Genomic DNA, 278,168 nt, shown 5'->3' with positions numbered 1-278,168 from the left:
CAGCGTTCTCTTTTCTCCACATCCACGCCAGCACTTGTTGTTTGTTGATTTATTGATGATAGCCATCTTGACTGGGGTGAGGTGGTATCTCATTGTGGTTTTTATTTGCATTTCTCTGATGGTTAGTGAAGTTGAACATTTCTTCATATGTCTGTTTGCCATCTGTATGTCCTTTTTAGAAAAATGTCTCTTCATGTCCTCTGCCCATTTTTTAATTGGGTTGTTTGTTTTTTTGGAGTTGAGTGAGTTTTTTATATATTTGTGATATTAACCCCTTATCAGATATATCATTGGCAAATATCTTTTCCCATTCAGTAGGATCCTTTTTTGTTTTATCGATGGTTTCCTTTGCTGTGAAAAAGCTTTTTAGTTTGATGTAATCCCACATGTTTATTTTTTCTCTTACTTCCCTCGCGTGAGGGGATATATCAGTAAAAATCTTACCCCGGGTAATGTCTGTGAAGTTTCTTCCTATATTTTCTTCTAGGAATTTTATGGTTTCAGATCTTACATTTAAATCTTTAAGCCATTTTGAATTTATTTTTGTATGTGGTGTAAGGAGGTGATCCAGCTTGATCTTTTTGCATGTGTCTGTCCAAGTTTCCCAGCACCATTTATTGAATAGACTGTCTTTACCCCACCGTACATTCTTGCTTCCATTGTCATAGATTAAATGGCCATATAGGCATGGATTTATTTCTGGACTCTCTATTCTGTTCCATTGATCTATGGGTCTGTTTTTATGCCAGTACCATGCTGTTTTGATTACTGTAGCCTTGTAGTATAATTTGAAGTCAGGTATTGTTATACCTCCCACTTTGTTCTTATTTCTCAAGATTGTTGAGGATATCCGGGGTCTTTTGTTATCCCATATAAATTTTAGGATTATATGTTCTATTTCTGTGAAAAATGTCATTGGTAGTTTGATAGGAATTGCGTTGAATATGTATATTGCCTTAGGCAATATGGACATTTTAACTATATTAATTCTTCCTATCCATGAACATGGTATGTGTTTCCATCTATTTGTATCTTCTTTCATTTCTTTCTTCAGTGTCTTATAATTTTCTGAGTACAGATCTTTTACTTCTTTGGTTAAATTTATTCCCAGGTATTTTATAGTCTTTGGAGCAATTGTAAATGGAATTGCTTTTTTAATTTCTCCTTCTGATGTTTTATTATTAGTATATACAAATGCAACTGATTTCTGAATATTAATTTTGTATCCTGCTACTTTACTAAATTCATCTATCAGCTCTAATAGTTTCTTGGTGGAGTCTTTAGGGTTCTCTAAATATAGTATCATATCATCTGCATATAATGACCGTTTTACTTCCTCCTTACTGATTTGGATTCCTTTTATTTCTTTTTCTTGTCGGATTGCTGTGGCTACAACTTCCAGCACTATGTTGAATAGAAGTGGAGAAAGTGGGCAACCTTGCCTTGTTCCTGATTTTAAGGGGAATGGTTTTAGCTTTTCCCCAATTGAGTATGATGTTAGCTGTGGGTCTATCATATATGGCCTTTATTATGTTGAGATATGATCCCTCTATTCCCACTTTCTTAAGGGTTTTATCATGAATGGCTGCTGAATTTTATCAAATGCTTTTTCTGCGTCAATTGATATCATCATATGATTTTTATTTTTCATTTTGTTAATGTGGTGTATCACATTAATTGATATGCGGATGTTGAACCACCCTTGCATACCAGGGATGAATCCCACTTGATCATGGTGTATGATCTTTTTAATGTATTGCTGAATTCTGTTCACTAGTATTTTGTTGAGGATTTTTGCATCTATGTTCATTAGCGATATCGGCCTGTAGTTTTCTTTTTTTGTGGTGTCTTTGTCTGATTTTGGGATCAGGGTGATAGTGGCTTCTTAAAAAGTGTTTGGGAGTCTTCCGTCCCTCTGGATTTTTTGGAAGAGTTTGAGGAGAATAGGTGACAATTCGTTTTTGAACGTTCTGTAAAATTCACCTGTGAAGCCATCTGGTCCAGGGCTTTTGTTTGTTGGGAGATTGTTGATTACTGATTCAATTTCCTTGGTGGTAATCAGTCTATTCAGGTTTTCTGTCTCTTCTTGAGTTAGCCTTGGAAGGTTGTATGCATCTAGGAAATTGTCCATTTCTTCCAGGTTGTCAAATTTGTTGGCATACAGTTGCTCATAGTAATTTCTTAAAATTTTTTGTATCTCTGCGGTGTCTGTTGTCACTTCTCCTCTTTCATTACTGATTTTATTAATTTGGGTCCTCTCTTTTTTTTAATGAATCTGGCTAAAGGTTTGTCAATTTTGTTTATCTTCTCTAAGAACCAACTCTTGGATTCATTGATCTTTTGTATTGTTTTTCTGGTTTCTGTTTCATTTATTTCCGCTCTGATCTTTATTATCTCCTTCCTTGTACTCCCTTTGGGCTTATTTTGCTGTTCTTTTTCCAGATCCCTTAAGTGTGAAGTTAAACTGTTGATTAGTGATTTTTCTTGTTTCTTTAGGTAGGCCTGCAATGCTATGAATTTCCCTCTTAGGACTGCTTTCGCGGCATCCCATATATTTTGGGTCGTTGTATTTTCATTTTTGTTTGTCTCAAGATATCTTTTGATTTCTTCCTTGATCTCCTGCTTGACCCATTCATTATTTAGTAACATATTATTCAGCCTCCATGAATTTGTGTGTCTTCCAGTTTTTTTCCTGTAGATCATTTCTAATTTCATAGCACTGTGGTCAGAGAAGACAATTGGTATGATTTCAATTTTCTTAAATTTATCCAGACTTGCTTTGTGGCCTAACATATGGTCTATCTTGGAGAATGTTCCATGTGCGCTTGAGAAGAATGTGTATTCTGCAGCATTGGGGTGGAATGCTCTGAAAAGATCGATTAAATCCAAGTGGTCCAATGTGTCATTTAAGGCTGTTGTTTCCGTATTGATTTTCTGTCTGGAAGACCTGTCCCTTGTTGTCAGAGGTGTGTTGAAGTCCCCTACTATGATAGTGTTACTGTTGATCTCTGTCTTTATGTCAGTCAATATCTGTTTTACATATTTAGGTGCTCCTATGTTGGGTGCATAGATGTTTACTAGGGTTATGTCCTTTTGTCGAATTGATCCCTTTATTATTATATAGTGCCCATCTTTGTCTTTTAATATTTTCTTCATTTTAAAGTCTATTTTGTCAGAGATAAGTATTGCAACCCCAGCTTTTTTCTCATTTCCATTTGCATGGAATATCTTACTCCAACCCTTCACTTGCAGCCTGTGTGTGTCTTTTGATCTGAGGTGAGTCTCTTGTATACAGCATATACAAGGGTCTAGCTTTCTTATCCACTCAGCCACCCTATGTCTCTTGATTGGAGCATTTAAACCATTTACATTTAAAGTGATTATTGATAAGTACATAGTTATTGCCATTTTTAAATTTGTGGTTAGATTGTTTTCATCTTCTATTTACAGAAGTCCTTTTAGTATTTCTTGCAATGCTGGCTTGGTGGTAATGAATTCCTTTAGCTTATTCTTTTCTAGGAAGCTCTTTATCTCTCCGTTAATTTTAAATGATAGCCTTGCTGGATAAAGCAACCTAGGTTGTAGGACTTTGTTTTCCATCACTTTGAGTATCTCCTGCCACTCCCTCCTGGCCTTCAATGTTTCTGCAGAAAAGTCATTTGATAGTCTTATGGGAGTTCCCTTGTATGTAACCCTCTGTCTTTCTCTTGCTGCTTTTAGGATTCTCTCTTTGTCTTTAACCTTTGCCATTTTAACTATAATGTGTCATGGAGTGGACCTGTTTGGGTTTATCCTGGTTGGCACTCTCTGCACTTCCTGGGCTTGTATGTTGGTTTCCTTCATCAGGTTAGGGAAATTTTCAGACATTATTACTTCAAATATGTTCTCAATCCCTTGTTTCTTCTCTTCACCTTCTGGTATTCCTATGATGTGCATGTTGTTGCGCTTGATGTTATCCCAGAGGTCTCTTAAACCATCTTCATTGGTTTTTATTCTTTTTTCTTTCTGTTGTTCTGTTTGGGTGATCTCTGCTAACTTGTCTTCTAAGTCGCTGATTCGATCCTCTGCTTCATCTAACCTGCTGTTAATTCCTTCAAGTGAGTTCTTTGTTTCGGTAACTGTGTTCTTTAGTTCTAACTGGTTGTTCGTTATGATTTCTACATCCTTCTTGATGTCCTCTCTAAGCTCCTTAAACATTCTTATCATCAGTGTTCTGAACTCTGTCTCTGATAGTTTGGTTACCTCTGCTTCATTTAGTTCCATTTCTGGAGGTTTCTTCTGTTCTTTTATTTGGGATATGTTGCTTTGTTTCCTCATTCTGGCTGACTCTCTGTGTTTGCTTCGATGTATTAGGTAGATGCCCTGGAGTTCTTAGTTCTTGCTGGATTAGTATGTAATAAATGTCCTTTATACTTTACTTGCACTACTTCGTTCTTCTCCCCTGCGTGTGCTCCAAAAGTGACTCTTGTGTTGTGTATATTGTCCTGTTAAAGAAGATCCTTAATTGCTTTTCGCTTGTGAGTAGGTGGGGTTAACTCCTAGGCTGACTAGTTGTGAGACTTGGCTCTGCCCACGCAGGGTGTTCTGCTGCGTGAGGGTTGACCGGTTAGATGTGGTTTGGCCTCTATGTGCCTGTAAAGAATCCCCTCTCGGTGTGTCACTTGTAGGTCAACCCCGGTAGTACTCTGGCTTGGTCTGGAGTTGGCCGCTGGGTATGTTGAATCTTGTGCCTCTTAAGCTGGGCCCTGGTATAGGGCAATTTCAGAACAAAGCAAATCACCTAGCACAACAACAACAACAAGGAAAAAATCAAATACATTCACAGGTAAAAAACAATCGACAACCCCCACTCGACATAGGCAAAGATGTCAAAGATATAAAGATAAATCAAAACAGAACAAAACACAGCGCCAGTTGTGGCTTAAGCCCACCAAGTAATCTCCAGGTTGTTCTCTGCTGTAGCACAGAGTCCCCTGTGTATTGTGCATGTAGAGCCGGTCACCTGGTGCCTAGAGTGACGTTGGGGCTGCAGCTTTAGATGCGTGGGGCTGAGGGGTCTGGACAGTAGTTTTTACAAAGCCAGTGCAGTTTCTGCCCTTGCCTGCACATATGCACTCTGAGAGTAGCACCACCAGCCCTGTGTCCAGTTCTCCTGAGTCTTAGGGCACCTCTTCCCTGTGTGTGTGTATGGCAGGCGGGAGATTCCTCAGCTGCTGAAAGCTGAGAGCTGCGCCTGCCACTTACTGCTGATCCCTGGGAGTGCCTCCACCGATGTAATTGCTCCGCCCTAGGCAGGCCAGAAAGGGTGGGGGCTGGGGATGGAAAGAGGGGTCTTCTCTTTCCCAGCCCAGCTGTGTCACACCCCACCGGCAGGCCAGAAACGGTGGTGGCTGGGGATGGAGGAGTCTCCTGTCTCCTAGGCCAGTGCAAACCACACTCTTCTCAGCCTCTTCCCTGGGCCAGAGCCGCTGGCCAGTCTTCCCAGGGCCCAAACACCAAGGCTCCTCTGTAATTTGACACTGCTTTTCAGATCAGGAGCCAGTTCAAGTCTCTGGAAGGGTGGGGGTAGGATTGGAAGAGCGGGGGGAGGGGCCCAGGTATGGAGTTTGTGTCCTTTGTCCGGACTAATGCTTAACTGGGAGTATCAGCTGAGGTTAATTGCCTCAAATGCTAGATATGCTGCCTCCGCGGGGGGAGACGTCTGCTGTGGGACGCAGAGTAAAGAGTCCGCCACCTGGCTTTTGTGTTCTGTCTTTTGTCCTGGGAACCCCTGTGTCTCTGCAGCTGGGGATGTGGTTGCCCCGCCCTAGGCTGGCCAGAAAGGGTGGGGGCTGGGGATGGAAGGAGGGGTCTTCTCTTTCCCAGCCCCGCTATCTTATACTCTTCCCGCAGGCCAGAAAAGGTGGTGGCTGGGGACGGAAGATTCCCCCCTCTCCCAGCCCAGCTCCTAGCCTCCTCCCTGGGCCAGAGCCACCCGCCTGTCTTCCCGGAGCCCGGGCACCAAGGCTCCTCTGTAATCTGCCGCTGCTCCTTAGTGCAGGGGCTAGATCAAGTCTCTAGAAAGGCGGGGGTAGGGTCGGAAGAGTGGGGGAAGGGGCCCAGGTATGGAGTTTGTGTCCTTTGTCCGGCCTAAGGCTTAATTGGAGGTATCAACTGAAGTTATTGCCTCATATACTGGATATGCTGCCCCTGCGGCGAGAGGTCCGCTGTGGGACGCAGGGCAAAGCGCCCACCTCCTGGCTTCCGCGCTCTCCTCCATCCTGGGATATCCTGCGTATCTGTAGCCGTGGGTGTGGGCTGGATTTTCACAGGCACAGGTGCGGAGCAGATTTCCACAACCCAAGGGTGGGGGCCGAATTTCTACAGCCACAGGTGTGGACTGCGATTCCAACCCGCGTCCCCACCGCTGCCGCAGGTGCGGCGTGTCTCCGCTCCGCTCCCTTCCTTCTTCCCCTGCTCGCCCAATTTTTCCCCACCTGCAAGTAATCCCTGCGCGAGTCTCTTCGCTGTTCTGCGTGATGAGCAGAGAGTCCTTTGATGGGTTATAAGCTTCCCGTTTCTGATAAGATCGGATGGAGAACTCAAAAAGTGCGCCCCGCTGCCGCCATTCCTATGACGTCACCCATGACTGTAGTTTCTTGATGCTTCCATCTGACTTGTTTCGCTTAGCACGATTTTCTGAAGGTCCATCCATGTTGTCACAAATGGCCATATTTCAATTTTTCTTAGGGCTGAGTAGTATTCCATTGTATCTACGTACCACATTTCCTGTATCCAAACATTACTGAAGGATACTTTGGTTATTTCCATGTCGTGGCCACTGTGAATAATGCTGCAATGAACATACGGGTACATATATCCTTATGGATCAATGTTTTAAAAAATTTTTCGGGTCGATACCCAGAACAGGGATTGCTGGGTCATATGTTAATTTTATCATGATTTTTTTAAGGAACCTCCATGCTGTTTTCCATAGTGGCTGTACCAATTTAAATTTCCACCAGCAGTGTGTGAGGGTCCTTTTTTCTCCACAACATCTCCAACACTTATTTGTCTTGTTGATAATAGCCATTGGAGCAGGTGTGACATTGTCATGGGAGGAGGCCTGCGGGGGTCTCAGCTCCCGCTCCCCACATAAGAATGCAGGACATGGTGAGGCCAAAAAGGAACACCCACGGAGCCACAGATAGGGGAGTCATACCACTATATTCTTGCTGGAGGCTGGGTTGGAGACACAGGAAGCAGGAGCCACACTATCCACAACCTGCCATCCACTTTTCTCTGCCAACCAACCTCACTTGCTAGCTGCAATCCACTCTTGCTAGGTCAGCCACCATCTTCTTGCTAGTCCCCATTTTCTTGCCAGCGTAGCCACAGCAGTTATACTAGTGACCAATGGCTCACTGGCTACAGCTGACAGCCAACTAGCCACAGCTGATGGCCATTTACTACCTGAGCCAGCACCTTTCTATGTGTGAGCGGGAACCTGGAAACTGCACTCCTGGCTCTGTCCCCACAGACATAGTATCTTATTGTGGTTTTCATTTGCATTTCCCTTATAGCTAGTGAAGTTGAGCATCTTTTCATGTACCTGTGGGCAATGTCTGTAAAGGTTTCTGCCCATTTTTTAATTGAATTGGTTCATTCATTCATTCATTCATTCATTCATTCATTCATGGAGGGCTCTGTTCACAGTGGCCTTCTGGGGATTGAACCGACAACCTTGGTGCTACCAGCACCACGCTGTAACCAACTGAGCTAACCGGATACTCCAAGGTTAATTTTTTTTTTTTTTTGAGTATATGCATTCTTTATGTATTTTGGATGTTAACCCCTTACCATAGTTGTTTACAAATACCTTCTCTCACTCAGTTGGTTGCCTTTTTTGTTGTTGATGGTTTCTTTTGCTATCAGAAGCTTTTTAGTTTGATATGGTCCTACTCATTTATTTTTGCTTTTCCCTTGCCTTTGAGGTGAGATTCATAAAATCCTCTCTAAGACCAAGGTCTATAGGTTTATTATCTATGTTTTCTTTTATGTATTGTATTGTTTCAGGTCTTATATTTAGGTCTTTGATCTATTTTGAGTTAATTTTTGTGTATGATGACAAGTAGCAGAACCCAGAAACAAACCCACTTAGGTGTATATGTGGCCTACTAATTTTCAACACAGGATCCGAGAACACACAATGGAGAAAAGAAGGCGTCTTCAATAGATGGTGCTGGGAAAATTGGAAAGCCACATGCCCAGGGTTCGGTTTTGCCTTTTTCTCCAGCAGTGGTCAACTGCCAAGAATGTGGGATGGGAAAAGGGCGCCTGTGTAAGGATCAGGCTTTTTAAGGTAGTGCTGTCTAAAGGGCAAGGTCATTGGAGATTGCTGGATATTGGCTCTGGGATTTGGGCCCCATTGCAGGAGAAGTCAGATCATCAAGGCACTGATAAACTGTGGGGATGGGAATGGGTGGAGTCAAAAGACAAAAGGAGTGTACCATTTGTATATAATGCATAGAAGGAAGTTTGGGGCTGGGACTAGGATTTTAGAGGTGAAGCAGTTCTGAGCAGTGTCACTAAATACAGTCATAGAAAAGGGGAATGTGAGAACTGTGAGTCATTCTAGGTGTTGTGTGGACAGTCAGCAGGGCCTCTAATCCATGATGGCTGGAGTTGGGATGGAGAAAATGACCATGACCCGAGGCTCGGGTCAGGGAATTGGAAGACTGATCTCAAAGTCTGGGGTGTCCGGTGTGGTTCTTAAAATGAGGAAGGAGTTTCCCGAAAATGAAAGAGGAATCTTCCTGGGGAGCTGTGAGAATGTTTTCTCTTCCTCGTGCCCTCAGCTCTACAGGCCACAAGGCAGTTTCTCAGGGATGCTATTCTGAGCCCCCTCCCCACTTTTCTAGGAAGTTCCTTTGTTACATAGGACAGTCTTTTCCTTCAGTGGTGTGATCCCAGACAGCAATCAAACATTTATTGTTGGATTTATTTTTTAAATACCTTCATCCCCACTGTGTTGAATTAATAATTCAATGTAAGGTAGAATTTACATCAAAATAACATCCTAACGATAGCAAAACAAGCTGTGTATATTCAGTCTTTTAGTCAGAATCTGAGTCTGCCATTGGTACCTAATGTTTGCCTTATGAGCATCTGCTAAAAATGATTACCATTTTCTTTAATCAACAAACATAAAGTGTATGTTAATGAGATACTTATGTTGCAAGCCCCTGATTCTTTCTGTGTATTCTGTGTCCATTACTCCATCCCTTCTGAAAAGGTGAAAAGATCCTGTCCCTTCCTGTGAGAAGAGCAGCTCTTGACCACAAGATGGCGACAGATTTCAAGAGTTAGCAGGTGAATATGGTTTCCATTCCTGTCAGGAGTGGGATCCTTTAAAAGAGTGTGGATGGGTTTGGTAATTATGTAGCATCCTGTTTCGTGTCATAGGTATTTTACCTAACCCTCTTCACCCAAAGCAGCTAGGCTGAGCATATAAGTCGTTGGTGGAACCGGAACACTTTGAGACTGAAGAGGAGGAGGGCTGATTATTCATCACTGGGCCGGGACGACAGATGTAAGTTGGGGCTGTTCTGGCCACACAAGGATGTTTCCCTCCGTCTAAAGCTGAGGTGAGCAGATGACAATATTTGTAGTCCTGTGTTTCCTACTGATGGGGCTGAGAGAACAAAGAGCAGTCACAAAAAGCATTTGAACTTCACGTCCCGGTGTATGATTCCGGAAAGTAGACAGTTTCAGAAAACGAATGATGAAAGGATGATTGCGCCAAAGGTCCACATGTTTACCCGTGGGAGTCAGGAATCCCGACCTGTGGTGAGATGTCACTGAAACAAGAAGGCTTCGTGTTGAATGAGGCCTTCAAATAGCAAAATCCTATTTTCGTATATTGGTTTTCACAAACCCCACAGCTCTGTGAGGGGTGAGGAAAGCAGGGAGAATTTTATCCTTACTTTACAGGTAAAGACATTGGCTCAGCGAGGTGCGGTACTTGGCCGTGGACATAAGTGCCAAACCCCGGGCTTCTGCCTCATTCCTTCGAAATGGGAATCACATTTCTTTTTTACTTAAAGCATCCAAATCACCGTATATCATTCAGCACAAAGGAAAATACATACACGTTGGAATCCAAGCACAAGATGAAGCCCTAACTGGTATGGGCATACCCGTCAGGACAAGCTAATTGGGAAAGTCATAGTGTTTCTTTTCTTTTGTCTAATATCAGAACGGCTGGCCCTGTGTCCTGTAGTGCTGGCTTTCCCTCAGCCCAAGGGGGACTCGACAGGTTTGGGCTCACTGGTTTGTAAACATGAGTTTCCGACAGGGAGAAGGACTTGCCAAAGGTTGGGAAGGAAGGGCCATTTAGGGAAAGTGACTCAGTGGCCTGTGGGGAATGCAGTTGGATTCCCAAGGATTGAAAGCAGACACTTGCACCCTGCTGTCACCTAGCTCTGGGATGTGGCAGGTCCCTGATAGGGGTGGCTTCAGATCAGGGATCCGAACACTGACTCCAGCTCTGGAAACCTCAGCCAGGTTTTCTGTGACCTCATGGGGTGCAGGCAGTGATGCTATAAGTGGGTGTCAGGGCAGCCGAATGATGGGTATTTCTCAGGCAGCCCTGATGGACTGAATAGCAAAGGCTTTTGCTAAGTTTTCTGCTTGTGCACGACCCTTCGGGCTCCTAGGGAGGGAGATGTGTTTGCCAATGATGACTACTTCTGAATCTCACCAACCCTGGTGAATAGACTCAGTATCACACATAAGTCTTGCGCTTAGTGTTGTCAAGTGAATTCATACTCATTAATGATTTCATGTAAAAAGAAGCTCTCCGTGCTACTCCTGGACCAAAGAAAGAAACACAGAAAGGAATGCAAAGTCCTGGCCTTTCCTGCCTTCTTCCTGCTGGCCCCACACCTGGGGTCCTGGTGAGCTGAGCTCCTTGCTCTGCTGCTGCAAACCCCCATCACCTGGCCTGGTGACCTTGTGTGACCTTCGTTCCCCCCTCAGAGGCCACCTCTTCCCTGCAGGCTTCTCTGTACCCGGCCCTCTGTGGCTTGGTGCTTTACCTCTAGTGGAGTGCTTCCCATTTACCTGTCCTGCTAAATCAGTGCTGTCTGTCAGCAGGTGAGGTAGTCAGATGCTTGCTTAAGGCAGGTTTTGGGGGCCGTCCCTTTTGTCAATCCACGGAATCAAAATCTCACGGAGGTCAGAATAAATAATTGTATCTTTAACATGTTTTCTCTTGGGCTATTTTTTTTTTTAACCCTCTGTGCTGGGTTGAATAGTGTCTTTCCAAAATTCATGTTCCCCTGACCTGTAAATGAGACCTGATGTGAAAATAGGGTGTTTACAGATGTAATCACGGTAGAATGAGGTCCGACTGAATTAGGTTGGGTCCTAATCCAGTGACTGGTGTTCTTGTATGGGGAGGGAAATTCAGACTCAGAGACACAGAGGCAACACTATGTGAAGGTAGCGGCAGAGGCTGGAGCAAGGCACCGACAAGACGAAGAGCACCAAGGGTTGCCGGAACCAGCAGAGCTTGGGGAGAGGCCTGGAACGCATTCTCCCTCAGAGCCTCCAAAAGGGCATCAAGCTGCCAACACCTTGATGTTGGGCTTCGGCCCCGCAGAGTTGTGAGAAAATACACTTCTGTTGTTTTAAGCCCCTCAATTTGTGGCACTTTGTTACTGTAGCCCTAAGAAACTAGCGGCACGTCCCCCTTTCCTGCCTTATGTTGTCTTAAGTTAGCTTTATTTCCCCCTTAACTTCCGCAGAAGGTTATGCCTCCTACAAATTATTTTAGGGTCATAATGCATATATGGACATTGTTTTAGTGGTCCAGTGGATGATCTCTTTGGGGTGTCCCTACCTCTTGTGTTTTGGGGAAGCTGGTCCTGCCTCTCTCTGTAAAAGTGAAAAAACTGCCTGCTGTGCAGCTGTTCTGTGTTAACATGTCACCCTGGGTGATGGCCGGTGGCCCCAAGGAGATTGCCCCAGAGACCCTTGCTCTGGCGCAGCAGTGGTAGCTGCTGTGCTCTGACTTCCCAGGCAGCGCCGGCAGGGGTTCTAGGGTGGCGTCTCTGATGTCCTGGTGTAGCTGGTGCAAGCTGTGGGGGCAGCAGCGTCCTCAGCAAGCCAGCTCGGCAGCCTGACTGCTGTGTTGGTCCTGCCTGCACTACCCTTGAACTCAGGGCTACCTTTCCTGAGGGCCATGCACCTCTGATACTTTTGTTTTAAAACTTTTATTAGCATTTATTTGATGCTGAATTTACCCCCACACCATAACTTTTTATTTCTTCAGTTTTTTCTGGGAGATCCTTTTCTTCTGTGCAGCCTCCTCTTCTTCCGTTTAGGACCAACCTACTCTTTCTCAGTTGGCCCCATCTCAATGTGGCAGCAGGAGCTCATGTGTGGGTTCATCCACCCACGAGCTCTGCAAGTTCTGCTCTGAATTGGGAGCTTTGTTCACTGGCTGTTCTCAGTGACCAAAGAGTCTGCATCTAAACTCTCAAGGTCAGTATTACTCTCTGCTTTTTAAAGTGTGTGTAGCAAAAACTCAGCACCCTTTTTGGGCCACCGACCCAGCGTCTAGCCCCACTGTTTGGCCTGGCACACCTCCCACCTCCACTGTTATAACGATGAAATGGCACACGTTGCTTCTGTAATGTTTTGTCCTTCAGCTACTTGGTTGCTTTTCGGATATGCATACCCTTGATGGCTTGGGCAGTTTCAAGAGTGTTCTTAAAGTGAACACGTAGATTTGAACCTCTTGATTTAGTGATTTTGTGGGGTTCTCTGGGTCAACTGTATGGCAAACCATTTTCAGAGGTCCCCTCAGGCCGCTTACTGGAAGAGCGAACTACTGATATTCTTTTAATTAAATATCTTTCCTGTTTGAATCAGCACTAGTTAGTTTCTGTTGCCAGGAGCTAAAAAGCCGGATTGTCCATGGGTGGGCATTTTTCTTTCCTCCTTTCTTTCTTTCTTTTTTGTTTTAAACAAAGATGCTCGTTCAATGAAATCTAAAGACAGACAATAATGTTCCGTCCTCAATGCCAGAAGCTTAAGAGGCAATAAGTGTTACATCATATCCATCTTTCATCTTATTAGGGCTGAGGATTTTTGTTCCACCGTAATTTCAACTAAGTCATTAATTATTCATCATCATCATCATTATGCCATGGTGCCAAAAGAAGGTATGCAAGTGGACACTTTAGTCAACGTTGCTCAAGCGGTCGTTCACCGTAATCAGAAATGTCTGGATGCTGATGGTAACCACTGCGAGCACCTCTTATAATTGCAGATGTCAAACGTGACTTGTGTTCATCTTTTCTTATCGGTATATATTGAGTATTACAATTGTAGTAGTTTTCCTTTCTTAAAATGTGTCTACATTGTAAGAAAACTACTCCCTGTGTAGTTTGAGGAGTTTATGCTTTTTATCAACATAGTTACTGATTTCTTTGCTCTCGATCGTTTCTTGTTATTCAGTTCTTTCTTCTGGCTTCAATTTCCTTTTCACCAAAGTCCATCCTTTAGTAGTTCTTTTAGTGAAGGTTTTCCCCTGGTATACTTTCAGTCTTTGAACATGTCTTTCCCTTACCTCCCCTCATGAGATGAGCTGGATATAGAATTTCAGAGTGTAGTTATTTTTCCTTAACACTTTGAAATTATTATTCCATTGGCTTCTGGCCTGTAGTGTTGTTGATGAGAACTTAGGAAAGTTATAAATTATCGTCCCTTTGTAAGTTATCTGTCCTTCCCTGCCCCCAAGACACACATGGGTCACTTTGCTGTCCTACAGTTTTACCACCATGTTTCCAGGGGTCGATTTATTTTATTAATGTTGCTTGAGAGTTGTGGTGCTTCTTACGTCTTCCTTATTTCTGGAAGCTTCTTAGCCATTTTCTTGAAATTTCACTTCTCCTTGATTCTCTCTCTTCTTTCCTGGGCCCCGAGTAGACTAACATTAGACCCTTCATATTTTTCAACTCTTTATCTGCCTATGCTACTTTTTACTAGATTTGTTCATGTTTACTTTTTAGTTTATTAATGCTCTCCCTGTTGGTTTAATCCTTCAGTTGAATTCCATTTAATTTTTCATTTCCTTATCTGTTTCTATGCACACACACAATTACATGTTTATATAAATATATAAATATAACCTTGTCAAACATACGTGTGTGAAATATGTTTTCTTTCCCTTTTATCTTGGCTCTCAATTCCACCTTTCCACTCATATCATTCTTTCCCTGTCCTACGATGTTAACGACACAGAGTAATTCTCCCATATTTTTGCCTTGATCATATCTCAAACTAACCCTTTACATATAAATATGTATGAAATACGGTTTTAGCCATTATTTGTTTTACAAAAGTAGATTCATACACATGGTATATTACTCAAAGATACCTCATAGAATTCCTTCCAAATCAGCTGGTAGAGTGTTAATTCATTGCTCTTAAGACTTGCTCACTATTCCTTGGTGTGGACATATTCTAATTTATTCAAACACATTCTAACAATGAACTTTCATTTTGCTTGTCTCTACAAGCAATGCTCCAATAAACATTCTCATATAAATAGCTCTGTAGACTCAGTTTTTATTTCTATGGGATGGATCAGGAGTCAGCGAACTTTCCCTTAAAGGGCCCGATAGTTAACTATTTTAGGCTGGGTCGGTCATGTGGTCTTCAGTTATCTCTGCTGTTGCCCTCAAGCAGCCATAGAAAAAATTTAAACAAATGAGTGTTGCTATGCTCCAAAGAAACGTAACTTACAAAACCTGACATTGGCAGGATTTGGCTTGTAGGCCATAGTTTGCATTCCTCAGGATAGATTATCAGAAGTGAGACATAATGTATATTTTTCAACTGGATTATGAAATACTACAATAATAGTACTAATAGTAATAATAACAGTAAACTATGACATCCGACTTTTCTATGTGTTTGTAGTCGAAAGGAAGGCCTATCTACATCACGTTAGTGTGCTGCGTTGCTGGAAGGGATCCCTAATAATGGGTATAGATTGGAACCCAAATGTAGCCACTCTGGGCCCTGTGTGAAGTGGGTCTACCTCTCCATCATTCCCGGGGTTCTCTACGCCATCAGGTGCCGTTTCAGCACTGCCAATTCCCATTAAATCTCTGATTTGTTTCCAAATATATTAGCCAACCGCCTGCCCATGGGAGTCACAATCTTCTGGGCTGTTGCTTTTTAAACTGTAACAAGAGTAGCTGGTTCAAATTCTTAAGTACTGTTAAATCTATGAGGCATGCTTTTGAGTGAAGTTAATGTGCATGAAAGAAATTAGATTGTGAAACTTGGGGTAGAGTCCCATCAAAGTGTATGACCCAGTCAAAAAACTCACAGCATATTGTATTTGGTGGGAAGATAAAGGAACAGCAAGCATTTTTGTTTAAATAATAAAACTACCTATATTTATTTAAAATAAGAACAACCTTTTAACTAAGAAAACTGGGCGAACAGCAGAAAGACATGTTGCTGAGGAAAAGGCCAGGGAGGGTGGGCAGGAGGAAGGCAAAGCTTTGATCTCAGCAGTGTGTCTGTCTATGGGCTCTGCAGCCTAAGGAGAGGGGGCTCTGGGCTTGGCAGAGCAGCCAGCTGGGGTGGTGGGGAGACCTGGTGGTGTCAGTGACTCCTGCAGGGCTAGAGTAGGGGTCGCCAGGGTGAAAGAACTGTGGGTTTGAGTCTCAGTAGCTCAGGACCATAAATTCTGGACTCTGAGGACGCGAGGGAGGGTCCTCAGGCCCCGGGGAGTGCTGATCCACTCCCAGCTCTCCAGCTGAGGCCCTGACAGTGGCCTGGGCTGGTGGTTTCCTTGCAGCAGGGTGGGTGGCAGACAGGAAAAGCTTACAGAAGGTGGCGAGCAGGCCCGGATTCAATGACCCCTCGTCAGATGACCCCTCGTCGGACAACACCTTTGTCAGAGGCCCAGGCCTGGGCACGACGGTAAGGGTCAGTCCCTTTTTCCGTATCGGCTTGCAGGCAGATGGCCCGCGCCCCGGGCTCTGCCTCCTTTTCTTGGCCTTAGGGAGTTCAAACCAGAGTGGCCCGTCAAACTTCCGTTTGCCTTTGTTGCATCCGCTGAGGGCCCTCAGCACGGTCTCCTTGGCACAGGGGTCTGGGCGCTCCGGGGCGGGTGGACAACTGAACGCTCTCCCTATTTCCTTAGAAGGATTGATTCTGACCCTCACCAGGCTCTGGATGCGTCTGCGTCTGCGGTGGGAGTGTGTCCAACACCACGTCTCCAGTTGTCCTTTCAGACTATTAGGAGAATCCCGCGCCATCAAGGTCCTGGGGGGCTGCCTATGATGAATGTGCCTCCAATAGTCGTCGGGCACCTTCTCCCTGTGGGTGCTGGTGTAGGCCCAGAGGGGCGATATGTTGGGCAGCGGTAGGGTCCGGACCCCGCGCCTCGGGTGGACGTGGCTGACTTGGCCTGGATCCCAGCCCGGCTGGCTGCGGGCTTGCCTGCAGGGGCGTGGGTTGTGGCGCGCCCTGGCGGGAGGCCGCAGCTTGGCCTTGGCTCTGCTCAGATACCCGCCCAGGTACTCGCTCAGAGAGCTGCCCATGATCGCGGTGCGACGGTGTCGGGGCCTTGGAGGGGAGATTCGGCTTCCAGACTTTCCCAGTGTTTGGCGGGCCTAGGCTGACCGTTACCACTGGAAAGCAAGGACCGGCATGGAGTGTGCACGTCGAGCCCTCGGGGCACCGGGTCCTGCGCGCAGCAGGCCAGTGTCTGGCGCACACTGTGACGTCACCGGATGCCTCGTGCCCTCTGAACCCCGGGGAGCCTCCAGTTTCCCACAGCTGGTCCCAGGCGCTTGGCTCTGGGCACAGGGGCCTAGGAGCGCCTTGATGTCTGTACTTCACGTTTAAAGGGAGAAAGCATAAGAATTCTGTCAAGTTCCGAGAGGTAACGAAAATTGACAAAAGGGCACTCTCCGCGTTATTTTAAAAATGAACATGATACACTTGAATGCTCTTTTAAGGAATTACCGAGTATTTACTTTAATTAGTAAAAGGGTAGCATGTTTCATTGTCCAGAAGAGTTGCTAATGTCACATTTTGTAATTTTGCTCTTAAGGAAATGATGAAAGCCATTCAGGATTTTGTTTTTGCACCAATAACGTTGATTTAATGTGGACTCTTCTATCATTTCAACCTTCATACGTTCATCTATAGGTCATCTGCAGTCTATACACGAGTGCCATTTCTTTCTTGTCCTTTCTACTGATAATCCACGTATACAGAGTAGAATGAGGCACATTTCCAATTTATAGTTGCAAAGCAGGTAATTGCAAAAACAGTGTTCAAAGGCTTATGGTTAGTTGATTATAGCACTTCAGTTTGGAGGTCTGTTATTGGTTTAGCGCCAATATTGGAGTGAGAAAGGGACAGAAATAGTGGCCAATAAAGCAAGTGTTGAATCAAGAGTGGGCAACAAATTTGCCTGGATCTGAGGTGGAAAGCTGAAGGGGGACACTAAAAAGAACCTGATGAGGAAACACCAGAATGGCTAAAATGAAAACGAAAACGATGGAAAGTGCCGAGACGTGCCGAGACTTGCCAAGGCTGTGCAGCAACCTGAATCCACTCATCCATCACCCGGGGGAGTGTAAATTGGTACAGCCTCTTGGAAAACTGTTTGGTACTAAAGGTGAATGTAAACAACCCCTTAGCCCCAGCAATTCTACTCGTATGTGTATATCAACAAATGCATATGTGTATTCACCAAAAGACGTGCACTAGCGTGTTCAATGTAACACTCTAGTAGACCCCAAATGGAAAGTTTTCAGATGCCCATCTACAAAAGAATGCATAAATAAACTGTGATATGTTCACACAATGAACTCCTGGTCATGGGCAATCTCTACAGGCTGCTTCTTAATGATCCAGGTGACAGACTAAAGACTGGCGAGGTACTCAGGGACTCAGAGTAGGCCCAGTAATCCAGGCAGGATGGGTGTCATGATAGCAGGAAGGGTCAGATGACCCAAATTCCACAAGGGCGTCCTTATGCTTAACTGATGGCACAGTAGCCACCAAGTTGTGTACTCTTTATGATGTTTGTGTAGCGGCTTGGTTCTGGGTTTTGCAAGTGCAGGTGTAGAGGCTTGCTGGGCCTCACTGGCATGGACTTCAGAATCTGGAACTTTCCCCACAGCAGTTGGCTTGAAGAGTGACCCTCAGGCTATTCATCACACCATCTTTCGTTTCAAATCTTGATCAGTTCCCAAAGAACTTGCAGGAACCTAATAATCTGAATGTGTGTCTGAGCAGGATCCCCTCCACTCGCTACCTTGATGAGAAGCTCATGCAGACCATGTTGGCTACTCCCCCTTGCACCTGGCTCCCAAGCATTTTCTTTAAGTCAAAAGCTAGAAGTAGCTTATGCTTTTGAAACTTCTTTTGTTATTTCTTTATGTTTTTGCTTGTGTATGTGAGGAGAGTGACTCCCCTGAAAAAAACTACTTAGGCAACAGGTAAGAATTAAGGAATAGCTTAGCATTTTCTGAGGAGAGAATAACATTTTCTGTGCCACAAAGGTAAGCCTAGGAGCACTTAGGTGATATATAAATTGGGTTAAATAGTAAAGTGTGATGATAAAGTTGTGCTACTTTGGGGGGCATATTATGGAAATAAATTTTATTATTTTGATGACTTTTTAGTTATGAAAGTTTAGCTGTTACCTGTTTGTGAAGAAGTATCTATTTCTAAATGATAGCTCAGACATCTGGAAATCTTTCACACATTGAAAAATATGACTTCAAAAAGTCTGCTTTTTTTCTTTTTTCTCTTTACTGATTTTTAAATTTATTTTAAATCTGTTGTCATCAAAGAGGAATGCTGCTTTTGGTAACAGAGGGATTCAGACCAACCCTCTTGCTAAAAATAAAGTTCAGGTAAAGCTGGATAAAATATAAAATTCAGTTTTAAAATCATCAAATAATGAGGTAGTGAGAAATTACTAGTCGAGATTTGGGAGAAGACAGAAATCAAGAGAGTAAGCCTAGGGGCCAGCCTGGTGGCTCAGGCGGTTAGAGCTCCGTGCTCCTAACTCCAAAGGCTGCCGGTTCTATTCCCATATGGGCTAGTGGGCTCTCAACCACAAGGTTGCCAGTTCAATTCCTTGAGTCCCGCAAGGGATGATGGGCAGCGCCCCCTGCAACTAAGATTGATCACAGCACCTTGAGCTGAGCATCCTCTCAACCACAAGGTTGCCAGTTAGTTTGACTCCCGCAAGGGATGGTGGGCTGTGACCCCTGCAACTAGCAACAGCAACTGGACCTGGAGCTGAGCTGCGCCCTCCACAACTAAGACTGAAAGGACAAGAACTTGAAGCTGAATGGCACCCTTCACAACTAAGATTGAAAGGACAACAACTTGACTTGGAAAAAAAAAAAAGAGAGTAAGCCTAGTATTTGGGGCTACTCTTGTCCTGGGGAACACTTGCAGATCTTGAAAGGGAAACTGAAATATTGAGCTGCCCTTTAAGGAACCCCTTGAGCCTACTGAGAAAAAGCTATGATCCAGGGCCTGCCAAGGTGGGGGGCCTGGGACACACCCCAACTTTGGTATTAGAACACTGAAGAGCTGCCCCGTGAAACAAGGATGGACTAGAACAAAATGAACTCTCCTGTGAACTACAGCCTCTTTTCAAGACATTTGAAAGGCCTAGAAAAATCGAAAACCCTAAAATTAGAATAGGATTAATTTGGATTGTTAATAGTGCCTCCATGATGACGGCATGAGCAGCAGACATCCTCTCTAGAGCAAGGTGTGTCATCTTAGGCCTCTAATAATTTCTACAAATATTTTTACAAATACAAATGTATAGCATACAATGAAAAATTAGCATGGAAATACATTTTTTAACCTAATAAAGTGTGTTTGTGTGTGTGTGTGTGTCAGTCCAAAAGCTAGCTTCTTATTTGATTATCGAATGTCAAACACTTGAGGAGCCTTTCTTCTCAAGACAGGCTAAGACAAGGATGCCTGCTACAATTATTTAACATTGCATGGGATGTTCACTAATGCAATTAAACAAGAGAAAACAGAATCGTAAGCATTGGAAAGAAAGGATGAGGCAAACTTCATTGATAATATAATTGTATTTTTGGGAAAACCCAAAAGAATCAATGGAGAAGTACTACAGACCATAAGATAATAAAGTAGCAGGACATCAATTTAACATACTAAAATCATTGGCATTCATATATCTAAACTATAAGCCTTTGAAGATATCATGGAATACAATATACAATATATTGTACACAATAACACACTTGAAATACTTACATGTAAACCTAATAAGAAATATGCAAAAATAAAAGAAAAACTATAAAATACTCTTAAAATATATAAAAATATATTTGAACAATTTTAAAAAAAGTACCATCTTCTTGAATAGGAAAACTCAACATTATAAAAATGCAATTTCTCCAGAAATTAGTTATAAATTTAACACAACTGCAATAAAAATTTTCTCAAAGTTTTCCCAGAACTAGACAACTTGATTATAAAATTTATATAGAAGAATAGACAACTGAGACTGGCCAGGAGATATTTAGAATACTTAATGCACGGTTAATCCTATTAGAATATAGTAAAACATTTAAAGTCCTCTAAATTAAAGCACTGAGGTACTGGCTCAGGAAAAGTCTTATAAACTAGTGGATCAGAATAGATGTCTAGAAATATACCTAAGGAAAATTTAGTATATGACAAATGAGGCATTGAAACCTGAGGGGAACATTAAGTGATGTTGGGACAAATGGATAGCTATAAAGAAAAAGAAAAAGAAAAAGAACAAAACAGTGGACTTTTTCTCACAATGTACTCCTGGAAAAATTGCAAATGTATTAAAGATCTAAATGAAAACAGAACAAAAACAGAAAAACATACAACTACTAGAAAAAAAACATGGATAAATCTTATTTTTGTAACCCAAGAGTGGGAATTTCTAACTGAGGGTAAAAAAAAAATCTAGACTCAATACAAGAAGAAATTTGACAATATAGCAAAGAACAAAATAAATAAAATCACAAGATAATTACAAATTGGGAAAAATTCTACAACTTATATCACAAAGTACTAATATACTTAATGTAATAAGGATTTCCTAAAAATTCACAAGAAAAAAATCCACAACCTGATTTTAAAAATAAGGAAAGTTATGAACAGAGCGTTCACAGAAAATGTGTGCTAATAGCTCTCATTCACAATGGGAGAAATACATGTTAGAACTCCTAAAATACTGTCTCCCATCTATCAGATTGAAAAAACATCTTCAAAGTTTGACAGTGTAAATGTTGGCAAGGCTATGTGAAAACAGGCAGTTTTATATGTCCCCACTGCAGGTCGGGACACAAAATGGTACAATGTCTATGAAATGAAATTGGCAATATCTAGCAAAATGACAGGTGCTTCACTCTTTGATCCAGCAATCATACTTCTATTAGGATTCTATCTCAAATATTCAACTGCAAATATATGATGACAAATGCAGAGGCTATTTACTGTGGCCTTATTTTTTTGTAGCAAAGGCTGGAAATACCCCAAATGTTTTTCAGGAGAGAACAGTTAAATATAGTATATCTATGAAGTGAAGTGCTATGCAGTTGTAAAAAGACACAAAGAGACAGCTGCCATTTCCAGAGATGATGAAGTAGTTAGTAGAAAGCTGCTGCTTCCACTGAGAACAGAAAAAAAAAAAAAAAAAAAAAAAAGGATACAATTAAAATTGACATGTTCCAAGTTTTCAGAGAGCTACTGAGACAGCCTGGAGTCAAGATACTAGAGAGAAGTGAATCTCACTGAAGTGAGCCCAATATTCTGAAAGCTGCTTTTCTCCTCTTGGAATTTGGTGATTCTTGGCATTGAGAAAGATGCTGAGAAACTCAGGAGAGAGTGGTCACTAAGAGACAGAGCTCTCAGCAATCTCATAGGTTTGAGGATATCAAACTTGGAGTGTGGGGTTTCCAAAGCCAGGATTCAAGAAGCCAAAGTTCCAGAAAAAAGGAGGTGCAGAGAAGTGAGCCTGATATTTGATGGTTTTCTCTTTGAAGTCATGAAAGTGAAAGGCTAAGAAGTTAAGAAAAGCACCTGGAAAGCAGAGTGGAATTTTTGGCAGTCTTACGTTGTGGAGATAAAATTTGGAAATCAGGAACTAATAGGAGGCAACACTTAGATGTCCTAGGCTTTCAGTTGGGACCCTTAAGGGTGGGTGCATTAGGGTAGATGAAGCATTACTACAACTCAGCCTTGAGTCATCTTAGCCCTTGATTGAGTTGCCATAAACTGTCCCTACTCTAACTGCCTGCCAGGTCATAGAGTGACTCCTCTCTGGAGGAAATTAACTTCATTCAGCTACACTCTGTCAGACACAGTGATCAGCATTCATCCAAAATTACTAAAATCCAAGAAAGAAGGCCAAGAGAAAAAATACAATAGAAATATATTCACAGGTATCCCAGATTATTGCAGTTATCAGACACAGATTTAAAAAGAATGGTAATTAATGTGATCAAGAAAATAAATGAAAAATAGGAGAATATTACTAGAAAACTGGAATTTACATTTTTTAAAAAGTAAGTAGGAATTCTAGATCTGAAAAATTTAGTAAACAAAATTACAACTTAATAAATGGAGTTTAACAGCGGGTTGGATACAGCTATAGAGGGAACTGGTGAGCTGGAGATAAGGCAGTAGAAAATACATTGACTGAAGCACAAAAAGAAAAAGGATGAAAAATACAGAGAAGAGTGTAAGAAACATATGTGACATGGTCTATCATATGAAACATTCTAACATGTAATTGGAGTTCATGAAGGGTGGTAAGAGGGAATGTGGCAGAAACAACATTTGAAGATAAAACAACCAAGAATTTTCCAAAAGGGATAAAAATTTTGAGTCACAGAATAAGAAAATGATTAGGAAACCTAAATAGGATAAAGGTAACAAAAATTACATATCGACACATGGTAATAAAATTGCTAAAAATCAAAGACAGAGGAAATCGTAAAAGCAAGTAGAGAAAAAAGATACACTACTTTCAAAGAAGAAACTATAAGACTGAAAGCTAACTTCTTAGCAGAAAACCAAATGATGGAATGACACCTTTAAAAGTCTGAAAGGAAATAACAGCCAGTTTAGAATTCTATACCTGGTGAAAATATCATTCTAAAGCAAAGGCTAAATAAAGATATTTCCAGAAAAACAAAAACTGAGTGTATATAGTATATATGTCACTGGTAGGTTTATATTAGAAGAAATATTAAATGAAGTTTTTAGAGTCTGTATCACGATTGTGGTTGTGGTTGCACAAATTTATACATGCATTAAGATTCATAGAACTATATGAGGTGTGATTAAAAAATATGGTGAATGTTTAAATTAAAAAAAATGATTACAGTAAAAGACACATTGCCATTAATCCCCCTCAAAATACTTTCCCTCACTTCAAACACCCTTATCCCATCATTCATGCCACTTTCTGAAGCTGTTCTGGAAGTCTTCTTTCGTGAGTGTTTTTAGTTGTGCTGTCATGGCTGTCTCGATGTCCTGAATCAATTCAAAAGATTTATCTTTCAGGGTCGTTTTGACTTTGGGGAAGAGCCAGAAGTCACATAGTACCAGATACGGTGAATAAGGTGGATGAGGACACACTGAAATGTTTTTATTTAACAGAAATTGTTGTACCAGAAGTGATGTGTGATATGGAGCCTTTCTGCTGTGTCAACAAATACAGTGAATGCTGTTGTTGAGTGCCATCCAATGGAAAGGTAGGGATCTTCAATACAGGAAGCAGTGAGTGGAACTTTAGTCACAGTGTGTGACAAGTTTCAACTTGTTCAGTGTAGTTAGTCGGGTGTGAGCTACAGTTGAGAGCAGGTGAGTTTTAAAGTGTGCCATAAATCGTCTTCCATCATGACAAGCTGTGTCACACATCATTTCTGGTATACGGCAATTCTGTCAAATAAAAACATTAGGGTGTGTCCTCATCCACCTTATTCATCTGCTAGATCTTAAACCATGCGACTTCTGGCTCTTCCCTGAAGTCAATGATTCAGGGCATCGAGGCTACCATGACAGCGCAACTAAAGATACTCATGAAAGAGGACTTCCAGAACTATTTCATAAAGTGGCAGGAACTATGAGGTAAGTGTGCTCGAAGTGAGGGGGAGTATTTTGAGGGGGATTAATGGCAATGTGTCTTTTACTGCAATAATTTTTTTTGTTTAAACATTCACTATATTGTTTTATCGCACCTTGTACACCAAATATATATAGTGCCAAAAAAATGTACCATGTTTCCCCAAAAATAAGACCTAGCCAGATAATCAGCTCTAATGCATCTTTTGGAACAAAAATTAATATAAGACCTGGTCTTATTTTACTGTAATATAAGACAGAGTCTTATATCATATCATATCATATCATACTGGGTCTTATATTAATTTTTGCTCCAAAAGACACATTAGAGCTCATTGTCCAGCTAGGTCTTATTTTGGAGGAAACAAGTTGTAAAAGTGGACACGTTGGTCACTATTGCTCAAGCAGTAGTTCATCATAATCAGAAGTGTCTGGATGCTGATGATAATCACTTTGAGCACCTCTTAGAATTCCAGAAGTCAAACGTGACTTGTAGTCATCTTTTGTTACCGGTATATATTGAGTATTACGATTTTAACACAGTTTTCCTTTCTTAAAATGTGTATACATTTTTTTAGCACTGTGTGTGTGTATTTATATAAAAGAGGCACAAGAAAAATAGTCCCAGATGGAAATTTAGAAATTCAGGAAGGGATGAAGAACAATGGGAAAGATAAATATATGGGTAAATGTTAGTGAATACTGACTGATTACCATTGGAGATTGCTAGGATATCAACCATTATTGTGGAAATAAACATTTTTCCTTTCAAACTGCTTTTCCTTTCAAACTGCATTTTAGGGTAACAAAATAGTTGAGAGAAAAGTATTCATTATGGAAGAATTACCACTAATAAAGACAGAAACAAAGGTCAAATTAGAAATCACCATATTGCTACCCTCATGAAATAATTTCAATAAGGAATTGAAAAAAAAATCAGATTCACAAGAAAACCATCCTTGAAAAACAAAACAAGAAAAATTAAGAATTCAATATAGCAGTTTAGATACAGCTGAAGAGAGAATTAGCAAACTTAATAGGTTGGAAGAATGAAGCATAGTGAGACAAAAAGATGAGAAGTAACTACCAGAGGGTAGGAGGCAAATATGATCAAGTGGAAAGATCTGACATACATTCAATTGGTGACTCAGAAGGCAGGGAGAGAGAGAGAATGGCCATATAGATATTTTAAAAGATAATGGCTGGAAGGTCGTATAGCTTTAGGGGTTGACGCTGCCATTTTGGATAAGCATGGGACTATATATAAGTAAAAGAGTTGGATTTTCTAAGAAAAGGCATACTGAGTCAAATTTGGGATCATTTCTTGCTTCCAGAAAGACAGAGGCAGAGGCTTAAATACAGTAGCTAGCTATCTTGTGTCCTGGAATGTTTTCAGGTCCTACTTCTAGTCCCTTGTGATGTCCACCTATATTTCCTGATTCTTTGATTTCTGTAATCTTTATAATAAATTCCCCTTCACTTATGCTTTTTTTTTGTTTTTTTTTGTTTAAAGTGATTTAATAACCAACAATTTCTCTTTATTGCTGTATTACACTGGTTATACAAGTCATCCTTCTCTTGTTTTACCAGGGGTGTCCAAACTTTTTTCAACATTTTTTACCAAGGGCCATATGCGGTAAAATACACAAACAGCTGGGCCACTCACTCGAGGTGAAGTATATATTACCTCACATGGTTTATTTAAGTAAACTAAATATATTTTTGGAATTTGCTGTGGGCCAATTAACAGTGGATTGCAGGCCGCAGTTGGCCCACAGGCCGCAGTTTGGACACCCCTGTTTTAGACCTTTGTGGAAATGACATTATTGTGTCATTAATATATATGCTGTTTGCTTTTGGTTTCATTTTATGGAAGCATCTTTCTATTTCAGTATATAAAGAGCTTTTGTATGTTAATGGATGTGAAATTTTATTGAATATCTTTTTTGGTATTTATAGAGATGGTCATGTGGATTTTTTTACTTCAACTTATTTTTGTGATGATTTACACTAACAGATTCACTGCTATTATACTAGCCTTACCTACCTGGACTAAACCTTACTCATCATTCTTTTAATGCACTGAGGTATAGTATTCTTTTAATTTACATATCTACACATTTAATTTACATTTTATTTAATTTACATATGTAATTTCATATCCTGTTTAGAATCTTTGTCTGTTTTGGACTACTGTTTTTTTTTCTTTTTTCTTTTTCTTGGTTTGATATCAAGATTATGCAATTTTTGTAATATGAATTAGAAACTATTTTTTTTAATATTCTGTAATAGTTTAACTTATGTAAGAATTATTTATATCTTTCTCAGGGCTTCGATAGGACTTAAAATCCATATGAATCTATTATCTTACTTTTGTGGTAGTTCTTTGAAACTTTTTCCATTTTTCTCCCCTAGGGATTATTTTTCATGCAGGTTTTTGTCTCTTCTTGATTTTGCTCTGATGATTTAAAATTTCCAAGAAGTGTCCTATTCACCCAGATTTTCAAACACATTAACGTAGAGTTGTATATAGTAGTCTCTCCTCTATGCTATGATTACATCTCCTTTCATTTCTAATTTTACAGATTCATGCTTTTTCCACTTTGCACACAGTTGCCAAGGATTTGTCTTTTTTGTTGGACTTTTAAAAACAAAAATCTTGACTTTACTTATCAAGTCTACTTTTTGTTTGTTTTCTAGTTCAATACTTTTTGCCTTTATCATTACTAATTCTTTTTATCTATTCATTTTAGTTTATTTTGGTCTTTTCCTTTATTTTTGAGTGAAAATTAGTTTAGTTCTCCCATCAATAGTTTAGTGGTTACCAGAGGGTGAGGGGGGAAAGGGGTGGTAGATGAGGGTAAACGGGATCAAATATATGATGATGGAAGAAGAACTGACTCTGGGTGGTGAACGCACAACATGATATATATGATGTATTACAGAATTGTACACTTGAAACCTATGTAACTTTACTAACAATTGTCACCCCAATAAATTTTAATTAAAAAAAATTAGTTTAGTTCCTTAGTTTCCAATTGCTTTTTTTTGGATATTGTTTTTTATTTAAATATGAATATGGAGGCAGATGCTTTCTCAAGAGAACTGAAAACATTGCTTCCAAATTCCAGCTATGGCACTATATTAATTATGTTATCTTATTTAAGGAATCAATGTGCGAGAGTTCACATGAAAATATGAAGTTAAATCTGCAAGAAAGAAAAGAAGATTGCAGTTAGTCATGTACATTAAAAAGACATCTTCCTATGAAAATATTAAGCAATGTGAATGACCATGTTTCTCTTCTATTATTCCTACTGGAGCCTGGGCTAATCCAAATTCCCATTTCCTAAAATGGCTAACTCAATAAGAGTATATTCTCTCAAGGAATATCTTTCTTTCAAAAACCTCACCCCACTTAACCAAAAATTTTATTATTAATATTATTTGACAGCTCATTCCTTTTGGACCAACCAGTTCTCCAAGTTCCACCAACTTTGTTCAGAAATATTTCAAAAAAAATTTTATAGTGGGGAAAAGTGATCCATTTTCATTGAAGAGCGCTTGTTCAGAATTTCCAAAATGAAATTTGAGCTTACACAAAGAAAGCTTCAGACAGAAAGGCTAATTTTTCATAAACTACTGAAAACAGGACGCAGAGTGGATGTCTGTCTGTGACCTTTGCATTTGTGGTTCCTGCAAGAGAACTGAGCAACCATTCTTGATTGTTCTGTGACTCAGTCTTCCTGCATGAATACTTACATAAAACAGACGCAGAGTGGGGCAATTCTTCACTAGTTTAAATTGTTTATCGTTTCTTTTGTGCCTATAATTCACAATTTAAACATTCTTCTAAGTGCATTTATGCTACTCAAGCTTAACCCTTGGGCTTTTGAGAAATTCCTTTGTACTATTACACTATGAAATGTCTACTTAGCATGGAAAAGAAGGCGGTGAGGAGATAAAGACTGTGACCTTATGCCCTGAGAACATGTTCAGGGAACCCAGAATGTACTGTGGGAATTTGGGGAAAGAAATGATTCCTTCAAAAAAAAAAAAAGAATGAAGAGTGTGAAACAGGCGCTCCAGTACTGGGGAGGACGCACAGGATGAAAGAGCCTGGGCTTTGGACCAGACAGAGATGTGAGGTGATTCCTGAATGATGAAGAAGAATTAGACCAACGAAGAAACATGGTAATTGTGTGCCAGGAGGGAGAAATACCATAAGCAAAGTTAAGTGTGTAATGGCTGATGTGTGAAGAGGGGCTTCCTGTATGGCTGAAGCAAGTGTGGGAAGGACGGGAGGCAGGGGATGAGGCTCTGGCCAAGGAGAGACTTGTATGCCACACCCGGGAGGCCATTGAGGCACCCCTGAAGGGTAGCATAATAACATTGGAATTGGAGCAACGTCACCCAAATTCAGGATGGAGAGTAGGTGGGAAAGAGAAGGGTACGGGGAGGGATATCTGTTAGGAGGCCCTTGCAATATTCTAGCCAATAATGACGGCAACTGACATTAAGGGAATAATTTGAAATGGACAGATTCTGTTATACTAGAGGCAGAATTCTATTACTCTTGGTCACTGGTAGGATATGGGGTTTGTAGGAATAGAATGATTTTTGATATCTGGCTTCACCAACAGAGTGGATGGCAGTGCCATTCACTGAGATAGTGTGGGGACAGAGCCCCAGAAAGCAGTTTCCAGGCTCTCGGCGTCACATAGACAGGTGCTGGCTCAGGTAGTAAATGGCCATCAACTGTGATTGGATGGCCATCAGCTGTGGCTAGTTGGCCATCAGCTGTAACCAGTGAGCCATTGGCCACTAATATAACTGCTGTGGCTACGCTAGCAAGAAAATGGGGGCTAGCAAGAAGATGGGGGCTGAGCTAACGAGAGGATTGCAGAGAGGTGGATGCCGCCAGCGAGAATATAGTGATATGACTCCCCTATTTATGGCTCCGTGGGTGTTCCTTTTTGGCCTCACCATATCCTGCTTTCTTGTGCGGGGAGCGGGAGCAGAGATCCCGCCGGACCTCCTCCACGACAGATAGACTATATCTACAGAGAGTGGTAATGTGCTGAAAGGTGTGAGAAAAGTGGAGAAGGCCTGAGACAGCCGCATGGAAAATGAGTCAGAGAGCTGACCAGAGGCTTGGTAAGCAGTATTTGAGTCCAGCTGAAGGTGGGGACCATGAGGGGCACAGTTTGCATGGTTATATGATTTCCCCTCCTGAATTTGTGAGAGAGACAGATACTGACTGACGCCCAGGTTTGGTCAGATGTTCCTTAGACCAGAGCAGGGTGTACATGGATTCAGAAGTGTCCAATCCTCCCATAGCCAAGAGGTAGAAGTAACTCAACTGTCCATAGCCAGATGAAAGGATGAACGAAAAGTGGTGTATTCATATAATAGAGCATCATTCAGCCTTAAAATGGAAGGACATCCTGTGACACGCTACAACCTGGATGAATCTTGACATTATGCTAAGTGACATAAGCCAGTCAGAAAAGGACAAATACTGCATGATTCCACTCATGCTGTGTTTCCCCGAAAATAAGACCGGGTCTTATATTAATTATTGCTCCAAATGACGCTTTAGGGATTATGTTCAGGGGATGTCATCCTGAAAAATCATGCTAGGGCTTATTTTCTGGTTAGGTCTTCTTTTCGGGGAAACACGGTAGGAGATACTTAAAGTGGTTAAATGAATAGAAACACAGAAAGTAGACTGGTGGTTGCCAGGGCCTGGGAGGAGAGGACATGGGGAGTTGTTGTTTAATGGTTATAGAATTTCAGTGTGGGAAGATGAAAAAGTTCTGGAGATCTGTTATACAACAATGTGAATATATGTAACACTGCTGACTGGAATACTTAAAAATAGTAAGATGGTAAATTTTATGTTGTGTTTTTTTAACCATCATTTAGAAAAAAAGATATACTATAAGCAATGGAGATGCTTAGCTTGATTTACAATTAAAAATTGAAAAAGATGTTTCCTCTGATATAGCTAAGTGGATTGTCCCATGCTTTTCTCTCACATTGTTCACTTTGGCTGGTCCTGGGACCGGCTTAGGCTAGTTAGTGTCTGCTCCTCTGACACGTGGTAAATGACCTTGGCCATGACGTAAGGATTCACACTGACCTGCAGTCTATCTGCTTTTTCCTCTTGTCTCCCTGCCGTGGACTCAGATACGCAGGGCATCAGGATCTGCTCTCCAGCCTGTGGTTGGTGACTGGCACAGACACCGACTCCTCTCGTTACCCAGAGAACGCCTTAGCGAAGGCCACCTATATGGTTTATGGACACACCACCACATTGTGTTAAGCGCTGAGAAAAGCTTAGCAGTGCATTAAGCCCTTTATAACGACTTTTTAAGATGAGCAAACCAGTGCAAGAAGGAAATAAGGAGAGAAACATAAGAAAGGGTGTTAGCCTGACATGCATGTTGTAAGGTCTGGTGCAAATAGAAGTGAACTTTGCCTTTGACTCGGAAAGTACTGGGGATCATAGCTGTGAGAAAACACTCATGGCTCCAAAGTCTACCATGCTCAAAAGACTCATTCAGTAAATACTTGTTGGCCTACATCTTATTCCAGGCACTATTTAGCTCTGAGAACAAAACATTGGGCAAGACAGGAAAGGTTTCTTTTCCCTTGGGATCACATTTTAGGTGGAAGTAGGCAGAGAAAAAAGGCAAGAAGTGTAAGAGCTAGTAATAAGGGTTCTGAGAGGATTAAGTGAAGTGAATGTGCAGAAGGTGAGATGACATGGGGCTGGGGCGTTAAAGCTGCTGAGCTCTGGGTGACAATAAAAAGCCTGATCTTGACCAGCCAGAGGGGAGCCTCGGGGAAGGGGCCCAGCTGCTGCAAAGGAATGACTGGCTTATTTGAGAACAGAAAAGAGGCTCCTGTGGTTGGAACGTGGGAGGCGAGGGTACGCTGAGGTCAGAGGTCAGCACTGATTATAAAGGGCTTTAAAAGTCAAGGTCCCAGTCAAAGGGCAAAGAGGACTGGAGGGCAATGAGCAGGCGGGTATTGGGATGTGATTTATGTTTTTCAAAGGCTGTCCTGGCTGCTATGTGGTAATTGCCTTGTAAATGGACCAGTGTGGAACCTGGAGGCCAGTTTCAGGGGCATTGGCTACTGTCTAGGAGAGAGAGGACCGTAGCTTGGATTAGGTTGATGGGACTGTGTAAGTTCCCTTAAGGAGAAAAGAAGAGGACATGGAACCAAGCCCTGCGGCCCTCCAACAACCAAAACAACTGTTCAGGAAAGCTTAGATTTTGTAGGTCTGAGACCCACGAGAAATGTCCCAGACCTCACTACATCCTCTCTTTTCCCCCACTGCCACCTCCTTCTGCCCCTCCTGTGCAGCTTGTGTATTGGGGCCTCTTGTGACACAACAACCAAGGTGTCCTCAGCATCCTCCACGGCTGACACAAAACCCAAAGAAGCATCATGGCAGGGAACAGCAAGCAGGTTCATTCTGTTGAAGCAGATTGTTCTGTTGAAGATGAAAAGAAACCCAGCACTAGTGAATGAATACAAACCTCGTGTGACTGACAGGGTTTGTCACTGAGGCAGGTCAAATTCCAATTTGATGGGCAGATAATCAATGAAACAGATGTACCTGCACAGTTGGAAATGAAGGATGAAAATACAAATGTGCTACTTGACTCCATAACTCACAGACAAAAAGCATTCTCAGTTAGGAGAGTATAGTTTGATTACACCACATCCTGACTTATACACGTAGTTTTCTCCACTCTGTCATTTCTCCCTCTCCCTTTTCTTTGTTGTGCATAAAGTAACTAGTATATGTGACTAGGTTTATTATACTATTATCTTTTTTTATTAAACGGTCATTGAAGATTCAAGTGACATCAAAAGGAAATGGAGTAGAAAAAAACTGTTTCTGTAAAAAGACCCATTAGTGGTGTATGCATTCAACTTTGTTTTTATATGTCGTTAAGTTATTTTGCTCTCACTGTTTGACAAACAATAACAGCAACAACAAAATCCTTTGCATACTTTATTTCATTGGAGAATTCCAACGTATTTCATTTATCATTGTAAAACCTAGGACAATTTTATAATTTCATTATTTTTTGTAGTCATTACCCGGAGGTAATCTGTTTTTAAGTCGGAATAAATTTCTCTAAAGGAAATGAATGCTAAATAGCTTTTCTTTCAAATCAGCATCTTGTTATTTAAATGAATGTCTTGTTTAAAATAATAATATAGAAGTCCATCACTGCATCCATAGAACAGCCAGGCTATTTCTTACAGCATATCCATCAGGGCTGGACTGTGGTATCAAGTCAAAGAGTAACAGCAGTTCTTTGAGATATGAGAGGCCAAGAAAGTGTGTTCTAGATGCACGGCTTGGTGGTAGACTGGCTCAATCAGGACAAAGCTCAGCACAGGTAGAGGTCTGGGTGATGATATCTCTGGGTAACCCAAAGTGAATATTCACCACCACCTCCCTGCTGCAGTCACCTTGACCTGCTGCGTTGGATGCACTGCCACCCACATGGATGCTACAGGTGGTCATTTGCCTGGAACCTGGGGGACCAACCAGGTGGTTTCCTGAGGAACCCTGCAGATCTGGGATGGTTGGAGATACTGGTCACTCAGGCCCTGCCAACATGAGGGCTTTCCTGGAAAGTCTTTAGGAGCTTTGCAGAAAAGTCTCTTAGGTGCCCCAACTCTGCTCTCTTCCAGAAGAAATTATAGAAGAGACCAAAAATAGGAAAACTTTACCTTTTTTAAATCAGGTTTTTGGTGTAAGGCATTCTCCTATAAAGTCTGAAAAAAATTATAGCTGTGAGAAAACTTTCTGATTTTCTAATTATTTTGCCTCCTAAAACAAAGCTGGGCCATCTAGGGTATTATCATGTTTACCCCCTTTATTTCTTGGAAACTCAATATGATATTCAAAGATATGTTCAGAAGAGTAATGAGTTCTTATCTTCTCTGTGTTTGTTTTAACTCAATATCTGATTGGTAATATATTTCACTACTTTTACAAAAGCAAAATTATACAAGTAGATTAAGCTGCCCCACATTTCTAACCCTACTCAATGAACTATACTTGTTTGAGTGGTCACCAATAATTAACACATAGTTCATGCTAAATCTATGAAAAAATTGACATATTAATTTAGTCAGTTAATGGATCTCAAAGGGAATTTTTAGGTTTGGGAAAGTTGTTTTGTGCGTTTGTTTTGTTTTTAATTTCAGAATTACAACAATTATTTACCAGACAGTTGTATGATGCTAACTATATTCCAGAACCTGTTGTAAACTATGAATTTGTACCTTTAAGCCTTATAACAAGCCTATGATACAGCTACTATTATTATACCCATTTTACTAATGAGGAAGTCCAAGCCTGCAGAGAGTGCAATAGCTCAGGATAACACGGCTGAGAGGCAGGGATGACATTTAAACCTAGGTTCTATTACTGAGGACAAGCTCTTACCTGTATAGGTAAGACTGAATTGTCATTGTTGTTTTTAAAACTTTTTATTTGTAAATAATTTCAAATTTACAGGAAAGTTGTAAGAATGAGAATAACACATTTTAATTTTACTGAAATTCACTTGTTAACATGTACAGAATTTGTTTTCTGAAACACACATGCCTACCCTGTGGCCCTTTACCCTAGAATAATTCAGTGCATATTTGTTAGAAATTGGAATAGTCTCTCACAGTACCAGAGCACTCATCATATTTAGCGTTGATTAGATACTTCTATTTAATTTACTGTGTGTAGTTCAGCGTTGACAATTGACCCAATAATAATGTCCTTTATTATTTCTTCCAGGATGGGATTCAGGCTAGGGCCAGGTGGTCTACCTAGTAGTTGTCAGGTCTCTCTTGCCTCCTTTAATCTGAAAACATTCCACAGTCTTCCTTTGTCTTGTATAACATTGATGCTTTTATAGAATATGTTTTGCCCACCTTTAGAAAATAGAACAAGCATTCTTCGTTTTGTGTTTGTCTGATGTTTCATCATGATTAGGTAAGGAAATTCAGTATGATACGGGTGATGCTGTGACCCTGTCGGGGCCTCACTTCTGGAGGCCCACGACATCTGTCTGCCCCACTGGTGGAGTTGATTTTGATCACCCCACTCCACTAAGGGGTTGTCTGATTTCTCCGCCATATAATTACTATGTTTCCCTTGCAACTGATTAGCAGTCTGTGGGGAGACTGAAGGATGTTTGTCTGCCACTTGGAAGCACCAGTCACAGGGAGACGTGTGTGTGTGAGGGTGAAAGGAAGTTATTTTTCATCCATGGGAATGTGAGGAGAGTGGGGAATGTGCTCCCTCCATCTGCAGCTGAAAAGTCTGCACATATTTTAGTTACGAGGCTTAGAGATGTCAAAGGACATTTGTTAGGGCTTAGATGTTGCTCTGGGGGAGAGTATTTGGGGCTTGGATATTTCCAGGTACTGTTAAGTTTGCATCTATGAAATTTATAAAGTGGCCAAGAAGCCTGAAAGAAAAAAGGAATGGGAGCCTAATTCTTAATGCTCTCTTTGTGGGTCAAATATGTTAAAACTTGTCCGAAACTAGATTTCAGTGAAGGGCATTAGTTCCCTGTAGGGAGACTGACGGGAACAGAAATGGAAATCTGGGCTGTTCCACACCTAAGCCTGGGAGAAGCTGCAAGGAGAGATTGATTTGGGGTATGAGAAATCGCCAAGAGAAGAACTTGTCCCACCCCTATAGGCCCAGTAGGACTGGCCCAGTCCATCTACCCTGGGAACATTTCGACTCTGCAGAAGAAGCAAAGCCTGTGCTCTTTACACACCCGTGAGCATCCGAGCTCTTACATGCTCAAAATATTTCACGTGAACACAGGCTGAAAAAGAGAGCACAGAGAATAATTTAGGTAGAAAAGACTGGATGAAGAGAAAAGTTAGAAGCCAGATATTCAAGCCACAGGTTACTAAATAGTTACTGGCATTGGGCATCAAGATTGTCTCTGCCCTTCTTGGTAGTAAAAGGCAAGAAGGAAAACATGATCAGTTAGTTAAAAAATCTCACTTCCATGGCAAAAAGCTTATCAGTTACTCACAAGAAACACAACATTTCTTGATGCTTAAATATGAATATGTCTACCTATAATTTGCTTACGGGTAATAAAGCTTTTCTCCCATTAAGTCTTTTGTCAATTTTCTCTGTTATTGTTATTTTTACTTGTAGGTGCCAGGGTTGAAAGGTTTGTAAATGTTGTAATGTGCTAACAATTTGAGTATCAAAATGGGGAAGTAACGAAAGTGTTGAGTCGTGTGGCGAGAGCACGTGGGGTGACATAACATCACAGATATCCAAAACCATGGATTCTTAATCCAGGGACAGAGGGTTTGGTCTAGTTACGCCACCTTTGAAAGGGAGTGCACTGGAGCTGCGTCCACAGGGAACTATGAAACGTGAAATCCAACCTCAGGAATTTGTAGGCAGAGAAATCAGTCATCCAACATAACAAAATGGGCACTATAAAGTAAATGATGGAAAGTCACTTATATAAAGGGAGAAATACAGCATTAACTTACTGGCACTCTAAATCCTGCACTTTGGAGAGATTTCAGTTTTATTTTTTATCTTTAAGGATCCTGCAAAGTCCTTTTTTTTGTTGTTATTGTTGTTGTTGTTGTTGTTTTTATTTTTTTAATTTATTGGGGTGGCAATTGTTAGTAAAATTACATAGATTTCAGGTGTACAATTCTGTATTACATCATCTATAAATCTCATTGTGTGTTCACCACCCAGAGTCAGTTCTCCTTCCATCACCATGTATTTGACCCCCCTTACCCTCATCTCCCACCCCCAACCCCCCTTACCCTCTGGTAACCACTAAACTATTGTCTGTGTCTATGAGTTTTTGTTTCTCATTTGTTTATCTTGTTCTTTTGTTGTTTTTGGTTTATATACCACATATCAGTGAAATAACATGGTTCTCTGCTTTTTCTGTCTGACTTATTTCACTTAGCATTATACTCTCAAGATCCATCCATGTTGTCACAAATGTTCCTATATCATCTTTTCTTACCGCCGAATAGTATTCCATGGTGTATATATACCACAACTTCTTTATCCATTAATCTATCAAAGGACATTTTGGTTGTTTCCATGTCTTAGCCACCGTAAACAAAGCTGCAATGAACATTGGAGCACACGTGTCTTTATGTATAAATGTTTTCAGATTTTTTGGGTAGATACCCAGGAGAAGGATTGCTGGGTCACATGGTAATTCTATTCGTAATTTTTTGAGGAACCTCCACACTGCCTTCCATAATGGCTGGACCAGTCTGCATTCCCACCAACAGTGTATGAGGGTTCCTTTTTCTCCACAGCCTCTCCAACACTTGTTACTATTTGTGTTGTTGATGATAGCCATTCTGACTGGGGTGAGGTGACATCTCATTGTGGTTTTGATTTGCATTTCTCTGATGATTAGTGATGTTGAGCATTTTTTCATATGTCTATTTGCCATTTGTATGTCCTCTTTGGAGAAATGTCTCTTCAAGTCCTCTGCCCATTTTTCAACTGGGTTGTTTGTTTGTCTGTTGTTGAGTTGCATGAGTTCCTTGTATATTTTGGATATTAGCCCCTTATTGGAGGCACTGTGTGCAAAAATCTTCTCCCATTCAGTTGGTGGCCTCTTTATTTTGTTGATGGTTTCTTTTGCTGTGCAGAAGCTTTTAAGTTTCATATAGTCCCATTCGTTTATTTTAGCTTTTACTTCCATTGCCTTTAGAGTCAAATTCATAAAATGCTCTTTGAACCCAAGGTCCATAAGTTTAATACCTATGTTTTCTTCTATGCAGTTTATTGTGTCAGGTCTTATGCTTAAGTCTTTTATCTTAATTTTGAATTAGTTTTGGTACATGGTGACAGATAGCAGTCCAGTTTCATTATTTTTTTTTTTTAAATTTATTGGGGTGACAATTGTTAGTAAAAGTACATAGATTTCAGGTGTACAATTCTGTATTACATCATTTATAAATCCAATTGTGTGTTCACCACCAGAGTCAGTTCTCCTTCCATCACCATATATTTGATCCCCCTTAACCTCATCTCCCACCCCCCAACCCCAGGCCTTTTGTTTTAAAGGGCTCTTCCAATGTGGGATTGGTGGGTGGGCGGTGGGTGGTGGCGTCATTCATTTGTTGACTGTTCAGTTAGCCAGTTGTGCTATTTGTGCGAGCCAGGCTGAGATGGAAAAGATGAACGCAAGATGCCCTAGATCTGAAATACACAATAGAATAGGGAAATGTGCAGGCAAAGAATAATAGTACTGCTCCGTGTTTGTAGAACACCTAAGAATTATTTTAAAAGCTTGTATTCACAACATTGAGCAAGGTCTGCATTAGCATCTCCATTTCACAGGCAGGTTGGTGGCAGAATCTGTTTTAAAAACCAAATGGTCCTCCTAGGCCCTTTGTTTCCCCACCAGACCACAAGGGGGTGCTGTGTGAGGCTACCCTCAGGGCTCCTAAGTGAACTCTGCTTTAGGTTAGCAAAATGCTGGGCACTAAATGAAAAGCTTTGAAAGCACCTTAGGAGGTGTCCAGATAAACACATTATTACCTGGAGTGAAAGGGTGCTGGTCATTTGCACTGGCAGAGAACAAAAGACTCTTGGGACGGGGTGCGGGGGTGGGGGGTGGCCCTTCCAATAAAGGCAGCTGCCTGCGAAGTGTAAACACATACAAATTCACTCCCCTTTGCAGCAATAGGACACAATAACTTTTTTTCTAGAAAGCTTCCCTCCGTGGGACAGGCTCCTACAAGCACTCTTCTTAATGTTCCTTGCAGATCTTTTGTTCTCTTGCTTGTTGATTTTCCTTCTGCAAACAGGATTGAGGGACCCATTATTCAACTAAAACCTTATTTTGTCAAATCTTAGGCCCTTTCTAGTGTTGATTGGATGTCTAGACAGGTAGGTGGAAATAATTGCCCAAGGGCAAGGACAATCTTAACTAAGTTGTCCATTTACAATTGTGCATCCTTCTGAAAATACACGCATACCAGTCCTTTATCTTGGTATTTCAACATTGCGCAAGACTCTGGAGTGTGCTGCTTCTCTTACCAATGTTTAAATGTCCCATTCACAACCATTGTCCTTAGAGACTTCAACTTCTTTACTAAGGATTTAAGTCACAAAGGGCCCAGGCAATTCTGAGAAACCTGTTATGCTCCCTGGGTCATAAAGGAGACTCATAAACCACTATTGGATGTTAACAGCTGGAGGAGGGCTAGATGGTGTCTGGTGTCTGATGTTATCCTAACTGCTGGGCAGACTAGAGAAAATTAGGGGAACGTTTTCATTTAATATCATTCTTTGCTGACTCTTGTCTCCCCGGAAAATTGTCCATGAGGAGACAAAAATAAGGTGCCCTTTCTGTTAACTCAGTTTTCTTAATTATAGTTGTTGGGAGATGGCTTAACTCATGTCGTGTGGTGTGGTTTCTCCTCCGTTCCCCCTCCCCTCCATCCCCCCAAGCTGCAGAGGAATTTGTTTTAGAGACTGGCAATAGTTAAACTCTGAGGTAAAAGTCAGCATGTTCAATTTTCTCTGTTGCCCTTTTTGAGGTTTCTCCCCTGTATATTGCCCTCTATTCATTAAAATCATTTCAAGGGTTTTTTTTTTCTTTTCTCTTTGTTTCTTTTTCTTTTTCTTTTTTTTTTCCACCACAAAATAAGCATGTGCCTACGTGTTCAGGACCTGGGAGGAAGTAAGGTGAGCCTCACAGTCTCCTGACACAATTCGGGGTTTCTTGGCCATCGTCGCTTGCTCCTGCTTGTTCCTGGCCCGGCCTGATGTTCAGTGCCAGGAAGGACTGAAGTATGGGCTTATGGGCTGGTTCTGTGGAGATTTCCAGAACTTTGGTGCTGCCCAGCTCAGAACAGATCTAAATCTATCCATATGCCCAAGCCAGAAACCCCCAACCCAGCTCTCTCTCCGCCAGGCACCATATCTAATTCCTTACCAGGTCTGCTGATTTCCCCTCCTATATTCCTAGAATCCATCCACTTTTCTCTGTCTTCCACCTTCCTGATAATCTAGGTTACCTTTGCCTTTTCTGCCAGAACTGATAAAAGAGCTCCCTAACGGAGCTCTCAGGTTCACAGGGACCCTCCTTAGCATCTTCCACACTGCAGAGTGTTATTTTCAGAACAATGTATGTATTTGTATCATTATTGTCCCCTTTTCATGAAGCCTTCCTATGTATTAAGCACCTCCTCTTAGATGAAATCCCTGGGTAGGCCACAGACTCTGTCTCTGCCTATATTTCTCTTCCCATCTAGACATGTTTTTTCTTTTCTTTCACTTTCTTGGTTCCCATCTGAAAAGTACTTTTACTTTAAATCTCCTCATATAAGATTGATCTTCCCAAAGCATTTCTACAAAAATAAATAAATAAATATCCTAGTCCAAAGGAGTTGATTATTTAGGGAAGTTCATCCAAAGTAATCATCTGTTTGCTTTCTTTATTTTTATTTTAGGAGATTCAGATGCTGAGAAATGGATTGAGGAAACAATAAGGTATGTTCGTGTACTTCTGTATAGACTCAGGAGGAGGGTGGATACGAGAGGTCAAAACAGGTGCTGCCGCTTGGCCTGTTGCTTCTAAAGAGCTGTTAAAGGTTAGAGGTATTGACTTGGATAAATGAGGTGAGACCAACGTCAGTTCTGAGATGAGTCTCATTACCAGGCCTCATCTGATTGTGGAGGCTGGGAAATAAAGACACACTATTTGAACATCCTAAACCAGGTTTTCATAAGTGTTAAGAAAGACAACAGATTAGGGGCAAAAAAGTTTTGGGACTCAGTGGACAAGACAAGTGTCTTTATTGCAAGACTGCTTAGAGCCTTTAACATGCTCATGAGTATTACGTCTCTCCAAGAGAGCCAAATACCGTGCGGTGTTTTCCAAAATGACAACACAACAACATATCTACTAATAATTTGTTTCTCAAAACATCTTGGGAACTTAGAATATCAAAGAACATAAAATACTGCTTTAGAATCTACTTCTCATGACATCTTTGTTTCAGACTCTTTTCTGTTACTGCGTCGGGTGTCGTTTTCACGGCCTCTTCTCTCCATCTTCCTTCTCTGCTCTCCCTTCCCTTTCCCTCCCCTTTTGCTGCCCCCTTTCTCTCTTCCTTGCTCCATTTTCTTTCTTTTATCCTTTCTTAGTACTCATCGTCTTCCTTTCTCTCTTTTGTCTCATCTTGCCCTATAGGCCTGCTCTTTCCCTTTCTCTTATTTGAAAGGATATAGTGTTTTGTCTAATGCTCAGTTTCTTTAAGACAGCAAATATTTGGTATACCTCATCTGAGTTAAGCAATTCTCTGAAGGTGTGAAGTGCAAAGCCCAGTCCCTGCATGTTATATTCTAGCAAGCCCCTCATCACTCCCCGCTCCCCCTCTGCCCCCTGCCATGCTCATTCCTGACTGCCAGCCTTTGTCAGGCTTTCCTCTACCCTCTGCCCATCCAGTTAGCCCTTACTTTGCCATCAATCTCTTTAACCCTGCCCTTTGCATGTGCCTGTTTTTAGCCATGCTAGATCACTTTGATTTTCTCACTCTCTACTCCTGAAGTCTTGGCCTGAAGTTTTCAGTTGGGCATTTGTCTATAATCTGCCATAAATTGTTTAAAAGGCATATGTACTTTCGGTCTCAAACAAAGAACTGCAGAGAGCAGGTCTTTCTTTTTTTCCTGTCCCTTTGGTACCCAGCATGTTGCTGAGCAGGCAGAGACACGGGCTCCTCAGACTGGGACAGTAATTGCCTTATTGATGGGCAGGGTGGGTCTGCCTGCTCTCACTGGCCAGGCAGGAAATGTCCAATGAATAAATGAATCCATATTTTTCATGTCCTCTGGTGAATGGCAACGTTTCTTTTGTCATAATTCCTCAAAAACTATGAAGAGAGTAGATGTGGTGCGTGGGGAAACATCTAAAGCCCAGATGGATTTCTACTGAGTAGGGGACAGGAAACCACGTTTATCTTCCCGTTGGGTCATGAACTAGGCCAGGATTGATTCTTTAGAAAGCTGAACTTTCTGATTGGAACTTTTCCTATGGACCTTCCATTGTTTCTGTGAATTGACTGATGATAATATTGACTTGAAAAAAAATAAAACTTTAGTTAGTTGGGAAAATGTTTTACATTTTTTTAAAATCAAGTTTATTGAGGTATGACTTACATACAATAAAATACATGCATTTTAAGTGTATATTAAGGTAATTTTGACATATATATGCATTCACATAACTACCCTAAGAATTAAGATACAGATACTGTATTGTCCAACATGGTGGCCACTAACCACATGTGGCTATTTAAATTAAAATGAACTCAGATTGACTAAAATTAAAACCAGTTCCTTGGTTGTGCTAGTCACATTTCAAATGCTGAATAGCCACATGTGACTATTATCTACTGTATTGGACAATGCAAATTGTGAAACATTTCCATCATATATAGCACTGGTATAAAACATATGTATAACACTGAACTAAAACATATCCATCACACCAAAAAGTTCCTTTGTGCTATTTTCCAGAGAATTCCCAATTCCCATCCCTGACTTTAGGAAATCATTGATTTGATTTCTGTTACTACAAATTAGATTTGTGTTTTCTAGAGCTTCATATATATATATATTTACCTGCCTGGATTTTTCTCAGCAATGTTTCTAATGTTGATCCATTCATGCTGTTACATGTATAATTAGCTCACGCCTTTTCATTGCTGAATAGTATTCTATTATATGAATAGACCACAATTTATTTATTCACTCACATGTTGATACCATTTGGGTTGTTTCCATTTGAGACTATGATGAATAAAGCAGTTAATTTTTTACATAGGCATATATTTTTATTTAGCTTGAGTAAATACCTGTCACTGGAAATGCTGGGTTATATGGTAAGTATATATTTAACTTTACAAAAAATTGCCAAACTATTTCCCAAAATGGTTGTACCATTTTACATTCCCACCATCAATGAAGGGAGTTCCAGTTGCTCCATCCTTACAAATTATTACTGATTTGTTTACTTGTTTTATTAATTACTGAGCAAGGAATATCTAAATCTCTACTTATAATTACATATTTTCCATTTCTCCTTTCAGTTATATTAGTTTTTGTTTCATATATTTTTAAATTTTGTAATATAGTATGTACATATTCAGGAGAGTTTTTTGTCTTATTTATGAGTGGATCCTTTTATCATGAATTTTACTCTTTGCCCCATTCTGAATTTTACTTTGTCTGATAATAATATAGCCACTCCAGCTTTTTATTTTAATTAGAATGTGCACAGTATATCTCTTTCTATCCTTTTGCTTTTAACTTATCTGCATATTTTAAGTTAGAGTCTTTTAAATAGTATATAGTTTATTCTTGCTTTAAAAAAAAATCCAGTCTGAGAGTCTCTAACTTTTAATTGGAGTGTTTAGACCATTTCCATTTTTAAAAAAATCATAGTTGACAATTAATAAACTGTATGTATTTCAAGTATGCAATTTGATAAATTTTGACATGCATATACCTGTAAAGTCATCACTACAATCAAGATGATGGGCATTTTCATCATTCCCAAAAGTTTCCCTGAGCTTTTTTATAATCTGTTTTTCCAATCAGTCCTCTTCCCAGGCAATCACTGATCTGCTTTCTGTCACTGTAGTTTGCATTTTCTAGAATTTTGCATGACTGGTGTACATACTGTGTGCACTCTTTTTGCCTAGCTTCTTTACACACTATAATGATTTTGAAATTCATTCATGTTGTTTTTGTTTCAATTTTTTTGTTCCTTTTATTTTCTGTGTAGTATTCCATTGTGTGGATATACCACAATGGTTTTACATTCACAAAGATGGACACTTGAGTTGTTTCTAGTTTTCAGCTATTAAAAATAGAGCTGCTATAAACATTCTTATTCAAATCTTGGTATGGACATGTACTTTTATTTCTCTTGGGTACATACCTAAGAGAGGAATTGCTAGGTCATACAGTGGGCATTGATTTAATTTTTTAAGGAACTGCCAATCAATTTTCCAAAATGTTTGTACCATTTTATATTCTCACCAGCAGTGTATGAATGCTCCATTTGTACCCTTTTCTTATCAGCAGTTGGTATGTCTTGTCCTTTTAATTGTAGTGATTCTATTTGGTGTGATTATATTTCATTTATTTGTTCATTTATGTCTTCTTTTGTGAAGTTTCTGTTTACATTTTTGCTCAGTTAAAAAAAAAAAATTAGTTGTCTTCTTATTCTGATACATACCCTTGACAGATGTATGTAGTGTAAATATTTTCTCCGTCTGTGACTTTTTGTTTTCTTAATGATCTCCTTAGAAGACTAAAAGCTTTTAATTTTGGTGAAATCCAATTTATTGATTTTTTCTCTTGTGATTTGTTTTTATGTTCTATTTAAGGAATCTTTGTCTACCTAAGATGACAAAGATTTTTCTCCTTTATTTTCTTCTAGAAGTATTAGAGACTTAAGCTTTACATTTAGGTATTTTATCCATTTGAGTTAATTTTTGTATGTAAGGTAAGCATTTTTTCCCCCATAGAGAGATCTAGTTGTTCCAGCATCATTTTTTTCAAAAGACTTTCCATTCCCCATTGAAGTGACTTGACACTTTTGTTGAAAATCAGTTAATGTTTATAGATGTGGGCAAGTGATACAAAGTATATTCAAATATTTTATCTATAAATCTCAATAGGACACCTGAGTGAAAGAGTGGGCCAAGCATTAAAAATAATTTATGTGGTTATGAATCTCTTATTTTCACCAAATATAGTTGTCTTTTAATTATTTATGTCTATTCCAGAATGAATGGAACAATTCCCTTTGATTCTAAAAACCACATAAATGGTAGTATCTATGTTACAGGAGAAATTGTCCTAGCCATTACTTAAATTTACAAGCCTTCTGGTGAAGAGAAGGCCTTGTTCCAGATATTTGGGCTTGGTAACGTTCACAGATTCTAGAATTTTCTTTAATGCAAATGTAATCTGAAGTGACACAAAATGAAAAAAAAAAAACTCTCAATTTTCCTAAAAAACCCAGATCTATAGTATCAATAAAATAACTTTCTATATTAGGAGTGCCAAAATAAGCCTGCGTCTAATTCTGTGGTAAAAAGAGAAATATAGAAAAGAAAACCCAGCGGCTACGAAAACACAGATCTAAAAAATTTAATGATTTAAAATAGTCTCTACATACAAGATGGCAAAGAGAGTAATACAGACTCAACATTTTGGTCTTGAAAACATGAAATGTCATCACTTAGCTTAGAACAAGTCTGTCATCTCCTAAGAAATACACATTTACAATGAAATCTACAAGGACACACTTTAAAACTTCTTCAAGTGTTGTTGATTTTCAGCAATCTCCTTCCTCCCCATACATTTACTTGTCATATAACCACTTTTAATCTTCTTCTGGCAGAGCAGGACTTTGAGAACTACAATAGCGGTTGTTTTAAAAAGCACCTTCTATGATAAGTTTCACTGATATTTTTTATCATACTGAGATCGCGCATTCTTCTCTTTAAATCATTTTCTGTTCCAGTGATTTGATTGTTTAAAATAAGCAAGCTGAACTCAGTCAAAGTATATATTGCAAATAAAAATGTTTTTAAATAGGCTGGAATAAAACCATTAAAGGAGAAATGGACTGAAAGACCATAGATAACACGCTTCTTGACTTGGTAATATGTGAATACATTTTCTCACCAGGTAGGAAGTGTTTTATTTGCCCCATAATGAATGTGATAGCTTGTGATGTGCCTGTGCTTTGCCAACACCAGCAGGTGCGAGGGGACAGACTATGGAACAGATGCTGTGATGAGTGGTGAGATGATGGTCGTCTGTATGCACAGGGCTGTCAGCCAGACAGAGTTGTAAAGATTAGATAGGCTCTGTAGAGCTGCTTTGTGTCAGGTCTGCCTATGCATGTTTCAAGGAAGGTGAAAGAGCTGGTGGCTCTGAGGTTCAGGTGACGTGACCATGAAACTGGCCAGTTCCCCTCAGAAAATGGGGGTAGTAGCACCTAAGTGAATGCTGAGAGTCAGAAAGGCCTCTACTTACAACTAGCAGGTAGAATCATCTTTCTTTGTGTGGATAATTATAGTCTGATGTGTCTTTATGAATTCCTGCTTCAAATAATATGGTTTTTGCAAGTCTAACAACATCATTTGGGAAAACTCATGGCCAAATCACTAAAAAATACAGACCACCAAATAGCTCTGGGAAACACATGCTCTTCTTTAATTGTGATGTCCTCTCGGTGTTGAAACAACCCAGTCTTGGCTGGGGACATGGCTTCTAGACACATGTGTCTCTTATCTCTCCAGCACCCAAAATATCAGAGCTTGGATGAGCATATGCTTTCTGAAACTTTTTCTCTAAAAGGGCTTTCTCAACCAGAAGTGATATATTTTGCCATAATGTGCCCAAGATAGTCAATGTCGGAAGGGGTTTCTGAACAAGGACAAATCATCCCATGCCTCGGGAGATGAACACTTGCAAATATACAATGCTTCCAGACTTGGAAATGAAAGGTTCTGAATAAATCACTAGTATATGTAGAGCAATATTACAACCAGATGGTATGTATTCTTAAAAAAAGAAAGAAAGAAAGAAAGAAAGAAAGAAAGAAAGAAAGAAAGAAAGAAAGAAAGAAAGAAAGAAAGAAAAAGAAAAGCAGCATTAGGAGGTGCTTGCTTACTAAGGTGCTTCTTAATTCATGTTTTTTAATGGAATGTATCAGACAAACATCAACAAACAAACATGAATATACAAGCACACACACGTGGACAAATTTGCGAATAGTTTATATCTTAGATGCTTATGTGTATATACATAAGAACCACACTGGAAAAAAAAATTCCCTCTAGCTCCCTGAATTTCTGAATGTTGTCTAGCCCATAAAATGTTAAAATATTTCATTTTCATATAAAATATCTACAAAAATAGACACCATTTACAAAACCAGATAGTATTTCCAGTTTTTCACGCAGTCCCCCTTTCCTCCTTTCCTTCTCAGAACGTCGCCATCTCCAGCAAAGAGCGCTTGAATAACTGCGCGTTCCTGGACAGGTCTGTCACTTGGTGTACCATTTCTTGTAAGGCGGTAGTGCTGGGGTAATGCAGGGCAGCCATCTTCGTGGCCATAACTATAGTCTTGAGCTGTTCGCAGAGCTGGTTGCTCGAGTTCATCACTTTGTTGCGAATGTCCTGGGCAGCCACCTGCCTCGTCAGTGTGTCTCCAATGAACACCAGTTTGTGTGCGCTTAGAATGACAAACTTGCTGTGGGCCACGAAAATCCGCGGGGGCTGGGCTGAGCTGACGCAACTGAAGAGAGCGTCAATGGCGTTGAGAAGGGAAATGTAATGGGTCTCACACTGGTCATAGTAGAAGCAAAGCAACTGCCTATCCTGAGCACCCACACTGCTGTTTGCGGTCGGGAGGTTCTGCGAGGGCTTCCACTTTGAGATGTCGTTCTCCACCGGCTTTGTAATTTCTTGTTCCAACAACTGGAACTGACTTAGCTGCAAGGAAGAAAGCAGATTTCATTAAGGGTAGGGCAGCATTCTGTAATGGAAATTAACCAGGGCTTGGAGTTAAAAGACAGGCATTTTAATCCCTCATATGTGTCAGGTGCTTATTAGACGTGAGGACGTTGTCATGTTGCCTTGTTTTCCTAAATTGTGAAATGTAGAGGTTGAGAAAGATGATGCCTAAGGAAGCCTCCAGCTGACTTTCTATCATTAGAAGATTGGCCTCCTCTGCTCTCAGGCTGGAAGGCAGCATCCAGTTTAAACCCAGCTCAGTTTTATACACCACCATGAAGGTTAAATGAGTTAATAGTTACAAAGTGCTTAGAATGGTGTTTGGCATATTGTAGGTTCTATGTAAATGTGTATTAAATGTTGAGTGGTGGCAAGGGAAAACCAAATGTAGGGATCTCTTTGTCAAGTAAATTATTGACAGTTTGCTCCTTCTGGAAGAAAGCCTTGACTCTGTCCCTTTAAGATGCTTAGATAAATAACAATCCGTGACTCTTTTCTATTTCTCTTACTCTTTCTGTCCAGATTTTTAAGTTATGATCCAGCACCATGGGAAAGACTAATGCATATAAATATATGTGTACTATAAAAGAACATCCCTAAGGGAGTCTGAATGCTAACCGTGCGTCATAACAGCTCCACAGAGCTGTTGAAAGAAGAGGACATCACAGAGTCAGACTCAATGATTGTTAGCTTTCTTCCTTCTCTCCTCACCTTACATTAAAGTGTAATAATAACCTTCAAGCTAATCCACCTAGTCTCTGGAGAGACTTTCTTTTGTAGGTAAGGACTATCTGTGACCTAAGTTTAGGGCTCAGTCAATCTTCCATTCCGAGGCAGGGCTGAGTCAGACCAGGGATAACCTCACCCAGGGTCTTCCCCAAGAAATGCACAGTGAGCTTTATTGTTCTGTAGAGTCTGTTTTCTTCTTAGGAATTACTATGGTTTCAATAAGTTACCGAAAGCCCTGCAGTCTTGCTTGGCCAAATGCTAAAGCAAACAGAAACAGAGACAGGGCGATGGTTCAAGATATTTAGCTTAAGCTTTTGCAAATGAGGTCATAAATATATCATCTCATTATATAGAGAGTTGAGGGATTTTCTCATTTTATAGAGAAGTAACTGAAGTTCAGGGAGGTTAAATGACTTGCCTAAGGTGACACGGTTGGTTAGAAAGTACAGAGTAGAACTCTGGTTTCCCAAGTGTAGTGTGTCATTTCATGTCCCTACGTGCCATTTTATTTCATCTAAGAAAAGGCTTATAAATCCTCAATTCATTTCTCTTTATTTTTATGCCTTGTACTAACAATACCCATCATTATCTGCCCCACTCAAGCCCAACATTTGAATGAATCTGCCCTGCCCAAAGCCCTTTAGTGAATAGACTAGATATATTTTGAAAACATTGGATCCTGCCCTCCTGCCTTTATGGTGGACCAAGAAAGGCCAAGCCACAGGCTTACGTTGTAGGGGAGAGGGTAGCTAGGAATTGTTTAGGAATTTGATGAACCACAGAAGGGGTTGACTATGAGTTGAAATGAAAAGCCATCTATAGAAAGTGCTTTAAGTGGTCATTTATGGGTTCTATAAAATTATAGCAGACCCAAATGAGTAGACGAGCAGAGGAAACTACCATGAAATACAGGAGAAGGAAGCAGATTTAGACAGAAGCAAAGGAGGTACAAGAATAAGAAAGAATTTACAGTCCTAGTTCTCATTGGACGTGGCTATATGTCTTCATTTTCTGTTCTTGAATTTCCCTCCTGTGGTCTTACTATATAACCTGTTTGCTTGAGTGGGTCTTGCTCCTGGAGATCAACAGCCTGAACCCAAACAGTTTTAATGTGTTAGATGTACAGGCTTAGCCCAGAAAAATTGCTGTTTGGATGTAATCCAGGTACACCAGCTGGATTACTAAGACCACAAACCTCTTTGTTCTTACACTCTATTATATGCCTTGGAGCTTATTTATACCAAAGTGTGCTGGAAGGATCAAAATCATGATCTTTTGAAGTTATACCTTTCTTATTAAGCAGGAAATCTTTTCAATGCCAGGTGGCTTTTGTTCTGATTGAACTTACCTGATGATGTTCCAGCTGCATCTTGTTCTGTTTGATGATGTTTTCTTTTTCCAACAGCTCTTTCTGTTGCCTCTCAAACTCCTCTTTACCCTATTATTTTTCAACATAAAGAAAACATTACATCACCACTATGATTCACTTGTGCTAACAATTTCATTGACAAATGTGTAAATACTTTTTCATTTTCCACTGCCTTTGCAATTTCCTGCATGCCCAATTAGGCCCTGTGAATCCCGGACAGGGATGGCCTGCTTCTCGGCCAGACTCAGAGTCACTGTGTAGGTTAGGGTTGCCAACTAAAACCTCTTTTCACAGTGGGTGCCATACTCTCTGCTCCACTTAACCACTTTTGGAGAGCTATCCGTGACCCCTTCAAACCTCCTTAACCAGTACTGTTTCTCACGGTTCTTTCCTAATGGATTATATGCAAACCTATACACCTCCTAACTCAGGTCTAAATGTGGTCCACATTGCACTTCTAGTTTCTTCGAATCATCTACAACTCTACATCATATTAGTATTTCCCAATATGCAGAGTTGGACACCAGTCAGGTGACTGTTTAATGCCGCCATTGACTCTCTCCCCACACCTTTCCTGTGGCTCAGTGCTTCCTTCCCCAGTCTCTTGCTCTCAAGGAAACTGTAGTTAAATCGTTTTCAGGATAATCTGTGGCTCTTAGTCAAATGAAAAGAATGGAAGAATAAGACAGTAAGCTGAATTCTAAAGAATGAATCTTGGTAGAATGTTTCATGCCTCAAAGTGAAAGGGCAAGCTGTCAGGATTCCAGGTCAACTTGTAGGAGGCCGACTATGACTGCCCGTTTCCCATGTGCAGGTTAAGTTCTAGGTCAATTGGCAAATGCCCAGTGGCCTTCAAGGTAAGTCAGAGGTGGGTTAAGTTTTCTGCAAGTAATTACGTGCACGCGTGCGCGTGCGCGCACACACACACACACACACAGAGTAGAGCTGATGGGACCTGAGAAATTCTCTAGTACAGAGGCTTTCAATTTTTTTTTCTCCTACCATGTTTCCCTGAAAATAAGACCTAATTGGAAAATAAGCCCTAGCATGATTTTTCAGTATGACATACCCTGAACATAAGCCCTAATGCATCTTTTGGAGCAAAAATTAATATAAGACCAGTCTTATTTTCAGGAAAACCCAGTAACAGTGAAACTCCCTCTCCTCACTTTTTAAATAAAGTATCGTGGAACCATATCATAAAATGCAAATAGAAGTGGAGCTGGTATGATTATCTGAGGGCCCACTGTCCTCCTTGGGGAATCTTCCTGCTTGCCTGAGGCTTATCAGTGGTATCTAATACAACCCTGTGCTCCATTCATTTGGCAAATGAGGAAATTAAGGCCCAAAAGGGTTATATAAGTCGGTCGCACAATTAGTGTCAGAGAAAGGACTCAAGCCGAGGACTCTGGACGCTGAGGCCAGTGGTCTTTCTCCTGTACGTTGCCTCCAATTAGAGAACCACTTGGATTACCATTAATCATGTTCTCCCTCTGGTTGTCCAGCCTACCAGCTTTACAGGTTCTTAGTCCTGGACTCCCTGAATGTGAATGTAGGTGCTTTATGAGTTTGGTTTCTTTACCTGTAGGTGAACATAGTCATAATCGTCCATCCAGCTCCTTTCAGAGCCATCACTGCTGCTACAGTCAGGAGGCTGGTCCTTGCCCAGGCTTGGCGGCAATGGCTTATTGAGGGCTTGGACCTTGTGGTCCCCAGGATGCAACAGCTGCATCTGGGATCCAGCGTGTGGGTACTCAGTGGAGTTCATGATGCTCTCGGGCCCATTCTTCACATGCGAGCTGCTGGGGCCTGGTCTGAAGAGGGTCTCTGCATTGGTGTTGATGGTTGTGGTGAGCTGTTTCGCATCATCGGGCACCGTCTTTGCCACCATCACAAACCGGTCCAGATCATCACACTTGTTTTGGGGCTTGTTGATGGCCAGGATATTCAGGGACCAGCTGCACTCATTTAAGTCATGGCTGGTTTGGCTCAGAATCTGGTGGGAGTCTTCCACTCTTTGGAGCTCCCGCTTCATTTTGTTGTGGAGGGTGAGTTCTGGGAGGCAGGAAGCATTTGCGACAGCGCCCTTTGCAAAATGGAGGTAGTCTCTCAGGAACAGCTCCACCTTCTCCACCGTGGTGTGTATCTCATTGATGTGTCGTTCCATATATCCGTAACACCGCCAGTCCGTGGTGACCAGTGCCATTAGGCTGGAGACACCCATCTCCAGGGTCTGTTGGAGCCGATGCAGTCTCTCAATGGCTGTGTCTGGATCCAGTAAGAGTCTTTTGTCCTGAGATGGGGAAGCTGAGAGTGAAGATTCCTTTGAAGTGGTGGAAGATGTGGACATGTTACTCCTGGTGCTGCCTGTACTGGAGAAAGATAATCGGTTGATCCCATCCACCACATCCTGAGAGCCTTTGGTGTCCACTGGGTTGTGCAGAGGGACGTCGTAAACCCCGTCTCTTTCTTCAGGGTTTGCTTTCTCACTGCTTTCTGCTGGTGGTTCCAGAAACTGAACCCCTCGTGGCACATCGTAGGCGTCATTCTGACTGCCTCCTGCTGGTCCCAGATGTGAGGGTGGGTGTTTCAGGGAAATGCTTTGATGTCTTCGTGTCGCCAGTTCAGCAGCTCCTGAAGCATCACAGTTATATTTCATGTGAAGGTCCTTTCCCACTGGCTTGGTGCTGGTTGGGGGGATGTCATACACGCCATCGGGTCTGATGTCCGGCCTTCCAGCTTGTCTCATTGGAGGGGGGAAATCATACTCTTTTTCTCTGAGTCCTGCTTCATCTCGGCAAGCTGAGGGTGGAATGGCATATACCTGAAAAGTAAGTACAAACCAAAGCTAGTATTTGTTCAGTTGGCTCCCATGAACATACGGAAACAACAGTACATTAAAATGAAGGCCTGGATTTTCTGAAGGCCTGTATGCTGGTTCCTTTTCTTTCACCCCCACCCACTAATGGGAGGTATTTCCAAGGCTCTGCTCTGCCCCTACTTCCTTCATCCTTTGACAAGGGCATCCTTCCTCTGGCTTCAAAGCTGGCTATTGTGTGGACCCTCCTGGCTGAGCTGCTCTCTCTGGGTCCTATCCCACATTTCTGAGCACCTCCTGGGTATCCTTCCTCCTTAGATCCAGGCTGAGAGGCAGATTATACATTAATAGCAGACTAGATGTCAGAAGACTTAAGGTCTCTCCCTGGATCTACCAGCTGTGTGATGCCGAATGTTCTGAGACACTCCTGTTACCTGTAAAATAAGGATATGTGCACTTCCTGTGCAGGCCTCCCCTTGAGAATAGCAGAGTAAATCAAATGCATTAATTCATATACATGGACTAAGCTGTAACATCATATATATATATATATATATATATATATATATATATATATATATATATGGTATATTAGTAGCTTGCCAAATTAAATGAATGATTTTGCCTCTTATTGACTCTCCTTATTGATTACCTCATTTTTTTCAAGTGGGGGCCCCTAAATAACTCCCTAGAGTTATCCTTAATTATTGCTTTTCCTTCCTCCCTCTCACCTTCCCTCCCATTCCTTTACTCTCTCACAAAGACTAGTTTTTCCCTTTGGTTTGCCCTTCCTGTTTTATCCCAGTATACACACACACACACACACACACACACACACACACACACACACCTTTTTTGCTGCTCTGTAGGAGCTCACTTACCCCTTTAGTAGGAGGGATATCATAGACCCCTTGAGGTTTTATCTCTCCCACTGGAATTGAAAATACAGAGCCTTTCACCGATGACGGAGGGATGTCATATACCTGAAGAGAAACACCCACCTGAGTTACCCGGAATAGAAATGTCTTATATTTGTTATTTTTTCATGCTACTAAGATTTTAATTATGGAGTTATTTACCAGTTTATGTATATACCCTTACTATTTGACAGTATTCTATGTAATATGAGGCTGATGAAATTTTTTATTTTAAGTTTCATATTCTTTGACTTAGATTGACTATAAAAATGATCTTCAGTGAAATATCTATATGTCTGTACTTTAAACTGTAGTTGAAATTATAGACTTCCTGAAAGAAAATGATTAAGTGATGAGTAACAAAAGCTTTGTCAGAGGAAAGCCTAGGATTTCCTGATAAAGAAAATCCAGAAAACATACTTTAAATAATGTTGGCTAAAATGGCTCCTGGATAGACAACCTAAATCAAGCCTTATAAGAAATATACATAATTTGTAGTTTTCCTTTCCACTGTAGCTCTGAAGGAATGCCACACTGAAGCAATCCTCTCCCCTGGTGACTGCGTCCTGGTACATACCCCGTGAGTGGTGTGTGAAGGAGGGATATCGTAGACGTCCTTTTGGTATCTGGATGGGTACTCATACACATAGCCATGGCCAGTCCTCACTGGGGTTATCACCTGTGGGCAAGAAGACACAGAGGGGTAAAATTCCAAGCCTGAGTCCTGAGTGAATCGCCTAGTCCCCTCATTAGACATGCCTCCCTCATCTCTCTCCCAGAAAGGAAGGAAGGAAGGCAGGCAGGCAGGAAGGAAGGAAGGAAGGAAGGAAGGAAGGAAGGAAGGAAGGACCCCAAAGAAATAGGAAGGGAGAAGAAGAAGGAGAAAAGAGGACACCAGTTCACCAGATCAGGAAACTTTTAAATCCCTCTTGAATCCCAGTGAAGAAGAAGACCTTGAAATATCTCTATCCCTCTTCCTCATGGTAACAAAATCATCTCGAAACTAGTTAGATAAAGTCTTAATTTCCAAAATGTATTTGAAGGGAGAGTCATTTTTGAATTATGAATGTCCTAGATCATCCGTTGGAACATCAAAAGCACAGCATAATGAAAAAAAAATTTTTTAAGGCTCTGAAACTATTTGTAGAATGAATAATGCAAATAGAGTTCAGCCACTTAAAATTCCTCTCATACTTTCTCCAGGACGCCTCTTCATCTGACATTATTGTGATTATAACTAAAATTCCATAGGTCACTAGAGTATTTTATGAAGCTAATGCTCACACAGGGCTGCCCTTAGAAACCTCCAAGAGCTTTCAATTTAACTTAGGAAACAAATAAAATAACGAGTCAAGGAGCCTCCAGGAACAGAGTTCAGGTCTCTAATCATTTTCCCATTTCCACCAGGGAAGCAAACATTCCAGACAGTACCCACGTCCAAGGGATGTCAGAAGTCAAATACACTCATCACAACACTGGCATCTGGAACCAATGTCAATGAAACAATTCGCACCCGACAGGCTCATGTTTTCCTATCTACATACTTCATGGTGTCCTAAGCATGAGTAGAGAAATTATTTGAACTTAAACTCATTTTGAAATATATTTAATCCGCCAAGGGCTTCTAAATTATTAGGGTCTTGTTTCTGCCTAAGCCCTGCTCATGAATGACTAAGAACGCCCACCTCAGTATTGCCCTGGACATTTTTGAGAACAGATCTTGCAAATTTGGAAAAGTTGATTGTTCCCTATGAGACTGTCATCTTTTATCCTTTCTCTACTGTGAAATCTCTGGTGTCAGGCTGCCTACAACACGATGTGAAAACTGTTCATGTCTTATGTTGAAATGGGTGGAACTTGGCCAAATGCACCAATGTCCTTCTCCCTGGAGGCTCTAAAATGCGCGAGTTCAAGTTGATTTTAAATCCCTGGTGCTTGTGGCTGATTGTTTCTTGCAAAAAAAGGTAAAAGAGATTAGTATGCAGTCACCACCCCATCAAATTTCTCCCCTGCTTCCAGTTTAAAAAAGGAATCTGTTGCTTTAAGGTTTGTTGGCATGGAGCATACAGAACCATTTTATCGAGTGGCCACTGTATTGTGCATGGCAAATCTTTCTTTTTAAAGCAGGATGCCCTTTGCTCAAGAAAAGCACACTGTGTTCCTAATGCCCTTATATAATTTTTTTGTCACTATTATCCAGGAGATAAATGAATTATCTTCTCTTAGTCTATCTCATCAGCTCCTCTAATTATAGCTCTCTATTTTGGCTTTATAATAGAACCTGCTCACAACGCAGCTTTTGTTCATTCTAAAAGTTTCTAAGAGTGGATTCTATCCACGGTTGCCAAGTTAGCAATAATGTTAATGGAAAACCAAGGCTGGTTATGCTGCAGGCCAGCTGAATGGCTTCATCTTTAGTTTAAAAAGGGAGGGGAGCAGGGTGCTGTTGGAAAATAATCCTTGGTAAAATGTAAACATATGGCACGACCTCAGGAAGGCAGGGTCACGGACAAGGCCTTTTCCTTGCCTTTGTGGATCTTCACTGGCAGAAAGCATTAATGCTTCCCGGTATTTAACATCTCACTTCCTGACAAATGTCACAGAACCCCAACTGGCTCTTTCTTTCTCATTTAGAGGATGCCTGTGGTCATCTGGTTTTTAAAAACTTTGTGTTCCAAACCAGTCATTTTCCTTGTTTATGCATTAAAAGAAACAGATGGTGAAAACCACAAGGGGGAAAAGCCAACAAAATACAACCTCCCCCAATTCCAGCATTCCCGATGTTACCATCTAATTCACTTTGGTCCACAAATGGAATTTAAACGGGATCAGCGTTTTGCATCTGGTCAGACACATCAGGGCACACAACAGCCCACTCTGTGAGGCCTACAGGAACATGGAGCTGGAAACCTACTTTTGGATACTCTCCTCCTCGATCCATGGCTTGGGTCACTTTCATGCCAATTGTGTGTTCTCTCCTCGGAGGAAAGTGCTGACTGTTCTGTACCTTACAAAGCATCCAGTTTTGTGGTTCATCAGGCCTTTTCTCCCAGCTTGACATAGTCACAAAACCCGTTCTACTATCCCAGAATTACTGAACCTCAGCCTGCAAGGAACACCAAGGTCTAGCTCAGGGGATATAAATTTTGGAAAAATTCTCCTGGGCAATTGCATGGCAAAGCATTGATGGAAATGCTCCATAAAGGGCATTTTAAAACTTATTTTCTCAATGAAATCAAGTCAGGTTTCTCATTTCCTTTTCTCCTGCGTTTGTTTTTCTTTTCTGTATTCCTTTCATTCTGTCTATTTATTTATAGTTACAAAGGCTCAGCCTTAGAAATGACCAAATTGACCTCTTAGTTCATTAGTGTTGCCACAAAGGGGGCCAAACTGTAGGATTCCTGGGGCTCTGTGACTGGCTGGTACTGCACATACTTTCCTGATCTTCCTGGAAGAGGATCTGCCTTTTCCAAATGTGGGTTTTCTGTCCCAGTGAGGAATCCGTCTTTAGCCACTAGTACCATTCTTGTCAACTAACAGAGGAGTCTGAAGGCAGACCCTTGGAGAAGAGCTATGAAGCAGAGAAGAAGGGCCAACTGTAGACACTTAGACCAGGAACAGTCCATTTAAGAAAGCTACAAGGCTGGGCCTTGGCAGGATAGGATCAAAAGTCCAGAGACTGGGGTTAGGTTAGGTCTCTAATCGGCTTGCATAAAAACAAGCAAACAGACACGACCTGTCCCGCCCCACACTTTGATGTGTTTGATTTATACCATTTTGAGTCTTAGATCCTGGGTAGCTTGAGATGTTTTCAGAAATACTTTAAATACTTCCACATCTTGTAATTTTGAGAGCCGTGCATGCTGAAATTTTAAAGAAGAGTCTGTGTTTGGGGTAGCAGCCAGGGCTGGGAACCCTGAAAACCAACCGGTGTGGGAGTCAGTTAGCTGGAAGAGAGGCCGTTGCGGTCTGTCGGTCATGTCTCCACATTTGGTTTGGCCAGGCTTGTACCTGGAGCCTGCCACTTAGGTGTCAGCAGGGCTGAGCAGGTAGGGCGAAGGGAGAAGCCAGCCGGGGTTCTGTGTAGGGCAGATAGAACTCACACCCTACTGAAAGGAGGCAGCCATTCCTCAGTTCCAGCCACTGCCATCCAGAAAAAACACACCCTGTGGCGCCAGATCTTTCAGTTTCAGGAGAAACCAGAAATGTGGATTTTCATGTGATATCTGATTTTTAAAATTGGCTGAAATATTTCAACAGCATATTGGCCAAACTAAACATGTCTCTGGCCCCCAGAGTTCCGGCCTTTGCCTTCATGTGTGGACTTCTGCCCTCTTCCATCAGCACTTTGAAAGCCTCTGAGGGCAGGCCCCGAGAGCTCTTCACCAATTCTATGCCTTGGCAAGACAAAACTACTGTTTTTTAATAAAGGACCCGCCTCACACCTCTGCGCCTTCAGTCACGCTGTGTCATTGTCCAGGTGGCTCTTCTTTTCCTCACCCTCAAATGTTACTCAATTTTCAAGGCTAAGCTGCGTGCCTCTCTCCCATGAAGCCTTTCCCAGACAGATGCAATATCTCCCTCGTTGGCCCTCCCTGAGCATGTTATCCATACATCTCTAACGGTACTTATCAACTATAGTTTGACGATTTCAGTGCATCTCATCTCTTAGTATTGTGGAGACAGAGACCATTTCTTCTTCATTTGTATATAACAGCAGGGTCTAGCACATCGCCTTAAGTATAGTAGGTCTTCGATAAATGTATTGACTGGATATATTAACAAACTAAAGGAAAACTCAAGGCTTTTCTTAAGCGAGATGAGGTGGAACTGGGGAGGACACTAAACAAAGCCTGTCGATAGAGGATAAGGTTGGTTTCCAAGTAAGTTAGCTCTAGTTTGAGTGGGACCCACGGGAGAAGGGGCAGAACTGTCTCTTATCAGCCATGCAGGGTTAAGTGAGGGAGCCAAGAAGGCAGAGTGACTGTTAGATAAAGCTTAGAAATCAGAACCCACAGAAGAATTATCACCAGCACAACTATTTGGTGCAAACCACTACTGGAATTCCAAGTAGGGCTGCTAGATGGTTTCCTTTTCCCCAGTCTAGAGCCTGCATGTGACACCAACACCTGTGTTCTTCTCAGTCACAAGCTAGAAACATATAGGGGAATTTTGTAAAAAGAAATCAAAACAACCTCTGCTTTTTACCTTAACATCAGAAGGAAAATACAGTAGAAAGGAACAGGAGTCAGGCTTTCTCTAGTTCTGAGACCAAGTGACAGGCCCCAAGTGACATAGGAAGCTGTGTACCAGAGGCCAAGGCCACAGTGGGTCTTCAGCTCATTGAAAGAATTAGGTCTAATGAGGGGAGTGATTGAGAACATCAGCTGGACTCAGGCAGAGCTGGATCTAAATTCTGGCTTTACTACCATGTTTCCCTGAAAATAAGACCGAGCTGGACAATCAGCTCTAATGCGTCTTTTGGATAAAAAATTAATTAATATAAGACCTGGCAGTATATTATATATTATTATATTATATTATATTATATTATATTATATTATATTATATTATATTATATTATATTAAAGTCTTGTAGTAAAGTAAGACCAAGTCTTATATTAATTTTTGCTCCAAAAGACACATTAGAGCTGATTGTCCGGCTAGGTCTTATATTCGGGGAAACACAGTAGCTGTGAGAACATGACCAAGGTATTTGTCCATTCTAAGCCTGTTTCCTCATTAGTAAAATGGCAACAATAATACTTATAGGACATTATGAGTATTAAATGAGGTTAAGTACATAAAGCACTCAGCATAGAATAAACCCATAAGCCTCAGCTATTTTTATTATAATTGTTATCTAGGTTTACATATTTTACTTTTGTACTTAAATTATGGAATAGGTAATTCAGATCAACCATCTTACTAATACAGTTTAAGAAAATGAGGAAAAGATATTAAAAATCTTCTTAATAGCATCAAAGTGTTAAAAGATAGTGAAGGTCAAAATTTGGAAGTGGAGAAGGAGTTCATAGAGATAAGCCCTAATTTTGAGGTTACTTTTTCTCTAGGGGCATTTGCTCATCTGAGACTGGTGTCTCAGAAGCTACATTGTGTTTTTCATAGCTTCTCTGGGTGAAGGGGAACATTGGACATTAAGTGTCTCATCAAGGTAGGGATGCTGATAACCATGCTCCACTTTGTGTGAGATCTTAAGGACTGTATACAAAGTAAGAACTAAATGGCAGTGAACGCACCCTTGCACAGGCTGAGGCTAGGTTTTAAGTCATCAGGGTTGGCAAAAACACCTCAAAGCCTGAAACTAGAATTATGTGTCAGGCTGGCAGAAGGAAATGAAATCCTCTCTGGAAGTAGAGAACATCTTTATAGGATTTCTTTAAATGATTTCTCAAATGTTTAAAAAATACAATGTCCAACACACATTCAAAGATAACCAGGAATGCAGGAGACAAGACAACAGAAACAAGACAAACAACAATTTATTCTTGTTTTCTTCCTAATATAATGAGGACGTTGTTTGTGTCTTAGTGGTCACAGATCTCAAGGCTGTTTACTTCAAAATGTTTCATGATTAAACTATGGGAGTAAACAAAATTTGATCTTTCTTAGATTTAAGTCAGATAGAAATTAATCTTCACAAATGCATAAAGTGTTCCTAGTGAGGTCTATGAGGCAATGGGGATTTCACATCAAAGCAGTAAATGGCAAGAGACTTTGGCCCACGATAACCATCAGTAGATTTACTTGGGTTACTATTTTACTTTGGTCATATCAGTGTTGCCATTGTCACAATTATCACCATAACAGCCCAAGACATTCCAGTGAAAAACCCCAGGAGAAAACATGCTTTATAAGGCTTAGAGATAAAGATATTTATCCAAGAGAAAGATGGCGAGGTCCCAAACCCAGGACACTTTATTGAATTTCTCTTCAGACAAGGCCTTTTCAGTGGAAGATCACAAGCTGGGTTTGTTAAGAGGATCTCACCAAGAAGTGGGACTCATCTACAGTGTCTAGAAGCAAAATAATTTCTCACAAGACAACTTCTGCTCACATGGTGTCACTTATACCGAGGTCTTAGCAAGGCTACTTGGGGGCTGCTTTCCTTGGGCTTCCACTTCTCCTCCTTAAAGCAGAGCTAGTGGGGGCCTGACATTGGAGCATCGCAGCAGCAGAGGCCCTGAGGTTAGAAGAACTTCAGCCTCTCAACTACATGCGGCCGGTTTGGTGCAGCACTGAGGGAAGGGGGAAGGGAGCAGGCTGTGCCATTCATGAAGGCAGGTCCTCCTCGTCCCCCAAGAATCCTGCAAAAGCTGACTAATAGGGCCTCAGGTCCTGCCACGGTCTGTTGTGCTTTTCTCTGATGCCTGTCCTACCGCCCACCTACTTATCACAACTTCTCATCTCTCTCCTCCAACACTCATCCTGTTTTGATTCCTTCCCTCCTTCCATGCTACCAGCAACCCCAAGGAAGAACAAAGACAGTAAAAGGGAAGCAGAAACATTCTACTATTAGAAACAATTGGGTGGAGTGGATGAGAGACTGGGATGGGATGGTGAGCATCAGCAGCATTTGTCCTAATCTAGTGTTTACCATTATTATTATTATTATTATTATTATCATTATTATTGTTCATAGTTCTACATTTGATGTATGTGTGTACAAAAATGACAAAATCACAAAAACATCATTTTTAAATTATTTTAACAAAATTTTAAAAAATAGTAAGAAATCCAACTTAGAAGTATAGGGAGGAGTGTTCTGTAACTGTTCTAGTCTCTGTGTCCCATGATTTAATTCTCTGGGTCTAAGTCTCCACAATCCAAAGCAACAATGGGAATGACTTGAAGTACACAATCCTTTGCTTGTGATATCTGGATAATGCCTGATAATGGACCGATGGCGTTCACACATGAATCTAGCAGAGAGCATGAATGTGTGTAACCAGCTTCTGATGTTCTGCCCCAAGGTCTAGTGAAGAACTAGGCAACCCAGGTAGTGCTCAGGAAATATAATGAGCAATTGATGAGAAGTTAAAAAGTGCTACTGTGCCACAATGATTACAGCACAGATTCATAACCTCGCCATTAACAGTACCTAAGGTAGCCTGAATTCTTCACTGATTGGCAGTCATCTATTTGCATTTTTCTTGGCATATGTGGAAAGTAAAATTAGATCGCTTCCTGTCTATCTCTAACCCCCTCAACCCCCCTGTATTACTTATAATTTTATACTTTATTTTTATCTCTGGGTTTCATGCGTTAACAGAGTCCTTAAATTTCTAAAAAGACCTGTTGGAAAGGACCATTTCTCTTAAATGCCCTTAAAAAGCATTAACAGAGCCACAACAGTATTTATTAGATCTTATAATAACCTCTTTGTCTTCAAGCCCATGAACTGTGTGACCTTTTCCCTTTAAAGAAAACCCTAGGAAAAGAAACATCACTATTATCACTGCCTGCCCGTGAGAACTTGGACCCAATTTTCAGATACTGCAAAGTTATAGAAGTTTGTCTGTTTAAAATCCAAGATTACTAGTTGCTTTTCTATGACCAGAGGAAAAGCCACATGTTGCCTACACTGGATTTATTAATTCTCTATAAATTCTCTCTGCCCAGCTTGGGTGTAGCAGTGAGCTCATTTATTTACTTGCATAGCAACAATATAACGAAAACTGGGTCTGACCCTAAAAAGCCACCCTCACGGCCATGTCCATAGTTAACCCTTTCTAATGCTTCTTTTGTGCTCATCAAGATTTCTCCCCTTCTGCTTTTGGGAAGTGATTTGCTTTCCTTCAAAGACATTTTGATGTCTAATTTTATGCTAGAACTAAGCCTTTTGCTAGTCACATCAAAATCACAGCCCATTTCTTTTTCCAAATGAGGAAAAAGTCACAACTGAAAGCTCAGAAGTGGAATGGGGCTCTTGGGTCACTTTCATTTGACACAGCATTGGGGCGGTGAACCACTCAATGGAAACACTGCCCCCATTGTTATGGCCCGAGCAAGTCTCCCTGCTGCTTTCAGGAAGCTCTTTGTACAGTGAGTGCTAAAGCAATATTTAGTTATGGAGTGACCAAGCGCCAAAGAGCAGCTATAAGCATTTAATGTGAAAGAACATGATGGGAAATGACGTCTGGGTTCCGAAGTGGTTGAGGTCTTTCTCTCGACAAAGCTGAATAATACAGCCCATGACAGTTGGGTACTGCAAAGCCTTTTTTTTTTTTTTTTTTTTTATGTCCCATGGATCAGAATGTTCTTTGAATGAAAACTATAAAAAGATACAAACATTTTGGTTCTTTTGATGTCCAAATAAATTCAACAGGACACTAAGCAGTAAATCTAGATTTTGAAATGGATTTTTGAGAGATGCCTAGAGATTGCCCTAAAGGGGAATGTGATTATGGAAAGGAGGCAGGGGATGAGAATTTCTGGACCCAAATGCCTATGATTATTGCTCCGTCCTTAAAAAGGAGACCTCTTACAGCTTAACTGGGAGAAAAGACATGATGGCTGATGAAGCAAACTGCTCACATGGCAGTTCTGCACCCAGGGCTATGGCAGGGTTGTCGCTTCAAGAGACACCAGACCCACCAAGGGCCTCTGCCAAGCAGCGAGGACTGAACAGAGGAAAATGGGCAGTCAATAATGATCCAGGATGAAGTACTTTCTTAGCTCTTGGTAACAAAGGGATAAAAGTTCTCCTTAATACCCACTTCCAGTATGGGACCGGGTCTGCAAACTCTGATTCTCCCTGGCTCAGCATACCCCAACCCTCCCTTCCTGTGTTCCAGCCTGCTCCTTGCTTTCTGTTCACACTGTTCTATCTTCTAAAGGAGACTGTGGTTTCTAGATAAGAAAGTGGACTGGATCCTAAAGGAAGGGTAAGAAAGATCTGCCGAAACTTAAGGATCAACTGAAATTTCTAGCAATAGCTGAGTGTCTTTTATTTAAGAATCTTGAGGCCAGAACATTTCATTAAACTTTTCAAGTGACTCTGGGAAAGAATCAGATAAGGATATCTGGATCATAAAATTTTAGTGAAGACCATTAGAGATAATCCAGCCCTAGCCCTCATTTCACAGTTGAGGGAACTAAAGTTCAGAGAGGTTATTCAGCTCGTTAATGACAGAGAAGTGAACAAGAACCTTGGTTAGCTGGGTCCAGCAGTCCAGCAGCAGCTTTCTCCGTGTCCTGTGGCCTGCCCTAGCAAGACACATTAACAATTTACTACTTTTCTAATTTCACAAATAAGTACTCCCAGAGAAAGTGACTTCCTTATTTGAGAAGCAAAATTTAAGATCTGGATATATTATTTTGGTGGTGGGGGATGCGGTTGGGGGGTACCCCTTTCACTGGCAGGCCCATTCTGGGAGATTTAATTATATCTGGTTAAATGAAGTTATCCATTTGAAGCAATTGGAAGTCATTTGAAAAGACTGCATTTCCAATGCAGAGAAAGCCAACACAGCAATGTTCTCAGCCATGTCCCACGGTCTTCATGACCTGCTCAGGACTTCTGGATCAGCCGTGAAACTGACCCCTGCAGCTGGGTGGTGGGCATTTCCACATTCCTTAACTCAGATTCCCGCGGCTGAGCCTACTCTAAGGATCTGAGATGGGAGCCCTCTGGACTGACTTTAATTCTTCCTGGCCAACAGGATGCTTTTTTTAAAAAATTATTATTATCATCAGTTTCAGGTATACAAAACAAGGTAATAGTTAGACATTTACACCCCTCACAAAGTGATAACACCCCGCCCCCAATCTACTAGCCCTCTGACATCGTATATAGCTGTTACAGTTCCATTGACTGTATTCCTTATGCTGTACTCCACATTAATAGTTGACATTCAGTATTATTCAGCTTCAGCTTCAGGTGTACACTGCAGAGGTCAGGATGCTTTTTAGTACCAAGGATTCTGGTGAGCAGGACTTGCTAATGAAGTGCCTAAATATGCCCACTTATTTGAGGGTTTGGCAACACCAACCATTAGCTGGGATGTAAAAATCATTAGTTTCAGAGTCAGACGCAGGCTCAAATATCAATCCTGCCTCTTACTAGAGGCATGTCCTTTAACAAGTTAACTTACTTCTCAGACCTCAGCTCCCTCCCCTGTAAAGTGAAGGTTGTAAGGAACACCTTATGAGGCTGTTGAGAGGATTAGATGAGATTATGTATATAACGTCCCTAACACAGAGCCAAAGCCCAAAGCACATTCAGCTCACCTGCACTTCAGATGTGAAACAATCTTGAAAAATGAGTGAGTACCTTACTAACATGCTAAAGGCTACACAGTCAGTGGGTGGTACATCTGAAAATGAGTAACTATTCTGATAAACAACTGGCTTCAGCACACCATGCTTTAAGAAAACCAAATATAAAAATTATTCAAATAAATCAGATGTGATTATGGTATCACTAAAGGACTTTTTGCTTCAAAAATTGATCTACTCTGGAGTCCCTTTAAAGAGAAGACTCCTTAGTACTCTTCAAATGTTACTGGAGTTACAAGTTGTAAGGAAGACACCCTATCCTAGATGAGTCACACCTGTCCTGCTTAAACAGGAGCAGCACAGATCTCTAGAATTGTGCTTTGACAAGTAGGCTTATGACACAACTGTTTAGAACCCAGGGCATTTTGGATGGTATCTAGCTCTGCATTTTGCACCACGTACTCAAACAGGTCCACTTTTAAAGATGTGTTCAACCCACATTAAGTTTGAATTTTATCATAAAATCCAATAAACACATGTATTCTTTTCTCTCCCTCACAAATTGAGCATTAACCACTTAGCCAGACATCACAGTATGCACAATATCTGACCTATTCACTTTGATTAAGCACAGTCACTTAGAATGAAATCATTGAAAAGGAAGGAAGATTACCTCTGTTCACTTTGGTATGGCTTTATAACAAGTTACTAATGCACTCTTAGAAATATGCACTATCTCTGAGCTTTATAACAAATTGCAGCTGAGTTTGAAGACCTTGGCACGGAGCAAAAGAAAAGGACCTTTGTTCATCTTTAAGGAGGTATTGCAGTTTGCTCATTCCACTGGCGTGGGTGCCTCGACTGGAAAGAGATACTTCTCATTTTCAAAGTGAGCTCATCAAGTCCTGCCCTTGAATTGCTCAAGGGCCTCAAATTTTGTGTAAGGTTTAAAATTTATCTTGACTCTTGAGGGTAGAGATTTTAGATAAAAGTTCACTTATCTGCATAGCTCAAATATCCATGTGTTGAGGAAATAAATTCATTTAAATTAGGGTGATTTTTTTTTAATACAGAAATGCACAATTCTGGAACATAGTCACACTTCACTGAAGTGAAGAAACTAGGGGTACCCTCTGCCCTGTAAAACTCTGATTTCTCCCTGCTGTTTTTCAGGGTGTGTGTGTGTGTGTGTGTGTGTGTGTGTGTATGTGTGTGTGTGTGTATATAGGAAGAGAAACAAAAAAATGTGAGGTGAAATCAGAGTTTATCTTCTCTGGGAGATTTCATTTCCTCTAAATCTATTTTTACTTCTTGGTAGACAAATCATACAGCTAATTTATAGCAGTTAGTTGACTGGTAACTGAGAGTTGCTCTGGGCAACCAGATTTCACAATGCTTCAAATCCCAATAAGGGAAGTCCTCAGTTCTTAACCAATGGCTCTTTGTGTGTGTGTGTATATGTGTGTGTGCATAAAATTCATGATGACTCACTGTCTAAGAAGGTACAAACATTGTAGTTAATCTATTTTTGGTTCTTATATTACCTTTCAGGAATGGGCCTAGAAGACTAGTCTAAAATTTTTGAATCATTTCCTGCCAACATATGCTCGTGCCTCATTTAGGTAGGTAGGAAATGATCTCTAAAGATGACGTAATGGGGTCGAGATAAAGCTTACTATTGGTTGAGTTTTCTGAATACCATCCCTGAAGCAGCCCTTGCCCCAGCCTACCTAGCAACCACAGACATTACAATGGCCCACCATTACAGTTCTAATGAGCCCACAAACTCCCCTGAGATTAAGTGAAATGTTCAACATATTTTGGGACCATCAAGGAGGAAACTGCTGGAGTACAGAGAGCAAGCTTCACAAAGGACATGAACATTGAAATTGTATGCATAGGAGTTCACAGGTAGAATAGAGGACAAAAGACATTCTAGGTAACTAACAGCACACACAACAGAAGCTCTGGTCGTCAGCAGAAAAAGTATAGTCCTCCTTTTTCCGTGACTATAGAAGAGTTAACTCTTCTTGTCATCTAAACTGGGCAAAACGCATAAAAGTTAGGCTCTCAGACAAGTTGAACTTTACATCACTCATGCTTCAGATACAAATTTGTTGTGTGTAGATAGCTACGATTATAGAAAACAGATGGTGACATTTTCCAAGACCCTTCTGGGAGAAAATGACCGTGTATAATCTGACATATGTCATAACATATTGTAATGAGCTGGATGATGGGATTTGAACAGTGTGCGACAGTGGATGGGTGATAAGATCAGAACCACTTTTCAGTTTATTTAAAGGTCAACTCAAATTAAATGCTTCGTTTCTTGCTTCTGCCTTGTTCATTTGCTCGTTGGCTGTTATCTGTGTGCTGATGCTTTGCTGTGAGCTTCGTCTACAGCAGTAAAGAGACAGCCATGGCTCCTGCCTGCCCTAATGGAGTTTGTAATTTAGCCAATACTGATCTTCAGAAGGACTCAAAGCAAAGCAAATTCCACCAGTTAGAATAAAAGCAACCTGTCCAATGAATAATCAGAGAAACACACATAATTCCCTGTGAAGCTCAAGCTCAAAACTGACGAACTCAGGTGGCAGCAGTTTTACTGATCTTTGAAGAAAAGAAGTGAGGCTATCTTAGACATTTGTAGCCCTTAGACTTTTGGATGTTTGGGGGCTCCACTCCAAACTGTACTCCCATATTAAGCAGAAGTTTTGCTTTCAAAAAACTGAGAGCACTTAAAAAAAGTAATTCAACTTTTCAAATTATTGGACTATGAGTAACTATTTAATTTAGAAGTGCCTGTGAGTTTTTGGCAATCATGGGGCATATTTAGAAATCTTTGCAAACAGAAAAATCTAACCTACAAATTGTTTTAAATGTAATGAAATAGTTATGAGCCCTAAATGTAACAATTAATGAGGTTGACACAATATAGTTTCCTACCCATTTGTCTAAGTGTTTATTAATTTCTATTTTGCAGTTTTTGTGTTTCATATTTTGGAGCCACATTTTTTTTATTCAGCGCTCAGACTTTCTCATAGGCCCCAGGCATTCTGCTTACAATGCCTAATGGATAAAACTCGGAGTGAGACAGACCCATGAAATTACCGTGTTTCCCCGAAAATAAGACCAGGTCTTATATTAATTTTTGCTCCAAAAGACACATTTGGGCTTATGTTCAAGGGATGTCATCCTGAAAAATCATGCTAGGGTTTATTTTCTGATTAGGTCTTATTTCCGGGGAAACATGGTAAGTACAGATGTCAGTGTCTACGATCTCCAGATAACTGTGCAATTTCTTTTCCACTCTGAAAATTTCTTGTAGAACCAAAGAGAGAACCACATGCTCAAAGGGAACAACCCATGTGCTATCAGTCAAGTGTTTGCGTATTTGGTGTATAGTGAGAAACACAAACGGGCTGATGCAGTTCAAAATAATATCTGAAAAAGGAAAAAAACAGGGCAAGAAGAACTAATATTTTTAAGCCCCTGCTATGCTAAGCATGGTGCCAAGTCCTTTCTATGTATTGTTTCATTTAATTCTCACAACAACCCTATGATTATTCCCATTGTACAGATGAAGCAACAAAGCCTAAAGATGTTTAGTAACTTGCCAGGAATAACAGCTATGAAGAAACAGAACCAGGAGTCGGCCTGACCACAAAGCTCATGCTCTTTTCACAACACTCATGCTGTCTTCTTGTTGCATGAAAAGGTACGGATTATATAATTATCTCTCCCTAACTGTTGATTTAATGAGTGATGAATGTCTTTTAATGTGGATAGGATGCAAGAAGGTGGGTAGAGGCTGGTGTTTCCCGGAGAGCAAAGTTGAAGTGATGGAAGGTATAATGCACTGTCTTTATTTTTCCTCAGTGATTCATTAGTAGAAAAAAAACTGTGGTGGATAAAATTTCCGAAGCCCACAGTCTGTTAGTAACATCAAGGGAATCTTTAACTATGGAAAGTCCCTAGTCACAATCAGATTGGAACATATCCAACCACCTACATGGTTCTCTCACCGTGTATCTCGGAGTGCGGTCCTAGACCATTTCCCCTAGAACTATCCAAGGAGTTTACTAAAATACAGATTCCCAGGCCCCAGGCTTAGCTGCTGGGGAAAGGCCTGGGGAGCTGCAATTCCACTCACCTTTTTCCCCCCCTTTCCAGGTGATTTCTATGTTCCCTAAAATTTTAAAACCATATGTTAGTGGTTCAGAACAAGATTCCACTGCCTCTTCTTTTTCTTCTTTAATAACTTTAAAGGACCATAGCTTAAACTACCAAGGATGTCGAGATCTGGGTTCACCACCTTTTTATAGATGGGAAAGTAAAAGAGAACAATGTGGTACAGGGCTATTTAGCAAGGGCTGTTTAGCTACAATGAGAACCCCCTACCCCCACCTGAAAACCTCACTGTACTTGGATTAACTTCTGGGGCCTTGTCTTAAATCATTAGTATGATTCTCACACACTGAGAACATCCTGAGTCAGAAACCTACACTGAGGGACATGTTGACAGAAGTTTTTAAAGCAGCTGTTGTTACCTCCTGAAGATTAAAATCACGTATTAGTAACCAGGCCATCTCCGGAAGGAAGGAAGGAAGGAAGGAAGGAAGGAAGGAAGGAAGGAAGGAAGGAAGGAAAGAAGGAAGGAAGGAAGACAAAGGGGGGGGGAGAGAGAGAGAGAGGAGGAAGAGAGAGAAAAGAGGAGGAAAGGAAGACAGGAAGAGGAAAGGAAGAGGGCAAACTTACTCCCTCACTCCCAAGGGGGTGTAAGCTGACGGTCCAGTGGATAGGATGGCGGTGGGCAGCCTAGGAAACAGAGGATCTAAGATGACTTTCAAGCTGAGGTCAGGGTGTCCTGCAGAACACTTGGTGTTTGGCAGGGAAGAACCAGGAACATTCTCTCCTGCCCTTCCCATCCTTGCCATGTTATCACCTCAGACCCCACCACTCAAAGCAGCTCAGCGCTCCAGGCCTTAGCTCCTCCTGACCTCTAGTCAAGTCCCCAGGGTTTGCTTGCATCCCCTGCAAGGGCGGGCAGAGGTCCTTTTCAGAAGTTGGTTTCCTCCTACAGGAATCACCCACCTTTTGCTATACATAAAATGTTCCACTGATTTTAGAATTAAAAACACAATCAGAACATCAAGTTCAAGGGCCCAAGGGTAACCCCAGCCCCCTAACATCAATCCAAGGGAAGGCATGGTCAGTCTCCTCTAACAGGATGGAGAGTCACAGAGTGAATCTGCAGCGCAGTTATAGCAAATAAAATGGGAATAAGTCTGAAGCTTTAGACTTTTCAGACTTGGAACTATAAAGGTTGAGTATAAAAAGGAAAACATGTCACCTTCCTGCCAAAATCAACTGTGATGAAAGTTTAGACCCCACCACCTTTCAGCCAAGCATTTCCTGTTCTGGCCTCCCCCATCTGCCTCGCACTAACCCAGATGAAGAGAAAGCTATTTTTATGGTGCAAACAACCGGTACTGAGAATGAGAGAAGTTATTTATTTATAGTTACACCTTTCAACTGTTCTTTTCCCGCTCTCGAGACAGAGGCCTGGTTTGGCTTTCCCTTTGAATCCCCAAATCCCTGGGGTAAGAAGGACTTTGAAAGGTCATGGCGACAATCTATGGCCTGCAGAGATCATTGTCTTGGGCAACAAGTCAGAAAGTTGTTCACACTGCTTGAGGGATTCCTCCTAACGTACACACACTCAGCTTAGGCAACACATATGCTCTTGAGAAGCGTTTTGTAAAAATACTTTACGTACAAAAGGTGATTTGGTTACATGTGTGATTTTGTTATTTAAGAAATCTAACAGTAACCTCCCCCCCACCCCTTTTTTCCAACGGAAGATTCCATTATAATGCGAATAGTTATTCCCTAATTGACATGGTTTTGTAACTTCAGACTTTGTATTAGGTTTTCTTGCGGCAGGGCCCCGGTATATGCAGTGTTCTAAGAATCAATAAGCTCTTGCTGGTATTGAACTGCCTCTGTCCTCATGTAATTCAGGGGCTTTTCTTATTTAGTTAAATTTGTCCATTCTTAATACGAAACCTCACAGGACCATCTGTAGACACTTAGAATTTGCCAGTAAATGAGAGAGAAAAGCCCTCCCTTGTAACACTACAGCAGCGGCATCGTGGTGTTGGCTATTACCACTACACGCTCACTGACATTATTCCTCCCCGCACTCGACATTGCACTGTTTGCTTATGTCCCCCCACTACAGCGTAAGCATCGGGAAGGCTTAGTTCACTCTTTAATTCACTGCTATATCACAAGCATCAAAAATAGACTAGATGCTTAAAATTCATTCAATTAAAAAAATTTCTATTTATCCCAAATTGTTACAGCATTTGGAATTGTATCGAGTGCTGAAGAGGTCCTTCCCGTTTTTTAACAGGATGCCTTCCTCATATTCTAGCTCCACTATTTTCACCCACTGGCTCAGGCATTATTAAAGGAACTACTTGAAGGATAAGAGGATGGCTCCTTTCTTAATACAAATATCTCCGTGTTTTATATGCGTCAAACTGTAAGCTAGCCACTCTGCAGAACAAGTTGGTTGGCAGGACCCACTCCCACCTTCCTTGTTTCCTCTAGTTCTAGTGGGTTCTTTGTGTAGCCAGGCCAATGGGTCATGATTCAGCTTTTGGCGAAAGGAGGGTCCTTGTTGAATCATTGTGCTTGTACAAAATTTGGTGCCTTGAACCACTCAAGGAAGAAATAGAAAAGATTGGAAACTATTTGAGTGCAGAACCTAGGTCTAAAAGCAGATCTTTTAGAAAGATGAAGAGAAATGACCCAGTATGACCTGGAATGGCACAGGAACTTATAATAGCTGTGTATCAACAGTAATTGGCACATGGTTAGGTGTTCAAGAAAGTTTTACTGACTAATGAATAGAAAAATGATGCAACAGTACTGCCTGAGCTAGGGTATTTAGGTATACTTACTGCTTGGAAGTGTCAAGTTCTTATTTTAGGAACATTTCTATTACTCTGAGTGCACTGGGAAAAAATAGTGTTCTAAGAGTCAACAAGCTCTTGCTGTATTGAACAAAAGTGTAGTCAGTCAGTCACTCACCTTTTTACTTAAGTGGGGACCATTAGCCCCCCCATTGCCCCTCTGCATGGATGGTACTTGATATACATCTTGTTCCTGGGTACCGTGGCCAGTGGGTACTTGGTAGATTCCCTGATTTGGGTAGGAAGGTGGCACTTGATAGACGGTGTCTCGAGGAGCCCCCTGTGAGTTTGGCACTTGATAGAGCTTCTGTTGGCCAAAGGTCGGCTGCATCAGTCCAGAAGTAGGCTGGTCCTGATTGGAGGAGGTCTCCTGCACGGGGCCAATCAGAAGCTTCACCCGGTTGCCTGGGACAATGCCTTGCCGACCATGTAAGGAGCAGAGCCACCACCCTTCCAGTCCTCCTGTGTTCTGCTCTATGACAGTCAGGATGTCTCCCTTGCGAAAGGCCAGTTCTTCAGCACACTCTGGAACATTGTCATACAAGGCTCTTGCCATAAGATTCTAGGAAGGAAAGAACAGAGGGAAATCACGTTAGAATATTAGCACAGTCTCTTTAACACCTAAAGCCCATGCTCTTATGGAGAGGCATACTTCCTGGAAAGAAGAGAAGAATAAGTCTGAATGATAGCCTGTAAGGAGAAAAACAGATGGTGCAGACAAAAGACAGATACATACATACTGTGTCTGCCACCAATGACATCAGACTGCCTCCTTGGAAAAGCTTAGAACACCACAAGCAGTAGCTGCTCTGCCAAGGAGTGCTGTTAAAGACTCAGATGATGGTTTACTATACAAAACAGTTTTCTTCCTTTCTTATAGCCAGCCTGAGGAACAGAATACGCCAAGATATTCAGATGTATACAACTGACATTGCTCAAGTTTTTCAAATATTGGAGGGAAAAGAGTCAAAGAACATCCCTCCTAATGAACAGTACAAATGACATTTATATTTGGTGTTAAAATGGAAACAAAAGGACACTAATATATGCATGGTGGGACTTAAAAATTCTTATTTTCAGTTGATCACAAGGTGCTTGTATACCGGGAGAATCTCCAAGCAAGCATTTTTTTCCCATGATAATCAAACATAGAGCAATGTAGGGCAGTGGTTTGTATCTCCGGATTTGCTGGCGAGGAGCTACAAAGAATTTATCACACAGAGGTAGATGCCATTTCTTTCTCCTTTGGTTTTTTATTCATATCTTTCCTGAAGGGCCCTCCTCACCCTGCCACTATTTCCTACTTCTTGAGTCTCGCCATTGACAAAAGAAAGGCTGTGCCTTCCCCTTTCAGAGGCTCAAGACACTTTCTCTCTTTATATGAAGGCCTGTCTGGCACATTCAGTACTAAGCAGACAGCCAAAGTAGGCATTCAGCAGAAAGTGGGCAGGCAGTACGTGCTGACATTCTTGGAAGCCTTTCAAAGGCTCCAAAGATTTCATTTCTTGGCGTTAGTAGTGTTTTACAGCATGATGGCAGCCATCACCACATGCCGGCTCCTTCCCAGCACACAGGCAAGTCAGGGAACATTGGAAATCCACCGCAAGCCCTTGGAAAACTAAACGTGATCTCTCTAGTGCTTCACTAAAATGTCTCGATGCACTAGAATGATGACCATTTGTGGGATACAGGATGGCCGATTGGATGGAGCATGTTAGTGGCTTTACAGAACAGTGGAATTGGAGGCTGCAGTTTGGACTTCTGTCCCCTGTTTTCTTCTCCAGAAATGTGGACTTGTTCTTTCAGCCTCATGCTTCGCATTCCTTTATAACTGACACACATGAATCATCTCCCCCTGTTCTGTGCCCTGTAACCACAGGTCTTGCGCTGTGTGCTGGTTCTCTGCTATGGAGCGGCTGTGCTATGTGAGGGATCTCTCCTCTGGTCAGTGGTTGGGAGGGGGCCCAGCTTTTACTCTGTGAACTAAATTCCTCTTAGTGTACCCACTTAACCTAAGGAAAGGAGAGAAAGCCATAGAGGTCAGTACCCAGGAGGCCTGGTGCTGCTCCTTAAGAATAAGCGTGAAATCCTTGTTCTTGAGAGTTTGGAGCTCTGGGAAGTCTATGACGTAGACAGGTGAGCAGTGAGGGAAGCCAAAGGGAAAATGAACGGTTTGTGTTCTAGGTGAAGGCTTTACTTTGTATTTATATTCTAGGAAGCTTTGGTTTCCTTCTAATAATTAGAAGTTCACATACATAAAGACAAATCATGTAGCATTCTACTCTGGCTTGAAGAACCAAATAAGGATGTGTCATAACCCTAAAATCTCCTCTGTTTCCCTCCTTCCATCATTTGGGTGCTCTGTAATTTAAAAGAAAAGTCACAGGTTACAGGAGACGGGATTCTGGTCCTTTGTACCAAAATGAGTTGAAGGAAATTAGTCCAGCGGAGTGTACTGAGATTACGGAGCAAGGAGAGAGCTGACCCCTCTGGCCTCGGTCCCTTTTCCCAGGGCCCATTCAGCAACTGGGAATGGCTGGTAAAGAAGCCTCAACATGAAATCAGAAGTGATAAAGAGTAGGGGCCAGTTCTACGGGAACCGAGGGTTGCTAGCTATGCAATTACATTGGCTTCAAAGAAAGGAAAGAAGAGAAACAGAAAACAGTAGAAAGGGAAAGGTCTACAGACCCAATCAGCATAAATAAGTTGGAGGCTTTCAGAGTTGGGCCACTGCCATGAAATTCATGAAGCGCTGAAATAGAGCACTGGACCATGCCTGATCAGAGGCCGAGAGAAACCCCTGTGTGAGACTTGTTCTGGATGTTCTTTGTCTCCCGTCCCAGGGACCTTCCCGCCACCTGGTAAGCAGCATACTAATGCTTCTCGATGTGCCTCAAGAGCTGCTTCTCTGGGAATACTTCAGAGCCCAGTGTCCTTGCTAATGGAGCCACCAGGGGTGAGTTCTGACTAGCTGTCCATGAATTCCCAGCAGTCCTCCCCACTGCCTACAGAGATCAGGATTTAGAAAGAGAGCTTGGCATGGCTGTTAGTGGCAGGCACCCGGGTGCTAGCGTGACACCTCATACACTGATAGATATTGTCAGCCTTGTGTGAACAGGAGTATTATTTAATATGTGTGCAAGCTACAGAGAGCCAGTGTCTATACCCAGCCACTCTCCCAAACAGAAGATTCCAGCTCCAGAGACCTTCAGAGACACCTGGACCTAAACTCCCTGTTTTACAGAGAAGGAAACAGGTCTGAGGTGCGGGGCAGTTTATCATCTGCCCCAGGCCATACTGTTGGTGTCAGAGATGGGAATAGAACGGTGGTCTCTTGGTTGGATTCTCTTTCCAGAACTCTAAGCCACCTTATCTCTTCTGTACAATGTCCTCCTAATGGGGCTCAATTCCATTCAGTGAAGTTCTAAAGATGACCAATTCTTCTTGTCATGTCTATTGAATAAATAGACTCTTGGGGTTTGGTGTCCCAGATGTGCGACTTGGGCAGATTACTTCCCTGCTTTGTGCCTCAATTTCCTCATCTATGAAAACCTCATGGGTTTAAATGAGTTAATTCAAGTCAAGTACTTTAACATTGCCATAAATTTTAGAAGTTATTATGACTAGTTACTTAATTTGTTGGATGGCACTTTGGCCTCCCTACCCTGTTTGCCTCCTCTCGGCTCTCAGTCAAGGGGTTGGTTCTAATCTAATGATGTTATTATACATATCTGATATTTCCTTTGCTCACAATTACGTTTAGGAGAACTGTCTCTCAAAGCAATGTTTCTTTAAGTTAATAACGAGTTCTAGGCATTGCAACCTCTTGTCAAGTATCTGCCTACCAATAGCGATAATGAAACTATTGGTTGCATTCAAGAGACCTGAGACAGTGGATGAATCTCATTAGATTCCAGCAGAGTACAGTCCGTAAAAAAGTGGGGGAAAACATGGGTAAGCAGCTTGGCTTTTGGAAGTATTTGGTGTGTGAGGCAGGAGTTCAGAAAGACGGTAACAGCAAAATTAACTTCATTTGAAACACAAACCATCTTATTCGAAAGTGCACATGCAACTCATAAATAGGCAAATTAAGAGTTCATTTCTCTGGCTAGGAGAAGGTGGAGGAACCCTCCTCCTTCAGTGCAACGGCGTGAATCCTTAAGGCCACAAAGTCAGAAGGTGATTATCTGAATATCTTAGAAAAACCCAGGAGAGGCAGATCTACTCTTTCTCACTTCCACCCCCATATTTATCTCCATGGCAGGAAAGGTCAACACAGAAACAAATCAAGGAGAGATAAGAGAGCTATGTAATTCTATATCCAGTTGGATGGTTAGCCTCCAGAGACTGGCAGTTAGAAATGCAGCTTGAGCTTGGCAAAGCACCAAAACAGTTGGGCACAGAACGTGAAAGCCAGAGGAACTTAAAACAATTACAGTTCAATTCTTTCACTTTACAAATGAGAAAACTGAGGCTCAAGAAGTTAATGATTTGGCAAAGTCACCTGGCAAGAAGGTCACAGAACCGGGACAAGAATTCAGGCTTCCTGTCTCCAGCTCCAGAATTAGGACAGGATTTAATAAAGTCAAATACATGTGCTACAAAAGTTGTGGTTCCAATCAGGATTGGAAATTAGCCTTTAGGGTCATAAATCCTATTTGAGGGGCACTAATTATAGCCGCCTCTAGCATGGATCCCCACCCCAATCTTTCTTGAAACTCTCTTCTGGCTTCCAAGATACCACTTCCTGCTTCACTCTCTTCTCTTGTTCTAATGACCCCTCATCTTCCTTCTCTTTCACAGGCTAAAAAACAAAAAATTGGGGGGCTCATTTCTTAAGTGATCATGTTCCAAAGGTATCTCTACTTTTCTCTATATGCTTGTTCTCTACAGCAAGTCACGTCCATGCCTGTGGTATCTAAATACAGATAACACTCAGATCCATAGCTCCAGCCTAGATATTTCTTCTGTACTTCAATCCCCCATTTCCAGGTGTCTAATGGGTATGTTTATCTTGAAATCCAGTGCAAAAACGCCTTCTCCTTTCTCTCTCTTAGTTGTATGCACACAGCTGCCCAAGACAGTAGCCTCAGAGGTTTTCAGACTCTCTTTACAACCTGAAACCCAATGAGTTTTCTGTTTACATCCTCCCTGCCATTCCTAGTTCAGGTCCTCAGCAATGTTCTTTGGGGGAATACGGCAATTCCTTCCCAACTGGTTTTCCAGCATTTAACCTCTTCCCATCTTAAAACCCATCTTCCACATAACCAGAATGTTATCTTTCCCAAACCTATCTGATTGCTTCTCTTCCCAGCTCTCTGTAATAGTTTTTCTTACGGTATGATGTCTATCTCATTCATTTTGGGAACTCCTTAAGTTCAGAGAGCTGTCTTTTTCCTTTGGCATTTTCAGAACTTTAGCCCAGTGTCTGAAACAAAATACACACTCATTAAATATTTGCTAACTTGAAATGGATTCTGGATTCTGATTTCCTGGTTCTCCATGGAGAGAGTGAAATTCTTTTCTAGAGAAATCAGCATGATATTTGGTCAAAATTTTCAGATGGACATGGGAAGATAAACTAATGGAACCAGAAAGATAAATGATGTGTGTAAGTCAGGCATGCCTCGTAGCCAGAGAACGTGGGAGACAACCAGCAGGAAAGCGCCCCTCCCTCCCTACTAAAACAGGATAATGACGTAGGTGGAGAGCCCAAATCTCATGTCCACAACCACTGAGCAAACAGGAAGGCCAGGAGGAACTGACCATCCCAGCCTGATTAAATACAATGTTCTCTGTAAGAGCTTTCTCTCCCTTCTCACATCTGGCGGCAGGTGACTGAGCACCATTCATACTTTGCCAGGACTTTGGTTTCTGCTGTTCCTGGTTCTCAAGCTATGCCTGAGGAGTGGGAAGAAAACAGAGTACAGAGCCAGAACAGTGGGTACAGAGAGCTCTAGGTCATATGACAACTCCCACATCATCCCCCACCCTTCCCTGCCTTTCCTTTCCCCCACTGCTATCAAAATGTCAAAAGCTTATTACTCCTACTTCCAGGGAAACTATCTGCTATTCCAAATATGGAGAGGTGTGACTTGTAATTTCCATGACCATTCATGCTGTTCTTTGGAGAGAAATGAGACACAATGGCTGGTGTGTTACCACACCAGGACTGATAGCATCATCAATGGCCCAACTTCCTCCTATTATTTTTATTTTATGCTATATTTATCACATAGGAGCTCCTGCCACAGCCTCAGGGCTGCCATTCTCAACAACATGGCTTTCACACACACACACACACACACACACTCACACACACAGCGTGCACACACACACACAGCATACACACACACACAGCACGCACGCACACACAACATACACACACACACACACAGACACACAGTGAAACAGATCGTGAGAAACAGACACAGTACAGAAGGAAATGGCCATTGTCAAAGCAATCAGTCCTGAAGGAAGCGGATGCAGGACGAGCATCATCACGGTCAGTCTGAGGACACGGGGAAGAGAAAGGAAGGCATGTGTGCTTTTGTGCCTCTGACAAAAATGAGTTTTAGTCTGACCATTTTGGCCAGACCATCACCTTTAGAAAACAGGGGGATGTGGGATTTCCCAAAAGAAAGACACGGCTGTCATCAGAAAACATGGACATCTACAAGTGTCTGGATTCTGCTTCTTGGAATACTTTGTTTATACCTGGGTTCTTTCATTGGATGATCTGTAATGTCAAATTTTCTGAGTTAGATCTTGAGATTGTTAAATAGCAGACACAGAATTTTCAAGTTCAGGAGTTAGAAGATATGATACATAGCACATCCAAGTTTTTTCTCAGCAATATTTGTCGATTGTGACCTGACTCACTTTACATTATGTGATCTGAACTAGCCACAGAAAGGCAGCAACAGGCCCACTAGTCTCGTAGGCCCACTAGTCCCTTGTCGTACTGCCGACCATCAGCGAGAAGTGCCCAACATGTGCCACCAAAGATTCCTCTGCCACCCAGACCACATTTCAGCCAACGATTTTCTTTTCTGGAAAGCTTCTAAACCCCTAGGATAGTTACAAAGCTTATGTGAATATCTCAGACCTTCTGTGAGTGTTCATATCATTTATTCTACCACAATTCCTTGAATTTTCTTACATTTTCCAGCCTTGTGAACTTTAGCCATAGCATTCTTTTTGAGCATTTCTGAGTGGGAAATGCTTTAAGAAACGTGACATTAGACACTTGCCCTCTCAAAGGTATTCTTTGACATGCAGCAGCCCCCATATGCACCATCAGGACCCCCTCTGTGGGAGCCCCTGAAAGGCTTCCAGGTTTGGGAATCTTAACGTCGCTTCCATAATGACATATTCCTATTCAATGAGGGATCATTCAGAACACAGCATTCTTTTGGTGGCTCATATGCCAAAATAATACCACTTCCGGAGAATTGGTGAGAAGATCTGATGCTCATTGCAAATGTGGGTATTGGATCTCAGGAAGAACTTCTAGCTGACAGATTTGGTACCATGATATAGACAGCATAGCTATGAGATTTAAAGTCTTTCTTCAAGTGCTGTATTCCCTTCCTTTCCTGCAGTAGAACTAATGCCATCTATTGATTTAAGATTAATATAGGACAGAAACCTTCACATCTTGGCGTTTGTTTACCATGAAAGCAACAAAAACTTGGAGCAAATTCCTTGTTTCATATTTTTAAAAAATTACAAATGAGTTGGTAAGTAGGTGTGCATGTATGAGTGTATGTATGTGACTTCACAGCCCACTTCTATTATTTCTTGGCCAGAATTTGATTGTTGACAGTACTTGAGAAAAAAAAATGGGTTTTTCCTCACAAGTCTGATTATCATAAATAATACATGTATCTTTAAGAGCTCAATTTCCCACTCTGCTGTGGTCTTTCAGATTGACCTAAGCAACTCCTGAGGGGCTTAAAGAAGGTAGAAGGACACCTAGGTGTCTATGGGTATTGGAACCAGAAGTCACCCATGGCTTGACCAGAACCAACTAGACTAGACTTTTAGATTAAGAAGAGGTCTTAGAGATCATTCTAACCCAATCTTCTTTTACAACCCAGAAAGTCTCCTATTAGATTAGCAGCAGAGCCAGAAACAGCATCTGGTTCCCCTCTCAATCTAGGATTTTTTCCCACTGGACCAGGACGTACTTCCTGAGAACCTTCTCCATCTTAGAATTTAGTACTGTTGCTATTAAGCCTTGGAATTTATAAGCATTTCTCCCAGGTTGCCTGGTTTTGATAGATTTAAGTATAGTATATTGGCAAAGGATCAAAAACATGGGGCAGGCACAAACTGTTTTTAGGGTTCTGTCCTTAGATAAATCTGATAGGCGCCATATAATGATGAAGGCCTGACACACCCACTCACCCAAAAGATAGGTTTTATTAACAATAAAACAACCATCTGGATTTCAGCCAACATTGTAGTGTTGGCACCAGCTCACATCTGCCTGTCTAGACAAATCCCTCCAACATCCAGGTACTTGGGGGAAGTGAAATGAGAATTGTGATAAAGGAATAGGAGACTCCAGTCCATTATATTACAGTATGGTCCCCCAAATGACAATTTCTCAAAAGTCAAAACACACAAGTTGTAACATCTAATAAAGTATTTGAAAGAAGCGGGAAGATCTTCCTATTTTTACACTCTCATATATCTTATCTTCTAGCACCAAGGTAGGCAGCAGCCCCCAAGCTATGACGTTATATCTAAATACAGTACGATGCAGGACCAATATCTAAATATAATGCCAGTACAAATACGTGTACATCCTGGAAACCTTCTCCAGTCTCCCAGCCAGAACCCAACTGATGTAACTTGGATGCCAACCCTCCCTGGAACTTTTTTGGATGTCCCCGACTTAGGTTTGGTGCCTGATTGCTATTATCCCACTTAACTTGTGAGGTCCTCAAAGAGTTCTAAAAAGTGGATCCATATACTTGGCTGAGGGGACGTATGCAATCACATGCTGTCACCATTGCAACTGCAGAGCTGTCTCAAGAAAGAAACTTTAGATGCTGCAGCTTCTCAGCTAGAAGGAGAGGAAAGATGGCAGGAGCAAATGAAATTAAAAAACAAAACCAAAAAACCCTCAAAATGAAATCATTCAATGACTAGGTATATAGACAAGCTCCTACATGTACATATTATATACCAGTTTATGAGACTAAAATAGCTTTCTTTAAGGCCCAGCTCTAAATGCCTGTTCCATATAGAGTGTATCAGACTGTCTCTATGGCAACCTTAATTCTCCGCAGTCTGTCTTCCTCTGGCCTGATTGTTTTACATGTGACATGGGGGAGACCCCATGCTTCTTAGTGTTTTGTGGTATGTATTTGCTTGAACAAATTGGTGCTAAGCATAGAAGAGGACATTTCCTTTTGGTTAGGACCTGTTACATTAAGCTCAACCTTGGTCATGATAAAATTATGGCAAACAATTCTATGGTTGTATTTTTGTGCTTCTATCACATCAAACCAGTAAGGCAATTATTTTTAGACAGAAGGAAGTAGGGGAGATTTAGGCCAGTGATTCTTAACTAGGGGGAATTTTATCCTTCCAGGTGACATTTGGCAATGTTTGGAGACATTTTTGGTCGTGTGAGTGAGTGTGAGTGTGTGTGTGTGTGTGTGTGTGTGTGTGTGTGTGTGTGTGTGTATTTTACTGGTAGCTGGTGGGTAGAGGCCAGAGATACTGCTAAACATCCTGGAATGCACAGGACAGCCCACAACACAGGCATATCCAGCCCGAAATGTCAATAGTGCTGATATTGAGAAACCCTGAATAGAGGAACGGAAACTAAACTGAATTAACAGAGTCTGGTCTCAGTCCTCATATTAGAAGACTAATGACAATGAAATCACATCACCTTTTGTGACTCTGTTTAGCCATCTGCAAAATAGGGATAATGGACATGTTCTTTATAATAATATTATGAGGAGTCATGAAATCATATATGCAAAATGCTCTGACTTCTTCAGAAGAAAGGGTCTCTATAAAATCACAGCACAGTTATTACTGCACTATTATGAGCTATGAAACTGTGTCCTAAGAACTGTACTCCTCCCCTTCAAAAAAAATTCCTCCAGGAAAAGAAAACAAAACAGAAATGATCTCATCATGATTACACCTGCCACACCAAAAAACAGACACAGTTCAGAGAAACTAAATTCTTTCCCTCCAGCAATGAAGTAAGCTGCGTCTGTAATTAAGATCTTAATAAGGGAGGCAGGAGGCTTGAGCAGACATTGCAGGCTACGAGGCAGAGCCACCGCCAGATTTCAAACAAGAACAACTGAAATACAATCCCCCTGCTGCTGAACGCTCTCCTGTGTTCTCTGCACAAGTCCACACTGCAAAATGGGTTTTCCGCCATTACTAAAGATGCCTATTTCTGCAAGAAACAAGAAAAGGACCGCCTTCTTATTTACAAGTAAATGTTATTTATAACTCTGTATGAAAAATTTGCTTGCATCCACTTAAAAAAAATGCCTCTTAGATAATTTCCCGTCAAGAGGCTGACATCAGGGAAAAGGGATACGCCTCCCACTGACTGATCTCTGGAGCAGCTCATGGGCTAACTGTCTAGTGACCATGTGTTCCTGAACTTTCCAAGACAGTCCCAGTTTCAAATATCCCTCCCATTGTCAGACCATATGTCCCATTTTGGGGTTTGTGAACTATAGATATATTTCCTTAAATACAGAAATTACATATATTTTAAACTTAAAAAAAGATAGGCATGTAAGTATGTGTGTTGCTAATGAGTGTGCCTTGGGTGAAGTCAGGATTTGGGAGAAAAAAAGACAGGTACTAATAGGAGTCTTTGATTCTGTCAACGGACATGTTCTCTAAATGCAAGATGATCTTTATGGGGAAATGAGATATATTTCAAAGTCATCTGGGCCTCTGTGAGACTGTCTAGAACTCTGGCTTCACAGTGAATGGGGTTATTCAGAGAAAGAGTGCTGTTGGGCTAACCGTATTGCTATTGTTGTCTCCCCGTACCCCGATCTAAGGGTTGCTCATCACACTTAGGTCTGAGTGAAAATGGTTGGAGAATCAGAGAACAACATGGACGTTCTATCCCAGAGGAGCACTCAAGGGAAAAGAAAACTTCAAAATGTTGCTGTGCCCACACTGTACTGAAGTCCTGCTGCTCCACTAACCCACTTCCTGCTAAACTCTAAGTTATCCCACAATTAGTAACACACATGCACATGTATACACACACACACACACACACACACACACACACACACACCCCAAAACCCAAAAAACTCATTGACAGATTACTAACGTACTCTGTTGTATACTAAAGACTCTGAACTCCAAGAAGCCTGGAGTGTCTGAAAGTCCACTTTACTGCCTTCCCAGTGTGCTGGCTTTGTTTATTATGGTTATTGGGGGTTGGGGCTGGAGGCATGGGGTATCCCAGCTCATTCTTTCAGTAAAGCACAGAGCCTGGGGACAGAGAAGCCTACACAAGTTAGCCACATCTCCTGTGGGTGAAATACTAAGTTAAGGGCAACTGACCGACTACCACAAATTAATGAGGTAAGGCTAATTCATAGAAGAGATAGCACGGGGTTTCCACATAACTAAAAAAAAAAAAAAAAAAAAAAATCAGGAAAAACATTAATGGCACATCATCCTGTCTAAATACAGATTGCTTTAATAAATAGAAAGATCTGGTTCAGATCTTAACCTTATATGCCTTTTGGGGCAACTATCTATGGAGCTTCACAAATAATACCCCCATCCCCGCCACACACTCACAAAGAATAAAGAAAGGAATCAAACTTGAATTCAAAAGGAGCTATCAAACATTTTTGTGCAATGCTTGCCTTTTACATATTCACGGTTGCTCAATCTTTATTTCTGGTAAGCATAAACATCAACATTGCACATAAGGAATGTTTTTGGTAATATCTTGTAATTATTCCCATGACATACTAGAAATTTCAGGAGGAATGCTCATTTGCAGCACACACATCAAGATTTACAAAGAAATAAGACACCTCCAAATCAATGGACCCAGCCTTTAGATAAGGGCCTTCAACACTTCACCTACTTCAACATTATTTAGCACCATTAATGGTTGGAGATGAGGGTGCGGGGAAAGGGATGAGCTCTTTTTAAAGAAGAAACTGGTATTTAGTAGTCCATGGTGGGGCCCAGACGTATATTGAAAACATTCCGCTGGCAATTTTAATATCTCGCTGCCCACCTCCTACCATAACCATGCAAAATCACTGTCACACGCTATCACTACTCACATTTTCTGGAGCGCCTGTTCTATCTTCCTTAAAGCATAGGCCTCAATTCACCTGAGTTACATTGACTAGTAAAACTGTGGTCTAAAATAATCACTCTTTCCATGGCGGGTGGTAAAGGTCACCAACAAGGCCATTTATCTTGAAATGAAGATTCCTTAGGAAGACAGTCTTCTGCAGCTAGGCTGTTATGTTCCCCAGGCTGCAGAGTCCTCATTAACCAGTAAGAATTACTACAGGGAGATGACTGGAATGTTCAAAGTAAATAAGACGGAGTGGGTATTGTGGACGAAGTATAGACGGAGGGGGTGTTGTGGACGAAGTATAAACAGGTCTTTTTTTTTTGGGGGGGGTCTCCTTTCCATGCTCATAGTCTTTGCAATCATTCATTGCCTAGGAAACCGGCAGCTACTCTCTGGTGTTTTGAGTTGGAAATATAGTATTTCTTCCCAGTGGCCCTGTTTTGTTTATCTTGGCAAGGTGGCTTGATAATTAAGTCTATATGTTACTGCAGAGTAATGCCACAGTCCCAGTGGCTGGCATTTCAAACCAATTTGTCTAGGTTTCTTTCTGACCCTAAAGTGATCTAAAAATAGATAACCAAGACCTCTACGTCACTCTAACGGACTGTGCTAGGATAAGGGATACAGTTTACACTGAACTCTGTACTCCACAACTTACTACCTTTGTATTTCACCTTCGATTTTTTAAATTGATGAATTTTTCTTTTCTTTATGAATATTTTTGCTTTGGGAAAACAATTCTAATGAATGTTTCTTCTTAAATGTTTATCTATACAATGCTTGTATATCAATCCATAGATCTGTGTATATATATTATATATATCTTACAATGTGTCATGTAATAGCTGCTTTTTATATGCCTACTATGTGGTAGAAGTTCATGGTTTTCATATCTTATATCCTTACAACTATCTGATAAGACAGGTATTTTATAAATCCTACTTTAATAAATGAAAAAATGGTAGCTTGCCTATTATACTGTTAGAAAGTAACCTAAGTGGGATTTGAAGCAAAACCCATGTTCTTTCTACTATGCCATACAGCATTAAGATTCTAATGGCTATTTTTGTAAATATTTTATGTAACTCAACATTCAACTCAATATTTGTTCAGTACTTACCTTGAGCAAAGTCCTGTAATTTCAGGAATGTCAAATCTGATTAATACTAGTGAACGTACCAAGTTATTAATATATTAGCAAGTGGGCACATAGGTGTGTTGGTAATTCCCTATGTGTGGCATTTGCATTTCTACAATACATATCCGGGCCCATGGAATACTCAACACTATTTAACCATCTTAACCTAGTAACTGGGATTTTGACATAATCCTGTCACCAAGTCTTGAGTCCACACTATCCTTTCAACATTAATTGAGCATCTATTGTACAAGGAGAGCTGGAGCCAACTGGCACTGACTACTTACTATATTCCAGGAGCCATGGTAAGTACTTTACATTCCTATGTAATCTTGCTTAGGCCTTAGAACAAGCAGTTATTATCCCTATTTTCAGATAAGAAAATTGAGGCTCAGAGAACTTAACTTGCCCAAGGTTATAGAACATTAAATCACAAGAAATAATAACGTCTTTCCCTAAAGTCCACACTATATCTTGTCTCAACTATAAGAATATACAAGACCAAGACCCTGCCACCTCAAGGCCGTAACAGATCTTAGATCCTGTTTTTTATTCAATGACTTGCCTCTCAATTTGCTTCTACACACAAATACAGCCCATACTTCATTTCTTTATTTTTTGTATTCAATGGGGCTTGCTTAAAACTGGAAAGCCCCAGTGGGCAACCTATGTAAGTTACAGGTATTATATAGATAGTGATTTGATTGAAAGGAGTTAATGAGTAGTGCTAACAGAGTAGAGCAGAGCTGAAAAAGCCTATTGTAGGGATTGTAGGACAGTCAAGGTAAGAAGGTTTGGGCTTTTGATTGCTTCATGGAGTGGACAGTTGAGGAGACTTGACCTGTGATAAGTGACAGACTAACCAGGTCACGTAGGCGCAAAGAGACAGGGGCATTGAATGGGGAGCAGCATGAGACCAAGATTTCTCACAGCAGAGTCAAAAGAGAAGAGAGAGTTGGAGGTACAGGGTGTGCTTTGAGGGTGTTATGTCTGTGTGCGTGGGGGAGGTAAGCCCTACAGAAGTCTGGAATTACAGAAGCATAGGAGTGCTTGAATAAAAAACAATGAGAGACAATGAGGTCATAAGGGCACAAAAAAAGAGGGGAATTTGCAAAGGGGCTTGAAAATAAGAAAGGAAGTTGGTTTTAGAAGTCTTGAGAGGGTGCAGACAGGAAGCCAGTGCTGAATTCTGAGAAGACGACTGAAGTATATTACGGCAAGGAAAGGATGCCAAGCCATCCTTGGTATGTTCCACACTATGCAACATGCTAAATTTGGTGTGACCAGAACACCTTCAGTTCTACAAAGACTTTCATCTTTGTGTAGGTTAAGTCACTTAGCTCTAAAAATGGTTTTGATCAATCAATCAATAATATATAAACAAATCATCAAGATTTTTTTCAAAGCATCTTTTGGTGCTTATAAATTTATAGATCTCACATAAGATTTATAAGGGGGAGCAGGAGTTTCTAATTTGGATTGAGTACAACAAATCATCTAGAAGAGAATAAGGAATTTAAAACCAAAATGTCAAAGCAAGGAAAGAACTGGGAATCATTTCAGTCGTAAAAGACATAAATCAAAGACCCTCAATGATTTTTTTTCAAGCTAGCTTGAGAAAATAAAAATATTTTCAGTCTCCTCAAAAGCTTTTAATAGTAAACACTTTCTTGTGTCTCCAACCTACCTCACCCACATTCAACCAGAACACGGAAATCTGAATTTCAGAATGTAGTTTTCTGATTTGTGTTATAAGTGCCATCTGTAATTTTTCTTCAGTCCAAGCATTTAAGAACGAATTTGTTGAACGGTAGATTAGACAAATAATTTAGAATTTTAATGGAGGCACATAGGGTTCAAAAATCTGGCAAAGCCACAGAAGCTGCTCAGCCATTAGAGATCAGGGAGGCAGAGCCTGCAGCGCACAGACCAGGCTCTTGAGCCTGTGGAAAGTGGGCGGGGTCTTCCGCCTCTGCTCAAACACAGCTGTGCACTGGCCCTTCAATCACTCTCCTAGTATAGAGCAGCCGCAGTCGCCTCCAGACCCTCGGACGGGGAGCCTTCCCTGAACAAGCCAAGGGCCCTTCCCCACGTTTCTGAACGCACTCTGTATATTCAGAGGAGCTTGTGGAAAACTGTTAACAAATGAAGCCCCCATAATTGGCTATCATTGAACCTCAGACTGAATCCTTTTAAGAGAAATGGAATATTAAGCACATATGAGATTGACGGCAGCCTTCCCATGAACAAAATAAAAAAAAAAATACAATGAAATAAAAATAGACTAGATAGGTGCTAACCAAAAAAGTTTACCAAAGTAATAGCTTACATTCCACAGTTCTCAAGATTATTGCAAATACATAGTTGACTGACCTGGGGCTGTGTTTAAGTATAAAATGAATGGAGGTTCGGTTGTTCTTCAGTTATGATCCCTGAAGTAGTCAAACCAGATAATCTGGTTTAAAAAATCTTATAGTAGCTGGATTATAAATCTCTCAGTGACCATTGTTAAGTCTGACTGTGCTAATTGATAGTGTATAGCACAACACAGTGTTTAAAAAGTAATTCCTGACTCCAGGATTTTACAATCTAATAATTATCTGCTTTTACTACCTAAGTGGCTCAAATTAAACAAATAACTGCAAAACACATATTTCACTTTGCTTTGTAGTTACTGACTGAAAAAAACAACAACAAAAAACCAAATCCAAAAAAGACTCTATCCTGCAGGAATGCTTGGGATGATATAGAGACTTAAATTTCCTGGGTGAAGAAAATAAGACACACAGGACATTTTAGGGAGGTCACGGATGCTTCTTTCTTTTTCTTTACTAGTGGTTGAAAGTCACAAATTCTGCAACCAGACAGCCTTGGTTCAAATCCCAGCTCCACCACTTTTTAGCTACGTGGCTTTGGATAAACTACTTAGCTTCTTTGTGCCATAATTTCCACATTTGATCATGAATATAATCATACCCACCTCATAGAGTTATTGGGAGAATTAAACATGACAATCCTGTATTGTCACAGGGAGTCAAGAAATGCTATTTATCACTCCTCTACCTTTGTGTCATCTCTACTTAAATTTACAGAAATGCTCTCCTTAAATAAAGTTGTCCATTACTAACAAGAGAGAAAATATGCTTTGTAAGAAAGAGAAAGTAGATTGCTTCAGCTATCAGTTTGTTTTGTAGTCACCACAAGGTGTCAATCTGTCACTTGGTCAGTCAAAGAAGTCAGTATTTTTGCTAGCAAAGGTGTCCACAGGCTAATAAAACCATGTATTTACCTCACTTGGCAGGGTTTTACCTCACTGGTAAGACCCAGCAGAGAGGCAAGTTTTCTCCATGAATGCCAGTCACAATTTACATCATCTGTTGCCATGATGTTTTCTTTCCATAAGAGTAAAACGAAACATACTGAGGTCACTGAATAAAAGTGACTTTATACTGTCACTTTTGTTACTTTCTAGATTACAACATTCAATGTTAGTTTCAGCCATTTGTACTTTCCAATAATAAATGCATGAACATATTTTCTTTCTTTTTTCTGCAAGTCAGCATTAGGGAGCAGAGGGCAAAAGACTCACGGCAGGCTAAGTATTAACTAGTCCCATCACTGCTCTAAATTAGGAAACTGTGGAAATACAGGGTGAACTACTTCAAGACAGAGAACTTTCCTGCCAGATAGAGGGATTTGTTTCTGGTTGCATCTTTAAGCCAAATATTAAGAATCTTGAAGATTACCCAATCCTCTGATCTTTCCTACTGAGACAGATAATGGAAAGCTGATAGTAGAGTGATAGCTGATACCTGTGTCTTCAGATAGTTGTACCCTTTCCAAGAACTATAACTCATACTTTATAAATAAAGACTTTCAACATAGATTTAGAGCTTTGAGTAAGATTTATCACTTTTGAACAAAAAGATTTATCCCTGAGGTTAGCCAGTGGCTATTAGCCATAATCAAGTATTTACAACATCACATTAAAAAAGGATGGGTCAGAAGCTAGATAATTCAGAGAGAAAGCAAAGTAGCTCCCAGCTAGCACAATCCCGAAGGTCAGACAGGTAATACTAATTGTTAATCCAAAAGCATAGCCACCTTGCCAAAATGCATTTTAATAATAGCACTTTTGTTTAAAAGCACTAGGACTCCTGTCTATTCTAGAATAGCAGTGTTCATCCTCCAAGAGGGGATGAATTCACACCCAATTCATTACAATCTGCTTCTGTACAGTGTCCCTGGAAGCTGCTTGCTTTCTCAATGGGGTCGACTTAACATGGGATATGCTGAGCAAGTTATAATGCTTTTGCCAAGAATACACACACAAACAACGGTGCAAAACGCATGGGAAAATAATGCTGTCAGAGTGTTCCGGCACTCAGTAAGCTTCAGACCCTCAGTCCATTCAAACACCAATAAAAGCGTTTTTACCAAATGGCAAACACTCATTTCTTCTTACAACCAACATCACTTAAGGATATCAAAATTCTCCATCATCAGCTGTGTATAATAGTACCTGGGACTTTTAATTTCTCCCACCAAAAGTATAATACAAACTTCTTCCCAGACCAAATGCTTAAAGCAAAGGCTGAAAACTGTTTTAAGAGCCAGTCTGAGAAACTCAGCAGTTCTGAGTCCTCTCTCATTACAGCTCCTCAGTTCCGATGGACGGTGGAGGCCAGGCCTCGGGAACCTCCGAGACTTGAATAAATGCGTGCTCCACTTTAAGTTAGACACTCTCTGATCTGCAGTGGTCGCTACACACCGGATCTAAGACTAATTCCCCAAAACTTTCAGAGGAGATGGACCTGGGTGTGCTGTGAACTCCCAGAGTGGGTCTTAGAGACTGGGTACACTGCTTGCTTGCTTGTATGCCAACCTGACTGAGATCCATTTCAGAACTCTTTGGGGCACACAAGGGATCCCGGCAGAGGAGTTGTCACAGTGTGAAACTCTCTCTCTCTCTCTCTCTCTCTCTCTCTCTCTCTCTCTCTCTCTCTCTCTCTCTCATCTTATATAAAAGGCACTCTCTTACCTTATACTTCATCTTGGCAGCGATGAATTGAGCCGTTTTCCTACACTAGTTAGACTGCATTGAGCACTGGCGTATCTGCCCCTCCATCGAGTGTAGTGCTAAATGAAAGTGAGAACGGTCGGTCCGGAGCTGGGCGGGTTTGTCAGTTTCAGCGTTGAGCTCCCACACAGTTGTGCAGCAAAGCCTCTGAGCTCACTGTTTTGATTGAGGCGGGCCCATGACGGACTATATTTGCATACTTCCCCGCCATTGGCTAGTGGGCCAAGGTACTACGATGTCCCGCCCACTTCTTAACTTCTGAAAACTGACAAAGAACTTGTAATGTGATCATTTCTTTTTACATTATCAGAAAAAGTGGAAAATAAAACAAAGTGGAGAACCGTTCCCAACCTTACTCCACCCCCCTCCAAAAAAAAACCCGGGAAAAGGAGATAAATTCTTTTTAAGATTAACTTAAGTTTTAAAGAAATCGAATTCACAAAGCAGTCTGACAGTCCTGTTTCCTGTGACCTAGCAACTCCTTCATAAATCCATTTTATTTCAAAGCCATTCACCTCACAATCTCTACATGAAACGAACTCTGGGGAACAAAAGGTTTTCTGTCTCCGGGCCCCTTTTTACTAACTACCCCTGCTGATATCTCTCTCTCTCTCCTTCTCTCCTCCCTCCCTCCCCTTTTTTGTGGCTGTTTGCTTTTTTTGTTCTTTTCAGTGTTCAAAGTACTTGCAACGTCAGTCTGCAAGGAGCCAGAATACAATTCTCCCTCAGTGAAAAGGAACTGCCTAGCCCAGGCACCAGGGTTTCCCTAGCCTTCTTTTCACATGGGCCTCCCAGAATTGAGTGTCAGCCACATTAAGCGACCTTCTCTGGCTTTGCGGAGGATAATGGTTAGTTAGATGTGACCCCTCAGATGGGGCTGGACAGTGGACGCCCTATACATCATCACTGTCCATGAAGTCCTGTGTTCTTTGATGGCTGGTGTTTCTAGCTCCAGCTTTGAACACTGAAGTTTTTCCTTCTGAGCTCTCTCCTGAAGATGGCCCATTAACCCATCAACACTTATTATCCAGGGAACAACAACAACAAAAAATGCCTAATGTTTGATAAGCCTGGTTAAAAAGTCCAGTCTCTCTTCAGTGAAGCACAGAACATTCGGTTCAGCTTCATGATTTCTGTAGAGAAAGAGATCACCCAGGAGAGGACAGAAATGGTCAGCTCCAGAAACTTTTCTGAAGCATAGATAGGTGAGGGGAAAATTCCTTTTTCACTGGGCCTCAGGATTCAGACTTGGTGAGTACAGACAATAGCTGTCCCTGAGTAGGACGGACTCCAGCTAGACTGAACGACTTGGATGGAAAACTCAGCCCTTATTTTTTTCCTGACCAAGTTGGACCAGAATCAGGTTGATTTGACCCCGTCCCCATTCTCAGTGGATTAAAACTACTTTTATGATTTTAGCAAAAAGAACAAGAGAACAGCTCCCCTACAAAAGTGGTTTCCAGATCCAGAGCTCACAGTTCAGCTCACAGTTTACTATGGCACCCATTCCCTGGACATGACCCTCAGGCGGTCATAATGAGGTTGACACACCGGTTCTGGCATCCACTAGGCCTTGCTTTTCCTCATTTAGCCTTAGAGTAAAAATGAGCCTAAGTGATTCTGCAAGGTCTTTTTGAACACAAATTAAGCATATAGCATATTGCACTGCAAGGCTCTTCCTAACAGTCGTTAGTTTGCAGGAAATTGGTTTTGGTGTCTGCCTGGATTAGTCAAAGGCCTTTCCATCTGTAAGATGAGTGTTGTGGCCTCTAGGAGATCGAGATAACATTCCTTTGGCTTCCTAAGCAGTAAAGCTGAATCCTCCTTCTGTTTTGTTTGATGAGTACTATTGAATAGTGAACACTATCTCACCCCATTTTAATGCTTTCAGTTTCCCAAAGCATGTGTTAGGGCTTTCTGTCATTTCATTCTCTACTTAGAAAGCTTAATTCACACCAAGTGGCCCTTCCGCTTTCCTGTTTCTGTTCTGTAAGGCACTTAAAATCTACCTAAAGTTCATTTCAAGGTGGTTTGGGTCATTGTTAGTTATATAAAATTATATAAAGAAAAGCACAAGGGTTTTGGAGTCAGGTAAACCTGTGTTAGAATCTCAACAAATATCTTAACTTCCTAATTTTGGTGTCCTGAAGTGTAAAATAGAAAAAAACAAAACAAAAAAACCCCACCAAAACTAACATCTACCTGCTAGGGTTAGAATGAGGAGTAAATGAGATAATGTGAATAGACGTTAATAATACTTGGCACATAGAAATACCTTAATAAATAGTTGCTTATCATTAATTATTATTTTAATATTAAATTTATGACATATTATTTTATTATTTATTATATAACACTATTACTAAATATATAAATACTATTAATATTTAATTATTTAATTAATTAGAACTATCATCACCATTAGATTGTTATTGATAATTGTGGTAGGAATTCAGGTAAAGGGGAAGAAATCCCCTCATCTATATTTCATCCTTTCTAATTTAACAAATATCAATTGAGCACCTACCATGTGCCAGGTACTCTTCTAGGTAGGGAGACAACAGCAGCCCAGACAAGTTCTTACCCTCATGGAGCTTTCAGTCTAGTGGGAGTGGAGGACGATAATTCAATGAGTGTATAGTACAATCCTGGAGTAATGAATGCCATGAAGAAAAGTTAAGCGGGGAAAATTACTGGAGGAAGAGACCCGGATTGTCTTACTTGAGAGCAACTGGTCAGGTAAGCCCCTCTAAGGAGATAATATTGAAGCAGAAATCCGAATAACGTGAGGGATCCACTCAAAGAGTGGGGGAGAGAATATTCTAGACAGAGGAAGTGACTGATGGATAGGGCTTGAGGAGGAATGAGCTTGGTGAGTTTAAGAACAGCAAGAAGTCCAGGTGCCCCACAGCGGGCACCTAGGGGAGGGATGCAGAGGGCTAGTACAGAGAGGTAGGTGGTAGCAGTTTGGATTTTCTCTTGAGTGAGACAGGAAGTCACTAGTGCGTTTTGAACATGGAATGATGTGATCTATTTCTCTATGTTTTCACCTTTTGTTTAATCACTCAAGGGCATCAGGCTATTGAGCTCTGGGTCTTAATGCAGTTTATTGAATTCAGGTAGTTATTATTTTATTGGTGTCATCTAGAATTTTTCCTTCAACAACCTTTGGAGAAATACAAATTCTCACAATGCATAAACAGCTGTCTCCCTATCTATACCTGCGAATAGGAGTGTAAAAATACTGTTTTAACTGGGCTATATAAATGCTGCTGATTGATTTATGGAATCACCTTGGTACTGCCATGGGCTAATATGGGCTCCCACCCTATCCTCTGCCCAGCAGCGTTCTTTCCTACTGATGGCCTTGCCACCTGCCTGCTTGTCTGCCAAGGGCTCTGTCTTTCCAGATGCTCTCTCATGCAGGCAGGAGCAAGGGAAATGGCATCAAATGCCATCCGAATGGCTTTCCAGCTGCCACTGGGTACTAGCATGATGACAGCAAAAAATCAAGAGGATGTTCAAAGGAAGACATTCATTGTTCCGTCCGCAACTGGAGAAGAACCCATGTGGCTGCTGTCTAAGAATGAAGGGCAAAGTCAGAGCAAGTGAGGACAGAAAGCGACCTCGGGAGTCATCTAGTTGAGGCCGTCCTACAGAGGACAGAGCTGCTGCTCTGAGGGTGGGCACCCTGCACAGGGCTCCCCACCCACCCCCGTTTGGGTCAGGAACACAATCAGTGCTTTAGGTCAGTTTTTTGTATCTTGTCTTTCTTTGTAGTTTCCCTGCCTGACATCTCTCCCTGCTCCCACATCACACTAGCTGTTTAATTTCTAGAGTACAGAGCTGATTACATTACTACTATGTTTAAAAACCTCTAGGGACACTTCAATACCTTTAAAACAAAATCTGCACACTTTGGCATGGACTGTAATCTGAGCCCACCCTCCCTTTCTGGCCTCATCGCCCACCATCCTCTCACCCCACATTCTAGCTACACGGGGTGTGGGGTGACTCACCAAATCCAAGGCATGCTTATGCCGTCCTGACTTTGCACAGATGGGTCCCTCTGCAGAGGATGTCCTCCCTTCACTCCCCTGCTATCAACCAAGCCCCAATACTGACTTTTGTGCTTTCTTGTCAACAACGCCCACCCTGCCCACCTCGCCCTTTCAGAACTAATTCCTCCTTCACTTTCCTATGCCGGCATTGTGCCTGGAATACGGCCTTATTATCAGGCTCTTCTACATGGTATCGTCATGATTTGTGGATGTCTGTTTCCCCAGCTTCAAGGTGAGCTCCAGGAGGATGCGGTGCTATCTTGTCACCATTGTGTCCCCTGCAGGCTTATACCTTATAGGTGCTTAAATGCTTGTTGAAGCTTAAATGCTTAAATGCTTATAGGTGCTTAAATGAATAAGATGATAAATGCGACTTCAAAGAACGATATCTGGAGGTTCTGCCTGGTGCCCATGAAGGGAATGGGGAAATCTTGTGTGTGAGGGCAGGAGTGCAGGTTACATTTACTAGAAGTGGAGCTAAGATGCACCTTTTCAGAACCAACTTGAGCCCTGTTGCCAGCTGTGGTTCTTGGAAGGGGTCAGTCTGAAAACTATGGCTTGTGGGCACCTTTTAAAAATATGCCTTATGGGCTAAGAATAGCTTTTACATTTTTAAATGGTTGGGGGCAAAAATCAAAAGATGAATAATATTTCATGAGATGTGAAAATTATGTGAAATTCAAATTTCAGTGTCTGTAAATAAAGTTTTATTGGAACACATGTACCCATTTGTTTACACATTGTCTTTTGAGCTGCAATGGTAGATTTGTGTGGGTTGCATCACAGGCAATAAAGACTGCAAAGCTGAAAAAATGTATTATCTGGCCCTTCACAGAAAAAGTTTGCCAACGCACACTCTAGAATAGTGTAAGACCTATCCATCCCTGAATTCAGACTAAAGTATAGATCCTTCCACATCCACAGAGAAACAATCTAGAAATACCCATTCTAGCGCCATGTCTTACCATTTCTAATTTGATACCAGTTTTTTTAAAAAGTCGACACGTACCAAAGTTATTTCAAAAAATAATCTGTGGCAGCAACTTTTCAATTCTACAAGTGTCCAGAAAGCTCCCCAAAAAGGATGAGCCATTGAGAGTTTTCTTCTTCAACCCAATTGGCCCCTGGCTCATTCAGCCTTCATTGAAACCCACTGCTGCCAGGTCCTGTGCTAGATATTCACAACCATTATTTCATTCAATATCCATTTACTATAACAATCCTATGAGGTACGTTGTAATATTCTAGTTTTACATGTAAGAAAAAGGGAGACTCGGAGAGGTTCTACAATTGGCACAAAGTTACAGCAGGTGAATGGCAGGTCTGCTATGTGAATGCAAGCTTTCTGGCTCCTGAGTCTGTGCTGTATTATACTGCCCTGTGGGTACCTTCGTTGTCTGAGTGGCCATTTGTCAGTTCAATAAGGTAACGTCTCCACCCTAGTGGGACTAAGCCTAACTGAGGAACAGATATTGTTCCCAAGTTGCGATTAGAGCATACAAATACACACACACACACACACACACACACACACACACACACACCTCTTGCTCACTTGTACTTTCAAGTCTATATATAGTCCCTCTTGCCTGCCCTCCTTTCCTCATTCTTACTTATATCCCACCTTTCCCCCAGTTTAAACTCCATCTCCTTCTTAAACCTTTCCTAGAAAATCTCTCTGTTGATATTCCTCCCACCCTCTGTGTCTCTCATCACCTATGGTCATAATGTTTCCCAAATCTGACCTCCCTTAAAATAACAACTGTGAATGCTGGGACTTTTCCTCTTTAAGTTGGATTCAGTAGGCCTGGTGTGAGGCCTTGGAATCTACACGTTAGAAAAGATCCTGAGTCTGTATACAGTTTTATGTGTGTAGCGTATCATTTAGTGCCTAGTTATTACCTTGCACTGTTTCATCTGTGAGAGCTTCTTCTCCACGATGAGATCTTAAGTAACTTGCAGAAGGGGGTCCTGTCTTTTCTTCAGTTGAATCCCCCTCTGCACCTATGTGGGTAACTGAATCTCATCTTCTGTCTTCTCAAAGCCCTATGTCTTGTCCATGCACCCAAACTTCACTGATGTCAACGTGGAAAACATGCCACTTTCAGCAGGCAGGGGAAAGAACACCTCTCACTCTAGGCAATAACCAGCCCTCTTTTATCTGTTGAGCTGGTCAAGATCTTGGAACGAATGAAAATCTATTATTAGAGACGAACTCCAAGAGCAACCTCTAATGCTTGCTTCTTCACGTGCTGTGGAATGAAGCTTTCATTCATTTTCCCTCCACTAATGTTTTGGGACAACAGACCTCATGAAGGCCGCCCAATCCCAACGCTCCCGTCCCCACTTTTAACAATAGTGTAACAGTGTCTTATGAATAAACTCTGTTTTCTGAAAGAGTGGTTAAAGACCTTGTTTTAAAAATATTTGTTGCTCCAGATGGAGGGTGGTGTCTACTAAAAAGGCTTGTCGAGTCATGATTCTTGAATTACATCTAATTTGGTTCCTTCCTGACGGATTTCTTTTTTTCACTCAATGATGAGCCACCTGGGGTGGGGTGGGGTATGGCTCTAAACAGCAGAGATTAGAAATGATTCCTCTAGATTTTTGTTTCCTGCATGACATGGTGGATTTTCACACTGTGAAGAATTTACAAGGTCGCACAGTCCCTTTTCACTCAGCCAACTTTATAAGTGTGTCACTGTTACTGTCCTTTTAAAAACCCACCACGCTCCTTCCCCAATTCCTTTTCCCATTGCCTTCTGCTTCCATCTCACACTCTTTGAGGTGGCTTTTAATCTCCCCAAGCGTGAAGTACTAAAATTGAGTGTCCTCTCAGTCCTTGATTAACCATGAAAGAATGCACGTTATACCGTGTCACGAACATGCTACTAAGATCCTAACAGCTTCCTGTAAATGGAGTGATTGTGGGCAATACCTTGATGTGATTTTTGAAAAACTGTGTAAATGTGAAGTTTTTTATGTTATGTATATATAATAGTGTTATTGTAACTTTGGAATACTTAATTACTACATTTTTCCCCCAAAGAACTAAACAACATAACAGAATAAATTATATGTTAACTAAATTCACTCAACTCTGGTGAAATATGACAAGCAATTTTGAGGCTCCACTTTAGCATTTTCTTTATATGAAGGATTTGGGGGAGTTCATTTATGGGTGAAATTATATGAAAAATTAGAAACACATAATAAAGGCTTGGGTTTATTTATCTTCAGAAATGTGCAAAGGTTTAAATTTCTACTATTTATATGTATCCAGCTGGGCCAAGGAATGAAGTTTAGTGGAACAAAAGGAGTTTAATAGTAAACTTATGCAGACTGCCTGGCAAAGGTTCTCTCCTATTTTCTCTAGCCATGAGGTGTTCTGTTATTGCGTGCTTTAGTTTGTCCAAATAAACAATTTGTTATATGAAACGCCATAGAAATCTCTTCTGCTGGTAGAAACTTTAGACTGTGGATTTTTGCAAAGGTCAAGGTGATCTGCCAAGACCAAATAAACAGGAATTCCATGACGAGATGGAGAATGGCCTTGTACTCTTTCTGAAGACACTGCCCTACACAGCAATAGTGCTACATAATATGTATTAAATGAGAAAGGACAGAGGCAGCATGCTTCCTTCTTGCTAACTTTTGTTCTTTTATATATTCTTGAATTTGAAACGTCTTCCTGACCCCTCCTTGCATACACATTATCACTGTATAAATGCTGTGACATAATAACATGACCTAATCTGCTGTAGAACTTTACAGCCTCCCCTACCCCTTCCTACTCTCCACTTGGTACCATCCATGTGGAGTAAGCTGAGACGCTTATGGACTGTGTGCGCTACGTTCCTGGATGGGGCTGGATGTTCTGTTTCCAACCTACTACTGAGCTTTACCATTCTCCAGATACACTGGCCACTAAAAGTCACCCTTCACATCCAGTATCCTGTATAACTCTAGGGTGGAGGTGGGGTGGGAAAGAATGGGGTAACATAGGGGTGGATGTTTTAAACACCAAAATACCACTTTCCTGGAGGCACTGGGTAAACCATTTCTTTGGGGTTGGAGATAGATTTTCCCTCCTGGGGCCCTAAACAAGCCTATCTGACCCAATTCTCCAAGAAAGCCTGCCTCTTGTCCCTTACTGCTCTCATCAGCTGAGGCCAGTGACTGTCCAGCAGGCCCTGTCCCAGGGCATGTGGCCAGTCTGGCCAGCCCAGGCAGCCGCCAGCTGGCGCTGAGGAGCGAGTGAAAGGAATCTGAGTAATGCAGAGCCTGGGGTGGGGTGGGGGGTGGGGGTGGGGGTGTCAGGATGAGAGGAATGTGGTATGGGGACACAACACACCCGGCCCTGTAAAACTCCACTTTTGAAGAGTTTGATTCATTTTAGAAAGCAAACAAAGTGCTCCAGCTATCAGCGATCTTATTTTGTCTGCTAGAGGAATGCCTCTTCAGCGTGGGCCGGAGCCTGGTGCTGGTGGAGACACCAGCGTCCACCCTTCACTGGCCGTGGGGAGTGTGGACAGCGCATTCCTTTCTGCCCACTGAAATTGAGAAATAAAGAGCGGCTCCCTTCTTTATAAGAAAAACCAAAGGGGAGCCCTGCTAATGAGCATGCACCAGACTTTAAGACGCACTCGCTCACACCACTGAGGTTTATAGATGTTAAGTAGAAGTTCCTTTAATTTGCTTAAGTCCTGACACCCCATGATTTCAGACTAGAGGGTGTAGACAAGGAGGTGTTGCAAGGGTTTTCTTGAAACTCATTGCTTGCAGTTCTCATGACTCATGTTCTAACCAGCCCTTGGGGGCTTCTGGTCTTTGGAAGGGTTGGGGAGTTGGGAGAAGAAGCAAGGCTTGTGCCCTTCCTGCTCTTAGAAGATAGGGGCCACACGTTCCCCAGTGTTCCATTTTGCCATCTCAAAATTGCTTTATATCCCCAAAAGCCATCTCCTGTGCATTTCTGGGCACCAGGGAGGGAAAAAAAACTTTCCTTCTCACCCAGACAGCTCTTTGCCTTTTATTCTCCCCTCCCAGGCCCACTCTGGGGCTCAGCTCCCCAACTCTCCCTTCTCTCATTTGCACCCCTAATCTTTCACATCCTGTTCTCTACAAGTATGTTCATGTCTGCCTTATCCTAGATACAGATCCACAGTTCCTTGTTCAAAAACCTGGAGGCCAGACGAGTTGTGGAATTCAGAATATTTCAGATTTTAGAAACAGATTTAGCATCCAAATCACATACTACAAAACTCCCAGTGGGACCCAGGCCAGCATCTTATACGTGAACTCACTCATGTTTGGGCAGTCGGATATACCAATAGTTGTACCAAGCCAGGTAAATGAAGAAGGTGTATCACCTTGGGCCACGTCAGGTCAGGCTTTTCTGCCAAATGAATTATGAAAGAACTCTAGATTTTATACTTTCTAACTGCGGCTGAGTGAGCATGGCCCACCAATGTACTCTGTAGTCCTTTCCGACCTTTCCTTTGCCACCTCTCCTTCCCTCAACATGAAACCAAGCCCTCTCTCTTCACTTGACACAACCAGAGGGTGAACAGAATCCTGGCCTCCCACTCAGATCTCGGCTCTGCCACTGCCATCCACTCCATGGACCACCATGCAAGCCAGCCATTCTCAAGTTCTCCACTGTGAAGTACCAGTGTTTTCCCTCCCTCATGTATCACGAAGCAACAGTATTGTAAAACACAGGTTTTCCCCACTATCCAACAGCAGAGTATTCCTGTGAAACCTTTGGTAACTGAAATGGCATAAAGTGAAGAAGCAATTACCTTAGGACACGTCTTTCTAATGGATGCACAAAATAAATGGAGATAAAGCCCAGATGCCTGCAGACACAATTCAAAGCTCCAAGTGTGTTCCCCAGGGAAGGAGCAGGGCGATGCCACTCTCCCTGAGCACGGTGCACACTGCCTCTGCAACAGCTCCGGCAAAACACACACACGCTGAATGCTATTTTCGCTTTTTCTCTTTATGTGTAAAAGCAAAAAGCTCTTCAGATTCCTTTCGGTTAGGGAAAATAGGCGCTAAAGCAGGTGTGTTGCATGCTGCAAAGTGGCAGCATACAAACTTTCAAAAAGCACGGGATACCTGTACTTAAAATTAATTAGAAAATGGAATACAAAATGAGAAATACAACCCTTGTGTGTTATTATTATTGAGTTCAACTTATAGAAAACGAGCCTTGCCTAATTGCTGTCACTCTCCGTTTTGCTCTCATGGTGGCTAGAGCAGGGTGTGGCCTGGTGCAGGGCTGTAGATCCCTTTTTGGGGAGCACGACTTCAGACCCTCGCCCTCCAGTGCAGAAGCAGTGGGGGTTCTCCTCCATCCTTCACGCCCCCTGGCTCCTGACATTCTCCACCATCACCTGTCTTGAATTGGGCTCCTCCTTCGGCTCCCACAGCAGCCAGGTCTTCTCCTCTTCTACTTCTCTCACCAATATTTCTCAGTCTTCTTTTCAGGCAGGCTTTCCCCAACGTTCCGTCTGCAGCCCTTTCCTTCTGTATTTTCTCCTTTATCTATCTTATTCTCTCTAATGACTTCTACGCTCCTTTCTTTCTTTTTCTCTTCCTTCCTTCCTTCCTTCCTTCCTTCCTTCCTTCCTTCCTTCCTTATTTCCTTCCTTTCTTTGTTCCTTCCTTCCTTCTTTTCTTTCCTTTTCAAATTGGGGAGGAGTGTGTTTTTCCAGGACCCATCAGCTCCATGTCAAGTCGTTGTCTTCAATGTAGTTGTAGAGGGCGCAGCTCACTGGCCCATGTGGGCATCAAACCAGTGACCTTGGCATTATGAGCACTGCGCTCTAACTACTGAGCTAACCGGCCGCCCACTCACCAGTGGCTCAGCTCCAAGCTCAAGCCATTGTTTCTCACTGGCCCATGTGGGAATTGAACCAGCGACCTGGGTGTTATGAATACTGCGCTCCAACCACTGAGCCAACCGGCCGCCCCTATGCTCATTTCTATATGGATGGCCAACACATTTCCTGACCTGTGTTTTGATTTTCAAACTCTCAGTTTCTACTGCACCGAAATATTCTAGAGGCTATTCATAAACTCCTTATTCACATATTGTGATGGTTTATTTTATAGGTCAACTCAGCTAAGCCACAATACCCAAATATTTGGTCAACTACTAGTATAGATGTTACTGTGAATATATTTTTTTGTCTGAGAACATTTAAATCAGTAAACTTTGAGTAGAGCAGATACCCTCCATCATGTGGGTGAGCCTCATCTAATCAGTTGAAGGCTTTAAGAGAAAAATGACTGATGTCCACCTAGGAAGAAGGCATTCTGTTCCACGTGGTCTTTGGACTCAAGCTTCAACATCACGTCTTCCCTAGGTTTCTAGCCTACCGGCCTGCCCTGCAGATTTTGGACTTTTTGGCTTCCACGGTCATGTGAGCCAATTCCTTAAAATCTCTCTCTCTCTCTCTCTTTCTCTCTCTCTCTCTCTCTCTCTCTCTCTCTCTCTCTCACAAACACACATACACACACACAAACACACACACACACACACACACACACACACACACACGCCCTATTGGCCTATTTTTCTGTTTCACTGGAGAACCCTAGATAACACAGATATAAACTTCTCAATGAAAAAGTATCTGTTTCTAACTATTCTATTTCTATAGATGATGCTATCATTGTCCCAGATACCTAGATTCAAAAGTTAAGATTGTTTTGTTTGTCTTTTCCTCCTATTTCCCATATCTAATCAGCCATGTCAATCCTATACCCTCAATATTTATGGCACAAATATCCTCCTTTCCATTCATCTACTAATGGAGATCCCCAACCACCAGTCAGGCCTCGTCTGTCATACCAAATAGGACAAGAATGTATTCCCTTGTGAACAGTGATTGAACCAAGAAATTGGCATGTGACTCAGAGAGAGTCAATCTGAGATTTTTTAAATGAAGCTTGGGAGACAGAGGAACTTTTTTCTTTGGATCATAAACTATACATATAAGCTTGACAATGAACATCTTTTCCTCATTGTAGAGCATGTCTATAGCAAGAAAGAATGAGTCTACATGCAAAAAGAAGCAAACCTATTTGGAGTGGAGGAATGCAGAGAAATCTAATCTTGTTGTCTGTGCCTATGGATCCAGCAATGCCTGAAGTCTACTCTTAGACAACCCAATTCATAAAGCAATAAACTTGCTTTTTTGACTAACCTAGTTGGAGTTGAGCTTCTTTCACTTGCAACTACAGTGTCCTGACTAACCCTCTGCCAGGAAGTATTCTCCTAAGGGGCAAAGACCATGCTTTATTAATTTATATCCCCTGTAGCACCACATGTAGGATCTTTTCAGTTGACATATTGGACTGAACTTCCTGGTTGTCCTTAAGGTACCAGCGACATTGTAAAATTGTGTATGAGCGGAGAGGGAGAAATGACAGAAAGGGGCATTTTCTGTGGCTCCTGTGACAGCAGAAATAGAACGGAGACTTACACACTAGGAAAATTCTAGGGTGGTGGTAGTTGGGAGCACGGTGACTCAAGTGCGAAGCAGATACACCCTTTTGTTTTAAATGCATTGATTTAAATGCACATATTTAACAATGAAAGGAAAAGCAAGACATATTTTTACTATTAATGTGGGGTAGCAGTGTTTTGTCTATTAATGTGGGGTAGCAGTGTTTTGTCTACCTGTAGATCCGTATAAATATTTATATTACATTTCCTTGCCAATTAACTTGTACTTGTTAATTGCTGCTGAGATTTCATTCATCTGTCTGCCAATCCTTACTAATTGCCCAATAGAATGCTAGGCACCATGGGAGTTACAAAGATGAATGATACCCAGATGCTGCCCTCACTTCTTAAATACCTATAAAGGTGCCAGCCAAGGGGGCTTCATGAAGATAAACTTGGGTAGAAAAAAAAAAAAAATCACACCGTAAAGTTATGTAAGTTTCTATTTTAAAATCATCTGGTTCTAATTTACTAAATTTAATGCTTTAGAGTCATTGCCAAAGTGCTACATTTGATTTATGGAAATACTTTAGCACATTTTTTCCATCGCACTTTTGTATGATATATTTACCGCCCTTTTGTTATGGTTAGAAAGATTATGGACCTTAAAAAAGTCCTCTTTATGAGCTTCCTGATATTTTATTATAAAATGCCATAAAATGGAATAAGAAGTCTAGTAAACGATCGTATTCACTTAGAAGCATTCCACATGGATTAGTTTTTTGTGTATATATGTATACATTTCATATATATATATATATATATATATATATATATATATATATATATATATATACATATACATTTAACAGAGAGGTTCATCTGGAAAATGGATGTTTAAAAACTTTCACTTCATGCCAAAGCACTTCTTTTCAGGGCTGACAAGTTCTTTTGGGGGTGGGGGTTTAAATAGCCGCCGCACCATGCTACACTGCTAACAAAGTAATAATGTTAATACCAAAAGATGAAAGAATGCCATACACCCAGACTTCCATCACCCCAGAGGGAGTTACAAGATATTCCAGTAAAATGGGATATCAGACTATGGACGTAAGTCCGATCTGTGTTGGTGGCTCAGGGCCTAAGTACCCACCAGCAAGGCAGTTGCACAGTTGGCCTCAGGTTGAGGAGATGCCAGGCTGTTCTTACTTTGTCCATTCTCCCTGACATGCTCACCCACTCATGTCCCATTTCCCCTGAAGAGGCACAGGAAGGTGTACCCCAAGTCCCAGGAATGAATCGCCTCTGCATGGCTTCTGGGCTTTGGGCTCGACCACCTTCTTTGGCATGACAGTTTGGTGACTACCCATGACGTTTTACGGAAACATCAAGAACTTGTGCCAACTTTTTCACTGAAGCCTCCCAGACGTGCTGTGGTTTAGCCAACAAAACCTGCCCTGGATTTTCAAAGTGGTGTTTAAAGTCTGCGTGTGTATTCATTTTGTTCCCACTCACCCTGGGTTTTCTGAACTTACAAAAATGAGAGGTTTTTCATTTCACACCCACATAAAATAAGATGGCTGCCTAGGAATTCTCCCACTGCCTTGCAGCATTGTATTTGTTTAAAACAAAGAAACCTCATTTCCCTCAAACAGGGTTTAGACAACTCTTGTAAGTGAAAAATTGCAAAGCCCAGCCCAGTCAAAATGTTTTCTTTCCAACAGTCTATCTTCACGTCAGGTTATACAATGTAGGATACAGGTGTTCAAATGCATCAGAACAAATGGTGAGTAATTGTCTGACATGGCTCAAGGCCTCACTTAATGTCCTGCATCTTCCCCCATCAAGACAAGGCCTGATCATCAAGAAACTGTCTAATATTGCTCTCCTCTGTCCAGCCATGATTTGTTCACCCAATTCCTTTGCCCTGGACAAGAGTTCTCTCATCCCCCCTTGAAAACACTATAATAAAATGTGAAATTAAAAAGACAACAACAACAAAGTAAAGAGAACACTGCAAGCTCTCCGTCCTGGATTCTTCTTTGGAATGTCTCCCACTTCACCTCCTCAAGTTCGTCCATTCCTCCCTGATCCTCAGCTCAAGTCGCACCTTCTTCTTGAAATGTACTCCAGTTTCTATTGGTGAGTCCTTTTCCGGAATCCATGCCATGCTCACAGTCGGTTTCATCTAGTCTCACACTGGTATTATGGCACCATTGCATATCACCTGTGAGTCTCTAATTATGCCTTGTTTGGTGGCAAGTGCCTCATGTTTGTATAGGGTTTCCAGGAGGGAATTCCCGCCCGTTCTCGGGAATTTTTCGCTTTTCTGTTCTGAAATCCCAAGAAAAGTTGGTCGGGAAATCATGAAAATCGGCTTCTTGAACCCAGTTGATTGGTAGTATTAGCTGTCACTTTGTGGAAACGATTCATCATGGAGAACAGAAAACAGTTTATATCTCGGGATTTGGGAATGAATGGGAAAACGAAAAAAATTCCTGAAGCACGGGAGGGAATTCCTGCCTGGAAAACCTATGTTTGTATAATAGTTGACCTTGGAAGTGGGCGATCCGCTATTTGATCCAGACAATAGTAATTTATTTTTATTGGCATACAATTCACATACATGTATTTCACTGTTTTAAAGTGTACTATTCAGTGGTTTTAAATGTATTCACAGAGTTGTACCACCTTCATCACTACCTAATTCCAGAACTTTTTCATCATGTCACCTAAAAAAATTCCATGCCCATCAGCATGCACTGTCTATTCCTCCTCCCCCTTCCTATCCCCAAATCCCTGCAACCACAGCCATCAATCTAATTTCTGTCTGGCAATAGCAAGTTATAACTGACTTCACGCATTTTATTTCCAGCACAATTCCGAAAGCTGACACAAACATGAGACTGGCCATTAAAATTTTTGTATGCATTTTAAAGAATTGCTTTGGTTGTGTGGATACATGTATACCTTTAATACTCTAGGGAATGTGGAGTGATAACATCAAAAAATGGTAAATATAGAAAAGGAAAGCGAAAGTTGGAGGGAGTGTTGGTTTGAGTGAACTGGGGAGTGAAGGCTTTAGAAAGAGAGGAGATATAAGTTCTCATCACAGAGACAGAGAGATTATTCTCTTTGTATTTACCATGTAGAGAGAGGTCTTATCATGTGCCAGATGTAGGTAATCTCTATAACAAACAGATAGGAGTTAGTCATCCTACTGTAGAGGAGGAATCTGATGTTCAGAAAGGTGAATGCCTTGCCCAGGATCGCACAGCAAGGGTTTAAACCAAGGTTTGTCTGGCTTTTAATACCCTTGGTATTTCCTTTGAACACTGTGGTTCTACAGTGCACCCCAAAAGTATCCTGGTGAGGAAATTATTATTCTATGGAAAACAGCCAGAAAACAGAGACTGGTATAAGCGTTTCCCTAGCCTTGATAAGAAAGGCCTTGGCTATACTGTTAGGCTCTCAGGTGGGATTCCGGTCTCTGTGGCTTCCCTGGCAGCCGTCAGAGCCCCTGGCCTATCACATCCCCAAGGCCCAGCTCATCCAGAAGCAGTCTCATCCAAGTGCTTAAGGCCAACTCTCTGGTTGGCAGTAAGCCTCTGGAATGCCAGCGCTACTCTGACCTTCTCCTGCTCTGGCAACTTACTTGATGGGAGACAGAGGCCCCACCTTGCTGCTGGGTGGCCCCGTTACTTGCACATGGCTCTTACGGATGGGTTGGTATGAGGACTCAGCTAAGTGTCTTTGCAGTCTCTTGCCAGCTACCTGCTGTCTCCTCTATCTGCTCATTAAACAGTGATGATCCCCAGGGCTCTGCCCTTCTCTCTTTTGTTTTCTCTCTCTGGGCCATGCAACTCACTGACAGTGCTTCCATAGTTACAGATCAACGTACCAGTGACTCCCCCTCCCCCCAGATTTCATCTCTGTAATGGTTCATTTTATATGTCAACTTGGCTGGGCCATCGTGCCCAGATATTTGGTTAAACATTATTCTGGGTGTTTCTGTGAAGGTGTTTGGATGACATTTACATTTAAATGGATAGATTTTGAGTAAAGCAGCTTGACCCCCATTTCTGGGTGGGCCTTATCCAATCAGCTGAAGGCCTGAGGAGAACAGAAGTCTGACCTTTCCTGAGCAAGAGGAAATTCTGAAGACTTCCTTTGGACTTCATCTGCAACATCAAATCTTTCTGATTCATCAGCAAATTGCCTTTGAACTTGAACTTGACTCCAACTCTTTTGTAAATCTCCAGACTGCTGGCCTCCCTCATCAGATTTTGGCCTTGCCAATCCTCTACAAACATATGAGTCAATTCCTTAAAATAAACATTTCTCTTGTATATACACACATTCTATTGTTTCTGTTTCTCTTGAGAACCCTGACTAGTACAACCCTGAGATCTAGACCCTTATGTATACCTGGCTACTGAACATCCTTTCTGGGCTGTTCCTGGTCACTTTAAATTATGACCCCTGCCCCCAGCCCTCAGGACTCACTCATCCTCCAGAGTTCTCCCCGAAAGTAGCTCCACTTCTAGCTCTCGTAGCAAGCTGACATCTCCCTTACGCAGCTTACAATCAATCACTAGACCTCTTGGTTGTGTTTCCCACATATCTTTCCAAGTATCCACATCCCTCTGTACTCACTGTCCCTGGCCATACAGCTTAGGCCACTGCCAGCGCTCCCTACATTATCCAACAGCTTCCCTGAGTCTCTGCATTCACTTAGGCCTCCAATGCATTCTCTTCACTGGAGCCAGAAAGACTTTTTAAACAGGCAAATCTGATTATGCTACTTTTATGTTTAAAAGGCTTCATCCGAATTTTCTCAAGAAAAGCAACAAAATAAAATAAAACAAAACACAAATCCCTATGTGGCCTATAATAGTGCTTCTCCAAATCTATGCACACCAGTCTCCTGGGCCTCTTGTTAAAACACAGCTCTGGCTCTGTAGTCTAGGTGGGGCCTGAGAGTCTGCATGTCCAACAAGCTCCTCGGGGATGATGGAGCTGCTGGTCTATAGGCTGCTCGTAGAGTGTCAATAGCTTAGAAGACCCAGCATGACTGGGCTCCTGCCTGTGTCTCTGGTTTCCTCCTTTGTGACTCCCCTTGAAGGCGGAACTGCAGCTATTGGTCTTCTTTCAGTTCTTCAAGTGGGACTTGCTGCCGCTCCCCTCAGGGCTGAGAGCACTCAACCTCTTGACTCTTGCTCAGTGTTCAGGGTTCATCTGAAACACCCCTCCGCTTACTGGGTTGGAGCTCCTTGTTATACATCACCATTGCCCACCACCTTTCTCATAAAGTTCATCACACTTGTTGTTTCTTGTGCAAAGTCAAGCTTTCTTATGAGGTGACAGGCGTATGAGGGCAGGAACCATGTCTCCCTTGTTTAGTGCCTCATTATGGGTGCAGCTTAGGCTGAAGTGCTGGCACCTAAAACTGCATCCCCTCATTTAAATTTAATTACCCAATAGGTCAGTCAGTTCACACAACAATCATTTATTGGGTCCTATAGGGTTAGGTTTGACTGTGAGTGACAGAAAAACCCTAAAAGGATAGGCTTAACCAAGGTAGAAGTTAGTTTTCTTCTCACTTATTACAAGTCTGGAGAAAAGCAGTCTAAGGCTGGTTGAGAGCTTCATGAAGTCTGCAGACACCCAGGTTCCTCCAATCTCATGCGTTCCCCTCCTCAACAAAAGTTCCAAGACTGCTCACACTCTAGTCATCACATTTGTATCCAGTCAGCAGGAAGGAAGAGAGGGAGAAAAAAAAAAAGTTCCTCCTCCCTGGAAGGTACACATGGACTTTCTGCTTATATCCCCTTAGCCAGATCTTGGTCACATGGCCACAACTAGATGCAAGGGAAGATGGGAAATTTAGTTTTAATTCTGGGTGGTCATTCCATGACCAAAGAAGAGGAGAAAGGATATTAGAGAAAGACTATTAGTGTCAGCCACAAGTACCTACTGTGTAAATATGTATAGCAGATGCTCGGTAACTACTTGCTAAATGTGTACATGTCAGGCTGTATCTGGCTGTCAGGCTAGCCCTCTGCTCATGGCAGATAGTTATATCGGGCCAGATGATTATAGATTGCATTCCCGCTCCCAATCCCCCGCCTCCCCGCCCCATGTTATGCTCTGTCTGCTGGCATGGGCTTCCTCCAAGCTCCTGCCACTGGGTCTGCCCTCCTGATGCACAGTGTGGTGGGTGTAGGGGTCATGGTGAATGGGCTCCCAGAGGCTCCAGTTAGGACCAGGTCATTCCCAGGTTTCTCCAACCCACAGAAGTGCCTGGACCACGACTGAATGAATGGTCCCATCAAAAGAGATGTACATCTCTTTTTCCCGTCAAAGAGATGTACAAATGGATGCTTGTGTAAAGTCATAGAATTTTGTGAAAGGTTGGCCCTGGATGAGAGTTAGAGCCCCATGATATGCATTGTAGCCAAAGCCTAAATTTGACTTGACACACCATGGAAATGAGACAACTGTGTGCAGCCTTGCTGGAATCCGCGTATGTCACCCTCCATTACTGTCCTTCTCAAGGTGGCATGCAACATCTCTCATTTTCCTCAGCATCATAAGCGCTAAGGAAAACATCCTTGGGTGTCCTTAGCACTCTGAGGAAAGTAGCTGTGAAGTTCCCAGAACTACATTCTGAATCTACTGAAGAGGTTTCTGCTGCCATTCCTGCGACCATGGAGTGCTTGGGTAGCCCGCCTCTCCAAAAGCTGACATTCCTTCCGTCGGGATCCCTCCTCCCCAGGTCCTGAGAGAGACTGGTTCACTGAGATCAGCGACAGTTTTGAGTTTGACACTAACTGTACCCTTGGAATAAGCATGTTGGGGAAAGCATTGTGACTTCAGCTCTGAGATTCCAGAGGTAGGCACAGCCCCCACCCTACTCCTCTGGGCTCTGAAGTGCCCTTAAAGTTTAACATCCCATGATGCTTCAAAGTTCTCATTTACAAATAAATTTAACAAGGCCCTAGGCTGAACCCCTTGTTAACAACATTAAAATTGTACTTCTGACTAGATTGGGGAATAAAACTACACAACTGCAAAGTTCCTACTACCTTTTAACTCTTCTCTCTAACTGCCAGTCAGTGCGCCATATTTTAATTTCTCTAGGCACTGTGTCTTGATCTTCCACCTATGGAAAGGTCTCAGAATTTTGATGCTATAAGGAGACTTAAAGGAGACAATGGGTTTTGTGATAAGTGGTTGTTTATCTTGGGTTTTAAAGGAACATAACCTACAATGGGAATAATACATGCAATCCTATAAAAAAACAAAGCCCTATAAAAACTGGTTGGCAGTTATGTCATTCTCGCAACCGTAACTCTTTCAACACGGGAAACTTAACAAATGCAGTCAGCCCCATCCTAACATTTCAGGGAAGATAAAGGTTTTAGGGACCAATAAAAGTATTTGTTGTTATGGTTGTGGTTCTTTTGTTTAAATCACCTTTCTCAGTCTTTTGCTCTCTATTAATGGGTTATCTCTGATGGGGACACTTCAGAACATTTAAGTGTCAGACAGGGATATGGGAGTCCAAGATAGTTCAGTGAGGAGCTCAAATCCATATTGTAGAGGAAAATAACAACCTTCCTTGTGGAGAGGTCATGTCCAGAAGCACCTTCAGATCATGGTTTTCTCTCTCCCCTCTGAGGTGGGTGGGACTCACGTTAGGGCCCAGTTTGGGAAGTGAAAAAGCTGAGGCCTGCTCGATTTCTGTAGAAGGAATCTGCTAGGCAGCAGAACCTGTTCACCTCTGACTCCAGGTTTTGCCATTCTAGTCAGTTCCCTCCCACTCGCTAGGTTTGTTTCCAGTGACCCATGAAAGTTGCAAGCCTCAGAGACAGGCATTCATCCACTTCAGGGATTTAGGAGTGGTGTTACAGGGGGGAAACAAAGCAAAACTGAGAAGAGGCATGGCTTCACTGAAGAATATGGTCCTTTTGGGGTGTTTCTACAAAAAAATAACCCTTCGTACTCTAGGTACCCCCAGAATCTTTGACTAATTTTTCTTTGGATCAATTCTAAGGGCATGTTTGCTGTGGACCCTGTGCTGTTTCATGCCTCAGCATGAGTGTGTGTGTGTGTGTGTGTGTGTGTGTGTGTGTGTGTGTATACACATGTGCATGCATTTCTTTCTATGTATATATGTGTGTGTCAGGAGGTGAAAGGCAAAATTCTCCTCTTCCTGCATTTATTTCACATAAATGCCCCTACCACATGCTTCCACTCTGCCCCATGGTTTGAGGCTGTATTATTTGATTCCGGTCAATCACAGATTGTATTTTGCTCTCCCCGTGACGTAGAGTCTAATCTGCTATCCCGGCGTTGAAGCACTACTTCTGCTAAATTTTCAGTCAGATCTGTCCTGGGGTTTTTCGCAGAAGCCATGGAAGCCTCGCTAGAGACAACTGGTATTCTCATTTTCTACCAGCCTGAGCATGTCATGAACTTTCCGGCTCACTGGCAGCTGAGAATACAGATGAATACAAAAATCAAAAAAGGGCTTTGGAGGCTCTAAGAAGGTGCCGATGAAGTGAAGGAACAGTAGGTGCCTATTGAAATATCCCGAGCAGCTCTCGTGTTCCTACCTCGTGGTAAATCATTTATCTCTGCCTATTTGCAATGCCTCAGCAAAACCTGTGCTGATATGATTCTCTGTGGGTCTGAGTGGGACCTTTCCTTTCTTTAAAGAGAGTAAAACATATCAACACACACAGAGTCACACTCTACCCCCCAACCCCAACACACACACACAATCACAGATACGTACTGAAACATAATTCACGGCAAATTGGCGTTAAAGACCCTGGAAGTTGTGGTTGACCTTTTCCCAGGCCTTCTGGAAGCACCGCCTTCCATGCTCAAAGAAACACAATAGAGATCAGAAAGGAGCTGCTAGGAAATCGACATCTTAGTTTCATGTCACTTACACTTTTTGATATGTACAGCCTTCCTCACACGCAAAGCATTATTATCACAATATGCAAAGTTGGAAATGAACAATATTGGAAAGAAACAAATTCCTAGCCTGGTATACTTTTGTTTTCCCAGAACAAGCTCTGTGTCTCAAATATATGGCTTGGTTTTGCGTGTAAATTCATTTTGTAACCCCAAGGTTGACATATCCTTAAACAACTAAAATAAAAGTGAGAGAGAGATAGAAATGATAGAAATATACCCCCTCTACCCCCAATTTTAACACAGAAATCATTCTTTTGAAAAACTGGGCTTGAGCTTGATGTTTTTAATACTTACTGATGGTCGCCTAGTAACAAAATATTATCTTCTGGGGAAACAGTAGGGACACAGGAATGTTTAAGTTTGTTTGAATGATCTAAGATTCTTGCAAAACAAGCAAGTCCCAAGGAAATCAGGACATGTTCTTTCAAGAACCTCTAGAGAAGGATCAGGTTATGGTCAAAAGAAAATGCATAGATTAGAGTCCTTATAGGTTTCCATTTAGTTTCTCATCGAGGCAATGTCTTATTTTGGTTTTGCCACATTCACGCATGTGTGCAGTCACTTAACTCACAAAAGCTTGTCAAATCAAACTGAGTTTTAATTTTTGTTAATAACAACAAAAAAGTCTCATCTTGCAGGATTGTAAGGGAGGGGAAGATACAATGAAAGAAAAGCCTCCCCAGTTGTAGGAATGCGGCCTTCTCCATCAAGGTTGCAGGGACTAAGTGTATGTAGCAGTTGGTGTTTCTGAAGGGAAAATTTGATCAGGGTACATGGCTCATTCTTCACTTTTATTTCCTCCTCCTTGAAAAGTCATAGATCTCCAGGAAAATTGCTGGAGACTATATGCTTTTTCCTTTTTCTGTACAACCCTATACCCTGGGACAAACTCACTCACATTTGATTGTGGGTTAAATCCTAAATTTTCATGTTAACTTATTTAAAATATTCCCATTGGTTTCTACTTTTCCATTTTTTTTAAATGTAAACCTTTATGTATGGGAAACTATAGTACTATTTTGAAATTTAGCTCTAAATCTTCTGTGGGAACAGAATAAAAACTATCACCCAAGTCTGTTTCTGCTTCCTGAACACAAGAAGCAGCAATATAAGTATGCTTTTAGTGCATATGTGATTGCAACATCAACATACAAAGAATAAAAATGATACAGGACCTGATCTTTCAGACAATGATGATTCATACAATGATATGACAGCCATATAGACCAATGGGTAAGCATTGAGAAAGAATGACATTTATCTGATCATTTTGTACTGGTATTCATTTGTTGTGGGTTGTCATTTGGAGCCACCAGTTAATATCACAGCATCTTCAACCATATGTTACAAGCATATGGTTAAGCTTGTTAGATAAAATACAGAATGACCAGTTACATTTGAATTGCAGATAAACTATGAATACTTTTTTTTTGATAAGTATATCCCATGACATATTTGGGACATACTTATACAAGAAAATATTTGTTGTTTATCTGAAATTCAAATTTAACCGGCAGTCTTATATTTTTATTTGCTAAACCTGGCAACCGTACATGAAGAGAAATAGTATTACTGCCATGACAGCCATCTGGAACAAGAGGAGAATCCCATCGGGCCCCAACGATGATAGCAACTTCCTATTAATTAGGACACACTCACAACATACCTAGCTTCTCTCTCCCCACAGAGAGAGGACCTCTTACCATCTCCAACCTACATCCTCTCTTAGAAGCTCAAGTAGGTGGAATATCCCTGGTATTAGTGCTGTCTTAGAGTTGCTAATTGAGAGTATTCCCATCACCTGAGCTTTAACGAGTGGCATTTCACTTTAACGAGTGGCATTTCACTTTAACGAATATTTATTAAGCACATATTTTGTAAAACAGTATTCTAGTCTGATTCTCTTTTCTCAAGGAGTTTAGAGTCCAAACATGAAGACTAATATGTCTACAACTGATGCTAATTCAAAGCAACATATGAAAAGATGCAAATAAAGTTCTACAAGATCACAGAGAGAGATAAATAAATTCTGTGAGGAGTGGGAGATAGTAGAAGACGTCGTGGAGGAAAGAATGGGTGAACTGGGCTTGGCAGTGAAGGAAGATTCTTGGTGGGTAAAGATGCAAGACAACAACTTCCGTGCTGAGAGGATGGAACCACCAAAGAGAAATAGGAATGTGTGGCCAGAGAGGGTCTTTCTTCCATTCCAGGGGAGAATGATTCATTTATTTGTTGATTCAGTAGATATTTATTGAACACCAATGCATACATTAATGTAAATTTGCAACTGTGGAAAGAGTTATGAAGAAGAGACACAAGGTACCATAAGGGTCGTGTATGAGGAATGACCTAGTGAGGGACCATGTCTGTGTGAGAGAGGTGGTGATTGAGCTGAACTCTGAAGGGAGAAAAGAATTAACCAAATAGCAAAGAGTGGTGATGGCCTGGGAGGAAGAGGATATAAGGCAGATGATACATGTACAAAGGCCCTATGGCAGAAGGGAGCAGGAGGCATTCAAGGAACTAAAAGAAATCCCGTGTGTTTGGAGCACAGAGAGTATGGAGGGATATTATGCTTGAGAGGCAGGTAGCGGTTGGATCCATGGAAGTCCTTTGGGATCTGTTAAGGAATCCTATATTAATCTCCAGAGCACTATGGAGCCACTCTATGTATTGAGGGAGGAGTGTAACATAATTAGCTTTGAGTGTGGAAGAATCACTCTGGCTGCATTGGTGAGAAGAGATTGAAGGGAAACCCAGCAGTGAGGAGACCTGCCAGGAGGCTACTTGAGTAACTAGGGCAGGATTTGAGGGAAACCCGTATTCTCAAGGCCCTTGATGATTTTTTTTTTTTTTTTTTTTTTTTTTGCTACATTTTCAGAAGGATCCAGGAATAGCACCACTACTCCTTCAATCAGCACACCCACAGGGCATCTGGGTCTCGATGGATCAGCAAAGTGAGAAGAATTTCACAAGTTACTATGTGTGGTTATTGCTAGAGGGTGGTAGGATACCTGGTATCGAAAATGAACAGTAGCAGTTTGACAGAGTCTCAGGGAGATATTTCAGGCCTTAGAGAGGTAAGGGAATGCAGGGTAACCACCCAACTGGCTTGGCTTTTCAGAACCACCTTTCCATTTTCAGATACCTGACAAGGCAGAGCCCTTACTACTTGAGCTGGAGTCTACCTATGGAGGCCTTCGGGGCACTAGCATTTTTCTTCTCCCATTGGTTAATCTTCTGTCCAGTGTACCTGTGGCAGGAGGTCAGAATGGTTCTATAACTTCGCAAACTCTTGGAACCTTGTTAGCTCACTCCAAAACTACAGGGGTGCCTCTGCTTTTGTTGGCTGTACTCACCAAACAATTACCAAGACGCATAGGTGGCATGTCTTTCACAGTATTTTTTGATATTTTATTCTTGTATTAGATACTTGTCACAAACCCTATAGGTTCAAAAGAGTCCTTGCAGTAGCCTTTCAGTATCAACGAATATGAATTTATGTAGGTGACCTTCTATGTTGTGCAAACTCAGAGCAGCTCCCAAATGGATGGCATATTTGCTGACTGATCCACTTTTGTGCATCTTCCAACTTTATTGCAGGCCAAATCTCCCTTTGAGTAGCACTGGTCAACCTCTGAATGTGTCGGACATATGCTCAGGAATGCCAGAAAACAAGGCAAAATTTATAAGTATAATGGGTCACGTTGGCTCTCAGACCCTTGGAAAAATGCAAAGTACGGCCAGTGGACTCCTGGTTCCAGACCAATACATTTTTGGGGGGCCATCAACCACATGGATCTTATTAATGGTGGTTAATAGATCCTTCAAATAGTACAACCCAGGGTTTTTAAACTTTGACACTATTTAAATTCTGGGCTGGGTAATACTCTGCTGTGGGTGCTGTTCTGGGCATTGAAGGATGTTTAACAGCATCCCTGGTCTCTACACATTAAATGCCAGTAGTACCCCCATCCCAGTGGTGACAACCAAAAAGGTCTCTAGACACTGGCAAATATCCCGAGAGAGCAAACTGCTCTGGTTTAGAACCCCTGGTGTACTCTACACTCCTCATTTATCTAATGGGAAAATTGGGATCTGAAGTGGGAAGGATGCTTCCTGAGGGCCCACGATCCATGGAAATAACCTTGGAAGTCATCCTCAGTAACCCAATTCTTGTCTGGGCCAGTCTCTAATACTGACTATTTTTCTGAACTTTGCTTCTTTCTGTCAATGTCCCCACTCTAGACACCGTTCCTTACCCCTTCCCTTTTGTTCTAATTTTATTCTTTCTTGGGTCTTCTTGCCCCTGAGTTCTGCCTCACTAAGAGATTTGCAAAGTAGAATTCCAGTCCGACAGAAGAGCTGATCTTAGGCAAAACTCTAAACAGGATGAGAACTGATGCTTTTCATTTCTGCCTTCCCAGCAGCTCCCAGAGTGCCAGGCACAATGTAGACGCTGTGTGTGTGTGTGTGTGTGTGTGTGTGTGTGTGTGTGTGTGTGTGTATAGTAACTGAGTCACATAAAAGTTTATCTTTCTTATTCCTTATCTCCTATTCTGGTGATTAGTCCCTTGCTCATGGACAAGTGTCCTTATGTTCATCTGTTACTTTTAAAACTGATTCACACCAATATATAAACAACTGATAACAACTGCAAATTTTCTACAGAGTGAGCGTATCCTGAAAGAGGAAAAGGCCAGACGGAAGGGCCTCTGTTATAGCAGTGTAACTGGTTGCACTTTTGTAGCACATAACTATGGAGCTTTTTCTTTTCTTTCTTTTTTTTTTTTTTTGACCTTTTTCTAAATGAATCATCTAAAACCAAAGTGCAAAGTAAAGGTAGATCAGATCAAGTGTCATCACAGCACCCTGTAGCATGCACAACTGTCAATTTCCTGGTGTAACTACGTTTTTAAAGGACTCAGAGCATTAAGCTCTGGAATGCTCTGAGGATGGCAAGTGCCTATTGGGGAGGCTCAGAGGCTTAACCAGGCCACCAAAATGCTGCTTGCACATCAGCCATTTTCTTCCCAGGAAAATATTGTGAGAACTGGGCCCCTCAGATGGGCTCTGTTGCAGAAGGTGTGAATGCTATTCTCCGAACTTAGCTTATAGCAAGCCTCTCTTAATGATCTAATGTGTTTGCCATCAAGAATTCGAAGGGAAGTGGTTTGTGGGTTTAAAGCATTTTTCACATTAAATTTTGTGTCAATTGGTTATTGGTCTGAGAAGCGTTTTTGCTATTTGATTTGCTTTGGAAGCCAGTTCACCATCTGCTTTCATTCCCTGGAATGTGTACTACAGGTTGTAAGGTTTGAACCACCTGAGTCCATGTGAGTTGTGACATCCCACTGGTGACTGCCACACTTCCCTTCTAGAGTGAGTGTGAAGCTGAGAGAAGTCATTAAACTCTCCTAAGGGGCAATGTCTGTTCAAGTTGGAAGACACAAAGTCATACATTTTTCAGGCCCGATTGTGCCTCACAGCAAGGTAAAGCTGGCGAATGTCTGGGGGAAAGGTTATTTATTACTTCATAGGTTTCTGGCATTGCAGATGTTATTTTTGTCGTAAGAGGAGCTAGAAGAGCTGCAATATGAAACCAGAAAACGCACACCTCATTTCTCTCTGTTGGCACTCGGTGCTGCTGGTGTTTTTCTTGGAGATCCAGTGGAGTCTCTTTGTGCAGGATTGAGGGGGACCTGGAAACAAGACCCAGCTCTGGGCAGTTCATGTGAAGGAGCTGGACATGGCTTCTAGGTCAGAAGCAAAATGTGCTTGGCCTTTGTGCTACATCGGTTGGGTGTCCCTTCCTCTCCTGGCTCAGTGACCCCAGGCAAGCTGAGGAGGCTTACACAATATGACCCTCTGGCAGCATGAGGGTTCTTCCCGCTGCCTTTGCTCTGATAGCCCTACGGGAGTATTGTTTCTGCCAGTGAAGATATTCCTGGAAGGCACGCTCTACCTGGAATCTGGGTACTCAGAAACATTTTTTTCCCCCAGTTAACCTAAGTTTACTTCCAAAGGCTGACTTGGAAGATGGGCAGAAATGGTGAATCCCAAGTTTTTAAAAAAGCAAATCATTTTTCAGATTCCTGTAAATTAAGTGTCTGATCATATACTTAAAAACAGTAGGATCCTATGAAAGTTTGACATAATAGGGTAGACTTTGAAGGTGAGTTTCAGTCCTGTCCCCCAAAACCAGTATTACAAAGAGGGCCATCATGAACAATTTTATGAATACGTGTGATAATTTAATCTTAGAGCTCTAGGCACGTGGTATTATTAGAAAAATCGACTGTTTATACAATGGAGTTTTGATGCTCTTATTCAAAGCAAAAAAAAAAAAAGACACCCTACAAAAACAATACACAGACACAAATGTTCTAAAACATGTTCCCTTACCCTTTCTGAAGTTAGAAAAACAAGTCGTGTCGTTAGGAATAATCAGCATAATTTCTGATTCTCCAAATGACAGAGATAAATATTGTTTTCAGATAGACTGATCAAATAGCCATTTTTACATCTAGGATAAGGACATTGAAAACGACGCCACTAAGATCATACCTTACGAGAGATCAGATCAGATGATTGCCTAACTGGTATGGTATTAGGTAGGGTTTCCAGGTGGGAATTCCTGCCCTTTCTCAGGAATTTTTTTTGCTTTCCCGTTCCCGAATCCCAAGAAAAGTTGGTCAGGGAATCAGGAAAATCGGCTCCTTGAACCCAGTAATACCCACAATGGGAAATAAATGTACTGTACTCACAATGTATCTCTTAGACATTTTTCCTATTTATCGCTAGGGTTTCCGGGCAGGAATTCCCACCTGTTCTTGGGACTTTTTTTCACTTTTCCATTCCCGAATCCTGAGAAAAGTTGGTCGGGAAATTGGGAAAATCGGCTCCTTGAACCCAGGTGGTTGGTAGTATCAGCTGTCACTTTGTGGAAAGGATTCATCATGAAGAACAGAAAACAGTTTGTATCTCGGGATTCGGAACAGGAAAATGAAAAAAGTTCCTGAAAATGGGCAGGAATTCCCGCCCGGAAACCCTAGTATTAGGAGTACAGTGATTGTCCCTTTAAAACAAACACACATGAAGGCAACCAAACAACAAAAAATCCCCATAGAAACAAGACTTCTTCCCCATCTGCTTGCCTCCGTGTCAGAAACTGTATCATTAGGAACTCATTCATTTGGTGTACGGCACATAGCTTTTCCTTTAAAGTACAGAGAATCCTATAAAGAGGAGTTAAATCACTGTTAGTCACTTACATTATAGTACTATTTAGTTCTTTACGTTCCTCCAAGCATAGCATAGTCATCCATGTATAGAGAAGAGTTTAAAAATATATGTTGGTGGGTTGATAGTAAAAAACAGTAGAGGGTGTACATGCAGAAGCTCCCAAAATAACTACTTCCTCCTCATAAATCTATGTCCTGTGATGGAAATACTTGCCAGAGGGTAAGGGGGGCGGGGGGTGGGGGGTGGGAGATGAGGGTAAGGGGGATCGAATATAGGGTGATGGAAGGAGAACTGACTCAGGGTGATGAACACACAATGGGATTTATAGATGATGTAATACAGAATTGTGCACCTGAAATCTATGTAATTTTACTAACAATTGTCACCCCAATAAATTTAATAAAAAAAAAAAAGAAAAGAAATACTTGGGAAGACAGTCAACTGAGGTGGTTAAAAACAGGGACTTTAGACAGACATTGCCACTTAAAAGTTGTGTGCCTTTGGGTGATTACATAATCATTCAAAGTTTCCATTTGCCCATCTGTAAAATGAAGTCAATAATATTTATTTCATAAGGTTGTTGCAAGATTAAAAGAGATGTTGAATACAAAGCCACATAGCAAATGTTCAATAAATGAAGATTGGAAAGATGACGATAAAGAAGATGATGATTCCTCACCCCACCCACTGTCACCCCAGTTGTAGCACTGAGTAAACAGACAAACATTAACTGACTTAGAAGTGGTAGAAGATTAGCAACAGGTTCTGGGCATCTGGGAGTAGGGGCAATATTGAAGAGGAAGGATATATAGAAAGTTTGCCAGTCAGAGAAGACAAACTATTTTTGTGGGGGGATGAGTCTTCTTCACACCTACTATCAAGCTTTCTTAGTGCTGTAGTATATGTAGTGTGTGTGTGTGTGTGTGTGTTGCAAAAGAATTCTTCCTGGGGTTGGTACTCTATAATTTCCAAAATTTGATTGTACTCTGGTTGGCTCACTGCAGGGACAAAGCATGAAATGTTATGACTTATTTTTTAATTACTATAAAAACTAAGCCAATTTCAAAAAGCTCAGATGTGTTATGAAGTTTGTTGTGGCTACTAGCAGTTTACTTTTTGGCAAGATACGAGATGGCTGAGCAACCCAGAATCTTAAAGCAGTAATGATTAGTGATGATAATGACAATGAGAAAATAAATCACATTTGTGTGGATCTTTTCAGTTTACCCAGCATTGTCATATTCGGCGTCTTGGTTTATATAATAATTCTGGAATATAAGCTAAATAGAGGAAGTTATTATTTCCATTTGATAGATGGGAAAACTGAGACCTTGGGAGGTTTAATAACTTTCTCAATGAAACCACAGAGCCAGGATTAAAACCTTGGTCTTTGGATTTTTAATTTACACTAGATATTAGTAATAGGGGTAAAACAATAAAACTTAATAAAATAATTGTTATTCTCCCATATTTATCTTGATTTTCGTTAGCTTATTTATTTTTCAATTCACTCATTCATTTATTCATGCACCAAATATTGAGCCCTTTTTATTTGCTGTATGTCATTAGAAATACAAAAATAAATATGTCACAACCATCGCCCTTAAGTAGCGGTAAAAATGTTCCCTGTTTTTTATAAATTATATCTAGTTTATATTTAAATTTTTTCTAATTAAAACTGAGATACCCCACCTGGCAAGTATGACTACCTTTATGGGAAAAACCAGGGAGATTATATGAACATGGGTCCCAGAAAATCCAGGATGTATGCTATATGGTGGTTGTTGATAATTTATACCTCCTTTTTACCCCATTTTCTCTGCTTTCCCTTATTTGTGTTCCTCTAAAATTCCCAAACAGGCAAAGTCTGGGCAGTGGAAGACCACACTGGCCCAGTGGTGAAGCTTGCAGACCACCACACAATCTTCACTACAATGTGTTAGATTCCTGTCTTGCCCTGAGGATGTCAAACTTGGAATTCATCTCCTTGGAAGACATAGCCATCTTAACCACCTTCCAAATTCCTCAACTTTATCTGACTTTGAAGCATTTCTTTTAAAGAAATAAACAAATTAAAACCCTTAAGTATTCTGGAATATTCCCCCAACGTGGAAATTTGGTGCCAAAACATGTGCCCAGACCAGATTTGTGAAGGGTTGTGGTTTAATGAGGCTCACTGCCTTGCAGCCCTCTGGCTCAGAGTCTGTTTGCTGTGAGGTGATGGTGCATAAACTCCAGCTCTCAGATGGCCAGGGAAGCACAAGAGGAAATTAACAAGAGACTTCCAAAAAGAGAGCACTAAAGAGGCTTTGCTTTAAAAATTTACTTTTTCTGTATCTTGAAAAATTCTGGTGGCTGTATTGGTGACAGATTTGTGGCAACATTCTTTTGGCCTAGGTGAATGTTTGCTTTCTTTCCCTCCCAGATTGTGCAATCAAGAGCATATGGGTCTTGATTCCCTCCCTGCCCGAAGGTGAAAACACAAAACCTACGCTTCTGAGTGAGTAGAAGGAAAACATAGACTTTGTTCACGTCCCAGATTCTCTGCTTGAAGCAAGTTTAGGAATTTATATGTGGTTGGAATGGGGAATTATGACTATTCTGGAACTTGAATACCACTCCATATTTCCAATTTGGCTTCAATTGTTATCCCAGGATTGGGTTCTTAGAGAAAAGCATTTCCATCCACATAGTCCAGAAAACCAAAATAGAAAACTCCGAGTTAAACACAATATAGATTTGTCAAAAGAATAAAAAAAGTTAAAGCCCAGCAAATCATGGAAAATAGGTTTGTGGAGGAGCAACGAGAGATGTTTCTGGACTTCTCATAGATGTGGTTTTGTAAATCGTGACATCTGTTTTATGTAAAGGTCACAAACAAAATCAGGTGACATTTTAATATACAGAATGATACATTAAAGTGTAAACTCTGGGCCAAATTCTCACCCAGTAAAATTAGATGGAAATGGTCCTATAGAAAATGAGTTATTTCATTTTTCCCATAGTACATCTGATGGTGAAAATGTAGGACAACCAATGTTTTACCAGGAAATCTAAAGGAAATGAACAAGAAATCCTTGGCTAATTTTTAATTCTCATGATTTCATGATGTGCATAGTAATTGCATCTTTGGTTTTTGTATTTCAAAGTTATTAAACATATGCTCAATTGGTGAGTATGTATTCCAGGTAAACCATTGTTTGAATGTTTAAAATCACTTAAATCAGATAACCAGGTAGGATTTGGTAGCTTTTTTTGGGGGAAGGGAGGATTCTGATTAAATGTAAAATAATTCAAAGAATTTCAAGAGTCTGGTCTGCATGATTAATAGTCTGCAGTAGATATTAGAAATCCAGACAGACTAAAGGCAAAATGCCTTCCCCTCGTAGACAGACTGTATTTTAACCTCCAAGGACTCTGTGTATTTAGTCACTCTCTCAATTCAACTGCCTTTGCCAGCCAGGCCTCATTGGATTAGAGCATAGTGGAAAAATCCCCTCCCAGGAGTGATTATATCAAATTCCCCGAGTGTTTAATCTGTCTGGCACATGGAAGGCCCTCTTGAGCTGTAGAAAGTGCACAGCAGAGAAAGCCGCCTTGGGCTGGTGCGTTTGTGCTTTGAAAGTGAAAGCAGCTTATTATTTTCTCCTCCCCAACTCACATTCCTGGCTTTCCACATCAAGAGGTCATTGTTTCGTTGGAATGGAAGAGTGTAAGTTAAGGTCACACATGGATAGGTGTCATTTTTGTCTGAGACATTTACAAGGAGCTTGTACCCTCTCTTGGTAGATGGAGCCCTGTCAATTTCACAAAAAGAAAGTTCATTAGTCCTAACCAAAATTTTAATTTATGGTTCCTTAAGCTTATATCCTTGCAAATCTTAGTCAGGATGGAAAATATTCACTCATAATAACCATGTAGAGCATCTCCTAGTCTTCCCGGATTCAGGTTCAGACCTTACCTTAACTCCTCTATGACTCAGTTTCCTCATTTTTAAAACAGAGACAATAATAGTACTTCCCACCTACAGGCATTGTAAAGATTGAACAAGACCACATATGTAAACAATTTAAAGCAGCGCTGTATACATGGGAAACATTCAGTTAACATTTATTATTATTATTATTATTAAATTCTACATCCTGATCTTTAATTTATTTTGGTATTCCCTTATGCATCCTTTACTTCCTGAGTCCTGGAGCCTGTTAATAGCATTCTCAATGCATTCCGTTCATCAACATTTGCTGACTACCTCTGTGTGTAGGGTACTCTGTTTTGAGAGGCTTTCTGACACAATCTAAAAGGATAACTATTCATACAGTCTGGCCTTTTCATGTGCTAAGATGTGTATGGTAGAATAAAAATGCAGTCAAGACTTGGGGTGGGGGGGGAGAGTAGGTAAGAGTAAACTGGGTGACACTTGAAGAAAGTGGAGATGTACCTGCTTTGAGGGGCCAGTACTTAATCAATACCAGAATATCAGTATGGGAGCATGGAATAATGAATCCTTGGTTAATTCATATATATGTTTTTGGAAAGAGTGGGGCGAGAGTAACTGGTTACTCAATTGCAGATCCTGAGTAAGGACGTTAAGCAGAAAGAAGACTGGGAAAGAGAAATGGTGGCTTATTCAGAGAAAGGGGAAGAAGCGATGGCTGTGTGTCTCCTAGACCCAATGGGCAGAGAATGGCAGGAAGAGAGAGTCGCCACTGAATTTCCCTGGATGTGGAAGAAGGGCAGTGGGAGAGGAAGGAGGACGTGCTCCTGCCGTCATTCTGCGAGATCAGCAGGTGGCCATGTGCCTGGCACGGGGCAGGGAGGCTAGAGGAGACTCGCTCCGGAGCTAGTAGGCCGCCTTCCTCTTCTGAAGGGCAGCAATGGCCTTCAGGGGTTCTGAGAAGGCTGAGGTGTGGCCTCAGTAAGAGATGCCCGTACCAGGAGGAACCAGGGAGCTGTGTGGTGCCCCACGCCCCAGTACCCAGTGTCGGCTCAGAGGTCACTGCAGTGGGCACCAGCCGTCAACCCCAGCAATGATCATAGAGTGGCATGTAGAAAGCTTGAGGGCAAGAAAGGGTCACCCAAGAGTTGATCTCCAGCCAAGCTGTCTTTTGAGCAAGAAAGCAGCAGGCCGATACCATGAAGGATTCAAAAACTCAAGAAAGACAGCGTCTATGGATCCTTTCTGCAAATAAAAACTGTGTCTTGAAAACCAATCCATCCAAAACCAATCCATCCAAAAACAAAAAAAGAGTCAAAACAAAGAATTCAGGAACTGAGAGGCTGCGGATTCATTTAAAATAGAACTGAGACCAAACAACTGTAGGAAGTATGGCAAAAGAAGAGAACTTAAAGGTCACATGTAAATATTATAATTAATCAAATTGGAGTTGGGAGGAACAGGGGTAGGAAAAAAATACGTTAACTAACTTCCTCATCTTTCTCGTTTCAGTGTCAGTAGACACCATTTAGTGTCGAAAGGGACAGTTTTAAAATAACAATAACTTCAGCTCCTAAAATTTTCCATAAATATTTTCTTAATTTAAGGGAGTTCTTTTAAGAGGCACTATCTCTAGTGGTGAAGAAACATTACTCTGAAATTCATCAATCTTTCAGGTTGCAGTTTCCTTTTCATCTGGAAATGAAATTCTTTTAATTTAAAAACACATGAGTATTTGGGGCGGGGGAGAAGGGTTACCACTTTGTGAGGGTATAATCTAACTATTACGTTGCTTTGTACACCTGAAACTAGTAAAAAGCAAAAAGAAAGAAATCTGGGGAGGCAATAGAATACTGATTACTACTAAAAAAAACACCTGCGTGAGTATAATCTCTTTTTGTAAAGGTCAATACGGAATCATGGTATAATTAATCCTGAGTTATTTTACAGAAGAACTTCCGTATATCTTCCAGGCTTTATACCTGTATATGTACATGGAAAGATGTCTGGAAGAATGCTCGCCAAATATTAGTAATGGTTCTTCCTGGGTGGTGAGATTTTGGCTAATTTTTAAATGTTATTTTGTTAAAAAAAATTTTCTCTATTACCTGAATTTTCTGTGAGTATTTGCTGGGCTTTAACTTATTTTCATTCTTTCAACACATCTATACTTAGAGTTTTCCATTTTAGTTTTCCAGGATGTGTGGATGGAAACACTTTTCTCTAAGTATGAATTGAATCAATTAATGTATTGTCCTCATAACTAGTAATATTGGTGGGAAAGTTGTTTAAATAAGCTGGTCATCTTTTTACAGAACAAGAGGCAATTCTTTTGGAGGGCTTGGGAGTGAGGAGTTGGGGGAGAGGTGTCATTGGTGTGGATAAAATGTGCTTATTAAATAATGCCCTAAACCAGTGGTTCTCAACTGGGGGTAATTTTTCACTCCCTTCCATTCCAGGGGACATTGGGCCATGTCTCTGGACACTTCTGTTTGTCACAACTGGGGTTGGGGGAGTGCTACTGGTATCTAGTGGGTGGGGTCCAAGGACGTTGCTAAACATATTAAATATACAGGACAACCCCCACAACAAAGAACTATCTGGCCCAAAACGTTAATAGTGCCAGTTTTGAGAAACCCTGCCCTAAAGTCTTGGAAAAAAACCCATTATGTAGAGAATGAATTCACTCACAAGGATGAGCCTGGGGCAGAAGATCCTATTTTGAATATGAAAGCTCTGTAAGAAGCTCAGTTTATTCTTTCTGGCTACAAGGGTTTTTAGTCAAGAACATTTATTAAAAACAAAGTTTCTGCTTTTATTGGTCTTTAATTAGTTTTCAACTGTAGTATCAATTTGTTTGTCACGGAGGGATGAGAAAGTGTGGTTGTTATCAGTGGTGTAAGTCTAACCAAGGGCAGATGTAGTTTCAGTGGTACCGTTAGCGACCACTTTAACTGGTCTCGGACCTCAATCCTTCCTGGCTGAGCAAGCCCAGCCAGGCTATTTGGAGTCCCTGTGAAACAAGCTGACGGTGAGTATCAGTTGCATTAAGCAGGAAGTTAATGCACAAAGACTGGACCTGTCTTGGTCATGAGCATGTAGGAAATGAACAATTCTCTCTTCGTTCACCGTAAGAACCTTGCATTGCTGTGAATCAGGAGCACAACATCAGTAGATGGGAACTGGGATGGTTTCAGCGAAGTAGAGATTTTGCTCTCAGCCCAACCGTTTTTATAGCAGCCATGCCAAAGAGAATCTGCAAATGCTGGAACTACCTGTCTGGTTTATGACTACAAACTGCCTTCATATGAAATCCCAGCATCTCAGGCTGCTGCTTTCAGCAGCTCTTTCTGAAGTCAGTACGTATTCCTTAATGTTCATTATTTCATTTCAGCCACAGTCATTTCTCTCTGGCAGTGCTTCCTGCAAATGTGTCTTTTCAAGAAAACTCAACCTGGAAATGGCTTGTGACATACCGTCTGACTTGATCATGCCAGGAACAAATGGCTCTTGTGCTTATTAGATGCCAGATGAACTCATGGTCTGAAGCTTTGATAAGGTCAGAAGTCTGCAAAAATAAAAAGCTACCACTTCCTCGGCTGTAGGGATGTATGTCCCAATATCTTTTTGTAATGCCTTAAGACTTGTACCTTGACTTAAATCTATTGGATAGAGCTTAAGAAATGCAGATGCGGCTTTATAGTAATATAGAATCCTTTGGTTCTGGAGAGCAAGCTAGGCATCCAGGGCTTTTAGAAAAGAGAGGCATTGCCTTTCAGCTAAATATGCTGATTGCTGCATATATTATCAATTTACCACAGAGATCCCAGGGGGCAAGAGTGTAGGGGTGTGTAATTCATTAGATGTAACACTAATGAGTTAGTAAAAAAAAAACAAAACAAAACATGAAGCTATTATCTGCTGAGATATGTATCTTGTCTGGGGAGAGGGAATCTCCTTTATTCAATTTTCCATAAACGAATTACATCTCAATATTACATATAAGGCTTACAATAAAGTTTATTTCTAAGCATATGTCATACAAATAGATTAGATTTAAGTAGAGAAATGGAAAAAGGGACCACACTGACTCTGAAGCTTTGCCCTACAGAAGTCAGGGCCTTAGATCACAGCAGTCGGGTCTCAGCTTTGCAGGCTCTTTAACTGGACATAATCAGTTCACCCTGAGTTTGTGAGGCTCAAAAGACAGACCCTTACTGACCTACTCAAAAGAGATTACTGCAGTGACAGCCAGAAAGGGCATTTACAGTGAGAAATATTACTGCTGAGTAAGTCAGAACACTGATGTTATCATGGCTTCCATTTGAGCTACAAGCACATCAAATCCATTGATTGACTAAATGATGTTTCGCGTATCTGCACTTCTGGTTCATGGATGTACGTAGCTGCGTTTATCTTAAAACATGATTGTATTTGTGGGGTTTCTTAAATTACAATTTTTTCACAATCAAAGGTCCTTAAAGTACATTTTGGTTAGCCTTCACTTTTCTCCCTTATATGATAGCCCCTCCATCCCCCACCCCCACCCCACCCTGAGCCACTGGTTTGCTTTCCACAGTTTCTGTTACCCATGGTCAATTGCAGTCCAAAAATAGTAAATGAAAAAATCCCAGAAATAAACAATTTACAAGTTTTAAGTTGCCCACCGTTCTGAGTAAAGGGATGAAATCTCGTGCTGTCCTGCTCCTTCCTCCCTGAGATGTGAAGCCTCGCTTTGGTCCAGTGTCTTCACACTATACAGGCTCCCTGCCCATTAGTCACTTAGCATTATTCTCAGTTATCAAATCAACTGTCCTGGTATTACAGTGCTTGTGTTCTAGCAACTTTAATTTACTTAATAATGTCCCCAAGGTACAAGAATAGTGATGCTGGCAATTTGAAAATGCCAAAGAGAAGCATTAAAGTGCTTCCTTTAAGTGAAAAGGTGAACGTTTTTGACTTAGTAAGAAAAAAATTATATGCTGAGGTTGTTAAGATATAAGGTAAGAGCAAATCTTCGATCTGTGCCATTATGAAAAAGAAAGAAATTCATGTTTGTATGTTTGTTTGTTTCTGCTGAGAGAGAGACCACATTCACATAATTTTTATTACAGTATACTGTTACAGTTATTCTATTTTATTATTAGTTATTGTTGTTAATCTCTTACTATGCCTAATTTATACATTAAACTTTACCATAGGTATGGATGTACAGGAAAAAACATGGTATATACAGGGTTTGGTACTATTCATGGTTTCAGGCATCCACTGGGGGCCTTGAAACGTATGCCCCCAAGTATTAGGGGAACTACTATATTTTGGCATTCCTACACTACTTTTTGGGCACTCAATTTAGACATTAACTGACTAGCACATTTCAGGCTATTATTGCATGATGATGATATCTGCCAGCTGGCTGTTGAATTTTAGTGTTGTCATCTTTGTGCGCCAATATTTGTGCAATTATTTGACATTTTTTTCAGTTTCAAACTTACTCTTTTATAAAAAGAAGTGGAGAATAAAGTGATAAGCGAAATATTGAAACTAGTAACTGGAAACATAGATCTCATTAACCTAACGCAATCGAGTCTTTAGATAAAGTGGCAAATCTTTGCTTTTCAGTATAATTCATGGAGCGTAATCCTGTTGTTATAGTCCCTTGTCATGAAAAAAAAAATGAAATTAAAGAACGTGAATGAAATGCTGAAAATACAGTGTGAGCTATTGTGCTAAAAGGATTTTATCATAAACTTTAGCTCCTTGGGAACAATCTGTTCTTATAAGACCCCAGCCTGATGTTGGGAATGTTTCATACAATTTTTAGAAACAAATTATATTACATGTGAGCAAATCTTAGAGCTTTCTTAGATTAAAAAAAAAAAGAAAATCCTCCTTCCCTGAAAATTTTTCTCATACTTGAAAAGCTTAGAAACCACTGGGATAGTATCCTCCAGTCATATTTCAAAGAAGAAACTTAAGACAAATTTTTAGAGCATCCTTTCCCTGAAAACAGCTTACTCCCCACCCTCCACAAGTGGACATGGACTATTCTTCAGCTCCCTTTAGTTACACTACATGTAGTCTACATGGCTTTTGCATACTAACTTTTCCCCATGTAAGCTACAATGTAACTGCAAATAATTGCAAAATGATACTTCCTTGACCAGACTTAAATATTTCCTAAGTCTCCTTTTGCACACATTTACAAACCATCTCAGCGATGGTTATTGCTGATCATGGATAAATCCATGCGTTTTGTGTTGACTTTCTAAGGGATTATCTTTCCTGATTTTATCCTTAATTTGGATTCTATATCACTGTCCTTTATGGTCTGACTAGTCATCCAGGAAATGTTAGTTTAATACTAAAGTTGTAAAGCATTTATACTATTCAGAACATTAGATATTTTATATTACCAATAATAAAAATTTCAGTTATCATTAATTATATATCATTAATTATAATTATCATTAATTATGTGACATTTAAATGTTTGAGACTCATTCTCACAGCCAGGCCTTTTTGTTACCTGACTTTGTATCTCGGTACAAAGAAACCAGGGGAGGAGGTAGAATGGTGCTCTCATTCCCTCCATCAGTCCTGGTGTTTGTACTGGGCAAATGCACCTGCCCTGGGATCAGGCATCACACACTCACCCCCATTCTCGTTTCTCTCCCAGGCAGCTGGGGAAAAAGGCAATCTTACAGGACATCTTTGAACTATTTTTGTAATTCTCTGGGGAACATAGAAATAAACATACTTTGGAGTACTGTATAGATTGATCTTATATATTGATCTAATTTAACTTTCAAGTGCAAATCTTATTTTTCCAATTTTCTTATTATTCTTGGGCACCTTTCAGGAGCTCCCAATACTCAAGACATAAGCCAATATGCTAATTTACTAATTTGTGATGCGTTTGTTTCTTCTCAGTGGCTTGTCTATTGTTTGTGGCATCCCCTTTTCAGGGCAGGGTATGTGGGTGGCAGAATCAGATATTAGGACTAGGTATAGAATTAAGGCAAATGGACTCGAATGCAGGCTTGGAGAGCTATTTGGCCTAAGCCTTTGAAAAATTTGATAAAAAACTCCTGAGCTGACAATATGCCTTTTTAATGCAAAAGCGCCGGAATAATTCAGTTCAGAAGGCCTTGTGAAGAAGGTTTATCAGTCTTAGAGATATAGAAGAAAAGGACAATTAGAAGAGTGATCACTTGGATGGTGCCCACTGAAGCACTATTGAGGGGGAAAGAGCCACGCTGGGGACTTTGGAACTTTTCATTTCTAAAGAAATCCATAATGTGGAAGTAGGTGTCGAGAACAGCTATTGGACTCTATTTTTGCCATTGCTGGCAAAATAATTCTTATTATCAGATGGATGCCTCCAGCTGTTTTAACTCAATTTCATTAATGTCCTACTGGTTTAAGCCTCTTGTTCTGATTCCAGGGGCACTGAGTTCCCTTCTGATTATGACTGGGCTTTCCCCATAATTTTTTAGGTAGGGATTACATGAAATGCCAAACATTCTGTTTCTTATGACAATAGTTTCTCGAGGTGAACCAATAAAGTGCTTCTTGGTTATGACAGAGCTCCCCATATAGCCTGCATACGGGCAAAGCATCATACCCACATGGTTGTTTATTTAGTCCACTGTATTTTGAATGAATTAGGCATCCTAGATGATACCAGAAGCACATCTGCATTTCGATTGATGTCATCCCTGGACATAGATAAGAGCAAGTTTCTGGAGTTTCAAAGCAGAGCACCAGCTCTGAGAATGTAACTACCTTCTAGAGGTACTAACTTATGGAATATTGCCCGTCCTGGCTCCACTTGACTTTGCCACCTATTCTTTTCCATCCGATTTCTATAGGTGTGCATCAATCTCTTTTCATTTGGTTAATCTGAGTAAGTTCCTGAAAGTCTGATTTTTTTCTGGAACCAGGATAAAATTTATTTATTTAATTTTGACTTCTAGGAGCATATCCTGGAATGTGGTGGCTACTCCTGGGAGCAGGAGGTGAGTGGCTTGACTGCTGGCTGTTCTCCCTTCATTAGCGGCTCTATTTCCTTGACTTCTAGCTGAAACATGTGGCAAACAAAAAATGAGTAAACATTTTCTAAGAAACACATAACAATAGAAGTAGTTGCAATTTTGTTTGCTGAAACATGGTAGAAAATTAAAATAGATCTTCAATTAATTTACATTGAATTATTCTCTGATTTATAAACTATCCATCCAGTAGCAATTTTAATTTTGGGTGTCTGTCAATCAAGGTAAACAATACAGTCAATATACTTCTAAAGTCATTCTATTGCAAACACAAGAGGAATAAAAGCAGATGTATAAAATGAGATTGAGTTAAATTTCTTGGCTTTTAATGATAATAAAAAATTTTCCAGTATTTGGGAAAAGGGGCTAAATTTATATTTATTTCAACTGACTAAAATGGGAGCACTATATTATATCTTGTGTCCTTAACCTAGTTTCAGAGATATTTAAATGTTCTTGAAATTAGTGTGGATGAAAAAGGGAGCACTGTGATAAATCTAACTGAATGAATGTAACCTCTCACAGGGTGATCTGTTCATAAAATTCTAACTGGGCAGATCCTGGTGGATCACACATCAGGCCTGTAACTTCCCTACTGAAAGGTTATCTTTGCCTTAAGTGAGCCTTGTCCACGATTTTTGTGCCTCTAGCTTAACACATCTTTGAAATGCCTCTTTTGCAGACTCCTCTAAAGTGTAACCATCCTCAAAAAAACACATAATTTTGTTATCTATTCTGTAATCCAATCACAGAGATTTCCCTGCCTTGTCTTCTTTTGGATTTATGTAATATTCCTTACATTCGCTCCTTAATTCCAAACATATGAAAGAAGCTGCACAGTGTCATTCTGGGAAGCATTTTTCTCAGTCTGTTGAGATCTTGCTTCCTGGTGAGTTGTCCATTTGGCTCAATAAACTCTCATAAAATTTTTCTACAAGTTTGGATGTTTTTGCATCAACATTAGGAAGAGAAAATTTGCTTGTATATGAGAGTTGTGGTAAAGCTGAAACTTGAAATTAAAATTTGTGAACATAGAAGAAAACCAAAAATGTCTGAAATTCCTGCAAAAGTAGTATTCTCTTTTAGCTTTAAACTATTTCATGCAAGCCAAAGCATCTGAATTTAACTGTAATTCAGTGGACCTAACCCACTCACTATAAACTGAGTATCTGTTGAAGTTTTGGGTGAGGGGAGAAAGTAAGTGATGGCATTGTAGTATAGACCTTCTGATCTCTAAATAACCTTCGATGGAACCTCTGCTCCTACCGTTCTCTTATACTTTATCTGGTTAGGTCATGGGCATTCTTCTTGCTGCTGGGAACAACCTGAACAATTCATTTCTGACCTTCTCTGATGTCTTAAGCTATTTAGATACCTGGCGAGAACTTTGGGAAGAGGATTGAGAGAATCCTAGTGGTCACATTTGTTTTTCTCTGTTTTTATCCCTAGGAATACATGCAGATTCTGATGGCAAAATGGGTCACTTATTCATTGGTTGTACCATGTTAATTGCTGAGATAATGCTGGACTTTTTCCCCAGGATTTTCCTGAAAATACTGCTTTATTTCCTCTGATTTAACCTTAGAGTTAGTCACAAAAGAAACCAAATAAATACTCCCTTATTGGTAAACAAAGAGAAAATACTCCCCCGAGGCTCTTTCCAGCGTTCTGTCAACTTTAATTAACAAGCAAAGCTTCAGTGTTCACTACCCTTAGGTTACAAAAGGCTAAGTGGTTATTAACTGCTCTTACAGGGAGCTATAATTACAGTCACCGAGTGCAGAGTATGTGGCTTCTCCCTCTCTTCACACTGTTCTAATTTAAAACATGTCTTCACACTGTTCTAATTTAAAAATTCTAGTGATCTCCAGCCCCCGGCATTTCCTCCCCTCCCAGGAATAATAGCAACACTTATCTACCTAAAATAAACAAGCAGTCACTTTCAGAACAGCTGGAGACCTTGAACAGTCTTGGCTATGGCTTATCAGCCTCCAGTGATGCTGCTGGGAAGCCAGGAAAGTCTTGAGCACGTAACTTTATCCTGAATAGCAACATCCGTCCCTAGCAGTGTCACACCTGCATTCATGAGCTGGAAGGATCCTAGTAACTCAATGAGGTTAAGTAATCTGACTGATAAGGTGATTGGAAGGGCGAGTTCACTCTTGATATCATTATCCTCATTATTCATTTTGCACACAGGAAAAACTAGTCTATATGGACCTGTGAACTGAGCACGTCAAGAAATCAACAGATGAGGGTAAACGGGGTCAAATATGTGGTGATGGAAGGAGAACTGACCCTGGGTGGTGAACACACAATATAGATGATGTATTACAGAATGGTACACTTGAAACCTATGTAATTTTACTAACCATTGTCACCCCAATAAATTTTAATGACAGTAATAATAATAATAATAATAATAATAATAATAATAATAAAAGAGTCCATCAGGTCCATACCTGCATCTTTGCATTTTGTTGTCACTCTAACCGATAAGGTATGATGATTTTCTCTGCTGAATTTCCCAGTGAAACTCAGGAGATACTGAAAGAAATGGATTTGGGGGAGTCCCAAAAGTACACCGCCAACTTAGCAATTTTCTAAACTCTTAGGAGTAGAAAAGTGTCACCTGAAGCCTGTTTGAACTTTGATGTTTTCAGTCATTGAGGGGATCCAGTGGAGGCTAGTGCAGGACTGAAGCTTTATAATAGCGTACATACTCATAGAAAGAGTTGAAGAATTTGGTCTCAAAAGGACATTTAGGTTTTGCTTGGAAAACATTTCAAAAAAATTGTCAAGGACAATTAGCTCCATAGTGTTTTGTGATTTAATTGGAACTCGTGGCTAAATTCCATCATTAGAAAGTGTCACTAACATAGTCAGCTTCATCTCTTGGCTTGACTTGAGCAAATGCTAATGAAGAAGGAACTGATCCAACTTAAGTGGACAGAGCCCTTCAGCATCCCTACACCACCCCACACACATCACTTTTCTCTCACCAGTCATTAGAATCACTTCCATGCACGTCAGGTTATCTAGATGGGCTGAGTAATTTTCCAGGAAATAGCCCTAGATTGAATGATGTGTTAAGAATCACTCCAGATGTTTTATAGGCCATGGAATATTGATTCTGCCTCCAGGTGTATGAACAATACCGACAGTCACTTGGGTCTTGATAATGCATACCCAAAACCTCAAATAAATGAAGTCATGCTGAGTCACTGGCAGGACACACTGGCAGCAGGAAAGGCTTGATGACGGTAGGAACTGTGTGAAAGGCAGTGCCAAGTGAACAGACAGATAAGTGCAGTCCCAGGGCATTCACCCCTGCTTTAGTGGCCCTGTGTGATGCACACCACGATTCAGGTTGCCCTCGCTGTAAGGAAACGCCATCTTCGGTGCAATCACTTTATGGAAATGAAATTAGAGGGGGATTATTCATTTACAAATTGTTTTTTCATTTAACCAGAGTCTTAAATAGCACCTCTGCACTAGGAGTTTTAATAATATTTTTAATTTCAAGTTAAATACACATTTTCAAGACTATGTCTATTACACAGTCACCTAAAGAAAGGTACGTAGGTTAGGTCATCGCATGGCTGTTTAATTCACAATATCATAACCTTGGACATTCCTTTTCATAAACCTTTACCTTGCCTACCCCTAAGAAACCATCTCCTTAACTGAGTTAAATTAGGCAACAGTTAAGCAATAGGGCTGTCCTTTCTTTAGACCCCAGCACAAAGCCAATAGTGCGTCTGACGATCTGTCAGTAACGAAGACTGGAAAACAAGGACTGCTGTGTGACAAATCTATCAGCTCAGTAGGCCCCATCACTACGGGAGTCAGCGTTTTGGCATAGACAGGCCCATGGTTTCAGGGCCAAGGGAGATGTGCTTAATCAAACCGGGAGGAAGAGAAATGAAAATGAAGCAGACAGTTATGAAGCCCAGATAAGAAGATCAACAATCCAATATGTGTGTGGATAAACAGTGCTCCCCTTTGCACACTGCAGAACGTGCAATGAAGTGTGCGTAGGATGAAGCCAGAAAGAAATAGTGCTTTCAGCTGCACTTCCCAGGCACAGCTTTTTTCTCTTTAACTTAGAGACCCCTCTATAGCCTGTCCTCCTTGGGCTCCACTCCTGGATCATACACCTCCAGGGTTTGTGGGAGCCAAGGCCAGTGCAAGGGAGAGGCAAGGACCTGAGCAACCTGGGCTGAGGGAGGGAGGAAGGAAATCAACCTTCTGCCATGAGTGAAAAGTGGAATTTTCCCAGTTAGGGACCTGGAAGTAAAGCCACCGGGACGATGGTGTTCTCCTCCCATTTTTGCCCAGTGCTCACACATCCTACCTTCATTTAAAATGTTGCAATGACAGGCAGACTAAGAAGCAAATCGAAATCAACCTGCATTCCACTGTGCTGTAGCAAGAAATCTTCAAAGTAGGAGGTGATCGTTTTGTTTTGTTTTCATGTAGAAAGTAATCATAGCTTTTGTCAAGTGCTGAATGTTCATGTGACACCTTGCTCCAGTCTCACCTTCCTTCCACTGGGCTTTGGCAGGTGAGAGAAGCCGCAGCTTGTGACTGATGAAGAGAGATTTGAGGGTGGAGAGAATGACTAGATCTGGTTTGTTCTGTGTGCATAATGAGCAACCTGTGAGAAGGAAGTGGGAGGAAGAAGGAAGGTCCAGTGGAAGGAAGCAGAAGGGGAGAGTCCTTTGATGTGACATGTTAGCTGTTCACTTGGCTGTCCTGTGATAGGACAGCTGCCTTCTGCGGTTGGGCCACCTAAGATGTGCTTGGGGAATGATCTCAATACGAGAACCAGCTGGAGACGTGCTTTAAGGGAAGGGATGCTTCTCGATGTTCATTGTGGTTTTACAATACATGAGCCCGATGAGCAGAGCAGCGGCACAACGTCACCTCTGTATAATATTGTCACCCTTGAGCTATGTGCATGTTTATCGTTTCCTCACCAACGACAGCTGGAGAACATGGCTAAGTGAGATTGGGGAGGAGGGAAGGAAGGTGGAGGGGAATCACAACATCGGAACAGACAACCTGCAACTTCCTTGATGAATGGAGCGCTTGACCCAGTCACATGTAATTGGTGTCAAAGTGTCATGACTCTTGCGTTTTTCCTTCCAGACACAGAAGAAGTAAGGGTGGCTGTAAGGCAGGACTATGAAAATGAAGCAGATGAAACCAAAGACTTTTGCCTTGATTTCTTAATGTCCGAGGGTATATTTACCCTGCTCCACACTGGGCCCTTTATTTTGCAGGTGCAATCTTTTCACTGTTTAGAATGAACTTCTATTGGCCCTTCTCTTGAGGGGAAACTGCCCCCCAAGAAGTTCAAGAGCTCAGATTGCATCCCCTAACTATGAAGAGCCAGAGCCAGCTATGCTACCAACTCATTCTGCAACCTGGGAAAGACCCACACTGCCTGGACATGTCTTTCTGTCCTGCCAAAGGCTGCTAAAGCAGGAAAAATGAATCTGTACAGGATTCTGAACTCTTAGGAATAGGTCAACCAAGAAGAGCGCTACACAATTGCTGTTTCTCAATAGTTTGTCTTTGCTTGTGCCATCGCCTCAGCTTGCAGTGCCCTTTCTCTCACCCCTCACCCACCTACCCCAATTTCCTCTACCATCTAATTCCTCTTTTTTTCTCTGCTATTCAACTGTGGTATTGCCTCCTCCCAGCTTTCCCTGAAATCCTCAAGCAAGTCTCTTCCACTGACTTTCCTCTTTCGATTCCAAAGTATCTCTTTGGGTTTGTCAGTCCAAATGGACTGAAAATCCTTTGGAGACAAGGGCAATGTTCTTTCCATCTTTGTGTCTCCAAAGCCAGTCACTATGATAGGCGCTCAGCTAATGAATACATGAATACCGTTTATGTACATCTGTAGCTACTTCACTAAACTGATGATGTAATAAGGGCAAAGTTTGTATTCATCTGTTGGTCTGTTAGTCCCAGAGCTGCCACTGGACACTGGGCCCAAGCCAGGTGTCTCACAACATACATAGAATATTCAGAAGGAGAGACAGAGCATTGGAAGGTGGAAAGATCACTGTAACCTCAGCTTCACTGTTGGAAAGTGTAAGTGTCGGGTCCCACTTACAATGTGTCAGTAGTGTCCCCTTCGGGTGAATGCTAAGATACATGTTCATGTCATATATGTCGTATTGCTCAGTATTGGACTTTGCCATTTCTTTGCTAGTGACACATGTGGACAAATTGTGTGTGAAGGGTACGTTCTTGGGGGATATGTTCTTTTCTAAACTAGTGCCCACCCTGAAAAAAAAGAGAAATGAAAATATAAAGCATACACTTCAACCTACCCAAGTGGGGAGTAATATTACATAATTTCTATTTTAAAACATTTTCATCTAAAGACACATTTATTAAGGATTCATTTGTCAGTATCTAAAGACACATAAATCTAAAGTCACATTTATGTGTCTTTAGATACTGACAAATGAATCCTTAATAAATTTGTGAATGGGTCATGAATTCAAAACGTCAAACACACTAGGTTTGGAAGTGGGAGGCATTTCTCAGCCACCAAAATTATGCATGTGGAAACAGAGATGAATTAAGAAATATTGTCAAAATCCCACCAATACCAGTTGAAATGGAAATTACCTGGGTAGAAAATTACTCCTGATGACGGGAAATGCCTGCAGTACATTCTTAAAACCAATTCAACTGTTGTTACTTATATACCACTTACCGGGCATTCATCCTTTGCTAGCCTGCATTATTGGGGTGGGGGTGGGGTGTCCTCTCTCCTTATCTAAAATGTAAGCTCCTTGAGGGCAAGTACTTGCTGAATCCCTAGGGCCTGTGTATTGAGTGAGTACTCCTCACTTCTGCTACTGGTGCATGTAACCTGCTCTGAACCCACATCAGTGATTAAAATCCTGCCAACTCAGATCTCACCAGGCCTTTGTAAACTTCAATTCCCAATTCTCTCTGGGGGCTTTGGTACCAACATTATGGTGCTTTTGCTTCAGGCTGCCTAAGTACTGGGAGGGGAACAAGAGAGTTTTCATCTTTTTTTACTTAGAAGAGCCCAATAGTAACAGTTGCCAGGCTTCCAAAGGGGAACAGAGCCAAATAATGGCTATTATAGCACCATGTGTATGTGATGGAAAGCATGAATTCCAAAAGGAACTTGGAATGAACATAACAGAGTAATAAAGATGAATAGTTCAATTAAATCTGGTAAAGGAATATCTAGTCGTGAGATCTGGAAAAAACTGGATGATGTAAATGGAGATAGGGTCACGGCAGGGTCTCCAGTGCAACCAAGCGTGTGTATCAGCACAGTATGAAAAGTTCCAGACGCACCCAGGCATGAATCTAAAAGTTAATAATTTCCATTTGCAATATGACATGGTGGCAAAAGGTGGAGAAGAAACTATCGCACGGCATGGACGTCTATCGGGGAAAGCACCTGTCAACCTGAGCCCTGTCTCTTACTCCTTACACGTAGAATGGAAGCTCTTGGAAGATAGGGCCTTCTGCTTCTACTTCTGTCACTCAGTACTTGATAAGTAATGAGGCTCCAAGGACAATTTTGTAGGACAAATGTAAACACAGCCAAGAATGGCTACTTAAGTAGAAAGTGGGAGGTTAGAAGACTGCAGACTTTTTGGACGAAAGGTCAACATTCATGAGTGAGAAGGAGGTGGTGTTTGGGGGTGGGCAAGTGATAGAGGAAAAAATTCCAAAGTATGTTGCAAGTCAGGCTCAGGAATGTGTTCCAATTAGCAAAGGAAGAGAGCTACCCTGTTTCCCTGAAAGTAAGACCTAACTGGAAAATAAGCCCTAGCATGATTTTTCAGGATGACAGCCTCTGAACATAAGCCCTAATGCGTCTTTTGGAGCAAAACTTAATATAAGACCCGGTCTTATTTTGGGGGAAACACAGTAGGAACCCTGTGTTCTCATGCACATGGGTAGGGGTTGAAAAGAGGGAGGTGAGCAAGTGAGAAAAGGGCTCAGACAGGAACATAAACCAGTCCATAGGGATGAAGGACTTTGCACTAAGCCCTGAAATACCCAACGAGCACTTGACAGTTTTTTTAATTGGACTTTTGCCCACAACAATGTTGAACCATCTCAGTTTTGTGCATCTTTCTTCCAGAATGAGTGTGGCTTGAGGAGCAACTCTCCAGATTCTACAGCTATGCTGTGTCAAGTTCACCCATTCCAGGGCAACAGGGACTTTCTCTGGTGACTTCCAGCTCAAGTGATAATTGATTAATAGCCAACTGCTAGATACGCCCCCATTCACTTCCCCATCATTCAGATTAATTCTCCCCTATTTTTGGTGCTTAAATCTGTGCCCCCGGAGGCTGGCCTCTCGGAGGTCAGAAGAAGAGAGACGTTGGGGTGTTTTTTCCTGGCTCACTCCCTGCTTCTTTGCTCCTCTTTGGCAGTTGCTGTGTCTCTCCACAGCCTCAGCTTTCACTGGGTTCCTATAGCACCACTTCTTCCCCTTCCCGCCTCGGCTAGTAATAGTTTCCCACTGTTGGCAGTATCTGGGTGCTAAACACCCCGGTTTATCCCTTTAGCCCTGCCCACACCTCTGTCTCCACCTTGACCATCTGAAGTACATTTTGTTTGTTGCCGGGATCCCGAACTAATAACATTGACTTTGTTCCAGGCTGTATACTCAGCTCTCTGCGTGCATGAACCCATTTAATCCTTCCAACACTTTATTGATGAGGCCGGGGCACAGAAAAGTTCAGACACCCGCCCAAGGTCACACAGTAAGTGGCAGAGTCAAGGTTTGAACCTAGGCAGTTTAGCTCTAGCCTTTGAGCCCCTAACCACTGATCCATCCTACCTCTCTCCTAGCTTACATCGCTTTCCGGAGCACACCTAAGAGTGAGAAAGTAGACCCAAAGAGCTCTAAAATACATGCCAAAAAGGTTTCTATACCAAAGCTTATTCATAGGAAAACCTCTCAGCTCATACATAATTAACTCTTATTTTATGCTTCATTCCAATAGGATAGGATATCAGATTTTTCTATTCCAGTGGTTCTCAGCCTTGTTTGCACAACAGAATCACAGAAAACAGAGTTTTAAATTGTCCCTATGCCAGACCATGCCCCAGATTAGTGAAATCAGTACTCTGGAAATGGGACACAGGCATGGATAATTTTTTTAAACTCCCAGGAGATTTCAGCTTGCTGCCAAAAATTAAGAACCACTGTCCTAGCCCACAGCAGCAGTTACTAGTAGAAGGCAAGGATTATGGTGGACCGGCCAGGTGATATATCGGCTAATAGACTACTTAGAACAGCTGACAGCTACAGAAAGGGAGAACAAGAGGTGCTACGCGGAGTTTGTGCAAGACCCCCTTCCCGCACACCCCTCCCCCCCCCAAAAAAAAAGGCATGATCTGGGTTCACTTAACACCTGGGCAAATTGCTCTTGGGTCTGAAGAGAGCGGCTTATTCTTTCACTATTACATAATAGTAATTGTCCTGAGCCTCTTTCAAAGATAGAATTATTGTCAACATACTTTATTTACTGAAACAAAGGAAATATGCACCTTTTAGAAAATTTTCACCCCCAAAGACTACCTCGTTAAGGTTGTTAAATAGGTAAACTTCAGGTATCTGGAAGATTCGCTTAAAATACGACACTTCTTACTGATCTGTAGATGCTAAATAAATAAGGAATTGCCACATGAGACAAATGTTCGTCAAAATACTCCCACTTGCTGATCTTTACCAGACGCTACGTTCACCTGCTCTTGATTTATGGTCACAGTTGACATTTAAACATTTTTCAGTCCTAATGTGGGTGATTGGACAGACACCAGTGTTCACCAGGCCTTGGTGAAAACAGGGTGGTACCAGCGGCTGGTTCTCTTGGAAATTGTCCCAGCACAAGGAAAATGCAGGCACCGGGTATCTGAACATCAGACATGGTCTCCTGTTGTTATGGTCAGTCCTTCCTTTTGGACTGGGGCTGGAATATTCCAACAATCTGTGCCTGACAGCAGACCAAACAACTTTTATTCCTTTCTTATGTTTTCGTGACTGCTCTTCTTGTTTACATGCTTGCCTGCAGAAAGCTGATGTTGGGATGTGATGATAGCTCGTGGGCGGCTAAGTGGCTGGCACGGGTCCACTGCAGCCCGCTCTCACTTTGGCCCGCCCACCCATATCTCAGATGTTGGGGTTCTGACCAAGGGGAAATTCAACAACAGCCATTCCAAATGTAAGCCAAGAGCCCCTCTTCTCCTCTCACCCGCCTCAGTCCTGCAATTCTGTTCCCACTAACTCCTCCCCTCCCTGCTCTCAAAGGGCCCTAGTGCTGGTTTTTATTAGCACCCTGAAACAAAGATTTCAGCCCAGGTACACAGGAGGGTCTTCAGGGAGTATTCCTGGGGAAGGTCGTCCAGCAACAGCCTTGCTCAGACTCAGCTCCCGCTGTTTTGCCTCCTCACTATTGACATTGGGGCAGTGTCAATCTTTGTTGTGGGGCCGACCTGTGCCCTGTAGGATGTTTAGCAGCACCCGCTAGGTGCTAGGAGCATGCAGACCCTCCCTCACATTGTGACAATGAAAAATGTCTCAAGACATAGCCAATGTCTCCTGGGGGGTGGGGGGCAAAATCGCTGTGCTAAGGGAAACACATGTAGAGACACTAACCTTCAATCTCAATTGGACACTGGGGTCAAGGACTAAACTAGTCTCAATGACTTTAGCCCCAGCACTTGGCTTTGAGATGTGTAGGCTGTTGTCCTCTACTTATAGTGTTGTCCTGGGGATCAGCAGTTAGGTCTGTTTTGTATGGACCCCTTGGGTTTTCTGGGAACTTGGCAGCAGTCAGAGTTGCCCCCAGGTGGAATGAGTGGACTCGGGAGTGGCTGGTATCCGCTTATGAGGCAGGCTGGATATATTCTATGTGCTCTTCCAGAACTATCTCCACCTTTTTCTCCTCTGCTCTGGGCCCCAGAGTCTCATCTGTAGGGACTCCATTGATGGGCTCCCTTGCCTTCTGGCTTTTAGTTGAAGGAATTGAGGGGGTGAAGTCAGGGATTTATTCCCCATGTTCCTCATCACGCAAGGCCACCGTGGGCTCACCGTGCCCCTTGACAGAGGCTCACTGTGCCCCTTCAGAACGCTCTGCCGCTGTGGGCCCAGGTGTGAGAGGGAGGCTTAGCTGTTACTTGTAGCCTGGCTGCTGCATTACCCTGTGGTCTCGCTACGCTCTGCCCTCACTCGTAGCAGCAAGTCCTGTTAAATTAGGATAATTTGAATATGTCATCTATTTCTTGCTGGGACCTTGTCCAACACACAAAGTCATGGGGATTTTATATTGAGGATACATAATTTTTAAGGTGTCTTTTGACCCCAGATTCTGTGACACTGTGGAAGGCAGAGGTGAGCATTTTAATAGTTGCTCAAACACTATTGTGAAGAGAAAAAAACTCATCTTGGCTGCGAGATAATGCAGTTTATCCATAAGCTCCTATGTTTGCATCACTGCTGTGGAGGAAAGGGCACCTTTAGAATGCCAAGCACTTAGGTGGCAGACAGTATTGGCTATTAAAACAAGAACAACCTTTCAATCCTTCTCTTTCTCTCTCACAGAGTCCTGACTCTTTGCACTCTCCTCTGAATGGCTATGTCCTTTAAGAGACTATTCCTCAGCCCCAAGGCGTGAATATTGATTTAGGTCTCTTTCCCTGCTAGGATTAGTTTAGGCACGGGTGTGTGACACATTCCGGTTTAGTTCAAAGGGAGTTCTGCAGGGGGATACTGGTAAAGGACCCTCACTCTTAAAAAGAGATATAATAAGAGGCTGTTCCCTTTATCCCGTCTATGGATCCTGTGAGAGAATAGGACATCCAGAGCTGCAGCAGCTGTCTTGCCCAAAGATGAAGTCCTTGATGACATCTCTGAACTAATGAATTAACCAAACTCAGAACAACTCTTCATCCAGAATTATATTATATAACATGATAAACATGCTTATTGTTCAAGCTACTTTTGATTGAGATTTCTGGTGCTTGGTCTGCAGCTCAAAGCCCCTCCATGTACTGTGCCAGGTGTTTATCTCATTTAATCCAGTAATGCATTGTAGAGATTAAAAATGCCATCTTAACCTCTCAACAGCTTTTGCTCACTTTCCTCCTTGAAACACTTTTCAAATGTGGCTGCCGTGTTCCCATGCCCTCCAGATTTTTCCTCTGCCCCGTTGACTATTCCACCTCACTCTTTTCTTGGATTTTCCTTTTCTCGTTGGAACTTTTCTTGTTTCCAGCAATAGTCACCAATGGGTGACCTCACCCAGTGCCATAAATTTCATGCAGACACAATGACTCCAAATGTAAGTCTCTGGCCCTGACTGTTGCCCTGCAGTCCAGCCCTACATATACAATGACCTATCTGGCCTGCCACTTGGATATCTAGTGGACAACCCAACTTAACATGTCTGAAACAAGCCCTCAGTGTGCCCCCTCAAACCTTCTCCTCCAGGTTTCTAGATCTCAGTAAATGGCATCTCCCTTTTGCTCAGGCCAAAATATTGGAGTCAACTTTTACTCCTTTCTTATTCCATGGCATGGAACCCATACCCTATATCTAATCGTTCAACATATTTCCAAACATTTATTCCTTTCTTCTTTCACTACCATAGGCCTCATCTAAGCCACAAATCTCTCTCTCTCTCTTGCACTATAGCAACAGTTTAGAGCTACAGTGTCTGTCTGCTTTCCCTCTAGCGACTGTACGGTCTGTCCTCAGTACATCTGCCTGAGTGATCTTTGCAAAATAAGTCAGATCTTGTCACTCCCCTGCTCAAAACCCTCCAGAGGTTTCCTGTCTCATTTAGAAAACACTTAAAAGTCATTAAGTTGGCCTATATGATTTGGCCCCTACATGCCCTCTGACTATCTCTTTCTTGGAATCACATGGCCTATTTTATTTTCCTCAAACATGTTGAACACACTTTTACCTTATGACCTTCGTACTGACCACTCCCTGTGTCTGGAATGTTCTTTACTAGTGAGCCTCATGTCATTATCACTCACTTTCTTCAGATCTCTATTGAACTGGCACTGCCTCAGAAAGAACTTCCTTTAACACTCTATCTAAACTAGCATTCCTTTTAATTCTCTATCTATTTACTTTGTTTTTGTTCTTATAATTCACCACTCCTTGATAATCTAGTGCATATGTCTTTATTTGCTTATTATCTATCTCTCTGTCTTGAATATAAGCTTTGTGGGAGTAGGGATTTTGTTTTGTCCAGTGCTGTGTCTACTGAATTTAAAACAACACCTGGCCATGATAGTGGTAGGAAATATTTACCGAATGAATGTATGAATGAATGAATGACTCAGATGTCATCATCCCCTTATTGTGTAGCAGAGACTTTAAGTAGAATCTTAGGTTATAGAGGAAGAATAAAGGCATCTAGGATTAGAATCCTAACCTTTACTTCCTGGTCCGGGACTCTTTCTATTACTTCATACTGTCACCTACACACATAAGTTAATTATTATTTTTCCTTCAAAGGTAATTTGTGTTTTTATAAGGAACAAAGTCATCAAGTACAGAAATGGGTTTCCAATTAGGCAGGCAGTCTGTGTCAAGCCAGGAGGGAAATTGTGTGTGTGTGTGTGTGTGTGTGTGTGTGTGTGTGTGTGTATGTGTGTATGCAGAAGTACAGGATAGTGCTGGTGGGTGATGAGAGCTGCACAGAGCCTTCTGGGATTTGGAAATCCTATCATACCCTAAAACAAGTCTAGTATGTACAAAAGGTGGCCTGAGCATTTCTTTACCCTATAGCAAAGGCCAGGGATAGAGTAGATGCATCTCCATGAGGGAATAAGCTTTCTAAGATTTTCAGGAGCAACAACAGAAATCAATTCATACAATCTCTTCCAGACTTTTAGATCCCAAGATGGGCCAGAGAGAAATTAAGGAAGCCAACAGTAAAGCTAATTGTGGGAAATTTGCCAATTATGGTGAGACCTTGCATAGATGTGTCTGATGCAGAGTCTCAAGTACAACATCCAAAGAGCAGGATGGGGAGTCTGTGATCTGTATCAAGGTCAGGTCTTTCAAGAACGAACCTCCCTCCAGTAAATTCAGCTCAGCCTGGGATATTCAATTATGATGAGAAGCATACCTGAAGGTGTTAACCAAGTGGCCTAGTTTGCTATATAAGCTAATAATAAAATTTATGCTTTTTTGAAGTGTTGGCTATATTCCAGATGTCATGTTAAGTGCTATTATTAATAATAAAATTAACAACCATTGCTAACATTTATTAGTTGCTTGTTACATGACAAGAATAGTTCTAAGTGTTTAATAAGCTCATTTAACTCTCATGAGGACCTTACAAGGGACATACCAGTATTTTCTGCATTTTGCTGATCAGAAAACTGAATGCTAGAGGGGTTGTGAATTTCCCAAGATCACTTGGCTATAAGTGGTGGAGTCGGGATTGGAACATGGTGATCTGACCTACAGCCTGTGCTATAGTAAACTGCATACTTATGCTTTCTCATTTAATGCTCACAATTCTAGAAACTAGGTACTATTTTCCCCTCTTTATAGTCCCTGCATTGCATTGCTGTAATACCGTACAAGGGCTTAAGTCTCTGGTGCCTATATCTTGTCTTAAGAAATTGGTCATTCTCCCTTACGGTCTGTGAATGAGAAATGTTTGTAGTTATCTGTACACTGAAAACTGTAAAACAGTGCTGAGAAAATTAAAGAGGACTTAAATAAGTGGAGAGATATAATGCATTCATGGATCAGAACATCCAATATTGGTGAAGAGTCAATTCTCTCTAAATTGATTTATAGATTCAGCATCATCTCAATCAAAATCTCAGTAGGTATTTGTGGTAGAAATTGACAAACTGATTCTAAACTTCATATGGAAACACAAAGGATCTAGAATAGCAAAAACAGAACAAACAAATAAGCAAAATTACGGATAAAATAAGAACACCATTGGAGGACTAATGCTACCTGACTTCAAGACGTTATAAAGCTACACTAATCAAGACAGTGTGCTATTGGAGACAAATAGATCGGTGGAACAGAAATAGGCCTATATACATATATACACAACAGCACAAAGAAAATTTAGTGGAGAAACACAGTCCTTCCAACAAATGGTGTTAGTACAAGTGGATATCCATGTCGAAAACAATAAACTTCCATAAATCCATACCTTCCATCATATAAGTAGTAACTCAAAATAGTTTGGAGATAAACATAAAACTGAAAACTATAAAGCTTCTGGGAGAAAATATTTTGACCTTGGGGTAGGCAAAGATTTCTTCGATATCACACCAAAAGCATAATTCATGAAAAAAAATTAATAAATAGGACTTCATCAAAGTTAAAAACATCTGCTTTTCCAAACATACTATTAATAAAATAGGAAGACAAGTCAGAGACCAAAAGAAAATGCTTACAACACATCTGACAAAGTAATTGTATCCAGAATAGGTAAAAAAGTCTGAAAACTCAATAATAAGAAAACAACCCAATTTGCAAAATATATGAAAAGACATCTTATTAAAAAAGACATACTAATGAAAAACAAGCATGTGAAAAGATTCTCAACATTATTAGTCATTGGGGAAATGCAAAATAAAACCACAATAAAATACCACTTATACACAATGTTATTTTAAATTGATTTATAGATTCCGTATCTTCCCAACGAAAATCTCAGTAGGCTTTTTTCAGTGGTGTGTAGAAATTGACAAACTTAGTCTAAACTTCATATGGAAACACAAAAGATCTAGAGTAGCAAAAACAAAACAAACCAGCAAAAATACTGATAAAAGATGAACAAAGTTGGAGGACTCCCGCTGCCTGACTTCAAGGCCTTATTAGAATTAAAAGAAAAATGTGATCATACCAAGTATTGGCAAGGATATGAAGAAACTGGAACTCTTATATACTGCTGATGGGAATATAAAATGGTACAACCACTTTGGTACACAGTTTGTCAGTTCCTTAGAAAGTTAGCCATACACCTACCTTATGACCTAGTCATCTATTCCTAGGTATTTACCCAAGAGAAAAGAAACCACATATCCATAGAAAGACTTATACAAATGTTCATAGAGTTTTATTTCTAAATGCCCCAAACTGGGAATAACCCAAGTATCTATCAACAGGTAAATGGATAAACAAACTGTGGCACATCTATACAATGAATTCTACTCAGCAACAATGAAAATAAATAAACTTTTGATAACCACCACAACATAGATGAAAACCAAAATAATTATGCTGAGTAAAAGAAGCTGGAAAACAAACAAAAAATGTGTGTACTATGTCACTTAAATAAATTTCTAGGAGTTGAAACAAATGTCTAATGGCAGAAAAAGCAGATAAGTGGTTTCCTGGGGATGGGATGGGAGTAAGAGGAGGCAGAAGACGGGATTATAAAGGGCATCAGGAAACTTTTACAGGTGATGATTATGTCCATTGTCTTGATTGTGGTGATGGTTTTACAGATCAACATTATCAAAACTCACACTTTAAATATGTATTGTTTATTGTATATCAATCATACCTCAATAAAGCTGTTTTTAAAAACCCAAGTAGTTAACATCTATGGACATGGGTTCATACATATGTGACAAGCTGGCATGAGGGTATAGAGTATATAAATACTTCTCCCTAGACACACAGGAAAACAGATACACCCATGTAACACACTAATCAAAAAAACTTGCAGAGACTAGGGATAATGCCCTTGAGTTTTTAGGCCATATTCTTTATTCCCTTCATCTCTGCCCTCTATGTACTGTCATATATTCCTGAGATCCTGTAGTGGGGCCCTTCTAACTTTCTTTTCACTTCAACGGGTTTTGTGTGAAATCGAATGCTTCAAGTGCACAAGATTCCAGACAGAACGGTGGTGTGGAGAGTGGAGAAGGGACAGGGGTAAGATGCTAGCCTATCATTCCAGCACATGAGAGAGGTGCCACTTAACCTTTTAGCTTCTGGAAGCTGAATTTTGTAATGAGCTGTCACTGTATTTATCACCTAACGATTACTGCAACTGGATAAGGTGTGAAAAAACCTGGAAAACATTACCCTGTCGACGACACTGGTATCTTTGATGAAGTTGTCTATGGCGGGGTCCCAGATACAATTGAAAATCAGCACGTGGCCTGTTAAATGCTTTAGGTTCTTTCCAACCCTTCATTCTGCAGACGGCTCTGGCTTACAATATGGCAATTGTTTTGTCAGATCACTAAAGGCAGTCATATTATTAGAACATCCTGATCCTGACTTTATGTATGGTTCAGTCAAAATCACACGTGGCTGGTTCAACTGCAGTTCAAGAGGAGCACAGGGTGAAGCCTGAGCTGTTGCTGGGCAGCATTACTGCCTGCCCAGGTGCACCTCCTAAGGTGGTATTTAACTTGAAGAATATACCACGGTCTAAGGTCTGTTAGTTTCATAAAAGTGATTTTGTTGGCATGCTTAATGTGGAACCAGCTCACAGCATCAATATAATTATAGTAATTTAAAATAATAATACAACTGGCAAGTAGACCAGAGAGCTCTGAGGCAGCTCTGTCAATAGGCTTAGTACATGAAGAGCCAAATTATCACAAGGTTGCTTGGTGTCTGCAGAATCAGTACAAAGGTTTTTACTTGATCTTAGAATGTTACTGTCAATGGCTTGAGGCACGTATTGTCCACAAAGGGATAGTCTTGCCAACGGATTCATAATGCTTGGTGAATAATGCCAAGACTGTCTTCCCTAGGTCTTCCAGGTCTATGGGCTCTGGCATCCAGAGGGCCTCTGTGACCGTCTGACTCTTTCTAAAGCTTCCGTGGCTAACAAGTCCTGTTCACTTAGCCTTTATCCAAACAGGCATGATGCAGCCACTTCATTTTCTTCCAACTTCCAATCACATGTACATCTTCCTTGTTACTGGACCCTCTGATCAATGGGACTGAAATTTGATAGGCTCCCACAGACTTCTTTCTATTTTATAACCAGATAGATGATTTCTTGGCTTACTTCGACAACTGACTAATTATATACATTCTGTTTTACTAGTTTGCATGCATTTTGTGTGCATTTTACTAGTTTAACTCTGAGAGCTACCTTATTTCCAAGTTCTTTGGAGATACCTAACTGGCCTACCTCCATCCCTCCTGCTCTCTATTCTGACCATTGATTTGAGCCCAAGCTTTGCCATAAACTAACCTGTGAGTCAGCAAACCATTAATTTCATTGGCTTTAATATAACTATTAATAAGATGGGCACAATGTTTCCCCAATTTATAAGGATAAATTTTATTTTAAAGAGGGAGCAGTGAGGAGGGGAAGAAGAGAATGAGAGAAAGATTGAAAAATGAAGGCACATATAATTAAATTCTGCACTATTTTTAATATCTGATCTGTAACTCTATGAAATGTGATTGTATCTGGGGAAAGGCAGCTAAATAACGTAATATAAGCTGGCACTGCTGTAAATCTAATTTCTAATATTATTGTTACTTGATTTTATGTGATAAGAAATGTTTAGGTTAAATCAGCACCTTAATTTCCAGCCAAGTGGCATATATTATTTTTATTATTTTTCCCTTCCTGGTGGTTATGGTGAGTGAAGGGAGACCTGAGAATGTTAAATAGTTTGCCCCAGACCCTTAAAACTAACAGAACTATTATGCATCCTTTAATGACTCAGTGTCAGATCTCCAGATTAAAATTTTAAAATTCAGGCAAAAAAATCCAGATATATAACCTCTGTAATGATGAAGTTAGACTTTAAAAAAAAAGAGGCATGTAACTAACTGTTCAATAGACGTTGATGTAGATCATCAGAGGTCAGGCAAAGGTTTACCCAGGTTTCCACACAAGAGTGTTTTTCCACTAGTGAAGCAGTACTCTCCAGACAGCTTTCAGAACCCGTTACGGAGACCATCCATCCTTGCCTGCACCCATTCCTCATTCTTTATCAGGTTTCATTTTTTTTGTTTCTGTTTTTGTTTTCAATTCTGTTTCTTCTCACATTTGATCTCAAGTATGAAGAGGACAATATTTCAAGATGTATTTTCTATAAGCCAATGTGATGACTGCAAACCAGGCTGACATCATCCAAAATTTCTCTCCCTATAAAATTCTGTCTCTACCCTTTTAGTTATCTTGACGGAATCAAGACAGTCTTAATAGGTGACTTTTGGCCTCCAAATAAAGCATTATAATGTATTCTGTTTCTATTTTCCTTGACTTTCTGCAATGTAATTTTATATCCCTTAGGAGCCAAGAAGGATTTTCTGTAATTAGGGTTTGCTACTGGCACTTGCTTCTTGAAACATTCATCTGTCCAGTTCTCAGACTGAGAGGACTGCACTGGAACTGCAGGTTTTGAAGCAGCGTGGTCATAGTCCTCCTTACCCTGGAATCCTGGATAGAAAGTTCTAGAAACAATGCTTCAATTGTATTTTGAGACATTATGAGCCCTTTTATACATAGATTGGAATTAATAGGAATGGACAAGGGGACTCTTGGCTAGCGCTGAACTAAGCTGTCATTGATTAGCTGTGTGTAACTTACATTCTCTGGATCTTTGTTCCTCCACCAAAAAAAAAAAAAAAAAAAAAAAAAAACAGTAAAAGAAAAAGAAAAAAAAACACTTGAAGTGATTGAAGGCAAGGGGCATCTAAGGACTCTATGGGGCAAACACTATCAGTATCTTTGCCCTTCTTTCCATTTCTCAGCCTTCTTTAGGCCAACAGAATACTGGTGGAAATGACACTCCACTTTCCTGGCCTGCTCCCAAAATGTCCCACAACATCTCTCTTCTTATCTGCACTGCTGGAGGTGAAGGAACCTGAGATGATGGGGCCACATGATGGAAGAAAATGAGATCCCTGAGGATAGTTACCCAAGAGAGCCACTGACTGTCACAGGAGTAAGAACTAAATTACTGTGCTACCCACCCAAGAATATAGGGTTTACTTGTTACTACAGCTTACTGCAGCTCTAACCTCACTAACATGTTCTTCCAGCTCTAAAATTCTGTATATCTAAGGGATGACAGAGTACAGGGCAGAAGTAGAAGGCGATCTGGACACAGGAAGGAGGCACTAGATGTAAACAATGTCAACCTACTGTTTAATTGGATGTCGTACTCAAAGGTGCTCCTCTAAATGAGCCAGTGTAAAGGCCAAGGGGGCTCTGGACAATACATAAAGAAGGTAAAGTTATTTTTAGTGTAACAGTGACTCTCTGTGTGTTACAAGACCCTGGTCAAACCCGGAGAAATATATATATTTTTAAAGTAGAATAAAGGCAAATTTGGGGAAAATGATGACATAAATCTCCTTCATCAATAAAAGAACTCAGAATAGTTCTAAGAACCAAAAAAGCTCACCAATTTCTGCACTTGTGATGTTTGTACGGAGATAGCACAGAGTCACCCTACACTTCTCAGTGATTGTAATATTTTTGCTGTGCTCCTTCTAGAACTTTTTTTTTTTCCATACAGAAAATTATTAGGTTTGGGAGGATACTAATCATTTGGGGGAAAATAGACTGTTCCTTTCATGTTTTTAGTTTATTCCTTTTTCAGAATGGATTCCCACAGATAGCACTTTCATCTTGACATATTTCTACTGAGTGAAAGTACCATTTTCAAGAAACCCCCAAAGCTTCATATTTTAGAATAAATGAGGCCTCTCTGTGGGAAAATAAAGCCATAGAAGACACTGGGAAACCACATGGCCCATGTTAAATCAGGGAAAATGTCTGGTAGGGATGTGAAAGCCCGCTTATGCTCAGGGGTCACTTTCTGTGTTCCAGCTCCTGTTTACTTTCTGGACCTTGGTCAGTGTCTTTTTGACAGTATAATTTCTGCAATGCAACTGGGGTTTGTGACCAGTAATCAAACACAGAAATTCTCCAGCAATCCCATCCAGGGAGCTCAATTTTACTTGATTTAAATAAGAAAGTCAAATCTCTATCCAGACGTGCCTCTTTCACCTGCAGGACACTTCGTCTTTGAAAATGCTTCCAATTTTCCAGACAAGCTCAAGGGATCCACACCCCCCAATAAAATTCCTGTGTGCACTAAATTGCCCTGTAGTTGTGATTTATGCCTCAATAAAACTACATCTTGAAAAGGAGAAGTGGTTTGATTCTCACGCATAATTTATGCACATTTTACTTTTGGAATACACAGTATTTATGTGAGGGGAAGGTCTTTGTGATGTGATGGATATATCCACATCAACAGAACTAAGAACAATGCAGGGCAGTAGAAATGACCTCTGGCACCTTCTAAGCACTGGATTCCCATTCTAACTGAGATCACATCCACAGCCCGGAGCAGGACTCTTCAGGCTTTCTGAGGCCCAGAAACCCCTACTGAGCTTGCTCAAATTGTGCATTCTTGGTCCTCTCCCTAGATGCCCTGAATTAGAGTCACTGTGAGTGGGGTCCAGGCATCTATATTTTAACAATCTTTACAGGTGATTCTGATCACATCAGAATTGAGAAATATTCTTCAAGTTAGGAGATCAGGTCGGATTGTAATTTGTTGGCTATCACCAATTAACTATTTGCTGAAAGAAAGAGAAGGGAACTCATTCTTTTTGGATGCCTTTTTTGTGTGTCCGGCATTGTACTAGACACTCTAAGTATATATTTTTTGTTTAAATCTTGCAACAGTCCAACAAAGTTGGTATTATTATCCTCATTTTGTAGAGGAGAAATTTGAGGTTCAGAGAGGGTAAGAAATATTAGGAAATAACAGGGCAGAGATTTGAACCAGATTCTTAGCTCCAAAGAGCATACTTTCCGTACTAAGCCACACTTACTGACCATCCTGCTGGGCATTTTCTATGTGTCCAGCATTGGGAAAAATGTTTTAGGGTTCATAATGGCTCACCCTTTAATCTACTGAGAGACACGATTAGAAATTTCTTAGGACAACAATGGTAAGTCCTTCCGTTTACTTGGGGAACTTGTGTTGTAGACACTGCAGTGCACTGACCAGAGACCCTACATGAGATTCAGTGATTCTTCTGTCAGCTCCTGAAAACTTGGCCACTGGCAGCTCTCGATTGATCCCCCTCCTGAGACTATCCTCAGGTGAAGAGAGCCTCTTAATGCACGTCATGCCTCCTCCATGGGACAGCCCATACCCTAAGTCTGGTCCAGGCAGGGGTAGACACGCTCCGACTCTTGCTTCAACTCTAGACAACTCTGACGGCCCACCCCAGCAAGAGAGGGCCCATGCCTGTATTATAAGTGGACTGCAGTCCACCTCTTCTTCTACCTTTTCCTGTGTCCTTCACTGCCTGTGGGTGTTCCCCAGAAAGCTGCCCATAAACCTCCTGCATCCCAACCTCCATCTCTCCTGAGTTTACTTCTCTGGCAACTCAAACTGTGATGTTGTTAAATCGAATTTTTCTTGTGGATAAATTATGTTTATGTTTAGGCCGTGTTATGAGCTGCATGTGTCCCTCCTCCCAAATTCATATGTTGAAATCCTAACTCCCCAGTATCTCAGAATGTGACTATACTTGGAGATAAGGTCTTTAAAGAGGTAATGAAGGTTAAACAAGATCATTAGAGTCGATCCTAATCCAGTATGACTAGTGTCCTTATAAGAAGAGGAGTTTAGGACACAGACACACAGAGGAAACACCAGGTCGAGACACAGGGAGAAAGTGGCCATCTGCAAGCCAAGGAGAGAGGCCTCAAAAGAAACCAGCCCTGCTGACACCTTGGTCTTGGACTTGCTACCTCCAGAATGGTAAGGAAATTCATTTCTGTTGTTAGTCACCCAGTCTGTGACACTTTGTTATGGCAGCCCTGGCAAACCAATAAAGGCAGATTTAGACCTACTTCTTCATTTCAGTCCCTATTAGTTCATCTTTACTTTCACAGAAAAATCTATAAATCTGAACATGTTAAATTGTCATTTAGGTGTAAGGAGGTAAGGTGATAATTTTCAGTAGCTAGAGTTTCCACATTCCCTAAAATACGTCAGAATAATCACATTTATGTAGGGGTGAAAAAAAGAGTATGTGAATTACTCCACTTTATTGCATCTCCCTTTTAATGACTTTATCACAGACCTATGGCACATATAAACACACAGTCTAACAGCTATTTTAGACCTGCGGTGGACTTGTATTTGATGGGAAAGAAAGACAAAATTTGCAAATTCTGTCAGTCAACACTTTTTGGCCCTCTGCAAAGCAATAGTTCAGTCTGGCTTTAGATTAACCAGACCAGACCAAGTCCAACTGCCAGCTTTCTGCCTTAGTACAAAGAGGAAGAGTAAGGAATGCCACCCTCCTCCCCGCCCCAAAAATCTGCAGTTTAAAAGATTTTTTTTTTTTCAGTTTTTCCATTTTTCTCAGCCAGCCCCCTTTTCATTCCCAGCACTGCACTGGGAAATGTTTAACTACCAGCTCTCTGAAAATGAAACAAAACCTAGCAGCCCTGATATGTAGTCTTTGCTGATTGCTGTGGTGTAAATATCCCCCACTATGGTCATTAACAAGCTACCTAGGTGAACTCACTGAGAAGCATGCGGACAGTTGGTCGAGGGGGCTGGAACTAGCTGTCTCCACACCACTGATTCATGCCAAAAGGCAAAATGTGGCTGCCTGGGCCAGTGCCTGGCTTCTCTGCAGCCCTCAAATGAGAGTGTGCTCTCCACCTTCTTCTCATTGACATTTGCATAATGACCGCAGGACTTGCTGTTATTTGCTGAGTATTTTTTTGGTAAGGGGATGACTTTTAAGAGTATTTATGAGTTTAGCATAGGTTTCTTCAAAGGATTTTGTTGGCCCTGCCCTCATATTATATTCATTATTGCTTCTGGATACAGAAAATCTCAGCATCACTGAGTTCAGGAGGGCAACCAAGACTAACCCAAGAGAGATTCCCAGAGGCCCAGTCTCTTCTTACCAGGCCTTTCCTCATGCTCGCTTCTCCCTTTAGTAATTTCTTTTGGTTGCACAGACTTTACTTTTTAAGTGCTGCAGAACTCCGGTTTTCACTGGAATCCTCTACTGAGGACTGAGGCCAATGAGTCAGTGCCAAAACACAACTGTAAGCCATTTACACTCTCATCCCTATTTTATAGATGAAGAAACTGAGGCACAGAGAGTTTAGCTTGTTCAAGGTCATACCACTGACCTTGACTGGTGAGATTCAAAGCAGGCAGTGCAGCTTCACGTCTATATTTTAAATGACGCACATCCCCCAAAAGAACAGCAGGAATATATCCTTAGGAAGCATTAACGACAAGGAAAAAATGCTCCTTTTTATTAGGTGATACTAATAATTTCCAAATATTTACATTCTACTTAGTCTAGCATGAAGTTACATGTAAGTGTGTATATGTGTGTGTGTGTGTGTGTGTGTATGTACAGAATGTTGAAATAAAGTTTAATGAAAAAAAAGCAAAACATGCAGAAGTGGTGGAATTAATGATTTCAAGGAACGCTTGGACTCTGAACACAGATAATTCTAAGTGAATTGATTTCAGGCAGTAGAATTGTCTGTTTTCAGGCCTAGAATACCAAAAATTGAGAATCAATATATATTTGAAACAACACAGCGCTGATGTTCATTGCAGGGACTTCTATGGAATGAAATACTGGCTGGCTTTATAGAACGCTACGGCTCGCTCTGTCTCCGTGTCTCTCTGTTTCTGTGTCTCTCAGTCTCTGTCATAGCCCTGTTTTCATTTCCATTTAACAAAACTGGCTGAGTAGGTATTAAAAAATGAGAAGACATGATTTTCATTAAGAAATTAATATTCATGTCAAGTAACTTAAGGAATCACAAATAAATGTAATTTGTTCCAGTTCAGATTTGTAATTTGGTTTGGTGGAAGTCTGAGGTGCCCAATTCTGTGACAGATTTTTGTCATAGCATTCTAGGACTGGGGGGGTTTTTAAGAGGTCATTACTTTACTTTAAAACATTACAGTGATGTGACAATCTAATTGATTTTTAAAGACTTCCACAGAAATTATTTTAATACTTATCAAAATGTTTAAAGAAAACATTTGTCATTTTACTTAATCTACAGCCACTCCCCTGCAAATGATGTAGGTTCCTCTTTGAAATGACCTGGCCCAGTGCTTTCTTATTTGTGTTGATGGTTAGTTTTCCATGGGATACAGATAAAAAATTAATGATGTCAGCACATAAAGGAATTCACCTTTTTTCTTTTGAGCACATGTTACTTACTTTATGTGCACTTTCTCATTTCATCCTCAAGATAATCCTCCTGTCACCATTCTGTGAATTTGGAAATGGAGATTCAAAAGGGTCGAGTAACTGGCTCCACTGACAAGTGTAGGCATTAGGACATGAATCCTGGTCTGCCTACCCCGATGGCACATGCCACGCCACGCTGCCTGCCTCCCTTAGAGGTCAATTATAATAATAAGTGCAATTACTTATCAGTTCTGCTACTTAATTTCCACAAAACCTTTAGGGAGCCTTAGTTAGGTAGGAGAATTGACCGTTTTAACCCTAACCACCACTCTAAGCCAAGTTGATTTTCTTGTGGAATGGCTGCATGGAAGTAGAGTGGTTTAAAGGTAACTGGCAGACAGGGCAAGAGGCACCAGAGAACTGACTAATCCATAACCAAGGTAATCAACCTCTGAATAGCTCAGTGAGTGAAACTTCCAGACTTACTTGGGCACTGGTTATACTAAGTAGAGCATTCCAGCTCTATCCCGGAACACTGCTTCCCCAGAGATTTCTGAATGGAAGAGGATTTCCCGTGGACATCAGTGTATCCATTTGAAAAGGTTCACCTAACAGCAAAATCTGGCGGCCTAACGTCAATCTTTTCATTTTAAATATTCATTGCAATCTTGGGTGAGAACGGAATGCCATTTGTATTATTGTTTCAATAGAATCAGTCTGAATTGAACTGGACAAAAAGGATGTATGTTTTTTCCATCGCTACTCACCCTTGCCCACATTTTCCCAGGCGGTTCCTCTACTAAGCCAAGGAATGTTGGAGCTCTGGATCTTGAAAAGGACAGTCCCAGTGTTTTAGTCTGCCAACCAGTTTCTTCCTTTTCATAACTCCACTTTAAAGAATACACGATGCCCTCATGCTCACGTATGACATTATGGAATTCACAGCTTCCTGAACCTGAAAAAAGAAGTTAAAACTGTGAGAGTGGGTAAACTCTTGGGAAAGCTGAGACACTTTTCATCACTTAAGGATTGCCTCATAGCAGTTGGAAAAGCCAAATCCATAGTTTCATGAATGAAATATATCATTCATTCATTCATTCATTCATTTGTTCATCCATGCAATCAAAGAAAGCAATTATGGAGATCTTAATACACATTAGCTGGAACTTCAAAGACGTATAAAATATGGACCTGTCCTCAAGGAACTCACATCTAATAGGATGAACCAAAAAGTACAGAGCCATAAAATGTCACAGGTACTCTGGTAGAACACGAAGTGGGTCAGATGAGGGCACAGAAGCAGGGAGAAGGTAAACTTTGGGAGGAGTCCTGAGTGATGTTTGCCAGGTGTTTCTTATTGGGGCAGAATGATAGCAATGAGTGATCCTTGGTTGTCTACAATCCACAACTTAGTCCTGTCATTGATTTGACTTGTTTTTCCACTCCACCCCACTGCCTCATTATTCCCCTTTCAACTAATCTGATGTGTTGCTACTTTTATCATTCGGAAGCCACCAAACATGTCTGATGCTCCCTCTCATCAGCAGCTTGTAAAGGTCACTGGAGCCACATGATTTTCTTGCTTCCTGAAAATGAGGAAAATGGTATTTTGGCAATGTGGCTTTTAAATAGCTCAGATGCAAAACCCAGAATTTGATTTTGGGGGAAGAAATCTGACTGGGCTTTTGGTTGGTTAGTATTGGCCAGTTTTTCACTTCCCTTTCATCATCTTGCAGCCATAAGGTTCAGTTTCGCGATGGTGTGTGTGTGTGTGTGTGTGTGTGTGTGTGTGTGTGTCTTTCTTTATGCACCATAGTTGAAATATATTCATAGAAAACACCTGATACTTAAACCATGTGGGGCACACAGAAATCTTTTTGAGAATGGGAATCTGAATATTTGTAAAAGGAAAGTGTTTTTCCCATCAAGAATGATAAAAACAATTAAATGGATGTGGAGCAGAAAAACAAGGACTGTGTCTAGTATTATAGTAGAAGCTCAGCAAACTGTGGAAGGGACTGATCTAGCTGCCCTTATGCGGAGGAGAGGTCTTCCTAGAACTGCTTTCCAGATAGAGGATAATTGGGAGTTTGTGTTTTTTCACTTCTACGAGAATGAGAGCAGCCTCCTGTAATTTCGGTTAGATAAACACAGCATGTATAATCGTGGTGAAGAGGGAGGGAAAGGAATTTTCCTCTGAGGCACTTGCAGTGGCTACGCAAGAGGACATGGGCCTATGACTCATTTGCTCTGTCTGAATTCATCCGTGGTCACCCAAGAATCTTGGCCTCAGATGGTGGAGAAGACCAGCAGTGAGAGTTATTAAGTTTCTAGCATTCAGCCCATTTCCCCTCAGGAATTCACACCTTGAGGAGGCATTTTAACTGTCCAAGATGTCTGAGCTTAAAGGCACCCACTCAGAGCATTTGCCCATGGGAGCCCATAAACTACAGCACCAGGAACTATATATATTCTCTCTCTCTGTCTCTCTCTCTGTCTCTCTGTCTCACTCTTTCGATTTCACTAATTCTTTATTGTGAAATGTAACACAGCTACAGAAAACTGTATAAAATAAATATGGAGCTTAATAAATTGTTATAAATGTAACTGCTACCCAGGTCAAGCCATAGAATACTGGCAGGACCTTAGAGGGTCCTGGGGGCCCCTCCCAATACAACTCCTTCTTTTTTTTAAAGCTAGTACTTCCCTAAGCCCTGTGTCGGGAATCTTCTGTTGTTGAGCTTCTATATTTCCTCCAGCTCTGTCCCTTTCTAAGGCAAGAGAAATCCATCTCCCCAAGAGGCCATGTCCATCTGGGACCCATGACTCCCTTCCTAACCATGCGCCAAGTACAGGGATATTTATTTAGATTCCTCATCCAAATGAGTCTACGCCCACTTCCAGGTCTTCCCAGGACTTCCTCAGGTTTACCTAGAGGCAGATATGTATAGGAGGCAGTGGATGAAAGATAGATTTTAGGACTAAGATGGGAGCATCCATGAACACACAAGCCCTTGAGGTATGGGATGGAGCAGGAGCTAGATGGCCCTGGGGCGTGGGGCCAGCTCTTCTTGTGTCACATGTTCCAGTGAGAAGCAATAAGCAGGCCAAGAACTCTGAGGTCCAATCTAGCCTTCCAGGCTGCCATGAAGATACATTTGTCGAGGTAGGAGGATAAAACATCTTTTATTGAATAACTTGTTAGTTTAATTTACAACTTTTGAATATTTAGGCCTCCATTTAAGCCCCACAGATGTTAGGGATGAGCCTGCCTAACTGTTCTGGGCTTCCCTCTGTGCCTTTCTTTATACTTTACCCACTTAAGTCTGCATTCTTACACACCACAGTCAATCTCTCTGGTTTTGAACCCTGACTTAACAGATCATACAGTATACATTCTTTTATGGTGGCTTCTTCCACTCAGCATTATGTTTGTAAAATTCAGCATGTCATGACCTATAGCTGTAGCTTATAATTTTCACTGCTGTATAGTATTCCATTATATGGATAACCATCCATTTTAATGTTGATGGACAATTGAATTGTCTCTGGTATTAGGCCATCATGAATAATACTGCTAACTAGATCTTTATTTCTGTTGCACATATACCTAGGAATGGAATTGCTTGGTAATAAACATATTTTCAACTTTAATGGAAAATGCCGAACTATTTTCCAAAGTTCTCACCAGCAGGGTATGAGAGTCCCCATTGCTCTGATAATGTTTGGTATTTCTTCTTTGTTTCAGCCAATTTGTACTAGGAATATTTTAAGTATACTACTAAAAAAGTCTCTTTTTTTAAAAAAAAAAAATCCTAAATGAAATAAATCAGACAGAAAAAGCAGAGAACCATATGATTTCACTGACATGTGGTATATAAACCAAAAACAGCAAAAGAACAAGACAAACAAATGAGAAACAAAAACTCATAGACCCAGACAACAATTTAGTGGTTACCAGAGGGTAAGGGGGGCGGGGGGTTGTAGATGAGGGTAAAGGGGATCAAATATATGGTGATGGAAGAAGAACTGACTCTGGGTGGTGAACACACAATGGGATTTATAGATGATGGAATACAGAATTGTACACCTGAAATCTATGTAATTTTACTAACAATTGTCACCCCAATAAAAAAAATTAAAAAAATTTTTCCGTTATTTGCATCTTAAGATACCAAAGCAATTCTAATAACTTGGAGTTCCAAGTTGACTGCTAATAGCATCAATAGAGGTATTTAATAATAATAAGAAGAATATTTACAATAATACCCACATTTTTTATTTGCAATATGGTAGCTAAGAGAAAATCTATAGCCTTAGAAAATTCACGGTAATAAAATCCAAACAAATAACATTGGCACATATAGCATTTAAAAATAACACACAGATGAGCAGACTGACCTAGGGGGTGAACCAACACGCCAAACATGCAGTTAGTATTGACATCCTTTCATAGGATTACATATGTCGCCAGGGCGTGCTCTGACAGTTGTGGCAGCACTGGGCACAAATTGTTGAATTACCCAGCTGGGACAAGTCAGGACCACCTCAGAGGAGGAAGATCAGCTGGGGGAGCCCATCAGCTTGCAGCTCATTAGCATGCCACATCTGGTAACATCTGTTCCTCCAGGGGACAGCAATAACGTGCTCTGGTCAACAGAAAACGAGGGACAGGCTCAAGCCTCTCAGCAGAAATAGTCATAGCCTCCGGTGTCACCGCCCACTTCCTTCTCCACCTACTTGGGCCCCCGAGCTTTCTTTCTCTTGCTAATATCCTTAACCTCCTTGCCACTTTGTCCTTTTAGTGCAGCCTCCTGGGCAAAGCCCAGCCTTGGATGAACTCAACTGTTTACTTTCTCTACTTCAATTAACCAGCTGTTGAACATTGCTGGGAGCATCACACACCCTGTAGATGGTGCCACTATAAATGTATGGTCACCAATGCCATCTGGGCCCATGTTCCTATCAAGCAGCCTTTTTCAGTTCCCCGTCAGTGCATCCTCCCATTTTCTTATTTTTCTATTACAGTGATGATAGGTCCTCTTCTGTAATGACGCACTGGGTGCCTACTTGAGACACGCTGGCTGTTGTCTGTTATGCACAGGGCTATTTCAGACTTGCTTTGCTCTCCTCAAGTCTCTGGGTTTTTTGCCCGCTACTGAACCCCAATCTCAAACTCCACTGTCAGCCTCAGTAGGCAATCTCTCCTCCTGCTTCATGAAGAAAGCTGGCGCCATCTGAAGCGAACTTGCTCAACTTCCATCCTCTACAGCTGCAGATTCACTTTGCATCTAAACTCATCCCTTTGTCCTCCATACCTCCTTGTGACAATAAAGGGAGTAAATGTCTCCTCTCATGCTCAAGCGAATCCCTCTCCCTGGCTGCAGTGCCTTACCTCCCTTGTCTTTTCAGGGACATCTTTCTATTCTCTCTCTCTCTCTCTCTCTCTCTCTCTCTCTCTCTCTCTCTCTCTCTCTCTCTCTCTCGACTTCTTCCCAGCAATGGTCAAATAGACACATTTTCCCCTTAAGCATTTGGTGTCAGGGTCTTTCTTGGCTTGACCAAGACCTTCATCCAAACCGGGCAGGAAAAAGTGTTTGGGTTGAATTGTGTTCCCCTCAAATTCATATGTTGCAGTCTTAACACCCCAACTCTCAGCATGTGAGCTTATTTGAAAATAGGGTTGTTGCAGGTGTAATTAGTTAAAATGAGATGATAATCTCTGTGGCTCTCAGTTCCTCACTTGGGATCTGAGGAGGAGCCGGGTCACCATTTTTGTGGATTGCGGTTCCAACATGTGTGGGAGCAGAGGTAGCGAGACGGGAGAGGAAGATTAGAGAGAAGGCTCTGAGCTCCTCACCTCTTCTCTGACCAAAGCAGTGTCAGTCTTAGTTGCTTTAGATTTTGAAACTCTTGGTAATATTTGGCTTAAAAAAGTGTTACATGGTTTAAAAAAAAAAAAATTCAGTCTGACTTAGGCGATATTTCAGATCCTTCACAAATGCAATAGACTATGATTATAAGGAGGTTTTACAAGTTAAAGCACATGGGTTTGAGGAACATATAGCACAGAGTTTCCTCAGAAAAGCCTGATTTAGAAACAGTTTTGGAGACATAGAGGAAAAACTGAGGGTTGCTAGATGGGTGGGGGGGTGGGGATAAGAAAGGAGGTGAGGGGATTAGAAAACAGTCAGTAACCACAAGATGGCCACGGGGTTTTGAAAATTAATTTGGGGAATGTAATCAATAATGTTGTAAAGATTTTGTAGGGTATGCAATGGACACTTGTCTCATTAGGGAGACCACCTCAGGGATGATGTAGATGCCTGATCACTGCACTGTACACCTGAAGCTGAAGCTGAACAATAATGAATGTCAACTACAAGCTTGTATGTATATATAGATGTGTGTGCATATATATGTACTTACAGGAAGCGGAGTACAGCATGAGGAACAGAGACAGTGGAAATGTAATGGCTCTGTGCAATGTCAGAGGGGTAGTGGATGGGGGGAAGGGGTTCACATAGTGTGAGGGATATAAATGATAAACGTCTAGTATTACTTTGTCTTGTGCACCTGAAACTAATAATAAATAAATAAATAAATAAATAAATAAATAAATAAATAAGCCTGATTTAATAAAATGTATTTCTTTTCAGTATAGGAAATTTGTTAAAGGACTTACTAACGTAATTTTAAACCTTTTAAAGACATTCACATAAAACAGTCTTTTGTGGCCCATATGTTGGCATTTGGGATTTATAAATATGCTCACTGTCCACATGGGGCCATGAGACCCCTGTGCAAACAAGCACCCCTGGGCACAGCAAATAGGACCTTTATGTGATGAGCTCTTGAGAACGGTTGAAGCTGCTGCTTCTCTGTTCCCCTGGGATCTAGCTTAGCATCTGGCACACAACTGGTGTCCAGTAAATGTTTGTTGAATGAGGACGTACGATGAAGTAGACTCTTTACCTGGTGCTCTGTGAGAATTCTTATGATAGGAAAGAAAAGCAACTTCTTTCTAAAGGAAGGGACGGGTAGGGTGGAACCCAGAAACACAGATTAAGAGGGGGCTGTGATCCTGGACTAGGCACAGGGAAAACCGTCAGGCCTTCTGCCTTGGAGGTGATGCTGGAAATGCCGTGCTAGGTAATGAAAAGGCACAGAAGCCAAGCATGTATCGGCCATGAACCTCATAAATAGAGCGTATCTATCTGGTTACCTTTCACCAACTGGGTAGTGTCCTGAGGGACTAGGGCCTGACCTGGGTCAGATTTATGGGAAAAGGTATCAGAAAGACCCTTATCAGGGGCCAGGCCATGTTCCCCCAGAGGAGGACACCAAGAGAGTGAAACTCAGAGCCCAGGGGCTGCGACCAGCTGGATCACCCACCCAGTTTTGTCTAAGGGCAATTCTGGGCCTGGAACAAACGGAGCAGCACAGCACACTGACTATTCACTGTCTGGCCACTGACAGTACCTGAAATAGAGGCCTCTTGAAACTAAACATTTACTAACTTGTCTTCCTTAATAATTTCGTTTCCCAAGGCTGTAGAGCCTTTTACTGAGATGTCGCCTGCCGGCCGATATTGGAGACCTTCTGCCACATTGGGATTCATACGGTTTATTTTGGTAGGTAACTAAGACAGAAAGGCAGAGTTAATTAAACCCTTCATAAAACAGTCCATCAGCCACCTGCTTACAGAGCAAAGTCAGATTTTCTGCTGCTCTTTGGCAGAAAGGTGGTGTTCTTTAGCCTTCTCTAGGGCCTCATTCAGGGTACTAACCAGGTGACCTATGAAAACTTCTTAGTTATGGTATATATTTTTCCCATTTGCGTAAAAACAATAAATAAATACCAGTGATCTTGTCAGGCACTGCCAAAGAAGACTTTGTTGGGGGTTTAGTACCCTAATGCATCGGACACAGTTGAATTCAGCTAAATAGTCAAATTGGGTGGTTTGGCTTAATTCAACCAATGTAAATGTTGTTGGCATATAGCTTTACAAATAACCTCGGTTCTTTGAGAATGATCCGTAGAGGGGATTGGCTTTTAAGTGAATTGGAAAATTTCAGGTATGTTTTAAACATCTACAAAACAAGCCTTTTCTTTGTTTTAAATGGGTAAGACTCAGTAAAGAGAGTGAGATAAAAGGGACTGACTATTATTTCATCTATGTGCACATCTAAATGTGCACCCTGGGGGCATAGCAACCAAATAATTTATGTTTTAATTTTTTCTACAAACAGCAAGATATTCCAAGCTACAGCCAAAAGCCTGACCAAGAAAAAGGACATGGCAACAAACATGAAATAAATGAGCGTAGAAGTCCGAGTTCTATATCCGTTAAACCCTTCCGCACTTAGGTAATGTCTTGCTCAGTGCATGGTCCTGATTCTTTTGCTGGTCTTTGCCAGCAAATTTTTAGGAATCTCCTGGCAGAAGAGAGGACATTGTCTGCCACACCTTCCACTCCTGTAGAGTTCTTGGAGGCTGACTATTTGCAGGGACTTTCAACTGCCTCCTTCACCCATCTGGTATTACTTTTTATTTCTTCTTTACTAAACTCTGACTCATTTCTGCCCAGACCTTTAGGTTTCCTGAAGGTTTTGCTACCCCAGACGTGGTGCCCCACCCAGGTAACTCAATTTGCTGTTATCCATGAGGAAAGAAAGTCTAGGCCCCCAGTCTCAGAGAAAGGGATCATGATTCACTCACTCATTCAAGTCAGAAATGAAGAGGATTCCCTTAGCGCTTCCTTTATTCTCACTCTCCACATCCTATCAGTAATGGGATATTGTTGTTTCTAGCTCCAGCTCCCTCCACATCCCGTCCCCCCACCCACATCTCTCCATCTCAGTTCCCACTCTTAGCTCATTGTCTCTCTCCTGGACTTTTGGAATTGTCTTCACTCTTCATCCTTAAGGCAGTGAGGAAAACTGAAGTTTTAACTGGGAAGAAACTTGCTCACATTTCCTTGTCATAAAAATCACACAGAATCTAGTGGACAAATTGGAAAGGCTGCTGGAGTGGAGGTGGAGAGAAATCTATTATAACGCTCTGCTAGAATCCAGATGAGAAATGAGGGGAGTCCAGGTTAAGCCCAGACACAGACAATGAAAGGAGAGGAAGTGGATATTTAGCAAGTAGAACGGATAGAGCATAATAACGGATTGGAATTAGAAATGAGGGAAAAGGAGTGTTTGTAATAAATGTCTCCCAGGTGGAAGTTTAGGAGATTGGGTGCATGATAATATCATTCTGAGAAAGAAAAAATTAAGAATTAAGTCCGTGGGAAAATGATAAATTTAATGTGACATGTTAAGCTCCAGTTTTATGTGGGAAATATGTGGTGAGAGAATCCATAAGCATTTTATATATACAAGTCTGGGATTCAGAGAGAAGTGTGCATTGAAGATACAGATTTTGGAGTCATGAGTTTATAGCATAAAGCAAGGGAATGTGTGACATTGGCTGGACAGGGCTCTTAAAGTAAGGACGGAAGATGGCAGGCCGTTGGGGAATATCACCCCTAGAGAACACAGAGAGGAGAAAGGGCTGGAGAGGTAGGAGGAAATTCTGGATGCTGTGTTGTTACAAAAAGCCAGAGAGGAAAGAATTTGACAATTAGATTAGGGATATTTTTAAGGAAATCAGTTTCAATGGAATGGTGGGGACAGATGCCAAATGTCACTGGTGTGAACAGTGAATGAGAGATCAGAAATTTCAGACAGTGAGTCTAGACTTTTCTGCCCAGAAACTTTACTGTAAAGAAAAGAAGAGAAATGGGAAACAGAAGTGATAACATGAGAGGTCCTGGTCTTAGCCCATGCAATGCTGGTCAGTGCACAAGGGAATGGAAAGGCACCTGCAATGAGTAATTTTATGTGTCAAAGTGACCGGGCCATGGGAGGCCCACATATATGGTCTAACTCTCTTCTGAGTCTTCCCATGAGAGTGTTTTTGCATGAGATTAAAGTTTAAATAAGTAGACTGTTAAAGCAGATTGTACCCCCTTAATGTTTGGTGAGCCCTATCCATCAGTTGAAAGCCTGAATAGGAAAAAAAGGTCTCACTCTTCCTGAGGAAGAGAGAATTCTTTCTGCCTGAATGTCTTTGATCTGAGACATTGGCTTTTTCCTGCTTTCAGGCTCAAGTGGGACATTGACTCTTCCTGGGCCTGCCAGCTTTCAGAACTGTTTCAGACCACGCCATCAGTTCTCCTGGTTCTCAGGCCTTCAGATTTGGACTGAAGATCATTGGTCCTTCTGGATCTCCAGCTTGCCAACTCACCTTGTAGATCTTAGGACTTGTTCTCTCTGTAATTACATGAGTCACTTCCTATATATATATGCTAATATACGTGTTATTGCTTCTCTTTCTATGGCGAACCCTGACTAATACAGCACAGAATGGAAAAGAAAAGAAAAAAATAGGAAACAAGGAAGGAAGGGAGAAAGAGGAAAGGGTGGGATAAATGAGGTTCATGAGAGCCTACGTGCTTTGACAACGTAGGGAAAGGGCGGGTGACTATTTAGCTGTCTGTAATCTCTGACGGCATTGATGATTCATTCATGTTATGTAATTAGAATTAGCCCTCCAACATTGCTGTCTTGGAGTTTTTTGTCTTTCAGAAGCAGGACTTCCTAGCTTGGCTTGTTTTCTTGTTACTTAGGAACCTGTTGCTAGCATAAGGTCATGCTTAGAAAATTGAACCTTCAATAAAATTACTCAGAGACTTGGCTGCTTTCCTCTTGGCCTTTTTGTCTTTACGTTGAAAAAGAAACAGCTCACTGCTCTAAAGTGACATTACACATCACTTTGAAATCCGTCCTAGGCCCGCCCTGAAATTGGGTGGTTGTTTTTTGGATGCTCGTGAAAAAGGAGCTTTTGTTTTAAAACTATGCAAAAAAATGTTGTTTTACTCTAAAAAGCTTCTCCGATAACCCAGTATTTTGGAAACTACCTGCTGACTAGGAACAATAGCAGAGATGAGAATTTGTCTAGCTTGTAACCAACTCATTTCTGCCACAGTTATGACAACCGCAGAAACCACTAGGGTGATTTAAATGAGAGGTTTATTGGGCACTTAAAATTCATTTCGTTTCTGCTCCATTTTTATAATCATTTTTCGGATAATAGTAAAGTGACGAAAAGGGACCATTTTATTTGCAGATGTAGCAGAAGCCATTTGGGATCTCTGCCCAGCTCAAAAAGGTTCCCTCGATTGTTCTACTCGCTCACTCAGAGTGGTGGGTTCCAGATTTCAGTTTGGACAATATGATCATACTTTACTGTTTAACAGCTGCCTGGACCTGGGGTGAGTGCCTGTCCCAAGTTTAGAGTCAAAGTCCTTTGCATACACGCTGGGTCATTCACAGTCTCTCTCCAAGTGTGAACTTGGGAACATGGCTGCATTTCTGCCTCTGGTGTCATCAGATATATCCTTGTCCTTACAACGACCACCCCCGCACCTCCCTTCCTTTCTCACTACCCCACCCCCCGCCTCCACCAAGCTGAGTCGAACTGTATTGTATTACTTGCAGCAAGAGTCCTAATTTATTCAGTTACACTAAAATAATAAAAATATCCCATCCTTAGGTTGTATAATAAAAACAGGCTTAAAAATTTCAGTGGTAACAGCCATGGGCAGTGCCCTGGGGAACCCAGTGTCCTGATTAAATAACCACCCGTACTCTGTAGCATCTTCCTTATTTCCAAGAAAGCCTCCGGAATTAATCCCAACAGGGACTGCCACAGCCGTTCACACTGTTGGTGGAGCATGGTCAGTGCAATGCCTACGACAGAGAAATTGTCCCAATGGGTCAAGACCACATGTGCACATACCCTCTGACCCCGCAAGAGCATTTGCAGGAATTTATGCCATAGATATAGTTGGACAGGTGCAAAAAGACACAGTACAATGTTACCTGGAAAAACATTGTTGCTAACAGCAAAACACCAGAAACAACCTAAATTTCTATTAATATAGAATTGGTCAAATAAATTGTGGGAACTCATACAGTTGGAGTACTATGATGTTGTGAAAAAGAATGAATAAGGTCTTTATGTACTGAAAGATCTCTAAGATATGATGGCAGGTGAAAAGAACAAGTGCATAACAGTGGGTTTTGTAGGCTATAGGTTGGGAAATAACAACATCTATTCAAATTTACTTATATATACATTGGAAAAAATTTACTTATATATACATTGGAGAAACAAGTAAATTAACAACAGCAGTTTACCTGTGTGTATAAATGTGTGTATGGTGGGGAGTCAAGTGTGGGGACTAGGCAGCTTAGATAGCAGACAGGAGTGGGAAAGAGACTACCTGTATATCTCTTAAGGTTTTAAACAATGTTACAGTGTGTGTTGCCAGCTATTCAAAAGAAAGGAGGGAGGAAGAGGGAAAGAGAGTGTGGGAGGAGGGGAGAGAAGAATCAGGAGAAGGAGAAAGGGAGGAAGGAAGGAATGGAAAGGGGGGGAGGAAAGAGAGAAAGAGAGGAATCAATGGCTACCAACAAAAATGATACCTTTGTTTTATCAGAATCTGCTGGTTATTCTTTGTAAAGAAAATGCTTGAAACTGCTTTCTCGTGCACAGAAGAAACACTGACGCTTGCAACCAGGGCCCAGCTGTGGCCATTGCATTGTGTCTCGAGTGTCCCTACGTGGCAGGAATCACGGCAGAACTAAAATCTCTATCATCTTCAGCTACGTCCACCTCAGCCAAACACAACCTTCTCCTTGGTGAATAAGAGGAACTGCCAACTCCACAAAGCATTATAGGAATAAGACTGAAAGCTCCTTCCCCGTGGATAAAGTCTGTTCTTCCTCAATTCCACAATGGAAAACATGATTAAAATTTTCCTATGTCTGACAGAGAGAAAACTCAAAATGAGGGCATAACTCAAAATGCACACTAAGGTAAATAACCTTAAATTGTTATTTTCTTGAAGTAAATTTTCCTAGAAGAACAGATTCCTCATCCTCATTCCCAGTGACGGAGCCTGAAGAAACAACTTACAAGTTTGCTTGGGGCTGCCCCGGGGGGGTTGGCAAATAAAATACAGGATACCTAATGACATTTGAATTTCAGATAAACCACAGATAATTTGTATACTAAGAAGTATTCATTGTTTATCTGAAATTCAAACTTAACTGGGTGTCCTGTACTTTTATTTTGCTAAATGCATCAACCCAGGCCCAGGGACTGGCCTGCTGGAGGGGAAGCTCTGGCTGCCAAGCTATCAGTCACAAAGAGGAAGGCCTGTTTGTCTCTGTTATTCCAAGGAAATGGCAAGCAAACATCAATCACCACAATAGCAGAGACCGTCTTTCTAGTCATGAGGTGGCCTGCTCAGGTGCTCTCTAACCATCAGAGAAAGGAAGCGAGCCTGTCGCTCCCCCTGCCCAGAGATGTCAGCTCTTAATCTGCCCTCATTGATTCAAGGCACAGAACACGCTCATGGAATACCGCTCAGGTTTCCTTCCCCATCACAGAGGAAAATCTTGCACGTGGGAAGACCTCTTGGAACATATGCCTTTGGGTTACATGCAGTCTACGTGTGCAGCCAGGTCTGTGATTACAATACACATGATGACAATGACATAATGATAGTGAACATGGTTTCCAGCACCCACCTCCTAGGGACAGAGATGTGTAAACCCCTCAGATAGTAGGTCTGTCAGCTCTGAACCTCGGTCCTTTCAGGTTCCAGCTTGGTGAGTCAACGGTTTGTCTTCTGAATGGTCTATAGAACTCAAGACACAAGTATAAATATGGTTTGGCTTTCTGGAAAAGGTGGACTCATGGAAGAACAGTTAAAGACAACAGCTGTGCTAGATTAGGGCCACAGTAGAGAAATTGGCTCTTTCCTGAAGCTGCAGCTCACCAAATGCAAGCCAACGCCACCACCAGCTATATACGAGGTTTGAGCAGAGAAGAGCGATTGTAATGTCATGATTCAGAGAGGCTGAATTCTCCACACACCGTGTGGGTGAATGGCTGGGGGTGTTATATCACAGAGACTGGTTTTCAAGTGCAATGAACCCAGTGAGGTTTGTAGGGCAGACATACAATTGCTCGCAAATAAGTCACAGGCACAATGAGCAACGTTTTGTGTTTCTTCATAGGTTTTCTCTTTGGTCTCTCAAGGGAGCTGGGAGAAAATCAAGTCTGAAACTCAAACCGGCCTCAGCCATTATTTTCCCTTAAACTAGATCAAAACCTCAGGAGATCTTCTGGAGTGTTCACTGAATTCTAATGGGAACTGAGCCCTTCAAATATTATTCTTACTATGTTTTGCTAGAATTTTTTGCTGGAAACACATCATACCAAGATGTCTTGGACCCTTTACTTTCCCAGATTATTTGGAAGCTAAAGTGAGCAGACACCCAGCTTCCGGGCTGATCCAGGTTTTTCATGATCTAGCCAGAGCAGGAAAAGATTCCAGGGAAGGACTCCAGGGAAGGCCAAACTTTTCTGAAAGTATCGGTGGACAAACAAATGCAGTGTCACTGGGCTAATTCCTGTAACTAAACTGAGCCAATGAAAATGCTTTGTGATTTACTGGCAGGTAGGCTGACAGTGGCCTGGGTCCTGGCACCTGAGGCCTGAGCTGGGGGAACCCTCCAGCCTTTCAAATGCTTCTTGGCTGCAGAGAAGCAGGCGAGGTCCAGGGGCATCCAAAAGGGACTAGATTTTTGGACTCAATATTGTCAGTCAGATACCGGGCTGAGCCTTTGGGATGTGGGAGAGAGCCCAGAGTGCTTTCAGCATCTTCCGACCCTTCTCTCTACTCCTGTCTCCTCAACAGCTCACTAGAAACCCTAGCATAACGTAGCAGGATGGAGTTCAGTGTTCCTCAGGCGAGATCCACAGATCACCTGCTTCAGAATCACTGGAAACACTGTCTTAAAATCCCCGTCCATGAGGCCTGCTCTAGACCTATCTGTTGAGTCTCTGTAAGGAAGGCCTGGGAATCTGCATTGCTCACCAAACTCCCGCCGCCCTCCCGCAGGTGATTCTTACATGCACTCAAGTTGAGAAGCATTGGTACAAGTGAAAGGTTCTCAGAAGTGAAAGGGTTTTTTGCAGCCAAAAAACCGGAGTTCAAATCCATTTACTTCCTGGGCAAGTTACTTATTAATTTCCAGCCTTGTTTTCCCATCTGTTGAAACAGATACACTATTTTACAAAAAAAAATGGGTACACTATTTTATACAAGGTTTTTCTTCTCTCTCTGAGAATGAAATGAGGTAAGACATATGACAAGGCTGGCAAACATTGAGCTCTTGCTAGATATTAGTACCTAGTACCCTAGAAAAGGGATGGCGGGCTACCAGAATCTTTGTAGGTGTCGAGATGTATATATTTTGCAGCAATTTCCAAAGGCTCACACATATAACTCTTTTGGATGGACACAGAGCAAGGACAGTTAGCCTCCAGTGGCGTTACTTCCCACTAAGGCCTCACCCACACACCCAGGAACGGGGGATACAGGAATGCAAGGCAAGCAAAAGGGGCGCATTCAGAAAAGCAGACACAGGCTAATATAAAAGTGAGATAATAAGTCCAGCTAAGGCACATGGTGAAAGTGGTGTCTTTCTTCTAGAGGCATGTTCCTTAGCAGGGACCGTGTATTCTAAGTCACCGATTCTCATCGAGGGCGATTATGTCCCCCAGGGTATATTAGGCAATGTCTGGAGACATTTTTGATTGTCACCATGGGAGGTATTCCTGACATCTAGTGAGCAGAGGTCAGGGATGCAGCTAAACATCCTACAATATCCCACAACAGAGAATTATCCAGCTCAAAAGGTAAATAGTGCCAAGGTTGAGAAAGCCGGCTCTCAGTTAACACAGAAGGCTGAGTCATGGGGGTGGAAGGAGGCCTCCAGGGGGTTAAACACCTCCTGAGTGACAGCAGGCTGCTGCTGTATCACAGAATCTCACAGGTGAACAATGGAACCAGAGTCCTGCAAGCTGGCGGGTCACCATTAACCCCTTTCCATGTCACGGGTTCAACGCAGCCAGTTTCCTGCTTGTTTCTACAATGAAATGATCGGGAAAAGCATCCCTTAGACCTTTGGAAAAGCAGAGGTGCTGTTCTCTACAGGAGAAAAAGGAGGCTGTTTCACTCCTAGAGATTACCTCGTGTGTTTACCAAGAGGGAAGAGCAGTGAGAAGGAACTGGGAGGCTGTGCTGTCCGACAGGGCTTACCACCCCAAGGATCCAAGTCCAGGCGTGTGAACTGGACCACACAGGCTTAGGGGGACACTCTGAAGGGCACTCGGGATTGTGATCAGATCCACACAGTCATTGCTTTAGGATAACCCTTTGCTAATATCTTGCTTCCCTAGGTAATTCTCAGCGTCATTTCATGGATCCCTCCAGGAGCTTCCAGTTTAGTGTCTCCGTTGCCCAGCTTTCAGGCTTTTCTCTCTCCTTTTGATTGCCCCTCCACTTGATCCCCTGTCTCTTCTTGCCTCCTCTTTCCTGGCCTGGCCTGTGCTCTGGGGTTATGCCTCTAGTTGCCCTGGACTCTCCCCACCCAAACTCCCCTGTGTGCAGACTGTGCTTCGTAGTTTGTTTGTTTGTTTTGTTCCTCTGTGCCCCACCCAGCTTCCCCGGGATCTCTTCACTACGTTCATGCATGCTGCCTTCCTGTGTGCAGGGCCAGCGTCATGGCGTGTGACCTGTATGGTCATACAGGACTCCATGCTCAGAAAGAACCCTCACCGGGTTTAATGCTGTGCTGTCACCATAGTCAAATTCTTAATAGAATTTTGGACTTGTGTTTTGTAAGTGAATTCTGATGGGACAACAGAGCATGCACAGAACAGAACAGATGCATCCAATATGCGTGTCTGCCCTTTCTTGCTACCCCATTCTCACAGAGCGTTCACCATGAGTACAGAATTCTAGTGGACACACAATGTGTGGGAGTTCATGGAGATTCAAAGCAAATGCAAGCTGAGTGTGTTTTGTCTAGGACTGAGGAAGCTGGGGAGGAGAGGGAAAATGCCAGACCCAAGTGGCCACACTTTCCATTTGAACAAAAACTTGCTTCAAACACAGACAGAAGGCAGTGGCATTCTAAGAAACATGAGTGACCAAGGAGCCCTATTATGTCCTTTCTTACTTCCTCTCATTAGCCCACTGATTAACTTACTCAAAAATGATGATACAGAAGGAAAGGAAAAGGTAAGGCAACCCATAGTTCCTTTTCTTTCAAGCCTCCCTTACTCATCAGTGAGCCAGAGGTAGACATTGTGGGTAAAATGTGTGTATCAAGAAGTTTAGTTAGTTTTGAGCATCTTTTCCACTGTTATGATACGATAAAACAAAGCATCTTTTCCACTGTTATGATACAATTATGATAAAAACGAAATATGCAAATTGTGTAATTTTGGCAATTAGCATATGAGTTAAATGCTCTTATATTTGCATTTAAAACTGACGTCACACAATAGAGATGAAAGGTAAAATTCATGCTGATAATATAGCATTTAAAACTTAAATTTTTCTTAGAGTGGCCTCAAATAGAAAGTTTTTAAAAATCAGAAAAAATAAAAGAAAGAAAGCCATGACAAATGAAGAGATAGACTGTGGAAGAAAGGAAAAAGCTTCTATTTCAGTGCCTGCCATGGCAACTTTTCCCTGCTTTTCGAAAAAGGGTGTCCACAGTTTCCTTTTGCATTGGACCCTGCCTATATGCTTTTACTTCCTGAAGCCAGAACTGGTGTCTCTTTGTCATTGGACTGTCCTCAGGCTGTAGGAATCAATGAGCCTGTGTGCACAGTGAGCAGACGGTGCCTGGGAACTGATATTCCCTGGGACCAAAGACGAACCAATGACTGACAGATTGGAAGGTATAAATACTCTGGCTCCCATGTTACCCTGCAGGACAGCCTTAGAATGTGGCCTAAACCAACTCCAAGTTCCCCTGTGGGACTGACCCAAGGTACCCTCTGTGACTTCGCTTGGTAGCATAGCTTTGCTTGCTCTTTACCTTCATGGTCCCACTCACTTCATCACTCCTTACAGGTTTTCCTGGGGAGATTTCAAAACAATCACTTTCATTCAACTTAAAACGAACACACTCGTCCTCCCCAGCTCTAAGGCCTGTCTGTGCCAAGGCCATTGTTTTTGAGAGGTATCAATGCAGATGGCGATCAGGTTGTGGGATAGGAAAGCCAACACTACAGACATTCCCAAGGGAGTCTCCTATAAATGTTGGGTTTTCAGGTTTATGCTGCAACTTTGGATGCAAAAATCTTTCCATGCAGGTCAAAGGGAATTTGGAGAGCACTTTGGATTTGGAGAGAGGATCCATCATGGGCCACTCTACCGCCAACTGATGCTCTGGGCAGATTTAGGCCAAGTCCTCAGTGAGTGAACACTAGATGGCTCGGACCTCAGGACAATGTGCTCTGTTTACCTGATGCTTGCTTTGGTAAGAGAAAGGAAAATAAATCTTACAAATATCAGGCTTTGTTCTACCTTGTTAAATTAGTCATAATCCGTTCTGTAAGAACTGGACTAGAACCAAAACAAAAGTCATACCATCTTTTTCCACTCATCAAGGTACATGGTAACTTAATCTGAGCAATCTTGGAATGCCTTTTCACTTTCCCTGCCTGGAGAATTTTTATCCATGCTTCAAACCTCGACTCAAATGCCAATAGTCTCTTTCCCATGCCACATAATATCCCCATGTAAGTATTTATGCATATATTCGCCACCTCCCTTAGACTATAAGGACTTCAAGTCAGAGTATTTATCTTAATTATTTTTGAAGCCCTACAGCCTTGTGCAACACTTGGCACATAATAACAGTAATGGCAGCTGGTATGAGCCGGGTACCACGCTAAGTCCATGCATTATTTTCTTCCCTCTTCACAGCGACCAAGTATCTATGAAGTGGGGACTGGTATCCTCAATTTTACAATTGGGGAAACTGAGGCCAAGGATGATTACGTAACTGGCCTGAGATCACACAGCTCCCAAAGAGTAGAATAGAGTCAAACCCAGGTTTGCTAGCGCAGTAGCCTGTGCTGTTCATGATGGAATAAATGAAGTCGTTGAATAGGTATTTTCAAGGCTGTCAGGAAAAGTGCTCATTAGACAGACAGACTTGTCTGTACAAAAGCCTTCTAATTAAATAGTTTAGCAAAGTTTCTTATATGAGAGAAGCCATTTTATCTCCCAGCTCGATATGGAATCAATTATCACTTTAACCAGTTTCTCCCAAGTTTGTTGAGCTTTGTTATCAGAAGGTCTTGTTACACAGGTATTTAGTTCTGGTGCAGGTTAAAAGCAATAAAGAAACCCAGCAGAGCTGCAGGACCCAGCTCCTCCCAGATCATGATTACAGCTTGCTGTGGGACTCTACCAAAATTACGTTGCATGTTTACGGCATATGAGAAATTCTTGAGGGTGGTACTGATACGCCAATTAAAGACACTGGTATTTTTGGCCCCGTGGGGCAGACAAGAAAAAGGGATTTTAGTTTGTTATGAGAAACACTCTCTTGCTTATACTTAACTTTTATTGTTCACAAAGGATTTCAAAGTATTACCAAAGAAAATGAACACCACACTTGAGTCATCTGGACACACTGGACTTTCATAGCCTGCCGGGCGGTGTATTTCTTTTCAACACAGCGTGGATTCATTAAAAGAAAAAAGAAAAAAATCACAAAAATTCACCAGCTTCCCCACCCCTCCCCCACCCCTCCAGCCTTTGTCACTGAGAATGTGTGTGTGTGGGGGGGGGGGCGGGGGGGCTGTCTAAGACTTAGTGAAGGCAGTGGGCCTGCCTGGGGCCCAATTGATCCTGCTCCTGGGGTGTGCTGCTTCTTTGTCCACTGAGTAACCAAAGGCCCCAACTGTTCGGCAGTCTGGACTTGGAGTTGTCATTTATAGCAATCCAAACTTTGAGAATGACTAAGTTGTGAAAACATAAAAACTGGAATCAGATAGGAAAAGTTTTGAGAAACATACACACACACATACACACACACACACAAAGGCACATTGTGTAGTGGGAAAAGTGATGAATTGATGGGTAGGAGACTGGGGTTTTAGGTAGGTGACAGTATAATGTATTGTCCAAATTGGGATTCTTTTGAGAGTGAGAGGGGTTACTGTTGAGAATTATGCTGGGAAAGCAGGCACAAATGGGACAATATCGGTATAGCAGAGTCACTATAGTTCTAGGTTACTAACTAGCTGTCTAATCGTCAGTAAGTCACGTAATATCTCTTGAGCCTCAATTTCTTTTCAGGAAAGAGACAGTTGGGCTGCAGTTTCCACAGCTTTTTCCCCATGAAGGACCTTTCTAATTTCTCCCCACAATCTCTATGTTTGCAAGATGATCACGTCGAGTAATTTTGAGTCATATATGATGAGCAGTTCTGTCAATCAGGACTTTTTTTTTTGGTCAGCATGAAATAATCAGTTACTACTGTGTTTCCCTGAAAATAAGACCTAGCCAGACAATCAGCTCTAATGCGTCTTTTGGAGCAAAAATTAATATAAGACCCAGTCTTATTTAACTATAAGACTGGGTCTATATAATAAATACAATATAATATAATATAATATAATATAATATAATATAATATAATATAATATAATATAATATAGTCTTATATTAATTTTTGCACCAAAAGACGCATTACAGCTGATTGTCTGGCTAGGTCTGATTTTTGGGGAAACATGATATACCATGTCAATGCAGTTTTAGGCAAAAGGGGAAAACATCTTGATATTTTAATGTACCTATGAGTCTTATTTAAAGTAAATCGAAGAGTTCTGATATTATTTTTGAAACTGGTAAGAGCTTGTGGCTCTCCTCCAGTATCTTCACAACCAACAGACAACTACGACTATAGGTTGGTTGAAAACCATTTGGTTGGATGATCTATTAGCTCATCTCCAGTTCTAACTTCCTCTGACCACTTGATAATAACGTTAGTGCTTCACTCTATAAGCTATAGGCAAAGAGAGAAGATAGAAAACGAAAGAGGGCCAGCTTAGCGTCTTAAGCTGCTGGCCATGAACATGGGTCTGGGGAGAGGATCTGTTTGAGGATGTTAGATGGGGAGGAGATCCTTTCATCTGAGGGCATCTTGGACAAAGTTCCCTGAGGGAAAAGAGACTGCTTTGCTTTGGGGCAAATTTCCTCCCACCTTAAGGCAGGTTGTTCAATACATGGAAGGATTCTTAGAGGGTATTCACAGTATTAGGAGATTAACAGGGGGCAGGAATGGAATGGCTGTGTAGCCAGTCATTCTTTTCTCTTCTACACACACTACCTCACTCTAGGGGAAGAAACGGGGGAGTCAAAACCTCTCCACAGATCTATCACAGTGGCGGTCAGATCTGAGGTCTGCAGAATCAGCTGGCAAAATCAATAAAGCACAAGTCTGCTACCTAAATGCTCCCATAGGTAGTGCCAACATTTGAATTTCTAGAGCAGTAAACTTACATTGTACTCAGTGGGGACAGTGCTACCCACCAAGTGGTGCTGGGAAATGCATGTGTTAGGGGATGGTTCGTTGTGACAGTGACTGAAGGTAGACACCACTGGCATTGTGTGCCCAGAAACTGGGGATGCTAAATGCCCTGCTATGAGCTGGAGACATTGCCATAATGAAGTCATTTCACCCCAAATGTGAAAACATCCCCACCAGGAAACACTAAATAAAAGATTGAGCTTTTAATTCTTACATGTAAAGAATTATTTGTACCCTATAAGAAGGTTCAAATCATACTGGACAACTTCCTGTGGTGCCAGACTATTGGGCAGAGCTTCGAGATGAAACAGGTTAATTGTGGTAGCCTCTGGATAAAAGGAAAGACAGCGGTCACCCTAGAATATACTATGCAAGTCATCCCTACCCCAAGTTAAAGTATATGAAGTATTAGGTTTGTGCAAAAGTAATTGCAGTTTTTGCAATTTTTAACCTTTTAAACCTCAATTACTTTTGCACCAACCTAATACTTTTGTGCAGTGGTTTCTCTTTTCTCTCAGTGTTGACAATTGCTGAATCATTATCTTCATTTACTTATGAAATGATTGACATCACCCCTCAAAACAGAAAAACAACTTGAGCTAAATCTAAAATGCACGTATGCAGCCAACATGCAGTCCCTGGTCTCTGCGTTGCCTTCTAGGGTAAACGTGGACTTCTGGGTTCAGTTCCATTCATTTCAGCTAGAAGTGTGTGGTGAATAAATGGTTCACTGGGCTTCCCATGCAATGGTCCATTCAACTCTGCTGTGAGTTAGTGGCCCCCGGGGGAGCAGGCCAAGAGCCCCCTCTCTATAAGATGCCCCCTAAAAAGAAAAAGGTCACCAACAACTCACAAAGGAGGCTGTGGCCATAAATATTTCAGAATTCAATTTCACTTGCTTAAGACTTTTAAGTCCTCCCATCTTTGGATTTAAGCTCCAACGTCTTGCTTCAGAATTCCATTGCAGGTATGAGCATGCCATCACAGGCGGGAGGAATACATGCCACATAAAGCCTTGCCTGGGTCAGAGAGAAGTGTTACGCTCCCAAGAGGGCCCTAAGACAAATACACAAATATGGCCTCGCACATGTCAAAGACCTGTACAAGGGCAAACATCTTTATGACTTTGGTCTTGGGAACAGAGATGCGGCCTGGGATTAGAATTTACAGCTGACAAGCTGCTGATAAAGCAGTAATGGCCATGTAGTGCATAAATGGCCACTTTGGGAACAGAGGGCTTAGCACACCAGGCTGGAAATCTCAGAGTGAAGCCAGGGGCAACCCCGTTCACCTTTGCTGGAATAAATTGACTCACCCCACAATCTGTCCTTTGGGCCTTTTCTCTGCCTTCCTGTAGATTTACAGCCCTCCCTGCCATTCTTTTGGGCTTCAACACACATGACGATTTAGCATCAAGGGAAGTTTTAAGACCAGGGAAGAATATCTTTCTTCGCTATAAATGTCACTCTGAAATTACGTTCCAAGAGCACTTGAAAGGTGTATGGCCTGCCCCCTGCCGAGTCCCCACCCTCTAAGAGCTTACAACTCCCTGAACCCATCTTGCTCATTAGCATGCTTACAGAGGTCCTCTCTGACCCCCAAAGTGTCAGCCAGATTTCATTTAGTGGTTCTCAACTGGGGGCAGTTTTGTCTCCTAGGGGACATTAGGCAATGTCTAGAGATGTGTTTGATGGTTACACCTCGGGGTGGGGGAGTGTTACTAGCATGTAGGGGATACAGGCCAGAGATGCTTCTTAATATCCTACAATGCACAGGACAGCCTCTTCAACAAAGAAGGATCTAGTCCAAAATGTCAGTAGTGCTAAGGTTGAGAAACTCTGCATTAGGGCAAGGGGTAGACTGCCTCTGAGTAGGCCAAGAAAGGGGTCGTCTAAACTTGCATTGTCCGATGGAAATTTCTGTGATAATAGTTCAATATCTGTGCTGTCCAGTATGTTAACCACAAGAGACATGTGGTTATTTAGCACTTGAAATGTGGCCACTGTGACTGAGGAAGTGAATTTTAATTTTATCTCACTTTAATTAATTACATTGTAATCGTCCCATGCAGTGCAGGTCTATATAATGGGAGCTTAGAAACACCGAAAGTCAGTTATCTTCTCCACTGGTTTATAATAAAAATTTCAGTCAGACTTTGACTCGTTGATATGACATTACCCCAGGAGGGAGATGACTTTTAACTCATAAAGAACTAATATTAATATGACTAATGGATCTGAAAGATGTTTTGACAGGAGCAGAGAGCACTACTGCGGGCCCTGAAGTGAAGGAGGGGACAGCATGAGATTGAACAGAGGGTTTGGGGGAGGCACCTGGAGTAAAATGGAGGAGGTGGAGACATGGGCTGGAGGTAACAAGGCAACCTGTGTTTACTTTAATCATATAAACTCTGCTGAGAACAGAAGCCAAATATTCACAATTCTAACTCAGACACGTGTTCTGTGAAAACTAGAGTCAATGGAAGAGAGAAAAGACAGAGTGTAATACAAAGGTGAGCCTATTTCCTGCTCCTACTCTACCTGCCTTTAACTCTTCAGCCAAGTCTCCCAGCACTGAAATAGTATGGTGCCCCCTCCCATGGGTAAGCTCAGTAAAAGCAATACTAAATCACAAGACACAAAACGTTTTTTCCCTTTAATCTGATTATAAAATTCTGGATAAGTCCATCAAAGCCATATTGTTCTGATTTCTGCTGGTGCCTTAAACAAGTTAAGTGCCTCCTTGTTAATCTAGCACTGTTTTAGGGCCTGTTTTCTACATAGCCCATTGAATAACTAGTTTATTGTACAAATTTTCATATATGGAATATTGCATACTTTATTGTAAAGATTTCTGGAGAAGGCAATCATGCATTTGACTTGGTAAGCTACCTCCACCAATATTTGTAGAGATGGGGAAAGGAAAATAACTAAACCAAACACTTCCTGTGTGTTCTGTAGGGCTTATACTGAAGTCCTGGTGGCAACAATTTCAGTGAGTCTCATGGGGAACAATGGAGATTGAACCAAAAGAGAAAATTCACCAAAATTATGACAGAGATGGGAGAACTATGGTATAAAAAGAGCTGAAAGATGAGAATTTATCTGCCCAGAGAGACACGAGTTGAGAGAAATGTATGGCTGAGACTAGATAGTTATGAGCATTGACTTGTCCACAAATCGCTAGTTTGACTGACCATGGCAGGGGTGAGAGAGGTGTGGAGGGGAAAGTAGGTAAACTTAGGAGAGTGAAAAGAGGTATTATGTTGGTGCAAAAGTAATTGCGATTTAAAATAATTGCAAAACCCGCAATTACTTTTGCACCAACCTAATATTTCTCTTAGTCGATTTAAGTTACTACAACAAAATTACCATACACTGGGTGCTTATAAACAACATAAATTTATTTCTCACAGTTCTGGAGTTTGGAAAGTACAACATCAAGGTGCCAGCAGACTTGATGTCTGATGAGGGCCCACTTTCTGGTTCATAGACGATTTCTTGCTGTGTTCTCACATGGAGGAAGGGACAAGAGAGCTCTCTGGGGTCTATTTTAAAAGAACACTAATCCCATTCATGAGGGCTATACCATCATGACCTAACAAACTCCCAGTACCATCACATTAGGGGTCAGGTTTCAATATATAAAATTTGGGGGTCATAAACATTCAGTCTATAGAATTCTGCCCCTGCCCCCCCAAAATTCACATTCTTTTGGAATAAAAAATGCCTTCATTTAATCACAATAGCCCTCAAAGTCTTCACTCATGCCAGCAGCAACTCAAAAATGTCAAGTCCAAGTCTCATCTAAATGTCGTCTAAATCAGATATGGGTAAGACTCAAGGTATGATTCATTGTGAGGCCAATTCCTTTCCATTTGTGAATCTGAGAGGTTCTACTTCTTTTCTGCTTACCACTTCCATCTTTAAGTTTTCCTCTCTTCTTGAATTTTACTATAAGCAGTCATGAAGAGCCAAGCTGCACCTTCAACACTTCGCTTAGAAATAGCGTCATCTAAATATCCAATTTCATCACTCACTAGTACTACCTTCCACAAAACACTAGAACACAAAACAATTCAGCCGAGCTCTTTACCAATTTATAACCAGGATGGCTGTTCTTCCAGTTTCCAGTAACATGTTCCTCATTTCTACCTGGAACCTTATCATCCTGGCTTTTACAGGCCACGTTTCTACCATCATTCTGTTCAAGATTACCTAGGTGTTCTCTAAGAAGTTTGCAGCTTTCTCTATAATTCTCTTTCTTTCTGAGCTCTCATCAGAATTAAGGATCCATTCGTGGCAATTTAGGCTTTTTCTATCATGCACCTCAAAACTCTTCCAGTTTCCACCCATCCCCGAGTTCCATAGGTTCTACATTTTCAGGTGTTTGTTACAGCAGCATCCCACTTTAGCAATTTTTGTCTTAGTCTGTTTGGGTTGCTATAACAAAAATATCATAGGCTTATAATAGGCTTATAATCAACAAACATTTCTCACTGTTCTGGAGACTGGGAAGTCCAGTATCAAGCCATCAGCAAATTTGGTGTCTGGTGAGAGCCCTCTTCCTGGTTCACAGACATCTCACTGTGTCCTCACATGGCCAAAGGGACGAGAAAGCTCTCTGGGGTTTCTTTTATAGGAGCACTAATCCCATTCACGACGGCTCCACCCTCATGACCTAATGACTTCCCAAAGACACCACCTCTAAACACCATCACACTAGGGATTAAGCTTCAAAATACAAATGGAAGGGGCCACAAACATTCATTCTGTCAATCTCCTAACACAGTGTGGTAGCAGGGATAGTGGGGAAGGGAGGTGATTTAAGAGCCTTTTACCAAAGGCTGCAGAAACGAAGAGCTCCAACGATGCTCACATGTACAATGGCAGTTCCAAAATTAATTCTCCACTAGAGGAAACTAGAGTGTTTAAAGTGAATCTCCTGAGATAAGCATAGAGAGGTGCTCCATCTCTTTCCTATAATGACCATTGTGCCATTCTCCGAAGTGGAACACTGGACCAGTCTTGCCACGAGTCCTTGGGTTTATTTCATATGGCTGCTTTTGTGAAACCTCATAACTGAGTTTGCAATTTACCCATATTTGAGACAAGCAGCTTTTATGTGTTAGTGCTGAAACAGGCTGAGAAATGCAGTACCTTCCTGGGTAGAAGTGGCAGTCGCAAGCCCAGCTATAGGGGCTGTCATTCAAACACAGTAATAGCTGTTTTTAAACTAATCCCGACTAAGTCTTAGAGTGCAATGGCTGATTATTGGGTCAACAAACATGAAAAGCTTTGTCATTGGCCCAAGATTGAACCAGAAGCGACATGTCTTTCATGAACATTTAGGATGAAAGATGTAAGATTAAAAAAAAAAAAAAAAAGTGTTTGTAACAGTGAGCACCACGTGAGGGTCCTTTTTATGTCTGTTTTCCTCTCAGAGAAAAAGTAAGGCAATTAAGATCTATGAAATGTCCTTGGTCTTTTTTCTACCCAGGGTTGTAAGACCTGAGTTACCTTCATGTTTCCATTATAAACCTTCCAGGGTAAGGTTTCCATTCAGACTCTCAGCTTTAGCTTAATAATACGACACTCATATGTAGTGGTGGGTGAATGTTGGCTCAAGGAATGCTTTACTGAGTGTGAATTTGACCACATTATTCTCCTCCTTAAAATCCTTAAAATTCTCCAAATGTTCCATGTTCCCTTATAACTCCACCCCCTTGCTGTTCCCTCAGAATCATATGCATCTTCTTTGTGAAACCAACCATGACGACCCTTGAATTAGACCCTCCTTTGTACTGCATTTAACTTCATTATAGCACACATCACGTCCTATTGAAATTAGCTCCTATTCAACTGTGAGATCCTTGAAACCACGGCCGGCCTGGGTGCTATGTTGCAGTCACCCCTGCTTTCCCAACGTCTAGCATAACACCAGGCACAAAGGTAGTCGCAGGTCAATATGTGCTTAGTAACAGAATACGTAGATGAGTTTTAAGGAACAGTAAACGATGAAGAGCTTTTCAACATAGGCACATCCTGTATTTTCTTTTGGGCAGAATACATGCTAAAAGAGCAGTCAGTAGTCCCCTTATATAGTTAAAGCTATATTCTGAACACATTGCTTCCCTCAAGGAAAATGAAAAGACAAAGTAAGGATAGAAACCATCCATATGCTTCAGAAAAGAAAAAGGAAGAAATGAATGAAATAAGGAAGGAAGGAAAGAAGAAAGAGTTTTCCTTTTGAAAGTCTATTTCAAGGTACAAGTGATCATATTTTGTTCCGAGGCTTGGCCATGAAGAAAAAGAAAGTGACTGAAATATATTATGTTCCACCCATGAGGTTAAAGAGGGAACATCTCTCAGGTCCCAATCCATCAAAAGACACAAGTTGTATTTCAACCAGAAACCTTTTCTAAAGAAGCTCAGAAGTGTAGGAGTTGCATTAGACAATGGAAACCAAACTGAACCTACATGAAGTACCTGATTAATTAGTCTGTTTATTTCCCAATACCTCCCATTTCATTTTTCAGAAATGAATAAGCTGTATAATCCACCACAATTGGACGTGTTGCGCCTCACGGGTACTGATGCCTCTCTTGGAAGGAAAGAGCCACTTCTCTTCTTCCTCTCCTTGTGGAAAGACCACAGGAGCGCGAGCACAAACATCCCCTCCCAGGATGTGGGGAAGACCTCAGTTGAGTGACAGATGCAGAGGCGGCCGGGGCCACACAGCCTGGAGAGGCTTTCCCTGCTGGCAGACAAGGCTGTCTCTTCTGGCTTCTCCCTGAGATAGCTCATTAGGTGCGGCTGGGATCTGGGCAGCCTGCAGCTGTGTTTAGAAGTGCATTTGCTTTATCTTCCACATCCTTTGAGGATTTCATTGCAGGCCATTTTATCCACTTTAATGAATGCTCCGGCAGTTTCTGAACATGGGGCTGTGTCTGCATGCCCTGAGCAGTGATTATTTTCACCATTGTTGAGAGTGAATAGAACTCGTATTCACGAATCCTTTTTTTATAATGTGCCCTCCAGTTCCCTCCAGTTCAGGCCTAAACAAGAACACAACTGCAGGGAGAAAGGCTTAAGCTCAAAAGTTGGGGTTGCCCGGTTTTCTTCCTTTCCCTTACATGTCCTCGGATGGTCAATTGTCTCCTGCTGCTATTTATAATTCCTTAACAGTTTCCAAATCTGCCCCTTAAGTTGGCTAAACAAATATGGCACATCAATTAAAAATCAAGTTGTATAAAGTTGCTTATTGGAATAGGGAGATACGATACACACAGTGGACAAGGAAGGTTACAAAATAGTTTGAGCGAATTACTGTATATATACATCTATGATCTTGAAAAGAACCTACCGTGTTTCCCCGAAAATGAGACCTAGCTGGATCATCCACTCTAATGCATCTTTTGGAGAAAAAATTAATATAAGACCCGGTCTTATGTATTGTATTATTATATTATATTATATTATATTATATTATATTATATTATATTATATTATATTATATTATATTATATTATATTATATTATATTATATCAGGGGTGTCCAAACTTTTTTCAACGGTTTTCACTAAGGGCCATATGTGGTAAAATACACAAACAGCTGGGCCACTCACTCCAGGTGAAGTACGTATTGCCTCACCTGGTTTATTTAAGTAAACTAAATATATTTTTGGAGTTTGCTGTGGGCAAACAATGGATCGCGGGCTGCAGTTGGCCCGCGGGCCGCAGTTTGGACACCCCTGTATTATATTATATTATATTATATTATATTATATTATATTATATTATACTATATTATATCATATCATATCATACCATATCATACCCAGTCTTATACTATAGAAAAATAAGACCGGGTCTTATATTAATTTTTGCTCCAAAAGACGCATTAGAGTTGATGGTATGAGTAGATCTTATTTTCGGGGAAACACGGTAGGTAATAGGATACACACAGAAATAAATAATGCTTACTCCTGGGGTGGAATTAAGGGTCATTTTAATTTTATTCCATAAACATTCACATGTTTTCCCAAATTTTTTACAGTGAGAATACATTAACTTTTATAATCTAAGAAATACAGAATTCTAAGAAAATGAAATGAATGCATGCAAATGGGGGAAACAAGTAAGTATTCCATATGTTGGCTATTCCTGTCACCACAACCATAGTTTATTGTTCCTTTTTTTCTCATTTACAGAAATATCCTTGCATGTCACCTTCTCTTTAATCTCTCCTCACCTAATTCATTCTTTCTCATAAAGGACTTCCTGAATAGGAAATCTGACTAAGTGGCTCCCCTAAATCCTCCAGGGTTTCCTGTAGGATAGGGGAGTCCTAAATCCCAGGTTGAAGGCTAAAACACTTCAGGAGCTCATTTGCACCTAAGGTTCAACTCCAACTTCTCTGCTCCATCCTGAGTCACCAGAAGACTGTTTGTGTCTCTGCTTTCTGAACTTGGTATCCCCTGGGACTCCTTTCTCCCCATTCTCACCCCCTCCTGCCATCACCTACCCATTTGCTCTCTGATTCAACTTTTAAGAGTCAGCTCTTCTGTCACCTCACAGGAAGCCTTCCTCAGCATCTCTAGGCAGAGTTGGAGTTTTCTCTTCCGCCTTGCTCATATCTCTATATTAGCATTTACCACATCAACATAAATTATTATGTCACACGTATCTTTTCTCCACCTAAAGGGCAAGTGGGTGTTCTGTCCAACTCTGTGCTCAGCTCCCAGTGCAGTGTCAGGCACTAGTAGGTGTTTAATAGATATTATTGGGTGAATATACCCTGAGCTGGCATGGACGGCGGGAAGGGAGGAGAGGGAATCTGAGTTTACTTTCATTGAATTATTGCTCTAACTATAGAAGCTGCCATTCTTACTTCCAAGTTTCGGCTGTCTCCTCAGAAGATGGTAATGCATTCAGAAATTGTAAGGTATCCAATCATGCCAGCATTTATCCACTTTTCACATTTGGGACATGAGAAGATGCCCCAAATTAGCTGTGTCATTAGCTGTGCCTTATAGACTCACTGCAAAATACTTCACCTCAGTAAGCAATGTAGTTCTGGAAAAGTGAAGTGTTACTTGCTGTTATGAGTTGAACTGTGCCCCCTCTAAATTCATATGTTGAAATCTTAAGCCCCAGTGTCTCAGAATGTGATTTTATCTGGAAATAGGATTGTTACAGATGTAATTAGTTAAGTTAAAATGAGGTCATTAGGGTGGGCCCCCTAATCCATTATGATTAATCCAATATGACATTCTTATAAAAGGGGGAAATTTGGAGGGAGAGAGAGAGAGAATGCCATGTGAAGATGAAGGCAGAGATTGGAGTGATGCTTATTTCCCCCTAAAATAAGCCCAGGTCTTATATTAAGTTTTGCTCCAAAAGATGTATTAGGGTTTATGTTCAGGGGATGTCATCCTGAAAAATCATGCTAGGGCTTATTTTCTGGTTAGGTCTTATTTTCTGGGAAACACGGTACAAGCCAAGAATTACCAGCAAACAACAGCAGTTAGGAGAGAAACACAGATTCTTCCTCAGAAATTTCGGAGGGAACTAACCCTGCTGACACTTTGATCTCAGACTTTAAGCCTCCAGAACTGTGAGATCATAAATTTCTGTTGTTAAGCCACTCAGTGTGCGATACTTGGTTACAGCAGTCCTAACAAATTAACACACTCAGGGATTCTTTAGCGAAATATCAGAAAGAAGCACTGTATCCTAAAGCTCCCCTGTTGAATTGTCACTTTGATAGGTAGCATCTGGCATGGCTACAGCTCCTTTTACAAATGAGAGGAAATTATATTATACATGTATTTTCTTTTCTCCTGTACTTTTTAGATTTTTTCCAGCTGAGAAAAACAACCTAAGTGCATATAAAACTAAATTCAACAGACAAAAAGATAGACTGAAAAATAAGTTTCCTGCTTACTCTGTGTCCCTGCTGCCCAGTTTCTCTCCTCAGAGGCAATCTCTTTTATGTACATGCATATGTATATTTGAGTTTTTACATAAATAATTAAATGCTATACACACATGGACTTGATGATTTAATTATAGATGTTGAAGATAATTCTCGATTAGAATACACAAACATGCCTTATTCTTTTTGAAGATTACATACTATTTCTTTGATGGGTATTTTCTACCTATTCTTAATACATTATTAGCTGCTTTTACCCCCATTAAAGAGATGGTTACTCTCTTTGCCACCAGAGTCATTAGATGTGTTTTAAACTCTATGAAAAGTTGGCTTTCCTCATTCATGTTTTATATAGGTGTCTTCAAAGCAGAGCAGCCTATGTTTGATGTGGGACTGGCCCATCCTGGCTCTCTAGATCCTATTTCATCAAGTTTTTCTCATGCCAGGGGCTATGCTATAAATGATCAATTGGATACATGTTGGGCCAGATGAAATGTGAGACCACATGCGTTAATCAAAACCTTTGAATAGTGTATCCATTGCCTTCCTGTTGTCCATGGACCATCATCACTTCCCAAATGCTACTGTGCTGGGATTTCAGGACTCACCTGAGTTCTCTTCTGCTTGCATTTCTTGAACCCTCCCTAAACTCTCAGAGGCAATTGGGAAATGCTTCTGGTTCAACAAGACTGTGCATGCATTTACCATCTAATTTCCAAAAATAAGTTCATGAAGTCATTCAGCTGTACTATAGCTGCATTGTGCTTTATATGGTTGATTCTGAACGTGAGCTTAAGGAGACAATCTAACGCATTATTTCTCACATTGAATCCAAGGAGCTCTTTAAAGATGAGCCATGGCCACATATTCAGGGGATCTTCAGAAGCCATATTTGCCTGCAACACCATCCTCATTGGGTCATGACTTTCAAATAGGTCAGGCAGCACATGTGCACAATATAAATCCCCTTCCTTCTCGGAGTATCTGTGTGTCATTCATTCTTCAAAGTCCAACTGATTGTCTCCCAGAAGTTTAGTCAATATGTTATTTCAATGGTCTTCTAATTCAGCTCCCTGCTCTTGTCCTGGTTCCCTTGCTTTTGTCCTAGAGGTCTATTCTCAATAGATGTGGTGATCCTGTTATAACTCAAGTCAGTTCTTGGCCCAAAACTTTGCAATGGCTTCCTATCTCACTAGCATAAAAGCCAGAATTCTTATAATGGCCCCCAACACTAAACAAGATCTTTTTCTACGCCTATCACTTCTTTGACCTCATTTCCTACTCTCTCTCCTTTGCCCACCATCCTCCAAACACGTTGCCTCCTTGCTTGTCCACTAACACATCAGGCATGCGTCTGCCTCACAGCCCTTTCCACTGATATTCCCTTCTCTCTGGATCTCTCTTCCTCCTGATATTCCTCATCTTTTCCAGATTGTTTCTTAAAAGGAAACTTCTTAGGTTGTTGATCACGACAGAGTAACTCGTTTCAGACTAGCTCATCCCCTGTAACTAATTGGGAAGCTGGGCAAGATGTGTGAGGTTAAGATAGTGTTCAGGCAATGGAGAAAAATAGCACAAGAATGCAATACCTGGCAGAAGGGAGCATGAGGTGAGCCCCACAGTAATCCAGCTCTCTGCCTGGAGATCAGATTTTGTAATTCTGCTGAGGTGAAGAGGCGGGGATCAGAGTACAGAGCAACTGAAGAGACTAGACTTTGTGCAGGAATAAAGCCCCAGAAATCTGTGTGTATGTGTGGGGTGTTCCTCCATGAGTACATGGGTGAGGGCTGGACTGTACATATGCATGGAAAAGCAGTTCAAGACTTACCAAGAATCAGCTGCTATGGGATTGATATCGAAACAAATATAATAGAGGTTGAGGAGTTATGACAGTAATACTTAAATATGTAAGTATTTAAATTAACAAAAATTAAGCAAAATTTAAAATTCAGTTCCTCAGTCACATTCAGGTATTCAATAGCCACTACCCTATTGCATGGTGCAGACACAGAACATTTGCCTCAATGCAGGAAGGCCTATTAAACAGGGCTGACCTAGAGTCTGTACAACGTAAAATTCACAATGTCCAAAAGTCAATTGTAAATCACTGGAAGTGGAAGAACACAGACAAACAAACTTGTGCAATCCAGAGTAAAAAATAAAAGCAGTCAAAAGAAACCGAGTCTATGATGGACCAAATGTTGACCTTAGAAGAAAAAGACCTTAAAACATGGTTGTTTTACAATACATATTCAAAAAATAAAGAATATGTTCACTAATTTTAAAAAAGGCACTACTGAGTGAATAAATCAGGAATGCTAGCAGGGAAATAGAAATCATAAATAGAACTGCATGGAAATTCTAGAATTGTGCAATGCCTTCAGTGAATCATTCACTGGAGGGGCTCACAGGGTGAAGATAGTAGAAGAAAGAATAAGTGTAGTTGGAAAAAGATCAATGAAAACTATCAAAGAGAAAAAATATTAAGGTAAAATGAACACAGGGTCAGGGACCTGTGAAACAGTGTCAAACAGTCCAACACATGTGTGGTTGGTGTCCCAGAAAGAGGAAAGCGTAAGAACAGAAAAAAAAAAAAAATGTGTGAAGAAACAGTGGCCAAGAACTTTCCCAATTTTTTGTAAAATGACTTAAATCCAAGAAGCTCAAGAATAAAGATAAAGAAAACCCTGCATAAATATATCATAGTTGAACTACTGAACACTAAACAATAAAGAGAAAATCTTGAAAGCAGCCAGAGAAAAAAGGCACATTACATACAGGGAACAAAGTTCAGAATTATTGCTAATTTTTCATCAGAAACAATAGATAGATAGAAGATCATGAAACAATATTTTTTGAGTGTTGGATGAAACATCCTGTTCAAGAAAAATTCTATATTGAACAAAAATATTTTTTAAAAATGAAAGTGAAATAAAGACATTCTCAGGTAAACAAAATCTGCGAAAATTCATCACCAGCAGACCTGAACTACAAGAAATGCTAATGTATATCTTCCATTCAAAGGGAAATAATACCAAATGGAGACTACGGAAAGAATGAAGTGTAGCAGAAATAATAGATAATCAAATAAACAAATTGTGTTATATTTATACAATGGACTATTACTCAGTAATAAAACAATAATTATTGGTAAATGCAATAAAATGGATTTAGCTGACCGAAAGAAGCCACATACAAAAGACTTTGTGCTATATGATTCCATGTATATGACATTCTAAAAGAAGAAAAACGAATCTAAATGATATAAGTAATATCCGTGGTATCTTAGGGTGGGGGTTGGAGATTGACTATAAAAGAGTAAGGGGGAAGTTTTGGGAAAGATGGAAATTTCCATAGCTTGATTAGAGTAGTGGGTATATACATTAGGCAAATGTTAATTTAAACACTTAAAGTGTGTGAACTTTACAGCAGATAATCTTAATAAGGTAGGTTAAAAAAATTGTAAGTTACCTTCTCATTGAGGTTTTCCCCCTATTTAAAACTACACCCAATACTTTCTATCTTTAATTTTCTCTCTAGTACATATCACTTTCTCTAAAGCACCATATTTTTTACTTATCTTGTTTTATCTTTCCTTCTAGAATGTGGGCAAGAATTTTTGTCCATTTCTTTCACTGTTGTGAACAGTATCAAGAACAGTTCTTGGCACATAATACATGCTCAGTAAATGTTACATGAATGAATGAACAGATAAATAAATGAGTGAATGCACTGACTTCTTTTGCTATATGTTATCAAATGTAGATTGAGTATACAGCCGTAAATAACACCCCCTAATATGTTGTCAAACTGAAGACATCAGATTTTAGTCTCACTCAAAGTTAAAAGTCATTAAGCCTGAGGAATAAAAGATTATTATACATAGATAAAATACACGTGCATAGAGAGGGCATGCCATGTGAGATAACTTGCCTAGGTTTTCAGATAAACTGTGGATGAATATAACCTGAGATATTTTTCTGTACTTTACCCACTAGAGATAGAGGTGTAATTAGGAAGTTAGGAGAATAAGGGGGAGGGAAGTAGGGTTGTAGTTGGCAAGAGATGGGTAGGTGGGCTGCTATCCATCATCCTGAGACCTACCACCTCTTTGGTTCCTTCAGGAATTAGTGAGTGCAAACTCTACAAAGTGTAGTGATCTCAGAACACCTGGGCCTGCCACATCTCTGACTACAAAAGAGTGCTTGAGGTGAACATAATTATTAGAATATGAATGTGGCCTATTTCTTAAGAGGATGGTGCCTCATTTAGTATCAAATTTCAGACCATTGAGAAAAATCCACCTGGTCCACCCTACTGAACGGTCCACTCTAGTGAAGATATTTACCTTGAAGAGAGAGGGCTCGTTCGAGGTAGGGGAGAGTTTGGAAGGGAATGTGGACAAAAGCCTAACAGCATTATGCTCCTGTTCTAAGTGTCACACCCTTCCAGAGAAAAAGAGCAAACTGGACTTCAAATTTCAGGTAAGGGTATGTTTATTCCAGGTCATAGTTGATAAAATAAAATAAGATCCCAACATACAGAGCCATCCTCATGACTCTGAAGTGTGTGACCTCATGGCACCTCCTCCAAGGCAAACTCCAGTCTCTGATTTCTGCTGAACTTAGATTGCATAGCACACATTCCAGCATGGGACTGCCTTCTGTGGGTATTGCTCCTGGGTGTTGGCCAATACTGCACCACCATCCCCCAACCCAACAGGAACATCAGCCTCTCCAGCTCCAAAGTTTAGAAAACAAGTAACTTATCTCCTACTTTGTTTATTCTCATCATCAAAAGACAACTTCCTTCTCTATCATCCCTCTCCTTGCCCCCATGCGGCCCCCCCCTCCTCCCATTAGAGTCAGTATTCAAGGAAACTGGGGATTGGGGCTCCGGTGGGGGAAGACAGGAGAGCACTTACTTCTCATTCCGTGTTCTTCTGAATGTCAGGATTATAAATGCCAGGAGTCAGCTGCTTCAGTGGACAGGAAAGGAATGTGGGGGCATTCTTGTGGAAGAGAAGATATCAAAAAAGAAAGATGTTCTTGTAAAAATGTGTTCTTGTCTGGAATAGCGTGACAGGCAAGGGGGCCTGGAAAGAGGGACCAGGGTGAGGTAGGATGGGGAGGTGGGTGAAAGTGAAAATAAACTTGAAGTTTCTGAGAGAAGGAAGAGGGAAAAGAAATCGACTTGAGGGAATATTTAAGATTTAACAGGGTGGTGCTGGGGGTGGGGAGTGAGAGACAGAGAAGATGAGGCGATTTGTGTTTTAAGCCCAAGCCAAGAAAACTTGAGTAACAGGACACCATGACATTTTTGACTTATTTCAACAATATGTTGTTTTGGACCGTGTGACGGAATTTCAGGGTTTCAAGTTATCTGTGGATGTTATCTTGTTGCAGGACAGCAGTGGATGAGATGGAGAAGCAAGCACCAAGATAGCAAGTGTGTGAGTGTGTGTATGTGGTGTGTGTATGTGTGTGTGTGGTGTGTGTGTGAGTGTGTGTATGTGGTGTGTGTAAGTGTGTGGTGTGTGCATGTGTGAGTGTGTGTGGTGTGTGTATGTGTGTGGTGTGTGTGTGAGTGTGTGTGTGCGTGTGTGAGTATGTGCGTGTGGTGTGTGAGTGTATGTGTGTGGTGTGTGCATGTGTGAGTGTGTGTGTGGTGTGTGTATGTGTGTGGTGTGTGTGTGAGTGTGTGTGCGCGTGAGTGTGTGTGCATTGTGAGTGTGTGTGTGCGTGAGTGTGTGTGTATGTGTGTGTGGTGTGTGTGAGTGTATGTGTGTGGTGTGTGCATGTGTGAGTGTGTGTGTGGTGTGTGTATGTGTGTGTGGTGTGTGTGAGTGGGTGTGTGTGAGTGTGTGTGTGTGCACGCACGCGCTGAGTGTGAACACCTTAACAAGACTCCTCCTGCCAACTCTAGCTCTGTATGTGGAGCAAGGACCTGCCTCTTCCCCTGCCATCAGCCGCAGAATGTCATGCTTCATTGCCAGGTAAAGCTTAGTAAAAAGGGGTTCCTAGACCCAATTCCAGTGTGAGGGGTTTCCCCCACACCAACAAGCAATTCTTGGATGCCAGCAAGTTGTCCAGGAACTTAACTCAATTATTATGCTCTCTACCCAGAGGTAGCATTAGGTTCCACAAGTTAAGGATTCAATCAGTCCTACAAGATGATCCGTGTACACACAAACTCCAGATGCCGGCTGCAAACCCAAGTTGTTACCTGGGCTTCCGATTGAATGTCTACACATTGGAGGCTGTAACAACCCCCTCCAACTCAGAATGACTCAGAATGCAAATTTTAAGTTCAGGTTGCCACCTGTACCTCTTACTGACTGACTATAAATCACAGGTTTCCATGACCCCCTTTTCAGGTATGATTAATTTGTTAGAGCAGCTCACAGAACTCAGAAAAACATTTTACTTACTAGATCACTGGTTTATTGTAAAAGAATATAACTCAGGAACAGCTAGATGGAAGAGATGCACAGAGCAAAGCACGGGGAAAGGGTTCAGAGCTTCTATGCCCTGTCCATGCAGGCCACTTTCTGTGAACCTTCATGTGTTCACTAGCCTAGAAACTCTGGGAAAAAATACCAACAAGCTGTCCTCCTGGGTTTTTATGAAGGCTTCATTACATAATCATGATTGACTAAGTCATTGGCCATTGGCAATTGATCAACCTCCAGCCCCTCTCCCCTCCTTGGAGATTGGGGGTGGAACTGAAAGTTCCAAACTTCTAATCACATGGCTGGTTCACCGAGCAACCAGTCCCACCCTTGGGTAGGATCCAAAAGTCACCTCAACTGACATAACAGACACCTTACTCACTCTCAACACACAGGCCCACTGGCCTCTTGCTGTTCCTCAAACACAACTTTTGCATCTGCTTTTTTTGCCCAAAGGTTCTGACACCAGACCTCCAGGGTTATGACTTCTATCTAAAGCTCCAACCAACTGAGCCATCCGGCAGCTCAGCGGCAGCTCAGCTCAAGGTACCGTGTTCAATCTTAGTTGCAGGGGGCGGAGTCCACCATCCCTTGCGGGACTCGAGGAGTTGAACCGGCAACCCTGTGGTTGAGAGCCCACTGGCCCATGTGGGAATCCAACCGGCAGCCTTCTGAGTTAGGAGCATGGAGCTCTTAACTGCCTGAGCCACAGGGCCAGCCCCACTTCTAGCTTCTTTATGACACCTACCATTCTCTGGCATGATCTAGTGTATCTATTTATTTATTTATTTGGCTTATTTGTTATTAGAATATATGCTCGGTGAGAAAGCAACCTTGTCCATCTTCTCTAGCACTGAGGACAGTTTCTGGCATACAGAAAGTGGTCAATAAATGCTCACTGAATGAATAAACGTGCCCAATGCTATAGTATTCAAAGCTTTTATGTTATATAGAAGGGATTTTTTCAGCACTAGGTACACTCTCAGCAGATTCTCCTAGCCCTACTATTTCATATAAGATGGGGACAGTCCTTAAAGACAAAAGAATGATGGAGACCAATGTTAGCTGTTAAAGACCCACTTAAAAGAGCAATGCTCTTTATTAAGGAAGCAAATACCTGTGTTTCAATTTTCTTGTGTGGTCATACAAGGCTCAGAGGCCCCCAGGTGAGTTCAAAGTGTCTTCTGTTTACTGGGTAGAATTAATCTCATTATGACACACACACTAGAATTTGCAGGCAGAGAGGGCTTGGCTCTCTTTGACTTATCTCCATAGTTTCTACTTGAGGCGAGCCTGGACACTCCTTGGGGGGGAGGAGCTGGGTTGGGGAGCACTAGAGCACTGGTGTGGTGCAGCGGATCTGAGCTGGCTGCTGACTGAGCAGCTGCCCCTCAGCTTTTCAAGCCTCCTTGACTTGCTTTGATCACTCAACCAGTAGCTGCTGCAGGCAGCAGTCTTGAGTTTATGCACAGCAGGATCTCAGATCTTGAACCCCATGTGGAGAAGGTGTGAAAACCTCTTTTCTCAGTGGGAGCCCATATTTGTGAGCTTTGCCAGAGCTGCTGAGCTAGGACCAGCCCAACACTGAGTGGTGAAGTGTCAGCCAGTCTTTCTTGCTCCCCCTCCTCACAATTGCGCTTCCATGCCCTGACAACCCCTTCCCCTCGCCCTTTATGGATCCCCATCTGGGCTAGGAGGCATCCAGGGCATAGCTTACCCAGTCTGCTCTGCCCAGATCCTACTGCATCTGTCCCTCCACTTCCCAGCTTCAACTCAGGATGCCCACCTCTCCACCAAAAGAGCAGGGCCAGGAGATGCAGCATGAGGCACATTGAGAGGACAAAGATAGGGATGGCCGGCCACTTCTTTCCATCTTTATGACCTGCAGCTTTGGGCAAGTCACTTCCCTCTGAGACTCAGTTTCTTTCTTTGCAAACCTGCAATAAAAATCCCCAACCTATCTGGCTCAGAGTATCTCTAGGTTCAAAAGACATAATGATGATGTACAAATTTAAAGTCTTATCCAACCTTCTAAGCTGAGAAGTTCGCAGTTCCTCAGGAACTAGTCTGGACCATACAGTGTGATCCACTAAGCAATAAAGTAACTTACAACTGGCTCTTAATGGCCAACAGTTACACCATTTGGGTAATGCATTATCATTTATATGCAATCTTTTCATGTATATCCTGTCTTAAGGAGAAATCATTTAAGGTGAGGATTTCAGGTGCCCGGCTGACCTCTAGAGGCAATACCTTAAGGGAGAAGATGTTATTAAACACTCAAGTCATACTTCTTCTGATAATTGTCTTCTTGGCCCATACACAAAGCTAATGCATACAAAGTTTCATATAATCTGGACAGAACCAAAGATGGTCTCGGAAGCCATCGTCACTGTTACACAAGTAGTTATTTCGCAACTCTTGCCTCATCAAAATTTGTTTCTCTCTTGGGTCGGTTTAGATTTTAAATACCCTGATTACAAATTGCAATGATCAGGCAGACCTGGGCAACCCCACACAGAAGTCTCATTGTCTGGCTTTGGCCACTTCCTCTCTTCTGTGACTAATGGTGGGAGCAGAAACAGACTTACAGACTCTCAGAGTAAGAACTTAGAGCTCAGCAGGCCTAGCCTCTCTCAATGTTGTCAGTCAGTCAACATGCTTATTGAGAACCTACTCTATGCCACATGCCAGAGGGGATATGCCCAAGATGCTGAACAAGACAGGGCTAACCCCCTGGGAGGGAGGCCGGCAAGTAGACAAGTAGTTGGGGTGCATAGATAAATATAGTGGTGGTCTCCAGTGGGACCGGCTCCAGGGTTTGGAGAGTTGGGGAGAGGTGCGTCTTCAAGGAGAAAAAGGAGTGAGGCTGAAGATCACAGGGTGGGAGGAAGATGTTCCAGGTAGAGTTTACAGTCTGCAGGGCACAGAGCCAGAAAGAAAATGAGGGAAGAAGGGAAGGAGAGAGCGAGAGTGTGAAGTGGGAAGTGAGAGAGGACTGGGATCGGGGAGATGTGACTGAGCTCTTCACACATTTAGGGAGCTGCCAGGAGCCCCACCATTGCAGTGTGAAGTTCAAGGTGAGGAGTGGTGGGAGGTGAGGCTGGAGCAATAATTCTAGTCCAGATCAGGAGGGGCCTCCCGGACCCTGTTAAGGAATTAGCACTTCATCAGAAAGACAACAAAGGGACTCGGAAGGTTGTTGAACAGCATAGTATTTAGAGATACTGGAGGAATTCTAAGGTTTCTTCAGTGGTCCCCTGGAAGACAGTTCATTCCACTGTGAAGCAAGTCAGCTTGTTAGCAAAATGTGTGTTCAAATGGAGTCCAAAGCTGCCATCACAAGAACATGGGCCTGGTCCTGCCCTCACTAGTCTGCTTGCTCTTCCACCTGTACTGTTTTCGACATCTGAAGGCTTTCTCTTATCTCACCTGCATCCCAAGTTTCCGCTTCTTTGGGATTAGCAAGCCCCATCCCTTCCACCACTTCTCATAAGACACAGGACAGCTTCTCCTTGGAAGCGTGAGGCTTGGGAACCCAGAATTTCCCCTCTTGCCTCTCCTCTAAGAAGTGAGTCATCTATACCACAGACGTTCAATCAGCCATGTAGGCACAGATGGAGCAGACGAATCCTCTCCTGGTGGGCAATATAGACCTTTACTCAGACACTAAGGCCAGCTAGCTTTGCCTTGTCTGGCCTCTGCTTCTTGGATTAACTAACTCTCCCACCACTGATCAGCTGGCTGACCACTATCTCTTCACTGTTACCTGTTTGCCCAAGAACATACTCCTTTTACATTGCTTTGTTTTGTTATGCCTCAAGTATAGCTATTCACTTTCTTCTTGCAACTTCTTTGCCATCTTAATTTGGATGTCTTAGAGCCTCCTCCCTCCCCTCCACTCTAACATGGCACAGTGGTAAGAACAGTCTGCCAAGTCAGAAAGACCTGAGTATGAATTTCAGCCCAACTAATTAATAACTGTGTGACTTATCGGTAGGGTGCTGACAATTTCTATCCTTCAGAGCTGTGAAGATCTGAGTTAATTTAGGTAAAGTCCTAGGTACATAGTTGGCACGTGAGAACTGGTGGCTATCAATGAAAATGACAGTGGTAATAATGATGAAAATATGTATGCCCTGGGTCTACTTACTTACCTGGAGCCTCAGTTTTCCCATCTATTAAAATGAGGGTAATGGTCGTTATTTGGTAGAATTATTTGGGGATCCAATATGACAAAAATGTGTAAAACACACAGCAGGCTCTTGGAGCATGAGCATGTCCCTGCCTCTTTGCCTTCCAGGGGATTCCCTTCCCCTTTCTTCTATCACCTCCATTATTAGGTCCTTACTTTCCATCTCGAGATGTTACTGGCAGAGGTCTAGAACTCTCTCTGGGCAAACAGCCTCTGAGATGAGGCTCTCCTTTTTGGTTGCCCAAGACCAGAGTCATGTTTCTGTCCCTTGTTTATCTCTTGTTCTCTCCTTCCCGCTTATTATGGGTTGAATTGTGTCTCCTGCTCTTCCCCCACAAAAGATATGTTGTGGTCTTAACTCCTAGTACGTGTAAATGTGACCTTATTTGGAAATAGGGTCTCTGCAGATTTAATCAACTTAAGATGAGGTCATTAGGGTGGGCTGTAATCCAGTACGACTGTTGTCCTGATAAGAGGAGAAGAGGAAGAGAAGCCTTGTGAAGACAGAGACACACGGGAGAAGATGGTAATATAAAGATGGAGAGAAACGAGTTTTACCACCACAAGCCAAGGAATAGCTAAGGCTACCAGAAGCTGGGAGAGGCAAGCAAAGGTCCTCCCCTAGCAGTTTCAGAGACAGCATGGCCTTACCAACACCTTGATTTCAAACTTCTGGTCTCCAGAACTGTGAGAGAATCCATTTTTGTCAAGCCATCTGACTTTTGGTACTTTGTTACGGCATCCCTGGGAAACTAACACACTGGGCCCATTACTAGACAGAGTCCACATGACTGAGAGGTTTATTAATATGTGAAATAAACATTATTAAAGCACACCTTTAGAACGGACAAGTTTTTTTTTCTTTACCCAAATTAAGGATATGTTATGCAATTATATATAAAATAAAATGGATCAAATGGAGTAAGGACAGGCTGAGCCAGAAGGGGGAAAAACTGCTTAAAAAGACTCACAACATCACCTTACTGATGAATAAGAGAAAGCAACTTGTAAAAGTCATGTCAGGGTGGGAAGAGTAATACAGAGGTCTCAGGGGAGCTGGCATTTTCATGCTGACTTAATCTAAGATTTCAGCTTAGCAGGGGATAAGGTTTATGACTGAAAATTAGCCACAAGGTACAATTTTACTCCTGGCTTAACAGAGGGCTAAAAGAATAAAGCAAACAGCTGTGTCAGAACTTGCAGGGCAGTGTGAGATGCTGTGGTTTGAACAAAGCCAAGTTGGCTTGAGTGTAAATTACAGGAAGAAAGGAAGGAAGAAAAAGAAAGAGCTCTGGGGCTATTTATTCCTTTTCTGTGGGACACATTGAAGAAAAGACCGAGTCATATGTCACAGACCCAGCTGGAAAACATGGGGCCAGACAGGGCACAAGGAGCGTGAGTCACCAGCTCCTAACTTTCAGGAGGCTCCATATTTGGGAACTCAGCAAAAGACTTGCCGTTATTCTAATGGCATCCCCTTGGTTCTGGAGCTGTTGTGAGCTTCAGCCAAATGTTATGCAGATCTTAAAAATTAGGACTGGTGGTGATGGCCTTGAACTCATGCAGCATAATGTTTCAGGGAAAAATAGTACTCAGATTTCAGCTGGTTGGGGATGGAGGAAAGTACTGGGGTATACTCTGTTGATGGAGTGATCAGATCTGATGGGGGTGGGGTGGTTCTTGGCTCCATTTAAGACTATAGTGGACTCTCAGCTGCCCAGCATCTTTCCTGGGTACCATATTCTGATGTTCCTTTGGGGACTCATCTTTCTCTTCTCAGTCTTGGGTGCTAGAGATGGCACATGCCCATGGCCTGGTCATTCAGGACATTCCATTGTCCTGGCCACCGTAATTGGCTGAGGAATGGGCACAGGGCACATGTCAGCCCACAAAGAGTCAATTATAGGTAGGGACTTTTATAAAAACTTTTGGGAAAGAGTTGTATTCAGCTCGGTTGCTGAAAGGAGAGGGTGTGCCCCTGGAGCTGCTGGGGGCCATCTTGCTACCACATCAGAAGAAACAGCCTGAACTTAGGGATAGAGAGAGAGACCACGTCCTGACGAGACTGACCTCCTGTATCCAGCTGTGCCTAAAGCTCTTTTCTGTTACAGGAGCCAGTATGCTCCATCCATAAGCCATTAGAAGTTAGGTTTCTTTTTCTGGCAACCTAAAGAGTTCTGACTAATACATAGACCTCAGCAAGACACAATAGGACCACAGCAAATACCACCAAAACATATAGAAGACAGAGAGAAGATTCAATCTGGATGCACACGGCACATTGGACCTGGAAGCTTATAAAACAGAGGAGTTATAAACGCAAGAATGGTTATAAGGACATTGTAGAGAACCTGACTATTTTAGAACATAAAATGATATTACTCCTTTAAATCCTTCTGGAATTAGGAAATAAAAACAAAGTTTAAAAAATAGTAATATGAAATAATAATAATAATAATAATAATAATAATAACCATCTCAAAGGCAAGAAGTGTGGGTTTCGTCTAGGCTCTGATCTAGGGCTACCAACTCCTCCTGGTTTGTCCAGTGGGATTGTCCCTATTTTAAAACTGAAAGAACCATGTTCTCGGAACCCCCTTAGTCCTGCGCAAATTTGGATGGTCGGCTATGCCATGTTGTGCCATGTCCAGGTTTTTATAAAGAGCCATAACAGCTACCACAGTAGGGGAGGTTGTGCTGAGCCACTTCTTCTGCTTCAGTCATTGGAATTTCGCTTCTATTTGTTTAAAATATCAGAGTCTACCAAAGATTTGTTGGGGAGAGAGAAACCTGCTCTCTGAAGAACCTCCCTCTGAAATTCCACGATCTTTTTTTTTTTTTTTTTTTTTTTTATAGAGCAAATGGCTTTTATAGACTGGTGGTTCCCACACCTGGCTGATCAGAAGAGTCACCTAAGGAACTTTAAAATGATATACATTCTGGCTACCACAGCTGGAGCTTCAACTCAGCCAGAATCTCACCCGAGATCTGTATTTTAAAAAAATCTTTGCAGGTGACATACATATAAATTATTCATAAATGTTGCTATGTTAACTATCATCAATAATAAATCACTTTCCACACGCCTCACAATTGGCCAAGACACACCTTTGTTTGAGACGCCATGTTCCAGTACACATTAAACTTTCCATGCATCAGGAGGGCTTGTTAAAACACAGCTGGGCCCTGCTCCCAGGGTTTCTGCTTCAGCAGGGCTGGGTCAGGGGACAGGGAATTCTCATTTCTCAGAAGCTTCCAGGGGGGCACCAGCTATCTTTACTAGCATGATTGTAGACCATAAGCTCAGTTGAGTGTCCCGTCTGGTCTCTTTAATCTTTGTAATCACTATGACAGGGACCCTTTTGACTCCCCCTGCTACAGTACTCAGTAAATTATTGATGAATAAATGTGTAGATAAATGTTTTATGGGCCTCAATGACAGTGACCTTTCCACCAACTTTCTAAAGAATATTGTGACCTACACCCCTTAGCCTGTAAGAAAGGTTTCTGTTGGTTGTCTAAGGAATATTGTCTCATGGGACCTCAGCTGAGGACAGGGTGGGAACGACAGGATTTCCTGTGCTCAACTTTAGGGGCTTTGTACTGAATACAATGAAGCAATGGCTAGTTCTGTCCGGGGGCGTCCAGCCAAGCCCACTGGACTCTCTCAAAGACTCCATTTTGCTTGTTTGTCACATTTCACCCACTAATTTCTTTTTGGCTTTCTTTAGCTTGTCGTCATATTTAAGTTTTAAACTGATTTGCCTGGAGATTACTCAAGCTTAGAACTCTATTCCTGTGGGTAAACTTGTCATTATCCCTCTGGAGGCCCAAGAATGACTATTGCAATCTCTGCTTAGGCTGTATGGGGACCCCTAATCATCCCTGCGTCCTTTGGCTTGTGTTTGATCTCTGTTGGTGCTGGAGCAGCTGTGGGCACCTTGGCACCGTCTCCCCAGCCATCTTCATTAGCACAAGAAATGTTTCTTGGACTACAGGGTCTTACACATGGCCGCAACCCAGACCTCTACCCAGACACGCCCCAAACAAAGTTAGAAAGGAAGAGAAAGCCGCTGACCATTATTAGCCACTAAAGAGGGGAGTGCCTTGTCCAAGTTCTCTGGGAACATTCAGATGGTGTTTAAGTGGCTTTGCAACTTTTACGTAACTACTTGAAATAAGAAACAGCACCCGGAAGAAAACACAATAAATAATAATAATAATAATAATAATAATAGAATTTAAAGATTCCCTCTCTCTATTTCAGATTCCTGCGATGGTGATGATACTGAAAACAGTTGATTAGTTGGTATACAATTTTGTTCCCCTTGAAAAAACAAGATGTGTGCCCAAGCAGGAAACAGAGGGCCTTCCCAACTCCTCCCTGGAAAGAAGGTTCGGTTCTCATCAGAACTTATGTTTATGGAGAAATAATCTCTTCTGTATCAATTCTACAACATCAGCCCAACTGAATGGCCCAGTTTGTGGCAATGAGCAAATGCAGCCTTTTCTGCCCTCTACCCAGTCACTGTGGGTCTCTCCTCCAGAGGTGACCAGTCAACAACCAAGGGAGCAATCACTCTGCTATTCTTTAACACCAACAGCATAACAAGAGCAAAGCCTTTCTTCTTGATGCCATAAGTGTCAGAAATGCCTGCCAGTACAGAACTGTTCTCTAGTTCAATCTGGCCATGTGTGCCCTGGAAGGTTCCAGAACCTTTTTGGTGTTGTGTTAAGGACATTTGTGTTTTAGGAAACACTTCTGAATTTGGTTGACAGGAAAATTCCGTGTTAGATAATAAATAAAACTGAGGATTTAAAAAGTTTTGATGCTCCGTTTGGAGAGTCAAGTCACTGTAGAGGGAAACTGGCTATTTTCTTGTAGGTAGACTTGTGGGCTTTCAGAAACATGGTGTTGGTGGTGAGCAGTGAGGTGGGAGGAGAGAGGAAACATGATCTACACTCTTAATAATGGCCTCTTACTTGGAATCAGAACTTTTTTTTTTTCTGCTTTACAAAATGTGTGATGGTGGGGGAAGGGTGTTGCAAGGAGAGATTTAAGACCGCTCTGACCATTCATAGAGGCTGAGGAGATGGCAAGATTAAGGCCAAGTTCACACCATTGCAGGCAACAGAGACCTAAGAAAGGCAAAGTATGGTGGTTTAATTATGCATATTATTATTACTGTGGGGGAAACTACCCAAGTCTCAAAGTTTATCTTTTTTTAAGGTGAGTCAGAAACAAATATTTTGTTAGAGATGCATTGAGCTCAAAAAGCTGAGCGAGACTTGAAAAAGCTTCTGTATGTAACTTTGAGAAAATAGACAGCTCTGGCCATATGGAGGGCAAGTCCCCAAGAATCTAACTCAGAGGAGTTACAGGGAGAGAACTAGCAAGGATATCATTTGGGATAGAGGTGTAAGGAGCGCAGAGGGGAGCACACATATTTATTTCTATGTAGGAAAATTGTTGAAGTAAGCTGAAACTTGTAATAAGCTACCCTGTTTAGAATTGAAAGAATCCAGAGTAAATGGGCCTTTGCCTAAGAGTCTGCAGGAGTCTCTGCTGTGTTTGGATTTCTCTGAGGAAGGGAATGGAGAAACCTTCCGTCTAATGGTCTAGACTCATGAAGACATACCCAACTAGCTTTAGAGAACAAGTGCCTGCCTGTCCATATTTCGTAATTGTCTGCATTGGCTAGTTAGATTTTGGTAAATTCACATGAAAGAGAGAACTACATTTATGCCAGTTCAGTTATCTGTAAATTCACCTCCTTTTCTTACTTTTATCTCATAGCTTTCTAGATGTCTTCCTTCCTTGGTGTTGATGGTTGAATGTCATTACGGCAGTTTCTCAAGAGCTGCTTCAACCAGTGTTGGGTAGAACAGAACAGTTTTCTTTCATAATATCCTGAACAAATTGCCTCAGTTGTTAACTTGAGACTTCAGGGAGATTCATCATATAAGGTTGGCATCCAATACATGTATATATGTGTATGTGTGTATATGTATATGAAATCTAAATGTGACCCTAAGGAACAATATCCAACATTACATTAGAAGACATATGTGTTTGGAGGATGGAGAAAGCAATAGAAGCTGGGGAGTGCTGGGGTATTCAAAAAAGATGTCAAGAAAAAAGGAATATATAAACTAAGCCTGGTACATGTGAGTGAAGGAGAAATTGGTTTGAGCAACGGTGGAGGCATTCAAAGAATATTTGGGAGATTGCATAGGAAAAACAAATCTTAATCAATTGTGTTATGCTTACATTCTTCCATTTTCATCTTTCTCTTTTTCTCTCTCCCTGGTTTGTGCGTTTTTCCTCTTGATGTTTCTCTGCATGTCTTAAGTCTTTCAGTAGCACTCTTGGGCCCAGCTACTAGCAACTAGAGGTTCAATGAATACTTTGACTTCTATATTCTATGAGGTTCACTTCTTATTTTTCTAGATCCCATTATTTATTCTTCAAATTATGCTATTAATATCAGTCACATTATTCTTTCCCTTTAGTTCCTGTCTCTTGCTTGCTTTTACACTGGAGAGAAAAATTTGTGTAGGTGTCAAAATCTAACACTGAGTTGACTATAGTCATCCAAGAAATACCCACCTACACACTTGGGATATGCCATAAACCACCAAGCCCAGAGATTTTTTTTATTATTAAATGGCAATACATTAGGAATTGAATGTTAAAGGAACAGACCTTTATTGACCATTCAACATTGGTAAACTCTACGCGAGACTTTATGCAACACAGAAATGACTAAGAAGTTTATAGAAAGCTTCATTTATTGAAAGAGACAGATGCCTAACAATGAGCTTTGCTAATGTTGAAACAAACTTTTGCCCCAAGACTGTTTATTTCATTATCTTCTACAACCATATGACATCCTCCATTGATAATGCATATTTTTTTAACTTAAAATTCTTTCCTTGGAAAGTTTCTCTTATAGAAACCTAACTGTTGAGGCAAAATTCAAAGGATTCTGCTAGCCCTAACTCATTTCTAAACCCTTTTTTGTTTAAACTAAAAGGTCCTTCTCAATTGGTTGCAGCCAGCTCCATCTCAATACAGAGACTTGTCTGACTCAGCGGAATTATCTTGCACCACAGTTGCTTACATCACATGCACAACTAGCTATTGGATACATGTGCTGCCCATCCCACTGACATGACCAAAGACACGAAAACCTGGTGAAAGATGAAGTAGAGGGAATTCTGCGTTGTAAAGAGATTGATCAACTGGTTTGCATTGGGAGAAAGTGAGCAGGAGAAACTTCTTTGTCAGAATTTTTTAATCCTGGGGAATATAATAGGTCATATTGTAATAACTATGTATGGTGTCAGATGGGCACTAGACTTATTGGGACGATCACTGCATACGTTATAGAAATGTCTATTTACAGACAATAGTTCAGTGGTTACCAGAGGGTAAGGGGGGTGGGGGGGTGGGAGATGAGGGTAAGGGGGATCAAATTTATGGTGATGGAAGGAGAACTGACTCTGGGTGGTGAACACACAATGGGATTTATAGATGATGTAATAAAGAATTGTACACCTGAAATCTATGTAATTTAGTAACAATTGTCAACCCCAATAAATTAAAAAAAATAAGAAATGTCTATTCACTATGGTGTATACCTGAAATTAACATAATATTGTGTGTCAACTGCAGTTGAGAAAAAAGAATTTTTTAAGCCTTAAAATGACTCTCAACTGGATGATTTCAATTACATGAAGATTCACGATCTAGACCTGAGAGAAGAAAATTCTTAGGGCGTTATGGATACATATCCTGAAAACTGAAGGACAGCAACAAGGCCTGCCTAATTGGCTATGAGGGGAAGATAGTGGTAAGTCCAAAGTATGCTCATTTGAGGCATTAAGTACTAGACCATGTCTGTGCCCTAGATGCAGGTTTCATCACTGAGGGTTCTGTAGCACCTTTTGATAATGCTTGTAGCTTGAGGAAGCAATGTCTTAAAAACAGGCAGCTACTCTTAATGGTTCCATCCTCTGTGAACCTGAGGAGGGAGGGATCCACCATGTCCATTCTCAGTTGAGGTTTGAAGAAGGATGCTATTTTGCTCATGCTTGACAAAAGGGAATAAACGCGTGGATGTTTTTTAGTCAGGCAGATGTGAATTCAGATTCTGGTTAGGCCAATCTTGGTTCTATAGTCATTCTAAACTTCAGTAATTAATTTCCATTTAATAGTAATGGTTAAAAAAATTTTAGGGCTTCCCAAGGATAAGACACTGCTGTAAGCAGTGGATATATATTACTTCATCTAATTTCACAATATTCCAATGAGGTGATGTACAGAGAAGAGTTAACACAGCAGGCCCAAGACTGCTATCCTTAGAAAGCCCTGCTTGCGAGGTTGGCCCTTGGCTGGCACCTGGGAAGCTGGATTTCGGGAGGGTTCCCATCATTCCCTGATAAGAGTTACTTAATGTACCTAACTGTTTGTACAAACAATGTGGTTTATGCTGAACACCTGCTACCTCCTGGGAGTCTGAAATTTTGGAACATGCCAGACAATGGGTGCCCAAGTGACCAGCTCTCAGTGAAAACGCTAGTGCTGAGTCTCTAATGAGCTTCCCTAGAGATACCATTTCACAACTGTCATAACTCCTTTCTGAGGAATTAAACATGGCCTGGGTGACTACTTGGAGAGGACTCTTGGTAGTCTGTGCCTGGTTTCGTCTGGTCTTTGCCCCATGTGCTTTTCCCTTTGCTGATTTCAATTTGTATCCACTTGATGTAACAGATCTTAGCTATTGGTATAAAGGGTCAGACAATTAAATTCACGAACTCATCCTAGAAAAAGTGCTACATACGTCATTACTGAATATCACTATGGTCACCTTGAAGTATTCCCCTTGGGAAGCTATGCGCTGACGCCAGTGCCTAGTCCACGCTTCAAAGCAATTTTGGAACTCTTTTTCTGGAATGGCCATCAGAGCTGTCATCATATTACCCTTGATGTTTTGAATGTCATCAAAATGTCTTCCTTTCAATATTTCTTGATCTTCTGGTAAAGAAAGAAATCACTGGGGGCCAGATCAGGTGAGTAGGGAGGGTGTTCCAATACAGTTATTTGTTTACTGGCTAAAAACTCCCTCATAGACAGTGCTGTGTGAGCTGGTGCATTGTCGTGATGCAAGAGCCATGAATTGTTGGCGAAAAGTTCAGGTCATCTAACTTTTTCACGCAGCCTTTTCAGCACTTTCAAATAGTAAACTAGGTTAACTGTTTGTCAAGTTGGTACAAATTCATAATGAATAACCCCTCTGATAGCAAAACAGTTTAACAACATCGTTACAACCAGTTGCGAACCTAATTGTCAGACCTCGTGTGCTGAGTCCTTGTCACTCCTCCCAGCGACTCATGGAACCGAGGTGCGGGCTGAGGAACCCCTGACTCAGGTGTGTGACCTTATTATTATCTCACTTTAAAGGGTGAGAAAGCTGATTCATGGAGAGGTTAAGTAAGTACGGCATCTTAAGGTCACAAAGAAGGCCCATGCCACAATCAGGGTTTAAACCCAGGGAGGCTGGCTCTAGAGCCCTTGCTTCTAACCTCTATGAAGGCTCTGAAATTACAGTAATAATACCTCCTCCATTGGGTGATTGCGAGTCAAAGGTATGTTTGTAATATATGTTTGCTCAGAAAATACTAAGTGCTCAATAAAACTCTATTATTATATCATTATGTACCAGCCCTCTCTCTCTTCCAACTACTAACCAGGAAATCTACCATATATTTCTCACATTCTCAATAATAAGCACAATGTGTCCAAGAAGTTGAAAGATCTATGAGGAGGGAAAAGAGAGGAGGGTGGTATGGAATTCATCATATTATGTTTATTTGTTTTTTTAACAATAAAATCTATTACAATATTTTTTCCTTACAAATGGAGCCTCTATACTTCCTCTTCTCTTTCTGTACCTCTTCTGTGGTCTTCTTAGGTCCAGTTTGGAGGGGCTGGACACTGTAGTGATAGTGATAAAGTCATAAAGCGAGGTGGGTATTTAGAAGCACCAGGGCAGAAGAAGGAGAGGGGTGAGCAGTATGGCTGAGCCCCTTTCATTACGCTAACCATATCTCTTACCACCCACTCTCCAAATGGAAACACATTGTTTTACAACAGAATGTTAGCATTCTGTTTGCTGAAATTATTTCTCAATCACCCTCACACCACCCACTCTCCAAATGGAAACACATTGTTTTACAACAGAATGTCAACATTCTGTTTGGGGAAATTATTTCTCAATCACCCTCACCCCTTCCTACCTTTCAAGCCTTCTAGTTAATGAAAAAATGTCCTGTTTCTTTTCACGGAGGAAACAAAATGACCCCAGCATTCCATAGATCCATTCTTGCACAACCATCAAAGAAAAACAGCTCTTCCTGATGAATGCCTGCTTGCTATATGTCATGCTGTGGCAAGATGCCATGTCGCCCTGGTGCACTGAGATGTCCGAGTTAAGAGTAGAGTTGGCTAAAGCACATTACATCTACATAGTAGAATTTGGAGGGTAAAGGAAGATGTCCTTGATTTAAAATTTCGTCTGCTTCCCACCTACTCCCCCAAGTTCACTTTATTTGAGAAGCAAACTTCTTATTCCACAGTAAGAAATATGACTTAAAAGGTAAAGAGCAGGTGAGTAGTACGTTGGCGTTGCAACAGTTGAAATCAATAAGGCCAAGTTTTTTCCTACAAGCACATTTTGACAAAGTAAAATTGGAAGTAGCCCATGGATAGTAGGCACTCGAAAACAGGATGTCATAATAAATGTCAAAACAAAGAAATGTGACATAGGAAGAAAAAGTGGTGGTGCTGACGGGTCACTTCACGCATGCAGTAGATTTCTCCAGAGGAAATCTTGGCCCTTGGCAGTCGGTACTTCAAAAGCTATAGAGGAGATGTTGAAATAAACAACTACAGCCTCCTATCTTGAAATAAAATGCATTTTAATCTAAGAAAAATCAATATTCTCACACCACAGACATCTATGCTGGCCAGTGATTTACCACAAAGAGTTGCCTAGCCGGTGGATGAATGTCTTAAGCAAATGACTTAGTCAAAAGACCTGTGCGTTAGGTCCAGCTGTGTCATTTGATCCATTGCCTGACTTTATGTAAGTCACCTCATCTATCCCACCTCAGTCTCCACACTTTCATTATCTGTGGAGTTGAGGCTATAATGATATTCCCCAGGACCACTGTGAACATTAAGTAAGTTGATGTGGGCCAATGTGCTGACTGAATTATAAGTTAGTACCTGAAAGTTAGCGATTAATATTTTGATCCAATGACGTTAACGAGCACCAAGAGAAAAATCAAGAATAAAATAAAAACCTAGTTTTTACCACATTGAACATTAAGAAAGGAGGGTTACCTCAAGAGGAGAGCTAAATTATAAATGGAAGGGTGTTGCAATAAACTCACTATATGACTAGTCAAAATAGTAGCATTTCCTCATTGCAGCAGCTTCAATCCCTCCTTCTGGATTTGTCTGGTTAAAATCACACAATGGTCTAAAAAGACAATGGGCATCAATTAAGATTTAGGTCAGAGCCTCCGAAGTAGTTAGTGATTTCGTTTCTAGGATTAAGGATGACAAAATCTTACCGATGGCTGGATAATAACATTCCTTTCTACTGTGATCATCCTACATCAAGGAAATGTTTGAAATTTAGACAGTGTAGTATGATGTGCCTGCTAAAGTTATTATATGGTTGAACTTTTGAAAAACACAGCAGCAGAAATGTGTTTTATCAATCTTTACCGTTGGTAAGAACCTTGGAGAAAGCAAATTTGACTGATCTCCCAACACAGCTCACTCTAAAATGGATCATTGTTCTAAAAGGACTCATCCTGCCAGTTGGGTTCAGATTCATCTGCTTGGAAGCCTCCCTCCCCTCCCCATCATTCAAATGTCTTGTGCTTTCTTTGCAAATGCAATCCACTGTCCTTAGGTTTAGAGTACGCTGCAATTAGCAAGTCTCTCGGCTTCTCTTAGAAGGGACTTCTGTTCAGTGGAAATTTTTGTAATGGTGTCTGTCTGATTTTTAACTCTTCCATGGAGACCAAACTCCCCAGCTCAATCCTTGGGAAATGTGATTCTAAGAGTGAATGATGCCCCTTTGGACCAACTAATTACTATAATTTCTTAAATTTAGCCACTAGCTATTTTGGCACCTTCCACGCAGCGCCCCTTGCAAATCAATCCTGCAGAGCTATGAAATATCTGGCCTGTCTGAATGCTCAGAGATTTACAAGGCTGAATCTGGGCTCCCACAAGGACTCTTCAGTATGGTCAGAGCTAGTGAGCAAAAGTCTCAGTGTTTCAGGAACCCAGTTGCATTTACTTTACAGGGCAGAGGTGATAAGGTGTTTGCCAAGGTCACCCAACTCCGTGACCAAGGAAGGGGCTGCTTACAACGTACTGTGGTAACCTAACATTTGCAAGTTGAGACAGAGAGCTGGGGATAGAGGATAACCAGAAATCCAAACAGATGGAGAAAGGTTTTCAACATGAAAGGCAAAACAATGATGATTTACTTAACTTACAAATAAAATAAGCATAATTTAATTTATCAACTGTATTTATTCTTGTGATTCCTCATTAGTACAGAAAATCAAGGGTTGGCCATAATTTTTTTTCTGTTTATTAATGAGTCATACTAAGGTAACTGCTATCATACTTGGGTACATTACAAAATCAACACACAGTGAAACAAATAATCCCAGTAGTTTTCCAATTTACAACCCACTTGAAAAAAGTCCCATGCTGGCGAGGACTGTTGGGCTGGTTTCCGGCAGGACCCAGCACACTTTAGACACTCTATAAATATTTGTTGACTGATGACTAATAATCAGGTTGGTCTACATGATAACAAAGGAAAACGAACTTTAAAAAATCCTCCTTATATTTCATTTTAATATTTGTACCTATGTTCTCCTGTTTATCACGTAGGTATTGTAGTATCATTTTTACTTTCTTTACAGAGGTTGAACTGAACTTAATTGGATCGTTTCATTTATCCTTTTATTTTTCCTTTTCAATTTTCCATGGTCTTTTCTGGAATTCTCTTCTTGTCAAACCCTACTCATTCTTTAGGCCTCTTCTCTTTTATGAAACTTTATCCTCTTTCCTTCTCTTCCTCCTACTAGCTAATATGTATCAAGCACTTAATGTATTGGATAGAGCTTTAGGTACTTTGCCTTATACTGACTCATAGAACTCTCAAAACCATACACTGACTCATAAAACCTTCAAAACCACCAAGTGAGGTAGGACTGTTATTACTTCTTCTGCATATGAGAAACTGAGAAATAGAAAAGTAAAGTAACCTACCTCAAGGGCACAGAGCTGATGGGTGGCAGAGGTGAGATTCAAACCCAGGTAGTTGACTCCAGGCTGCCCTCGTAAGAATCTCACCAGTTACTCCAACCCTCTTAGCTCTACCCATTTCCTGAACTCCAACGATCACTTTTTTTCTTTTACAAGGAGAGAGTAAATAATAATCATTTTATTAGAAAATGGACTTATGCTGTATGTTCTATAGTACATGTTGCTTTGAATTTAGTTCACATCTTCTCATGTCTTTGTGTATAGATTAGCTTTATTATTTTTGAACAGCAGCATATAGTATTCCAGAGTATGAATTTCCAAATTATAATAAGGACCCTACCAGTGGGCACTTGGATTGTGTTCATATTTTCAGTATTATGTACAACTACATTTCAAATAGCCTCAAAAGAAAGAAACCCATGCTGGGTTGAACTCAAATAGAGTATTGGGCCCAGAAGCTGTTCTATGCTATTAAGAAATCCTAAATTATGCAGAAGAGAGGAAAAAATGGCATAGAAGAGGCCAACACTTCTCTAACTAGGAATTCAAGGTATATTGTTGTTAGGAATGTTAACTGATATATGTGAAAAATCTTTTCCCTATGCAATACTTTGTTTCACTGTGAAATAGACACATTTCGCTGCTAAATCATCCTGGCAGGATCCCAGGAGGGCCAATCACAGGCCTGCTTAGAGTAAAACGGTATATGAAAGTGTTACTGAAGTTTTCTGAGCAAGAAGCCAGCAACATTGTCTCTGAAAAATGCTTAAGCCAAAAATACTCTTTGTTCTGCTATATTAAGCTGAAGTCTGTTTTCAATCAGGCTGTTATTCAAATACTGGAGCAGATCCAAATTTGCTTTCCTGAGGAAAAGTCTGTCTTTGCTACAGATTGTGCAGCCTGAGAAGGTGGGCTTCTCACTTTCACAATGGATTGCCAGGGCTGCTGCCCACTTGTCCAGTGTGCAAGAGGGATGGCTTCCACTTCTGCACTTTCACAGTCTGCACTCTGCCTTTTCTTCCCTTCACAACCTCATACTTTTTGTATCTTTCCTATTCTACAACGACCATCCCAAGCCTCCCCTCCCCTGAGCAGATTTCTTGGCTTAAATTGCTCTTTTTCTCCTGCACAGTAGCACTGCTCTCTAACATTCACTTGGTCATTCACTCATTCATTCATTCATCTATTCAGCAAATATTTTTTGAGTACCTGCTAAATGCCAGAGATACAACAGTGAACAAAAACAAAGTTTTGCACTCACAGAGCTGGCATTCCAGGGAGGGAAACAGACAATAAGTAAATGCACAGGTATTTACTATGTCAGGTCTGGAGATAAGTGCAGGTAATGGAATGGGTGTGTGAGGTGGGAATGTGGCTCTTTTATATAGTCTAATAAAATGCTGACTTCTTCGAGTGTAGGTTATGTGTGTGACACGCCTGTGCCCGTGGCCACGTATAGCACGTACCAGCAAGCTGGCACAAATAATCCCATCATTTTAAGAAAATGGATTCTTAGTTTATAAATCACATGTACTAATGCCTTTATTTCTAATGCCTGCCCTTGCTTCAGACAAAAAGAAGAAAAAAAAAGCAAAACAACACAATGAAAACAGAGGCCAATAAAGTAACTAATTTAAAGCAACCAAAGAAACAAACACCATGGAGCATGCAGTCCTAAATTTTCTCAAATCAGTCCTTCCGAAATCATGACACCTTAATTAAGTGGTTCTTTCATTCATCATTACATAAAAATAAAGAAATTATGAAACAGAATAACTATGGACAAAACACTGGTCGTTTTATTTTAAATACATGTTTGTGCAATTTGTTAAGCCTCTCTGCCACTTATAACTGAATTATATGTGCTTTTGGAAGCTGTATAAAGGATAGCATGTTGTGTATAATTGCTGAAATGTGTTACGGTCATCATATAATTTACGTCTGAGGTCCTTTGTCAACCATAAAACCCATGAAGACACAACCTCACTTTGTCCCACTACCATATTTTAAGGAAAAAATGGACTTCATTGGCCCCAGGGCTTCTTGAAGGCATGAAACCTACTGCAAGTGTTTTTACTTCCTTGGACACCGCTCACATATGAGGGTGGGGACTTTGTCTACTTGGCTTCACTACTGACACCTAACACCTAGCACAGTGCCTGGTCCACAGTGGGCCCTTAACAAATGTTGCATAAATAACTACCAACTTATTTTCTGAAAGGAGATATGATATCTGTGGTGGTTAATTTTATGTGTCAACTTGGCCAGGACAAGATACCTGGATATTTGGTGAAGCAGTATTTTCAATGTTGCTGTGAAGTTATACTTAAGCAAAATTAGCATTTAAATCAGTAGATCCTGCATAAAGCAAATTATCCTCCACAGTGTAAATGGGCCTCATCTAATCAGTGAAGGCCTCAAAAGAAAAAAGACTGACTTCCCGTGAGCTAGAATTCTGCCTGCCGACTCTCTTTGCAGTCAGCTACCACGTCACCTCTTCCCTCGCTCTCCAGCCAGGCAGCCTACTCTGCAGATTTTTAACATGCTAGTTTCCATAAATGCACGAGCCAATTCCTTAAAATAAATCTCTCTGTATATGTGTACCTACCGTGTTTCCCCGAACATAAGACCGGGTCTTATATTAATTTTTGCTCCAAAAGACGCATTAGGGCTTATGTTTAGGGGCTGTCATCCTGAACAATCACGCTAGGGCTTGGTTTCTGGTTAGGTCTTATTTTCGGGGAAGCACGGTATGTATACACATCCTGGTGATTCTGTTTCTCTGAAGAACCTTGAATAATGCAGTATCTCTTAGCCATGTGCTCTTTCAATGAATAAATAAGTCAATACATCTCATTTACCAAGAATCACACCCATCAAGCCACAGGCACCAAAGCCAGAGCAGTGACACTAGCTATTGGCCTCCATTTCTCTCTCCGGTAGAGGAACAGAGCACATTACCTCCTCACTGTTTCGTTTCTCGTGTGACGCAAAGCACCTGCACATTTTCTCTCGAGAGAAACGGGTGCTAAAGAACAACAATACCCACGAAAGCCATGATGTGATGGTGGTAGGTGAGGCACCGGCTTACCGCTCTGCTCTTAGGGGAAAATACTTCCCATGGTGAACCTGGGGGGCTGATGGTATCACTTCCTCTAAATATTTCCACTCTTCACGAGTGAAGCTGTGGGTGGGGAATTTCAGAGTCATGGAAACTAGATAAAAGGTTACAAAAGGTTCACGAACACTGTACCATTTGATGATTGTGTGGTAGCTAATTAGTCCTTTGTGCTATAAAGAAAAGGTAAATCTAAAAATACATCACTGGGAAGCCTCTGGGGGAGCATAGTGTGAAACTGGGTCCTCTTTCAGCGCTAGCGAAGACTGACTGATGAGTGCCCATGCGCTCATCTGTGGGGAGGTTGCTTTTGAAAAGTTTTCATCGAGATCCTTCCCCCAAGGGTTTATGTGGTAGAGGAAGTGGACTGAGAGGGTGGAAACTTTCTTTCATGTGCCCGCAAGCAGCACAATTCTTCCTCCCAGAGTGTATTTTATCTGCAGGAGTCAGTTTTATCCCTTCCTTGCCTCTATTTAAGGCCCCTTCCCTCCTTTCATGTCTTTTCCCTTTTCACTCTCAGGTCCCTAATTCATTCACCTCTTATCTCCAGTTAAAACGTGTTTCTAACATAAGACAAAGCTTCATGCCTGTGCTGGTAATATTTTGTGCCTCAGAGAGAGAGAAATGTGGGGCGCATTGTGCCTTCCTGAAATTATACTCTGAGCCTTTATCTTTGGCAATTACCTACCACTGTTAATTGATAGGAATGATAAATGGATAGTCAGATGTTTACACAATACAATGTTATACAGCTGTGAAAATGAGACATCAGCACCTGTTTGCATCGACATGGATAACTCTCAAAAACAATGTTGAGCCAGAAAGCCAGTTATGAAGAATAAATATGGTATGATGACGTTTGTTAAAAGTTCCCAAACAGGAAAAAATAAACTGCATATGCATAAGTTATGTACAGATTAATTTATCTGTATATATATAAATTGCATATACACGTATGCATATATGTATACATATAGACATGTGAGGTGAATCTAAAAAGAGAAGTTGGGGAATGTGATTAACAAGGCTTAAGACTGCAGTTCTCTTTATGTGGTAGGCGATGGGAGGAGATGAACACAGTTGCTTAGGGGCCTGTGGCTTCAAGGTTTGGTACGGTGGTGAGTAGGTAAACGTGTACTTGTTTTATTATTTCTATTATTATTTAGAATATACACACACCGTATACATACTTCTTTGAAGTATGAAATGTTTCGCCATATTTTAAAAATTTTCTAAAGTGGAATTTACCTGGATTATTAGCCCTCATTTTTCACCTTCGTTGGAAAGTGAAGAGAGGGGCTTAGGGAAGACCAGGTGCTTCCAGAAATTAAAGAGAAAGTTCACTGAGTTATAGACCTCTGTTAACCAAAGCTCTATCTGAAGTGAAGGAGAAAAGGAATGTGGACGCATTGACACGTCCACCTGTCACCCTATTCAGCATTGCTTTCAATCCCCAGGACTCTTCCTTAGGGCTGGAACTACCACATAATGGAGACTTGTCATGTGTCAATTTTGAGTCATCTATACCATGGATATTTGGGAGCCAGTGTGGGAAGCAAAGTTGTTTATTTGACCAAAAATAGCCTGCAGCAAACAAGGGCAGCTTAAACACCCCCCGCCTAGGAGGCCATGCCATTCCTGGCCCTGCGGCTCACACTGGGTGGCCACTGAGTGAGACACAGCTGTGACCCCACAGCACTCGTTAGAGTAAGACACAGCCGTGGCCCGCACGCCCACCGCGCTCATGGGGTAACACACAGCCTGCCCTCACACACCGCGGGGGAGCTCTTCCTGGGCTTCTCTCACTCAGGTCGCACCTGCCCGTGTTTGCCGTATCAGGTGTGCAGCCAGTACAATTAGTAACATACGTTTTTCTTTACATTGATTCACCTTTTTTTACTTAAAGACATTTATATTTTAAAAAAAACCACACAAAACCACTTTTATACCACTCCTGCAAATAAGAAACCAGTGCCATTGTGGTTCATAGAAGATAATCATGAAATACAAATGCAGAAAAACAAAAACTATGTTATTAAATTTTAGCTAGCTACCATTTCCTGGTGATGGCCCATAGCCCCAGGTCCACTTTCTCTTTGTTAAAAAGGTAAATGACCAATAGTTAGAGGATGTTAAGATCAGGCCCAAATCAGAGGAACAAAAAAGTGAAAATGGAAATTTTCTTTCTATGACAAAGTCCAGTGACTCAGTGTGATTTAATATCACATTTGTATGTCATGTATCATATAAAATTATCATATTGTGTCCCACATTTTGGAAATTTTGATCAAATGAGTTGCAGGGAGACAGATAAGCAGAAGGAAAGTGAAGGGGGTGTATAGTAGGATGTGTCTTCATGGGGTGCAGTTTTGTACAGGACATGTTGAGTTTAAAGGAGCTTTCCCTGTGACAGCACCTGGGCCCTTTCTCCCGCCTGGTCTCAGAAGCAGATGAGGAGACCCTCATATGGCCTCTGAATAGATATATGGAATATCAAAACACAGACATCCAAGGTCAAATGGAGGTGATGACTGGGGAACGAAGGACGAAACAACTTGAATATCCACAACATGGGTAGCAGGTGGTCTCAGCTTGAGTCCCCCAAAAGCGGACCTTGACCCAGGATTTAAGTGCATGTAGTTCAAGACGTGATCCCAGGAGTTAGGAAGGAGCGAGGGGAGTGAACAGGGAAGGAGGGAAACCATAAAGGGCACATTAGCGAGCCAGCTACCACTGTGAGCAACTGGAGCTTAAGCCCACGTGGAAACTTTGGGAAAAGGCAGAGACATGTCTTAGAGTTACTCCATTCAGGCCTGACGGAGGGGGGTTATTCATAGCGTATTGGAGAGTTAATTCCTGGGCATTTTCATTTGTCTTTGGCCAATAATAGTGGCCCTACCGGGCTTGGAAAAAGCTCCAAGGTCCTGAAATAAAGATTGTGGCTGGTAGAAATCAGCCCAGTCCTGATGAAGCCTGCAGGCTGTATGTAGGACACTGACTGCCTCTACTACAACCCTTCTCTGCTGGACACTTACAAATTTTGCTATCACGTTTAATCCTTACCACAGCACTTCAAGATAGCTATTTCCCTTATTTACATACAGAGGAAGAAGCAGCAGGAGTTATATCATTTGATCAAAGTCATACAGCCTATATTCTCTTTCACCTCTGGTTACACCTTCCTGGTCTTATCCTTTTTTTTTTTTTTTTTTTTTTCCATTCAGGTGAAATTCACATAACATAAATTACCCATTCTAAAGAGAACAAGTCCATGACATTCAATATATTCACAATGCTGTGCGATCACCACCTCTGTTTGGTTCCAAAACATTTTTATTACCCCAAAAGGAAGCGCCATACCTATTAATTAAGCAGATGCTCTCCATTTCCCACTATCATAGCCTCTGGTAACCACCAATCTGCATTCTGTCCATATTGACTTACCTATTCTGGATAGTTCATATAAATGGAATCATATATTTCTTGTGCCAGGCTTCTTGCACTTAGCACAATGTTTTTGAGATTTATTCATGTTTTAGCAAGTATCTGTACTTTATTCTTTTCTGTGGCTGAATACGTGTAATATTTTATTATATGAAAACACCACAATTTGTGTTTCCATTCACCTGCTGATGGGCATTTAAACTACTTCCACGTTTTGGCTGTTGTGAAAAGTGCTATAATGAAAATGTGTGTACATGTGCTTATTTGGGTCCTGTTTTCAATTGTTTTGGTTATACAACTAGGAGTTGCTTAGTCACATGGTTTTTTGTTTAACTTTTTAAAACCATCCTAGTCTTCTTGGAGAGCTCATTCTCCTGTACCTCTATTTAGATGTTAGAGTTTCTTGAGGTTCAATCTGGGATTCAGGGAGGTTTCCGTAAGGAAGGTAGAAATGAGAACTGAAAAATGCCGAAGTTACCCTTCTTTTTTCTCACTTGTTAGTCTCTTAAGTAGAGTCATCCACTGCGTAATGATGTTTTAGTCAACGACAGACTGCATGTTCCATAGATTATAACGGAGCTGAAAAATTCCTATCACCTAGTGACATTGTAGCTGTGGTGACATCTTACAAAATGCATCACACACGTGTTTGTGGTGGTGCTTGTGTAAACAAACATACTGCACTGCCAGTAACATGAAAGTTTAGCACATGCAATTATGTACAGTACATAATACTCGACAATGAGGATAAACGGCTATGGTCCTGGTTTATATATTTGCTATATTATACTTTTACTTGTTATTTTAGAGTGTGCTCGTCCCACTTACAAAAAAAATTTGCTGTAGAACAGTATGCTGTGATACACTTGCGCAGTTTTATACATCTGGTGTTTACTCTGTCCCTTGATTGCATCATTTTCTCTTGTGCTTTATTTAATCTCATGTTATTTTGTTCATCATGATCCTTAAGTGTTTAAACAATGACAAAATTGCCTAACGACACGTTTCTTAGAACATATCCATCACTGAGCGACACATGACCGTATGTATCATCTCTACTCACGGCTTCAATTACCATCTGTATGCCAAGGATCTCCAGACCTCTGCGCTGAGGTCTAGATGTTGGTCAGCACCACCTCTTTGGCTGATACATGTCTTTGGACATCTGCTAGGCCCTCCAAAATCATCAATTTCAGAACTGACCTAACCCCAGGCTGGGTCTCCACCAACTTTCCAGTCCCTGTGATGGGCAAGCAGCGTCAACATCCATTGGGATGCCCAAACCAGGAAACTGAGGGTCATCTTTGACACTTTGCACTCTCTTTCCTTTCTGGTTCTCTACCAAGCCCTGTTGATTTTCCTTTCTAATTGACTAATTCTATCTCCACTGCCACCAGTCTTGTCTTGTCTGTACTCCCATAGATACCCTCATTTGGCTGACTTCATTAACCTTCTACATGGTCTTCCTGTCTATAGGTGTGGTCCCCTCCCATCCATTCTCCACATGGTACCAAAAGGATTCCTGAAATATGCAGATCAGATCACAAGACCCCTGGCTTCTCCACCCTTTTAGAATAAGCAGCATGTTTAATGCTGTCCCCGTAGGCAGCTTTGGGCTCACCTTGAGCTACTCCTCTCTCCCCTCTGGCCACATTGGCCTTAATTGTGCTGGGCACTCTGCCACCTTCCACCTCAGGGCGTGGGGCTGTGAACTGTTCCCTCTGTCTGGAGTGTAACCTAGTCCTTCACCTTATGAACTCCTATGCTTTTTTCAGTTCTCATTTCCGCCTTCATTAGGAAACCTCCCTGACTCCCAACGAGATCAGGTTCCCCCACAGTATGTTCAGGTTCTCATCACTGTGTACTTATTAATGCCTGCCTCTCCTCTGGACTGAACTTTTTGGGGGGACAGGACAGCGTCAATTTTGCTTCAACTTATGTAAGTTTTGACTTAAAAGTGACTTCCACACCGTACATACTCACTAGGTATTTGCTAAATTAATTAAGTAATTAACAAGAAACAGTGGAGCTCTAACTCAAAACTGATTTCATATCCTTCCCTTTCCACCGCTCCACTTTGCCCTATCCTTAGAACAGGAATGTCCTTGAAAATAACCCAACATGGGAGGAAACAGAAACAGGGAGGAAAACTGCTTGGCTGGTTCCCAGGGTTCTGTTATGGACATTGTTCTTCACACCCATCTGGGTGGGACACCAGCTTGTGGGGGAAAGGAGGGGCTCCTCAAGCAGGAGTTTGACAGACTGGAGCACCCACTCTCACCTCTCATCACTAGCACAGGGAAAAGACTGCTCTCCCTTCTCCACGCGGCTTTAGACAACATACAGTTGTCCCTCCTTATCCACGGGGGATAATGTTCCAAGACCCCCTGTGGACACCTGAAATCACGGATAGTACCAAACTTTATATGTACTATGTTTTTTCCGATGCATACCTACCTATGATACAGTTTAATTTATAAATTAGGCACAGTAAGAGATCAACCATAACTAATAATAAAATAGAACAATGATAAAACTCCCCTTTTCACCTAAAAGGAAGCACTTTATGGCTTCTCGTTGGCATATCCGAATTGCCTGCATTACTACTCTTGTGCTTTGGAGCCATTATTAAGTCAAATAAGGTTTCCTGAACACACGTACCATATATTGAGACAGTAGCTGTTATAACTGAGAAGGCTATTAAGTGACTAACAGACAGGAAGCATGTACAGTGTGGATGCATTGGACAAGGGATGATTTGTGTCCTGGGTACAACAGGGTGAGATTTAATCCTGCTACTTAGAATGGCCCATGATTGAAAACGTATGGATTGTTTATTCTTGGGATTTCACATTTAATATTTTTGGACCATTGTTGGTGGCAGGTAACTGAAACTGTGGAAAGTGAAACCGTGGATGGGGGTTACTACTGTATGACCCTTTTAGAAAGGCTCTCCCCCTTTGAAGTTGTATGTGTTCTTCATATTGAAGTAATTTCAACAAGATAAAAAGGTGGCCTCAAATCCTTTGCGGAAGGAAGGCAACTGAATGAATGAACGAGTAGTAAATGAATTAATAAATATAGAGAAAGGTATGGATGAAGTTTTGGTGTGCCCCGTGGTGACAGGTGGAACACAGTGTAATTTGTCCCCAACCTCTTAGAGAGGATGCAAATGACCAGGGCTCTACAGATGGGGACACACACTGAGTTCAGTTCTCAATCACCATTTCTTGCCCTCAGGAGTCATTCCCTGAGAGGCTGACAATGGCATTATAAATGACTCTTGCCCATCATAAGCTGCAAGTGACAGCCTGCAATCTAGAGTACTGAAATAATTTAAGAAAAGTAAGAGCTCAAGGTTTTCACAGGTAAGATCTCTGAGGACTGTAGGAAGAGGGAGGAGCCATCTACGTTACACACCAGGAAGCACCTACCCAGGATGATTTTGAAAAATAGAATCATGTAGGTTTTAAATTGCATGAAAGCCAGTGCCTCCAGGTCAACTTATAGGAGACCTGGAATCACTATTTCCTCCTTTGGTGCATGTTGAGTTCCTTCCACCTCCAGTTAAAGGGTGTTAACAGTGGGGAATACCACCAGAAGTCTGACACCAACTCAGGAAGTCAGAGTCTGAGTGAGTCTCCCCTCCCTTCTCCCCTCAAGCCACAGCAAGTGTCTGAGAACTCACCCCAAGTTGAATCACTGGTGGGTCATCCGGTCTCCCCTCTGTCTGGGCAGGCGGGCAGGAGGCAGCAGCTCAGTCTTGCCTTATGATTACGCTTCTCTCTTGCTGCCCCCACCAGACTTGCTTGTAAAGGCAGCTGCAAGCATTTCCTACCGAGCAACCACACACGTAGAATGTGAGTGACAGGAGTATGTGTATGTTTTTCCTTCCGGTTGCTGTGAACTGATGTTGTCTCAGCTCATTTCCTCTCTGTACCTCTTCTTTTTTTCTCTGTCAGAACTTCCGATACACTGTGTACGACTTGTAGTTTAGGGTCAGGTAAGAAATCTAGTTTTAATCTGTACCATTTACTATTTTGAGAAAGACAGATGAGCTTTAAGTTATTGCAATACAATTCTGTGGAATGTACTTTGCAAGTGGCATAAGCTCTTTTCTAGGCTGCATTGAGGCAAAAATTAGGCTATTTTAAGGCCAACCAAATTGGGATTTTGTGGTTTTATGGACTCAATACATTCCGGAGTTCCACTATAAATTGACACAAGACATCCTTTCATTTTACAAGTATTTTTTGAACCTGTACACTGTGGTAGGCACACTGCACTGCTAGGGAAACAGTAGAAATTCTCCTTGTTGCAATGTGGTATGGAAGCCTATGTGAGTATGTGAAAAGGAATTTGAGAGTCACTTAATCCCAAACCCTGTGTCTTCTTCTGGCTGTACTTTTGAGTAGCAGACAAGTGGATATGCTCTGAGGCTAACCACCCTGGTTTGAATTACATGCAATCTTTAAACATTTTTGACCTTTCTGTGCCTTGGCGTCTTCATCTGCAAAAGGGGAATAAATCGCAGGGTTGTCGTGAGAATTAGATGAGTTAGCACTCAAAGAGCACCTGGCACCAATAAATAAGTAAGCAGTACATAAGTATTTGCTATTATTATTAGTGGCAAATGGTATCATGATAAGCTCAGTCCTTTGCTTTTCTTCCTTCTTTTCCCCACTTCCCACCCCTTGCTGGTACCTAAGAAATAACTCGGGAACAAGGAAAGTCGAGGAAAGAGGGAGATGGCTTGAGCAGTTGATGCTCCCAAAGTGATCCAGTGGTTCCTGATGCTCCCGCTCCTTCCTACAAGAAAAGGGTTGTCTTTGGTCCTCCCCTCCCCTTTACACTCTGCTCATGTTGTATGTTAGGCTCTTGTGACTTCTGTTATGTTGGTGCTTTTCTTTGTTTAATTTGCAGTAAGATTTCTCTGAAATTCAGATCCATGTCATTTATTTTAAAATGGTGAGCTGACCTACATCATGCTAAGAACACTCTGCCCATAAGCAGATGCCACATTTAAACAAAGAAGCAAACACTCAGTTCAATACTTTGTGCGATTGAAACTTATAAATACAATGAGGTGTGATCAAAAACTACGGTGAAAGTTTAAATTAAAAAAAAAAATTATTACAGTAAAAGACACATTGCCATTAACCCCCCTCAAAATACTCTCCCTTGCTCTGAACACATTTATCCCATCATTCTTGCCACTGTCTGAAGCAGTTGTGGACGTCTTCTTTTGTGAGTCTCTTTAGTTGTGCTGTCATGGCTGCCTCGATGTCCTAAATCATTTTGACTTTGGGGAAGAGCCAGAAGTCGCACAGTGCCAGATCTGGTGAATAAAGTGGATGAGGACACACTTTAATGTTTTTATTTGATAGAAACTACTGTTACCAGCGATGTGTGACACGGAGCCTTTTCGTTGTGATCACAAAATACAGTGAATGCTGCTGCCGAGTGCTGACCAACGGAAAGGCAGGGATCTTCAATAAGGGAAGTGGCGTGTTGAACCTTAGTAACAGTGTGTGACCAGTTTCAGCTTGTTTGGTGCAGTCAGTCAGATGTGAGCTACGGTTGAGAGAAGGTGTTTTAAAGTGTGCCATAAATCATCCTCCATAAAGACAACACTTTGTGTCATACATTGCTTCTGTTTTACTGCAATTTCTGTCAAGCAAAAACATTATGGTGTGTCCTCATCCACCTTATTCATGGGATCTGGCACTGTGTGACTTCTGGCTCTTTCCCAAAATCAAAATGATTCAGGACATTGAGGCAGCCATGACAGCAGAACTAAAGACACTCACAAAAGAGGACTTCCAGAATTGCTTTAGAAACTGGCAAGAACATTAGGATAAGTGTTTTCTAAGCAAGGGGGAATATTTTGAGGGGGATTAATGGCAATGTGTCTTTTACTGTAATAATTTTTTTAAATTTAAACATTGTATTGTTTGATCACACCTCATACATCAATAACAAAAAAATTTATGTTAATCATCATTTGTATATTGCATCAAGTGTAGTTAGCAATATTCATGGTAAAAATATCATCAAAGTTCTTTCTTTATTTATGTTTCTCTCTTAAAAAAGCAGTCTTGAGTACATGTTATGTATCAAGAACTGTTCCAGGTTTAGGGTAGAATTATCCTTTTCCCAAGTTTTTATTTTATAGTGCTGTATATTCATAATAAATTGACAGAGGAAAAAGAGTAATATAGATAATACATATTTTTTTTCAAAATGTCCCCCTATTAATTTTCCATTATACCACCAAATCAGCTAGGTATTATGTTCTTCATTAGATGTTTAAGTAGTATACATTTAAATGTGTCAATTATAGAAAAAATAATTTACATTGATGTAGTATAACTCAAAGATTAATGCCATCAAGTTCTCTCCAGAAGTCAATAACACTTTAGATATACCAAAAAAAAAAAAAAAAAAAAGCTAAATTTTGCTTTACTTAAATAAAGTACTTCAGTTTGGCAACTTGATTATTCTTAGCTCTGTTCTTTCATTTACACCCTAATGGCTTTGTTTCCCACTTTGAGCTGCCTGGATCTTCCACTATTGAGTTCTTCAGAAAGGGGAGGGCACATCTGCAGGGCAAACTAAGGAGCACAGACTTTGTCCAAGAACAGATCAGACTTGTTTTAGAAAAACAAGTTAAATATTTTTCTCACTTGGAAAAATGGAGCCTTTTTTATGGTTGTTTTCCTACTTACGGTCTTAGATTATTTTCTTCTCTCTCTCTTTCTCTTTTTGGTTTGCTTTATTATTTTAATGAGTGGCAGGTTATGCCATGTGTCAAGATTTTGAAAAACCACAGATGGTTCTGACAAAAAAACAAACAGCTGTAATTTCTAATCACTCTATCCAATGAAAGCTGTGTTTACATTTCCATCTTTATTTAAACAGTTTTCTTGACTGCTTTAATTAGCTTCTTCATGCCATCTCAGTTAGCTGGAATCTCGGTTAGCACCACAGAATAGTTTATAACTACCTGTTAAGCAGTAGCCAAACCCCAGGCAACTGTTTTGAATTTGTCATGAATGTTTGGTCCAAGAAGTGACTGCTACATGGAGTGGAGGCCGAGGGGTGGAAAAGGGAGGACAATTTGAGAAGATGAAAATGTTGAAAAATCTGTGGCCATGTTGTGTGCTCGTGTGTGTGTGTGTGTGTGTGTGTGTGTGTGTGTGTTTGTCCATGTGTAGTTTTGATTCCATTTGTTTGACTCATTTACATCCATGATTGAAGACAGTATTAGCCACAGGGAGTCAGCTGCCCACTGAGGAATTTAAATGAATATGCTCAGGAGTTGGTTTGGCAAGTTTTGAGAGCAAAGTTGTCTAGTATTATAACATATGCCTCATCCCTACTCAGGAATGGGAGTTGGTTTTGTGGTTTTCATTTTTAGATGAAGAAATCAGAGCTCAAAAAATCCAGTTCATCTGTCCATTAAGTAACTGTTGTGTACCTGCAAACTCCCCTGGGCTTTCCTGTGCATTGTTGATACATCAGTCCACAAGACACAGGACCTGCTCTCAAGAAACTCATAGCATAGCGGGGAGATAATCTAGTGAGATGACTATTCCCATTAATTGGTTCACTCATGATATTAAAAACATTTACCGAACAAGTGCTATGAGAAATAAAAAATGAATGAGAATTAGCTCTGTCCCTAAGAGAAATTACAGTCTAATAGGCATGGCAAAATGAAACTCTCCACCTTCTTCTTCTTGTCTCTTGCCCCTTACAACCCTCCCTTTCTCTCTCTCATAAACAGAGCATTTTTGTCTTCTGCCTCTTCTCTTCTCCCAATCCATCAGCCAAGTCTTGGAGTCTAGCATCCTTATATTGCCAGAACCCCAAGACCAACTATTTCAGCAATACATTAAAGTTGATTTCCTTTTTCTTGTTCTCCTGGGTGTTCACCCATTTGCAGCCCTAGAAGAAAGCTCAATCTACTTTCACTCACACTCTTGAGCTACCCAGACTCACTGGGGGAAAGTCAACAAAGGCCAATTTGTTTCCTTGCAAATTCTCCCAAAAATAACCTCAGCTGAGGCCCTGCTGCTGCTCAGGAATCTTCCTACTCACCTCCCACTAACTATCTGTCAAATTTTCTTTCCAGACTTCTCTTAAGCTCTTTGGAAGCTCGGAGTCTAGCACTCACCTCATGTCACGCTGGTGGTCAGAGCTGCTGATGTGAACTCCATAAGCATCCCTCATGGTTTCTGCAGAACTTCACTGTTCCATCCATCCTGTTCCTCATTCTGTGCTCATCTTTCAGTCTTGTGAATTAGTTTCAAGTATTATTACTTGATCAATAATAATTGTAATAGCTACTATTTTTGATGTTTAGCATTAGGAGGTAAATGACATTTGCAAAGATGAAACCATTCTTCTAGCTCACCGAACAGCTGTTTGAAGAAACTTGAGCACATAGAAGAGTGAAAGGAACAAAGACTGAATGATTTTTAAGACAGAACTGATAGCAAATTTAACAGATTCTGATTAATTGGAAGCATTCGTTGCATTTAGACATCTGGCAAGCACCAAGCACTGATTTCTTCATTACTTCTGTCCTATTCACCTATTTCTGTACTGTGTGATAACCATCTTTGACTTCTGAAAAAAAAAGTGGGAAAATCTTGTTGGTGCTGACTTTTCCATAATTTTTTAAATTAATTTTTTAAATCTACAAGTAATCAATTTGCATTGTAAATAATTAACATTGCAGGTAAAACTAAAGTGCCTGTTGACCATGAGCCCTAATTTCAGTTTCCTCGACTGCTTTGCCCACAGTGTATCCCTGCTATCTGTTTGGGATGTATTCTTCCAACCAATTTCCTGGGCATTGTGATAGTTACATGGAACCACCGCCAATTTGCAACGGTGCACATGCACAGTCACACCCTGGAGCGTGCATGTGTCTGTGAACGGAACACGAGACCGAAACCATCATATTGTACTTGGTTTCTGAGGGAACTACTGTTCTGGTTTCACATGAAATAGCAATTTGAAAACAACATCTATTCATGAGAATATAAAAAATAAAACTACATCGCTCCTTTCCATGGTTGAAGAGGTTAGACTCCTCAGTTTGTCTGACTTTTCTAAATATATAAAATGTGGATTTACATCCAACTGATTTGCCTCTGAGGAGAGTCTCCCAAATCAAAGACCACAGATCTATTAGCCGTTTGACAAAACAGTTTTTCTGGGTTTTCCTTTATGCCTACAAATCACTTAACCGGAAAGTCAAGTCCAATCACGCGTCTCTCTAGGTGTGTATGCTGCCCGGACAGGACTCCAGTCTCAGGGAGGGACTCCCGGTGCCGTGATCATTCCAGCCCCCTTTCTCTCTCCAAAGGCTGGTTCTTTACCTTTCCCCTTCCTTGAACATTCTCCTCTGACTCAGAGCAGCCTCCATATCATAATCTCATACCAAGAGATTACTACTTTACAGATTTAGAAATTTTTTTTTACTGATCTCTAGTACTTAAAACCTCAGAATTGCCTTCCTCCACTTTAGTTTTTATATAATTATTTTACTCTAAGACAATAGAAATTTCAAAAAGGAAACACAACTCATCCCTGCTCAGTTTTCACCACAACTTTTCCTATGATGCAAGAAAAAACCTTGTGTCCGCATCTTCATGGAAGCCCTAAAACTCAGTCCCTTCGCTCTGTCTACCTTCTTACTTTGTCTCTTTCCCTCTTCTTCCTTTCATGCTCAACCTTTTTAAAAAAATAGTCTGTATTTGATGCCTTCACGTCCACACCTTCCATTCTCTCCCTCCTCACTGCATGCCTTCCATTCTGACATGTGGCTCCCCATGCCCAGCTCTCCACTGACATTGTCCCTGGTAATGTCACACACGGTAGCCTAGATGATGAAACCAATATACATTACAAAGTCTTTCCCTCTGTAGCATTTAAAATGACTAATCACGTCTTTCCTCTCAGATCCCTTCTTTCTTTCTTTGGGAGACCCCACTCAGCCTTGGTGCACCTCCTCCATAGTTCACGACACCTCCTCCACTTACTGTCCCACTTATTTCACCACTGGGCCTCACACATCTTCACTCCACTGCTCTCTCTGGATGAGCGCACCTACTCCCATTTACATTTGGGGCAAGCCTTGGCCTCCTGCCTTCCCCTCACCATCATTATCATACGCTTAGTTTTTGTCTTAGTCAGTTCTGGCTGCTTTAACACAATATCACAGACTGGGTGGCTTAAACAACAAACATTTATTTCTCACAGTGCTGGAGGCTGGAAGTCTAAGACGAGGGTGCCAGTGTGGTCAACTTCTGGTGAGAACCCTCTTCCTGGTGTGCAGACAGCACCTCCTTGCTGCATCCTTACATGGGGAGAGAGGGAACCTCTCTTGTTATAAGGGCACTAATCCCATTCATGAGGGCTCCATCCTTGTAACCTAATTAACTCCCAAAAGCCCCACCTCTTAATACCATCAAATTGGAGATTAGGCTTCAATATATGAATTTGGGGGAGACACAAACATTCAGTCCATAGCATTGTCTCTGCCCCCAACGTTGTAAACCTTCTTTCCCTTGCTTCTTAAATTTAACCTGTCACCAAATTCTGTTTTTTTTCTGTTTGTTTTTTAAATTAAATCTAAAATCTTATTTACCAAATAAATTCCCTCTGTAGAGATCCATTGCTACTACTTCAGTTTCAACTTTCATTGCTTGGACTGTCACAATTCCTAACTGTGACCACCCTCTTCTAACCTCTAATACTTAACACACTATGGACACAGGGAGGGTCCTCAGGAGACATTAGCTGAATGAATATCTGCACAATACCAGGTCTTCTCAGAGACAATGTTCAAATCTCCTCGCGTCACTGTCTGCACAAAGCCTTCCACCAACACCTTATTGCCTACAAAATGAAGTTGGAATGACTTAGTTGGTGAATTGAGATCCATGTTACCTTCTTTCCTGCCTGTTCACTGCTAGAGTGCACTTCACCTTGCCATTAGCCTGAATTACTGTTCCCTAATGTTTCGTGTCTTCGCATGATGATGGCCTTACAAAGGTCATTCCCTTGCCTGGAAGAGTCTATATTCCTTCTTCTCTTCTTGGCTCTGTCCTTCAAGACTTCACTCCACTGGACAGAGCATCCTTTCCTCCTTTTTCTGTCACCAGAACTTCACTGACTGCGTTGATCACATAATACCACAAGAATGTGTCTCCCTCCCCTGGACTTCGAGACTCCTAATCACAGGGGACTGTTGATTATTCATTTGGGGGACCAAATGAAACATTTGACAAAGCGACCTGAAGAGGTCTTATATCAGAATCACCCAAAAGGCTGGGTAAATATAGACTCTGAGGCTCTACCCTTCATTGCTGAATCAGTTTCTCTGAGGAGTGAAACCCTCCCAGGCAATTCTTATGCACATGAACGTTTCAGAACACAGTACAGTACCCAACAAATTTGATGAATAAAAACATGTTGAAAAGTACTGAGATCCCTACTCCTAAAAATCTGTACTATTTCTTTCATTCCTCTGGGGTGTATTTTTGCTGGAGACAGGTCCACGGAATTTGGCTCAGCCATGGATCAAAGTGACCTAATGGGAAAGAGCCGTGCATTATTCTCTAATCAAGTCATGCCAAGTACCTATTGTCCTTTCCAAATGCCAAATTATTAGGCTTGGGTCATTCAGAGCCCTGAAGATGGTTGACGGGGATAAGAACTAACACATCCTTGCTCAAGTAAGAACTGGCATTGCTGGCATGCTTTGCTTTTTTAACTCACCAAAACCAAGTTCTTAAGCTGAAATGGTTCATAAGGACCTTCTATGGAGGCACACTGTCTCATTTGCTGTGTTTATCATCAGTATTGATAACTCTAGTATCACTTAATACCTCTCCCCTGTTGACTTGGGTGGATTGTGAATGGGCCTGAAGGGTTTCAGATTTCAGGAGAGGCTGATGCACTTGTGAAGATAGACAAGTGTTGTTTGGGCCACAAAGTCCCTAAAGCCTCCTTTTTAAAATTACTACAGTAGATTTTGAGCTCTAGTAACATGATCTTGAGATCTGTCACACTGCACCATGAAAGGCCTAAGGAAGACTAAAAAAGTATGTATCATCCAAATGACCTCATAACTACACAAAGTATCCTTGACAGATATTTGTTGGATTAATTATTTACCAAATAACAAAATCTTTCCATACATGGAACAAAAGTGTAGAAGCACACTGATACCAATAGGTAGTTGAATACAAACACATGTATCTGAGAGGGAGAAAAGAAAAGAAAGGCATCAAGAATGATTTGAAATTGACGGTCCTTTGTGGAAGAATTGAGACTGGGTATAGCATCCAAGAAGAGGCAAGATATAGGGTGACAATTAAGCCATCTCCCAGATTGTTCCTATGTCACAGTTGGACCGAGCCTTAGAGGTTATCTAATTTATTTTAACATATGTTACTTATTCTTTAATATTGCCCGTATTTCTTTATTACACAAGTAGCATATACTCATTGTTGAAACCAGAAAAAAATAAGTAATTCAAAAAGATGACAAAACCAATGTTACATTGGGATGTATATTCTTTTAAATGTTTTTTCTGTGTATACATAGTGTGATATTATTATGAATTAGTAACTATGGCTGCTGTAACAAATTATCACAAACTTAATGGCTTAAAACAAAACACATTTACTATTTTATAGTTCTGTAAGTTAGAAATCCAACACATGTCTCACTGGACTAGAGTTAGCATGTTGGTAGGGCTGCATTCTTCTGGAAGGCCTTGGGAGAATCTGTTCCCTGGCCTTTTCCAGCTTCTAGAGGCTGCCCACATTCCTTGGCTCATGGCCCCTCCCTCCACCTTCAAAGCCAGTAATGTTGAATCTCTATGACTATTCATCTGTAATCACATCTTCCCCCAACCACAGATGGGGAAAGTTCTCCTCTCTGCTTTTAAGGACCCATGTGATTAAATTGGACTCTCATAGATAATACAGGAGCTCATCTCAAGGTCCCTAACTTAATTAACACCCGCAAAATCCCTTTTGCAGAGCGAAAGATTTCTGGCATTAGGAGGTGGACATGTTTGGGGGTGCATTATTCTGCCTATCACATAAAGAGATTAAATAACAAAAGTTCATGGAGATTAAGTGAATAACCTAAGATCACACAGCTGGTAAATATTGAATCTATTAGTTAAACTGTTTTGGATTGCAAGACTCTGATACAATCATATTCTCAACCACTTATAATAATAAAGGGATTTATAATAAAGGGATGTATGGAAGAATTGCAAAGAGTTTAAATAAACAAAAGGTTGAGCCTCCCAGGAACTGGCCCTTCATTCTCGGTCTATAGATGCCATAACTTGTTGATGTCTCAATAGCAGGCATCCATGGCACCAGATGAGGCCACTGTCTGTTTCTGCTGGCACTCTTGACCCTTCTCAAATCCCTTCCAGCTCCCTCCCATGTTCTTCTTTTACTACTTAGTTTCTTAGTTTCTACTGACTCATGCCTTTTGCCTACTGCCTCCTCTCCATGAGTCTTTTGGTTTCTAGACATTTCTGTCACTTTTATTTCTTTCTCTATGTCAACTTCAAGCTCCCTAAGAAAAAGGATCTGATAGAGTCTGTCGGTCACTAGAGGGAACTGGCCGCCCCTTTCGTACAGAGGGTTCCCCCGGGGTTATCTCACTGGCTGAGAACCAAAAACAACGGCCACTTCCTGATTCAGTCAGCAGGATCACAGGGTCAAACGTGACAGTTTGTGTGTAAGGAATCACATAGGGCCACTCCCTCACAACAAAGCCACAAGCAAGCAGGCACAAAGAGACTCGTCTCTAAATCCTAGGCCAGAATGTCTTTCCAAAGCACCCCTGCACCCACTGCGGTTGCACCATATCTGTGGACCACAACTAGAATGGAGGACAAAGTGTGTGCAGGGGCTGAATAAGAGGAAGAGAACAGTGTCCAGAATTAATACTGAATATGGACATTTTGAAAGTGATTTTAGGTAATTGCGTTCAGTACTTTAGGGCTAATTACTGGTCTTTAACAAAAGAGGCCACACAGGCTCCTGAAAGTTCTAAACTTATATTATTTTTATCAGTAACCGGGACCTCAAGTTGCTTCCACAAACCACACAGGACCTTGTGAAACAGGCTTTGGAAAGAGGACTCTGATGTCTCTAATTTGTGTGTCTATTTGTTTCTCTGTCTTTATTTGCTCTGCAAAAGGAAAAGTGGTCTCATTAACTTGGAAAGAATGAGTCCAAACAAGTTTCAGAAAGAGAAAAACTCTCTTGGCCATGATGAGCCCTGCCACCCACTCCCCCTTCCTGATGGAAAAACGTTGCTATAAAACTTTCATCTGACATTTCCCACAAAAATGTGTGCTGTGGTCACAGTTCAGAGATGCCAGCACAAATCTCAAACACAGCCACCTCCTGACAGAGAATACAATCTGAGCTGTTTTTAGTCTGGACGTCAGTAACCAGGGACAAAAGTTGGTTTCAAATTCCGATTAATTACATGGGAGGAAATGGCCATCCAATAGACAGGGTTCTTAGTACGAATGCTTTTGCCCTGGTGGCAGAGTACTGGGGTACTGCCATATCACATACAACCAGAACTTTTTCTATGGAGGATGCCATTTTTTCTCCTCCTGTGGTGCTTTTAGAGAAAATACCAGCGGCACATTGTCCCTTCAACTTTCTACATCCTATAATAATTCATTGGATTCATTCATTTTTACTTGGAAATACATGACATTCTTCATGCTGGCAATGAAAATATATTTTTTGAAGCTATTACCACGTGTTAGAAGCTGAGAATAAACTAGTGAGTAAAAATACACATAGTATACTGTGTATATTGGACATTTCAGCTATAAAAAATGTAAAAATATATAACTTATAATGGCTTGAACAATAGATTTTTGTTGCCTCACCAAGCAAGAAGTCTGAGGGTAGGGTAGTCCCAGGGTTGGTTAATTCAGTAGATCAACAAATGTCTTCATGCCAGTTTTGTTCTCAGGTGGTTAGTTCCCTCACAATTGCAAAGAAGCTGCAATATGTCGACATAGTGCATTGTCAACTATGTCCAAATGCAAATTAATACACAACTAAGTAAAGTAAAAAAGGAGACACTCCCCTTTTGGGGTTCCTGTGCCTTTTTTTGAGAGATGATCCAATTCCTTGAAGGACTATTTCCCTCACCCTACCCCCCAGAAGAAATGCCCTCAAGCCTTGTTTTAGGAGTTTTAGGAGTCAGAACTGCATCACAGGCTTGTTCCCAAGCCACTCAGCAGCACGGCAAATGAAACAATCATAATTGGCTTAGACCAGTCACATTTTGCCTCTTGGGGTTGCCGCTCAGCCTTTCCTAAAGCACAAGATTGCCCCAAACACAAAACATATCTAACTGTTAGCAGGAAGAAGTGGTTTGGTATTGGATGAGAAGCAAACAGGTCTGTCTCAGTGTGGGACTTTCAGATGACATGGGAGGGAAGGGGAAAACACTTCCCCCACACGTGTTTTCTGTGTGGAGTCTGAAAGACCAATGTTCTAGATCCTCTTTGCTACTTGGTAGTTGTAAAATCTTGGGTTACTTAACCTCTTAGAAATTCTGCATATGTAAAATGGGAAGTCATCCCTGTCTCACTAGGTTGCTATGAGTATTAAATATGTTAGTGTACCTACCACTGTGCCTGCCCCATAGGGATTGCGCAATAAATCCCATTCCCTTCCTCAAAGCCCTCAGGCTGCCGAAGTCTAAATATGTGGGTCATTGACAAGCCAATCAACTTGTATTCTGATGGACAGGCACTATGACAAGTATGTATAGCGGCTACTTGGGGAGGTGATACTGTCGCAGTTGGTAGGAAGCACTAAGTTGCCTGAAATGCTTCTGCTCCACCCAGTGGGTGCTTTCCATTTTATTTTTTCTTTTGCTTTAGCTTTCTGCCACTTTTGTCAATTCCCTCCCTTTTGGTGCTCTATCTTCTCCCGTATTCTGGGACAACATATTCTCGGTTTCCCTCCTGCCTCTCTAGCTACTCCTTTCCGTGCTCCCTTAGAGGGTCCTCTTTTGGGCCTGCCCAACACCTGTGTTCTCCACCTCTGTTGAAATCTCACCTGGTGATTGCTGAGGTGAGCTTTCATCCTTTCCTATACCTTCAATGTGTTCATGACACATATTAGACATTCAATACAGATTTCTTTATTCCATATTGATTCAATCATTTCATCAACAAGTATTTATTATATGCCTGGTACCATTCTTCATGCTACAGATATAACAATAAATAAAACAGACCAAGCCTTGTCCTTACGAAACTTGCATACTAGTGAAGAGACAATGAATAAACAAATAATCATTTCCTGTGTTATGTGGAATAAGTACTGTGGAAAATAAAATGCTGAGTGAGTAGGAAATGGTGGACATGAAATAGAGACAAGTCCTTTTAGAGTACCTAGGAATGCCTTTTGATAACACAACATTTACACAGAGACCTGAAAGCGCGGAGCGACCAAAACATGAGGCTTGGCAGAAGGAACGAAGAGCACAAATGCCCTGGGATGGGATTGTGGTGTGCTTGGCATCTTCCAGGAACCCTCAAGTGGCTGGAATGAAATGAGCTGGAGAAAAGAGGAAGGAAACAGATCAGGGGGGCAGAGGGAGCAGGTGAGGGAGAGCCTCATGGGCAGTGTTAGGGTTTTGCCCTCTACTTTGAGGGAAACGGAGAGCCATTGAAAGTTCTAGTAGAGGAATGATGTGATCTGATTTACACTCTTAGAGGATCACTCTGGCTGCTGTGTTGAGAAGAGAGCTAGGAGACTCGAGCAGAGGCAGAATTTCTATCAGGAGACAATTACAATAACCAAGGCCAGAGATGATGGAGGCTTGATCAGGGTGGTATCGATGCAGTGGTTCGGTATGGAGATTTGGGTTCTCATCTGAGGTGAGATCAACAGGATTACCTGTTGGATATGGGAGTGAAGGAAAGAAATCAAGGTTAAGCCCAAAGGTTTGGGCTCCAGCAAGCGGAAGAAGGAGTTGTCACTTTCAGAGTTGAGGAAGGCTGCGGTGGGAGCTGGTGGGGATGGGAATGAAGAGCTAGATTTGAGGCAGGTTAAGTTCTACACGGTCATTAGACTTTGATGTGTAGCTGCTGACAAGGAAATTGGATTTAGGAATGTGGAGGTCAGGGGAGAGGTCTGAGCTGGAGCTAGAACTTTTGGAGTCATCGGCATGTAGATGGCATTTAAAGCAGTGACAATGGATGAGATCACCAGGGGAAGGCACATGGAAAGGGAAGCAAATTAGGGACTGAGCATGGGGCAGGCCCACACAGACAGGTTGGGGAGAGGAGGGAAACGAACAGAGGAGACCAAGAAGAAGTGGCCCAAGAGAAAGGAGCACTGCCAGTGTGTGGTGTCCTGAAAGGCCAGTGAAGAAAGACTGTGCAGGAGGAGGTGACACGCGTGTCAGCTGCTGGTAGGGGAGGTACGATGGGGCTGAGAACTGCCTGATGGATTTGGTGACACGGCGGTCATTGGTGACTTTGACAAAGCAGTTTCCGTTGTAGGTGCAAGAGAGAACGGGAGGAGAAGTTGGAGGTAGCAGTACAGACATGTCCTTCAAGGAGCTTTGCTGAAAAGCAGAAGAATGGGCGATAGTCAAGTGAGGCTTTTTTGGTTTGTTTACACATAGAAGATTTAATACTATTCAATGAGAATTGAAAATCTAACAGAAGGAGAAATGTGTGTGACAAAGGAAAGAGAGGAGTGAATTGTTGGAATGAGGTCTTTGAGAAGGGTAAGGGGTTGGGATCTAGGAAATAGTGGACAAGTTGGCTTCTGTCATGAGTTTACCTAACCTACTCCATGACATTGCTGCCTCGGCAGCTATTTTGTTTGGCAAAGAAGCCTGCAGGGTGGGCGGTGGGGGGGCCCTTAAACTGACACTAACCCCTCATGTAAACGAATACCCCATAGCAGCCACAGAGTCACAACAAAATGCAAGTTCCTGGTATGACTTCCCCAATAGCCCGTGTGATCAATAGCCTCCCCCACCTCCCAGGGCCTTCCCCTGTGAAACTTACTAAAACCCTGCTCATTCGGGTTTGAATTGACCAATTGGCCTTGGTGCGAGAACTGCAAAGCACTTTGCCCGTTACCTTAATATAAAAGTATGTGCCCCAGATCCTGTTCCTCTCTCTGCCCGCACCCTGCCTTGACTTCCCCTTAATGGCCCTTGGATCTATGCTGTGTACTTCCTGCAGGACCAAAGAGTAATAAATTTCTCTATCTCAATGTCTTTTGTGGTCATGAACGGAGGAGGCTCACCATCCTGCACCCTGTGTTTCACTTACTAATTGTTAATTTACCAGTCATAACGGCTTCTCACGAAGAGGAAGGGCAGACTACAGGTTTGTGGGTGTGAGTGGATGCATGGTCTCCACTGGCCACTTCTATTTTCTCTGTGCAATAGGAAATAAGGTCATCAGCTAAGACTGAAGTCTGGGCAGCAAGTGATGGAGGTTTAAGGAGAGAGGCTCGGCTGTGAATTAATCACCTTGAAGGGTCACTGCACGAATGAAATATGGTAGGATCAGTGGTGGGTAAATACTGAATTAACACTGTCTGTTGCATGCTGGCTCCAAAGTCTGTTTTTGAACCCTGATATCTCTAATGAGTTTCAAAATCATATCCATTTACCTACTGGTCTCTATTCCCCCGGCTTCCCAGGGGAAAATTCAAGTCATTTTCTCTCTACACACTTCCACCCAATCCTCCTATGCTGCCTATTTCAGAGAATGTCACCCCCAAGGCTCCTAGTTTCCAAACCAGGGTAATAAAGCCATTGAATAGCTCATAAACTAGGGTGGGCAATAGTTCTTATCTTCCGAGACTGAAAACACTAGAGGGGAATCGGGTTTTTTAGAAGACTATTATAAGCTCAGTTTGGACACTATCAACTCAAGATATCTGTGAGAGACCCACGAGGGAATGGTGAATAGTTTTGCTGATACGCATTGGGTGACTGCATGGCCTGATATCGTTCCTTTAGTAATTATGAGGTAAGCATATCGCCCAATGTGCATCCAGTTCACCTGGGGCTTTTATGAAAATGCAGATGGTGATTCAGTAGGTCTGATGCCGGGCTTCAGATTCTATACTTCTAACAAAGTCCCAGACGATGCCGATAATACTAGTCCACAAACCTCACTCCAAGGAACAAAGGTTAGGAGACAGAAACTCCTGCATATCATTTCAATGTAATGTGTGAACTGTTAAAATAATAAGGGAGCTACATAAACATAGTTTAGCAAGTGGATTAAGGCAAAACTGTGGAGATTGTTCACCAGCAGGCCAAGGAATGTGTTCTTGATTCCGAAGATAATGTAGAACCATGGAAGGATTTGAATGGTGGGATGACATGGTTCTATTGCAAAATGATAACTGGCAGTTACAAAATAGTCATGGGGAGGTAAAGTGCAGGTTAGGGGACATTGTCAGTAATATTGCAATAACTATGAATGATGTCAGGTGGGTAAAAGACTTATCGGGGGGATCACTTTGTAAGCTGTATAAATGTCTAACCACTACGCTGTGCACCTGAAACTAATATAATATTGAATGTCAACTGTAATTGAAAAAAAATATATATTTTTTTAAATAAAGGCAACCATGTGTCAACTTCTGTCTAGGTAATGGAGATAAAACAGTGAACAGTGAACAGGAGAACCAAGGGACCCATACTCAAAGAGCTCACATACTGGAGGGAGTTAGGTAATAATAAGAAAACAGATAAATAATTTTAGAAGTGCTGTAAAAAAGAATATTAAAAGGGCTAATATGATTGAGCCTAGGGGGACTGTCCTAGTGGGAGATTGTCACTAGCCAAGAAATAACCGTGGGATGGAGGAAGTCCTGCAAGTTTCTGGAGAAAAAACATTCTTTGCAGAGGGAAGAGCAGGCTGGTGGCCTTGAGGCAGGAGTGAGCAATGAGGCAGGTGGCCGTTCAAGTAGGTGTGACTGGAGCCTGGTGAGCAGGGGTAAATATTTGAGATAGTGTCAGAAAGATGAACAGGGGCCAAGTCACGTAGGCCTTTCTTTGCAAGCTGCGATAAAGAGTTTGCATTTCATTTTCAATATGGTAATAAAATAACCCGATTTTAAAAAGATAACTCTTGCTATTGTGTGAAGGTTGGATGGTGAGTATGCTTGTGGGGTTGGGTACAGTGGGGAACATGCTCAGAACTGTAATTTAGAAAGATGAATGTGTCAGCAACATGTAAAATAGCTCATAGGGGAAAGAGCAGCTCAGAAGCATCTACAATTGACGGTTAAAGAGCATGAACTGGGGAAATCACACTCACGCTTCCAAATGAGGCTACAGGAAGCGAGATAAGAGATTCAAATATCCAAAACTCTTCAGTCAGGCTCAGAGGCCAGGATTTCCTCACTAACTCCCTCACTTAATCCTCTCCACAACCCCACAATTCTGCTTACAAAAAAAAATCAGTTTCTGGGTTTTAACCCAGACTTACCACAAGTGAGATCCAAGGGCCTCTGGCTATCAATACATAAATCAGGTGATTTTAAATTCAGGGGAGGTTGGAAGTACCGAGTGTGTCTCCACTTCCTGTACCAAAAGGAATGAAGATGCTTACCATTTTTTGAATATTAATAGCTTTCTTTCCCTCACTCTTTGTGCCTTACTTTAAACCCTGTTGATTAACTTGCAACCCAAGTAGTGAGAGTTCAGCAATTCCCAGATGAAGCCACCTTAAAAATACCAACTTGCAAGGTTACAAAGCGCAAAGCGAAGAGTCTGTGCTCCCCATTGGGGTTTGTGTGCAGTTTTGCTGGGAGTGGTAAGGTACAGGCACACCTTGGGGGTGATGCTTTCAGCTGCAATCCTCATTTGTATTTTAATGTAAATGAGTTTCAGATCCTTCTTGAGAGAAAATTTTGCCTGGGAGACTATGGAGAGCTCTGGGCCCAGAGTTGGGGCAAAAGCCTTGGGGGAGTTAAATGGGGAAGGGGAAAAGGGAAGGAGGTGGCACTAGAGCATTGAGCCCCACTTCCTCCCCTGAGTTTGCTGGAGCCAGGAAACAACTCACCCCCTTCTTGAGCAGAGGGCACTCAAAATGCTGAATGGAGACAGTAATCTGTTTTTATAACTGCATTATCTGTGCGTGATTAGATTGTAATGTGAGCTATGCATCTGGATGGTTACCTTAAAATATGCTTTTAAAAAGATAATTGCTTTATTTTTCAACTACAGTTGACATACAATATTATATTAGTTTCAGGTGTACCACACAGTGATCAGACATTTAGATAGCTTATGAAGTGACCACCCCCATAAATCTAGTACCCACCCAACACCATACATCGTTAAAGTCAGAGAAAGGCAAATTCCATATTATTTCAATTATATGTGGAATATAAAGAACAAAATAAACAAACAAAACAGAAACAAACTCACAGATATAGACAACATTTTGATGATTGCCAGATGGGAAGAGGCTTGGGCAGGTGGATAATAAGAGGAAGGGATTAAGAAGTACAAATTGGAAGTTACAGGCTAGTCATCGGGGTATAAAATATGCTTTTCTTTGAAAAGGAAACTCTGATCTGCATTTTGTCCACTTTCCCATGGTGTAGCTGCTGGGATATATCTCCAGACCAGAAAAGGTTTTGCCGGCACAAGGAAGCTACAAAGCAGAGCAGGGAGAATTGCACTTGACATTCATTTTTGTAGAAATAGAGACGTGAGGACCCACCCGCTGGCTCAGGTAGTTGGAGCGCCATGCTCCTGATGCCGAGGTCTCCTGTTCGATTCCCACATGGGCCAGTGAGCTGCACCCTCTACAGCTAAGATTGTGAACAACAGCTCTCCCTGGAGCTGGGTGGCCTTGAGCAGCCGGAGGTTGGCATGAGCTGCCGTGAGCTGTGAGTGGCTAACCAACCAGCGACCGACTTCCTCAGCCGGGGGCAGCACAAGGCTCATAACACCAGCATGGGCCAGGGAGCTGTGTCCTACACATCTAGACTGAGAAACAATGGCTTGAACCGGAATGGGGGTGGGGTAGGACAGGGCAGGGGAGGAAGGAAAATCATCACTTACTGAGTGCCGACTGTGTGCCCAGCCCTGCTTGACACTTCTCACAAAGGCTATCTCAGGGGCTCATTCTCCTCTGGTTCCCCTTGGACTCCCCAGTGTCAGAGATCAGCCCAAATACCTCCTGCCAAGTCAAATGTGTGTGTATCAGTAATAACTAAAATTTATCAATCACAGAACACATTCTAGGTGCTTTACAGGGATTCCCTCATTCATAGCCTCGTTTTCACATAAAACAATCCTAGAGATGCTAATGACTTGTCTAGAATCAGCAGTGTCATGATTTGAACCCAAGCCACTGGATTCTAGAGATCAAATGTTTAGCCATTATGTGAGATTGTCTTTTACTTAGATGGGAAAGGCTCAAAATGACACATCTACTCTTACAATTTTCTCCTACGTTTATGTTTGAGGTTTTCAGCCTCCTTAATTTTTGCCTCCTTTTTCTCCCTGTCACTTTCGATATCCATAGCCCTCCCAGATTGTATACTTCACTACCACTACCACCTCTTTTCTGAAAAAAATTACCCAGTATAATTCATTCATTCATGCTCATACTATGACTTCCAGGCATAAATGCATTTTTAGACTTTTTATCTCTAACTATAAAGAGGCTTTTTTTTTTTCTTCTTGAGAGTTTTCAGCTATCAATTCAGAGATAAGGATCCATTTATCTCTTGATTGTGGTTTTTGGATGCCTGGAGCTGGTGAGCGGTTGGACTATCTGAGTGTGTGAACCTCCTCTCGAGGCTTTCCTGCTTATCTGGAGAGGGTGAGCTCAAGACCCAGACCCCAGAAGTGTGTTCTCTGGGTGATGTATGGAAGAGGCATCCAAGCCGTATTAGTTTCTTGGAGCTGTAATTCTGAACACTACAGCCTGCTCTGCCTGAGTATCCACTCATATATTCATTTATTCATCAAGTACGCATGGTCGCTTCATTGATACCGGAGATGCTCTGATAATCAAGACGAACATTTTTCCTGCTGCCGGACAGCTCACAACGCTGAGTAGGAGACAAGCACTTAAATAAGCAACTTCAGTGGAAAATGAGCAAATCTCATCTCCTATTGGTCCTTTTCCTTCCTCTTCCTTTCTTACTGCATTTACATTATATTTTTTCTCCGATCCCTTTGCCCCATAGCTCCCAGATACAGTGCAATATCTAGAACCTTCCTTCCCCTCTTGTGCCAATTTACCAGCTTGGACCTGTCTATCTCACTTCTGCCTTGTGGGTGATCACTATGTTTGGCCCAACTCCCTGCCAGCCAGGAAACACATGGCCTGTGGCTTATTTTTCTCTACCATGAACCTTTAGGTCATTCCACACACACAGAATTAGACACAGTGACAAAACAGGGAGTAGTTGATGGTGAAGTTCAGAGTATCCATTTAATTCATTTATTCAATCAGCAAACGTTACATAGATAGTACCTTCCAGGAATTGAGATATAGGAAGGAAACACAGTTTCTACATAGTAAAAAGACTATAAATGCCCCTCTATCTTCTTCATGTCTCTGTCCCCAATATTTAACTCCTTAGTACAAAGTGGGTACTCAATAAGCATTTGTGAAATAAAAGAATGAATTCATATTTCGGCAGACAAGATTGATATATAAAAAAACTATAAGAAAATGGGATGACTATTCCTTCAGTAAAAATTGATTGAACACCTCCTAAATGTCCTGTACTCTATCAAGCAACACAGATGCAGTTCTTGCCCTTATGGACCTTACAGTTAAAAATATGCACAAATAAGTATTAGAGCTGTGATAAGAGATGTGAAGAAATGCAGGGTCTAGAGAGCATATAACAGGATAAGTCTGCCTAGCTCAAGTGAAAGCCCTGTAGCCCCCCTCGCCCCCCCCCCCCACCGCCACCCAAAGAAAAACTCAAATTGCTTTTGAAAAACTGAAAGGTTGATAAGGTGGAAACATTTTGAGTAAGGGAAAGGGAGAGTGGGAAGAGATGAGGTTAAGAAAGAAAGCAGAGATTGTATGCCCAGGGCTTGGAGGGCAAGTTAGTGATTTAGGGCTTACCTCAAGAGCAGTGAGAAGCTTTCCTAAGGTTTTAAGCAGAAGCAGGGTGTGATGAGTTTTAATTTTTGATGATCGCCCTGCTTTGAGGATAAAGAATGGGAGGATATCAAGAGTGGAGAGTTGGAGCCCAATTAAGATGTTATTGCAGTAATCTAGGTATGAAATAACAATAAATTGAACTAGGAGGGTGATATTGGATACAGAAAAAAGTGGGTGGATCCAAAATATTTCTTGGTTATAGAATCAATAGACCATGATCATTGGATGGTGGGTCAGGTGATGGTGACAGGTAGGGGGAGGGATTGTCAAGCATAACTCTTCTGTGTCTTGCCTGAGCAAGTCGATAAATGTTGGCTGTCATTTTCTGAAATTGAACATACTGGAGGAGAATCATGTTATTTGGAGGACCATTACTAGTTACATTTTGGATACTATCATTTTGAGATACTGTCACTCTGTGAGAGATCCAAATGGAAGTGCTGAATAGCTTAACTAATACACATTGGGTGACTGCCTGACCCAGCATTATTCCTCTAGTAATTAGGAGGTGTGCATGAGACCCAATCTAAATCAATCCCACTATCTTCACTCTCAGGCCACAGTAATTTATTTGTTCATAGAAAAGCCACGCGAGCCTCACTGAATCAATCACATTCCTTCTCCTAATCTGAGTGAGCAGAAGAAAGATTTTTACATTCTGGTTTCAGAGCTGTGAAATTTTAAGTTGAGAGCTGTTGATGAGTATGTCCTCTCTATAGGGATTATGTTGGTTTAGAAGAATGAAGATAACATGCAGAGAGGGAAGACTCAGAGAGAAAGAATCCTGAGAATGCTCAAGTCCTTTGTCCTGCCCCTAGTTTGGTTACATGAGTTAAGAGTCAGTAACTATTAACCAATATTCCCCTCCCTCCCTCCCTCCCTCCCTCCCTCCCTCCCTCCCTCCCTCCCTCCCTCCCTCCTTCCTTCCCTCCCTCTCTCTGTTTCTCTGTCTCTGTGTCTCTTTTTCTGTTTTGCTTTATCTTAGCTAGTTTTGGGTGAGATTTTATCACTTATAATCATGACAGTGCTAGCAATATAAATAAACAGTTGGATTTGCAATCTAGAATTCAGAAAGAAAGATCTTACCTATAGACATATGTTGAGAGTTGTTGATATAGATATAGAATACGAAGACAGGAAACGGACAAGATCAGTAAGAGCGAAAGGAAAGAGAGAGAAGAGTACTGAGGTCTAAGCTCTGAGAAACTAACTAACATTGAAGATCCAAGAGAGGAGGATGAACTCCCAAGGCAGTTGAGAGAAATGCTTTAGTCATTTCAGGAAAACCAGTAGAGTATGGTGTCACAGAAGCCAACGGTGTTTTAAAGGGGTGGTGGTCAACTGTGTAGAATGTTCAAGACAGGGCAAGTATGATAAGGACGGAACAGCGTTCGTTGGACTGTGCAGCACAGAAGTCATTTGTGCCTTTTCCAAGAATAATTTCAGTGAAGTGGAGAAGTCAGAAGCCAGTTGGGGGTGGACTGAGGAGCAAATGCAGGTGAGGAAGTAAAGCCTGAGTGTGGAAATAATTCTTTGAGAATCGTAGCTGTGAATAGGGAGGAAATGGGTATTGGTTACTTTTCAGTTGAGATGGAATAAAGCAATATTATATTTAAAGATCTGTTAGAGCACCGTGGAGAAAGCAGCTGTCTGCGTGAGTAGAGAAAGATTTCCCCAAAGAGATGATTTTTGAACTGGGTCTTGAAGAGTGAGTAAAACTTTTCCAAAGGAAGAAGGCATTACATGCAAGGAAGATTGTAAGCAATGATACAATGGTGTGTTTGGAGAATGGTCAGTATCAGTGCATGGAAAACTCTAGCTCTGGACCCTGTTAGGGAGAAATGAAAACCCACCCAAGAGCTTTCTCTTTCTTTTATCTTTTTTCTCATTTTCATTTTAAAAATAATAGGATAGGCCAGATTAACTTTAAGGTCTGTTATAATATTAAAATTCATAGCTAATGGTGATCCATCTTGAATGTTTTGTTAGATTGATAATAATACTCCTGAAATGAATATTCCACAACAGCTATTTCCTGAGATGATGCTTTATATTGTATGGTGAGTGGCTTTCAGGAAGTTGGAGGCTCAACTCAAACTGGCCCATTGGAAAAAAAAAAATCATGAAATATCTTTGAAGTCTACTGTGTTTTTACCTTTAAAGCTTATGTGCATCCTATTCCTTAATGTATTTGACATGGTTTTATTATTAAGGTGTTTTCTTATTAGTCATTGATGCCCCAGGAAAATAGTCTGGCTTCCCCCTTTAGATTTAAATATTTTCAGGTAGTTACCTGTGTAAGCTGTGAGCAAGGATGAAAATCCCTGGCAGGCTCATATTTCCTTTTTTTTTTTTTTTTCACTTGCCCACTCACTGCCAGCATATCACGGAAGCAGAGTCTGAGCCCAGCTCCCTGCACATGCGAAACAGGGTGGAGCCTGGGAAACAGAGGAAGAGAGCTTTAAGAGTAGCTTAACTGAGTTAATTGATCTTTATAAATGTCCCGGGCCAGAGGGAATCAAGTAATTGCATTATGAGCCTTCGCATCTTAGCTACTCACATATCGTATTATTCACGTCCATTTGGCAGCATGGATTTTCTTTACAAAAGAGTCTGAGATATAAAAGCCACATAACATCGCCTGAAGGAAAAAAAACAACACACATTAATTGGATTCTTGGCAAAACACTGAAAAAATGTCCCAGGACTGATGAAGCAAGTTATTTTTAGACAACGTTGCCCTGAAATATGTTGGTGCTTCTGTGAATGAGTTCATAGCACATGCTACAAACTCTTTTGGCCTAATGCTTAAAAAAAAAACCAAAAAAAAAACCCCTCCATTTTTCCTCTTTATTACATAGTAAAACAAAATGAGCAGTCTCCCAGTGCTGTCTCTTGGAAGCTTTCCGCAACTGAAAGTTCTTTTTTTTTCCTGCTTCCATCTTCATGTTTGCCTTCATCTTTCCACATGACCTGCTTTTTTAACCTAAAGATGTTAATAGACATTGAAGTCCTTTCCAGCATTCATTTAATATTTTAGTTGTCCCCATTTTTAACCCATGAGCTCACCCTGATGCCTCATCAGATTTCCAATACTACAGCCCTCTGCTATTTTTCTAATGGAAAGGTTGAAGACTAACACTTTATATGGGATTGCAAGGGAAGGATTAAGTCACTGGTAGTTATTGAGATCTGACTTCGTGATAAGAGATCTGCCCATGATTAGAAGACCTCACCTAGCTGCTCTTAAAATGGAATTAGGCCAGATGGTGCCAATGGGAATTAAGGGACTACATGGTCCCAGAGCAAACACAATACTTGTCTTTTGGATGCTCTTAATCTTGGAGGCAAATGAGGGAAATGGGTCTTTCTGAGGCCTAGCCACACATTCCCCAGTGATTATAGTACCAAATACTTGTTATTCAAAGTGACTGTTTATCTGATAGTAGAAACATCTTCTGAATCATTAAAGGATTTAAAGATCTGCTTGAGAGTCCCATGTGATTGAACTTACTGTGTTTTAAAGTCATTTATCCATATCTGAGGCTGCATCTACAGAGATTTTCAATAATCTTGGCCATATATATCGTTGGAAGGAGAGACAAAATTACTTCCTCTAGAAAGCAGACCTGGATGTAGATATCTTTCCTTACTGTGTCCTATTTACTTTGCTTATTTTAGATTGGTGCAAACGTAATTGTGGTTTAAAAGGTTAAAAATAGTTGCAGAAACCGCAATTACGTTTGTACCAACCTAATAGTACCTCTCCTGTGTATATCCTGGACAAATTTCAGGAATTCTATGCAGAAAGGCATACTTATAGTGCTCACTTCTTTATATTTCCAGCAGCCTAGGTTTTGGCAGCCTAGGTCTTTAGTATTGTATTTTAGTATTATCGTTTTTAGGGCCTAGGAAAATCCAGACCCTCTGTACTCCCAAAATCTTGCCCCTTAAATTATTCCTTATAAAATTGTCTTATGACAGGAAATGATCAATTTTTCAGCCTTTATGTTTAAGTTTGAATCTCTGGTAAAATGCACATAGTCTGACTGAAACATTCTTTATAAAGTTATCATTCATTTAGACTTTAATGTGAATGAAGGTCCCAACGGATTCTGACAGAGTAGAGAAGAGAGGTCAGGGTAGTGCGTTGTTCTGGGTGATGATGAGGAAAAATTCTTTGAGGATGGAAATAAATAAATCCTGACTTTGCTTAATTCAACAGTCGTATGTGGATGGTGTGTTCTCAGACGTGAAACTAGTGCCATTCCTTCAAAGAGGAGGTACTTCCAGACTTTGAGCACTTTTTTGATAAATTGGAATGGAGTATGTATTGTCATGGAACCCAATATCAGCTCCCATTTCTGAAGTCCCCCTCCTGTGGGCATGCACTAATCTGTGTTGACTTGGCAAATCAAAATGACTTTCTGTCCAGAGGTCTTAGGCATTTGTATCTAACGCACATTCTTCACGACTTCCTTTCCTGTTGCTGGTTACAAAATTGACTTCCGAAGCTGAATGATGCAAAAACTTCCTGTCAGGTCACAGAGTTTGCACGTAGTTTTCTTTTCTTGTGATGTCTTCATCTGATTTGGGTATCAAGGCACTATTGGACTAATGCAATAAGTTGGAAAGTGTCCCCTCATCTTTTATTTTTGGGAGAAGTTTATGAAGGGTAGGTAATCTTTAAACGTTTGATAGAATTCATCGAGTAAAACCACTTGGACGTGAGCTTTTCCTCGTGGAAAGTTTTTTTGATTACTACATGTGTAGAGAAAAAGATTAGTGGTTGTTTAACGACCGCTTGGTCATGACTGCTAAGGGGCACAGGCTTTCTTTTTAGAGAGATGAAAATGTTCTAAAATTAGATTGTGGTGATAGTTGCACAACTGTGTGAATCTACTGTGATAAAAACCTTGAGTTGTTCACTTTAAATTAGTGAATTATATTTTAGTAAAGCTGTTTAAAAAGCAGGTATCAATTATGTTAATCATTTCTACTGTTTCTCTTTTCTGTATATTATTAATTTCTGCTTTCTTTCCTTCTTTTTAATTTCTTTGGGTTTGCTTTTATTTTCTAGCTTATTAAGTTGCAAATTTCATTCGTTCATTTTCAATTTTTAGTTTACTTAAAGTTATATGCTTACCTCTAAAAACATTTTAACTTCATCTAACAATTTTAAAAAGCAGTACTTTTATTCTATTGTAAATATTTTGTAATTGTCATAAATTTCTAGGGCCCTAAAATCATAGCTTTAAAACACATAAAATATATGAATATTTTACAATGTCTACTGTGATTTCCTTTTCTCCCATGAGTCATTTAAGACCACGTAAAAAGTTTTCCAAATATGTGTTTGTGTTTACTATCTCCTGGTAGACTTTTTTTTTTTTTTACTATTATGTAGTTAGTACTCATATCTATCCTTATTAAATGTGTTGTGTCTGAAATTCTATTTTGTCTACTACTGATGTTGTTACACAGAATTTCTTTGGTTATTAATTGCATGGTACCACTTTCCCATAACTTTCAATCTTTCTGTATAATTGTTTTAGATTTTGTTTAGTGTTTCTTATAAAAAGCAGGCTTAAGCAGCTGGTTTAAAAACTGCCAATCTGTTAATCTCTGTCATTTATCTGATGAGTTTAATCCATTCTCATTGTTAATAATCCCTGATATATTTACACTTATTTCTACCACTTATTTTCTTTTTACTATCTATTTTTATTATTGGAATCTATAATTTCATGTTATCTGTTGAATAAAGTTGTGGGATTTTGATTTTGTTTTGTTTTTAATATTCTCCATGTATATTGCCCCCCTGCTCTGTTGGTTTGGAAGCATTTTACTATTTTAATTCTATGATTTCTATTATTTTAATTGCCATCTCTAACCTTTGATTATGCTGTCTTTCCCAAAGTCTAAATTTATTCAAGAAAATTTTCAATTATATGCCAACTATAATAAAAAAATAAATTTAAAGAAATAAAAAAAAAAAATTTGGAAAATTTACAAACTCCCTAGGCATGTTTAACTACCCATTAAATAACCAATTCCTGGAATTTTTTTTTTTTTTTTTTTTTTTAATTCCTGGAATTTTTAAAGTTTTTCTCCAAAATTGCTTAACTAGCTTTTGACATTAAATTAAATTAATCAGCATATTTTGTTAATATTATTTTTATCACTGTTTCTTGTATTCCATGCTTTCTGTAAGGGTCCACATCTTTTACTTAAATACAATCTTTAATATTTGTGTTCATGAGCATCAATTGATGGTAAACTCTCTTGGTCTTTCTTTATGAATCTAAAAACACGATTATCATTCTTCATTTTTTTTTTTATTATACTTTGTCGGGGTATAAATGGCTAGGCTGAGTTACTTTCACATAGCATTTTGAGGATATTATTCTTTTATCTCTTGGTATTTATTGTTGCTATCAGTTTAATTGTCCGTCCTTTATAAGTAATCTGTCTTTTTATTCTAGTAGTTTTAAAGATTTTTTTCCTTCTTCTTATGTTCTCAATTATTTGTTGTCTCACTACATATATTATCTTGTAGTAATTAATATTTATTTATCACTCTGGGTCCTTGGACTTAACTTTTGCTTTTAGAATTCATGTGTTTCTTTAGTTCTGGAAAAACATTAGAAAATATCTCTTCAAATATTACTTTTCTACCTTTCTGGGAAATTCCGTTAGACCTATATAACTTAGACTTTTCCATTTATCCTTTAAGACCTTTGACTGTTTTTCTCTCTTTGTTTGTCTCTTTGTAATTTAGTGAAATCCTCAGTACTATCTTCCAATTTCCTGGTTCTGTATGGTCTGGCTGTCTTTCGAGACTTTTTCAATAAATGATTTTCATGTCTAAATTTTTTACATTGCTTCTTTTAGATACACCTGTTTTATTTAACTTCTTCCTGTTTTTGCTTGCCAATACTGTATTTAATATTTAGTGAATGTTATTCTTTCACTTATCTCCTTTATCACCCTAAATGCATTTATTTTAAAGTTCTTATCAGACTATTTTTATACTTTAGTTTTTCTTGGTTAAACATATCTTCCTCTAGGTGATTTGTATCAGCCATCTGTCTTAGCATTACATTACTTTGTTTTCATACCATGGCTTATTTTGAGAAGAATGTACTTCCCCCCTACCCCCACCCTGGACTTCTTCTCTGCCCATCCATCCCTCTCTAGTTGTTTTAGTGATTGTCGCCACTTGGCTCCTTGAGGCTTGCTGACCAAAACGTATTTTAGATTGCAGGCTGGGAGCTCATACACCTTAAAATTATGGCCTCAAGGCTTATGGCATCAAGGCTTAAGGTTAATGGCCATTCTGGTCATAGAGCCAGGAGTTAACTTCTTTCAGATCCTGGAGATGAAGCAGTTTAATGTCCTATGAACTCAAGGAGGCAACATTCCCAAGCAACAATTAGAAGAGCTTTTTTCAGCTCCCCCCGCTCCCTTTTAAATCAGGGGGAGTTCCACTCATCTTCAGCTTGATTCCTGTTGCCACTTTACAAATATTGATTACCATTACCTTAGATGAGCCCAACTCCCAGATGTCTCAGAAGCACTGTCATACGATACTGATCACTTCGTTTTTCTGGTCCATGTACCTTGTCCATGTAGATGCTTATGGTGTTTGAACCTGCTTATGTTGTTTTACTTATTTATTTCTATTTTGCCTGTCACTGTTCTTGTTCGAACTGGGGTTTGGGGGTTGGGGGTGGGGGTGGGTAGGTATACAAAGCATGTACTCAATAATCTTATACCTCCTTAGTGTGATTCTGGCTCAAATACAACTTCCAAATTGCTTAAAGAATTTAAAAATATCTTGAGGCCAACTGAAATAAATACTTGCTTTGTACTTTCTTAAGCTGTAGAACAGTGCTGCCCAATAGAAGCATAATGCAAGCTACATATATATACTTTTACATTTTCTAGTAGCTATACTAAAAATATAAAAAAGAAACAGATAAAATGAACTCTCACATTTTACTTAACTCAATATATCCAACATGTTATTTTTTCAAAATGTAATCAATATAAAAATTATTAGATACTTTTATTCTTTTTTCGTACTAAATCTTTGAAATCTACTGTCTATTTTATACTTACAGCACATCTCAATTCAGAGTAGCCATGTTTTAAATGATCAGTAGCCACATGTGACTAGTGGCTTCCATATTGGATGGTACAGATTTATAATATTTATAAAATGATAGCAATTTAATCACCACCACATAAAATTAATCAATGCCACTACCACTTTGGATTTTGGGACATTTTTTCCCCAAGAATTTTAAGTATTTAAGACACACAGAGCAAAACTTAGATGGCCTCAAAAGCTGTATTTTCCTCTATATTATACTTGTCATCACAACGTTAGCATATTTGAAGAACTCTCCTTAGCTTCTTTTATAGAATTGAGGGAAGATAATGGAAAACCTTATGTGTTCAAATTTAAAATAGAAGAATGATCACTTATGCTATCAATCTTGAAAACCTGGCTTCTAAAAAGGCAACATTTTAGTTTCTTCTGAGTGACACTAAATGAGAATATATAAGGTTTGAGATGGTCATTACATTAATTACCTAATAAATTAATTAAGGAGTCAAACTCCATTTACTACCAAAAAGCATCTGAAGATGCTGGAAAGGACTAAAAGGTAGTTGTAAGTGTAAAATATGATGCAGGGTTATAGGGAATTTTTTCGGTTGAGATTACTTTTCAATTTCACCTAGACAAAAGATATTTGGTTTCACTATATGTTTTACCGTGATTTTTGATAGGCTGTTTACAGTCTGACATCCCAGATAGGTTAGGCAGCTAGGTCTGTTTGGATGTAAGAACTCCTGGTCGTCTATACTAGTATTAACAAATCTTGCTATTTCTAGAAAAAGTAATCCTTTCAAAGTATATTGAAAAATATACTTCCATTGCCTTTGGAGTCAAATTCATAAAATGCTCTTTGAACCCAAGGTCCGTAAGTTTAGTACCTATGTTTTCTTCTATGCAGTTTATTGTGTCAGGTCTTATGCTTAAGTCTTTGAGCTAAAATAAACGATGGGACTATATGAAACTTAAAAGCTTCTGCACAGCAAAAGAAACCATCGACAAAATAAAGAGGCAACCAACTGAAAGGGAGAAGATTTTTGCAAACAGTGCCTCTGATAAGGGGCTAATATTCAAAATATACAAGAACTCATGAAACCCAACAACAAAAAAACAAACAACCCAATTGAAAAATGGGCAGAGAACCTGGAGAGACATTTCTCCAGAGGACATACAAATGGCAAATAGACATATGAAAAAAATGCTCAACATCACTAATCATCAGAGAAATGCAAATAAAAACCACAATGAGATATCACCTCACCCCAGTCAGAATGGCTATCATCAACAAGACAAATAGTAGCAAGTGTTGGAGAGGCTGTGGAGAAAAAGGAACCCTCATACACTGTTGGTGGGAATGCAGACTGGTGCAGCCGTTATGGAAGGCAGTGTGGAGGTTCCTCAAAAACTTACGAATAGAATTACCATACGACCCAGCAATCCCTCTCCTGGGTATCTACCCAAAAAATCTGAAAACATTTATTCATAGAGACACGTGTGCTCCAATGTTCATTGCAGCTTTGTTTACAGTGGCCAAGACATGGAAACAACCAAAATGTCCTTCGATAGATGAATGGATAAAGAAGTTGTGGTATATAGACACAATGGAATACTATTCGGCGGTAAGAAAAGATGATATAGGAACATTTGTGACAACATGGATGGATCTTGAGAGAGTAATGCTGAGTGAAATAAGTCAGACAGAAAAAGCAGAGAACCATGTGATTTCACTGATATGTGGTATATAAACCAAAAACAACAAAAGAACAAGACAAACAAATGAGAAACAGAAACTGATAGACACAGACAATAGTTTAGTGGTTACTAGAGGGTAAGGGGGTGGGGGGTGGGAGATGAGGGTAAGGGGATCAAATATATGGCGATGAAAGGAGAACTGACTCTGGGTGGTGAACACACAATGGGATTTATAGATGATGTAATACAGAATTGTACACCTGAAATCTATGTAATTTTACTAACAATTGTCACCCCAATAAATTTAAAAAATAAATTTAAAAAAAAGAAAAATATAAAAGTTACCTTATTAAATCACTTGTTTTCCAAAGCTTGGGACCATCTTTTCTCAAGATCTCTAAATCCCACTATTTTATAACACTGCTTATTTATATAGCTTAGAAACATTGATAGTTCATCAACCTCCTGATTTTATGGCCAATCTTTAGACATGCTAATTTGTCCCATCTTTTGAAACCCCATCCTTCATCGTTGTGGTTTCCCCCCAGTAATTCCCAATCATGTTATATTTAATGAAAACAACATCAGTAATCACATTGGTACATAGCCCTTTTCTCTTGGGAATCTCCAAATTGTTTCCAGATTGGTGGGGGTCAGTTTTCAAAAGCTCATTGTGAAGAAAGAGGGAAAAGAGATTAGTTCCCAATCAAGGTGGAGGAGTGAGGCTCATGACAGGATTGCATCATTACCTATGCCATTCCATCCATCTGTACTATAGCATTTTTATTCTGACCGAATGTTCCAATAAGCTGAAATGCACCTATTTGGCAGGGAGTTTTCTCATGTTTCCTGGGGAACCAGCATACTGTCATCACAGCTGGACATGACAGGTTCCAGGAATTTAGATACTGTTCTTGACGTGATGGGAGGCATTTTTATGTCCTAGCATCAGGAATGCGTCATTTCCTATGTAAGTAGTACTGCCCCACCCCAGCTCTTTCAATCTCCATTACCGTGGTTTCTTTTTCCCCATGGCATTTATCACCACATAACATGTTACATATTTGTTAATTTTCTGTCTCTACTGACTAGCATGCAAACTCTATGAAATTTCTAGCTTTGTCTGTTTTATTCACAAGTCTTTGCTGCCTCAGGCACTTAGTAGCAGCTCAGTAAATATTGAATGAAAGAATGAATTTACATACAAGCACGGTACCTTTATCTTCTTTCAAACAGTTAAGTGGAGTTAGAAGCCTAGATTCCAGCTGTGAGATGTTGAGCAAGCTGCTCAAACTCTCTGGTCTTCGGGTTTTTCAGGAATGAAATGGAGTAATTATACCTTCTACATCGTTGATTGAGGACTAGATAATGTAAAATGTTCAGCCAAGCGTAGGAATTGCTTGGAGTAAGCACTCAAAGAAGAAAAAAAAAGTGTTACTCTTCCAGTGGGTCCTCATCTGGAAAGTTGTTAGAACTCAGAACCCTCACTTCAGCTACGGAGGTGTAAGCCTGAAGGCTAGGTCACATTGCTTCAAGGATCAGGAACAAAACCTGGCCATGGTCATGGGTCCCTTGGGTAGAGGGGAAGAGTGGTTAGGGTATTTAGAACATGCTTAGTGGTCTTCCGGTAATCTAAGCACCGTCTTCAAGAACACCTAGTTTCACACACAGGGGCCACTGGCCTGCTTCATAACCCAGCCCAGTGGGGACAGTTTCTGAGAAGGGGAGGGAGCTCATGATACACCACAACATGTGGCTTTCAACAAACAGAAGGGGAAACATTGGTTTAGCCCCCTCTGGCTAGGGGTTATCAAGCTGGCTTTGCTGAATGGTACTTTGGCCTTATTTGGACAGGTTGGGAGGGGGCAAGAAAGTAGGGGTTTCATTCCCAGACCCCTGATTACTAGCTCTTTCCCAGTCCTTAGAGAGGCAACAGCTGACTCACCCTGCCCAATTCCTCACCTTTGGAACAAGAGGTACCCCTCACAGCATTCTTGCTTCTCCCCCGGTCCTGCTGGAGGAGGCAGACCTCTGAAAGCAAATGAGTGTTAAGTGCATAATCTTATCTGCTCTCAAAGCACAGAAAGAATATTTTAGCAATCATGTTAAATAAGTGGCATTGCAAAAATCCAATATTAAGCTGATAAGCATTCCTGAAACCTCCAGGAGTGGGTAGATGCAGGCACACTTCAAATGAGTTAGTAGTATAACGTAATAAATGAGACAAAGACATGAAAAACCACTTTTAAGTTGTTTGCACTTTTACACATGGGAGAGATTGTTATCATTACTAATACTCAGGCTATGTTTTTCAGATTAAGAAAAGGGAGGTAAAAGGATTGCAGAGACAGGGCATGTAAATAAAGATTTTTATAAAAACACATGTGCACATACAATGCTTTTGGAAGGCTGTCATGTCTTAAGCTCTCCTCTCTGGACTCCTGGGCAGAGAGTGGTCATGCCAGAGCCCTAGCCCCACAAACTGCCCTTTCCCAGCTACTGTGTTTGCTGATCCTGCACGAAGGAATGCTAGGAATGCCTCCCCCTTTTCCTGTCCCCACGCTACCCCACCCACCCAAATCATGCTAGGTCATCTGGGCTCCAATTCCAGTGTCTAGAGAATTCTTCCCTCAGCATTTCACAGTGATCTACATTCTACTTTCTCTACATGGCTGTGACGTGTTTGTGCTGTCCCATTTTTATAATCGGGAGTTTGGTTTTGTAAATGGAAGAATGGAATAAACCAATCCCTTCACTCTCCTCCCCACAAGGTAGGGGCTCTGGGGTGTGGTTCTTGTACAGAAGTGGCATAAATCTTCCCTCTTCCTCTAATGGAAAGTCTCTGAGATGCCTCCCAAAGACAGGGATGTGGCCTAACAGACAGAAAAGCAGCCTGTCAAAGCTTCTGCAGGGCTTCCTGTAGCCATTTGTGATTAGATGGTTCTGACTGATTGTGAGTTTCTTAACCAGAGATGAGGGGCCCAGAGGGGCACCCTGGAGTCTATCTGAGGGTGAGCAGAGTTAGAGGCTGAGGGGAAGGAGGGGAGGATGACACTTAACACCTTTCAGTACATTGATATAAAGCACTCTCTCTATAGAATGGAATTAGACTATTAACATGGAAGGAATTATGCTGTATTCAGAAAACATACTTATTTCCAGATATTGAAGCAAACCACATGATTTTAAGAAGTAATGTTGTTGGCAGGTGTGCAAGTGTGTGTGTGTGTGTGTGTGTGTGTGTGTGTGTGTACATACATGCAGTTGATTCCAGGGTCACCTGTAGATGATCAGCAAGCCCTCCTTCTGTGGCTCATGCTGATAGGGAGACCCTCAAGGACACTGCACTTCAAAGTCCCTGCTAGATCCTATCCAGTCAAAAAATTCATTAAGCACCTATTCTATGCCAAGCAATGTTATTTGTAAATGAATCAGCTCCTACCATCCAAGAGGTCACAACCTGTCAGGAAGCAAGAAGATAAGGTAACGGCGGAGGGATGCATGGTGTGTGCACAGTGCGGTGGTGGTGGTGGTTAAGGTGGTGATGGTGGTGATGGTGGGGATGGTGCTTGTGGTGGTTGTGTGGGGGCTGGGGTCGGGCAGGGGAGCTGGTAGATCCAATTTGGGTGTATAAGACCATTACAACATTGATGAGAAAGCTAATGATAGGAAAAATTCTTCTCTCCTGGAGTATAAATAATTTCCTGTAACTATTTTATTGAGAAATCTAATCTCCCCCCTTCCCCCACCTTTTCTGACTAATTTGTTTTTCTGGGTGTTTTTTTCTTTTTTTTCTTTTTGGTGTGTGTGTGTTTAACTGTTATTGAGATTATTGTGCACAGGGTCTGTCCGGGAGAAACTTGGCATAGAGCATAGACCATGTCTCTTTTGTTCTTCCCCAAACCCTTTCAGTGCCCCTTACACACAAACCACACACACACACACACGACAAACATGCACACATGCACACACCACATCACCCATACCCTCACACGTACCACATCATGCATACACACAAAACACACACACACACACACCTTTGTTTTGGAAGGTCCTAAAATGCAAAGACCGGGACTTACTAGGCACCTTACAGTTTTCCATCCCATAACATGACCTTGGGGAGAGGGGACACTGGGCTGCTCTTCCTCCCTAAGATACTTTATGGCTAAAAGCAGCCTCCAGGGACGTTTCTGGGATCAATCACTCTTATTTCTATTCATATCCTTACATCAAAATTGGCTAGGAACATAATAATCCTCATGACTCACTTGGAAAAGTACATAGGAAGTCAGGATTTTTTTAAATTTCCTTTTTTTTTTTTTTCTTTTAAAGGTTAACATCGAGGCAGGCAGGAGCAGAACATTACTTTGCTGGACCCAGCACAGATGGAGCCTGGGTCTCCCGGGCCCAGTTTGGTTGTCTGTATTTTTCTCTCGTCACAGCTCTCCAGTCTGTGCATGATTCACCTTTCTCTACTACGTTGGGAAGTCACTTTGGAAGTGATTTCAATACCCTCCTTACCCTGCACGCTCTCTTGCCCTATCACGACTCTTACATGCCTTTCACACGCATTTCTCCTGCTGCCTGGCCACTTGGACGCTGGCCATTCCCCTTTCTGAAATTTCTCTGAGTCTCCAGCCTCCTGGCTTGACTCACCTTTGTCTCCTTACCTGAAAGAGGAATGCTTTTCTGTCATCCCGCCACTGGCTGCAGGGAGTCCCATGGCTTCCGGAAAGCATTGCTGAAATCCATCTCCGTGATGAAGTCTGCTCTAATCACCGAAGCCGGGAGTGCTCATTTCTCATCTTGGAAAGGATGTACTGTGCTCATGTGGCATTAATCTCACTTATTTGTTTGAAAAATGTTTGTTGAACACCTAGAATGCACTAAACAAACATGCTCAGTGTGGGAGATACATTGATGAACAAAACAAAAAGGACAAGCTTTTGTCCTGGCGTTGATCCCCAGACTGGTTGTAGGTTCTTTGTAAGGGAGGACTGGGCCTAACTGTTCTTTGCATCCCCCAGAATGTAGTAAGAATTCAATCGATTTTACTGAATCAATGATTAACTAAGGAACTCACTCTTTCTTCCATGCCAGGACATACAGAGTTAGAGTCAATACTGTAAATGACCCTTTCTCAGTAACTAAGGCTAAATGTGAAAAGAAGAGGAACAAGTTTGATTCTTAATTTAAAACATCAAGGGATGGTTTTCTGCTTCAAATGTAGAATTCCAGTTTTATAAAACACGTCTCAGAGAAACACCCAAGCCCCTAAAACAGACAGCATTGTAAACATTGTAAACTTTTTCCTGCTTAGAGACTGGAATTCCAGAGCCTGACCTGTGAAATACTAGCTTTCTTTTCCCCCAGGGGGATGGCATTGGAATGGAAATTAAGCCCTGAGGGTATTTGTGTTTTTAGACCCTCTGGGTGATGCCTAGTGGTGGACCGGAAGTAACTTCTGCCCACAAACCACTAGCAAAGGGGTTGAAAAGAGACAGAAAGGACTCAGGAAGGGAACACAATTGCTCAATAGCCCAGAATCTGGATCCTAGAAGCCAAATTATGGTTAGCCACATCGCTGCCTTATTGACCTTCTTGTTTGGTACTTACTCGTATGTCCTTATGTGCACACTGTGTCTTTTTTCTTTTTCTAACCAGTTTCCTCCTTCCCACCAACACAGTTTATGCTAAAAGATGGCAAATGGCACATATGCAGGCATTTTTCTACAGCTTACAGGCACAGTCAAGACTCTTGATGACTTAAAAGAAAACACATGACATCAGCTATTTCCTCCCTGATAACTGCACTACTTTAAAGGAACGCTGAGGTTTTGTTATAAAACACACTGCTGAGCACATAACTAACAAGGTCTGTATTTCCACCATATTTTGTTTAGTGCAGACTCAATTAAAATTTTCAAGCCTCCTGTAATCTCCTTTAAGCTTCATGGTTTATTTGACAATCTGGCGAACTTTTACACTTACCTAAAGGTTGGATGTGCATTTTAAGGTATTGGGGCATGAAGAGTTCTACTCTGAGGTGACAAGGGCAAGGTGGAATAGGTTCCCGGGCTTAAATTATAATAGCATTAGATCAGAGGCTTTTAGGGGCCCCATGACATCAGGCGATAAGAGTGATGGAGCCCGTGAATCACATGACAGCTGGGGGAAAACTGAACAATTTTCCCAAGTCCAGCTGAGGTTGTGAATGCCCACACTGGGGAGGGGCTGTGTCACCCTTCTGTAGCCCTGAGCTGGGCAAGGCTTGTTTGCACGGCTAAATAACAAAAGACTGTCTTAGATAGGTCTATGCAGACACTGTGTGATGAGCTGTTATTAAAGCCCTGCTACCTGCTCAGAGGTTTGATTGACTAAAGAGCAGTCTTGTGGTTTAGAGTGATCAAGGCCATGGGGATTGGGCACAGGGCAGAGGAACCTGTCAGCTCTGCTCCGTGCATTCGTTTCTCCCCTTGCTGTCAGCAGAAGCTGTGTTATGGACTAAATGTTTGTGGTTTGGAAGTGGGGCCTTTAGAAGGTAATTTGGTTTAGATGAGGTCATGAGAATGGAGCCCCCAGGATGGGATCGGTGCCCTTACAAGAAGAGACCAGAGCTCACTGTCTTTCCGCCATGTGAGGACACAGCAAGAAGGCAGCCATCTACAAGCCAGGAAGAGAGCGCCACGATTCACCATAGCGTCTTGCACCTTGATCTTGGACTTCCTAGCCTGCAGAACTGTGAGAAATAAATGTGTATTGTTTAAGGCTCTCAGCTTATGGTATTTTGTCATAGCAGCCCAAGCTGACTAAGCCAGGCTGTTCGTAATTTTGAAAAGCAAACTGCTTATTTAAAACTTTTTAAAAACACATTACCCTCTCTTCTTCTTATTCACTTAATATTTACAATATTTAACTAGCATATTTTTATGTACTCTTCTTTTCTCATTTTGTTGGTCCCAATACATTTTGCCACCCCGTTGCCCGCGCTTTCTTTGCTTCTCATTGCCTGGATACATCCTACTGCACAAATGCCGAGACTCAGCTGTGTTCTCCCCTGCTGCATGGAGACGTCCCTGCTCTCCTCTCCTTCACCTCCAGCCTAGATTCAGGCTGATTTGCTGTACTGCCATAGCCCCCTGTGGTGGCTTCTACCAAAGTTTCCATTTCTCCGTTTTACTTTTAACAGTCCCTCACTAGACTGCAAATTTCTTGTTGAAGGCAAGAGTGTTCACCAAGCTCTAGGAGCAGAATCTAGAACAGTAGGCATAAAACAGTGTTTATTGAGTGAAATACGTTTTTCAGTAAAACTCTTGGAACAGAGGGCTTCCATTGTTACTCCAAAGTAGTGTCAGTGGGCAGTAAAGGACCAGGGGGAGACATGCCAGGCAGGGACTAGGGAGCAGCCTGGAGTTCAGTGTGGGCTTTCAAGTCAAAAGGGGGCCTCAGATGTTGCTGGAATTGCTGAGACGATGGCAGTAAAGTAACAGAGGGGTTTGGAACGAAACTGAGTTTTAAAAGCTCAGAATGTGGCCTCTGAGGAGAAGATCAGTTCAATATGGAGGGTCAAGGACTGTAGAATATTCAGCCATTGGAACAACTCTTCTATGGCTTGAAGTGTGTCCCCCAAGAAGATGTTGCAGTTCTAGCCCTTGGTACCTTTGAATGTGACCTTATTTGGAAATAAGGTCTTTGCAGATGCTCGAGTTAAGGCGAGGTCATTAGGGTGGGCCCTAATCAGACTGGTGTCCCTATAAAAAGGGATGTGACGATACAGAGACAGATATGTATGGAGGTTAAAATGATGAGAAGACACAGGGAGACTGCCATCCACAAGCCAAGGAACACCTGAGGCCACCAGACGCTAAGACGGGCATGGAAGAAATTCTCCGTCACTACCCTCAGAAGGAACCAACATGGCCAGCTCCTCGATCTCAGACTTCTAACCTCCAGAACTGTGACAAAATACATTTCTGTTTTCTAAGCCACCCAGTCTGTGGTACGTTATTCATCACCACCGCAGGAAACTAGTACAAACTCCTCCATTAGGCTTTTAATTACTCATAGACAGGGATTTGGGGTTATTTATGCCAGAATCTCTAGCACCTGGCATACTGGCTAGACACTAGCGGAAATCTGAGGATTAATTCACCATGATAGAGGCTTGAGATGCCCTCTCACGCTAAGCTTTCCTCAAACTTTCAGTTGGAGGATAGAGGCTAGAAAGAAATACAAGACTGGAATTGGTACACACCAGAATTTTGCCTAAGCTTTTACTGTCCCTGCCAAAACCCCACTCCAAGTCATCAAGCCTCTTTCTCTGTGCAGAGATCTCAGCAAGACTCCAAGATCCAAAGGCATTCAAGTTTAAGGTCTTCTGCTAACAAGGAAGTGAGAACATAATGTCTTCACCCTGTGCCCTGTTTCCTCCCTACCCAGGGGTTTAGCTACCCCATAATTTCACAGGGAATTCTTGTTTCTCATTATTTAAAGGTTAACTTGAAATTCATTTCTGACGAGAAAAGTAAGAAAACTGGAAAGCTGTGTTTGGGTAAGTGTTTTACCTTAGGTTAGCTTCCAATTCCAGAAACTTTGAAAACTCTAAAACTGGAGTGAGGATTTTTATGTGGTTCCCTGACCAATACAGATATTTGTAATAATAATAATTCAGAAAAAGATAGCACAACCTCAGAATTTTTTCCCTTGACTCAGCTGAAAATTAAACCAGACAGGCAATTACCAAGATTTTGCCATAAAATATAATATGTGTACACCACATTTATGGCACATTATATATTACATGGTTATTATTCTGCATTTTCATCCAATCATCTTATTAGTTCTGGTATTTTTATGTGGTGAATGACTACAGCTAAAAGTCAAGTGAGAAAAGCACTGGTGGAGAAATAAAACACAGACTCAATAAAGTCGGGTCCATTAAAAATGTGACCACCAGTACAGTGGACCACAATTGGTGGTGTTGACAATGAACTCTTGAAGACTGGGAAAATGCTAAGGTACTAAAGTGAGAAGCATCGTTTCTAATACCAGTTTTTTTTACTTCTCTAATGAATTCTGTATTTTATTCTATTATCATACATAATTATACTTTATTCCTCTTTCTCAAGCATCATTATTAGATAGCTCTTTGAATGCTTTTGTTACAGTCCCTGCACTTACCTAAGAAAAAAACAAAAAATCAAAAGAGGGGAGTATCAAGTTAAAACATAATTCACAATATCTTTAATATATATTTTTTAGACCCTGAGGAATGCCATTATATGTTCTTATTATTCAAAGAAAATGAAATCGTTCTATTAAGTACTAAAAATAAACTTGGATTCATTTTTATAGCTCATTCAACTGATTTTCTAAGTTATGAGTCATTCGTTGCTTTTAGTGTTTGATGTCATTTGCTTGGAGCTAAAATGAGTCCTATTTTGGGTATATAAGCAAAGATATGATGGATTATAATAAATCAGACTACTGTTCAGATTTTTTTTAAAAAAATTTCCTAACAGTATTTGGTCTATCTTTTCTCTTCTTTCCTTTCCCCTTTCTAAATGCTGTAACTTTCTTCGACTTTTCTTCTGGATCTAAAGTCTTGTTTTCTTTAGTTTATTTCTTTCTCACTTGCTCTAACTTCCCCTTTTCTCTTTTGGAGTTAGTGTCAATTATTGCCACTGGGAAGTCCAGAATTTTCCAACCTGAAGATAGAATAATGTTGCTCAGCCAAGCAGGTCTGAGAGTAAAATTCAACTTCTTACATCATATTCTAGAAAGTAGGATTTGTGGAGAGAAGCTTTGTAATTCTTTTCCCAATGTCAGAGAAAGTGACCACGTGAAATGTATTAAAACGGAAGGGTCTAAATACCACTTATTGGCACAGTAACTTCTATGTAAGTTATCATCTATTATAATTACATATTTAACCAATATTCTGACTTTGAGAACTAAAAATCAGCATGCATATGTTATCAACAATTATATTGTGACCCACCGAAAGGTAATAAATGACAAAGTAATCTGTTGAAATATGTAACTTCTTTTCTATAATTACTAGGTGTGGTGAGCTAGTTACACTCAGGATGTAGAACCATTTATTTCTGCTCTGTGGCTTGGTGTTTAGTTCAGGATGAGGCTTTAAAGGTTGATATGAACCAAACTAAAAGAGCAAACCCTTGATCAAAATCAAATATGTAACTGCCTGTTGGAATAGACTTCTCCCTCCTGTGCGCTTCCCAGGAATTTTGGGAGTGTTTTTAGGGCAAGGCTCATCTCACCCTCTGGGGCATGTGTTAGCTGATTATTTATCTTTTGTCCAACAAATTGTCATATTCTGAAGGCAGGACAAGTTGGTATCCTTTTGGGTATCCTTCCTAGGGCTAAACAGCCCAGCCGAGAGCTCTGTAACAGAAGATGCTCAGAAAATGTTTGCTGAGTTGGAAAAATAAAACAAAACAATGCAAAGTAATTGCCAAGGGCCATTCTTTGTTTTACAGTTCTCCAATGTGGCTGTCAGTGATAGAACCCGGGCTGTATTCTCAGCAGCCCAAGACTGCATTTCAAGGACTCATACTCCCTCTGAATCTATGAAATACTTCTGAGAATTCCTTGCAATCTCTGAGTAACTTGAACCAGAGCCTAGGCAGTTGATTCCGGTCCTTCATTTTCTTATCACTTACTGTAAACATTGAGGAAATTACTGACTCTCTGTTGCCTTAGCAAACAGAGCTTGTATATACACTGTATAATGGGGAGTTAAGAACACCAACTCAACTAGCAGTGGCTGTTATAATCAGAACAGCTAATGTGGTTGACCAGAATGGATCTTAGAAAGTCACTTTTCCTTTGCCAGAAACAGAAATGCATTCTTGGACATAAAAGCAATGTATGGCTGAGAGCCATCCACTGGATTTCTCAACCTTCTCCTCTATGGTGCAATGCACTGTGTTGGGATTCTGTAGCCTGAATTCTTTATCCTCAAGTCATGGCCAGGACACTGTACCTCAGGTCAGTTAGGGGTCCTTGGTTGTGCTTAGGCAGTGGTGTGTGAGAGAGTGGAATTCAAACAGGTGCTATAATAGGGGGTCTGATACTATACACAATCAGAATCAAAGTGACCCCCATATCATGATTCTGTTTAAACAGTCTACCTGTGGGCTATTTGGATACTTCTAGATGATAATAAAACCTATAGCCTGGCTGAATGGAAAGAGCATGGCATTTAGAGACAGTCAGATCTGGCTAAAAATTCTGGCTTCAACATTTACTAACTATGTCATCTTGAGTAAGTTACTTAAACTCTTTGAGTATTAGTTTCCTCATCTGCAAATTAGAAATTATACCTAATTAGTGCATTGTTGTTTCAGATTAAATGGCATTATACAAAAAAAAGTTCTTATTTCAATTCATAGCATATAGCAAACACCAAATAAAAGATAGCCCTTTTTCCTCTTCCCCGCCCCTTTCTCTTTCTATTTCCTTATTCTTCTTGCTTTTATTCTGTCTCTATAACTGGGGCGAGTACTCAGCATGGAAGGCTACATCCATCCTGCATAGAATCAAACGTGGTTCAGGGCCCTAGGCTCCCTCCAGGTTGTGTGTGTGTGTACACATGCACGGGTAAGAGCAGAAAAAGGTTTCGGGCTGGAGGGGAGATGACAGACTTTTTAAGGCAGGGACATTATCTCACACAGCACAATGCCCGAGTTCCCCACTCCTCACCGTTGACACCCCGCTCCCCACCAGCTAACACTCCTGGAGCATTGAGTGGTGATGGGCTGTTTTGGTCTGAGTGCTCTGTCTGCAGTCTCTTCAATCCCCATGCCCTAGGATGGTACGTGGAAAGAGAAAGGCAGCATCTTGCTACTGGATGATCTACAGCCTCACTCTCAAGTTCACAGGCTTCAGAGGGTTACTGGCCTCTTGTCATTCCTCACTCCACTTCCAGCCCCTTTCTGGGGACAGTAGAGCCACTCGGGGGCTGTACCAGATGGGCTTTCCGAGACCCGCATGGTGCAAGGCCTTTCACTTGGCAACCTCATTATTCCAAACACTGGGTCAAGGAATGGTCAAGAGGAACACAGTAGGAATTAATGATACAGAACTTGACAGATAAGAGAAACAGTATGTTGGACAAAACAACTGTTTGTAACTAGATCGCCAAACTTAAGGTGTGAGAAAGAGGTGGATAAACAAAGTTAGAGAAGGAAACCATGCACCCATTCAGCCATCTCTTTATTTAGTTAATATTGTTTACTAAACTCTATTATGTGCCGGGCATTGAGCTGAAAGCTGAGGTTACCATGGTAAACAAACCAGACATACATAGTTACTGTTCTGTCCTCATGCTTGCAGAGTCTGGTGTGGAATCTTACAGTCTAGGTAAGGGAACATCCAATTACATAGTTATGTTTCAGTTACTAGTGCTGCATAACAAATTAGCCCCAAAGCTAGCAGCTTAAGTCAACTACTTTATTATGCTCATGGCCCTGGAGCTTAAGAATTTGAATAGGGTATAAGATTCCATGATGTCTGGGCCTCAGTGGGGAAGTCTCAGTGGGTGAGGATGACTTCATGGCTGAGGGCTGGACTTATCTGAAGATGCCTTTACTCACTTGGCTGGCAGTTTTTGCTTCACTGTAATCTGGGCGCTGTGGCCTGGAACACCTCTATGTGTCCTCCAGTGTGCCAGTCTTAGGCTCACTGGACTTCTCACACGGCAACTGGCTTCCCCCAGAGCAAGTATCTCAACAGAAACAGACAAAAACTTCAAGGCCTTTTCTGATCCAGCTTGGAAGTCATGCACCACCACTTCCACTTCCTTTGGTTACTAAGGCCTAGATTCCAGGGACGGAGAGCTCCATTCTGTCAGGCAACCTCTGTCTGCAACCTCTTGATGGAGAATGAGATAAGGTCATGTGGGATAAGTGTTATGAGAGGGGAGTATAGGAAAACATGTAAGGAAACCTAATGTTGATTGGCAGACTCAACCAGTCATTTTTCAGAGGAAGTGCCTAGTAAACTGAAATTCAGGATTATTGGAAGTTAGCCAAACAAAACTGTCTTTTTCAGTTCAGGCTGCTAAAACAAATTATCATAGGCTGAGTGGCTAAAACAATAAACATTTATTTCTCACAGTTCTGGGGGCTGGAAGTCTAAGGTGAGGGTGCCGGCATGGTTGGGTTCTGATGAGACCCCTCTTCCTCGTTTACAGACCTTCTCATTGTATCATCACATGGCAGAGACAGAGGTCTAGTTCTCGTCTGACTCTCATAAGGACACTAATCTCATCATGGAGGCTAATCACCTTCCAAAGGCCCTATCTTCTAATACCATCTTTAGGGTGAGGGTTTTAACATTTGGATTTGGAGGGGGGACACAAAAACACAGTCCATAACAAAGACTATGTGTGAAACAGTGTTTTAAGCAAATAGAACAACATGGGCAAAGGTCCAGAGTCTGGTGGGAACCTAGGCTATATACAGAAATTGAAATAATTTCCATACGTCTGCCTTGTAAGGTGTGACTGTGGTGCCTCGTCAGAGAAGGTGGGATAAAGTTGGTGGAGGGAGGTTAGTGTGAGCATATGTGTGTGTTACTGGAGGGTTAAAATAACAATAATAATAATAATAATAATAATAATAAAGCTGGAGAGGTAAGCAAGGGCCAGATTGTGAAGGTCCTGGTGAAAGATACTAGGGAGTGTGAACAATAGTCAATGAAAGAAAGAAACATTATCTGTCTGTCCAAAGGCCACTATAGACCACATGAAAATGAGAACGGATTTTAAATCTAGGCAGCCTTTAATGTTTCAATATCCAAACTTTGAAAAAGATAAGAATGCGTATCTTGCCCTTTGGAAAAAAGTGCATGGTGCTTCTTTGTCTCCTTTATTATTAATTTTAAAATTTGGATGGAAAGTCCTCTTCACTATCCCAAAGAAGCATACTTAAGACTCGTGGACTCAGACATCCCCCCTCCTCAGCATGTAGCATTTTTGTCACATGTATAAGACTTTCCTGATATCTATCAAAAGCAGTGGCGCACTTGAAATATAACTTAATGCCTAATGTGAAGCATCATTTATCGTTAGTATAATTTTTCATAAACATGGGGAAAATCTTTTCTTTAAGAGGAAATATAAATCCCCACTTACTAATTTCTTCTCTAGAATGAATTAAACTTTTCTAAGATGCTGAGTGGGAGACGCCATCATTATAAGACATTTTATGACACTGTGGACTGCGTGGCAAGTGGCCATTTATGTGAAACCATTCATTTCCTGCAGGGCAGTTCCCAAGTGTTTGCCTTCTTGGAACAATAATGGGAAATTTCCTAACACAAGAAGGACTATGACGTCAACTCCAGTTACATGTTGCTCTTCCTAGTCTTGGAAAATGTCCCATTGTCCTTCATGCATTAGATGGATCTAAAATAAGCAAAAAGTCTAGACAGTGGAAGCCATATATAAGATCTATGTTTTTCTCCCATTATGTGGTATTGTAGAGGGAAGTCACTCAGTAATCTCTCATCTACTTGAAGAGAAATTAGAGAAATACAAGGCTATAAAATATGTATGCCAGGTAATACATCTTTGGCTATTTCCCTGGTTAGTTACTAGCTACTTTAAATCTTTGTAAGAAGTGGATAGGGTAAAAATAATATATGGGTGAATAAAATTGTATTTATCAAGTTTGAAAGCAGCTTATTTCTAATGTGTCCCTAGGCTTCAAGACTCCACTGTCTGACCAATCGCAGTTATATCCATCAAGTATTCATTGGGCTTTCTTACATGATACTTTATCTGATGCCACAATGATCTATTTTGTTATTTACTACACCCCAACATAAGAGATGTTTTGTACTCCTTTATTTGAAGATGCTTAGGGCAAACTTCCTTTGAGTCTTCGTTCTTATTCTTATCCCTACTTGAATACCTTTTATCTCAAACTAAAGAAGAATTATTATTCTTGAACAATAATTTAGCTAGATAAAACTTTTCAGATAGACAGCTATTTTCTCCCAATAGTTAAAGGCATTATTCTATTGGTTTCTGGCCTCTGGTAAAGCCAATGGCAAGTCTACCTTTATTCTAATCATTTTGTTACCTGGTAAGTAATCTACATTTTATTCCGATTTCTTCTAAAATTGTCTTTTGTCTTTAGGATCCTGCTGCTGTCATGTGTCAGAATTTCTTTCCTTTTTAAGGCTGAATTTCATTTTATGTAATACCATATTGTGTTGAAATTCTTAATAATAATTTTTTAACAAGGGTTCCTGCATTTTCATTTTGCTCTGGCTCTGCAGATGATGCAGTTGGTCCTGCTTTTACTCTATCACCCGAGACTTATTGAAAAGTTGTAAACGAATAGAATATAAGAGGAAAAATTAATAGTGTGTACTTGACAAGACTATCCTAATAATCTAAGAGAAAATTGCTCAGCAGTTAAACCCTTTGCATATATACACAGTATGCCCAGCCCTGCCCCTCATCCTCAGGTCCATCTCCCCCTGAGGGGCCCTTTCTTCCTCAAACCACCAGTACGTGAACATTCATCGCCCCTGGGAGAAACCCATCCCCTACTCACTGGTATCAACCATATCCTAGAATTCCCTTCTTTCCCATTTTCACACCTCAACCAATGCGATCCCTAGGACAATCCTGCAGCAGAACATTTCCCAAGTTAAACTAGAATATCACTCTTTTTCTTTAAGGACAGTTCAGGGTAAATGTTCCAAGTTCAGTGCTTTTTGAGATTCCCTTGGTAGTGTAATATATATACCTGCCTTGTTTTTATTCTTCCTGGGCCATCTCACAGGTAACCCTTGTCTCAGGAGATAAATTAAGTTTCAGAAACATCACAACCAAGATCCATATTAAGGATGAGAAACTTTTCTCCGATTATAGCATAATGTGCTCAGACTGCTCCCCCAAGGGGATGGCAATACATATTAGTATGCACTAAAGTGACAGGCTGCCCTTGGTCTGGTTCCTAATTCCAAAACTTGACCAGCGGCTCACAGCACATGAAAAATAAGCCCTAGTATATATCACGTTTTCAAACAACAAAGGTGTTTTCTTCTTGATGTATTTCCTCTGGTCACACAAAGACCTAGATGAAAGCTTTGACATAGGGATTTTCTGTATCTTAGGGGAGATGACATTTTTGAGCAAAACATACAGACGCTTTTTGTACTAAAAAGTGAATCAGAATTAAAGTATTTTCCTAATTTAAAGCAATTCTCAAGGGTTAGACGATAAGATGCTGCAGGTTATCTGTGTGTGTGTCAGGGTGGGGAACTGCTGGTCATAATGTGTGTTTAGAATAAATGAGAGTATGTGAAATTGAATTGGATGGCAAAATAATCCTTAGAGAAAAGTTTATTAGGTACCTGGAATACTAAGTATAAATGAAAGCGGTCCCAACTCACTATTATAAAAATGTAGTTTGGACTTCATGATTACAGCTAGTGCTTTTGATCTGGCTGTTAAAGAGCCTACAAATATTTCTTAAAGGCACTTTGGTTCATTTAATAGATTGTCTAGACCTAAGCTGACCAGTACTGTGTCATCTAGTCACCGGTGGCTTTAGGGCACTTGAAATGTGCTGTATTAAATTCACACCTGAATTTGAAAAGTTAGTATGAAATAAAGAGTGCTACATATCTCACTAATACTGATAATGACAGCATTTTGTCCCTATTGGTTTAAAGAATGTATTATTTAAATGAATTTACCTGTTTCTTTTTTAATGGGGCTAATAGAATTTAGAATTGCATATGTGACCCACTTTCATCATTCTCATTACACCGCTATTAGACAGCACTAGTATCAAGCCCATTTAGTTTTTGATACAAACCCATTTCATTTTGGACCCTTGGTATTCTCATATTTATTCTCATTTCAAAGATTCATCACATTTTGCACTCTTCTTAACTTTAGTCTCAGAAGTGAGTCATTTGCTGTTAAGTGATTCTAGCCTACGTCTCAGCCTCTCTGCAAGTTGTCTTCTACACATACTTTGGGTAAAGGGAAAATCATTTTATTAATATTTCTTTGAGGAAAATACCCCCCTGCCCAACCCAAATTGATATTCCAAACTTTTTTTTAACTGAAATTTAGAATAGAGTAAGGAGTGAATTGTCAAATTTGACAATTTTCTTTCTAACATCAACGAGTCTGTCAACCACACTATAAATAAATTATTTAAAGCCCCTGATGTCTTCCTCAGTGTCCTTGCCATAAAACAAACTACTGGTGAAGGAAGAGAGATAACTTCAACAAAAGCAGAATTTCACTAGATTTTATCCCACAGACAGCAGCTAATTTGTACTGTGAGGAATTGCACAGAAAATTCTATGCTCAGTGCATTCACTGAGAGGCTTATTTAATAGACATAAAGTTGCTTTTGCTGCTGGAAGCTAAAGGGGAGAGAGAAGAGAGATAGCAGGGACATAAAGACATAAAAAGAATATATTTTATAGGATTTCATTACCTAATATATGTTAAAAATATACTATATGCAATAACTTTTCATTTTTTCAACAAAAGCTTTTCGAGTTTTGGTAGTTGGTTAATAAATGAATAACAAGTGTAATTTTACAATATTTTGAATGTTTAAAAATTTATTTGATGTTGTATTGAGCAAAAATAATGTGTAAAAGAATACACAGCTAATTACTTTTTTATTTTAAGTTTCATTTAATAAAGTTCAAGTATTGAACTTACATTCTGAGCTCATAATTAATATATTCTGTCATGTCCACAAGTTTCAGTTTCACACTTTTCTACAACCCTATTATTTAAACATAAAGATCTTATTTAGGGTTTTGCTTAAGTTTAGTGTTCCTAAGAGGTTAATATTTTTTTAAGCTGATTGAGAAACTGATTTAGAAACTTTTTTTCTAAGCTGATTTGATGCATCTTGAATTTTTTTGAATTTTTTCCTTGTATGATATAGAATACTCTCATACTCCTTTAAAAAGAAAGTGATAGATAACAAAAAAAACCAAAACATTTTTCTGGAAACTGTTTTTATTGTGTCTGGGAGCAGTCATGGATTTTTTTCTGAATGTTATCCAAATCTCTTTACCAGTGTTAATATTATAATAGGAGTCTAGTCTTTTTTTCCACTATAACTTCAGCCCTTGAATGTACTCCACAATATGTGTGGTGCACAGCTTGTCATTGCAATGAAGAACATTGGTCATATGCTTCCTCACCCCTCCTGAGGGTTAATATTAGGAATTACAATAAGACATAAAATATGGATGCTTTTCCTTGATCTCACTCATGACTTACTTGAGAGAGCCTGAAATAACTACTGAATAAAACCTAACTTAAATATAGCATTTTAAAGGTAATTATGATAATGGTATTTCTTTACTAGGTAAATTAACTACTTTACTTATAATAAAAGCCTAGATGAAATCCTGCTTATGTCAATCTGCTTGATGAGCCTTTAACATTGAATCAGTACTATAGTTGTAGTGGTTATTATTATTGCAATTCAACCTCAGCCTTAATATTATGCTATTATCTAGCTGCATCATTGTTGAACCTGCAAGAGCAGTACATGCTTATGGCCGCTTACTGCTAATACTTTTCATTTTCTGCCTGAGCACTTTCTTTCTGGCCGCTGAAGCATTAATGTTCTACCTACACAAAGACCAAGCCAGAAATGCCAGAGATTTGAAACTCTCCGAAATAGCTCGTAACCAATGTCAAATGGGGAGTTGGATAAATCTCACTATTTTCTCACCTCTTAGTTAGTTTAACTTTGAGGCATATTCTGCCCCGGCACTCCACAAACTTTATCACTTAGGGATCTTGTTAAAGATTCATGTTCTGATTCATTGGATTTGGGATGGAGCTTGAGATGATGACGATGATGATGATGATGACGGTGATGATGACGATGACAATAAAGATGAGGATGAGGATGATGAGGATATTGATCCACTTTGAGTGGCAAGTTCTACACAGTCTCCCAGAATTCCCTAGTGCAATTAAGCTTACTCCATTTGCCGTCAATGGAAAGTTGCTTGATTATTCTTCTTTAATGAGTTTTCTTCCCTTTCCGATTTCTCATTTCTTCATTCCTCTACTAGTGTTTCCTACCTGCATGTGAATCCTTATCTCAGGGTCTGCTTCTGGGGGAACCCAAACCAAGGCTACACACACACACACACACACACACATATCTGTATCTTGATCTATCTATCTAGATTCCATCTATTTATCTACCTGTCTTGAACATAACAAGATAGTGCAGCCTCTTAAAGAATCCAGGCACTTGAGGAGCTGAAAGAGAAACAATGAAGACGTCCAGGAAAGGGTGGAAAGAAAAAATTGATAACCACCATCTAAACTGGCTTTTTCTTCCTCCTGATGTAGTTGTCAAAAGGATGTGATATTGTGGAGCTCTGGTTAAAGAGGAGACTGGACAATTATTATGACTGCATCCACAGTGTCTCTGCAGAAATCCTCTGAGAGACAGCCGTTCTGCTAGGGCGCGTGGGCAAGGAGTTTTTGCCTGATTCTATTATTCAGGACAACATGGTGGGAGAATTGGCCACTGGGGTCATGAACAGAAGGTAGGTTAAATATTAATTGTGGAAGGACTGAGAGCAGCGTAAGGAAAAGTGGTAGGCGAGGCAATGCCACACTTCCGGGCTTGTGTGTCAGCTCTGCAAAGAAGAGGAAAATGAGTGAATGTGCTTTGTAGATGATCACCCAGAATTCAGTGATTTTGTGCAGCCAGTACGATGTGTGCTACGTATCTTGTGGGAGTGTGATGGAGAGCAAAGTTCCGGGCTTCCTCAGCTCAAATCTCTACCACTTCCTGGTTATGCTACCATAGCGTGTTATTCAACCTCTTTAAGCATCAGTTTCTTTAAGCATCTATATAGTGGGGACAATAATAACAATCACGTAGAGTTGTGATGAAAATTAAATGAAATGCAGTGTATAAAGTACTTGTGTTACTATAACCAGAAGGTAAGAGTGCTGCCTTAAGATTGCAAATATTCCCAAGAATGCTGGGGAAATTGTGGGTGGTCATTTTACCTGATTCAGGCATACACACACACACACACACACACACACACACACACACACACATACGCACACACACACACACGTTTAATATCATATTCATAAAAAGCTTATCACTGGAGTGATAAGGCCCTAATGATGTAAATTAATCCCAGCTATGACAGCAGAAAAATCCTGCTTCTGCTCTTAGCTCTGCATGAAATCACCCCTGTGAAATCTTTCTTTGAGGAAAACAAACACCTGTTCTTAGTGAACAAAAATGGGAAACTTGGTTTAAAGCTCTTGCTTCCCCCTTCTTTTCCAAGTTTGCGACCCCTGCTAAAAGAGTTCCTGCCATGGCAACCTTCGGTTTCTTAAGTTTAGTAGCCTGAGAACCATCAATCCTAGTTCTCTTAGGTAAAAGACTCAGTCTTGACAGTGTCCTACTGTATCTGCAAGGCTGGGGCCTGAAAGAGAGGCAGAATCACTTTGTTTCTGCCATCAAGACCCACTGATCACACCCGATGGTCTTCCCACTCGATGTGGCTTCTCCCCAGTGCCCTGACAGGTTGATATTCTGGAAGCAATGTTTTGGAAGGCTAAGGACAGGTAAGCTCTTAGGAAATGTGCAAAAGAGAATCAGTTATTGTACTAAGTCATTTGCTTGCAGAAGTTCTTTCATCTCCGTCTTTTGAAAGCAACTTCCGTTCTTTAACCAAGTTTTGCCCCCGCCCCTTTGTGGACCAAAGAAGGTGGATACTGATCGGAATCACCGATGTAGCCCTGGCAGCAGCCCAGTCAGGGGTCATTTGGCCTCTTTCCTGTGACAGGTGGCTCTTGGTGTTCAGAGAGGCCTCAACTTTTCAAGAGGGTTTGAATCAAGACACATTCAGGGTAAAACACTGTCACTTTGCGTTTTATTTTCTGTAAAGCCACCTACAAGCTAATTGACTGCTGCCCTTTTTGAAATAAGCCTGTAGTCAGTGTCATAGATATGAAAAGCTGGTCTCTTTCAGAGTGTGAATTGCGAGTGTTTCAAATTACATTTCACTATAACCCATAATAGATGCACTACACACACAGTGTATCTCACACACACATATGGAAGTATGTAGATAGTAAGAGAGGGAAGCATAAAGACTTTATGCTAATGTCTAAGTAAAGGAATAATTATTAGTAAAAGAAATAGATTCCTTTCTACATTATACTACTATTATGAAGTATACTCATTTGTTAGCTAATTAATATGCTGGACTTGAAAGGGCTCTCATTTGTGTTGAAACACTAAATGTTTGTCCTTCCACCTTCTTCCTCCCAGCTAGGAAAAATAAAAGATATTCAATACACACATACTGGTGAAACTCAAACACTTTGTAGGCTTGCAATTCTAACCTAATGTATTCATATTGAAACCATTGATCACAGAAATCTAAATAATTAATGAAGGGACTCAACCATTCTCCACTTGGGGGAATTGCCCAAGTTCCAGACGTGACATTTATGTACCGTGCAAAAACATGGGTACAAATACAGGAACCCTGGAATGTTGCCTGGTGCTCCAATAATGTCATTGGAAACAAAGCATTACATCTGACAACTGTGTGATCTAACACTACTGACCCATATGGAAGATTTCAGTACTGCCACTTATTCTCCCAGATGTAAAGGGCTCACCAGGGTGACAACCTTTGGATATGCACATGCATTTTCTCCACACATACCCTTTAATTCAACAGTCATATTTGTATCTCCCTTAGGAAAGAATCAAAGGCCAAGGGTGGGTAACTCAGACTCTTGTTTGGATTGGTGCGAACCGACAACAGCTGTAGCATATCACTGAGATTGGCTGCTGACAGGAAAAAACATTGACAATTTCATCAGGTCTTACAGATCAGTAAAGCACAACACCCTCCCACTAATTGGTGGCCACCACGGCAGCTACAGTTGGTTTGATTGAAGTATATATATATTTTTTTAAATTTAAATTGTGGTAAAATACATGTAACATAAAATTTACAATCTTAACCATTTTTCTAAATTAAAGTGTAGTTGACATACAATATTATATTAGTTTCAGGAGTAATATGTACTTATTGAACATTTATATACCTTTTGAAGTGATCACCACAATAAGTTTAGCTACCATCTGTCAAAACTCCTAACCATTTTTAAGGGTGCAGTTCAGTAGTGGTAAGTACATTGACATTGTTGGACAACCGATCTCCAGAACTCTCTTCATCTTTGAAAGTGAAACTCTATACCCATTGAACAATAACTCCCCATTTCCTCTCTCCCCCCAATGCCTGGAAACCACCATTCTACTTTCTGTCTCTGTCAATTTGACTACTCTAGGGACCTCATTAAGTGGAATCATACAGTATTTGCCCTTTTGTGATTGGCTTAATTAGTATAATTTCCTCAATGCTACAACATGTATCGGAGGTTCTTTCCCTTTTAATGCTGAATAATATTCAATTGTATGGATTATACAACATTTCGTTTATCCATTCACCTGTTGATGAACACTTGGATTGCTTCTATCTTTTGGCTGCTATATGAATAATGCTGCTATAAATATGGGGGTATGAAATCAGTGTTTTTAATTACAACAGTAAAGGCTCACATTCCATTTCATGACTGACCTACTATCTGATCCTCAGTAAGTCACACATCTTTGTAGAGAGTGTAAAATTGTTCTAATTCAGGGAGACCTTTTGATCCATGATACTCACTGATATAGCTGAGTAAGGTTAGGGAATCTGTGAGCATGGAACAGAAATGAAGCTAACTGGTCAATAAATCTATCTCAATTTTAATCTTGGCCTCCTTAGCGCTAAATTTTCATTGTCCAAACTATTCCAGCCATGATATACTGAATGGAAAATATTACTCAATAGCTCTACTCTTATTGATGTAATAGTCATGGCCAATACAGTTGACTCTTGAACAGTGCAGGTTTAAACTGCAGGGTTCAATTGAACTTCACGGGTCAATTTAAAAAAAATCTGCATGTAAGTGGACCTGTGCAGTTCAAATTAGTATTGTTCAAAGGTCAAGTGTACTTGCATAGTGCTTAAAAAGTTCCAGACACCATTTTTAGCTATTACATTATCAGGATACCTGTTTTACCAATGGGAAAATGAGTCAGAGAGGGGCTAAGCCCTTTGCCTAGTCGTACACAGCTAGTCAGGTATTTGGACCCACTCAGTTTCACTCCAGTGTTCATGCACTTTGCCACTACACTTATATCGTATCTCATAAATGCGTTTATATGGATACATGTGTGGGGGTTGTGTATATAATTGTTATTTTTTGACAACCAGCAATGAGAGAACACACATTAGAATTCCAAATTGATATTGCTAGAAAATGGTGCAACAATCTATGATAGAAAGTTTTGTTTTGTTTTTTGATAAAAAAGGTTTGTAATTGAACTCTGCTTTTGTAATTGAACACAACTAGTTTGAATCCCAACTTCCCCACCAGCTGTCTGGTATCAGTGACCAAGTGTTTTATCCTCTTGGATTCAGTTTCCTCATCTGAAAATGGGGACGATAATTATATCTACTTGACTAGGTTGTGAACATTTAAGGAAATAATTTCTGTAAAATACTTATCTCATGAAAGGTACTCAATAAATGTTAGTTCTCGTAACTCTTATGAGGCAAGAGAGGAGTGTTATCTCAAAAACAAATATGTGTTTTCATAAAGACGTGCATTACATGAACACATTCATTACCACTTTATTTTTCTATGTATTAGGGCACTTAAAAATTAGATTGCCTCCTTTCTGTTTTGCATTCTACTAGTCTATTCAGAAATATAGGAGACATGCTATGTTGGAAACCTAATAGGAGGTCCTGATAAAATCAACCCCATATTTGCTTCAATGGGAAAGGAGCTCCAAATGCCCGGATCAGGAGCACCACTCATAGGCTATACCTGTAACGCCCTTCCCTTTGTTCCAGAATACCGTGACTTTGAGTACTTGTCATAATCAGCCTTCAATGTCAACACAGGAAGCGCCCACTCACAGTCTTGACCCAAGGCCATCATTGTATAATCACGTCTTGACAGCTACATAATCAGTCTTGCCTTTTTCCTTGATTTAACTTTTTAAACAATTTGATTAATAGAAAATACTACAAATCCACTATTTTACTGATACCATAATACTCACATGAAATCCTTCATATCATTTTTCCAGTTAGCTGAGTTAGTTTGAGAATAAGCCTTTTGAGCTCAGCTGATTCAAGAATGATCACACTTGTTGCACAGGGAAAGATTTCTTCGCAATGCCCCAACATTTTTTTTTACTTTGAAGACATGCATAGTAAAGCACCAAAGGGGGCAAAGAGAGATGCACACAAATCTAGGTCCACCACTCTGAAAAGAAAGATTTCCCTGATAGCAGAGGAGGAGTTTCTCTGTAGAGATTGAAAGGTGTCTCTCTGTGGACATATTTGCTTCTTTACACACATATAAAACAAACTATGTTTCATGAGGTTTGTCACTGTCCTTTTTGTAATGCTTTTCTTTGAGCCAAAAGTTTAAATCCTAATTTGTTTTCATTGTATGGTATTCAGGGATTGATTGCCATTATGTCAAACACGAAATGAGTGGCAAGTTCAAACAAGCTTAAGAAATTTTGGAATTGTCCATAAGATAGATTCCATTTTCCCATTTGTGCACTAGTAGCTTGTCATCCACATTATTGGAGGTTCCGGCCTACTGATAGATAAATGTATTTGACTGAATTCAAAAAGCAGGAATGGAAGTGTATTTGTTGCTGTTTTCCGAAGACTATTATTTTAGAGCAGTCTAAGGTTTACCACAATATTGAGAAAAAGATAGAGATAACCTACCCCTCCTTATTATCAAACCCCCCACCCGAGTGGTACATTTGTTACGACTGATGAACCTACATTGACACGTCATCACCCGAAGTCCATAGTCTACCTGAGGGAACACTGTTGGTATTGTACATTCTAGTGGTGTGGACAAACGTATAATGACAAATGGATGTGTAATGTATAACGACAACGGAAGTATGGGTTGTTTTTCTTTATTATTCTATTTTGTTTATTGCCTGAGATGACAAAATGAGGGTCTAGCATCCAGTTAAGCTGCCTGTAGGGCTGGTGCTTTTCTGAATGGAAGTGTTAACTGCACAAACTACCATTTTCCAGAGTTGGATCAACTCTTCTGACTTTTTAAGATATGGCTGTCAGCTCTGGTTTTGTGTGATGTGTTTTCTTGAACAAGTAATTCCCTGCTTGGGAGTGGGTATAATGTCTCCTGCCAACACTTATATAAGATTATATTTTTCCCTTAGGCCAATTCTGCTTTATAGTTGCTCTTAAACTATTGAATTACTGCACTATATGATATTAGAGCATATTCTCACTGCTGAAAGAAAACCGACAATGAAATAGGGTAGTGACTGGTTAAGAGGTTAAGGTGTATTTTGGTTCAAGGTGAGAATTCACAGGCCTTGGTCCATTGAGCCATGTTTCCCATGCTTACATATCTGTGAAACAGCTGCTGTGAATTGAAACTCTGAGAAATATTCTCAGCAAAGTTGAAGATTTAAAAAGAACCAAACTCTCCCTTCTTCCTCTTCTTTTGATACAGAATCTGTCACATTCCTCACAGCTACCGGCAATCTTTGGCTTGGGTACCCTGTGAGAAAATGCTCGCTGCCTCTCAAGCAACTCATCTCAGATCCAGTACATCTACTTGACAGAAGGTGTTCCTTCTGTTGGGGAGAATAAGAGTCTATGTCCTGGTCTTTGAAGCTTGGCAAGCATCTTGGACAAAGATTTTTAGAAATAATTTTCAAAAGAGAGAACATTGCATACCTTAGAAGTTATATCATTGAATTTGAAGTTCATGAGACTTATTCCTATAATCTGTAGTTTAGGTTAGTTCTTGATTTTCAGGGTTTCATCTCTTTGTGTTTTTACCTCTGTCATTTTCTTCTATTTTTTGCTTGGTGTCTTTTTTCTCGCTGTATATATTTTTATCTTTTTCTCTGTCTCTCATGTGTATAATTTTTCCTGAGTGATTTTCTATTTTTCTGTTTTGATTTCTTTTCCTTTTTTCTTATTTCCCTTAATTTTAATGAATATTCATCAGGCTCCTTTTTCAGATTAAGAATTGGGCTAGGTACTTAAAGAAATATAAGGAAAGCCTTTACCCTTCAAGAAAATAAGCTGCTCTGCAGAATCTGGTATCTTTTCTTTAATTAACCATATTAGAACACAGTTTTTTCCCCTAGCTTTGATTTATGTTACTCATAGTTAACTGGAAAAAAAAATAAGCTAATTGAATATATTTTTTATTGTAAGGATCAAAATGATAATCTATGTAGGTTTATTTTTCTTTTACCTTTTTGTGACAGTCAATTGATTTTCTACCTTTCACACCAGTGGGCATTGACTGAAAAATAATTTCTTTATCCTCGCACCACTCCCTTTTCTTTGGCAGGAGAAAGATGTTAGGGATAAGGCTGGGTGCTTCAGAGACCCTACTGGTCTATCTGTCCTACCAGCAAGCAGTACCTATAGTTGTTGACATATCCAGAGAGCTGCTAGTCTCTCACAC

The 278,168-nt window shown here is 41.1% G+C and overlaps 1 protein-coding gene and 1 long non-coding RNA gene across 4 annotated transcripts; both read right to left on the bottom strand.

The window, feature by feature from the left end:
* Positions 1-44,424: 44,424 nt before the first annotated feature.
* On the bottom strand, positions 44,425-221,318 carry NEDD9 (neural precursor cell expressed, developmentally down-regulated 9). Of its 3 annotated transcripts, none has more exons than XM_074335230.2 (8): positions 221,164-221,318; positions 156,194-156,381; positions 70,998-71,441; positions 53,230-53,331; positions 52,617-52,718; positions 50,500-51,741; positions 48,897-48,986; positions 44,425-46,798 (listed from the first exon to the last, which is right to left on the bottom strand). In XM_074335230.2, exons 2-8 carry the CDS (start codon positions 156,203-156,205, stop codon positions 46,289-46,291), a joined length of 2,502 nt encoding a protein of 833 aa, XP_074191331.2. In that variant the 5' UTR covers positions 156,206-156,381; positions 221,164-221,318; the 3' UTR covers positions 44,425-46,288. The 3 variants fall into 3 exon arrangements, with proteins under 3 accessions (XP_074191331.2, XP_019598559.3, XP_019598560.3); XM_019743000.3 differs by lacking the exon at positions 221,164-221,318 and adding an exon at positions 191,823-192,141; XM_019743001.3 differs by lacking the exons at positions 156,194-156,381; positions 221,164-221,318 and adding an exon at positions 89,402-89,586.
* A 21,336-nt stretch (positions 221,319-242,654) lies between these two features.
* LOC141572150 (uncharacterized) lies at positions 242,655-257,402 on the bottom strand. The gene is made up of 4 exons (XR_012497325.2): positions 256,192-257,402; positions 253,484-253,552; positions 244,265-244,345; positions 242,655-244,142 (listed from the first exon to the last, which is right to left on the bottom strand). It is a non-coding gene; the product is annotated as an uncharacterized LOC141572150 (long non-coding RNA).
* Between the last annotated feature and the right edge of the window lie 20,766 nt (positions 257,403-278,168).

This window comes from Rhinolophus sinicus, chromosome 14 (genome assembly GCF_057876585.1).
Source record: "Rhinolophus sinicus isolate RSI-liver-muscle chromosome 14, RSI-T2T, whole genome shotgun sequence".
NCBI lineage: Eukaryota > Metazoa > Chordata > Mammalia > Chiroptera > Rhinolophidae > Rhinolophus > Rhinolophus sinicus.
This window is presented reverse-complemented; position numbering and strand designations above follow the sequence as displayed.

Bases quoted from the DNA above. Each gene is read 5' to 3' on its own strand.
- NEDD9 (XM_019743000.3), bottom strand. The intron at 71,442-156,193 runs GTGAGTAGCGAT...TTTCCTTCCTAG, and splicing joins CTGGGAAAATGTGGGCAAGG to AATCTTATGGCAAGAGCCTT. The intron at 53,332-70,997 runs GTGAGTGACTGA...TCTTGCCCACAG, and splicing joins GTCCCCACTTAAGTAAAAAG to GTGATAACCCCAGTGAGGAC.